Source organism: Pan troglodytes, chromosome 6 (assembly GCF_028858775.2).
Source record: "Pan troglodytes isolate AG18354 chromosome 6, NHGRI_mPanTro3-v2.0_pri, whole genome shotgun sequence".
Lineage (NCBI taxonomy): Eukaryota > Metazoa > Chordata > Mammalia > Primates > Hominidae > Pan > Pan troglodytes.
Window position 1 is genome coordinate 144,951,612 of NC_072404.2, and position 232,135 is coordinate 145,183,746.

The following is a 232,135-nucleotide window of genomic DNA, read 5'->3' on the forward strand; positions in this document are numbered from 1 at the left end:
TACATGCCAGACTGAAAAACAAAAGTCTTTATACATTATTACTAACTATAGTCCACATTTCAGGGCTGAGTGCAGTGGTTCATGCCTGTAATCCCAGCACTTTGGGAGACCAAGGTGGGTGGATTGCTCGAGCTCAGAAGTTTCAAGACAAGCCTGGGCAACATAGCAAAACCCCGTATCTACAAAAAATACAAAAATTTGTCAGGCATGGTGGCACATGCCTGTAGTCCCAGCTACTTGGGAGGCTGAGGTAGGAGGATCACCTGAGCCTGAGGAGGTCAAACTGTAGTGAGCCGTGATCGTGCCACTGCACTCCAGCCTGGGCAACAGAGTGAGACCCTGTCTCAATAAATAAATAAATAAATAAATAAATAAATAAATAAATAAATCCCACACCTTATTCAAAAGTCCAGCCTGGGCAACAGAGTGAGACCCTGTCTCAATAAATAAGTAAATAAATAAATAAAGCCCACACCGTATTCAAAAGTCCTTAGTTTTTACCTAACGTCCTTCTTTTTTGTCTCAAGGTCCCATCCAGGACACCATATGACATTTATCCAACACATCTACTTGGGTTCCTCTTGGCTGCAACAGTTCCTTGGACTTTCCTTATTTTTGATGACCTTGACAGTTTTGAGGGGTACCGATAAGGTATTCTGTGGAATGTCCCCCAATTGGAATTTGTCTCATGAGAAAATTATGATTAGACTGGGTGATGGGTTTTTTAGAACCATAGAAGTCAAGTACCATTCACATAACATCATATCAAGGGTACATACTTTCAATATGAATGATCACTGCTGATGTTAACCTCAGTTGCCTGGCTCGGACAGTCTGTAAAATTACTCTTTCCTCAGTCCCTTTACAAATTGTATTTTTTGGAAGAAAGTCACTATGCTCAGCCCACACTTAAGGACAGGGGAGTTATACTCCATCTCCTTGAAGGCAGAGTATCTACATACATTATTTAGAATTCTGCATAGGAGCTTTGTCTTTCCTCATTCATTCATTTGTTTATATCACTATGAACTCATGGATATCTATTTTATACTTTGAATTACAATCCAATACCACTTCATCTATTTTTTTCTTTTTTGAGACAGAGTTTCACTCTCTATCACCCAGGCTGGGGTGCAGTGGTGGGATCATAGCTCACTGTAGCTTCAACTTCCCAGGCTCAAGTGATCCTCCTGCCTCAGCCTCCCAAGTAGCTGGGACCACAGACATGGGCCACCATGCCTGGCCAATTTTTAAATTAATTTTAATTTTAATTTATTATTATTTTTCTTATCTCCTAGAGCCTTCAGATGAGATAATTTTTAATTTTTTTAAGAGATGGGTTCTCCCTATGTTGCCCAGGCTGGTCTTGAACTCCTGGGCTAAAGAGATTCTCCCTCCTTAGCCTCCCAAAATGCTAGGATTATAGGTGTGAGCCACTGTGCCTGGCCACGTCATCTATTTTTATTGCCCCACATTGTTCCAGCTTTGGCCACTGGGAGGTCTTTGAGTTGGCTCCCATGTCCCTTTGTAATAACCACATCGGGTGTGTGTGTGGGGGTGTGTGTGTGTGTGTGTGTGTGTGTGTGTGTTCTTCCTGAGTACTTCCTTCTTTCTGGCACTGTAAGACATTGCAAGCTCAGGATACAAAACTGCAGCTAGATAAGAGAATTAAGTTCTAGTGCACTTAGAATGCCCTACAGTTAATACTGTAGGATGACTACAGTTAACAGTAATATACAGTTTCGATATACATATTGAGTACAATACAGTTAACAATAATATATAGTTTCAAATAGCTAGAAGGAGAATATTGAAGGTTCCTAACACAAAGAAATGATAAATGTTTGAGATGATGGATATGCTAATTACCCAGATCTCATCATTATACATTATATGTTGAAACATCATCGTGTACCCCATAAAATATGTACAATTATTATGTAAACTAAAAACTACAATTTAAAAAGGCACATCCAGGGCAGGCGTAGTGGCTCATGCCTGTAATCCCAGCACTTTGGGAGGCCAAGGCGGGCAGATAACCTGAGGTCAGGAGTTCGAGACCAGCCTGGCCAACATGGAGAAACCCCATCTCTACTAAAAATACACAAATTAGCCAGGTGTTGTGGTGCATGCCTGTAGTCCTAGCTACTCCGGAGGCTGAGGCAGAAGAATCACTTGAACCTGGGAGGTGGAGGATGCAGTGAGCCGAGATCACACCACTGCACTCCAGCCTGGGTAACAGAGTGAGACTCTGTCTCAAAAAAATAAAAATAAAGTGGCTATAAACAATCACATGTAGGTTTCTGAGAGGACTTAAATGTTAAAATTAGTTTGGTAAATACCTAGCAGTGCGTTTGCTGGATCATATGTTAAGACTAAGTTTAGATTTGTAAGAAACTGCCAGTTTTCTAAAGTGGCTGTACCATTTTACATTCGCATCAGTAATGAATAAGAGCTCCTGTTGCTTGTTGTCCTTACCAGCAATTAGTATTGTTAGTTTTTTGGATTTTAATCATTCTTTTTTTTTTTTTTTGAGACGGAGTCTCGCTCTGTCTCCCAGGCTGAAGTGCAGTGGCAGGATCTCAGCTCTCTGCAACCTCCAACTCCTGGGTTCAAGCAATTCTCCTGCCTCAGCCTCCTGAGTAGCTGGGACTACAGGCACATGCCACCACGCCTGGCTAATTTTTGTATTTGTAGTAGAGATGGGGTTTCACCATGTTGGCCAGGCTGGTCTGGATCTCCCGACCTCGTGATCCACCCACCTCAGCCTCCCAAAGTGCTGGGATTATAGGCATGAGCCATCGTGCCCGGCTGGATTTTAGTCATTCTAATAGGTATGTAGTGGTATCCCACTGTGGTTTAAATTTGCAATTCTCTGATGACAAATAATGAGCATCTTTTCATATGCTACCCTCATTTTAAAATTAGTCAAATATAATCGCTGTTAGAGAAAATAGGATAATGTACTGTGGCATTTATAACATATGTAGAAAAGAACCTATGACAAAAATAGCAGAAGGGACAGGTTGGCAGAAATTGATTTATATTACAGTTAAGTTCTTATATTAAATGTGAAGTGATATCAAATGAAAGGAGATTGTGATAAAAGTGTACATTTGTAAAATCTAGAGCAACCACTAAAAAAATAAATAAATAAATACACAAAGAGGTTTAGCTAATAAGCCAATAGTAGAGATAACGAGGAATTGTAAAAGAAAAATAAACCCTCAGTCCCAAAGAAAACAAGCAAATGGAGAAAAGGAACAAGAAACACATGGAACAAAAAGAAAACAACTTGTAAGATGATAAATTTAGGCTGGGCACAGTGGCTCACGCCTGTAATCTCAGCACTGGGAGGCCAAGGCAGGCGGATCACCTGAGGTCAGGAGTTCGAGACCAGTCTGGCCAACATGGCGAAACCCTATCTCTACTAAAAATACAAAAAATTAGGCTTGGCGTGGTGGCTCACGCCTATAATCCCAGCACTTGGGAGGCTAAGATGGGTGGATCACCTGAGGTCAGGAGTTTGAGACCAGACTGACCAACATGGTGAAACACCGCCTCTACTAAAAATACAAAAATTAGCCGGGCATGGTAGTGCGTGCCTGTAATCCTAACTAATTGGGAGGCTGAGGCAGAAGAAGCGCTTGAATCCGGGAGCTGGAGGTTGCAGTGAGTCGAGATTGCGCCATTGCACTGCAGCCTGGCCAACAAGAGCAAAACTCTGTCTCAAAAAAAGAAAAGATGATAAATTTAAAGCCAACCATATCAATCATCAATTAAATGGAAACAGTGTACATATCCCAATTAAAAGGTAGAGATGGAATGGACATGGTGGCTCAAACCTGTAATCCCAGTACTCTGGGAGGCTGAGGCGGGGCAGGAGGATTGTTTGAGATCAGCCTGGGCAACATGAGAAGACCCTGTATCTTAAAAAAAAAAAAAAAAAAAAAAAAGGAAAGAAAGAAAGGAGGGGAGGGGAAGGTAGGAGGGAGGGAGGGAAGGAGGGAGGGAGGAAGGAAGGAAGGAAGAAAGAGAAAAATTAGCTGGCATGTGCTTGTAGTCCCAGCTACTCAGGAGTCTGAGGTGGGAGGAGGATTGCTTGAGGCCAAGAGTTCAAGGCTGCAGTGAACTGAGATTGCACCACTGCACTCCAGCCTGGGTAGAGTGAGACCTTGTCTCTCAAAAAATACTAAACAACCAATAAAGTAATTATCCCTCCTAAAATAACACAGGAAAGTAAAAAGAAAGAAAAAAAGAAGAAAATCCAAAATAATTCAAAAATTACACTAAAAAAATTCCATGACTTTCCACAGTAGTATGCAGACACTTAAGTGGGCAATACACATTTTTTAACACAACAGGAATAATGAGCTTAAGTGTATCTCAAGTTAGTATTATAACAAAGAGAAAAAGATTATTTCAAGTGTCTTTAGACCACAGTTTTTTCTTTTTTGTTTTTTTTCTTGACACAGGGTCTTGCTCTGTTACCCAGGCTGGAGTGTAGTGGTACGATTACGGCTCACTGCAGCCCCAAACTCCTGAGCTCAAGCAATCCTCCTGACTCAGCCTCCTGAGTAGCTGTGACTACAGGTGCATCCCGCCATGCCTGGATACTTAAAAAAATTTTTTTGTTGTTGGCTAGGCGCTGTAGCTCATACCTGTAATCCCAGCACTTTGGGAGGCTGAGACAGGTGGATCACTTGAGGTCAGGCGTTCGAGATCAGCCTGGCCAACATGGTGGAACCCTGTCTCTGCTAAAAGAACAAAAATTAGCCAAGCATGTAGTCTCAACTACTCAGGAGGTTAAGGCATGAGAATCGCTTGAGCCCAGGAGGTGGAGGTTGCAGTGATCCGAGATTGCACAACTACACTCCAGCCTGGGCGACAGAGCAAGACTGTCTCAAAAAAACAAAACAAACATTTTTTTTTTTTTTTGTAGAGACAGTCTCCCTATGTTGCCCAGGCTTGTCTCAAACTCGTAGGCTCAAGCTCTTGCCTCAGCCTCCCAAAGCACTGGGATTACAGGCGTTAGCCACCATGCCCTGCCAAGACCATAGTATTTTGACTATATATCCTTAGTGGAAAATTTTTTTAAAGCACACAAAGATGCAAAGAAATCTCACAATTTCCTCAATAGTCTTGCTGCAAATAGTAATATTGATATTATTACTTTGAAGCTATTTCACATACATTATAAAGCAAATAGGTAATTGTCTTAATGTTATTAGAACTAATATTTTCAGTGTAAGAGAAAAGTGATATAGGTAAAAAATCAGTAAGGTTAATTAAACAATTGGATGGTTAAATTTGAATCAGAAATATCGATATAAACTATTTTCGTTGTTTTCAAAAATACTTATTTCATAGCACTGTCCATTGAAATGACAACCCAGTAGTCATGATCTCTCCCAGTGTCTAAATTGCAGTCTATAAATATTCCTCACTAACTGGAACCTGGGCTTTTTATAGGAATGCTGATTGTTAGTATGTGGCCAGAATGAGCCTGAGACATCTTATTTTTGCCTGGGATATCATCATGTTACAGAAAGCAAGTAAGCAATAAGACACACAAACCATCATGAATACATAAAAAACAAAAGCAAAGACAAAACCCCCAAAAAACGCTGACCTATACACTTCGAAATTGTTAACATGGTACATTTATGTCATGCGTATGTTATGAGCTGAATTGCGTCCCACTTCCTGCCAATTTGAATCCTGACACCCTAACCCTGAGTACCTCGGAATGTGACTATTTGGAGACGGGGCCTTTAAAGAGGTAATTAAGTAAAAATGGAGTTAGTGAGAACCCTAATTCAGTATGACTGGCATCCTTATAAGAAGAGGAAATTAGGCCAGGTGCGGTGGCTCATGCTTGTAATCCCAGCACTTTGGGAGGCCAAAGTGGGCGGATCACAAGGTCAAGTTCGAGACCAGCCTGACCAACATGGTGAAACCGTCTCTACTAAAAATACAAAAATTAGCCAGGTCTGGTGGCACGCACCTGTAATCCCAGCTACTTGGGAGGCTGAGGCAAGGAGAATCGCTTGAACCCAGGAGGCGGAGGTTGCAGTGAGCTGAGATCATGCCACTGCACTTCAGCCTGGGCGACAGAGCAAGACTCCATCTCAAAACAAACAAACAAACAAAAACTGGGACACAAAGGGAGAGAGAGGGAGAGGGAAGGAGATACCAGACATGCATGTGCACAGTTAGAAGGTTGTGTCTGCAAGCCAAGGAGAGGGGCCTTAGGAGAAACCAACCCTGTTGACACCTGATGTCAGACTTCCAGCCTCCTGAACTGTGAGAGAATACATTTCTGTTGTGTAAGCCACCCAGTTTGTGGGATTTTAAGGCAGCCCTAGAAAACTAATACAATATATTTTACCATAATTAGAAAAACCAACCAACCAACCAACCAGCAAGAAAACCCTAAGTTGACACTTAACAGAACAGAAAGCTCAAAACAAGCAAACAAAAGTATGCGTTAGCCACCTGAATGTCTGTGGTCTGCTGTTGAAGTTTCCAGAAAGCATGAGCCATGTCAACTGGTGTCAACATATCTGAGTGGGTCCTAGTTTCAGCTGGGTCCTCAACGCTGGCGGTCAGCTCCCTCGCCTGCCCTTGTTTGGCACCTTCTCCCTCCACAAGGCCTGTTCCACACCTTCGCCATTGCTGCCCGCTCCCTGTTGACTGGCGGTGGGGGGCCCTTCCAGCAGATGACTTTGTTTCTTGCCTCATAGAAAAGCAGGGACCAACCAGCCTGACATCTCTCTCCCTCCCAGGGCCCCTGCAAACACTCAAGTCCACACCCTCTCCTGTCCTTCCTTCTTCCCCTCCAGTCTCTCAAACGTGGAGGTGCCCCACATCCTTTCAGTCCCCCGCCATTTTTGTGCTTTCTCACCTTAGAACGCTTCCTCCATCAATTTCTTCCCCTTGTTTTTTGTTTTCTAACCCCCTGCATTCATAATTCTTTTTTTAAAAAACAAAACAAAACAAAAAACATCACTTCAACCTCTTTTTCTACTGATTCGTTTCCAGAAGCCTCTAACTAGGTTCAATCTCCCTCATGCCCAATACATACATGCTGCCTTGATCCCAAGCTTTCGCTAGCTATCACAACCTCTCCATCACTCCCTTTCCATCCACCATTCTTAAAGGACACTACTCTAGTTACCAATACATTCCCACTTTCCCTTCATCCTGCTGCCTCTTGAATTCTGGCTTTTGCTCGCACCACTCCACAGTAACTATTCCGACAAAGCTGTTTCAAATTTCCCATCGGATTGCTTGCCCTCCTCCGTTGCTTATGGGCCTCTTCTCTTTTATGTATGTACAACTGGCATCTCAGACTCTGTATATCCCAAGCCAAACACATCATTATTTTTCTCAAGTGCACTTCCCTTCCTGAGTTCTTTATTTTTGTTAATGGAGCTACTGTCACTCAGCTCCATACTTCAGTATCGTATTTGGGCTTTGGGGTTATTTATTTATTTATGTCTTATTTATTTTTTTTTTTCGAGATGGAGTCTGGCTCTATCACCCAGGATGGAGTGCAATGGCGTGATCTCAGCTCATTGCCACCTCCACCTCCAACCTCCACCTCCCGGGTTCAAGCAATTCTCCCGCCTCAGCCTCCTGGTAGCTGGGATTACAGGCATGCAGCACCACGGCCAGCTAATTTCGTGTTTTTAGTACAGACGGGGTTTCACCATCTGGGCCAGGCTGGTCTCGAACTCCTGACCTCAGATGATCCACCCTCCTTGACCTCCCAATGTGCTGGGATTACATATTTATTTATTTATTATTTTATTTATTTATTTATTTATTTATTTATTTATTTTTATTGTTTGTTTGAGACGGAGTCTCGCTCTGTTGTCCAGGCTGGAGCGCAGTGGAGTGATCTTGGCTCACTGCAAGCTCTGCCTCCTGGGTTCACGCCATTCTCCTGCCTCAGCCTCCCCAGTAGCTGGGAGGCGCCCGCCACCACACCCGGCTAATTTTTTTCTATTTTTCGTAGGACGGGGTTTCACCATGTTATCCAGGATGGTCTCGATCTCCTGACCTTGTGAACCGCCCGCCTCGGCCTCCCAAAGTGCTGGGATCACAGGCGTAAGCCACCGTGCCTGGCCTATTTATTTATTCTTGAGATGAAGTCTCGCCCTTGTCACCCAGGCTGGAGTGCAATGGCGTGATCTCAGTTCACTGCAACCTCTGCCTCCCAGGTTCAGGCGATTCTCCTGCCTCAACCTCCTGAGGAGCTGGGATTACAGACGCCTGCCACCAGACCTGGCTGATTTTTGTATTTTTAGTAGAGACGGGGTTTCACCATGTTGGCCATGCTGGTCTCGAACTCCTGACCTCAGATGATCCGCCTGCCTCAGCCTCCCAAAGTGCTGGGATTACAGGCATGAGCCCCCGCGCCCGGCTCATATTTATTTATTTTTAAAAGCAATTTAAACTAATTTTCTTCATTAGCTAAGTCATCCAAAAGGTTCAAGATTTAAAATATTCAAATTATAAACACTAAAAAGACTCTCTTTCACTACTGACCCCCAGCCACCCCACTTCTCTTAAACAGGCCACTTAATGTCATCAATTTTGTACGTATTTCTCTAGGGATATATAAACATATGTAAGCAAAGATGTTTGTTTACATATTTCCTTTTTATGGCCAGGTGCAGTGGCTCATGCCTTTATGGCACTTTGGGAAGCCAAGTTGGGCAGATCTCTTGAGCCCAAGAGTTTAAGACTAACATGGACAACACAGTGAAACACCGTCTCTACTAAAAAAATACAAAAAAAAAAAGGGGGCCAGGCACGGTGGCTTGTGCCTGTAACCCCAGCACTTTGGGGGGGCTGAGGCGGGTGGATCACCTGAGGTCAGGAGTTCAAGATCAGTCTGGCCAACATGGCGAAACCCCATCTCTACTATAAATACAGAAAGTAGCTGGATGTGGTGGCAGGTGCCTGTAGTCCCAGTTACTTGGGAGGCTGAGGTAGGAGAATCACTTGAACCTGGGAGGCGGAGGTTGCAGTGAGCCGAGATCACACCATTGCACTCCAGCCCTGGGTGACAGAGCGAGACACCATCTCAAGAAAAAAAAAAAAATTATCTGGGTGTAGTGGCGCACACCTGTAATCCTAGCTACTCCAGAGGCTGAGGTGGAAGAATCACCTGAGCCTGGGGAGGTTGAGACTGTGGTGAGCCATGATGGTGCCACTGCACTCCAGCCTGGGCGACTGAGTGAGTCTCTGTCTCAAAAAACAAAACAAAACATATTTCCCTTTTACAAATGCAAATAAGGCTACGTGAGCTATGTTCATGCCACTGCACTCCAGCCTGGGCAACACAGTGAGACTCTGTTTAAAAAAATAAATAAATAGTGCTCACTTTGGCAGCACATATAAAATCGCACATCTACAACCATCTGATCTTTGACAAACCAAAACAAGCAATGGGGAACGGATTCCCTGTTTAATAAATGGTGATGGGAGAACTGGCTAGCCATATGCAGAAAACTGAAACTCGATCCTTTCCTTACACCTTTATACAAAAATTAACTCAAGATGGATTAAAGCCTTAAATGTAAAACTCCAAACTACAAAAACCCTAGAAGAAAATCTAGACAATACCATTCAGGACATAGGAATGGGCAAAGATTTTATGATAAAATTGCCAAAAACAATCGCAACAAAAGCAAAATTCAACAAATGGGATCTAATTAAACTAAAGAGCTTATGCATAGCAAAAGAAACTACCATCAGCTGGGCGTGGAAGCTTATGCCTGTAATCCCTGCACTTTGGGAGGCGGAGGTGGGCAGATCTCTTGAGGTCAGGAGTTCAAGATCAGCCTGGCCAACATAGTGAAACCCCGTCTCTAGTAAAAATACAAAAATTAGCTGGGCGTGGTGGCATACACCTGTAATCATAGCTACTTGGGAGGCTGAGGCAGAAGAATCACTTGAACCCAGGAGGCAGAGTTTGTAGTGAGCCAAGATCACACCATTGCACTCCAGCCTTGGCAACAAGTTTTTGAAACTGTCTCAAAAAAAAAAAAAAAAGAGAAATGCAAATCAAAACCACAATGAGATACCATCTTACACCAGTCAGAATGGCGATCATTAAAAAGTCAAGAAATGACAGATGCTGGTGAGATTGCAGAGAAATAGGAATGCTTTTACACTGTTCGTGGGAATGTAAATTAGTTCAACCATTGTGGAAGACAGTGTGGCGATTCCTCAAAGATTTAGAACTGGAAATACCATTTGACCCAGCAATCCCATTACAGGGTGTATACCCAAAGGAATATAAATCACTCTGTTATAAAGACACATGTACGCGTATGTTCATTGCAGCACTATTCACAATAGCAAAGACATGGAATCAACCCAAATGCCCATCAATGATAGACTGAATAAAGAAAATGTGGTACATATACACCATGGAATACTATGCAGCCATAAAAAAACAAGATCATGTCCTTTACAGGGACATAAACGGAGCTGGAAGCCATTATCCTTAGCAAACTAATGCAGGAATAGAAAACCAAACATTACATGTTCTCACTTATAAGTGGGAGCTGAACAATGAGAACACAGGGAGGGGAACAACACTTACCGGGGCCTGTCAGGGGAGGATGGTGGGGGAAGAGCACTAGGGAAAAGAGCTAATGCATGCGGGGCTTAAACCTAGGTGATGGGTTGATAGGTGCAGCAAACCACCATAGCACACGTTTACCTATATAATAAACCTGTACGTCCTGCACATGTACCCAGGAACTTTAAAAAAAAGTCAAGTGGTTGAGGATTTTATAATTGATTTTTTAGTCTAAAAAAAAGGAAAAAACAAGAAATAAATAAATACCATTTAAAAAATAAAAAATGCAAGTGATAGCTTGCCATATACACAGTTCTATCCCTTGTGTTTTTCATGTACATATCTTGGATGAGATCTTACTGAATGCTCTCTCATTCTTTGTTATAGCTGCATAGTGTTTAGCAGTGTTTCTGATTTCTCTACTCTTTTGTCTCCAACATCTACTCAATTGCCAAGTTATATTAATGATGTATTATTTTTCCTATGGCATCTCTATTCCCAGTGCCGATTAGTTTAGACTTTCACGCCTAGATTGCCACAATAGCCTCCTGTTTGTCCTCTCCTTAGCCTTTCCTTTATTTCATGCTATTCCGTTAGATTCATCTTAAGTACCGCTCTGATTATGTTATTTCCCAGCTTAGCAATTTTCTCCTCACCTGCAGAATCTGATGCTACGTTCTCTCCATTTTTCTTACTGCCCCCTCCTCCTTCATGCTCTGAACTCTTAAGTCACACCGAAGAGCCTGATGATCCTAGAACAGACCTTGTGAATTTTCACGGGAGCGTTTTCCATATTGTTACTTTACCTTGAGGTAGATGACATTGCCACCAAGTCCAAAACCACCCCATCCTTCAGTTCAGCTCAGACACTAACTTTCCTCTGAAGGCCTACTGATCCCCACAATTAGTCCAGCAAGCTAAAAGTGAGTCTGGCCAGGTGCCTAAGATACATTTAAGGGGTTGCTCATTCTCAGGGTCATGCAAGTGCCAACGCTGCATTCACACACCCTGAGAGTGGGTGGCTTCTTAAATTTTGCCTCCTCAGTGACTTGCTTACCTCTTCCTAGTCCCAGCCTTTCCTTAGCAGTCCTAGGCCTCCTCTAAACTCCCAAAGAGCTTGATTTGCACATCTCTAAGGGTGTTCTCTTCCTAGCCTGCACTGTAGTTATTGAAGTACGGACTTCATTTTCTCCCCACTAAGTTCCTTGAGGGCGGCACCACGCCTGACCCACACTGGATCCCTGGTGCCTCTCCCCGAATCTCACACACAGCCCACGTGTATTTGTTACAGCTCTTTAGGTTAGGACTGTCTGCTCACCTGAAACCATGCTCAAAGGACTTTCGTAAAAAAGACAAAGGCAATCAGGAGCTATTCAGGAACTTAAGAAACCCAAAGGCAGGAATCCTGTGGGTCTTAGGAAGAGAATCAGAAACTAGAGCACTGTGGGGACTCCAGGAACTCCCGCCCCACTCCCGCCCGCTTCCCCTCTATCTGCTTCTCTGTGTGCATCTGCCTTGCTCCTCTCTCACTAATGATGGACTTTCTGTTTCTCACTTCATTTAGTGGAAAATTGCCTCTGTCTACAGCTTCCAAAGTTGGGTAACTTGTAGCTCAAGTACACATACACCAAAGGGCATAGAGAGAAAGAGAGATCTCAACTTTGATTTCAAAGTCTCCGTGAAAGGCTCTAATTGGCCCAGGTTGAGTCAGGAACCTGCTTCTGGACCAACTATCTGTGGCCAGAAGGCACTGCAGGAATATGGCAATCTTGGGGACCTCGGTGGTGTTCATGCATCTTATCTCTATAGCGCCATCATTAGTGTGATCAGCTCCATCATCAGCTCCAGCTTCCAGTTTCTGTGTCTCTTAGCCAAACAAACATTCTAAATTCCCAAGACAGAGAATAAACTTGGCACTGCCTGGGTCAGGTGACCACCCCTGAATCACGCAGCAATGGGGGGTAATGAGAGACAGGGTCTCAAATATAGGCATGACTGGTGGAGGTCATCTCTGTGAATGAGGCAGTTTCTACAGAAGGGGGACTCTGTTGACTAGTGAGTCATACCCAAAGATGAATGCAATGATTGAATGATCTCATTTTAAAAAGAGCGACTGGCCGGGCGCGGTGGCTCACGCCTGTAATCCTAGCACTTTGGGAGGCCGAGACGGGCGGATCACGAGGTCAGGAGATCGAGACCATCTTGGCTAACACGGTGAAACCCCGTTTCTACTAAAATTACAAAAAATTAGCCGGGCGTGTTGGCGGGCGCCTGTAGTCCCAGCTACTTGGGAGGCTGAGGCAGGAGAATGGCGTGAACCCGGGAGGCGGAGCTTGCAGTGAGCCAAGATCGCGCCACTGCACTCCAACCTGGGAGACACAGCGAGACTCCGTCTCAAAAAAAAAGAGCAACTGTCCAAAGCTATTAGCTAAGTATTAGACAGTTATTAGAAAACTCAAACTGGAATCAGTCTCTGAGCCTTGATTAAACTTCTGGTGGCTGGGCATGGTGGCTCACACCTGTAATCCTGGCACTTTGGGAGGCCGAGGCAGGTGGATCACCTGAGGTCAGGAGTTTGAGACCAGCCTGGCTAAGATGGTGAAACCCTGTCTCTACTAAAAATACAAAAATTAGCTGAATGTGGTGGCACTCGCCTGTAATTCCAGCTACTTAGGGGGCTGAGGCATGATAATTGCTTGAACCCGGGAGGTGGAGTTTGCTGTAAGCCAAGATTATGCCACTGCACTCCAGCCTGGATGACAGGGCAAGACTCTGTCTCAAAAACCAAAACCTTTCTTCCCAATGTCTCTCAAATCTCTCCCTTCCCTCTATTCCACCAACACCACCATAGTTTGCACTCAGGTCTGATGCTCTGCTGGGCCTTCTTCACTTCCATTCCAGCTGCTGACTGTACCAAGTAATCTGCTCCAAACACGTGGCTTTCCTGTTGTCACCAGTCACTCGATCTGTCTGAAACCAAACACATCCTCTTTCTATTGAAATTCACTTCCCATTAGAAGACCGTCAACGACACTAACATCTCTTCAGCATTTAGTTATTGAACACCTGGAATTACTTCTGACTTTTGCCCTCCTACTCCTTCACTATCTCATCAGTTATCAAGCAGTGTTGAATTTTTCTTTATCGCCTTTGTTGGCGTTCTTCTTTTCATTTCTTCCAGCCATCTCCAACCTGTTAGGGAGTTTAGGAAATTGTTCAAAGACTGATTAATAAGATGGTATGGAGAGGATGTTTGGGTGGGGATGTGGGAATGTCTGAATCCTGTCTTGGCCTGCCATCGCTACTCATCAGGAGTGTGGGGAGTACATGTGCAATGACACACCAGGGAAAGGAGCACTTTATTATTAGCTGGGTATGAACCACAATGCAGAAGTCAGGAAAGATAGGCTGGATTCTGGTCATCTCTGTCTATCCTTCCCACATCAATGCCCAAATTTGAGTCTTGGAACTTTTCTTCCGAGTGGGATAGAGGCACACTAACCAGAAAAAGTAGAGAGAAAGACAAATCCACAGCCTCTTTGCCCCAAGCCCGGGGCCTTGCTAAGACTTTTTCTGTGGGCCATAGCCTTAGGGCCTGGCTACCTTGTGGGAGAGGGAAAGAGAACAAGCTGGCTGGGCTGCCTCTGAGAAAGGCAAGGGCAGCCCTTGTTACCACTCAGAGTATGTTGAAGAACGGGAAAGACGCGGCACTTTTTGTTGAACGTGTTATCTTTTAAGGGCTCCATCCCAAGAAAATGTTATTCCATATTCTCCAATTTTAGTAAGATTTTCTTCCTTTGTGTGTGTTTGGTGGTGGGGAGATGAAATTTCTTCACCATCCTACCTCCACCTTGGGGGAAGGAAGAGGGTGGGGAGGGAGAAGCCTTGAGCGCCCTCTAGAGACCAGAAGCCCAACTCACTCCCTGGTAAATCTACACTCCTATGACCTTAGTGCTTAGCTCAAAATTGTCAACTGTCTATTGCCTACTAAGAACCAATTCCTTGGCAGGCATGGTGGCTCAGGCCTGTAATCCCAGCACTTTGGGAGGCCGAGGTGGGTGGGTCACCTGAGGTCAGGGGTTCGAGACCAGCCTGGGCAACATGGTGAAACCCCGTCTCTACTAAAAATACAAAATTAGCCGGGCCTGGTGGCGCATGCCTGTAGTCCCAGCTATTTGAGAGGCGGAGGCAGGAGAATCGCTTGAACCCGGGAGGCGGAGGTTGCAGTGAGCCAAGATCGCACCATTGCACTCCAACCTGAGCAACAAGAGCGAAACCTCATCTCAAAAAAAAAACAAAAAAACACAATTTCTAAGGAGGCCATTAGAACCCTCTACAGTCTGGCTCAAGGCACCTTTTTTGGTCATTAGAATGACTTTAGGATAGTAGCAGATAGGGAAAGCACAGAAAAATGAATGCCAAATTTAATCATCCAGTGAACAGACTGGCTGGATCTAATCAAGAGGGGAAGGAACCTGGGTGAGGTTACCAGAATTTCACCTACTTCATAACCAAATCAACAGATCCAACAAGAATTAAATAAGGCATCACGGGAATCTAATCTGTAGGGTAGGGTGTGGGGAGACCCCTGTGGAAACAGCATCTATGTGAAAGGGACTCGATGTGTTCACAGTGGTAGCAGAAGAATCTCTGTGTCTTGACTCTTAGCCAAAAATCTCCAGCCAAAACACAGCCTCCCCTGTTCTCCTGCAAAGGTAAGCCCAGTCCGTTTGGGGCAGTAACCTCAGTTTGCTCGGAATGGTAAATGTCATTTCATCCTAAGAAGGTTCTGCATTAAAGATGAGGATAGTAAAATAAATCAGATCTGCAGTATTCATACTTTTGTGTTAACCTTGGTAATATTTTGTTTAATTTTGTATTTTCAATGTTTGTAAGATTTAGTATTTATCATATTAGAGAATCTGACAAGTTTCACGAAACAAGAGCCTTACTAAGTTTGATGTTCTCTGCCATTTTCTATTTCTTTAATGAAATGTTGGTAATGACCCACTAAGTTACTTATGTGTTTCATCAGTGGGTACTGGCCTGAGACCCTGATAATGGTTAAAAGTACAACTCTGAGGTCAGGCTGATGACTTTCAGATCTAGCTTATTGTCTGAGTTTGGGCAAGTAACCCCTATATGTCCTTGTTTCTTCATCTGTAAAATGGGATAATATTAGTAACTACCCAGGCCGGGCACAGTTGCACACCTGTAATCCCTGCACTTTAGGAGGCTAAGGTAGAACGGCTTGAGCCCAGGAGTTGGAGACCAGCCTGGGCAACAGGCATCTGCCTGTGGTCCCAGCTACTCAGGAGGCTGAGATGGGAGGATTGCTTGAACCCAGGAGGATGAGACTGCAGTGAGCTGTGTTTGTGCCACTGTATTCCAGTCTGGGAGATACAGTGAGACCCTGTCTCAAAAGTTAAAAAAAAGGTAGTACCTACCTTGTGGGCTCTACTTGATAATTAAATGAGAAAGAAGATAATGTGCATAAAGGCTTACACTAGGGCCTGACGCATCATGAGCGCTCAATAAACGTGGGGAGTAAGTACTGGGTGTGATGACAAAGGGTCTAATGCACCCAATCTTGGGAGATGAAAAAATGCTGCCTGGAGGCGACGGTATTAATGTTGGGATCTGAAAGAATAGTAAGAATTATTCAGGTGAGGATTCAAGTAAGTGCATAGATGGTGTAGAGAGAAATGAAGTTATGGGCAAAGGGAACAGCCCTTGCAACAGTTGTGAGGTGGCACAATTTCCAGGCTTAAATGACCTGAGAGCTTCCCAGTTTTGAGTGTAGCCTGAGAAATATCTGTGGCAGATGAGGTCAGAGATGGCAACAGGGATGAGATCACCAATGGCCCTGTAGCCACCTCAAAGAATTTTAGACTTTAACCTACGTGTTAATCAGATCTTTTTAAGAGTCTTAAACAGGGAAAAAACATGATTTTCTTTCTTGAAAGACCATTCAAGCTGTAGTGGATTTGGAGAGGGCAATTTCGGTGGCAGGGAGACCAAGAGGGGTCTACCACAGTGTCTCTAGGAGAGATGACAGTAGCCTGAACCAGAGTAAGAACTGACAGGGAACAGTTTTAAAAATCTAATTGGGGCTGGGTGCAGTGGCTCACAGCTGTAATCCCAGCACTTTGGGAGGTTAAGGCAGGCAGATCACTTGAGCCTAGGAGTTCGAGACCAGCCCGGGCCAACAAGATGAAACCTCATCTCTACTAAAAATACAAAAATTAGCTGGGCGTGGTGGTGGGGACCTGTAGTCCCAGCTACTGGGGAGTCTGAGGTGGGAGGATCCTTGAGCCCAGAGAGGTCGAGGCTGCAGTGAACAATGATTGCACCACTGCCCTCCAGCCTAGGTAACAGAGTGAGAATCTGTCTCACAAACAAACACATCTAATTTAACATGGGGACTCCAGAGACAGAGGAAGGAGCAATGGATCATTTCCAGGTTTCTGGCTTGAGCACTTGGGTGGCTGGTGTTGGCACTCTCCTAGAAAACACTGGAGATATAAGACATTCAATTTTTGGATATGTTGAATTTTGAGGTTAATAGAATCTTGAAAATTAAAGCTTCCTGATTTTGTTAATCCGTTTTCTGACACCCTTTAGCAATTCTTTAATGCAATGCTTTTCACATTATTATGTGCACAAGAATCACCAGGGGTGTGGAGATGGGGATGTGAAAATGCAGGTTCCTAGGCAAACAAGCCAAGATTCTGGATACCAACTGGGTCCCAGGACTCAAAACAATCAGCCTGAGTAATTCTGATGAAGGGAGTCTCCTGACGACACTAAAAAAACAACAAAAACGACCCCTCTGCCGGGCATGGTGGCCTGTAATACCAGCACTTTGGGAGGCTGAGTCGGGAGGATCGCTTGGGCCCAGGAGTTCGAGACCAGCCTAGGCAACATAGGGAGACCACCCACCCCCGTTTCTAAAAGTAAAAAAAGACCCCTCGTGTGTCTCCACCGTTAGGTTGTTTTCCCACTGTCCACCCCTCCCTACTTCTCAGGCACCTGCTTGGGGGCCCCTATTGCTTCGAATAAGCTCCGTGGGAGCCAGGACTTTGTCTTGCTAACAGGTGCATCTTCAGCGCACTCAGAACAATATCTGGCACAGCACGAGACCCCTAGAAATGTTCGCCGAACGATCGAATGGCTGAATACATTCATATGTTGCTTTGTACAAAAACTTTTGCTTTCAAATATCTGGGAAGAGTTAGAGATAGGAAAGCAGAGGTCATTTCAAAGAGAGAGAGAGTGAGGATACCACCGGGAAGGCAGCGCCGAAAAAACCAGAGGGGAACCACTTGCCGATCCCCCAGGCACAGTCTGGAGGTCCCAATTCCCGCGGTAGGGGGGCGAGAGATGCCACTCGTCTGATCAGCAACCATTTTGGGCCCGCTTGCGCCGCTTCTCCGGGGCGTCCGCGTTGTGCTCATCCAGTTGCTTTTGAGGTTCCGGCCCCCTCCAAACCTCTGAAGCGCTCCGTGCACGCGACGCGGCAGCGGGGTAGGCTGGAGCCCTCGCCGCGAGCCCTCTCCGCTGCCTGCCCGCAGCACAGCCGCGCCGACCTCCTCATCATGGCGGCGGCCGGGCGGGGAAGCCGGGCCGTGCGTCGCGTGCGTGCCCTCTCCCTCCCCTCCCCCTCCTCGGCGGCGGCGGCGGCGGCAGAAGCGGCAGCGCTCGCCATTGCCGCTGGTGGCAGGAGGCTGCGAGGAGCCGGCGCGGTCGCAGTCTCCACGGCGCAGGCCCACGGTAGCGCAGCCGCTCTGAGGTGAGTGCCCTACCGCGCAATCTCCAGCTATTTCAGCCCCGGCGCAGCCGCAACACGCCGCCCGCCCGCCGGCCGGCCGGCCCGCCCCGCAGCCGGCACCCTGCCGCCCCCGGCTCTGGGCCTGGGCCCCCGCCGGATTCGGCCCGCCTCGGGCGGGGGGCCCCGGCCCGGCCCAGCCAAACCGCCACCCCGAGGATGCGCAGGCCGCACTAGGCCCCAGGCGTCCTGGCGGGCTCGGGATGGAGGCGCTGCCCTCCCGAGAGCCCCAGGGTTCCGGCCTCCCCCGCCGCCTGGGGCTCTCGGGGCCGCGGCCTTCTCCCCGCCGTGGAACCCGGGGCCCGGCCTTCCCGCAGCTCGGGAGCGGGAGGCGCGGGAGAGTGCGCCGGGCCCGGGAGCGGGAGGTGGGCGGGCTGCGCGGGACCGGAGCCGCGGCTCACGGCTCGCCCCCTCGGCCCTTCCCGGCTTTCGTACGCGGGCGGGCGGCGCGGTGGGGCCGGGCTGGGGCGCGGGAGCCGCTGTCTCCTGTGGGAGAGGAGGCTGGCTCTTTGGGCGACCTCCGAAGCTTCCCTCCTGCCGGGGTGGCGTGGGCTTGTTACCCAGGTAGACTGGGGGACGCTGGAATATGGCGCGTTGCCCACCTTCTTGCAAGTTAGGAGGTGGCCGGGGCGGCAGTTCGAGGAGGAGGGCGCAAAGTCCTTTTGTACGCAGAAATAAGGAGCGACATTGTGTTTTCTTCCCCAGCTGAGATGTGCCCGCGGAGGGGCCGCGGTTCTTCCTGTGCCTGGGGTGGTGGTCCCCTGGGTGAGGGAGAGGGGGAGTGGCACGCCCCTCCGAAGGAACAGAACCTTTTGCCACTGGAAAGACAGGGGCTCTGAGATGGCCGTGTGCATGGTATTTTCCCATATCCCCAGACCTTTTCGGGTTTGTCATTGAATGTTGTGCACTCCATCGTGCAATGATGTCTGCTGCCTCTCTCACCTGTTGTGTCGTGGCTGCTGGTCCCAAAGTTTCTGCAGTGTATTTGGCTGTGCCCACCAGAACTTGAAGTTGTTTAAAAATCTTAATACTTGGGGGGCTTCCAGTGATATCTGCTCCAACCAGTTGGAGGAGCTGTTGCCTGCTCTCCATTCTTCTTAAGCATTAGATTAGAATATATTAATTGCTTATTTTAGAGCTGGTGTCAATCGTGCTGATTTCTTTATGTGGTCAGAGCAAAATTCACATTTTTTTAAGTGTTCAGAGACTGCGTATTGAGAGACGTATAAGGAGAAAGGTAGTGTGAGTGAGCCTGTCAGCTTGGGCAGAGCTTTTGTCCCGGGACATCATCTGTGCTCACAGTGATCCTTTTTCCCATTCCATCTCAGCCTAGCCTTTTAAAAAATTATTTTTCCTTTGGGCTTGACCAGTAAGTAATTGGGAAAGGGGGGTGCTGGAGTCTTGGAGATGCTGTTTGTGTGTGTGTGTGTGTTTGATTCATTAGTATCCCGACTCCCTAAAATTGTATTTGACAGTTCTTGACAGGTTACCCCGTAAGACAGTGAAAATATGACTAGTTCTCTCCGTGCATCTGAGTGTAATTTCCTTATTTTATGAGTCCGAAAGCAGACATAATTATCACATGCAATGTAGAATATTTACTCTTAACTTGGATCCTAAATTGTGGGCAGAATTTTTTTGTGTCAAGGGGCTTTTTTTTTCTTTTGATAGGACTTAGTGGCTTTCAACAGGGCCCATGACCCAAAAAAACAATAATCAGATTAAGAAAACTCTTTACGGCCGGGTGCGGTGGCTCACACCTGTAATCCCAGCACTTTGGGAGGCCGAGGCTGGGTGGATCACCTGAGGTCAGGAGTTCGAGACCAGCCTGGCCAACATGGTGAAAGCCCATCTCTGTTAAAAATACAAAAATTAGCTGGGCGTGGTGGCAGGCGCCAGTAATCCCAGCTGCTGGGAGGGGCGGGGGCGGGGGCTGCCGAGGCAAGAGAGGCAAGAGAATCGCTTGAACCTGGGAGGCAGAAGTTGCAGTGAGCCGAGATCGATATCGCGCCATTGCACTCCAGCCCGGGGGACAAGAGCGAGACTTCATCTAAAAAAACAAAAACAAAAACTCTACTTAATCTTTTGGCCCATCCTTATTTGAAGTCCTTTAATTTCCTCACACAGCCTCAAACTCGACATATAGGAGGGAAAATGACTTTTTGCTTAGTAGTCAGTGGTCATAGTCTCCTGTGACAAAGAAAAGTTCTTATCCCCAAGTCGGCAATTTTTGTGGAAATAGTTCTCTTTTTCTTTTTCTTTTCTTAGACGGAGTCTCATGTCACCCAGGCTGGAGTGCAGTGGTGCGATCTCGGCTCACTGCAACATCTGCCTCCTGGGTTCAAGCGATTCTTCGGCCTCAGCCTCCCGAGTAGTTGGGATTACAGGCGTGGGCCACCATGCCCGGCTAATTTTTGTATTTTTAGTAGAGACGGGGTTTTGCCGTGTTGGCCAGGCTGGTCTCGAACTTCTGACCTAAGGTGATCTGCTGGGCTTGGCCTCCGAAAGTGCTGGGATTACAGGCATGAGCCAATGCGCCTGGCCCAATAATTTTCTTATAAAAATATGTATTTGTGTGTATGTGTGTGTGTGTGTGTACATACATATATATAATTTTTTTTTTAAGTTAGAGATGGGGATCTTGCTATGTTGCCTAAGCTGGCCTTGAACTCCTGGGCTCAAGGAATGCACCCACCTCAGCCTCCCCAGTAGCTGAGACTATAGGCAAGTGCCACCATGCTGGCAGTGGCTTCATAACATGTTTCAAGGAAATTTAGCTCCTGTGTTAAGAGAAGGAGCTATAGAAGTAGAAGATAATGAGGGCCCTTGTCCAGATATAGAAGGTTTAAAGGAGAAAGGATTTCAGGTTTCCTTCTGAATTCCTGTGTATGCCATTAGGACCCCAAATTGTAGGTTTTTTGTTTTATTAAACGATAATTATGCACTTGTCTAATTTTGTTAGGGAACCGAAGGCCAACTTCCCATGATTTAAATACCTGAATTTGCATTGCCTGCACACTGTAGGTTCAACCAAATCTCTGGGTTGTCTTTAGAAGCATTTTATGTGAAATAATCACGAATGAGTGACTTGTTTTAAGGGAAATTTAAGCTCCTGTGGTCTGGAATTAAATTTTTATGCCTTTTCTTGTATGGAATAAGGCATTCAGTAAAGTTGAGGAATAATAACGATGAACAGTAATTACTGAAATTAAAATTTTTCCCTGAGTATTTGAAAAGGCATGCTGATTTTTTGGTTTCTGGAGGGACTATGAACTGTCAGTCTTTAGAAACAGTCTACAGTCCTACCTCAACAGGAAGTTAATGTATACATTCAGCTTCTGTCAGATGTCTTTAGACGAGCCTGTTGCTTCATGCTGAAGCAGGCTTATTCATTCACACAGTGCCACTGTGAAAAATTGAAGGGTGAGGGGAAACTCCCTGGGCTGTTGAATTTCACAAATGTCTACTTTAACCTCAAGAGTTTAGATGCGCTCTTTCTGGGCCAGTAATCATCTAGGAAATGGGATATCTGAATTTAGATGTTTGTGTGTGACTATGTGTGATGCTTATTAATATGTATATATAGAGTATTTGGAAAATCAATCTTAAAATGCAAATCTTTGATTTTGTAAAAAACATTTCAGGAAATGTTCTGTACTAAAATACGTTTTCTTTATGTTCTTTCATGTTTTCCTTGATAGCTAAAGCTAGTGTTTTCAGCCTGAGCTTACCCAAATATAATTTTCCATGAATGCTTAGTAAAACAGCAATGAAAAAGGAACCCACTTGTTATTTTAGAAACATTTTATTTAGACCAAGTCCAATGTTTTTTGAGTCTCAAGATACATGTTAATTTTTGTGCCTTGTGTATCATATTTCCTTCCTTATTAACTAGAGGGTGGATTACCCACTTGGGTTTTCAGTTAGTACTTTTATCCATCAGTTTTCTACTAAGGTAAACAGACTGGAAGATAAATAGTAAAAGGAGGTGAAACAAATCAATTTCAGGTGTTTCCAGGAGATTAAAACCATATTGAGCTATTGGAAACTTAATCCTCGAGCAACAACAATGCTTTGTTTGAAGTTATTTTAGTGCATTATGGACAAAACTTGGGAAAGGAATTTTTGACTGCTCAAGAAAAATAAGTGGATTGCTTATACCTTAGAATATATATATATATACACACACATATATGTATTTTTTATTTTTTCAAAAGTGCACTTCAGAATTGGGCTAATGTATTTTCAGCCCAACTTAATGCAGTGTAGTTAGCAAAACATCCAAAAGGCTTCATCATGTTGTGGTCTTTAGGCCTAAAATGTTTTAAAATGTGAACATTTATGTGATACCAAGTAAACTTTCTATGACCCAAAGAAGGGCTAGAAATAAAACTTTACAGAGATGTTCTAGTATATTAGAAAACAATGGCTGGTTATGGTGGTTCATGCCTATAATCCCAGCACTTTGGGAGGCCAAGGCAGGAAGATTGCTTGAGGCTAGGAATTCTAGACCAGCCTGGGTAATGTAGTGACATCCTGTCTTTACAGAATATTTAAAAAAACAAAAAAACGAAAAACTAGCTGGGTGTGGTGGCATATGCCTATAGTTTGAGCTATTCAGGAGGCTGAGGCAGGAGGATCACTTGAACTTAGGAATTTGAGGTTGCAGTGAGCATAATCATGCCATTGTGTTCCTGCCTGGGCGACAGTGCGACCCTGTTTCTTAAAAAAAAACTAGTTGCTGTTAAGGTAGGCCTACCACATTTGTAATCTCTTGAGGCAAATCTGTGTTGTTTCTCTAAGAGCAGTCACTTAGAAGATAATCTGACAGTAAGGAATGGTCTACTGAATCCCAGATCTGGTAGTCTGCCTTGCCCAATCACAACATAGTTTGTGTAAAACTCCAACTGCTACTGAACCATCAGATAATTTCTTGAGGAAGCCGTTTCTCTTAAGGAGAAGTGTGTGTGTGTTGGAGGGAGTGTTGGTGGGGAGAAGAGGGGTAAAGAGAAGATGATACTAGTAAAATAATCTAGTTTTGTAGGTTGGGATGATCACTGGAATTTTTTAGGGGAAATATTCTCAAAAAAAGTTGTAAGAGCTACTTTTGTATGGGTTATCAGTTTGGTGATTTAGACTATAGTAATTGCATTGTTTAGTATGCATTGTATTTCGATTAATTCATGCATGCTGATTTCTGTGGTAACAAATGTGAAAAGTTTGGCTGATGGCTTAAGTGGACATTTTCTTAAGAACTCTTTAAGTGGTGCCTGTTGGGATAAACTATGCCAAGCCATTTTCTGAATCTTCATGAAGAATGAGCTTTGTATGCATATATATTAAGACAGTTTTTTAAACAAGAGCATGTATTTTACTGTTGGTAATTGTAAAGTTTTTGCTTTTTAGAACTTTAAGAGTCCGTTTTGTTGCTGCTACTGAATGCTAATGTGGTTAGGCTGGCAGCTAAACCTACAAAGAACAAGGGGAAATGAGGAAATGTCCCCATGAAACATTGCTTAAAACTGTTTGAGCAGTGGACTAGAAATGGGGAGTTGGGGACTAGGGGATCTGATTCTTGTTTTATGTTCAAAGGAGAGTGAAGCATTCTCTCCATTGAGAAATAACCTCCTTAAGTGTATTCTCACTTTGGAGTTTTGCCACTCATTCACCTGACGATGATTAAAGATATACCACATTCTGGGCATGTGCTAGGTGCTAGAGTAACAAATCTTGGGCCTTGTCGTGTAGAGCAGAAAGGTATGGGCTCAACTAGCTATGTTACAACTTCTAGAGAACCAAAATAGAGCAAACAAAGAGTGGTGTGGGATTATAGGAGGAGGGAGAAATTCCTTCTAGGGAGAGGAGAATGATACACAGAGAAGAGTGAGCTTAGGGAAGACTTTTCACATAGGGGAAGTTTGAGTAGGACTTGGAAGGGGGAGTAGCTGCATTACTGATGGAGAAGAGGGGCTGAGAGGAAGGGCATCAGTAGTCTGATTTGAGAACTAGCAAGTGGATTTTGCTCGACTTGGAGAATAGTGGAAAGTGAAACTGATAAGGTTGTGGCCATATTGGGAAGAGTTTGTAATTCCATGCTCATGAGTGTGAACTTTATTCTACAGGCATTTAGGGACCATAAGAGGTTTGAGTAGGACATCCACTCTGGTTTTTGAAAAGATGACATGTAAAGATTTGACTAGAGACTTGTGAGAGTATTGAATTGTGATGTAAAAGGACATCGATTCTGGGGATAATTTTTACTTCACAGTTGTCAGATTTGAGTGACAATTGAGTAAAGAGTTAAAGATTATAGTGTGGTTATTGGGTGATGATGATGCCTTTAAGATAGGGAATGTATAGGAAGAACAGAATTTGAGGAGGAAGGTAATAGAGTATGATTCCAGATGTGTTTAGATATCTGGGAATCAAGAAAGGTCAAGTAAGTACCTGGGTATTTGGGCTGGAGCTCAAGGGGACATTGGGATAAATTAGGGGATTTGCATTCATCAGTATAATGCCATATAGAAACTGCAGAAAGCCAGGCATGGTGCCTCACACCTGTAATCCTAACACTTTAGGAGGCCAAGGCAGAGGATCACTTAAGGCCAGGAGTTCAAAACCAGTCTGGGCAACGTAGTGAGACCCTGTTTCTACAAAAATTTAAAAAATTTGTCAGGTATAGTGGTAGCCACCTGTGGTCTCAGCTACTCGGGAGGCTGAGGCTGGAGTATGACTTGAGCCCAGGAGTTTGAGGCTGTAGCAAGCTATGATAGGGCCACTGCACTCCAGCTTGGGTGTCAGTGTAAGACCCTGTCTATAAAAAAGAAAGAGAAAATAGTACAGATTGAGTATCCTTTATCCAAAATGCTTAGGACCAGAAGTGTTTTGGAGTTTTTTTTGACTTTGTAATGTTGGTATACATATAATGAGATACCCTGGAGATAGGGCCCAAATCTAAACTTGAAATTCATTTATGTTTCATATACATCTTAGAACCTGGATGCAGTTTTATACAATATTTTAAATAATTTTGTGCAGGAAACAAAGTTTTGATTCCATTCTGACTGCAACATGTCACCTGAGGTCAGGTGTGGAATTTTCCACTTGTGGCATCAGGTCAACACTCAGAAAGTTTCAGATTTTGGAGCATTTCAGATTTTAAACTTTTGGATTAGGAATGCTTAACCATATCAGGAGTGAAGAAAAAAAAACTAAGGGCAACCTTGGAAGAGCATCTACATCTGAGGGTCAAGTAGAAGAATAGAAACCTATGAAGTAAGTTGAGAAAGAATGGCTAAACAGATAAGGTTATAGGGTTGAAGAAGCTGAAGAGAGGGATTAAGTGAATACTGACAGGGAAGTTAGCCGTGTGAAATACCACAGAGTTCATTGGTTTGGAGGGCAATGCCGGAGGATCGCTTGAACCCAGCACTTCAAGACCAGCCTGAGCAACATAGCAAGACCTCGTATCTATTAAAAAAAAAAAAATCATTGGGATAAAAACTGGACTTGGCATACGTGTGTGTGTATATATATACACACACACACACACACACACACACACACACACACACACACATATGTATGTATTGTTTTGCTGGGAACCATGATAGTTTAGACAGAATAGATTTCTAGAGCATTACTAAATTCAGGGGTAGGTCCTACAGAATCTAACTTAGTAGAAGACCCATGCTTAGAAATAGGTCCTGTTCCTCCATGTCTCTCTGCAATGGGAGTTGCAGCTTAAATGCTTTGGGAGATGACCCCCAATGACAAGGCTGCCTAAAAATCTCCATTTTTTTTTTTTTTTTTTTTGCCTCTTTTACATTGTCTTAAATTCTGAGAATTGGAGATTTCATTTGAGTTGACAGTGTCTTAAAATACAAATAACCTCTTGCAGAGTTTTGAGGTTTTATGATATTAATATGTTAAGTATGGGGGTTTTTAACCTGGGGTTTTCTGGTTCTGGGGTTTATATATTTTGGCTGTGTGACCCTGAATCCCTTAAAATTGTATGAAAAGTTATGTGTGAGTGCATGTGTGATTTTTCTGGGGAGAGGGTCCACAACATTTATGAGATTTTTCAAGGGGGCTGTTGACACACAGAAAAGTCAAGGGCCTTTACTAAATGTTAATGATTAAATCAAGTGTTGGTTGTGTTCGTTGGCTGAAATCAGTTATCTCAACAAGTGAGATAGATCAAGGGAAAGAAATCTTGAGTAGGTGTCTCAGGTGAAGAACTTTGGAAAGATACGAGGAACTTCTTAGAAATGGGAGTAGGAGCACCAGAAGGAAGGTAGGAGGAATGCCAAAGCAAAGCTTAACCAATTTCAGAATTTTGTCAAGTCTCTGGATTGCTTGGTTTTTTTATACTCTAGGACTGACACTTAGTATATGTTTATTCATGCACTGTAGATACAGTAGGCTTTGTGGGGTAGGGGAATCAAATCACTTTTTTTTTTTTTTTTTGAGATAGAGTCTCGCTTTGTCACCCAGACTGGAGTGCAGTGGTATGATCTTGGCTCACTGCAACCTCCGCCTCCCGGGTTCAAGCGATTCTTCTGCCTCAGCCTCCCAAGCAGCTGGGACTACAGGCGCCTGCCACCATGCCCAGCTAATTTTTTATTTTTAGTAGAGATGGGATTTCACCATATTGGACAGGCTGGTCTTGAACTCCTGACCTTGTGATCCGCCCGCCTTGGCCTCCCAAAGTGTTGGGATTACAGGCGTGAGCCACCGCACTGGGCCCAAATTACTATTGTTTTAAAGGGAAAGTGTTTTGAAAGAAAACAAATTGATAGATTGTGCTTGTTGGAAAAAAATTTTTCTACCAAGCTGGCTCATCTGTCAGAAAAAATTCATTTTTAAGTTAGGTGTTGCTTATGCTTTGGAAAAAATTTTAAATGCGCAAATATTTCAGTCTAGTGATATGGGGCAAGACATTTATTTTCTCCTTGCAAATTTTTTCTGACCATGAAATGAAAATACCGTTGATGGTTTTTGTAGTGTCTTTCTGAAATATGACGATTATGGAATACTTTGAGATCGAGGATGATTTAATGCTAAGAAATTGCTGGCATTCACATTTCTAAAGTCGTGAATAAAATTAAGAAATTCAAGCACATTATGTGTTCACTAGATCTTACTTGATTTCCAAAATATTTCTTTTTGAAATTTTAGATAATTGGTAATTTTTACTTCCTTCTGCTAATCTTTGCATCTTTGAAATTAGATTAGGAGGCAGTTTTGTCAGCTAGGCCCTAGTTTCTGGGGCAGTGATATCCATACTTTTGCTTGCCACCCTCAAAATAAATTAATGCCACTTGGGATTAATTTGTGATTTTTCTGGGGAGAGGGTCTACAACTTTTATTTATTTTACCAGTAGTCTTGGTAAATACAAGAATGATATGAATAAATATGTTGGGTAATCTTAAACTTGTGTTATGTGATTTGTAATTAGCTTGTGTTTGTGGATGATCTTTACATTCAGTAAATCTCCAAAGAGGGCCCAGATAGAATGGAGTATTTTGTCTTTTCCTTTGGGAACTTTTTTTGGTTCTTTCTTTCATTAAACAATTATGAAATAAAATTTTTGGTAACAGATCTTCCATGTAAAAATAGCCCACAAATCAAAGAACTAGCCAAGATTTGCTAAGTAAGAACACATCATGGAATACCATCATAGAACTAGTCTCTTACCCCAAAACTAGCTGTAGGTGCTAAGTCTAAAGAAGAAGTAATTCTGATATGTTACCAGAATTATGTGGTAATGTGACTGAGTGTTAAAATTGTTGTCTTCTTTAATTTTTGGCTCTATTATTTTAAAAGTTTTTCTCCATAGAATTTTTTTTTTTTTTTTTTTTTTTTTTTTTTTTTTTTTTTTTTTTTTTTTGAGATACTTTCTCGCTGTGTCGCCCGGGCTGGAGTGCAGTGGCATGATCTTGGCTCACTGTAACTTCCGCCTCTCGGGTTCAAGCGATTATCCTGCCTCAGCCTCCTGAGTAGCTGGGATTACAGGCACCCGCCACCATGCTGGGCTAATTTTTGTGTTTTTAGTAGAGACAGGGTTTCACCATGTTGGTCAGGCTGGTCTAGAACTCATGACCTTGTAATCTGCCCGCCTCGGCCTCCCAAAGTGCTGGGATTACAGGTGTGAGCCACCGTGACTGGCCGAAATGTATTTATAGTGAAAAATTTAGAAGAAAAGCACCCCCCATTAGTGGTTGTCTTTGGTCTATAAGCTTATTAGGTGATTTTCATGTTCTTTCTTATACCTTCCATTGTTTTTCAAGTTATCCTTAATGAAAATGCATTAGCTTTTACGAGCAGAAAAAATAAACATAAATACAGATAACACAATTATGGCCCTAATGACTTCACTGTCAGATTTTGGATAGGCAAGTTACTTATCTTTACTGGGCCTTTTTCCCCATTTGAAAAATGAAGAGGACAGAAATGATATTTAAATTTTCTTCTAAATTAAAATTTCTTCCAAAATCGATTCTAAGTCCGTGTTACATGTTAAACAATAAATATATTTTTCTCTTAATGGAAAAAGCTATGTCATATTCATTGTAGAAAAACAGAAGAAAATTAAAAATAATTCTACAATGCAAAGATACTTTAATATGCATGGTTTAGATATTTTTCTTTCTTTTCTTTTCTTTTTTTTTTTGAGACAGTGTCTCGCTCTGTTGCCCAGACTGGAGTGCAGTGGCACAATCTTGGCTCACTGCAACCTCTGGCTCCCAGGTTCAAGTGATTCTGCCACCTCAGCCTCCTGAGTAGCTGGGATTACAGGTGCCCGCCACTGTGCCCAGCAGATTTTTGCATTTTTAGTTGAGACAGGATTTCACCACGTTAGCTAGGCTAGTTTCGAACTCCTGACCTCAGGTGATCCGCCCACCTTGGCCTCCCAAAGTGTTGGGATTACCAGCTTGAGCCACTGCGACCAGCTGGTTTAGATATTTTTCTAAGCACACATGGATATACACAATACATATTCACACTATCAATTTATTTTTACCTTGAAACATTCTTAATGAGACAGTTACAGATCCATTTGTTTTAATGAAATGTAAAAGATATTTTTAAATTTTCTCTCCTAATACATATTTGTTGAGGAAATGCTTACCATTTCATACTCTTTATGGTCTTGCTGAGGTAAGGGTAACTTGGAGTAAGGGTGTAAGGGCTTGCCAATGAAAGCTAACTTAGTGCAGAATGAAAGCTAAATCCTGGGTTAACCTCGATTTCCTTCACATATTAACTTGCTTTTTCTTGACTCTGCCATGAAACTTCCTGAGCTAAGATTTCTATTTGCAGGTTAGTTTCTGAAGTGAAGAACCTTGTCTCAAGATAGCATTGGTCTTTTATTTTACCCTGGGAGCTTCTGAGTTACTCCAATTGTCAGCACGTGAAGTATTAGTAGTAGCAATAGTATAATACAGTAGTGTTAAAAATATCTGTGGTGTTTTTTTTTGCATTATCTCTAGGGAGTTCAAAAGATTTTGTATAGATAAAATATTCAAAATGCTGTGTAATCCAACTCATACACTCAGTGAAATATGTGATATATATAATTCTAATTCTGTGTAAAGAATGACTGGAACTTTCTCAAAGGTATCTTTCTTAAAAATTGTATACGGTAGAATCCTATTTAGAGCTAGTAGTGTAACCCAGTTTTCCTGCCTACTCATTTAATTCTGTTTTTAATCCCTCTGGTAACTGATTTGTTTTTGTTTTTATTTTTTATACAAAATGCAAAGCAAATCTAGGGTAAATCGTTTCTTAGTGACTGCATTTAGTATCTAAAGTAATGTCATTGTTTTCTCTTAAGTATAGTAAAGCCTGTAGAGGTGACGATGACAAAGTCCGACTTGTTTATTCTCTTCCCTTCTACTTTGAAAGATTAAGATCTTTTCCAAAAGAAGAACTTTTAGAATGTATGCTTCACAAGATTCTTAAATCACTATCTTCCAGACATGGCGGGAGGTAGAGAATCTGAGAATAAAAAGTACAACCTTTTTCTCTCTTAAACTTCTGTATCTGAAAGGTATGAAAGCAAGAGCTAATTCTCACTTGAGAATCCACCACAATGATTGCTTTCATTCTGAAGAAATCCATTTTGTAGCCAAATGGTATGGTATTTTCCATCCGAGAATACAGAACCTGTGGATATGGAGGCCCAGCTGAAAGGGACATGAGCATCTGTGGATTTTGATTCACCCCCAGATACCAAAGGATGACTAAATCCATCAGGTCTCTGCTCAAACATCATTTCCTTAGGGAAGTTTTACCTGGTCTCCCTCTTTTTTGCGTTTTTCCTTCATCATAGGTGGTCATATATATAATTTTACATTTGTTTGCATATTGCTTGATATATGTCTGTTCCACCAGATTGTAAGCTTCGTGAGAGTAGATACTGTGTTGGTGTTCATTACCAAGCACAGTGCCTGAGACATAACAAGCAGTATTTATTTGAATGATTGTAGAAACCTGGCAAAACTCATTTGTAATATTTTACTTTACTTAGGCTTTTGTGGTACTATCTAACATTTTATAATTTTAGGAACTCAGGATGGGAAGAGATTCTAAATCATCTAAGAAAGCTCTGCTCTCCAAAGTTAAAAGTCTTCAGTCTCTTCTTGAACACATCCAGTGATAGGAAACGTAACCACCTACCAAAAGTCTGGTTGGTCTTTAAGATATTTGATGGTTGGAAAGTTTTCCCAACTGAAATTTCTCCCTGAACCTTTTTATTATTATTATTTTTTGGAGACAAGGTCTCTGTGTTGCCCAGGCTGCTCTCAGACTCCTGTGCTGAAGGGATCCTCCTGCCTCAGTCTCCCAAGTGGTATCCCTAAAATTTTTACCTACTGATTTTACTCTGTTCTCTAGGGCTTGCAAAAGCAAGTATAGTTTTCATTTTCCTTATTGTCCGAGTCGTCCCTATTTTAGTTTACATATCCCTAGATCCTTCAACCTTGGGAAGGCAATAGGGAATGCTGGAGAGAGAGAGTTTGTGGACTGCATTCGTTTCCTGGGGCTGCCATAAAACCACAAACTTTGTGATTTCAAGAAACAGAAATGTATTCTCTCACAGTTCTGGAGGCTAGGAGTCTGGAATCAAGGTGTTCACAGGGTGGCGCTCCCTCAGGAGACTCTGGGGGAGAATCTGTTCTTTGTCTCTTCCAGCCTTTGGTGGCATTCCTTGACTTGTGGCTACGTCACTCCAGTTTCTGCCTCCATGGTCTCATTGTCTCCTCTCCGTGTAATCTCTATCTGCTTCACCCTTAAAAGGACACTTGTCACTGGATTTAGAACCCACCTAGATATTTCAGGATGATCTCAAGATCCTTAGTTACATCTCTAAGGACGCTTTCTTCAAATGAGGTAGTATTCACAGGTGCCAATTGTAAGCATGTGAACATATCTTTTTGGGAGCCACAGTTCAACCCACTATAGGAGCTCTGGGCTTAAATTCTGTTAATGTCACTTACTAAGTTTGCAACCTTGAGCATGTTATTTAACTTTTCTGAGTCTGAATCGTCTTAATTTTATTTATTTATTTTTAAATTTATTAGTTTTTTAGAAACAGTCTCTTTCTGTCTCCCCAACTGCAGTGCAGTGGCTCAGTCATGGCTCACTGTTGCCTTAAACTCCTGGGCTCGGGCAATCTTCCTGTCTTAGCCTCCTGAGTAGCTGGGACTGCAGGCATGTGCCACCATGCCCGGCTAATGTTTTAATTTTTTTTTTTTTTTTTTTTTGAGACGGAGTCTCGCTCTGTTGCCCAGGCTGGAGTGCAGTGGTGCGATCTCGGCTCACTGCAAGCTCTGCCTCCCGGGTTCACGCCATTCTTCTGCCTCAGCCTCCCGAGTAGCTGGGACGTCGGGTGCCTGCCACCACACCTGGCTAATTTTTTGGTATTTTTAGTAGAGATGGGGTTTTACCATGTTAGCCAGGATGGTCTTGATCTTCTGACCTTGTGATCCACCCGCCTTGGCTTCCCAAAGTGCTGGGATTACAGGCATGAGCCACCACACCCAGCCCCATGTTTTAATTTTTGTTTTAGAGACAGGGTCTTACTGTGTTGGCCAGGCTGGTCTCAAACACCTGGCTTCAAGTGATCCTCCCACCTTGGCCTGCCACAGTGCTGGAATTACAGGCATGAGCCACCATCCCTGGCTGAATTGCCTTAATTTTAAGACAGGGACAATAATGCCTTTATTATTGATTTGTGAAGATATAAGGAAAATTCATATTAAATACTTGGCACATGGTAGCTAACTCATTCAATGTTGCCTTCGACATACAGTAGTTGCACTACTGTCAGAGTCCCTGAGTATCCTGTGTGGCCTAGAACCCAGCATGAGTTGTAGGGCTGGTCCGATAAGTACAGGCTGCAGTGGCTCCGATTTTTTTTGCGTTCTGGACATCATTTAGCCAACTGTGAGGCAGTCTAAGTTTGAATTAGGTTTATCTGTAGCCACATCATAAGATTGGCTCATTAAACTTAGAATTGGTTAAAACCTCCAAATCTTTGTCATTGGTGATTGAACTTATATTGGATAAAGTATTTGGATGCAAGGGCACCCTCTAACATATTACATTGTGTGTTACAAGTGTTACATTAAGTCATACTGTGTAGTGCATAGTAGGAGCTGAATGAATGCTGAATTTAATGTTACTGGGTGACTTAAAGGAGCATTGAAACTTACCTACTTTGGTGCTATCAGATTTCTTAAATGCTGTGATGAATACAAAAAGGGGAAGAAGTAGCAACTACACCAATTATGTTGGGCAGATGGATGCATCTTTATTCTCCTTCTGTGATCAGGAAATCAGGTGCTCCTTCAGGTAATCAATGGCTGATCACCTTCAGGTTGATGGACAGCTTGCTTTTGATGCTTCTGTCAAGTGTGAGATGTGTATCCATTGCTAAAGTAACAAATGTACATCTAATGATTTTCATATCTACTAGTATTTTTGGAATTTGCATTTGATATAAAAGACGAGAAATAGGTGAAGTGGTATTTTTAAAATATTCAAACTAACTAGGTTAGTGTGGTTTCTAATAAGTATTACATGCACATGGTTAAAAGGAATACAGTAAAAAGTGGGTTTCCCAGTTTCCCTTTCTGGAAACCACCACTGCTAGCAGTTTCTTGCGTATTCTTCCACGTAGGCTAAGCAGAAATTGTGTGTTTGTGTCCTTCCGTTTTTAAAACACAAATGATAGCATATATGCATATGGTTCTCCAGAAAGTGCTTTTGTTAATTAATTAATTTTTTGAGACAGGATCTCCCTCTGTTGCTCAGGCTGGAGTGTAGTTAGCACAGTCTCGGCTCACTGCAGCCTCAGTCTCCCCTGCTCAAGCAGTCCTCCCACCTTAGTTTCCCCAGTAGCTGGGACTACAGGTGCCTGTCATCATGCTTGGCCATTTTTTTTTCTTTTTATTTTATTCGTAGATACAAGGTCTCACCATCTTGCCCAGGCTGGTCTCAAACTCCTGGGCTCAAGCAATCCTCCAAAGTGTTGGGATTACAGGCATGAACCACCTTGCCCAGCAAAAGTGCTTTTTTAAAAAAGAGTAACATTTTGTATCCTGATCCTCAAGGCCTTTGTAGGACTCCAAGTTTTTTGTCCTGTTGTTGATAGGGCACCAAATTCCATAGCTTTCCATTACAATTTGATTGTGTGGGGTGCATTTCCAAGAGAATTGACTATTATATATAGTCTTTTGTGAAAGAATTGTCCGTATAGGCTGACTCAGTTTCTACCAGGGAAATAAAACTAATTTTAATTCAGGTCACTTATTTAGAAAGCAAGTAAAGAAAAACCCATCAATTGAAATTGGTTTAACACATTATCTTGGTATTGCTTGTACCCTTTTCATGTTTGCTAAATGAATGACTCATTTTGATTATATTGACAGCAGAGCTAAATAAATTATTTCAAGAGCCTGGTAAGTAGCATAGGTCTAGTTTAGGAAGAGCAGGAATGCCCAGGAATAGAAGGACTCTGGCAATCATCACATTCTACCTTGGATTATTATTTGTGTTTTTTTCTCTCTTACTATACTATAAGCCAATGGTTCTTTTTTTTTTTTTTTTTTTTTTTGAGACGGAGTCTTGCTCTGTCGCCCAGGCAGGAGTGCAGTGGCATGATCTTGGCTCACTGCAAGCTCTGCCTCCTGGGTTCACTCCGTTCTCCTACCTCAGCCTCCCAAGTAGCTGGGACTACAGGCGCCCGCCACCACGCCCGGCTAATTTTTTTGTTTTTTTAGTAGAGATGGGGTTTCACCGTGTTAGCCAGGATAGTCTCGATCTCTTGACCTCGTGATCTGCCTGTCTCGGTGGTTCTTAATCTTTGCTCTCCTGACCCTTTTACTCTCATAAAAATTATTGAGGACTCCAAATATAATAGCTTTTATTTATGTATGTTATAACTTTTGATACTATATTAGAAATTAAAACTGAGAAAATTTAAAAGTGCTTAATTTAAAAAATAACCCTGTACATGTTAAAAAGTTAATATTTTAATTATGTTACTATTTTATGAAAAACAACTTTTTCAAAACAGAACACTTTAGTGAGAAACATATTTTACAGTTTTTGCAAATCTCTTTAATGTCTGGCTTAAGAGAAGACAGCTGAAGTCTCATCTGCTTTTGCACTCAGTCTGCTGTAGTATGTTGCTTTGGTTAAAGTATAAAAAGAAGATCTGGTCTCATACCAAATATGTGGTTGGAAGAGTATTTTAAGAGCCTTTTCAGATAATTGTGGATATTCTTTGATATATTAAAACTCAGCAGTGGTAGTTTCTTAAAGATGAGTTGCAATGTGAAATCTGAAATGGTAACTACTCTTACATTAAAACCTATTGGTTTATCATGCTCTATGAATGGATATTTTAACTGATGCATGATTTTGTAACATCATCTATTGGTAATTTGGAAAATATTAATTCATCAAGTTTATGGAGATCTTTCAAATATTGACACAAAAATCACATGCTTTAACATCACCACCAGTCTCATCAGAAAAGGCTTTTAAGTAATGGAAAACTATTAGACTCACTGTAGCAGATACAAGTTTTCCGAAATTCTAATTATCACTTCAAATATCAAATTTCCATCATAGGCAAAAAATATTGTCAGTTGTTTTCCTTGAAGTGACAGACCCACTTTTAATTTTTGAGAAAATGTCTGTCAAATACCGAGGTCTGAAGAACAATATAGTTTGTCTGTCAGCCACTCTTTGGAGTAAAAATTGTATTCCTTGTGAAAAAAAGCAGCTAATTCAGCTTGCAACATAAAACATAGCACACACGCTTCTTTTTTTTTTTTTTTCCTGAGATGGAGTCTTGCTCTTGTCACCCATGCTGGAGTACAGTGGCGCAGTCTCAGCTCACTGCAACCTCCACCTCCCAGGTTCAAGCGATTCTCTGCCTCAGCCTCCTGAGTAGCTGGGATTACAGCTGCCACCACACGCCTGGCTGAATTTTGTACTTTTAGTAAGACGGGGTTTCGCCATGTTGGCCAGGCTGGTCTCAAACTCCTGACCTCAGGTGATCTGTCAGCCTCAGCCTCCCAAAGTGCTGGGATTACAGGTGTGAGCCACTGCACCCGGCCCGTACACACGCTTTTTGAGACAGCCATTTCTGAATGCAACAGAAAGCTGAATGCAACACTTCTGAATGCAACAGAAGCGCTTTATGCATACTTTCCATTTGTTACGCAGAATAGTAGAAAGACATAACTCTGGGGAGAAGAGTTAATAAAATTAATAATATTTACTCTCATCAAGCACATTCTTAAATAAAATGGACTTTTTTCTCCTTTTTATCGTGAGCACATGAAGGTGAAAGATATAATGGCTACTAGTATAGTTTTGTGCTGTTACCTTAAATTGTGCTAAGTGTCAGTAGTTTTACCCCACCATTGCTTTTGCATCGTAAGTGTAAATATAAATGCATTGAGAAAAGGCAAATAGCATCTTATTTATTATGAAAATAATTTTGACCTCATTGATGACTTGAAGAATCTCAAGGACCCCCAGGGTCCCATGGTTTACTTTGAGAACTGCTGTTAAGCTATTTGAGGGTCGAACTAATCATCCTAATATCCCCTTTCAGTTCCTGGTCCAGAACTTTACACAGAAAAGGTGCTCAAAGGATATTTGTTTAATGAATGTGGTATGCTGACATTTAAACAGGACAAAACTTGGTGAGTAAAATTAATGTAGGCAGTCTCCCATCCATTCAGGCAGCTTTTCCATAGACGTTTGTGAGAATAGAGTGAACAAATGGAATGTGGATGATATACACTTGGTAAATGCAAATGATGAAATAAAAGAACAAAATATAAGGTGATAGTACTTACAGAGCTAACGGTCTGAGCCTTGCCTGGCTCCTATTAATGAGTCCTCTACTTTCTGTGTCTTTAAATTTGTAATGGTCTCTTAGAGAGAGGATCCTCAACTAGGATGGATCTGATCTGAAAAGCAAACATTCAATTTAAATTTCAATAGTTCTCTGCTTGTGCTTGATCTAGTAATGTCTTTTCAAAAGGGATTATAGAAGGTGAATGTTAAAACAAATCATTTTGATTTTCCATAGTGAGTTAAGAAATACATTTTGTTGTTCCTCTTCTGCTTTCTAAGTAATATGTTGGGCTTCTTTCTTGTTTTGTCGTTGTGAGGCATAGTCCGAGGAAACCTTTGTTTTCTATAAATCCTGATATTCTTTGGATTGGAAGAGGCAGTTTCCTGAATAAGAAAGAGTCTGACTACACTGGGTAAATTGTCAGATTATTTTGTCCTCACAGAAGTTAAAGTGTAAAATTGGGTGAAGGCATTGCTTTGAAAGAGTATTTTTATTTATTATTTTAAAGAAAGTAGATTAATAAAAAGATTGATCAGTTCAAATACCTGGAATATTTAAACCAGTTTTATGTTAACCTAAAAAAATTATTTTGTAGGCATTTTGAAGTTTGACCTCCTTTTTGTCCTAAATTGATTTTAAATCAGTATCAAATGCTGAGGACCAGTAAATGAAACACTCATATGTTGTTTTGAGCAAAATTTTTTATATTATGAAAATATTATAACTTTGAAGTTGATACTTAAAATACTTGAGCCAAAGTTTCTGCCTTTATGTGGGACATTTTCATGAGCTTTCTTATATCAGTTTGCTTACTTACTTTTCATAGAGTTGAGCGAGACTTATAGCAAGAGACCCAGGGACATCTTAACATCCGTGAATATTTCTGAATCTTTCTAAGGAACTTGATTTAATTTTTTTTTTTTTTTTTTGAGACAGGGTCTTGATTTGTTACCCTGATGTGATCACTGCTCACTGTAGCCTTGATCTCCCTGACTCAAGCAGTCCTTCCACCTGAGCCTCCTGAATAGCTGGGATCACAAGCGTGCACCACCATGCCTGCCTTCTTTTTAATTTTTTTGTAGAGATGGGGTCTCCCTATGTTGCCAAGGCTGGTTTTAAATTTTTTCTAGAGACGAGGTCTCGCTATATTGCCCAGGCTGGTCTTAAATTCCTAGCTCAATCAGTTCTCCCACCTTGGCCTCCTAAAGTGTTGGGATTATAGGTGTGAGCCATGGAGGCTGGCCAGGAACTTGATTTTCAGGGAGAAGCCTATTCAGTGTTTCCTTGGACTTCCTCAGCCTGGTTTTATCATAGCATATTATAAGATGATAAACTGAAACCATCTGATTTGAAATCACCAACCTGGGAAATACCAGTCAGAAATTAATTCTATTTTTATGACATTCTTAAAAGACTGTTTAAAACTGACCAAAGTAAAAAATCTTCTTTTAGAGTTATAAGTGTGTAAAAAAAGGCATATTCAAAATAATGTATATATTTAAGTTTACTGGACAGATTTAAATTTGTGTTCTTTGTGTAAGGCATAGATTGGAATGTTTGCTACAGGTATTTTTTGGAACACAGATTTCAGATTGCTGTTTGCTTATAAATATACATGACTGCTGACCTTCAGAACTGCTTTAAATTTCTCAAAAAATTTTCTCATTATATGCCAGGCTTAGTGGCTTGTGTCTGTAATCCCAGCTACTTGGGAGGCTAAGTCAGGAGGACTGCTTGAGGCCAGTAGTTCGAGACCAGCCTGGGCAACATAATAAGACTGCATCTCTAAAAAAATTTTAAAAACTAGCTGAGCATGGGTAATGTGCACGTAGTCCCAGCTACTTGGGAGGTTGAGGCTGAAGGATTGCTTGAGCCTAGGAGTTTGAGGCTACAGTGAGGTGTGATCATGCCACTGCACTCCAGCCTGGGTGACAAAGGGAGACCCTGTCTCTTAAAAGAATTTTCTTATTATAATAGATACATTTATCTCTGATTTACTCAGTACTATAACCCCATTTAAGTAGTTTGAAGAGATTAGGGTTAAGTCCTACTGTTTTTAGTATGACTACAGTAGTTGCCACTTTAAACAATTTTTGAAATACTTTAGGCATAAAAAAGGATATAGAACAATATAATAAATTCCATATACCTACTACCTAAAGTAATAAAAATCACAGTTATTGTTGAAGCTTATTGGGCACCCCTTCCCCGTCCTAGTCCTCTCCCTTCCCAGCTGTGACCATTATTCTCAATTTGATATTTATTCGCTCCCTGCATTTTTACAAACTTTTTCTGTATATATATATGTATCCACTGAAAAAAAAACAATGTTTGGATTGCAGGGAAAACTAAAAAGTGTAATATTGTTTTATATGTTTTTAAGCTTTGTATAAGAGGTTAAACTTTATTGGTACATGTAGTTATAGTTTACTCATTTTAAATGCTGTAGATATTTGATATAATGGAGTGTGAAAGTAATACATGTTTTTTATAGGGAATTTTAAAAATAAAGGGAAGTATGAAGATGATAAAAATTTGTAGCCCAGCTATCCAGAGATACTACCGTCAATATTTTGGTTTTTTCCTTTGCTTCTTCTCTTCCCACTTATGTATGTATTTTTTGGTACCCTTTAATATAAAAGGGACCCAGTTTTAAGGATTACATAAAATTGCAAAACAGCTACATAAAGCCTGTAATCCCATTTTAATTGATTCTTAGTTGAAAAGGGGGAAAGAAAATGAATGAGCATTATATATCAGACATACTTGGTAAATTTACTACCTATACCAGATATTGATAGTCTATTTCTTAGTATGCAAACACCATAGAAGTGGCATCTGGAAAGAGGCTGTATTACTGAACATGCTTTTAAATTTATATGAGATTTTTCTAGTAAACAAATTTTCCAGATAGGTGATGCTTATCTTTTTAAACATTAAATACTGTTTTGGTTTTAACCATTTTTTATGGGAAAAAGGAAAATAAAAAGCCTGCAAGTATTTCTGTGCTCATTAAGCCAGAATACTGTGGTGTGCTTATAATTTTATCTTTTCTTGGCAACTCGATGTCACTGTGGAAAGCACTGATTACTGAACTGTGTTGTGACTCCTTTTGTTCTAGGTGCCTTTGAACCCTTGTGCACTTTTTAGTTAGATCTTTATTAACATGCTATGCCACTGCAGGGAGGGAGCAGGAAAAGCATGATACACAATTTAAGACAAGTGCCACCATAGGCTACTGTTGGCAAACAAGAGCTCCACCAAACTTTTTAAAGTGAAGAAGCAGCAGTCTGAGCCATTTTTCTCACCAGTGGCAGGAGGGGGAGACTTCCACCAGCAACATGGAATCTTCAGTGGATGCAGCTGACCAACCCTCCTGACTTCTCAGTCTTTTCCCACCACTGCTCACCCTTTATGTTCAGATGTATTCAGCACTAGATAACCATACTTATTAACTATAAGTGATGTGTGTGTGTGTGTATGTGTATATATATATAAAACTGTACTTTAAGAATAAATATATATAAACTATATGTGTAACAAATTTATAATATATAAACTATAAATCTGTGAAAGTATTCAGCATTATATAATGGCAGGCTGTGGTGATTTAGATTGGTGGAGCTCCTGACCATGCCTGAAAATCCCTGTACCCCATTTTGACTGTGATTTTTTAAGGGAATATTGTTTTTTTACATCTGTATTTAAAATATATATATATATATATATATACACACACACACACACTTTATTTTTTAGAGCAGTTTTAGCTTTACAGAAAAATTGAGTGGAGAGTATGGAGAGTTACCATATTCTCTCCTACCCGTTTCTGTTATTAATATCTTGCTGTTGTGTGGTAGATTTGTTACAGTTGATGAACCAATATTAACAGAAGTCCATAGTTTACATTCAAGTTCATTCTGTGTGTTTGTGCAGTCTGTGGATTTTGACAAATATATAATCATTCAGAATGGTTTCACTAATCCAGAAGTCTCCTGGTGCTCCTGTCTTCCCTCCTTTCTCTAACCCCTGACAACTATTTTTTTTACCGTCTCCATAGTTTTGCCTTTTCCAAAAATGTCATATGGTTGGAATCATACAAATGTAGCCTTTTCAGATTGGCTTCTGTCACTAAGCAATATGTATTTAATGGCTTGATAACTTTTCATGGCTTGATAACTCATTTCTTTTTAATGCTGAATAATATTTCACTGTATGGATGTACCACAAGTTGTTTATCATTCACATACTGAGTAACATCTTGGTTGTGTTCAAGTTTTAGCAATTGTGAATAAAACTGCTGTGAATATTTATTTGTGTGCTGGTTTTTGTGTGGACATAAGTTTCAGCATATTTGAGTAAATACCAAGGAGTGCAGTTGTTGGATCCTATGGTAAGACTATGTTTAGTTTTGTAAGAAATTGCCAAACAGGCTTCCAAAGTGGCTGATGTATATATTTTCAGGTTGCTCGTGTGTTTTTCAAAAACACCTTACTCAGGTATATTGATGGACTGCTTGCCCTGTGATAGGATTACAAGTAATTGAGGTCTGTGGGGCTGGTTGTCCCTACATAAATAATACCAGCTGGTTGTACTTCGCTTGTTCTCGTTTGCTTTCTCTTTTCTTTAGCTATTTTTTTCCTTTTCCTTGTGTTTTTACTCTCTTTATCTTGCTTTACCAGTTCTGCTTTGTCCTCAGAAATCAGAGGACTGCATTTGTTGGAATAGTGTATAAATTTAAAAGGCAAAATAAAACAAGTCCAAGTCCTTTCTCAGGGTCTCTAGGCGGTTGGGGATGGTTGAGATTGTAGCATTAAGTAAGGTATTGTTGGAGCATTAATTTGACTATATAGAATATAATCTTCAGAGATGGGAAAAGGGAAACAATACGTTAATAAAACTTGCTTTCCTTTGTAATTTGTTAATTATAGGGCAACTGTATAAAATGTTTTAAGACTATGATAGCAGAAGAGTTTTGGTTTTTTTCCTACCTTTCTCTGGGAGAGCTTTTCAGCTTCTACTGTTACAGTTTTTGTTTGTTTGTTTGTTTTTTAAGCACACCACCTCTGGGAGTGTTACAGTTCTTTAAAGAGGACCGAGCTTTTGCTTAAGGCTAGCTTCATACTGTTTGTATAATTCTGTTTGTATGTGCATTTGTACATACCCCCAACTGCAGCAGAATAACAATAGATTCTGTTCTCCCAGGAGAAGGGCAAGGACTGTATCCAATCTTATCTGGGGTATGTATCCAAATGACCTAAGACAGTCTTCCTAATAAACACTTTTGGACCGCAGGGTTCAGACTCTCCTGGGGTGGAATCTTTTTTTGTTACCTTTCTTTCTGCCTGCTCGTTTGAGTCAGGATGCATGCAAGGCCCACGTCTCCAGTGCCCCCAAGTGGTTGTCTAGGTTTTGCAAGAGGACATCTAGTGATGGGAGAACTCACTGCTTCCAGCCACTCTGTCTATACACCCCGTTAGAAAAATGATCTGTTGACCAGAATTTTGCCATAATTTCTTACCTTTTTTTTATTAGGGTCACAGACTTAATCTAATTCCTCTTCCTCATAATGGTCTTTCAATATTTTATGAGAGAGATTCCTAAAGTCCTTCTTTAGATTTAAACACCTCTTATTTTTCTAACTATTCATTAATTAAGCATTTTCATAGTCCCAGTGAAATATAACGGGCTTTTTCTCATATCTTTAAAAGTGGAGTGCCCAGGGCTAAGTACAGGAGTGGTCTTTGTTCACATTGTGCATATGTTGCTTGTCATGTGATACTTTTTTTTCCAGACTAAATTTACTGTGAGCCAGTGTTTCTGAATCTTTTTACTTTCTCTGTGATGATGACACAAGTCTCCATCATCCTGTTTTTCTTCAATGGATTGTGGGTTTTTTTCCTTTTTTTTTCAAAACAGAGTCTCACTGTGTTGCCCAGGCTGGAGTACAGTGGTGTGATCTCGGCTCACTGCAACCTCCATCTCCTGGGTTCAAGCGATTCTTGTGTCTCAGCCTCTCAAATAGCTGGGATTACAGGTGTGTGCCCCACACCCGACTAATTTTTGTATTTTTAGTAGAGATGGGGTCTCACCATGTTGGCCAGGCTGGTCTCAAACTCCTGACCTCAAACTCCTGACCTCAGGTGATCTGCCTACCTTGGCCTCCCAAAGTGCTGGGATTACAGGCGTCAGCCACTGCACCTGGCTTTTCAATGGGTTTTTTTAGAACAAAGTTTAGAATGATATGTTTATGCCTGTGAACATTTATCTTGTTAGATTATGCTCATTAAGCCATTGGGGTGTTTGGGGAATTTGATCAATGTATCTTTTCTGTCTCTTTTCAGTTTCGAAAACTATCCCTCTGCTGCTGCTTTTCTTCCACTTGTCTTTTCTCAATAGCTGATTCTAGTTTGTGTTGCTTCGATAGATACGTATGGCTAAACATAAACCTTAGACAATAGAAAAACGTATTCATTTGCAAAGCTGCCAGGGTGTTTGGAGTGCTTGAATCATATTGAACTTCAAGAACCATTATGTTTCTTTGTCTTTTTGACAGTTATTGGAGCCAATTTGTGTGTTTTCAGTTTCTCTTAAACTTTCAGTGTGTATTTGAAAAGCTTGCAGGCCCCAGTTACTGTGTCTATAATGCCTAGTAAGTAAAATGACCCACAGACCAGTCAATAAGACAGGGCTTAACAGGAGAGTAATCCTTGGTCCTCAGTTTCCCAACTGTACAGTGAAATACTTGGATTAATCACCATGTTTCCACTTGTGCTCTGGAGTTCTGAGTGGTGAGGAGGATGAATGGCTTTAACTCTGCATTCCCATACCCTTCAATAGAAGAAATTCCACTGTTACCTTACATTTTGAGGTTCTGTACAGGATTCTGCTTAAAGAAAAGGCTCTGCTAAAAAAAAAAAAAAAAAGAAGAAGAAGATTCATTGGAAACCCCTGCAAAAAAGCAAGGAAGAAAATGGCTCCCAGAGGACACTGGGCAGCTTGGAAAGTCTGTATGTGTCCCTGATTTCATGAGTTTGGAGGCCTCTGGTATTTCATTTGGTAAAAAGAAGAAGAGCTTATGCTGTTTGTCTTTTCTTTCTCAAACCTGGACATAACAATGGTTATAAAAGTAATCACATTCTTATTATTTTGAAGGGAGAAATAAATCTATAAAGCAGAAATAAAGTTTTTATAATCCATAATTCTATTTTGCATAGATAAAAAGTATTCTTAATAGTTTTAGTATATCTTTTGAAATTATTTTGTTTGTCCACAACCATATTTATTTACACTTAAAAAAATGAGACCACACTCATTCTAGCAGATTTTATAACCTGTTGTTTTCAATTTCCATCATTTTATGGATTTTTTTGTGTGTCAATACACATAAATCTATTTCATCCTTTAAGACAAGCTTATCCAACCCGCAGCCTGCAAGCTGCATGCGGCCCAGGATGCCTTTGAATGTAGCCCAACACAAATTCATAAACTTTCTTAAAACATTATGAGATTTTTTTGTGATTTTATTTTTTGTTTTTTTTTCTAAGCTCATCAGCTATCGTTAGTGTTAGTGTATTTTATGTGTGGCCCAAGACAATTCTTCCAACGTGGCCTGGGGAAGCCAGAAGATTGGACACCTCTGCTTTAAGGCTTCTGTGATATTTCTCTGTACCAAGAGTTAATATTCCTTGTTGCACAGCACATGGAGTCTATTCTAAAGTAGACTCTATAGTTTTTTTTGTACACTGCTACTGGCACAGTTTTTTTTTTTTTTTTCAATAGTTCACTCTTTTTGGGGGTTGTGATATGTGGTGTTTTTTTCTGGTTGCTTCCTTTTCCTCTGGTTTGACTACAGATCAAGACCTGTGTTATCCCAGTCAAGCTACAGATACAGATTGCCCTTTTCTTTCAGACAATAGCTCTAATTTAATGTCCCCTTTCATAGTTACAAGTCTGTTCTTCAGAACAAAATCTTGGCAGCCAGAATTATACTTGACACTTTATTCCAGCATATTACTGCTGGCGAGAAAGACGGTTGACTTGTTTTGACCCAAGTGAGCTTAGTTCTAAGAGACTAGGAAGGTGGATGATGAGCAGCTTTTGGTGGTTTGACAGCCAGCTGCAGGACATCCATTGTGGCCAGGACCGAGTAGCTGCTGCTAAATGTGGGTATGGTAAATTACATTTGATGGCCTCTTTTCCCCTTCTGTTTTTGAGAATTTTATCAAAGATTACACTGAGAAAGTGGTATTGAGAAAAATATTTTTTATTCTTATAGGATAATTATTCTCTTCTCTAGCCTATACTTCTTGTAAATGGCAACATTGGTAGTAGTCATGGAAAAATTTTGGTGATTGGTTTTTTTAAACAGGAAATATAGTGTAAATGTTATTTAGGTAGTTTTGATTTCTTTAGGAACTTAGGTAGCATTTCTCCCCTCCTTCTGTGAGTTTAGTGATATCTTTTATAGACTTAAATTCTAAAATGGAGATGTTATGCCTAGTTTTAGGTAAAGGCATTTTAATTTTATGTTCAATTACTTTCTAAATTTTGCTTTAGTCTTGAAATATAATATGCTTTTTTACTTTAACATCCTTGTGTAGGATTCTAATTTGATTTTTTTTCCTTCTTACTACTGTGCCTCTAATTTTGATTATATGGCATCTTAAATTTAATTTTCTAAGTAATTCAAGATACAGTTTATCTCAATGAATTAACTCACAAGGTAAATACGGGAATTTTTTTTGGGACAGGTTCTCACTCTGTCCCCCAGGCTGCAGTGCAGTGACACAGTCTCTGCTCACTGCAGCCTCGACCTCCATGGCTTTACTGATCCTCCCTTCTCAGCCTCCCGAGTAGCTGGGATTATAGGCGTGCGCCACCATGCCTGGCTAATTATTGTGTTTTTAGTAGAGATGGGGTTTCACCATTTTGGCCAGGCTGCTCTCAAACTCCTGACAATTTATGGGGATTTTGGTTATTTGACCTTGACTCTTCCATATATACTTGATTTCCAGTAATTGGCGTGGTTCCAGTTTTACATTTTGTTGTTTCCTTGTTCCTAAATTTATATAAATAATAATTGTACAGATTTTCATACCTTTTAAAATTCAACTTAAAATAATTTTTATAAATTGGTTTAATACAAACATAGAAATGGTGTGCCCAACTCTCCATTTTCCTTAAAAAGTCAGCCCCTTGTCCCCACAACCCTTTTTTTTTTTTTTTTTTTGCGAGATGGAGTCTTGCTCTGTTGCCCAGGCTGCAGTGCAGTGGCATGATCTCGGGGCTCACTGCAACCTCCACCTCCTGGGTTCAAGCCATTCTCCTGCCTCAGCCTCCCGAGTAGCTGGGATTATAGGTGCATGCCACCACACCCAGCTAATTTTTGTGTCTTTAGTAGAAACAGGGTTTCACCATGCTGGCCAGGCTGGTCTCGAACTCCTGGCCTCAGGTGATCCGCCTGCCTCGGCCTCCCAAAGTGCTGGGATTACAGGCGTGAGCCACTGCGCTCTTCCGCCCCCCTTTTTTAAAAAAAAGTAATATTTTTCTTTTTCCATCTACTGAAAATGGGAATGGATAGTTAGCTAAACAATTTAATATAGGTGAAGAAGAACATAAAGTCAGTTGAACACTCTTGCGCTCACAGAATACTGTAGCTTCACAAGACTGCTTTGGCAACTTTATGAACTGCATTTATTCCTGTGGCTGAGAATCATGCTGTCAGACCTCTCCGTTTGTGGGAATCAACTCTCAAAGTAGCTATTGTATATTATCTAAGGCAGTGATGGTGGGGTTGAGGGTTGAGGGAGCAGGAGATGTATTAGAGGGACCAGGATGGGTGGCTGCAGGTACAATTTGAAAAATCAATTCAACACGCATACCGTTTTATAATACAAATTCATGGCTGGGTGCTGTGGTTCATGCCTGTAATCCAAGTACTTTAGGAGGCCAAGGTAGGAGGATCGCATGAGCCCAGGAGTTTAAGACCAGCCTGGCAACATAGTGAGACCTGGTCCCTACAAAAAAATTTTTTTAATTAGCTGGGCATGGTGGCTCCCGTCTGTAGTCCCAGCTACTCTGGAGGCTGAGGCAGGAGGGTCCCAGGAGGTCAAGGCTGCAGTGAGCCATGATTGCACCACTGCACTCCAGCCTAGGTGATTGAGTGAGACCCTGTCTCTTAAAAGACAGAACCCAAATTTACTGTACCCCCAGTAAAACCCAAATTTTGGCTTGAAGATTAATTAATTAATAGCTTAATTATTAAGCTATTAATACATAACAGCTTGCATTAGCAGGTAAGGAGCCCAAGCAAATAATGAGTGGAGACTGTGCTCGGGTACAAAGGGTGGGACTCTGATGGAGCAGCTGGAACACTTGATCGAGAAGCAGGAGATAGGGGTTCAAGTTTTGGATTTGCCACCAATTAGAGATGTGACTTTGGGTAACTCACTGGGTCTTTCTTGGTCACAATTTGGAAAATGAGAACATCAAACTAGATAGTCTCCAAAGTCTTAAGCATTTTAGGTTTGCCTCTGGTTAAAGGAATGCTCTGTGGACAGTTGGATTTGACCAGTTATCAAGGTAAGATTATATCTTTGGGAACCAAAGTAAACAGTTCCAGATTTTTCAGCCAGTCTTCATCAGGGTGTTATTTGTACATCCTAACAAATCACAGAGCCATGGAGACCTTATGATGAATAACCATAAGCCTCTTGGCTCTTCCCTTTTCTTGCCATCCCAGTCCTACTATCCAGAGACAGCCTTTAAAAACTTTTTCACTATTTCTGTTTTTAGCTTCGCTTGTGGTTACTTCCATAAGCCTTAATAATGTGTTTAGACTTCTGTTCCTTGATTTATCAACTTTAGATGATACCTGTGAAGTTTTTGATGTGAAAAATGAGAATTTAACTCACTTTTTTACCCCTGTCATTATTTGATATTTATATTACTTTGCAAGTCATTTATTAATTATCTTTATAATTTTAAATGATAAACTTTAATTTTTTGATCCATCAACTTCCTGTAGGGCCTCTTAACTTGCCATTTTGGAAAATGGGATTGTAAATACCCCCTTCACGTCCCTCTTTTTATATTCTACCTTCTGACACCTGTACTCAACTTGCATATTGTCTAGGTTATAAAAGGTTAATATTTTTATTCTGTCTTCCATTCACCACCAAGTATTGTGTGCTTTCCTTTATATTTAGATTGCTGTTTTTATTGCATTCGCTTTCTATGCCTGCTGTGAACATATGCAGAATCATAAGTGTACGATTACTCAAAATGTTTATGTCTTTTAAAAGCTAAGGAAATAATTTGGTATGTGCTTAAAGACTCAGCTTATTTTATTTTATTTTTATTTATTTATTTTTTTGAAATGGAATCTCGCTTTGTCACCCAGGCTGGAGTGCAGTGGCGTGATCTCGGCTCACTGCAACTTCCACATCCCGGGTTCAAGCGATTCTACTGCCTCAGCCTCCTGAGTAGTTGGGACTACAGGTGCGTGCCACCACGCCCAGCTAATTTTTTGTATTTTTAGTAGAGATGGAGTTTCACCATGTTAGCCAGGATGGTCTCAATCTCCTGACCTTGTGATCCACCCGCCTCAGCCTCCCAAAGTGCTGAGATTACAGGCGTGAGCCACCGCACCCAGCCTAGCTTATTTTATTTTTTGAGACAGAGCCTCATTCTGTTGCCTAGGCTGGAGTGCAGTGGCACAACCTCGGCTCACTGCAACCTCCGCCTCCCAGGTTCAAGCAATTCTCCTGCCTCAGCCTCCCTAGTAGCTGGGATTACAGGCACTCGCCACCATGCCCAGCTAATTTTTTGTATTTTTTTTTAGTAGAGACAGGGTTTCACCCAGTTGGCCAGGCTGGTCTTGAACTCCTGACCTCAAGTTATATGCCCGCCTCAGCCTCCCAAAGTGCTGTGATTACAGACGTGAGCCACCGCGCCCAGCCAAGACTCAGCTTATTAAACCATTTATTTACTCATTATTCAAGAGATATTTATTGAATACTAGTTATCATTAACAGTGCTATTTATAATAGTGAGAAATTGGAAATAACCTAAATGACTTCAGAGGATTGGTAAACTAAACTACTGTATGTTCTTACAGGGAATGCTCTGTAGACATTTAAAAAAGATACAAAAATGTTAATAACATGGAATATTTTAATCTATATTAAGTGAAAAAATATTTGTAATACAGTATATACAATATAGGCTCATTTTTGTTTAAAAACAATGAAACAAAACCAACCATATAAGAAACTAGCAGGGGAAATGCTGGAAGCATATACATAAAATTGTTAACTTGGTAATGTAGCTATCTCAGGTTACAGTGATTTGTGTTTATTTTTAATTCCCCTATATTTTCTCAGTTACCCCCAAAGAACACAAGTCACTTCTAAAAGAATACATTCTTTAAAAACTTTTTTTTTTTTTAAATGAGATAGGGTCCCATTGTTTTCCAGGCTGGAGTACAGTGGTGCAATCTCAAGTCACTGCAACTTCTGCCTCCTGGGCTCACTCCATCCTCCCACCTTAGCCTCCCAAGTAGCTGGGACTACAGGCATGCACTACCACACGCAGCTGGTTTTTGTATTTTTAGTAGAGATGGGGTTTCACCATTTCACCCAGGCTGAGAATAGACTTTTTAAACTTAGAGATACAAAATTAGAATTGCCAGTCATAGGTTTTCTTGGAATACACATGCTACAATAATGTAGGAGTACCTGATAAGAATTCAGTAAATATTTGTTGAATGAAGGAGAGAATGATTGAATAGCAGAGATTCCTAGGTCTGTGGTATTGGCACTTAAATACTTTCATAATTTTATCCAGAAACAAATCCTTAGTTCAGTTATTTCAGAAGAAAAATCATGAATTGAGCTGTCCTGCAGAAGCTAGGAAATAGCTTTAACTGGATGTTGGTTGTGTAGTGACAGATCCAGCAGAATTGAGCCCGCCACTGAAGCAGCCAGGCAACAATGCTGTTTCACAGTATGCAGGATCTGAATAAAAGTGTCCTTTGTGCTTATTTGAGACTGGGGGGCGGGACTTGTGGCAATTTACGTTATTTTTCCATAATGGAAATTGAGGCAGCCTCTAATCCTGCTATCACACATGGCAACTACTTATTTGATTTTTGGTAATTTGGGAGCAGCTGTGGACAAACAATTATTCTGCAAAAAGAGCCATGCCAGCTGCATTCTGACCCAGTTGCAAATGCTTGGGTAGACCAAACTTCCTATTCACCATCTTTCTAAACCAGGGATAGCTTTAACAACTCACCTGCTTTTTATTGATATGTGTAGCTTCTGGTAAGTGTCTACATATTTGAGAATGCACTCTCTAATGCTTTTTTATTGTTGTCACCAACCTTCAGTAGGCACCTACTTCATTCAGGCAGTGTGCCAGACACAGGGTTGTAAGCTACAAGATGTTATACAGTGTGGATAGACTGCTTTCATTTTGACAGGTGGGTCAGCATTAGCTTTATTTTTAGTAGACTAAATGGCAGTGTAAAGAAAGAATCTGGTGTGGAGGCAGTTGAGAGCTGTGTTCGTTTGGTCCCCAGACTCCCCCTGAATCTGCTGTCTGGGCGTTCATTGATGTCCCCTTGCTATGCCATGTGCTTTCACAAGCTGTTGCTGCTGCCTGCAGTGCCCTTTTATTCATTCTGGAGCCTGATGAGCTTCTGACTGTAGACTCTGTCTTTTCCTTCAGGATGCCTGCCCCATGTCCTTGCAGTTTTGTCTTCTCTGTGCTCCCTTAACCCTTAGCAAATATCACTAGAATAGGATTTGTTTTTTAAATGGCGAAAGCCTACTTACTTAACTGTATTAATTCAGTCTTTCAGTATACACTTATTTATTTTTTAAGCTCTTATAACCCAGGGGCTTAGAGAGATGTTTCAGTAAAGAAACATAGGAAATTAGGTAGGTAGGGTCATCTATAATGAGTAAAAAGACAGCGTACTTTTGACTGTGAACGTCTGTAGGGCAAGGACAAAACGCTGACAATCTTTATTTCTGTCTCTATAGTGCTGAATTATCACAAGGGACAAATTGGCCTGAATAATTGTATGAACCCACTCTATTAGAAATTACCTTCACACTGATAGATAATGGCCTGTGATAAGAAGCAAGTCAAAACTTTTTAGAATGTAGAACTGCACTGTTCAATATAGTAGCCACAAGCCACATATGGCCATTTAATATTAATTAAAATTAAACATTTAATTCCTTATGATCTCATGTGGTCAGTAGTCCACATGTCCAGCTACAGTTTTGGACAGCACACATTTAGAATATTTCCATCATTGCAGAAAGTTCTACCAGACAGTGCTAATCCAGAACCTATAAGAGAGTTGACATATTTTAAAGCATTTGATGAAGTACATTGACTTAACTCTTCTCTGTGGAAAGATGTTCCGGCAAGCCAAAATTCTCCATGCTGTCTTTACATTTTTTCCTTTGCTTGTGGCACCCTCTAGTGTTCTAGTAATACATAGTCTATTTATAATTTGAATAGAAGAACATTGGAATATTTTGGAAAATTCTGTATGTGTAGCATTTTTCTAGGGAGGAGCTCTGTAGCTTTCACCCATCCCCAAGAAAGTTTATGATTCAAAAACGATTAAGAACTCTATGATAGAGGTATTTGTATGGTCAAAATTCCTAATGTGATCTGTAAACATTATTTCACCCAGTGTAAAAAAAAAAATCATGTAACTGTCCCTTCAACATTTCTTTGCTGTCCTCATCTTTGTACATGGAATAAGAATAAGTTACACTTATATAGCACTCACTATATACCATGTCCCCTTAAGCCCTTTTTCAAATAGTAATTCATTTTGTCCCCAGTAATTCTATGAAGTAGATTCTGTTATTTTCCTTCATTTGACAGATGTTACAACTAAGACAGAAAAAGTCAAATGAAACTTCTCCAAGTTGCTAGTAAGTGGCAGAGCAAGAAATGGAATGCAGTATTCTGGTTCCAGAGTTTGTACCACCCCGCTGGAGAAGTGAGGATGTGTTTAAGTAGGCATGAGGTAGAATGGAGAGGAGACTCTCCAGACACTTGTACATGCTGAGCCCAGTTGTATAATAAGAAAAAAGAATGGTAACTCTAAATTGCTCTTTCCCATGCTGGAAATGATAGCCATTACCCCACCACTGATTTTCAGTAGGTCTACGCAGTCCACTAGGGAGTTAGAATGGTAGATAAAGGTCAAAGGTACCATTGCTACCACATTTTCTTTGGTTTCCAAAAACCTGATCTATTCATCGAGTAATACGACAAATTATTTTCTGTTTGTCAGTGTTATTTCTATGAAGAGACAGTATAGTACTATGATGTTGATTTTGAGGTTTGCAGGAATGTTAGACTTAAAGAGTAGGTCAGATAGACTCACAAACATAAGTTTGTGTTGATACCACCTACTTTCCTGTCTGTGCTCCCTTCTCACTTCTAAGTGTCCCATTTCTGTCTGTGTGAAGCATTTTATTTTTATGTATTTATGTATTCTGAGATACAGTTTCACTTTGTTGCCCAGGCTGGAGTGCAGTGGCATCATCTCAACTCACTGCAGCCTCCGCCTCCCGGGTTCAAGCGATTCTCCTGCCTCAGCCTCCCGAGCAGCTGGGACTACAGGCGTGTACCACCACACCCGGCTGATTTTTGTATTTTTAGTAGAGACAGGGTTTCATCATGTTGGCCAGGCTGGTCTTGAACTTCTGACCTCAGCTGATCCACCTGCCTCCCAAGGTGTTAGGATTACAGGCGTGAGCCACCGCGCCAGGCCTGTGAGACATTTTATACTCTATAGCTTAGCATCTTTTTAATGATTCATTAAATTTGAGATTCATCAGTGTCTGAAAACAGAAACTCTAATTGTAGTCTTGTAAAAATGGGCTTCATTTTTTACATCACTTCTTTATTGAGGGTATGAGAATCCCGGATTGCTGCTTACCAGCACTGTATGAGTAATTTTGAATGCAAGTATGTATTTTCTTCTTTAAGTATTAATCGGGGCCTAGAAAACCATGTGTGGCATTTCAGAGAATTTAATTCTGGGAACTGGGTACACAGGTGTTACAAGATGAAAGAGCACAAAAGACACTGGGGTAATCCAGATAGGAAGCACTACCACCCCTAGGTTTGGGGGAACAGAAGAGAAGAACCTGGAAGCTCAGAGAGGTCGTCCTGCAGCTGGTAATCTGATCTCCAAGTGGAATGCCATTCAGCTGGTACTCAACCACCAGGAGAGAAGAGGCACAGCTGGAGTTGGGAGGTGCAACACTCCTCTTGCTGGAGCAATGCTGATATTATAACAATGAAAACAGCAAAGAAATCCCTTCTTCTCTCCCCTTCCAGTCTCCCTAGGCAAAACCTAACAGGATACTGGCAGTAAAGTCTGGAAAACATGGTTGGCAGGCTCAGCTCCAGAGCGAGGAATAGTGCAACTCTGACAAGAATAGAAGACAGGGCTTGGAAGTGAGAGGGAGAGAGAGATAAACAGCAAGCATAACCTTGTAGGAGAGTTACAGAAACTGTAACTGCCTGGGTGTAGCTTTAGTTATTAAAATGTGCAGCTGATTACCCACAATCATTTATCAAAGAGCATATTATGATAGATCTATTCATAGAGACTTTATGGACCCAAGCCCTGACTTCAGTGAGCTTACAGTATTTTCTTTTCTTTTCTTTTCTTTTTTTCTTTGAGATGGAGTCGCACCCTGTCGCCCAGGCTGGAGAGTGCAGTGGCGCGATCTTGGCTCACTGCAACCTCCGCCTCCCGGGTTCAAGCAATTCTCCTGCCTCAGTCTCCAGAGTAGCTGGGATTACAGTCATGTGCCACCATGTCCGGCTAATTTTTTGTATCTTTAGTAGAGACGGGATTTTACCACGTTGGCCCGGCTGACTCCAGACCTTGCGATCCTCCCGCCTCTGGCCTCTCGGGATTACGGGCATGAGCCACCATGCCCGGCGCTTACAGTATTTTCATAAAATCATCCACTCATCCCTAAGTCATTATGAAGTTGTGTGGTAAAGCTTTTTTTTCTTTTCTTGCTTTTTTTGTTTTTTTGAGACAGAGTCTCGCTGTGTTGCCCAGGCTGGAGTGCAGTGGTGCGATCTTGGCTCACTGCAACCTCCGACTCCCAGGTTTAAGCGATTCTCCTGTCTCAGCCTCCAGAATAGCTGGAATTAAAGGCACACGCCACCACTCCTGGCTAATTTTTGTATTTTTAGTAGAGATAGGGTTTCACCATGTTGGTCAGGCTGGTCTCAAACTTCTGACCTCGCGATCCCCCAGCCTTGGCCTCCCAAAGTACTGGGATTACAGGTGTGAGCCACCACGCCCAGCCCAAAGCTTATTTTTCTTAAGCATTATTTAAAAGCATCATTGTTAACTGGATTATCGTGTTATTAGTATTAAGGAGTATTTACAAAGTTAATCTATTGGTATGAAAAATATTCGATTAGTCATACAATTTTGTTAGTTTTAGATGCCGCAAATTAGGAAGTTTGTCTTCCTCAAGGCAAGGCCACTTCTAAACTTGAACTGTGCTGTTCTCAGTTCTTAACGTAAGAAGGGAGCTTTATTTATCTAGTGACAGTTTGCTCTAGCATGTCATTTAATTTTAATTTTCAAAAGGATCAGTTTGGAAGACTATATCATAGCTATTTGTTTTTAAAGCTCATTTTGTTAAAAGTCAAAGTAATACATTCATATAATAAAAGATGAAATAGAAGGACTTACAATAAAAATCAATAGTCTTTTGCCACTCTTTCCCCATCCCGAGTCCCACTTTTCAGAGACAATTAGCTGTTTTTTGTTTATAGTTTAACTGTTTTGTTTATAGTATCATCAAACAGTAATGCCTCCATAACTCTAAATAATATATCTATACCACTATTTCTTGATTTATCAAATGGGCATTATTGACTTTTTTTTTTTTTTTTTTTTGAGAAGGAGTCTCGCTCTGTCGCCCAGGCTGGAGTGCAGTGGCGCAATCTCGGCTCACTGCAAGCTCCGCCTCCCGGGTTCACGCCATTCTCCTGCCTCCGCCTCCCGAGTAGCTGGGACTACAGGTGCCCGCCACCACGCCCGGCTAACTTTTTGTATTTTTAGTAGAGACGGGGTTTCACTGTGTTAGCCAGGATGGTCTCTACCTCCTGACCTCGTGATCCGCCCTTCTCAGCCTCCCAAAGTGCTGAGATTACAGGCATGAGCCATCACACCCAGCTTGACTTTCTTTTATGGAATATAAGGTACTTATTTTTTTAGTACTTTTCCTTTCCCTTGTACTTTTGATAGTTACATTGTAAGTTTCCATCTCCTGCTAATAATGTCTCCTGACTCCCTCACCATGTAAGGATAGGATATTAATACTCCTATACTCCTAGCCATTCTTCCACCTTTCTGTCCCTCTCCCGCCTCCAAATTTCTGTCAGCCTTATCTTTGCTTTTTCATTGTCATGGTTCATAACTTTTACCTGCTGTTTTGTATTATATTTCATTTTCTGTATTTTGGTCTGTAGTCGGGGTCTGGAGATGGAACTACATGTACAACTATAGCTTCATTTTTTTTTTTTTTTCAACTGTAGAGCCCAGTGGTGTGGGAGGGTATTTTTTTTCTTTCCATGTCTGATATCATCACTCATACACTCTTTGAAAGAGAATTATCCTAGGTCAAATGGATTTTTCTTTTCTTATGTTCCATTTTTACTCACAATTAAGCCACATTTTACTTTGATTCTATTTTCACTCTGACTTGAGCTGTGGAATTGTTTTTCATTTTTACTGCTGTGGTGAGATTTCCATCCATTACCCTAGTGTCCCCCTGAGGAGCAAACCCTATAGTTGACTTTAGGCTTCTTTAGGCTTCTTGAGAAAGGGTAAAATTTCTATCCTAGTTATGCAGTTTATATTCTGGATATGTTCAAGAATGTAAGTTGAGCCAGCCTAGGTTCCTCCCACCCCACCCCGGGTTTGTACTGTAGACTGAGGCTAGGTGTCAGATTTTCCCTTAGGCAGTTCTTGTGGTTTTTCTTTTGATATGATAATGCTATTGATTAGACTAATGCTTTCTTTTACATTTAGTTACACTTTGATTAGATTTCCTGGCCTGCTTTTCTTTCTGCTTTGATTTTTAAAATACTCTACACTTAATCTCATCCATTATGTGTGGATTAGACTAAATTTAACTCCCTTGGACATTTCCTTCAAATTCCAGTAGCTCCTTAGGTATTATTGACTACAAGTACCAGGGTGCTCTGGGCCAAGACAATCTTTTTCTGTGTTTTCTTCCACTAACCCACCCATACTGGCCTAGAGGGACAAAAGTAGCAGCTCTTCTGTACCAGAGTACCCCTACCCCAACCTCTTGTAGTTTATATTATAAAGAAGGACTTTTTAATTTAATTTTTTTTTAAGAGAGAGGGTCTCACTCTGTCACTCACACAGGAGTGCAGTGGCGCGATCTTGGCTCACTGAAGCCTTGTCCTCCCAGGCTCAAGCAATCCTCTTGCCTTAGCCTCCTGAGTAGCTGGGGCTATAGGCATGTGCCATCATGCCCAGCTAATTTTTCATTTTTTGTAGAGAGGGGGTCTCCCTATGTTGCCCAGGCTTGTCTCGAACTCCTGGACGTAAGCAATCCTCCCACCTTGGCCTCCCAAAGTGCTGGGATTACGAGTGTGAGCCACTGTGTCCGGCCAAGAAGGACCTTTAGATGAAGGATATATTGCACCCCAGGTGATGATCCAGGGTAAGAAAGATTTTAGTAAAATTGTTACCATGTTAAGTTATTGCTTGGGGGAATTTTTTTTCTTTTTCCTTTTTTTTTTAATTAAAATGAGGTATTGACTAATCTGCTGAACACCACTGGCTCTGGGTGATAGGTATGCTGTTTTATTTGAATGTGGTGTTGAGTCACAGGTCATTATGTATTGCCGGCGCTTTTGTCTTACTTTTTATATCAGTTCAGACGAATCACTCTCAAGTCCATCTGCTGCCTCTTCATTTTGTGCACTGTTGTGAAATTATGCTAGGGGCCTTGGTTTCCTATAGTTTCTTTATTTTATGTCTAGGAGAACAATATTTCAGTTGCTGGAGTTAATATAGGGCTTTTTAGATGCCTGATTCAGTCTCTTACACAGTTAAGAAAACTATCCTCAGAGATGACTGTCTGATTTAGAAATGAAGAAATTGAGGCCCAGTGCTTGTGAGACTAGTCAAGTAATGAGTCAAGAAGGGTAGAATCGGGAAGACATAGAGATTCTGGCATCATCATAATTAATGTCAGGCACTTATTGCTGGGCACTGTGTTCCTCACTTTATCTGGGTTATCTCATTTAATCCTCATATCATCCTTCTGCGAATAGGTAGTCATTTTTTTTTCACTTAAAAAAAATGATAGAATTGTAGCTTAGAGGTTGAGTAACTTGTCCAGGGGTTCTGGATATCTTGGTGATAGACTGTGCTGTTTTATAAAATAGAGAATATTTAATATGTTTTTTACCTATTGACAGTTCACATCACTTTAGCTATCCAGGGAATCTAACTCCTCATGGAGGAAAGCTAAAATGCTTCACTAAATTGACTTGGGAGAGTGGGGTCTGATGATGTCCAGCAATATGTCATATGTCATATCAGTCATATCTGGCATTAACCAACCTGCTTCTTTTATGATTTTACGGAAACATTGTAAGTATCATTCATAAGTATCCCACTCTAGTTAAAAGAAGTCAGAAATACCTTTGCCTTTGCTTTTCACAGGGTGTGCTGAATAAAAATGGTTAGAGAGGCCGGGTGCGGTGGCTCAAGCCTGTAATCCCAGCACTTTGAGAGACCGAGGCAGGTGGATCACCTGAGGTCAGGAGTTTGAGACCAGCCTGGCCGATATGGTAAAAACCCGTCTCTGCTAAAAATACAAAAATCAGCTGGGCTTGGTGGTGCACTTGTAATCCTAGCTACTTGGGAGGCTGAGGCACGAGAATTGCTTGAACCCAGGAGGCGGAGGTTGCTGTGAGCCAAGATCACACCACTGCCCTCCAGCCTGGGCAACAGAGTGAGACTGTGTCTCAAAAAAAAAAAAAAAAATGGTTAGAGAGGCCAAAGAATGGGATAGGGAGAGAGGTGGAAAGAGATGAGGCTCTGGGCAGAAATGGCAAGCCTGTGAAGCAGACAGCCCTATTGATTCATGCTGTGAACTGCATTCTGGAGCAAAGAATTGAAATCCATTATGCCAAGCGCATAGCCTACAAATCCCTTTGAAAAGCAGTTAGGTGCCATCTAATCCCAAATCATTTAAAAATAATTCTGAAGTACCCAGAATTCTAAAATGCCCTAAGCAGTTTGTCTCGAAGAACAGTGAAATGGATGGAAAAATAGCATTTTAATGGTATCTTTCTCTCATATATTATATTCAATTGTGTGACTTAGTGTGTTAAATTGTTTTAGAGTAGTACAAATCTGGGGGCTAGGATATATTCCCTTGGATATTCTGAAACTCACATAAAACAGGATATGGAAGGGTAGCTTATCAGGTAGCTTAAAAATTCTTTTCTAATTTTGCCATAATTTCAGACTTTGGGAAAAGTTGCAAGAATAGTACAAAGAATTCTCATGTACCCTTTACCCAGATTTTCCAAATGTTCACATTTTACTGTGTTTTCAAAGACCTCAGAAAATTGAAAATTTGATTATCTACATAGAAACAAATCACCTAAAGAATAAAGACATAGCAGGATTAGTTTAAGAGAGCAGTTACTCAGAGGAACAAAGGATTTTAGAATCAAAAGATCTCAAGATGGAGAAAGACTTCTATAGTAGAGTGGGACAAAATAAGAGAAAAATTTTACATAAATAAATAATTATGTTTTTTTACATGCAGCCATAGAGGTCATATTTCTGTATCTATGTGGTTGACATTTTTTGGTAAACTCCACATGTGTAGTGCTGTATACTGTTACATGATAGTCAAATTTTAAATGTGTGTATATGTTCATGTGGGTTTGTATTAATACAAGTAGAGATAGTGTTAGTGTACAACTGAAGCACTCAGCTTTTCAATATACATCAAAATTTAAAATATATATGCCTTTTGACCCAGCAATTTACCTTCAAGAGTTTATTATTCTTAAAAGAATTTATTTTTTAAAGTAATCAAATAATATACAAGATTTTTAATAAAGATAATACAGGCTGGTTATATTATTCTCCTGTAAGATTAGTCACTTCTTCCTTTTTTAAAATTTATTTTTATTTATTTATTTATTTGAGACGGAGTCTCGCTCTGTCGCCCAGGCTGGAGTGCAGTGGCGCATCTCACTGCAAGCTCCGCCTTCTGGGTTCACGCCATTCTCCTACCTCAGCCTCCCGAGTAGCTGGGATTGCAGGCACCCGCCACCACTCCCGGCTAATTTTTTGTATTTTTTTAGTAGAGACAGGGTTTCACCATGTTAGCCAGGATGGTCTCGATCTCCTGACCTCGTGATCTGCCTGCCTTGGCCTCCCAAAGTGCTGGGATTACAGGCGTGAGCCACTGCGCCCGGCCAGATTAGTCACTTCTTTGCACAGAAATTACACTGGTATATAGGGTAATTTTAAAAAGTTAGTTGTAAAATATACGTAACAATAAATTTACCATCATAATCATTTTTAGGCATATAGTTCAGTAGTGTTAAGTACATTCACGCTGTTGTGCAGCCAATCTCCAGAACTCTTTATCTTGCAGAACTGAAACTCTGTACTCCCAGCCCCTGGCGACTATTAGTCTACTTTCTGTCTCTATGAATTTGACTACTCTAGGTGCCTCACATAAGTAGAATCATACAGTATTTGTTCTTTTTTGTGGCTGGCTTATTTCACTGAGCAGAATATCCTCAAGGTTGATCCATGTTGTAGCATGAGTCAGAATTTCCTTTTTTTAAAAATTGGTTTTAAATAAAACTGTATTTTTTTATAGCAGTTTTAAGTTCACAGCAAAATTGAGTGGAAGATACAGATAATTCCCATATACTTCTCTCCCTTACACTTGCACAGCCTCCCCCACTATCAACATCCTGCACCAGAGTGGTACATTTGGTTCCAATTGATGAGCCCACATTGACACGTCATTATTACCCAAAGTCCATAGTTTACATTAGGGTTCCCTCATGGTATTGTACATTACATAGTTTACATTAGGGTTCCCTCATGGTATTGTACATTCTATGGATTTGAACAAATGTATAACCCATATCCACCATTATTGTATCATACAGAGTAGTTTCACTGCCCTGAAAATGCTCCGCCTGTTCATCCCTCCCTTCCCCCTAATCCTTGGCAACCTCTAATCTTTTTACCGTCCCCATAGTTTTGCTTTTCCAGAAGGCCATGTAATTGGAATCATAAGTGTGTAGCCTTTTCAGATTGGCTTTTTTCACTTAGCAATATGCATTTAAGCTTCTTCTACATTTTCTCATAGCTTGAAAGCTCATTTCTTTTTAGTGCTGAATGATATTCTATTGTCTGGATGTACCACAGTTTATCCATTCACCTACGGAAGGACATTTTGGTGCTTCCAAGTTTGGGCAATTATGAATAAAATTATAAACATCCATGTGCAGGTTTTTATGTGGATGTAAGTTTTCAACTCCTTTGGGTAAATACAAAGGCATGTAATTGCTGGATTGTATGGTAAGAGTATGTTTAATTTTATAACAGACTGCCACACTGTCTTCCAAAGTGGCTGTACTATGTTGCATTCCCACCAGCAGTGAAATAGAGTTCCTGTTGCTCCACATCCTCAACAGCGTTTGGTGTTGGCAGTGTTTTGAGTTTTAGATATTTAAATAGATGCGTAGTGATATCTCACTGTTTTAATTTCTAATTCTCCCTTGACATATGATGTTGAGCATCCTTTCATATGCCTATTTACCATCTATATATCTTCCTTGGTGAGATCTCTTCAGGTGTTTTGCCCTTTTTTAAATTGGGTTCATTTTCTTATTGTTGAGTTTTTAAGAATTCCTTATTTTGGATAACAATCCTTCTGATTCATCTTTTACAACTATTTCCTCCCTGTCTATGTCCTGTCTTCTCATTCTTTTGGCAGTGTCTTTCACAGGACAGAAGTTTCTTGTTTTAATGAAGTCCAGCTTATCAATTTTTTGCTTTTATGGATTGCGCCTTTGGCATTGTATCTTAAAAGTCATTGCCATACCCAAGGTCAACTAGATTTTCTCCTATGTTATCTTATAGGAGTTTTATGGTTTTGCATTTTACATTTAGGTTTATGATCCATTTTGTATCAGTTTTTGTGAAGGTCTATGTCTAGATTTCATTTTTTTGATGTGTGACTGTTCACTTGTTCCAGCACCATTCGTTGAAAAGACTAACTTTGCCAAACTAATGTATTGCCTTTGCTCCTTTCTCAGAGATCAGCTGGCTCTATTTATGTGGGTCTATTTCTGGACCTTCTCTTCTGTTACATTGGTCTATTTTTCTGGTGTTTCACCAATACCATACTATCTTGATTACTGTAGGTTTATGGTAAGTCTTAAAGTTGTGTGGTATCAGTCTTCTGATTTTGTTCTTTCAGTATTTTTTTGGCTGTTCTGGGTCTTTTGCCTCTCCATGTAAACTTTAGTGTCGGTTGGTATCCACAAAATAACTTGCTGGGATTTTGATTGGGACAATGTTGAATCTAGAGATCAGGTTGGAAGAACTGACATCTTGACAGTATTGTGTCTTCCTATGCATGAACATGGAATATCTCTCTTTATTTAGTTTTTATTTGATTATTTTCATCAGAGTTTTGTGTTTTTTTTCATATAGATCTTGTACATATTTTGTTAGATTTATACCTTACTCAGTATTTCACTTTTTGGTGGTGCAAATGTAAATGGTATTGTGTTTTTGATTTCAGATTCCACTTATTCATTTCTAGTATTTAGGAAAACAACCTTGTCCCTGCAACCTTGCTGTAATTACTTACTAGTTCCAGGAGTTTTTTTTATTGATTATTTTGGATTTTCTACATCAATAATCATGTCATCTATGAAGAAAGACAGTTCTATTTCTTCCTTCCCAATCAGGGTACCCTTTATTTCTTTTTAAAAATCTTATTGCATTAGTTAAGACTTCCAGTACAATGTTAAAAAGAAGTGGTGAGAGGAGATTTCCTTGTCTTCTTCCTGATCTTTTTTTTTTTTGAGACAGAGTCCCGCCGTTGCTGTGTCACCCAGGCTGGAGCGTAGTGGCATGATCTCAGCTCACTGCAACCTCCACCTTCTGGGTTCAAGCGATTCTTCTGCCTCAGCCTCCTGAGTAGCTGGGATTACAGATGTGTACCACCACACCTGGCTAATTTTTATATTTTTAGTAGAGGCAGCGTTTTTCCATGTTGGCCAGGCTGGTCCCGAACTCCCTACCTCAGGTGATACACCTGCCTTGGCCTCCCAAAGTGCTGGGATTACAGGCGTGAGCCACCTCGGCCAGGCTTCTTCCTAATCTTAATGGGAAAGCTTCTAGTTTTTCACATTATGATGTTAATAGTAGGTTTTTTGTAGCTGTTCTTTATCAGGTTGAGGAAATTCCCCTCTTTCTAATTAGCATTTTCTTCCTTTTTAAGACTGAATAATAAGTAGTATGTGTATACCACATTTTTTTTACCCATGCATTCATCGATGGTCACTTGGGTTGCTTCCACATTTTGGCTGTTGCGAATAAAGCTGCTATGAACATGGGTGTACAGATGTCTATTCAAGATCCTACTTTCAGTTTCTTCTGGGCATATATATCCACAAGTGGAATAGCTGGATCATGTGGTACTTCTATTTTTGTTTTTTTTTTGAGGAACTAATATGTAAAATTTTATATACAAGGACATATTTTATACTGCATTGATGTTTATTTTATAATAGCAAAAACTTGGCAGCATATTTGATCAGCAGGTGACTGGTTATATAAATTATGACACATGCATATAATAAAGTATTATGCAGCTGTTTAAAAAAGATATGGTAGATCTGTATGTTTTGACATGTAACAATGTCCAGATATATTGTAATATGAAAAAGACAGACAATATGTATAATATGAACCTGTTTTTATTTTAAATCTATATATATGTATGCTCCAAATTTATTTTTCAAAAATAATGAACTTCTGGGGTGGGGGGGAGTGGAGATTATAAGTGTAATAGAAGAGCCAACTTTTAACCTTACTGCTTTATACATTACTGTATCATTTTGGGGTTTACAAGAAGCACAGTTTTTTGGGTTTTTTTTGGAGGGGGGGTTTGTTTGTTTGTTTTTGAGACAGAGTCTTGCTCTGTCTCCCAGGCTGGAGTACAATGGCACAACCTTGGCTCACTGCAACCTCTGCCTCCCGGGTTCAAGCACTTCTCCTGCCTCAGCCTCCCAAGTAGCTGGGATTACAGGCGCCCACCACCACGCCTGGCTAATTTTTTTGTATTTTTAATAGAGACAGGGTTTTGCCATGTTGGCCAGGCTGGTCTCGAACTCCTGACCTCAGATGATCCACCTGCCTGGGCCTCCCAAAGTGCTGGGACTACAGGCACTTGCCGCCATGCCCTCAAGAAGCAGTTTTATAAGCAGAAAGACCAATTTGAATTTTTGGGAAAAAAGTTATTTGACTCTCACTTGTCTTTGACATACAAAGAAAATGTTAAGTATTTCACTTATTTACTAAGTGTTTTTATGTCCACAAGGCCAAATGCTAGTCACTGAGCTATCTTAAGTATGTTTTTATTGTTATATTTGAATGTCTTTTTATTATTAAGGGTATCTGTTGTTTTGTGATCTGAGGTATAAAATTAGTACAGCGAATTTCCATCAAAATGGTTTCACGTAAGAACACCACTCTGTCATTTTTATGTCACATTTGCATGGTGCTTCCCATTTCCTGTGACTTGGTGTGGCACGGTAAGTAGTGAAATTGGAATTTTGTCAAGGTTCCTCTGCTCTTGAATAAAATATCTCTTAGTTTAAACATTGTGTTATATTACACACTGAATCCTGTTCTTTTTCTTTTTTGTCTGACAGTAGAACTTCATGGAGGAACACGGAGTGACCCAAACCGAACATATGGCTACCATAGAAGCACATGCAGTGGCCCAGCAAGTGCAGCAGGTCCATGTGGCTACTTACACCGAGCACAGTATGCTGAGTGCTGATGAAGACTCGCCTTCTTCTCCCGAGGACACCTCTTACGATGACTCAGATATACTCAACTCCACAGCAGCTGATGAGGTGACAGCTCATCTGGCAGCTGCAGGTAGTGTTGTTTGGATTAGAAGCTCTTCTTTAATTTTTTTTTTTTTTTTTGGAGACAGCGTCTCACTCTGTTGCTCAGGCTGGGGTGCAGCAGCACAGTCATGATTCACTGCAGCCTTGATCTTCCGGGTTCAAGTGATTCTCCCATCTCAGCCTCTGGAGTAGCTAGGACTGCTGATGTGTACCACCACATCTGGCTAATTTTTGTATATTTTGTAGAGACAGAAATGTCACTGTGTTACCCAGGCTGGCCTCAAAGTCCTGGGCTCAAGCGATCCTTCTGCCTCGGCCTCCTAAATTATTGGCATTACGGGTGTGAGTTACCATGCCTGGCCTTTATCACAACTTTTTTAAGCCTTGCAGTTATAACTTGAGCCTGTATTATACTGAGACTTGAGGTCTGGAATCACTTACTATCAGTGTTATGGCTTTGGTTTTATTTTTTCATCTATTCTGCCTATGTTTTGGCTTTAAACTGAAGCATTTATTCCAATTACATTAAACAGAATCACTGACATGTATTTAGATTTAAATTTACCTTCTTTTCTATATGCTTTCTCTTTGCCCTACCTGTTCTGTTTACTTTTCTCTTTCTTGGTGTTTTCTTTTGTAGTGATTGAAAATTTTGTATTTTTTCATTTTTTTCTTGTTAGTTTGAAAGTTATAAGCTTTTACTATTATCAATACCTGTAGAAATTGTAACATACATCCTTTATTTATCAATGCCTTATGTTGACTAGGCTCAGTGGCTCATACCTGTAATCCCAGCACTTTGGGAGGCCAAGGTGGGAGGATCACTTGAGCCCAGGAGTTTGAGACCAGCCTGGGCAATGTAGTGCAATCCCATCTCTACCAAAAAAAAATTAGCTGGGTGTGGTGACATGCTCCCTAGTCCCAGCTACTTGGGAGGCTGTGGTGGGATGACTGATCACTTGAGCCCAGGTGTTTGAGGGTGCAGTGAGCTATGATTACACCACTGCACTACAGTGTGACAGAGTGAGAGCCTGTGTCCAGTTGAAAAAAAAAAAAAGGAAAAGCAAAACGTTGTATGTACTTGGAACTTTTAACCTCTACAGGGATAATACAAATTTCTTAGAACATGCGCCCATCCTATATGCTATTGTTGTCCTTTGTATTCATTTTTGGTATACAGTTGGCTCTCTTTATCTGTGGGCTCCACATCTGCACATTCAACCAATTTTGATCAAAAGTATTAGGAAAAAAAAATTAAAAGTAACAATATAACAATTAAAAATAATACAAATAAAAGGCCAATACAACAACTATTTGTATAGCATTTACACTGTATTAGGTATTATAATATTAGTATTAGTAACCTAGAGATGATACAGAAGGACGTGAATAGGTCATGTGAAAATACTACACCATTTTATATCAGGGACTTGAGTATCTACACATCAAGATGCTAGAAACAATCTCACAAGGATTTGAAGGGACAACTGTATTTTAAACACCACAGGACTTTTTTTTTTTTTTTTTTGAGATGGAGTCTCACTCTGTCGCCCAGGCTGGAGTGCAGTGGCACAATCTTGGCTCACTGCAGCTTCTGCCTCCTGGGTTGGAGCAACTCTCCTGTCTCAGCCTCCCGAGTAGCTGGGATTACAGGTGTGCGTCACCATGCCCAGCTAATTTTTGTGTTTTTAGTAGAGATGGGGTTTCACCCTGTTGGCCAGGCCGGTCTTGAATTCCTGACCTCGGGTGATCCACCCATCTTGGCCTCCCAGAGTGCTGGGATTATAGGCGTGAGCCACCGCATCCAGCGAACAATATTTTTATTTAAAAAATAATGTTAATTTTTTTTCCTGCATCTCCAACTGGTCTCCTGAGATGGTTTTACTTCTGCCTAAAGACACCATTTAATATGTGCTTTAACATGGATCTGCTAGTAACAAGTTCTATTTTTGCTTGTCTGTGAATGTTTTTACTTAAACTTCAACCTTGAAGGATGTTTTCACTGAGTATGGAATTCTAGCTTGGTGGTTATTCTTTCCTCATGTTGAAGGTACTGTTCCACTGTCTTCTGGATTCCATTGCTGCTATTGAGAATTCAGCTATTTCATTCTAACCGCTACTCTTTCAAAGATTATCTCCCACATGGCCTGCCCCCCTCTCCCGGAAATTTTAGCCGTGAGATTTTGCTTCTGCTGCATTCCATCTCTTTTCATTCCATGGCTCCAGTTACTTATGTTAGTCTTCCTCACTTGTATGTCTCTTAACCATCTGTTCTGTATGTATCATCTTTCTGTGTAGTTTCTTCTGTCTTTCAGCTTGTGAAAGACAGAAGATTTTCTTCTTTAGCTGTTGTATTAGTCCATTTTCATGCTGCTGATAAGAGATACCCAAGACTGGGAAGAAAGAGGTTTTAATGGACTTACAGTTCCACCTGGCTAGGGAGGCCTCACAATCATGGTGGAAGGCAAGGAAGAGCAGGTCACATCTTACATGGATGACAGCAGGCAAAAAGAGAGAGAGCTTGTGCAGGGAAACTCCTCCTTTTAAAACCATCAGATCTTGTGAGACTTATTCACTATCACAAGAACAGCATAGGAAAGATCTGCCCCCGTGATTCAATTACCTCCCACCGGATCCTTCCCACAACATGTGGGAATTATGAGTACAATTCAAGATGAGATTTGAGTGGGGACATAGAGCCAAACCATATTATTCCACCCCTGGCCCCTCCCAAATTTCATGTTCTCACATTTCAAAACCAATCATGCCTTTCTAACAGTCCCCCAAAGTCTTAACTCATTTCAGCATTAACTTAAAAGTCCACAGTCCAAATTCTCATCTGAGACAAGGCAAGTCCCTCTGCCTATGAGCCTGTAAAATCAAAAGCAAGTTAGTTACTTCCTAGATACAGTGGGGGTACAGGGATTGGGTAAATACAGGCATTCCAAATGGGAGAAATTGGCCAAATAAAAGGGCTACAGGCCCCATGCAAGTCCGAAATCCAGCAGGGCCGTCAAATCTTAAAGCTCCAAAGTGATCTCCTTTGATTCCATGTCTCACATCCAGGTCATGCTGATACAAGAGGTGGGGTCCCATGGTCTTGGACAGCTCTGCCCCCTGTGGCTTTGCAGGGTACAGCCTCCCTCCCAGCTGCTTTCATGGGCTGTTGTTGAGTGTCTGTGGCTTTTCCAGGCAAAAGATGCAAGCTGTCGGTGGATCTACTATTCTGGGGGCTGGAGGACAGTGGCCCTCTTCTCACAGCTCTACTAGGCAGTGCCCCAGAAGGGACTCTGTGTGAGGTCTCCGACCCAACCCCACATTTCCCTTACACACTGCACTTGCAGAGGTTCTCTATGAGGGTCCCGCCTCTGCAGCAAACTTCTGCCTGGATATCCAGGAGTTTTCATACATCCTCTGAAATCCAGGCATAGGTTCCCAAACTCCAATCCTTGACTTCTGTACACTTGCAGGCTCAACACCTTTGTGGAAGCTGCTAAGGCTTGGGGCTTGCAGCCCCTGAAGCCATGGCCCGAGCTCTGTGTTGGCCCCTTTCAGCCACAGCTGGAGCAGCTGGGATACAGGGCACCAAGCCCCTAGGCTGTGCACAGCACAGGGACCCTGGGCCCAGCCCTTGAAACCTCCTAGGTCTCCAGGCCTATGATGGGAGGGGCTACTGTAAAGACCTCTGACATGCCCTGGAGACATTTTTTCCATTGTCTTGGGGATTAACATTCGTCTCCTTGTTGCTTATGCAAATTTCTGCAGCCAGCTTGAAGTTTTCCTCAGAAAATGGGATTTTCTTTTCTGTTGCATTATCGGGCTGCAAATTTTCCAAACTTTCATGATTTCCTTCCCTTATAAAACAATGCCTTTAACAGCACCCAAGTCACCTCTTGAATGCTTTGCTGCTTAGAAATTTCTTCTGCCAGATGCCCTAAATCATCTCTCTCAAGTTCAAAGTTCCACAAATCTCTAGGGCAGGGGCAAAATGCCACCAGTCTCTTTGCTGAAACATAACAAGAGTCACCTTTGCTCCAGTTCCCAACAAGTTTCTTATTTCCACCTGAGACCACATCAACCTGGACTTTATTGTCCATATCACTATCAGCATTTTGGGCAAAGCCATTCATCAAGTCTCTTGGAAGTTCCAAACTTTCCTACATTTTCCCGTCTTCTTTTGGGCCCTCCAAACTGTTCCAACCCCAGCCTATTACCCAGTTCCAAAGTCACTTCCACATTTTTAGGTATCTTTTCAGCAGCACCCCACTTCTGGTACCAATTTACTATATTAGTCCATTTTCATGCTGCTGATAAGGACATACTCAAGACTGGGAAGAAAAGAGGTTTCGGTGGACTTACAGATCTATGTGGCTGGGGAGGCCTCACAACCATGGCAGAAGGCAAGGAGGAGCAAGTCATGTCTTACATGGATAACAGCAGTCAAAGAGTGAGAGAGCTTGTGCAGGGGAATTCCTCTTTTTTTAAACCCCCAGTCCTAATGAGACTTATTCACTATCACAAGAACAGCACCGGAAAGACCTGCCCGCATGATTCGGTTACCTCCCACTAGGTTCCTCCCACAACATGTGGGAGTTATGAGAGTACAATTCAAGATGAGATTTGGGTGGGGACACAGCCAAACCATATCAGCTGTGTTTAAGGTGCCTTTTTTATGTTCTCTTTTCTTTGTTTTTTCTTTATTTATTAAGGTGCTTCTAAATCTGTTCATTGACTTATTAATTTTGGTAATTGTTAATAGTTTAACCAAAACTACTAACCAAGTGTTTTTTTCCCTCCAGTTTTAGAATTTCTAGTGTGTGTGTGTGTGTGTGTGTGTGTGTGTGTGTGTGTGTGTTTCCTCCCAGATTTGCACTGAACGGTTTCCAATAGTGGAAAAAAATTTCTTTTAAACAAATAATTTTATAATTTACCTGGTAATTCTCTCTCAAGTTTCTGTTACATGTTGTTAATGTCATTTCTTGTTCACGTTGGCTCTTTTCTTGGTGTACTATTATATTTCAATGAATACTGGATGCTGTGTTTGGAAAATTATTTCTAGAAATAATTTGGGGTCTAGTATAATGTTATCTTCCTCTAGAGAGGATTTTTGTTTGCTTCTGCGAGATGCCCGAGGGCACTAGCAATCCTGGATCATCTTAATCCAATTTAAGGTTTATTTATTTATTTATTTATTTAGTATTTATTGATCATTCTTGGGTGTTTCTCAGAGAGGGGGATGTGGCAGGGTCATAGGATAATAGTGGAGAGAAGGTCAGCAGATAAACACGAGAACAAAGGTCTCTGGTTTTCCTAGGCAGAGGTCCCTGCAGCCTTCGGCCCTGTTTGTGTCCCTGGGTACTTGAGATTAGGGAGTGGTGATGACTCTTAACGAGCATGCTGTCTTCAAGCATCTGTTTAACAAAGCACATCTTGCACCGCCCTTAATCCATTTAACCCTGAGTGGACACAGCACATGTTCCAGAGAGCACGGGGTTGGGGGTAAGTTAAAGATTAACAGCATCCCAAGGCAGAAGAATTTTTCTTAGTACAGAACAAAATGGAGTCTCCTATGTCTACTTCTTTCTACACAGACACAGTACAAATCTGACCTCTCTTCCTTTTCCCCACATTTCCCCCTTTTCTTTTCGACAAAACCGCCATCGTCATCATGGCCCACTCTCGATGGTCGCTGTCTCTTCGGAGCTGTTGGGTACACTTCCCAGACGGGGCGGCCTGGCAGAGGCGCTCCTCACTTCCCAGACGGGGCGGCCGGGCAGAGGCGCTCCCCACTTCCCAGATGGGGTGGCCGGGCAGAGGCGCACCTCACTTCCCAGACGGGGCGGCCGGGCAGAGGCGCTCCCCACTTCCCAGATGGGGCGGCCGGGCAGAGGCGCACCTCACTTCCCAGACGGGGTGGCGGCCGGACAGAGGCGCTCCTCACCTCCCAGACGGGGTGGCGGCCAGGCAGAGGCACTTCTCACATCCCAGACAATGGGTGGCCGAGCAGAGGTGCTCCTCACCTCCCAGACGGGGCAGCCGGGCAGAGGCGCTCCCCACCTCCCAGACGGGGCGGCCGGGCAGAGGGGCTCCTCACATCCCAGACGATGGGCGGCCAGGCAGAGACGCTCCTCACTTCCTAGACGGGGTGGCAGCCGGGCAGAGGCGCTCCTCACTTCCCATTCGGGGCAACCGGGCAGAGGTGCTCCTCACTTCCTCCCGGACGGGGCGGCCAGGCAGAGGCGCTCCTCACTTCCCAGATGGGGCGGCCAGGCAGAGGGGCTCCTCACATCCCAGATGATGGGCGGCCAGGCAGAGACGCTCCACACTTCCTAGATGGGGTGGCAGCCGGGCAGAGGCGCTCCTCACTTCCCAGACGGGGCGAGTGGGCAGAGGGGCTCCTCACATCCCAGACAATGGGCGGCCAGGCAGAGATGCTGCTCACTTCCTAGATGGGGTGGCGGGCGGGCAGAGGCTGTAATCTTAGCACTTTGGGAGGCCAAGGCAGGCGGCTGGGAGGTGGAGGTTGTAGCGAGCCGAGATCACGCCACTGCACTCCAGCCTGGGCAACATTGAGCATTGAGTGAGCGAGACTCCGTCTGCAATCCCAGCACCTCGGGAGGCCAAGGTGGGCAGATCACCCGAGGCCAGGAGCTGGAGACCAGCCCGGTCAACACGGCGAAACCCCGTCTCCACCAAAAATACAAAAACCAGTCAGGAGTGGCGGCATGTGCCTGGAATCCCAGGCACTCGGCAGGCCGAGGCAGGAGAATCACCGGAGCCCAGGGCAGGGAGGTTGCAGCGAGCCGAGATCTTGGCAGTACAGTCCAGGCTCCCCAAGAGAGGGAGACTGTGGAGATGGGAAAGGGGGAGGGAGAGGGGGAGAGGGAGGGAGAGGGTAGGGGAGAGGGAGAGGGATCCAATTTAAGGTTTTAAAATTTTCTGGGCTACTAAATGACTTAAAGCTGGGCTACATTTTATATCTTTCACTTTCCTATTTACATTGAACATTTAGCACCATGGTGAAAAGACTTCATATAAACCATGCCTGAATGGGTATGGTATTAGATATTGATCTTAGAAGGTATTTAGAAAAGCTAGACAAGAAATTAATGATGAGGAGTGGCCAAAATACTACATGTTTTGAATATATGCTGTATTTAAGAAGAGGAAGACAGATGCAATGAACAACAACTTTATTACTGTCAGTTACTGTCCACTGTGTATTTCCGGAGTGGTGAATTTAAAAATAAGTCTTAGGGGCAAAACACATGAAATGTTTGTAAAATATATTTTGTGAAATGCTTATGTGTCCCAGCAGAGGGCATCTTAACATAATGAATCCAGGTCCACTGCTTTTCTATGAAGGAAGATGGTTTTAAGACATGGCTTTGCTGTATTACTGTACTGCTTTGTCATAGTGTTAAGACCACGCAAAGACTTTAATCTGACCCCTTTGTGTGGCACATGTGGAAAGTGAGACACAGCTGGTAGAAATGACTTACCATTTGATCATTTAATATTCAATTATTGAGGAATTATAATGTGTAGTACATATATGTAACCTATGTAGATACTATGCACAAGGCAGGCAAGAGTTTGCTTCTTAGGAGTGCAAAAGGCTTATTGGGGGGAAAAAAGAGTTTGTTTCTGAAGGAGCTTTCATCCAGTGGTGGGGGAGAGCTACCAATAATAAAGTAAAATAATTTGAGAAAGCATTGGATGCTCTGAATAAAATAATGCGGGAAGGTAATGGAGAGAGAAGGACAGCAGATTGCTGCTAGTTTGGGTGGTCTGGGAAGGCTTCTCTGAGGAGGAAGGTTGTGACTGACAGGCATTTAGGTGTCAGCAAAGGGAAGTGCATTTCAGACTGAGAAACATTGAAAGCAAGGACTTGCAGATGGCAAATGGGAAGGAGGCCAGTGTGGTTGGAGCCTTGTGAAGCAGGCATGAGTCAGACCACCCAGGGCCTAGGGGCTGTGTGTGGTAAGGAATTTCGAGAGGCAGCAGAGCACAGGGCTTACCTGCCCAGGCTCTGGAATCAGGCTTCCTGGGTTGGAATCCCAACTCCACTTAACCAGCGTGGGGATTTTTCTGAGGAGCTGGTCTGTAGCATTCATCATATCTGAAAGGTGACCCAGAAAAGGTAAATGACCATTCACTATATTGTGTTGCCCGTCAGAAACACTTCTAATTCTCTGCAGCACAGACAGCCCCTGATTATTGTTGATTTTCAAGAAAAAAAAGTTTATGAGTAGTGCAACTAAACGAAATCTTCAAGTAATAAAAACAATATCTCAAGTTGGTTGACCTCTTTTAGTATCAATCACCAGTATGTTGTTTGTTGTTGTTGTTGTTGTTGGTTTTTTTTGAGACAGGGTTTCACTCTGTTGTCCAGACTGGAGTGCAGTGGTACAATCATGGCTTACTGCAGCCTCAACCTCCTTGGGCTCAGGTGATCCTCCCACCTCATCCTCGTGGACAGGTGCACGCCACCATGCCCAGCTAATTTTTTAAATTTTTGCAGACATGCCGTTTTGCCATGTTGCCCAGGGCCGGTCTTGAACTCCAGGGCTCAAGTGATCCTCCTGCCTTGGCCTCCCAAAGTGTTGGGATTACAGGCGTGAGCCACTGGGCCTAGCCCTAGAGGACTTCTTTTTAAACAAAATTGGATTTATTATTTCATTTTCTTTGAAATGATAAAGGATAGGTTAATAAAGAAGTGGAGAAAGATTCACGTGGTCTATAGACATAATTAGTATCTTGAGAGTGATAGTTTTGGTAAATTGTGCAGCAAGTAGAAAATACTTGAATATTTGAATCATACAGAGAAGTATCAAGATTGACATAACAAATGCATGTGCACCCACTGCCCAGCTTTGTCAGTTATTACTGCTTTCACATGTTTGCATCAAATGTTTTTTAAGAAATAAAAAGTACAGATATGGTTGAAATTCTCAGTGGAACTCTTTCTAATCCTGCTCCCTTCCCTCCCTCCCTCCACTGGGGTAACCAGTATTCTAGATTTGGTCTTTGTCATTCTCTTGCATTTGTCTATATTTGCTATTATGTGTCTGTATGATTAAACAATATTTAGCATTGTTTTGCATGTGTTAAATTTTATATTAATGGTATCACTCTGATACTATGTTTCTGTAATATGTTTATCTCATTCAACATGTTTCTGAGATTCACCCATGTTGATAATGTGGCTGTTTTTAACTGTTATATGGTATTCCATTCATTATCTGAGTATTTCTTTTTCTGTCGTTGTTTTTTGAGATGGAGTTTCACTCTGTTGCCCCGGCTGGAGTGCAGTGGCACGATCTCGGCTCACTGCAACCTCTGCCTCCTGGGTTCAAGCAATTCTCCTGCCTCAGCCTCCTGAGCAGCTGGGACTAGAGGCACACACCACCATGCCTGGCTAATTTTTGTATTTTTAGTAGAGATGGGGTTTACCATGTTGGCCAGGCTGGTCTCGAACTCCTGACCTTGAGTGATCTGCCTACCCCAGCCTCCCAAAGTGTTGGGATTACAGGCGAGAGCCACCACATCCAGCCTGAATATTTCACATATTGGTAGATAATCAGGTTGTTTGTAATTTTTTCTGTTTTGACAATGTAGCACAGTAATACATTTTACATTGTGACCCAGAATAAATGAGTACACATATAGCCAAAACTACAATTTTTAATGAAATAATACTTAACCCCTACTGCAAATTGTATACTCTGTGATATGTTCTAGTCTGTTCTATTTTATTAGAAAAAAATACACTCATGAGTCACTGAAAGGTCACACTAGCTGTAGCTTGAAAAGTACTACTGGAGGATATACCCAGGAGGGGAATTGGAGGGCCAAAGATGTCCATTTTCAACTTTACTAGATATTGCTAAATGTCTTTCCAAATCCTGTTCATTTACATCCCCACAAGCAGTATGCTGTAGCGCCTGTTACTTCTCATTCTCACCATCGGTGTTACCAGTCTTTTTCATTTTTGCAGATCTGGTAGGTATAAAATGGCATCTCAGTGTTGGTTTAATTTGTGTTTTTGAGCTAGAGGTTCCAACGAGTGCAGTAAGACAAAGTAGAGCACCATTTTGGATCTTTATTGACGTCTCAATTTTCTTTCTTTGCCTATTTCCTGTTTATACCTTTGCCCATTTCCCAACTCAGTTTTTTGGTCTTTTTTATGTCAATTTGTAAAAATTATTGATCTATATTTTGTATTCCTTTCCCAATAATATGTATTGTAATTATTTTCTCCCAGTTTGTTGCCCACCCCCATTTATTTATTTTTTGTTCATGAAGGTTTTTATTTATATTATTGTGAAATTTATTAATCTTTTACCTTCTAGTTTATCCTTTCAGGATCTTGTTTAAGGAATTCTTCTTAACTCTGACTTTATAAAATATTCTATAGTAGTTTATTGTAGAAGTTATAATTTTTTAATTTTCAATTTTAAAGGTATTTATTTATTTATTTATTTATTTATTTATTTATTAGAGATAGGATCTTACTCTGTCACCCAGGCTGGAGTGCAGTGATGCAATCATAGTTCTCTGCAGCCTCAAACTCTTAGTCTCAAGTGATCCTCCTGCCTCAGCCTCCCGAGTAGCTAGGACCTCAGGTGTGCAGCACCATGCCTGGTTTTAAATTTTTTTGTAGATACGGAGTCTTGCTATGGTGCCCAGGCTAGTCTTGAACTCCTGGCCTCAAGCAGTCCTCCTGCCTTGTCCTTCCAAAGTGCTGGATTACAAGCTTTCTTTTGTTTTTCATTGTTTTATTGAGGTTATTGTTTTACATTTTGGCCTTTAATCCACCTGTAATTTATTTTTGTATGTAAGGATCTAATTTCATTATTTTTCCATATGGATAACCAGCATCATATATTTAATAGCCCATACTTTTTTTGTCTTTCTGACACAGGAGGATGTTTATGAAATCTGCAATTCAGTTGCTTTGATTTGTCTATCCCTGAGTCAGTTCCACACTAGTTTAATGACTATAGTTATGCTTATTTATTTATTTCATCTCATCCTTCTAATCAGTGGAGATATAACTTTAATGAGTATAGCCTTGTAATTACTAATATGTGGTAGGATGAATGCCTTCAAATTCTTAAAATCTTATGAATTGTTTTGGCTATTTTTGGCCATTTGCACTTCTATTTAAATACTGGGATCAGTTAATCAAATTCCACAAAATCCCATGTTGAGAGTTTTATTTGAACTGTATTAAATTTATAAATCAATCAAATCAAGCAGCTTTATGCACAGTAGCCTAAAACTGGAAATAGTCCAAGTATCCATCAGATAGAAGAATAGGTAAACAAACTGGTTTATCCAAACAATGGAATATTACTTGGCAACAAAAAGGAAAAAACAACTGGTTCATGTGGCAGCATGGATGAATCTAGAAACATTATTCTAAGTGAAAGAAGTTTTAAGTGAAAGAGTATTACTATATGATTTACTACTTACTATATGATTCCATTTATTTAAAGCTCTAGAATAGGCAAAACTCTAATGTATGGTGAAAAAAAGAAGAATTCTAGGTATTGCTGAGAAGTAAGGATGGGAATTGACTGAGAAGGGACATGAAAGGACTTTCTGGAGTGATGTTATAGGTCTTGAGTTTCCTCTCCTTTCCCCTCCCCTCCCCTCCCGTCTCCTCTCCTTTTTTGAGACGGAGTCTTGCTCCTTCACCCAGGCCAGAGTGCAGTGGAGTGATCTCGGTTCACTGCAACCTCCGCCTCCCAGATTCAAGCGATTTTCCTGCCTCAGTCTCCTGAGTAGCTGGGACTACAGAGGTGCACCACCATGCCCAGCTAATTTTGTATTTTTAGTAGAGATGGGGTTTCACCATATTGGCCAGGCTGGTCTCAAACTCCTGACCTTAGGTGATCCTCCCACCTCAGCCTCCCAAAGTGCTGAGATTACAGGTGTGAGCCACTGCGCCTGGCCAGATCTTGAGTTTTATGAGTATATACATTTTTAAAATGTATTGAATGTATACTTGGATTTGTATACTTCACTATATGCAAATTTTACCTCAAAAGAAAAAAATTATAAAATATTGAACTCTAGCTAATGCTATGCCTGCTGAAGTATTTAGGGGGATCATATTGATATTCGCAGTTTGCTTTGAAACACATTTTAAAAACCCCAGTGTGAGTTGATGAATGGATAGAAAGATGGATAGATATGTATAATAAGATGTTAAAATTCAACTTTGCACATATGTTTTTAAGTTTTCATAATAAAATATTGGACTCCTACAACTCAGCTGCAAGAAACCAAATAACTCAATATAAAAAATGGGCAAGGGACTCGAATAAACATCTCTGTAAGGAAGACTTAGAAATCACCAACAGGTTAGATGCTCAACTATTATCAAAAATATAAACTAGTGGCGGTGAGGTCATAGAGCAACTGGAACCCTTATATACTATAGGTGAGAATGTACAGTGGTCCAGCCGCTCTGGAAAACAGTATGGAGATTCCTCCAAAAAATTAAAAATAGAACTACCATATATGATCCTGGTGTCCCACTTCTGGGTATTTATCCAACAGAATTGAAATCAGGACCCCAAAGAGATATCCACACTCCCTTGTTCATTGTTGTATTATTCACAATAGCAAGATGTGAAAATAGCCAAAATGCCCACCAGCGGATGAATGGCTAAAGCAAATGTGATCTGTATGTACAATGGAACATTATTCACCCTTAAAAACACAAGGAAATGCTGTCATATGTGACAACATGGTTCAACCTTGGGGACATTATGATAAGTGAAACAAACCAGTCATAGAAAGACAAATACTGCATGATTCTACTTATAGAAGGTATCTAAAATAGTCATAGAAACAGAGGAGAATGGTGGTTGCCAGGGTCTGGGGGTGAGGGACAGATGGGGAGTTGCTCTTCAGTGATGCAAGGGGAATAAGTTCTGGATAGCCGTACAACATTGGGCTTATAGTTAGCAATGATGTGTTGTCCACTTTACATTTTAAGAGAGTAGATAACAAACATGTTAAGTGTTCTTACCACAATTTTGAAAAATAAGTAAAATGTTGGTAAATGCAGCCATAAAATTTTTTCTGTAACAGCTATTTATGATGGAAAGAAAGGTAAAAAGCAGTTGCTTATTTTTTATTTGCTTTGAGGTTCTTTAGAGGGGTTTATTTAAGTCAGGCTGATTATATTACTAACAACATGTAGAAAAGTTCATTTAGGTTTACAGGGAGGTTTATTTTATTTGAGCCACTTAGAATATATATGCCAATATACAGATGAGCAATTTAATTTTTATTTAAGCCTTTTACAAGATTCATAAATAAGGATAAAGGTAAAATGTCTTTTAAAAAAGATTGTCTTTGATATGTTGAGGTCCCAGGAATCAGAGACTTCAATAGTTCCTTTGAGTCTACCCTCCATCTACCCTTCAAAAGACAAAACAAGACATTATACATTAGTTTCAAGGCAAGCCAGACTAACTTTTATTAACATTTTCTCAGAGTGGGAAAGTTATCTCTTTTCTGCCAGAATGCCTTCATCAACTTGACCTTGTGTTGAACATCTCCATTTTTGGCACAATTCCCAATGTAGAAGAAAATTTTTTCAATTAAGATGGTATTCATTCAGATACTCCTTTAGGTGTTGTTGGAGTTCCAAATGTGAGTGATTATCTCCAACTTCCTTAACTTGGCATTGTCTTGGAGTAATGGAAACAGGGGTACAGGGATAGAAGTAAATACTGAAATCTGTAAATTTTTTCAATTTTGGCAAACTTCTCCTCTCAGTGCTACAATTTTTCCTAGCACCTCTAAGAATATTGCCTTTACAGTATGGGCATGCTGGCAAAACAAAGCCAAAGAAAAACAACATTATACAAAATTCAAACTAGTGTGTGATGGGGAGGTGTAAGTCATTTGCTTTTTTAAAAGATTCATTGTATGTTTTATTGGTAAATCATAATATGAATCATGTTAAACAATAATGAAGTATATTGATAATATCAGGATCATTCTTTATTTACCGACAACAATATTAGGAAAGCAGTGCTACCTTTTTTGTACCTTTAATTGTTTCTGTCTTGAACAGTTTACAGGCAGCTGCCTAATCTCAGCACATACGTTATTATTTCAGGTCCTGTGGGAATGGCCGCTGCTGCTGCTGTGGCAACAGGAAAGAAACGGAAACGGCCTCATGTATTTGAGTCTAATCCATCTATCCGGAAGAGGCAACAAACACGTTTGCTTCGGTGAGGGCTCCCTTATCCATATTGTTACTATTCCTCAAATACTTCCTGTGGATGACAGACTTAGAACATATGTGATTAGGTTTGTCAAGGATGCTTGGTTCGATTCCTTGATGACAGATGTAGACTTAAAAGTATTCTTACAAAATTAAATACATGAAAACAAAGAAATACGATTTAACAGATACGTAATATCACATTAATTCATTCAGAAAAGTTGTATACCTGCTATGTGCAAGCCATTGTTGTAGACATTGGGCATGGAAGAGTGAACAAAACAAATTGCCTTAAAGAGCTTGTATCCTGCTAGAGGGGGAAAGAAAAAAACAATATGCAATATGTCAGCTGATGATAAGTGCAATGGGAAAAAAATACAGTGGAGTAAGGAAAATAGAAAAGTCAGGAGGTAGGGGGATATAGTCAGTTTTCTCTTTTACGGGGATGGTCTGGGAAATCCTTTTTGTTAAGGCAGCCTTTGAACAGAGACTTGAAGATGCTGAAAGAGCACACATGTTGATGCTGGGGGGAAGAACATCTCAGGCAGGGTGAGTATCAAGAGCAAAGGCCCCGAGGTGTGAATGTGGTAGTTGTGTTTGAGGAACAGCCAGGGAGATATGAGAGGATGTTCAGAGTAGTAGAGAAGAGCCACGCCAGGAGATCTTTTTTTTTTTTTTTTTTTGATAGATGTGGTCTTGCTATGTTGTCCAGGCTGGTCTGGGACTCCTGGCCTCAAGCGATCCTCGTGCCTCAGCCCCAAAATGCTGGGATTACAGGTGTGGGTCACTTCACCCAGCCTAGGAGATCTTATAGTCCAATATCAGGGGCTTGACTCTTACTCTGAGTGAGATGAGATGTCATTGTAGGCTTTTGACCAGAGCAGTAGTATCATCTGACTTATATTTTTAAAGAATCACTCAGGCTACTGTGTTGAGAATAGACTGTGGGGATACAAGAATGGAATCAGGGAGACCAATTAGGTGGTGATTATAGTAATCTAGGCCAGAAATGATAGTATCTTAAAACCAACATGGCAGCATCATGGATAGTAAGAAGTGATCAGGTTCTAGATGTATTTCGAAAGTCAACTCATCATGATTCATTGACATGGAGTTTGAGAGAAAAAAAGGAGTGCTGGGTGATTTTTGGTCTGATTACTAGAAGGATTGCGATGACATTTACTGGAGGAGGAGCGAGCATGACAGTGAGGGTGAGGCAGAATCAGAAATTTGGTTTTGGACATGGTAAGTTTGTGATGCCTCTAACCATTAAGTGGAGATACAAAATAAGCAGTTGGATATATGAGTCTGGAATTGAAATGAGAGGCCTTAGCTGAAGATATTATAAGCATATAGGTAGTATTTAGAACTAGGAGACTGGATGAGGTCACTTAGGGAGTGAGTATGGACTGAGGCCTGAAGCGCTCCACCTTTTAGAGGTTAGAGAGATTAAAGGAACCAGCAAAAGAATCTAAGAAGCAACCAGTGAGTCAGGAAACAAACCAAGAGAGTGGTATCCTGGAAACCAGGTACAAAAAGTGTGTCAGGAAGGAGAGCGTGTGATCAGCTATCAAATGCTGCTGATGGGTTGAAAAAGATGCCAACTGACTATTAGATTTAGTAACATGGAGTTCACGATTGAACTTGACAAGAGTGTATTCAAAGGAGTGGTAAGGGTGAAAAGATTGGAATAGCTTTAAGAGAGAATAGGGAGAGAGGAATTGGAGACAGTGAATATAAACCATTGTTTCAAGGAATTCCATCAGATTTCTTGTTTGATAAGTGGTCCTTTGCCCACCACATTTCAGAATTCTGAAATGTAGAACTTTGAAATCATCTCCCATGATTTCAGAGGGAAGAGGCAGTATTTCTGTTTCATCCATTGTTACTATATTTTAAAAAGCTGTTTTCGGGTTGATGGGTGCAGCAGACCACCATGTCACATGTATACCTTTGTAACAAACCTGCACATTCTGCACATGTATCCCAGAACTTAAAGTAAAATTAAAAAAAAATTTTTTTAAGCTGTTTTTGGCTGGGCATGGTGGCTCATGCCTATAATCCCAGCACTTTGGGAGGCCGAGGTGGGTGGATCACCTGAGGTCGGGAGTTTGAGACCAGCTTGGCCACCATGGTGAAACCCCATCTCTACTAAAAATAGAAAATATAAGCCAGGCATGGTGGCAGGCACCTACAATCCCAGCTAGTCGGGAGGCTGAGGCAGGAGAATAGCTTTAACCCAGGAGGCAGAGGCTGCAGTGAGCCGAGATCGCACCACTGTACTTTAGCCTAGGCAACAGAGTGAAACTCCATCTAAAAAAAAAAAAGCTGTTTTCATTTCATCCTCACTTGTGAAATACTGTAGGACTAAGAATAATTATTTATATCACAATGAAAATCTGAAGCTACAACATTTTAAAAGCATAGGTATACCTCAGAGATATTGCAGGTTTGGTTCCAGACCACTACAATAAAGCAAGTATCACAATAAGTCACAGAAATTTTTTGGTTTCTCAGTACATAAAAAAGTTGTGTTAACACTATACTCTGTTAAGTGTTGCAGTGGTATTATATCTAAAAAAAAAAAGCAATGTACATACCGTAATTTTAAAATACTTTTTTTTTGGAGACAGAGTCTAGCTCTGCTGTCCAAGCTAGAGTGCAGTGGTGTGATCATGGCTCACTGCAGCCTCAATCTCCCGGGCTCAAGTGATCCTCTCACTTAGCCTCCCAAGTAGTTGGGACAATAGGTGCATGTCACCATACCTGGCGAATTTTTTCTTCTTTCTGTAAAGACGGGGTCTCACTATGTTGCCCAGGCTGGGCTTGAACTCCTGGGCTCAAGCAATCCTCCCACCTCAACCTCCCAAAGTGCTGGGATTACAGGTGTGAGCCACTGGGCCTGACCACTAAAACACTTAAGTGCTAAAAGATGTTAGTGCTCATCTGAGCCTGCAGTGACTCATAATCTTATTGCTGGTTGACGGTCTTACCTCCATGTTGATGACTGCTGACTGATCAGGGTGGTTGTTGCTGAAGGTTGGGGTGGCTGTGGCAATTTCTTAAAAATAATACAACAAATTTTGCCCTATCGATTGACTCTTCCTTTCCTGAACGATTTCTCTGTAACATGTGGTGCTGTTTGATAGCATTTTACCCACAGTAAGACTTTCAAAATTGGAGTTAATCCCCTCCAACTCTGCTGCTGCTTATTAAATTCAGTTTGTGTAATATTCTAAATCTTTTATTGTCATTTCAACAATATACATAACATCTTCATCAGGAGTAGATTTCATCTCAGGAAACCGCTTTCTTTGCTCATCAATAAGAAGCACCTCTCATCCATTGGAATTTTATCATGATATTGTAGCAATTCAGTCCCATTTTCAGGGTCCACTTTTAATTCTGGTTCTTTCACTGTTTCTACTGCATCCGCAGTTACTTCCTCCACTGAAGTGTTGAACTCCTTAAAATCATCCGTAAGGCTTGGAATCAAGTTCTTCCAAACTTCCATTAATGTTGATAGTTTGACCTCCTCCCATGTACTTGCACATGAATTACAAGTACTCTTAATGGCATCTTGAATGGTGAATCCGTTCTAGAAGGTTTTCAATTTATTTTACCCAGATTCATCAGAGGAATCACTATAGCAGCTATATCCTTTCAAAATGTATTTCTTACATAAAAAGACCTGAATGTTGAAATGACTCCTTGATCCATGGGCTGCAGAATGGATGTTATCTTAGCAGGCATGAAAACAGCATTAATCTCCTTGTACGTCTCCATTAGAGCTCTTGGGTGACTAGGTGCATTGTCAATGTGCAACAATAGTTTGAAAGGAATTTTTTTTTCTGAGCAGTGGGTCTCAACAGTGGTCTTAAAATATTCCATAAACCATGCTGTAAACAGATGTACTGCCATCCAGGTTTTATTGTTCTATTTATAGAGGACAGGCAGAGTAGATTTAGCATGATTTTTAAAGGACCCTAAAGTCACTAGCTGCATTAGCCCCTAACAAGAGAGTCAACCTGTCCTTTGAAGCTTTGAAACCTGGCATTGACTTCTCCTCTCTAGCTAGGAAAGTCCTAGATTGTATCTTCTTCCAGTAGAAGGCTGTTTTATCTACATTGAAAATCTGTTGTTTAGTGTAGCCACTTATCTAGATCTTCTGGATAACTTGCTCCAGCTTCTACATCAGCACTTGCAGCTTCACTTTGTACTTTTATGTAATGGAGATGGCTTCTTTCCTTGAACCTCATGAACCAACCTCTGAAAGAGTCAGGGCTTTGCTCTGCATTAGGCTTTGGCCTATGGGAATGTTGTGGCTGGTTTGATCTTTTATCCGGACCACTAAAACTTTCTCCATATCAGCAATAAAACTGTTTTGCTTTCTTATCATTTGTGTGTTCATTGGAGTAGCATTTGTAATTTCCCTCAAGGACTTTTCTTTGCATTAACAACGTGGCCAACTGTTTGGCATAAGCGGCCTTGCTGTCAGCCTGTCTTGGCTTTCAACATGCCTTCCTCACTAAGCTTAGTCATGTCTAGCTTTTGATTAAAAGTGAGAGATGTGCAACTCTTCCTTAAAGTTGAACACTTAGAGGCCATTGTAGGGTTATCAGTTGGCCTAATTTCAATACTGTGTCTCAGGGAACAGGAAGGCCTGAGGAGTGGGAGAGAGGCAGGAAACAGTTGGTCAGTGGGGCATTCAGAACACACACAACATTTATCAGTCAAGTTTGCCATCTTTTGTGGGCACTGTGGTGCCCCAAAACAATTAAAATAGTAACATCGAAGATCACTGATCACAGATCACTATAACAGATTATAATAATGAAGAAGTTTGAAATATTGCTAGAGTTACCAAAATGTGACACAGAGACACGAAGTGAGCACATGCTGTTGGAAAAAAATGGCACTGATCAACTTGCTTGACATAGGGTTGCCACAAACCTTTAATTTGTTTTAAAGAAAGATCCCAGATAGTATCTGTGAAACACAAAATAACAAAGCACAATAAAACTAGGTATGCTTGTAGTATTTTTGGACAAAATTATCTCAATGAAATATAAACAATGAGATATAAACAATCAAGATAGTAAAAGCAAATCATTTGAATCCCTTTTATTAAGCATGGAGATGATATAATAAATTCTGTAAGAGCACATCTTGGTTGCAATTTTTTTTTTTTTTTTTTTTTTTTGAGACAAAGTCTTGCTCTGTTGCTCAGGCTGGAGTGCAGTGGCACCATCTTGGTTCACTGCAACCTCCACCTCCTGGATTCAAGCAATTCTCGTGCCTCAGCCTCCCAAGAATCTAGGATTACAGGCGTGTGCCACCATGTCTGGGTAATGTTTTTGTATTTTTAGTAGAGACGGGTTTTACACCATGTTGGCCAGGCTGGTCTCGAACTCCTGGCCTCAAGTGATCCGCCTGCCTTGGCCTCCCAAAGTGCTGGGATTACAGCAGGCATGAGCCATCATGCCCGGCCAGTTGTAATCTTTATAATTGTAAGTAGCAGTAAGTGATGTTGCCCAGATCAAGAAGAATGATACCATGTTCAAAATTGTGTCATGGCTATGTCCCAAGGCAAAACCTTCAGTTGAGCCTTCTATCAGTAGTCTTTAAGAAAAAGGTATGTACATATTTCTGCTGAATAGGATAGCAAACCTCACATTCCCCTTTTCACATTTTATGTAAAAGAGCATATCTGATCAGAATAAACTGTCTTACCTCATTTGTGTCTATGTCACTGTAATTTCCGTCTTTTTAAAACTTTTCATTCTTGTTTCCTTTTCTGATTCAGGAAACTTCGAGCCACGTTAGATGAATATACTACTCGTGTGGGACAGCAAGCTATTGTCCTCTGTATCTCACCCTCCAAACCTAACCCTGTCTTTAAAGTGTTTGGTGCAGCACCTTTGGAGAATGTGGTAAGTCAGAACCAAGCTGTTCTCATTTGCCCTTTGCTTTCTGTCGGCTGCTTCCATTCTTCTGATCCTCTGTCAAGTATAACAGTTGGCATTTCTGTTACCCCCTAATCCAGGCATGGGAGTGGGGACTAGTTTTCAGACTGCTTTATGCATATCAAAACAAAATGATCATTACTCTTTTTACTTCCTACGTCAAGGTATTTTACCTCCCCAGATGCAATGGGTGGCCAGGGGAAGGGGGGAGGGGGCGGGGAAACAAGTTGTTTTGTTTGTTAGGAAACCAATGCAGGATTTTCTAAGAAAATTACTGATTTATATCAGAAACAAAATAATAGATAATTCCAAGGTGTCAACTTCCTGAGGGAAACCTGGGGGCATTTTATTGATCAGTTATTTGAGTTACATATTTGAAATATCTTACATTTATCAAAGAATTGATTTAATACTGTGCTCCAAATATAGAACTATATTTGAACATTTTGATTGTATAACTATCCAGAGCTAATTTTATAAAAATAGTCTTTTGCCCCTGCATACTTATACAATAGGAACTATTCTTTCTTGCGCCAGATTAACTTTGAATCATTAGTAGATTAATGATCTGTAAAGATTTAAATTGTATTTTGTTTTTATTAGGGTAAAATTTATTAGCTTAAAATGACATTTGTTAGATGTCTCCCATATTGAATATAGGCATTTTTTGAGTTCAGAATTAGTAATCATTTGATCGAAATTCTGTTTGTTGTATTTTTTTCACACCATCTTCCTATCCCTGAAATGTTGTGGGTATTTCTTAACATTTTTGAGTTCTGTTTTGAGTTTTTCCAAAAATTCCTGAAGCCCTACAATTAGGATGTGTTAGGACCTTTCCTTAGAAGAATATAGTAGAAGGCTCCTAGTTCAAAATGGTGCCTGAGAAATAGCCTTTACTGTCACACTGTTGACAAACATGAAATCTGGGCATTTCTTCTCTTCTTTAGTACTGAAAATCTAAAACAATACTACTACTGATAGTAGTAAAGATGATGCAATCTATGAAAAAGATTCATCTAGAAGACTCAGAAAAATACTTCAGAAAATTACTCACTGCAAAAAAAATCTTTTTAAGTTTTGGGAAACTGTTGGAGTCCTCCATAGAATACAAGAAGATATAGACTCTGTTAAACAGGATGCACTAGACTGAGATAAAAAGCATTTTACCTTTGACTGACATTGATAAATACAGGTTAGGGACTTGCAAGTACCAGTAAAATTAGAAGCAGAATATATCTTCCAGAGCACCGAAGAAAAAAAACAAAACCAAGTCTCTGTATAAAAGATAGAAAACAAGGAAGAAATGTTTAAAAACTGAATAAAACACATAGTCTAGAACACAATAATACAAGTGAGGCCAGTTAATTCTGTTATAAACCATACATATAAATGGGTTAAAGTGCCTTGTTAAAGGCATAGATGTTCTTTCAGGTTGGAACAACAATCCAAATCAAACCTTCCTCTATTCAATGTATATGTCATACTCACAGCCACTCACAAATGTTAAAAGCAGCTGCAAGTAATAGAATCAAGAAAGTGAAAAGACAACATGCAGAGTGGGAGAAATATTTGCAAATCATGTCTGATAAAAAAACTTTTATCATATATAGAGAATATATAAAGAATTCTGATATGTCTGATTAAAAAACTGATATATATTGAGAATATATAAAGAATTCTTACAACTCACAATAAAAAGCAGGCAGATCATGAGGTCAGGAGTTCGAGACCAGCCTGGCCAATATGGTGAAACCCCATCTCTACTAAAAATACAAAAAAACTTAGCCGGGCCTGGTGGCACATGCCTGTAGTCCCAGCTACTCGGGAGGCTGAAGCAGAAGAATCTCTTGAACCCAGGAGGCAGAGGTTGCAGTGAGCCAAGATCGTGCCACTGCACTCCAGCCTGGGCAACAGATCAAGACTCCATCTCAAAAAAAAGAAAGAAAGAAAAGAAAGACAACCCAATTTAAAAATAGGCAAAAGGGCCACACACAGTGGCTCACGCCTGTAATCCTAGCACTTTGGGAGGCCAAGGTGGGTAGATCACTTGAAGTCAGGAGTTCAAGACCAGCCTGGCCAATATGGTGAAACCCCATCTCTACTAAAAATACAAAAATTAGCCAGACGTGGTGGCGGGCGCCTGTAATCCCAGCTACTCGGGAGGCTGAGGCAGGAAAATCTCTTGAACCCAGGAGGCAGAGGTTGCAGTGAGCCGAGATCATGTGCCACTGCACTCCAGCCTGGGCAACACAGCCAGACTCTATCTCAAAAAAATAATAATAATAAAAATAAAAATAGGCAAAAGGTCTGAATAGATATTTCTTCAAAGAAGATGTAGAAATGTCCAACAAGCACGAGAACTAATGATAAATAATTATTTATCATTAATCATTATTATAGTCATTTATCATTAATAATCACATTTCGATTTTCATTTCCCTAATGCTGATGATTAATAATCATAGTCATTAGGGAAATGAAAATAAAAACCACAGTAAGATACCTCTTCATACCCACAGGGATGGTGAAGTTGGTGAAGATTTGGAGAAAGAAAAAGCAAAATGGTACAGCTGCTTTGGAAAACAATTTGTCAGTCTCTCAAAATGGTAAAAGTAAAGTCGCCATGTGTCCTAGCAGTTCTATTCCTAAGTTATACCCAAGAGAACTGAAAGCATATGTTCATACACAAACTTGTATACAGTGTTTATAGCAGCATTATTTATAATTGCCAAAAAGTGGAAACAACTCAAATGTTCATCGGCTGATGAATGGATAAATAAAATGTGGTATATCCATAGGATGGAATATTATTCAGCAAGAAAAAGGGAAGAAGTACTGATATTATACTACAGCATGGATGAACCTTTAAAACATTGTGCTAAGCAAAAGAACCCAGTCACAAAAGATCACATGTTGTATGATTCCATTTATATGCAATGTCCAGGATAGATAAATCTTATTTATAGAGAGAGAGTGGATTAGTGGTTGCCAGAGACTGGGGAAGGGGAAGAGAGTGACGCCAGTGGGCACGGGGTTTCTTTTAGGCGGAATGAAATGCTCTAAAATTAGATTTTGGTGGTAATTTTAGGACCCTATGAGTATAAAGTCTTACCCTTTAAATGGGTGAATTGTATGGTATGACAAACTAAATAATGACCCCCAGAGATGTGCAGGTCCCATCCCTTCAACCTGTGACTATTACCTTATACAGCAAAAGTGCAGTTGTAATTAAAAGGGTCTTGAATGGGGAGATTATTCTTGATTATCCAGGTAGGCCCTAAATGTAATCACAAGTGTCTTTATAAGAGGGAAACAAAGGGAGATTGGCATAGAAGTAGATGTGTTGGTGGAAGCAAGAGGTTGGATGCAAGGAGGGGGTCCGGAGCCAGTGATACAGGCTAGACAGAAGCTAGACAAGGCAAAGAAACAATTCTGTCTTAGAGATGCTCCCTTAGAGACTGCAGAAGGACCTGGCCCTGCCAACACCTTGACTTTAGCCAAGTGAAACCAAGAAAATAAATTTGTATGGGTTTAAACCACCCAGTTTGTGGTGATTTGTGGGAGCCATAGGAAACAAATACATATGGTGTGTGAACTATGTATCAGTAAATCTGTTACAAATGTTAAATGTAAAATAACAGGCAAAAGTTTGTCAGAAAAATGCCTACAAAAATAAATCATGGATCACCGCATTAATATCAGACAAAGCCTAATTGTCAAGGCAAAAAAGTATTAACTGGCAACCAGGGATCATTTAATATTGATAAGAAGTATTTATTTATTAATTTATTTATTTAGAGACAAGGTCGCACTCAGTTGCTCACCTTAGAGTGTAGTGGCACAATCTCAGCTCACTGCAATCTCCTCCTCTTGGGTTCAAGCGATCCTCCTGCCTCAGCCTCCTGAGTAGCTGGGACTATAGGCAGGTGCCACCACACCCAGCTAAGATAAGAAGTACATATTTATCATGAACCTTTATATTCTTCAAGTAACTTTAAAGCAAAACATGGGGCCAGGTACAGTGGCTCATGCCTGTAATCCCAGCACTTTGGAAGGCTGAGGTGGGAGGATTGCTTGAGGCCAAGAGTTCAAGACAAGCCTGGGCAACATAGTGGGACCTCATCTCTACAAAAAAAAAAAAAGCCAGGCATACTGGCCCACATCTGTACTCCCAGCTACTTGGGAGGCTGAGGCAGGAGGATTGCTTGAGCCCAGGAGATCAAGGCTACAGTGAGCCATAATGATGCCACTGCACTCCAGCCTGGGTGACAGAGTGAGACCCTGTCTCAATCAGTTAGTCAGTCAGTCAACCAGACATATATACATACCAAAGCATGTAGATCAAAAAGTTAGAAATGTAAGGAAAAAAGATAGTTAAAACCCACAATGGGGGGGGGCACGGTGGCACATATGTATAATCCCAGCACTTTGGGAGCTGAGGTGGGAGGATTGGTTGAGGCCAGGAGTTTGAGACCAGCCCAGGCAACATAATGAGACTTCATCTCTACAAAAAATTTAAAAATTAGCCAGATGTGGTAGCACATGCTTATAATCTTAGCTTCTTGGGAGGCTGAGATGTGAAGATTGCTTGAGCCCAGAGGTCAAGTCTGCAGTGAGCTGTGATTGCACCACTGCACTCTAGCCTGGATGACAGAGCAAGACCCTGTCCTAAAGAAAAAACAAAACAAAACAAAACAAAAAAACCCCGCAATGATAGTAAGAGGATTTACTATCCTTGCCAGATGAACAAAGCAAAATATAAACAAGAATATAGAGATCTGAATAACAGATTTAATAAGGTTGACAGTCTAGGCAACATAGTGAGACCCCGTCTCTACAAAAAAATGTAAAAAAAAAAAAAAAGGATCTGGGTGTGGTGGTGTGCACTTGTAATCCCAGCTATTTGAGATGCTGAGGCAGGAGGATTACTTGAGCCTAGGAGTTCAAGGATGCAGTGAACTATGATTATTCCACTGTGCTCCAGCCTGGGTGACAGAGTGAGACAATGGCCCAAAAAACAAACAAAAGAAGCTGATACAATAGATACAGGAGCATTGACACCTTACAAGGGGATAATATATCATATTTGAAAAATTACATAAATGGATTATAAGAATTGACCATTTATTATTACCAGGCCTCAAATAATTTTTTTTTTTGAAACAAGATCTTGTTCTGTTGCCCAGGCTGGAGTGCAGTGGTGCAGTCTCAGCTCACTGCAACCTCTGCCTCACCAGTTCAAACAGTTCTCCTGCCTCAGCCTCCTGAGTAGCTGATTAATTTTTATATTTTTAGTAGAGACAGGGTTTCACCATGTTGGCCGGGCTGGTCTTGAACTCCTGACCTCAAGTGATTCGCCCGCCTTGGCCTCCCAAAGCGTTGGGATTATAGGTGTGAGCCACCAGCCCTGGCCCCAGAGAATATTTTCTGATCATAGTACAGAAAATTCAGAATTTTAGAATTTCAAAAGACAAGAAAAAAATTTCAATCATGTGGAGAGTGTGTGTGTGTGTGTGTGTGTGTGTGTGTGTGTGTGAGAGAGAGAGAGAGAGAGAAAGAGAGAGACTTGCTCTATTGCCCAGGCTAGAGTGCAATGGTGCGATCTCAGCTAACTGCAACCTCTGCTTCCTGTGTTCAAGTGATTCTCCCTGCTTCAGCCTCCTGAGTAGCTGGGATTACAGGTGCGTGCCACCATGCCCGGCTATTTTTTATGTTTTTACTAGAGACGGGGTTTCACCATGTTGGCCAGGCTGGTCTCAAACTCCAGACCTCAGGTAGTCCACCTGCCTCGGCTTCCCAAAGTGCTGCGATTACAGGCATGAGCCACCACAACTGGCCGGAATTTTTTTTTTTTTTTTTTTTTGAGATGGAGTCTCACTCTGTCACCCAGGCTAGAGTGCAGTGGTGCGATCTCAGCTCACTGCAGCCTTTGCCTCCCAGGTTCAAGCAATTCTCTGCCTCAGCCTCCGAGTAGTTGGGATTACAGGCTCCCGCCACCATGCCTGGCTAATTTTTGTATTTTTACTAGAGAGGAGGCTTCATCATGTTGGCCAGGCTGGTCTTGAACTCCTAACCTCAGGTGATCCTCCTGCCTCAGCCTCCCAAAGTGCTGGGATTACAGGCGTGAGCCACCCCTCCTGGCTGGAAATTTTTAAAAGAAAATCTTAATTTACAGGTTATTTAGAAACAAAAATGATAACCAAAAATAAAAACTTAGAAGGTATTATCTAAACTGGTATTCAAAGGAATATTCATTGTCTTATTTTCAAAAAAATTTATATGAGAAAGTTGGAAAAGAAAGAAACTCCATCTAGCTAAAGAAGGTAGAAAGAGAATAATAAAATAAGTCTAAGAAAAAGTAGAATAAATAAACATGTGAAAGAAATGAATGAGTTAGCAAACAGGGAAAAGTAGACTTGTTAAATTCAAGAATTGGTTCTATAAAAAGTCTGATAAAACAGAAAAACTGCTACATGCTAATGAGGAAAAGGGAGAAGAAAACTAATATGTAGCTTTAGAAACAAGATAGCTGTAATTGCAGACAAGAAGAGATTGAAAATTGTAAGAAAAGGCTATGTATTAGTTCTGTTCTTGCAAGTTAAAATCTCAGCCAAGTGGATTAACTTAGTAAGAAAATAAAATAACCAAAACACATCCAAACCTCAGAATAAACATTAACCGAAAACCTCAATAGAATAATAAACATATACAAAATTGGAAAAGTGATTAAAGAACTACATCCCTCAAAGAGACCCTAGGCCCCAATTATTTTGGTTGATGTCTGTTAAACATTTAAGGTACAAATAATTCCCTAATCTTATACCCTAGTCTTATTATAGTCATTTATCATTAATAATCAAATTTTGATTTTCATTTCCCTAATGATTAATGATAAATAATCATTGTCTTTAGGGCAATGAAGAACCGTGGGAGTTGCATGCAATGTGGAAGATATGTGGAAAGTAGTATAGTGAAAGCCCCGTTGCTCATGTATTTACTTAGTCAACATATAACTATTTAACACTATTGGATACAAGGTATGAGATAAGGATTCCATCTGAGTCCTTTGGGGTTTCAGGGTTCAAAACTGGGAATCCCAAAGGACTAAGGGGAAATGAGAGCCCTGAACTGAGGCAGGAGAACAAAGGAGGCAGACACTGGGGCTGGAGAGACAATAGGATGAAGTCAACATAACTTCAGGGGCCACAGCCTGCAGCCTGGCTGGAAGCCAGATGTGCTTCACAGTCACAGGTCTGAGGGCAGCAGCTCTTTGTTACATACCTCAGATGATAATGTGTTTTTAGTCTCATAGGAGCTTGTAGAAAATTTAAAAAAAAAATTTTTTTATGAGACCTTCCCAAAGACTCTTCCTTTATCCAGTTAAGCTTCAGGAATACAAAAAAATTATGGTATCTTGTCTGGGACTATTTTTGCAACCCAACTGAAGGCCCAGTGACCTTATAGCAAACATTTTGAAAATTAGCCAAGTGTGGTGGCACACACCTGTGATCCCAGCTCCTTGGGAGGCTAAGGTGGGAGGATCACTGGAGCTCAGGAATTCGAGGCTGCAGTGAACAAACCTGCGTGACAGAGCAAGACCTTGTTTCAAAGAACAAAACAAAATAAAACTCTAATGGCTCCTGCAAATACCCTAAACACCCTCCATCTCTGGTAATTATAAAATGTTTGTTAATGTGTTACCTGTATATGTATATTTAAAATATTTTATATTTCAGCCTGGGCAACATGTAAGACCCTGTCTCATTCAAGTGTGTGTGTGTGTGTGTGTGTGTGTATGAAAAATAAGCAAAAGACCTGGTCCCTATGCTCAGCAATGTCATGCACTGGTTGTGTATAGTGTATTCTGGAAATAACAGTATAAGTGACACATGTTTATTTGTGTCAGTAGGAATTTAAAGGAGGAAGAGAATTATGGCAAGGATACTTGGGAAGTTTTTTCAGAGCAAGTGGGAATTGAATTGGGCCTAGAAAAATGGAAAATATTTGGATAAGAAGCAGATTTATGTGGTGGCTCATGTCTGTAATCCCAGCACTTTGGGAGGTCTAGGTGGGCAGATCACTTGAGGTCAGGAGTTTGAGACCAGCCTGGTTGAAACCCTGTCTGTACTAAAAATGCAAAAAAATAGCCGGGCATGGTGGCAGGCACCTGTAATCCCGGCTACTCAGGAAGCTGAGGCAGGAGAATCTCTTGAACCCAGGAGATGGAGGTGGCAGTGAGCTGAGATCACACCACTGCACTCCAGCCTAGGCAACAGAGTGGGACTGTATCTCAAAAAAAAAAAAAAAAAAAGGTCTTTAGAAGTTTCAAAGAAGAGAAATTGCTAGATGCCAAGGTGAGTGACGAGGTTGGGCAGCTAAAGAAGGAAGAAGGTCAGCAAAGTTGCTCAGTATAGGACTCCATGGAGGTTGTATGCTGGGAGCGCAAGAGGTGTCATTCACATAGTCTCCAGGGTTAGGCAGGCACAGCTGTATCTGGAGGCTCTGGCAAAGGAGTATTGGAAAAATAAATAATTGGAAAGATTGAAATGCTGGCCAGAGAAACTTGGACTTTGTCCTATAAGAAGTGAGGAACTATAGCAGTTTCTTGAGAAAAAAAGATAAATGATAGTGATGTGGCTAAACATACCAGCTTTAGAGCTACATAAAAATTTGTTTGATTTTTGGCTATACTTCTTACTAGTTAATATGATTTGGAGAAAGTTACTTAAGTTTATTAAGCCTCAGTTTTCTTATTTGCAAAGTGAATATAATATTTTCCTTATAGAATTATGGTAAGGATTATTTGAGACAATGCATGTAGTGCTTGGCACAAAGTAAGTGCTCAATAAACGGTGTTTGATGACAGTAAGTGTTTCCAAAATTTCAAATGGCAGTGGTATACAAGATGAATTGAGGAAAGAGAATGGTAACTGATTTTGATTTAAGTGGTTGTTTACCTTAGTTGTGCAACCAATTGACATGTTGGTATGAAGTGACAAAGGCGTAAGCTATGGTTTTTGGAACAGGAGGCATAAGTTGGAACACAAACCTGTATTTTGTCTCATCTGTGACACCATTGATTATAAGATGTGCTGTTATTTGTGTACTATGAAGAAAGAAAAAACATTGATAAATGTTGACACAATGCTATCACTTAGAATTTTTATTTTCTACTTATTGAAAGAGCTCTTTCAAGGCTTAGACATAGCTTTTAATCATATATCATTTTTGTATACATATATAAAAAGGAAAATATAAGTGAAATAAGGTATTCCTAAAACTTCTTCACATTCAGAGTCCAACCCTTTTGAATTACTTCTTGTTTCAGTCATCATTGTCTGTGTTTTTTCATGTAATATTGTCCTCTGTGCCATCATGAAAACGGGCAATGCTATATTTCTTTAAAAAGTGCTCTGTTATTGTCTGAATTTTTGCCCCCAAGCAGCAACAGGTTTGATGCAAGTCCTTTTTTTTTTTTTTTTTGAGGAAGAGTCTCACCCTGTTGCCCAGGCTGGAGTACAGTGGTGCAAATCTCAGCTCACTGCAACCTCCACCTCCCGGGTTCAAGCAATTCTCCTACCTCAGCCTCCCAAGTAGCTGGGATTACAGGCGCCCACCACCACGCCCAGCTAATTTTTGTATTTTTAGTATAGACAGGGTTTCACCATGTTGGTCAGGCTGGTCTCGAACTTCTGACCTCAGGTGATCTGCCCGCCTCAGCCTCCCAAAGTGCTGGGATTACAGGCGTGAGCCACCGCGCCTGGCGGTGCTTCTTGATCTTAAGAGAAATTGTCATTGGGAAGGTAGTAGACAACAGCCAAGACTCACATTCTCTTCTGAAATGGTGCTAAATGATTTGTTGAGTAAAAAGGCCAGGGATAGCAAACATGTTCACATGGCTGCAGGCAATGACAGCTATGCCCTGTTGTTGCCTTGTCCATAGCAATTTTAAGATGTATCCCAATTTCAGAAGACTGATAAATATGAAAGAAAAATGCATCTCAGAATTGATAGATCAGATAGAATTAAAACATGAGGTCAGTAATTCTGCGAAAGTTACTTAACTTTAGTAAGCAAGCTTAGATGGAAATGCTTTGGTAATACCTGAAGTTGTTTTGTTGCAAATTACTTAGGGATGCTCTACTGGCACTAAAAAACAAACAAACAAAAGATGTTTTAAAAGAATTATATAGCACTGATAAGCTGACTCATAAAAATGGCTGAAATTGTTTGAAACTGGCTAATAAAGAAGTAGTAACCTAATGATTTTCCATTTTTGAATGCCAGGTGTTTCTAAAAGCCAGATGAAGTTTGTTTTTATTTTAAAATTATTTATTTTTGAGACAAAGTCTGGCTCTGTCACCCAGGCTGGAGTGGCACTATCTTGGCTCACTGCAACCTCCACCTCCTGGGCTTAAGCCATCCTCCTACCTCAGCCTCCCGAGTAGCTGGGACCACAGGTGCGCACTACCATGCCTGGCTAATTTTTGTATTTTTAGTAGACACAGGGTCTCACCATGTTGCCTAGGCTGTTCTCAAACTCCTGGGCTCAAGGGATCTGCCTGCCTCAACTTCCCAATGTGCTGGGATTACAGGTATGAGCCACTGCACACAGCCTGTTTTTCTAATATGATCATTCTTCCTATTGGCCTATACCTAATAGAAGGATTTAACCTTATAAACCTTAAAGTTCTAAGACCAGAAGCTAGGTGTATTAGTCCGTTTTCACACTGCTATAAAGAACTAACTGTGACTGGGTAATTTATAAATAAAAGAGGTTTAATTGACTTACAGTTCCATATGGCTAGGGAGGCTTCAGGAAACTTAACAATCATGGCAGAAGGGGAAGCAAGGCACGTCTTACATAGTGGCAGGAGAGAGAGAGAGAGAGAGACAAAGAGAGACAGGTGCGGGGAGGGAATGCCGGTGGAACTGCCAAACACTTTTAAACCATCAGCTCTTATGAGAACTCACTATCATGAGAACAACATGGGAGAAACTGCCCCCATGATCCAGTCACCTCCCACCAGGTCCCTCCCTCAAAATGTAGGAATTACAATCAAGATGAAATTTGGGTGGGGACATAGAGCCAAACCATATCACTAGGCTTGTAAGATTCATTTGTGTGTGTGTGTGTGTGAGTAGGCAGCATAAATACTATCTAGACTACAGGAACATAGCAGAAAATATAATCCTGTAAAGTTGCTGTGGCAACATCAGCTGCTTATGTTGCAATACATATAATGGCAATAATTTTTGAAACTTTATTTTTTATTAGAGACCAAGATACAACTGAATCTCTGGAAAGATAATGAGTCTACCAGTTTGTGCTATTTTTCTCTTATCCCCTTAGTTATTGACCTATTTGGAGGATTCTTCAACTGCAGAAGTTGCACCATGTAGCCAGTAATAATATTTATTTTTCCAGATGCTTGGGGTAGAGTATGGGAATTTTTCTTTTTTAATCCACATAATGAGGTATTTATAAGGAAGTGTATAGAGTCCAGCCCACTCAGCAGACAACCCAGGATTCAAACATTGCTGGAACTTCTAGTCAAACCTCATTTTCTCTTCCATTTGTTTCCCTAAAATAGTGCCTTGAGCCCAGAAAGCAAGTTAATTTCCTAGCCCACTTGTCACATTTCCATAATTCCATGGCTTCTTTGTTATTCCCAGAGGTATCCTCATACCCCTTGTGTATTCTCCTAAGTGAATGAACCCATTTTTTCCTCTCCCAAGTTCCAGGCATTCAGATGAACCCATTATATTGGTGGTTGGAAGACCCAGCGTCTGTCCACCCTTTCTGTTCATGATAGAATGTGTGCATGTCCAGTGTGTTACTGTTAAGTTGAGACATGGCACTGGCAGTAGTGGGAATGCAGACAACGAACAACAATATCTGGTTCCAGCCTGGGCTAGAGCTAAAGGCGTCATGGGTTGGAGGTTTACTTCTGTCACCAAGCCCTACCAGAAGCAAGGGAGATTTGACCTATGGGGCTCCCTTTGGCCCTGGCCTTACCAGTAGTGGCACTCAGCTACAACATACACCTATCAGTTTTTTTTCTCTGATTCTTTTCAGTCCAGTCTCTTGTATGCTTGAATCGCCTGTCTGTTTGGTAGTCTGGCTTTGCAGGAATGTAGCAGCAGTTTTGAATGAATTGGTTAGTTTAAGTTTTAGAAATGTAAGTCCTTGAAGATCTTGAAAATGATTTTGGTGATGAGCTGCCACAGCTAGTTGTTCATGCAATGGCCTGGGAAATGCAGAACCATGAATACCATGCCTGTTAGACCTGGAACAGGCAATGGCACCCTCATTGAGAAAATGTGATTTTAACTGAGAAGCAGTATTTCTGGAAAATTTTTTCACTGGCTCTCTTCTATTGTTGTTACCTGCAATTTCATCATCTTTTCATTTAATTATGTTCAGTATGATGTCTTTGGGACCAGTGGGTATTTTTATTTGCTTGTAGAAGTGTTTGTTTTTAAGGCTATGCAATGGCTCAGGAAGGCCAGCCCCACCCACTCTCTTGTTGCTTGGCACCAATCCTCCCTGGTTGTTGGGCATCTTGTTTACTTCTGCCCTTAATTCCCCGCAGGTGCGTAAGTACAAGAGCATGATCCTGGAAGACCTGGAGTCTGCTCTGGCAGAACACGCCCCTGCGCCACAGGAGGTTAACTCAGAACTGCCGCCTCTCACCATCGACGGAATTCCAGTCTCTGTGGACAAAATGACCCAGGTGAGGGGTGGGAGGTGAGGAGGAGACTCAAAGACAAGTGGCACAGGTGTGGGCGGGCCTCTGATCACTTTTCTGCATTTTGTCCTCAGTGATCTGACCAGGGAGTGAGATGCAGACTGGAGTCTTGTAGTGAAACAGTAGCAGCCTTGGAAAAGACATTATAGTGCCAGAAAAGTGCTCCCAACCAAGGGCATGGCTGTGGTCTCCTCTTTCTTCTGGCAGTTTTTTTTTCCCTTTCACTTGGGCCTTTGGGTTGGATTTAAAAACAAAAACAAAAAAACTTTTAGCTTGGGGTTGGTCTGAACAAAAGAACCTTAGGAGTTTAATGAATCACAGTCAAGGTAGCCAAGTAAACTTTTAGCCCTCGGGCTGCTCTGCTCCTCTTTCAATGTAAATTCTAAATACTTCCGTAATTATTACTAAGTACAGCTTCCTTCCGCAAGAATGTAAAAGTCAGAGTGACAGTCTTCTGAGTTGTTGATTTCCTCTTCCTTTTTAAAATTTTTATTTAAATTTTATGATTTCTAAAGATGAGGGTCTCACTGTGTTGCCCAGGCTGATCTCAAACTCCTAGGCTCAAGCGATCCTCCTGCCTCAGCCTCCCAAAGTGCTGGGATTACAGGCATGAGCCACTGTGCCAGCCTGATTTCCTCTTCTTTTAAGAAGGGAAGTCAAAAATGTACTTAGCATGATAAATCAGCATACCTTAGTAATTTTTATGAAATTATCCCTTTTATATATTTTTAGTTTAGCTTGATCAAAATCAAACACCTTTTTAACATATTTTCCCACCCTATTTATTTATTTATTTATTTATTTATTTATTTATTTTTTGAGACAGAGTCTCGAGCTGTGGCCCAGGCTGGAGTGCAGTGGTGCAATCTTGGCTCACTGCAACCTCCGCCTCCCGGGTTCAAGCGCTACTTGTGCCTCCGAATAGCTGTGATTATAGGTGCGGGCTACCACACCTGGCTAATTTTTGTTTTTTTAGTAGAGATGGGGTTTTGCTGTGTTAGCCAGGATCATCTCAAACTCCTGACCTCATGTGATCCGCCTGCCTCGGCCTCCCAAAGTGCTGGGATTACAGGCGTGAGCCACCACACCCAGCCCACCCTATTTCTTTATTAATTTACTTCTATCTTGCTAAATCCACTTGTCAGGTTTTTTTCCTTATCTTATTCAGTCTTCAGCAGCATTTGACACAGTTGATTACTCCTTAAAGCATCTTCTCTCTGTCTCTTGACCACACTCTCTTCTGAAGATCCTCATCCTTCACTAGGTGCTCCCCTCATCCCTTCTGGGGCCCCTCTTCCTCTTCTTACCTGATCATCGATATGTTGTTTTCACCCAGCTTACCCTCACTGTTAGATGTCTGGTCCTCACACGCCCCAAACAGAACCTTTGGTTGTTCCTACTCTCCACTCCACATCTGTTCCTCTCCAAGCGTTCCCCATATCAGTTAATCGAACGACTGTCCATCTGGTTGCTCAAGTCCCAGCATAGAAGTAATCCTGATTTCCTTGTTTTGCCCTCTCCCTCCACATTCCCCTGCCACCCTCCAGGTGGCAGGTCATGTCAGTTCACCCCTGAAATGGACCCTGACTCTGGCCATTCTTCTCACTTCCCATCAGCACCCAAGTCCAAGCCTTTAGCATCTCTCATATAGCCTATCCACTGTGGTCTGCTGCAGTCCATTCTCCATGTAGCCATCATAGTAGTTTTTTAAAAAACTTAAATCATGCCGGACGTTGTAGCTCATGCCTGTAATCAAGAGGAGGATCCCTTGAGTCCAGGAGTTCGAGATCAGCCTGGGCAGCAGGCTGGTATTTTTTTTGTCTCTACAAAAAATACAAAAATTAGCTGGGGCCATGGTGGTGTATGCCTGTAGTCTCAAATACTTGGAAGGCTGAGGTGGGAGGATCGTTTGAGCCCCGGAGGTTGAGGCTGCAGTGAGCCAAGATTGTGCCACTGCACTCCAGCCTAGGTGACAGAGCGAGATCCTGCCTCAAATAAATGAGTGAATGAATGAATGAATGAATAAATTTATTTATTTATTTAATTCAGGCCATATCACTTCCTTGTTTAAGCCCTGTAATGGTTTTCCACTATTCCTAGAATCAAATTCAGACTCTGCCATGGCTTTGAAGGCCCTATGTAATCTGACCTCTTCCTGCCTCATCATCTTCCCCTCAGTCACTGGGCTGTGGCCACTGTAGCCCTCTTTTCCTCAAACACCCTGCATCTGTTCTTTTGTTTTTGCTGCTCCCTTTGCCTGAATATTGTTCTCCCAGATTATTGCATGATGGACTTTATCTTATTCAAAGTCTAGCTCAAATATCACCTCTGAGACAAGCCTTTCTTGATTATCCCACCTAAATGAAGCTTTCTTCTCCCTACCAAGCCACTAATACATCCTCTGTGTTCTTGTCTGTATAACACTTGTTACTACCTGGAATTGTCTCATTTATTAACTTGTATACTTATTTGTGGTCTCCCCAGCTAGAATTTCAGGAATTTAGTTTCTATCCTTTACTTCTGTTCAGTATAGCTGCTCAGCCTCTGAAATAACATGTTATCTAAATAATAGTATCTGTTCAGTAAATGACTTCAGAGTTAGAGCAAAAATGAGTTAAGCGCAGTGGTGGGGAACAGGATCGCAAGTCCCCTGGGCAGGTGTTTACTCAGTGTGGACGCTGACGCTGCTGCTCAGGGGTGGCACTTTTATTTTTTATTCCATCTGAACCAGCAACTTGGTCTGAAGTAATACTATATTTTATAAATATAAACCTAAATAGTGATCTTTTGATTGTTGGATTCATAGCCCATTCTGTGGACACTGGAAGGATCTCTAAATAGTGGTTCAGAAAGGAAAGCATTATCTAAACCAAGCTTGTCCAACCCACGTCCCGCAAGACGCATGTGACCCAGAATGGCTTTGAATGTGTCCCAACACAAATTCGTAAACTTTCTTAAAACATTATGAGATTTTTTGGCGTTTTTTTTTCTTCAGCTCATCGGCTGTTATTAATGTTAGTGCATTTTATGTGTGGCCCAAGATAATTCTTCCTCTAATGTGGCCTAGGGAAGCCAAAAGATTGGACACCCCGATCTAAACTTTTCTTTACTGTCTTTTTACAGTTTCTATTATTCTGTTTCTAGAGGCATTCTGACTGGTTCAAGTAAAGAAAACATAAAGTGAATTATTTTTATCTAGTTGATGTGAAGAATCTACTCTGTCTCAGATGTAAAGTACATCTACTGCCTAAGCCTTTGGTTTCTAATACTGTGTTAGGTAAACTCCTCTCCTGTGATGGGTATTTTTTGTTCTTTGTCACATTTGGTGTGTTAGGGTAAAGCAGTCTGAGGTTTTGATTATATTATATCATCGTGGATTGTCCACAAAAGTCAGCAAACAGTTTAGTTATTATCATTTTGGAGGTAAGACATTTGAAAGTGGTGTTTTCCATATTTGTCAAAACCACACTCAGTAGAGCTTGGTGTGCTGGTGAATGAGGAGCTGGATCTCAGTTGTCAAACGCATAGATACTTTTTTGGAGGTGCACATTTTCTCTATCATATGCTCCCTCTTTCCCCTTCTTACCAAAGATGATGACTAAAAAGTCAAACATAACAAATAAAATAAAACAAACAAATGAGGAGGAAGAGGGAGCAGGATGATGAAAAACCCAGCTCCCAATTGAATGGGAATTTCCAAGTATTTGGATCCTGGCATTTTCCCCCCTCAACGTTTTATTGTTGTTTGTTTTCATTGAATACTTTTTTCTTAACCTGAGCTAAATAGCTCCTCTTTGTCTCTGTCTCTCTTTTTTGGGGGGGACGGAGTCTCGCTCTGTTGCCCAGGCTGGAGTGCAATGGCACGATCTCGGCTCACTGCAACCTCCGCCTTCCAGATTGAGGCAATTCTCCCACCTCAGCCTCCTGAGTAGCTGGGACTACAGGCATGCGCCACCATGCCTGGCTAATTTTTTTTGGATTTTTAGTAGAGACAGGGTTTCACCACGTTGGCCAGACTGCTCTTGAACTCCTGACCTTGAGTGATTCTCCCATCTTGGCCTCCCAAAGTGCTGGGATTGCAGGCACGAGCCACTGCGCCCAGCCAATAGCTCTCTTTTATAATTGATCCTAAAGACTTTCACTATTAATGGGAGTAAAAGGAGGGTTTTATTTCCACCCAAACCTAGATAGACAAGGGTATGGGACTACAAGCAGTTTAATACACTGTTAGTGAGAATGCAGATTGGTACACTTTCTCTAGAGGGCAGGTTGGCAATGCATATCAAAGTCTAAAAGGTGTGTATCATGCCCTCCAGTTAAACACAGATGTACATTGTTTATTACAGCATGCTTACAATAGGAAAATTGGGAACAATGTGATTGGTTAAATTATGATGGTGTTTAGAATTTATATAGGAAGACGAGCAGCATAGCCCAAAAGAGATGATTCCGTGAACTGTTAGACACTAAAAATGATGATTTGCTCTTTATTGCAGTGAATTATATTTGTGGTATGTTAAATTAAAAAACTGATTGTAAAGTAGCATTTTTTATATACTGTAATTTGAGGAGTTTAGGGCTTTATTTTTCTGTTTCTTTTGGGAGATTTAAAAAAAATTCTGGGAACACAGAATTGAGCTGATTTATCTCATTTTCTATAACATTAACATAAAACATGCCCACCTCTGTGTGTATAGAACTTTGGAGGGATGCACATGAAAATCTTAACACTGCCGGGCATGGTGGCTCACTCCTGTAATCACAGCACTTTGAGAGGCTGAGGTGGGTGGATCACCTGAGGTCAGGAGTTCGAGAGCAGCCTGGCCAACATGGCGAAACCCTGTCTCTACTAAAAATACAAAAATCAGCCAGGTGTGGTGGCACGCCCCTGTAATCCAGCTACTCGGGAGGCTGAGGCAGGAGAATCGCTTCACCCTGGGAGGCGGAGGTTACATTGAGCCGAGATCATGCCACTGCACTCCAGCCTGGGTGACAGAGCAAGACTCAATCTCAAAAAAAAAAAACAAAAAAAACTGATTGTAAAGTAGCATTTCTTATATACCGTAGTTTGAGGGGTTTAGGGCTTTATTTTTCTCTTTCTTTTGGGAGATTTTTTTTTTTTTAATCTGGGAACACAGAATTGATCTGATTTATCTCATTTTCTAAAACATTAACATAAAATATGCCCACCTCTGTGTGTATAGAACTTGGAGGGATGTACATTAAAATATTAACACTAATTATCTACACATGGTGGCATTATAGGTGATTTTCATTTTCTTTATCTAAATAAGCATGAATTGCTTTTATAATAGAAATACAAAAAACTATTTTCCTATTTTATATTAAACTTGAATATTTTAAAGTGCAAAGTTAGGCCGGGCGCAGTGGCTCACACCTGTAATCCCAGCACTTTGGGAGGCCGAGGCAGGTGGATCACCTGAGGTCAGGAGTTCGAGACCAGCCTGACCAACATGGATAAACCCCGTCTCTACTTAAAAAAAAAAAAAAAAAAAAAACAACCAAATTAGCCGGGCTTAGTGGTACATGCCTGTAATCCCAGCTACTCGGGAGGCTGAGGCAGGAGAATCGCTTGAACCCAGGAGGCGGAGGTTGCAGTGAGCCGAGATCACGCCATTGCACTCCAGCCTGGGGCAACAAGAGCGAAACTCTGTCTCAAAAAAAATAAAAATAAATAAATAAAGTGCAAAGTTTGATAATGTTTCTGCTTTGTTTTAGGCAAAGATTACTTTACGTTAACATGAAGATGTCAACAACTCTCTTTTTCCCCCCTTATTTTCCTCTTAAATAGATACTGTGTGTTGGAAGGCACACTACTAAGTTCTTTACAGGGGCATCTCATTTAATCCACCTTTCTGTGTGTGTCTATGTGTGTTGTAAAAAATTCTTATTTTATGGTCAAGGAAGCAGAGCTCAGATATAGTTTATAGCCATAAAGAACAAGTACATTTTACTGGGCATTAATTCTAGATTTCAGAACATGTGGGTAATTTATGGCTTCCTTGAAGTGATAAAATTCTAGAACTATCAAATTGGACTGTAATAGAGATAGACTTGGGTTAACCAGACAGCTCTATTAATCATCTTTTCTGCACTTAATGGTATAGAGATAACTTGATATTGATGACCCTAACTTAGAAATCTATATAGGATCCTAAGATACATTCTGAATCATCTAAAGAGAGTAAATTATATTCGATATTGTTCTAATATTATGTGTTGCACTATTTTGTATCTTTATAAATGAGAAGGTTAGCATGATTTATTGGAAAGAATACTAACTCAGAGTGAGAAGATCTATTCTCTAGTCTCAGTTCTACTACATATAACCATGGTTCTCACTTTCATCTTCTGATGAAATATATGCCCTCCTACCTTAAGGAGTTAGAGGAAGAAAAATAAAATTTGGTGTAGGAAAATGTTTTGAAAACTAAAGCATCACACCAAGGTATTATTACTAATTATTAATGTTAATTATATGTATTGCCTATATTCATTTTTGAATAACCTGAACATACCATCTCTCAGCCATGCTTTATTAGAGAAAGTTCATGAACCAAGAATTTTAATTTTTCTCAACAATTAAGTGGGACAACACAGGTGGCTTTTTTTTTCTTTTCCCTGGTGTCTACGAAAACAAAATATTTTTCAGATTGAAAATTGAGGCATAAATAGCCGGGCGCGGTGGCTCACGCCTGTAATCCCAGCACTTTGGGAGGCTGAGGTGGGCAGATCATGAGGTCAGGAGATCGAGACCATCCTGGCTAACATGGTGAAACCCCGTCTCTACTAAAAATTAAAAAAAAAAAAATCAGCCCAGTGTGCTGGCACATACCTGTAGTCCCAGCTACTTGGGAGGGCGAGACAGGAGAATCGCTTGAACCCGGGAGGCGGAGGTTGCAGTGAGCCGAGATCACACCACTGCACTCCAGCTTGGGCGACAGAGTGAGACGCAGTCTCAAAAAAAAAAAAAAATTGAGGCATAAATAGAAAATGAAATTTATGAAGCAAGCTAGTGACAGATAGAACTTAGGGCTGCATTCATACTGCCAGTGCTTTTTAAAAAATCTTTTTTGTATAAAACTGTATTGTGTTCATTATTCAGTTTGACTCTTTCAGCTAGTCTGCACTAAACATTTACTTTTGTTTGTTTGTTTGTTTTTGTTTTTGAGACAGAGTCTCACTCTGTCGCCCAGGCTGGAGTGAAATGGTGCGATCTCAGCTCACTGCAACCTCCACCTCCTGGGTTCAAGCGATTCTCCTGCCTCAGCCTCCCCAGTAGCTTGGATTACAGGCGGACGCCACCACGCTAGGTTAATTTTTTGTATTTTTAGTAGAGAAGGGGTTTCACCATGTCAGGCTGGTCTCGAACTGCTGAGCTCAGGCAATCTGCCGGTCTTGGCCTTCCAAAGTTTTAGGATTACAGGTGTGAGCCACTGCACCCAGCCAACATTTACTTTTTAAAAGAATTTTTTACTTGCCCCAAAACTCTCAAACTTGTCTCCTACACATGTAAAAATTGTACATAGCAATGTCTGCAGTTCTGTGAGAACTAAATGCTCTGTTCTTTTAGGAAGCAGCTCTCTTGGTTTTTGTCTTTTGTCTTTTTTGTTTTGTTGAAAGCATGATTCTTTATTAGTAAATAGGATGTTTTACCTGAAAAGTTTCTGTTTTTATTATTATAACTATATTAAAGTTTTTAGTCTCTTCTTTTGGTGCCATGACTTGGATTATAGTCCTCATTTTGGCAGGGGGGTGGGGGGTGGGTCTGCGCGTTAGAAAACTACATAGCTCTGTGATATTTTTAGTTATTAAAATGAAAATTTGGATTTCTAGGCACCTTTAAGAATAGTGGCTGGAACTTATTCTGTACTTACTCCATATCTATTTTAGAATTGGAGGAGGTTGAGATAAAGCTTAGCAAAAGGGATCCTTAGTTTGGGGTAGGTTCTGTAACCCCAGAAGTCATTTACAATGAAGTCTCCTTTTTCAGATTTTGAAAGTCAGGTTAGTAAATTTCTTTTAGGATACTACAGACCAGGGCCTAGTGGATGGGCTAAGTCAGTTCCTCTCAAACTTCAGAGTGTGCAGCAGTCACCTGAGAAGTGGTGTTCAAATGCAGATTAGGAATCAGTAGGTCTGGAATGGGCCTGAGGTTCTGCCTTGCTGGTGAGCCCCCAGGTGATGCCAGTGCTGCTGTTTCTCAGACTGTGCTTTGAATTCAAGGAATTGCATAGCTTCTTGCAGAGTCTTTAAGCAATAATTATGATTTTGCTAGTGGAAAATCAGTTCTGCTCTTTACCAGACTTGGGTCCTGTAGGCGTCTCTTGTTCTTGGGAGGTGGTAAATCTCTTTGGAATCTGTATTAGAAGACATCCAGGCAAAGATATAGTTATAGAAGAATCATCACTGGAAAGACCTGGGTGGTATTATTGATTAAAATCCACTCTTCTTTCCCTTCTCCCTTCCCTCACCTTCCTTGAACTTACTGCCCTCCTCTTACTGTCACTGGGGCAATCTTTGTTGCTTTAATATTCCCGTGGCATGATGATGCAACAGGATAGTAATTTACAGCAGTTTCAGGTAAACCTTCTGAAATGTTCAGCAGAGTGGTTGCTTCATTAGGAAGGAGTTATTCACACGGCTTTTGAGATGTTTTACTTACAAAACAGTCAGTCAGTTATCTGCTTAGGTTTTTTGAGAGTTTTGTTCTGTTTTGAAAAAACATTGGTCTCACCTCTTCTACCCAAAGAGTAGAAAACATTATGCTAAGTGAAATAAGCCAGACACAGAAGGAAAATATTGGGTTTCTAGAGTTGGCAAAATGATAAAGATAGAAAATAGAAGTGGCTGGGCATGATGGCTCATGCCTGTAATACCAACACTTTAGAAGGCCAAGGCAAGCGGATCACTTGAGGTCTGGAGTTTGAGACCAGCCTCATCAACATGGTGAAACCCCGTCTCTACTAAAAATTTTTTTGTATTATTTACAAAAAAATTAGCCAGGTATGGTGGCAGGTGCCTGCAATCCTAGCTACTGGGGACGCTGAGGCAGGAGAATAGCTTGAACCCAGGAGGTAAAGGTTGTAGTGAGCTGAGATCGCGCCACTGCACTCCAGCCTGGGTGACAGAGAGAGACTCCATCTCAAAAAAAAAAAGAAAAAAAAAGAAAGAAAATATAAGTTACCAGGGACCATGGGGAGGTAGAAGTCAGGAGTTATCGTTTTAATGGGCACAGAATTTGTTTGAGATGATAATTTTAAAGTTCTAGAAATAGGCCGGGCGCAGTGGCTCATGCCTGTAATCCCAGCACTTTGGGAGGCCAAGGCGGGCAGATCACAAGGTCAGGAGTTTGAGACCAGCCTGACCAACATAGTGAAACCCCGTCTCCACTAAAAAAAAAAAAAAAAATTAGCCGGGCATGGTGGCAGGTGTCTGTAATCCCAGCTACTCGGGAGGCTGGGGCAGGAGAATCGCTTGAACCTAGGAGGTGGAGGTTGCAGTGAGCTGAGATGGCACCATTGCACTCCAGCCTGAGAGACAGTGTGAGACTCCATCTCAAAAAATAAAAAAGTCCTAGAAATAATTATGATGGTTATACAACATTGTGAACATATTTAGTGCCACTAAATGGTACATGTTAAAATGATAATGTTATGTTATGTGTATTTTGCCATTATTTTACAAAATTTTTTTGAAAAGAAGGGCTGGATAAAAAGTATTTTAGTTTGGTGGTTCTCAAAATTGGCTGCATAGTAGAGTCACCTAGGGAACTTAAAATCCTAGTGCTCCGGCCACACTCCAGACCAATTAAGTCACAGTCTTCAGGGATGGATCTAGGCATCTGCAGTGTTTAAACTCTCCAAGTGATTCCAGCATGCAGGCAACTTTGAGAACCACTATGATGGATCACAATTCCAAACTGCTTCTCCATACTGTAGTGTCAGAATTTACTGGCAAAGCAGGCTCTTCTTACTGTCTGAAATTATCAAAAAATGTTTACATATATGATGTCTTTCCATGTTTAGTAGGCATAATGAAATTAAGAGAATATATATGGGCCAGATATGGTGGCCCATGCCTGTAATCCCAGCACTTTGGGAGGTCGAGGCAGGCGGATGGTTTGAGGCCAGGAGTTTTGAGACAACCTGGGCAACACAGCAAGACCTCATCTCTACTAAAAATTTAAAAATTAGCCAGGCATGGTGGTGCATCCATAGTCCCACCTACTCAGGAGGCTGAGGTGGTAGGATCACTTGAGCCCAGGAGTTCAAGGCTGCAGTGAGCCATGATCATGCCAGTGTACTTCAGCCTGAGCAAAAGAGCGAGACCCTGTCTCAAAAAAGAAAGGAAAAGAAAGAGAGAATATATACATAACAAATAAAAACACTGGATGTGTTCTTAAATAGAACATGGCATATTGTGAGTAAACAATAAGGGTATATTCAGAAATACTAAAGAGAAGAAAATAGCCATATAAATTACTTACATAGGATACAACTTGACTAAGGAAATATTTACATTTATATGACAATTAATATCCAGAGCAGATTAATATTTTCTTCATATTCATAAGAAAAAGATAATTAGAAAAATAAGCAAACATTATAAGCAGTTCACAGAAAGGAAAAATAACCAGTAAATATATAAAAAGATTGTCAACTCACTAGTAATGGAAATTAAAATAAGAAAACATTCCCCCATATCAGATGAGCCAAAATAAGAAAACTTGATAATAAGGCTGGGTGCAGTGGCTCATGCCTGTATCCCAGCACTTTGGGAGGCTGAGGTGGGTGGATCACTTGAGGTCAGGAGTTCAAGACCAGCCTGGCCAACATGGTGAAACCCCGTCTCTACTAAAAATACAAAACAATTAGCCGGCCATGGTAATGCATGCCTGTAGTCCCAACTACAGGTTGAGGCAGGAGAATCACTTGAACCCGGGAGGTGGAGGTTGCAGTGAGCCGAGATCACACCACTGCACTCCAGCCTGGGTGATAGAGTAAGGCTGTCTCAAAAAAAAAAAAAAGAAAAAGAAAAAAAAAAAGAGAGAAAACTTGGTAATAAAATGTGGAAGAGGATGAATGGGTATTGTCTGGTACTCTTAGTGACAGTGGGATTGGCAAAGTCTTTCTGGAGGACAATTTGGCAGTGTGTTAAAATGTTAAATCCATATACCCTTTAATCAGCAATTCCACTTTTCTGAATTTCTGCTAAACTGATTTCATAAACTGTAAGCAATCTAAATGTTTATCAGTAGGGGAATGGCTAAATAAAATGGAAATTCTATACCATGGATACTAGGCAACTGTTTTTAAAAATTAGATTATTCTAGTTGCACTACCATGAGAAGATCTCTATGACAAAATGTTGAGTGGAAAAAACAAGTTATAAAATAGTGTACAATATGGTACCATTTGTGTTTTTCTTTAATCACATAAAACTGCCTTTCTAGCATGTATTTATGTAAATGTATAGAATTTGGCCTAGAAGGAAGGCTGTTCATCAAGCTCATGCCTCTGGATAGGAGACTGGATTGAGGGAGGATAGATGGCAAAGAGGACTTTGACTTTATCTATATTATTTACATTTTTGTACAGAAGAGTACAACAAGCATAAGGTAACAGAAACTAACCAAACTGTCTCCTTCAAAGAGAAGGTAGGACTTTAAGAGCATTTTGATTAAAAAGAGAGAGAAAGGTTGATAGGTTGGGGGTGCTGAGATACAGAAGCAGAAGTCTTGCCTTGAGAGAGGAGTCTAAATGAGTGTCTCCATTGACTGGCCTTCAAATTCACTAATTCTGAAGTTACGTTGATCTTTTCTCCAAACTTGCTCTTGTGGTTTCTATGGGAATGTGTTTTTAGGGAAAATGAGATTAAGAGAAGCCAGTGTTTTGCTTGGCACTACTAGGGAGTGGTGTTTCTGATAATAACCACCATAGTCATCTCTCTGAACAGAGATCAATACTACAAGTAATTCCCAATATAGGGCAAATGAATCACTTTGCCTTAGCTCTTTAATGCCCTTTAAATATCCATTCAAATATAATTGGGTCTGTCAGCCTGGACGGTAATAATTTTAAGTTAAAGTAATGTTGCCACAGTCTGAAAAATCTCCATTTTTTCTTCCCTGCTACATTCCTGTTTTCTGTAGGCTATACAAACATAACCTTTCAACATGGTTTGCTTTCAACTGCCTTCTCTTTAAATTTATTATGTATTCTCTGACCTCTTCAGTAGAGGTGGAGTTGGCAGATATGTTGGTCTGAAAGACCTTTTCTTGGTAATTGAGCCTAAATGGACATCAGGAGCCTCAAAATCCCTAGACTCAGATAAATGCAGAGCAAAGATAGAGGGAACAAGAGGAGAGGGTATTTGGAGGATGTGTAAGGATAATGCATTGTTGGATAGCAAAGAACTAACTGAATTTACAAAGGAAATTTCTAGCATAGCAAGAATTTTTTTTTAATTGGATAAGACGTTTTAGAGAACCTTTTATTTTAAACCTATCTGTGGTTTCCACATAATCTTTACTTTTCACTGACACAGGCATGAATTTGATATCCTTATCTTTGCTGATTGTCCCGGGAAGTGGTAGTATTTTCTATTCTTTGCTGATTTGGTGTGGCTGTACTGACCAAGCTAGAGTACCTTAGGCCCACCTAGAGCCCTAAATCAGAATGAGAGTCCAGGAAAGCTTGTTCCAGCTCAATTAAAGGACGGTCTGAGAGGTTAGGCTTTAGCTTTGCTGATCCTGTTGATTGTCTCCCTGTGGATTAAAGACAAACCTTCCTTAACAAGCACATCAAGAAGCTCTGGTTTCCAGAACTCTCCAGGACCAGTAATTAATTCAACTGGTAATGAGAGCACAGTTCCGAATTCTGGAAAGGAATCCTTTGACTCCTCCTGTACTGGACTGCTAGTTTCCCTTTATTAATAGTCTCTTTAGCCTTAGCACTGTTTATCTGGGACAGTATAAAAAGAACCTGTAGGAAGATTGCCTTTTTCAATGAAGTCAAATTATCTCTTAAGCATTTAAAAGTAAAAAATACCCTTCATTCCCAAAATGTACACACCTGAAAAACAAACTCTTATAGTAGAAAATACCTTTTACTTCTTTTGGTATAGGGGCAAATTTTATATGCTTGATAATTAGCATTTTTAAAAGCTATGATCTGCTCCTGAATTAGAACTTGTATGCCAGCAGCTGATTTCAGTCTGGTTCCATTTTTTGACTTGATGAGGTTTCTGCCTGTGGAAGTAACCTTCTTTTTGTACTGTTTCTGTTTCTCCTGCCTCACATATTAGCCTCTAGGATCATCTTCCTAGGAATTTGAAACATTTCTCATCCAGAGATTTCTAGCAAATAAATCATCTTTGAAAAGTTTCCCAGTTCTGTCTTTCCTCTAATTATGGTTACCCTTTTTTCTGACAATTTCCATTAGTAATCTGCTTGTACATCCCCCCACCCCCCGTTTTTTTTTTAATTGAAGGGAGAGAAACAGTGCATGTGCGAGAGGGAGCTGCTTGTATTAATACGTACTTTTAATGCTCAAGGACCGAGCAGAATAAGGCACCTAAACTTTCTGTACATTGTGGGTGCGTTGGTAATAGCTTGCCATTGATCATTGGTCCAAATGATCAATTTGTTCCTTCTTCGTTCTAGCACCCTTTATTTCTCATCCTCAACCTTGTTTCAGATACATATAAACTCATTCTTCTGCCGCCTTCTGCTTTTTTCCACTTTACCCATCCTTGAAAAACTAATGATGAATGTCTTAATGTACATTACAGTGTGTTCAGTATTAGTAAACCATTTCAGAAAGCTAGCTATTTGTTTGCATTGGGAGAATAAATTCCCTATTTTCCCTGATTTAAAAGTAAAATCTCATTTACCTTTGAAATATTTATTTTTGGCAAATGGTCACATTTAGACTTTGATAGAAACTTAATATAGATTGAGTACCCCCTGCCTGAAATGTTTGGGACCAGAAGTACGTTGGATTTCATATATTTTTGGATTTTTTTAACATTTTCATATACCTAGTGAGATATCTTGGGGATAGGACCACAATCTAAACACATAATTTATTTGTGTTTTATATACACCTTATGCACTATAGCCTGGTGGTAATTTCTTAGGGTATTTTTAATAATTTTGTGCATGAAATAAAGTTTTGACAGCGACTTGAGGTCATGGGTGGAATTTTCCACATGTGACACTTGAAACATTCCAGATTTCAGATCTTCAAATTAGGGATGCTCAACCTCTCCAGATTAAGGATGAAAACTGTGCTGGATTAAAGCCATGATGTTTCTGAGTCCTTATTTGTTTTACATTTAGAGTAGTTTTATTTAATAGATTTGAAGAGTGGATGCTTAAAGCATCTACATTTTTAAAAAAAAGAAACAGCTTTTTCTTATTATAAAATCAGAATTACCAATCAGTTGCCAAAGAGCTATGGTGCACCTAAATTTTATAACAAATTAAGCTCTAAATTTTAGAACAAAAGTTATGAATACTGGAGAAGTTGCTGAAAAAAGATGGCTTGATGACTGAGGTAATAATAATAAAACTTCTATTAATTAATATACCTGCTATCTCAGCCTCTTCATTGACCTTGTATATTTGCTATTATTACTGTTTTGCAGATGAGAACATTAATATTCAGAGCCAACTCTGAGTCTTGTGGTTATTTTTGTTTCTTGGTTTGTTTTTTGTTTTTGAGATGGAGTCTTGCTCTGTTGCCCAGGCTGGAGTGTAATTGAGCGATCGTAGCTCACTGCAACCTCCGCCTCCCGGGATTAAGCGATTCTCCTGCCTCAGCCTCCTGAGTAGCTGGCATTACAGGTATGTGCCACCATGCCTGGCTAATTTTTGTATTTTTAGTAAAGATGGTGTTTCACCATGTTGGCCAGGTGGGTCTGAAATTCCTGACCTCAGGCAGTCTGCTCTCCTTGACCTTCCAGAGTGCTGGGATTACAGGCGTGAGCCACCAAGCCCGGCCCTTGTGTTCTTTTTGGTAGAAAGAGCTAACTTAAGAGAATTGAGTCTGAGTGCACTGACTCACACCTGAAATCCCAGCACTTTGGGTGGTCGAGGCAGGAGGATTGCTTCAGTCCAGGAGTTGGAGATTGGCCTGGGCAATGTAGGGAGACCCCTTCTCTACAAAAAAAAAAAAAAAAGAAAGAAAAGAAGGAAAAGTAAAGAAAAAAAATAGCTGGGCATGGTGGCATGCGCCTTTAGTCCCAACTACTGAAGGCTGAAACAGGAGGATCCCTTGAGCCCTGGAGGTTGAGGCTGCATTGAACTGTGATCATGCCACTGCACTCCAGCCTGGGCCACAGAGCAAGATCTGAGAGAGAGAGAGAGAGAGAGAGAGAGAGAATGAATGAATAGTTAGTATAGGTTCCACAAAGAATGTAGGACTTTCTGGGCACTAAAGAATGAGTGGCGGCATTAGAATAATAGCATGGAAAATAGTCCAGCCAGGGGACAGAACAAAGGCAAAGAAGCGGGAATGGGCTTAGCAGCTCTTAAGACAGTGCAGAGATTTGTCTGATGGAGGACCAAGGCTGAGTGGTGGGAATTAATGGGAACTGACTGTAGTGTGAGGCCAGATTGTGGTGGGTCTGAAAAGCTGGGCAGAAGGATCTAGTTTAGTTGCCATAGTTAAAAGACATTTGGAGGTGAGGTGTTTTGAGCATTGGAGCTATGTAGGTAACATTTAGGAAAACCTCTCTGGCAAGGATATGTGAGAAGAGGGAATGAAGGGAGAACTTGGAGTTTCCCAAGAAAGCCAACTAGAAGGATACACTAGCCTTGGGCCAAAAAGTTAGAATAAAGGTGGGGCCGGAGAAGAAGGGATAGACACCAGAGACGTTTCAAAGAAAACAAAAGAACTGGACTTGCAATGTGTGACTAGGTAAGTGTTGAAGGAGAAAAGTAAAGATAACTTTGACATTTTTAGTTTGAGTGGCCGGGGAAAGGGTGGTTTTCTACTTGCTAAGATAAAAAAGTTGAGAAGACAAGTAGATTGGAGAGAGGGTAGGGTAGGAGTTTAAGTGAAGAGGCTGATGCTGAGCCCACCTTTCAAGTAACATTGAGTTATTGGAACTCAGTTGGAAGGCCTGGTGGGAGAGCCGAAGGAAGACTTGAGGGTGAAAGGTATCCATGTCCAGGTGCCAACGTGACCCAGAACTGAGGAGCATAAGGAACTATTGGTGCAAATAGGGTGAGGCGTCAGAAGTGAAGCGATCACCAGAATTAGGGAATATAGAGGGTTCCAGGTGGATCTGAGCAGACTCTGTCAGTCTAGTATTCTCCACAGTGAGTGCTTTCTGATCACTTTAGGATTTCTGTTTTGTTTGTTTGGTTTAAGACAGGGTCTTGCTCTGTCACCCGCTTTAGGATTTTTGTTTTGTTTTGTTTTGTTTTGAGACAAGGTCTCACTCTGTCACCCAGGCTGGAGTGAAGTGGCACCATCATGGCTCACTGCAGCCTTGACCTCCTGAGCTCAAGCGATCCTCCTGCCTCAGCCTCTCTAGTAGCTGGGACTACAGGCACGTGCCACTGTAACCGACTGAGTTTTGTATTTTTGGTAGAGACAGAGTCCCACTGTGTTGCCCAAGCTGGTCTCAAACTCCTGGTCTCAAGCATTCTGCCTGCCTGAGCCTCCCAAGGTGCAGGGATTATAGGCATGAGCCACTGCACCCAACCCACTTTAGGATTTTGTTAATTTAGAATTATTTAGCCTTCTCATTTCATTTTCTCCAGACTCTCCTAGGTATGAATATAAAGAATTCTCCTTTTTGGAAACTGTTAATGGTATTCAAAGAAAAGGGAGTTTATGAAAGTCTGTATCAGTTTATTTAATCTATACCTCTGAGAAAGCCATTTTTTTTAACATGAAGAAGTATAAAATATTGTGTGTGAAGATTAAGCCCTTTCCTGCTCTATGTATTTGAGCCTAGAAAAAGACACACTCCCAAGAAATTAGAATAAAGGGAAAAATGACTTTGAGATGTACTTTCTTAAAATAACTGAAGTAATGACCGCATGAGCCAGCTGATGGGTTTTTAAATGGATACGTTTCTATCAGCCTGCTGCTTGATGCCAGAGCCAAATATATATGGAGTGTATTATATCATATCCTGTAGGCAGGAGACTGTCGGGGCATTGGGGGACTTAGAGAGGTGAAGTGGCAGGCTTGGCACAGGAATTAACAGCATGGCTACCGTCAACCAGAACTTTATTAGGTCAACATTACTGATTGGGTTCATGGTTCCCTATTATGTAACAATTTGTATCATCTTCTCGTAAAATAATATCTAATATTTATTATAAGAATGATAAGAATACCTGATATTTATAGAAATCTTTAATATTAAAGTGTTGCTGTACTCATTCTCTCATTAATACTTAATTATTCTCATTTCTGTTTTTTCTTGTTTTACTTTGTAACTACAAATCCACACCCCCGAGTCTGATTCATTGCTAAAAGTGGCCTCTTTTTGGTTTTCAGCTGCAGGGGCAGTATGGGTGCATCCTTAGTTGCAGGATGCTACTTATATCTGGAGTGCTATAGACCACCAGGTTAAAAGAAAAACAGTAGGTCTGGGAAGGAGGAATAGATCATAACTTGATAAACTGCTTTTCTTGCCAGAAATCATTATCAGCGATTAAGAATATTCACAAAGTAGACCCTCCCCCAACACACACAGAGTGTGGTTACTATGCCAGGAAATAAGAATGGCAGTTGTCTTTGTGGTTTAAAACCTGTTTGGTCTGGATTTGATTTGTAAAATAAATCTGAATGAAGTCCATAATGCATTTAAATTCGCACATGCTTTACTATGTCTATATGTCAGACTCATGGACAGTGGCCTAGGTTACTGGAAAATTTCTAGAAGAGTTTTAGGGTTATTTTCCCTTTTTATTAAGTTAAAGGCCTGTTTGTTTTCCTATATTTTATAATCAGCCACCTTATTGAATTCTCATTATTGTTTGTAGTAGTTTTTCATTTGATCTCTTTGGAATTCTCTAGATATAAGGTGACTTCATCTATAAATAATAATGATTTTATCAGCTCACCTCTTATTTCTCTCTTATCTAATTGCATGGATTCCTACTTCCAGAACAGTGTTGAAAACACCCTGAGTTTGGCACCTTACATGCATGAAAACTGTAGAAGGGAAATAAGCTATAGTACCAGTAATATCTTGGGAAGCAGAAATTAAACTTAGGGGTAGATATTCTTACTCTTAGAGGAACAAGTCTACAAAATGCAGCCTAAGGTGCACTTTACCAACATATTTATAATTCTCAACCACCCATGGAGATATAGGAACCTATGGAAAACAGTGGGTTTTCATCAGTCACATCTTAGAATTCTCTGGGACCTTCCTGGAAACCTCTCTGTTTTATAAGGTTAGAATTTAAGGAGTCATAAACACACCCCAGATGTCTTTCATGAGTATTGATGACCACACTGTTCTCTTCCAGGCCCAGCTTCGGGCATTTATCCCAGAGATGCTCAAGTACTCTACAGGTCGGGGAAAACCAGGCTGGGGGAAAGAAAGCTGCAAGCCCATCTGGTGGCCTGAAGATATCCCCTGGGCAAATGTCCGGAGTGATGTCCGCACAGAAGAGCAAAAGCAGAGGGTGAGAGTTCCTCTGACTGAGTTGCCTGGTTGCTTTTCCATCCTAAATTAACCACCTCAATTTTTGTCATTTCTACATCTTGTGCTAGAAAGTCTTTGTGTAATAGTTAAGCCTGTCCCTCCAAAGACTGATGTTCTTTGATTTATAGCCTTTTCCATTTGTCGCTCCATCACTATACTATAAAGAGAAGACTGGGTTGAGTTGATGAATTTAAAATGTGTCTTCGGGGTTGCCTTTTGGAGCAGTTTTAATTTTATGAAGTGCTTGGGAAAGTCAAAGAAACTTGAAGTAAAAGTATTAATCACTTTGAACACTTAGAAATGCTTTTATTTCTGGTTACTAAAAATCATTGTTGAAAAATGTAAATATGGAATTAGAGGGATATGAAGTCTGCCAGCTGAGTCTGCTAATAACAAAACTTTTATAAGAAAGACTAAACTACCTACCATTCCTTACTTTTTTTGCGTATTTATTTTTCTTTTCTTTTTCTTTTTCTTTCTTTTCTTTCTTTCTTTTTTTTTTTTTTGAGACAGAGTCTCACTCTTGTTGCCCAGGTTGGAGTGCAATGACGTGACCTCGGCTCGCCGCAACCTCTGCCTCCCGGGTTCAAGCAATTCTTCTGTCTCAGCCTCCCGAGTAGTTGGGATTACAGGCATGCACCACCATGCCCAGCTAATTTTGTATTTTCAGTAGAGATGGGGTTTCTCCATGTTGGTCAGGCTGGTCTCGAACTCCCGACCTCAGGCCATCCACCCTCCTCAGCCTCCCAAAGTGCTGGGATTACAGGCGTGAGCCACCATGCCTGGCCACGTATTTATTTTTCATTTAGCTTGGAAGTTTACTGAGAATCTTAATATGCCATTCTTGATCAGAATAATCTTTCTTTGCAAGAAGGTTAAGAGTTTGGCCTCAGGTTGGAATAGGGTGTAAACTAGACTTTGATCAAGAAGAAACCAATGAGAAGCCCTCTTTGATACTTCGTACTCAGCTTCTTTCTACCAGAACCAGTCTGTGGGAGGTAATCCTAGGAGAGTCTAATAAGAGGTTTGGTTTGGTTTGATTTGATAAAGAAGTAGCTGCTTATTGCATATTGGGACTAAATAACCAAAGTTCTTTGTGGCTTAATGTGCTTTTCCGGTCATTTGGTGACAGGTTTCATGGACCCAGGCACTACGGACCATAGTTAAAAACTGTTATAAACAGCATGGGCGGGAAGACCTTTTGTATGCCTTTGAAGATCAGCAAACGCAAACACAGGCCACAGCCACACATAGTATAGCTCATCTTGTACCATCACAGACTGTAGTCCAGACCTTTAGTAACCCTGATGGCACTGTCTCACTTATCCAGGTGAGTAAACCTGAGGGCTACCAGACTGTGGCTTCTGAGATGGATCAGTGGGCACCTCACCTCAGACTAGGGAAAGTTTCCTTTGTGCGAACTCTTGTATGAACTTTATATAGCTCCCCAAGATCTTCCTACCTGAAATTGATTTCTGAAGAATAGTTTAAATTCTTTGCATTTGCGAAATACAGAGCTATGAGTAGCTTCCTGGACATTTCCAAAACAAAGCACTTTTAAAGGGCTCTTTTTTTTTTGAGACAAGATCTCTCTCTCTCATCACAGCTCACTGCAGCCTCAACCTCCCGGGCTCAAGTGATTCTCCCTCCTCAGCCTCCCGAGTAGTGGGACTACAGGTGTATGCCACCAGGCCTGGCTGAATTTTTTTTTTTTTTTAAGTAGAGATGAGGTCTTGCTATGTTACCCAGGCTGGTCTCAAACTCCTGAGCTCAAGTGATCCTCCTGCCTCGGCCTCCTAAAATGCTGGGATTACAGATGTGAGCCACCATGTCTGGCCTTAAAATGACTTCTGTTTTACAGTTTCACTCTCAGTGATTAGGGAATATTCCTTCTGAATGACCTCTTCTGAGGTAAAACACAATTTGTTGATTGGGAACCTCTAAAGTTCAGATTGAGGTGAGAATAGAAAGTTGGTTGACCAACACTGGGCATGGATGTGGCGATGTGATAGCTTTTCTCATATGGACTTATTTGGTTGAAGTAAAATTCTGAAACTCGTGATAGTCTCTGAACTATGATTTTAGTGAGCTATGATTTTAGATTTCACATCATAAGGCATATTCTTTGTTATCTGTGCTGAATTTGGGATTAAATGAGTCTCAGCTTCTGAGTAAAGAGGTGGAAGGATCCATCCACTGACACTTGACCACTTTCCATATTTTTCTTTAGGTGGGTACGGGGGCAACAGTAGCCACATTGGCTGATGCTTCAGAATTGCCAACCACGGTCACCGTTGCCCAAGTGAATTATTCTGCCGTGGCTGATGGAGAGGTAAGAAAGAGATTCCATCTGCATCTTCTTAAATACTTGAATGTATAATGAGGGAAAAGCAAGGATCCAGAAGATGGAGTAGCCTGCATGTCTGCGGCACTCTTTCATTTAAACCTTTTAAAGAGCATGAGACCATGAAAGTTTTGGAAAGTGTCTTATGCTATGTGTATTAATTGTAACAATTAAGATTCATGGATTAGTATGTCAGGAACTTAGAATTTTACATTTGAATGTATAGCATTTGGTATTATACACAATACAAAGGGATTATCCCTTTACCATTTTTATGCTGTGAATCCCAAAGAATTTCATCTTTGGTCTTTATGAAAAAAAAATGACGCATTAAAACTGGAACTGACTAAGGGAAGCCTTCTTTGAAAGGATAAATATGTTTGCAAGTCAGTAACATGATTTATTACATCTTAAATATGCCTTTGAAAAGATTTCTTAGGAGAATTCTTCCTTACCAAAATTGGGATAATTATGGGACATTAACCTAAAGACAGCCAACCTTTATTGATCACTTGGTGGGCTAAACACTCAACCCTATGAAGTATAAAGTTCTGTTATCATCTTCACTTTAGAGATGAGAAAACCGAGACATAACAGAGCTTAGATGATTTGCCCAAAGTCCCATAGCAGTGTTGAAGCTGGATAATGCATTGAGAAAAACATTACCTAGGCTCTGAGCCATTGGTGAAGATGCAACAGTGAAGGAAGGGGTTTGTTACGTCACCATGAGTGTTTCCCTTGAAGATACTGATGTGGTGTGCTGAAGTTTGAAAAATAGCCAACAGATGTCAAAGAGCAGTATCAGAAATAAAGCTAAGAGTATTATCTCACCTTTGTTGAGAGCCATGGAGCATTTCCCCTTAGAACACCACAAAGTCACTTTCATTTGTGCCCCTCAGGAGAGGGGGAGATCTGGCAAAGGCCACATGGCTGGGAGATGGAGGGAGAGTGCACCACAGGCTCCTTGGCCAGCCTGCATGTGCCAAACCCCTGTGTAGCTGCAGCTGTGTGGAGTTGATTCGCACAGGATCCTTGCTGTCATGGGACTCCAGTCTAGTGGGGAAGAGAGATGTCTACGTGAATGAACTCTAGCCTTCCTGTAAGGGATGCTGCAAAGCGTATGTGCCTCCTTTCCACCTAAGGAGCCTGGGAAAGTTTGGGACACTGAAAAACTTGGTTATTGGGTGAGGAAAGGTGAAGGTTGACAGGACACTTACTTTCTAAGTATATAAACATCATTAAAGGATATGGATTAGCAAAGCAAAGAATTTGGCAGTCCCAGAACACTAGAACAAGATGACACTCCTTAAAGTCTGAAAGAGGTGGAAAAGACAACGAGGGGTACAGTTAGGAGATGTGTTAGTTTTTGGCTTAGACAAAGTTATCAACCATATCTCTCTACTGAATGTTTCTTGGTACTATTTAAAGAAAGTAACTTCGTTTCCTTCTGTATAAAATAATTTGTTTTTGACACATGATATTTATAACATTAATGGAGTTGCGTTTCCTTTTTTTTTTTTTTTTTTTCTGAGACGGAATCTCACTCTGTGGCCCAGGCTGGAGTGTAGTGGCACGATCTCAGCTCACTGCAACCTCCGCCTCCCAGGTTCAAGCGATTCTTCTGCCTCAGCCTCCCGAGTAGCACCAGGCACGCACCACCATGCCCAGCTAATTTTTGTATTTTCAGTAGAAACGGGGTTTTACCATGTTGGCCAGGATGGTCTCGATCTCTTGACCTCATGATCCGCCTGCCTCGGCCTCCCAAAGTGCTAGGATGATATATAGTATATATAATTCTGTTAGAAGAGAAAGCCAAAGTGCAAAAACATTAGAGATGTGAATTTTAAACTGAACCATCAATATATGTAACAGTTTTGAATTGCATAACTCATTTTAGGTGCATTTTTATGAATGTCAGTTTACCTTAAATATGGGCAGGCTGAATAACAAATAGGAAAATATCAATAGTATTTTTCCATCCATCCCTTCAGTAAACACTTTTTGAGCCCTGTGCCAGGCACTGTAGAGACTATAGATAAAAGATAATAAAGACTCCCCTTTCCCTTAAGGAGCACATAGGTAGGCGGTAGAGAAAAGCAAAGAACAATTGCAGTGAGATAAGCGTCTACTAGCAGCAAGCCCAGGGTGCTGTGGAACAGCAGAGGAGAGGCTCTCATCTGGACTTCAGGGGAGTGGAATTGTCTCAGGAAACACTTCCCAGAGGTAGCCCCTGAGCTTAGACTAGAGTGGTAACTAGCCAAACAAAGGAGAGGGATGGGAGTTCTATCCTGTCAAAGAGAGCAACACATTCAGTGCATTGACTTGTGAAAGCATGGAACAGCCACAGTTTGAAGGGCCTTGTGGTAGTGGGCCTCTCTCAGAAATGCATAGTAGCTAATGAGATATCTTCTGAATATCTTCCTCTCCTAGGGCTTGTGGCCCTTTCTTTGGGGAAGGGAGTGCAACAAGAGCTCAAGTAAACACAGTTTAAGAAAGCACTGAGACTCAGGAATAGGAAATTCCGAAGAGATGCTGGCACTTGAGCTGATTTCTTGATCACCTGCCGTGTTTCTGATTAGAAATCTCTTCTCTGTTTCTCCTCCTATTTTCTCTTCACCGTTTACTGTCATTCCATGGCATATAATTTAACTTTCTTAAATTATACTGTATATGGCAGCATTCTAATGCTATTTTCACTACAAATATAGTTGTAACTAAAAGTGTCTATATTGACTTGCTGCCTTTGGAGTTTGAGGACTTGAGAGAGCCTCACTGGGCCAAGCTCAAGTGAGAGCAGCAGCATGGGCCAGACTGAAATAGAGGGGCAGATCAGAAACAGGAAGACCATTCCCTAGCAGTAGGCAACAGCACTGCCCGGCTTCAGTGGATGTTTTGAGCGGACTCATCAGCCACCTAAGAATTGATAGTGCAGCTTGCCTCTTACGGTGGCAGTGTTGGCAGTGATGTTCATTGGAGCAATGAGATCAAAGCAACCAACCTTGGAAAGCAAGAGCTTTGGAGTTCCTGAGGGGCAATTTTGCAGCTCTAGGATATCTCTGCCTCAGGAGTGATGGGCCCTGAAGGCTTGCTGGCACAATCCACTGCCCATGAGAACTCAGGGCAAACACAAAGGTAACTCAAAGGAATGTCTCTTTCTCTGAGAGGCTTTTGGCAAACATTCTGAAAAGCATTATCATAATCTAAGTATGGTAATATAACTAAAGCAGGAAGCATTTAAAATATCTACCTCCTAGAGCTTGGAGCACTTTCTTTGGGACACAGTAACAAGCAGGCACAAGGTAACTACTCACTAGGCCCCAGCAATGTGAAGCAGGAATAGCAAGAGCTGCAGTAAGCACTGCTAAGGTCCTGAGACCCAGGAGTCCAAAGACAGATACACCTGAGCTGATGGATCACCTGCTGTACTTCCAAATAGAAATTGCTTTTACTGCCCCTGCTGCTTTTCAGTTTTGAGGGTGGGTAATTAATCAACCAGTATTTATTGAGCAAAACGGACTGAAGTAACTAGATACAGGTATTCAGAACTAAGTCTCTAAACACAGAGAATTGTACTAAAATCAGTAGTTCTGTACCCCAGACCAGAGGGGACATTTGGCAATACCTGGAGACATTTTTTACCGTCCTGACTGGGGAGGGTGCTATTGGCATCTAGCGGGTACAAGCCGGGATGCTGCTAACCATCCTGCAATGCACAGGACAGCCCCACAACCAAGGATACCTGGGCCAAAATGTTAGCATGCCAAGACTGAGAGACTCTGTAGGCCTGGCAAACCTGGATTCTCATGTATCCTGTCACCAGAGAGTATGATTTTTATTTTTGGGTTTTTTGCTGTGGGCAGTGGGAGAGTCTTCATAACTTCTCCCCTACTAAAAAGAAAGCAGTTTTTGCTACACTTTAAAAAATTAGTTTCTGAGTTTAGCAGTTTCTATCAAAAATAAACATGCCAAATAACTTTGATCTATAATTCTACCTCTAGGCATTTACCCTATAAATAGACTCACATGTAATATACAAAGTATAATAGTATATAAGGATATTCATCACAGCACTGTTTGTTAATAGCAAAAGACTGTAAACCACTTAAATGTGCATGAAAAGATGACTTGTTAAATAAATCATGATGTTTCTATATAATGCAATGCTTCCCAGCACTTTGGGAGGTGGAGGCAGGTGGATCACCTGAAGTCGGGAGTTCAAGACCAGCCTAACCAACATGGAGAAACCCCGTTTCTACTAAAAATACAAAATTAGCTGGGTGTGGTGGTGGGGTGCCTGTAATCCCAGCTACTTGGGAGGCTGAGGCAGGAGAATCGCTTGAACCCGGGAGGCGGAGGTTGCAGTGAGCCGAGATCGCGCCACTGCACTCCAGCCTGGGCAACAAGAGCAAAACTCCGTCTCCAACAACCACAACAAAAAAAAAAGCAATTGTATGCAGCCATTTTTAAGAATCATGAATGAGTAAAGTAGTTTTATATGTTCCAAAATGGAATCATTTCAGAGATGTACTGTTTGTGAAAAAAGCAAGATACAAAAGATATGTAGAATATGCTGCCATTTTTATTTTAGAGGAGGGAGTAGAAAGGGGAAATGGGGTGAATGTGTGTGTGTGTCTGTGTAAATATACTTCCATATAGCAGGAATAGCTCTACAAAGGTACACGAGAAAATAGGTACATTACATGGAAATACTGTATAATGATAAAAAAATAATAAAAGAGAAAATAGGCACAGTTGTAGACCCTTTGGACAAAGGGTCTAGAGTACTGGTATCATATTCCCTTTGATACAGTTTGAAATTTTGGTATAGTTTGAATTTTTTTTTCCTCTCATGGCCCATTTCTAACAACCCAGCCTATATATTTTTAAACTTTATTATGTATTTATTTAAATTAACAAAAAATTGTATATATTTATCTGGCACAACATGTTGTTTTGAAGTATGTATACATCGGGAAGTAAATTGAGAAACGTATTTAAAAGTGTAGAGTGGGCCGGGCGTGGTGACTCATGCCTGTAATCCCAGCACTTTGGGAGACTGAGGCAGGTGGATTACCTAAGGTCAGGAATTTGAGACCAGCCTGGCCAACATGGTGAAACCCCATCTTTACCAAAAATACAAAAATTAGCCAGGGGTGGTGGTAAACACCTATAGTCCCAACTACTTGGGAGCCTGAGGCAGGAGAATCGCTCAACCTGGAATGTGGAGGTTGCAGTGAGCCAAGATCGTGCCATTGCACTCCGGCTTGGGCGACAGAGGGAGACTCCCTCTCAAAAAAAAAAAAAAAAGGTACAGTGGAAGGTCTTGCTTTCTGTCTCCCATCCAACTTGTTTCCAACTCCTCTCAACCCCACACATACAATCCAGAGAATATATTCAGTGGCTTTTGTGTGTCCTTCCAGAATTTCTTCATGCAAATGCAAGCAAATTCAGGTATATATTCTAATACCCCCTTTTTTATGCAAAAGGTAGCATGCTTAAAGCTCTGTTCTGTATATTGCAGGTCATGTTAATTTTAAAGAGTATGTGTATTTAGCCAAAAAGTAGCAATTATTAGAAAAATTACTTGTAAAATTGTACTTTTGTGGCTTTGTTTTTTTTACTATCTTGTCCTTTCTGCCTCAGGTGGAACAAAATTGGGCCACGTTACAGGGAGGTGAGATGACCATCCAGACGACGCAAGCATCAGAGGCCACCCAGGCGGTGGCATCGTTGGCAGAGGCCGCAGTGGCAGCTTCTCAGGAGATGCAGCAGGGAGCTACAGTCACTATGGCGCTTAACAGGTGGTGGCAAGAGTGTGGGAATAAATGAGGATCGCAAATCTGTCCCTGCAGATATGGGTGGAGGCCCCTTAAGGAGAAATGTGTCTCTGTTTGCCACAGTTGGCAGTTGGAACTTAACACTCTTGGCCCATACGATATTGTAGTTTGGCCTATAATAGGTCAGTCCTTACCAAGAAAAATTAAACTTCTTTCCTTCAGGTGTGCTTAGGAAAGGTGATGTGAAATGGAATCCTCCAGTAAAAGGTAGTTTCCAAAACTCAATGTATTGTTTCCTGCTTAGTTCCTTCTACTGGCTGTTGATGGAAAGATCATCTCCGCATCATTCTTCATTCCTGCCGCCACCCAGCCCCAACAACCAGTGCAGCCTTTCTGACTTCCAGCCCAAGCTGGTCAAGCCTTCCCGTTTATCCTATTCTGTGTCCAGTAAGCAGAAGCAGTAAGGCTTGAGTGCTTCATGTTTTCAAGGGATACAGAACAAATTAAGAGGCTTCGGATTATTGTCCTTTTGCCCTACAAAAGAAACTGCATTTTGTTGGGGGTATTAATCCATGTTTAAGCAGCAAATGGCGGATTTTACTTGCTTTTGAGAAAAATGTGTTGCCCTTGCTTATCAGCGAGCTCAAGATAAATAAGTTCTGGATTATTGGGGAAAATAATGAACTTTTTTCTTCAGGTATGTTAGGAAGGGTGCTGCCAAATGGGATGCTCCAAGAGGTGGTTTCTGAAACTCGATTGTATTATTCCCTGCCTGGTTCTTTCTACTGGTTGTTGACAGGAAAGATCAGCTTCATATCATTCTCCCTCTTCTTCATTCCTGATGCAATTTTATTTTTAATGGACTCAGGCATTTAAATTAATGGTCAAGAGTGTGAGCCTTGACACTAGACTACTTGGGTTTGAAGCCCAGCTCTGTCACTTACAAGCTGTTTGGCATCGAGCAGTTGATTTGAACTCTCAGTAGCCAGGCTCTCCTATTCTGTAAAGTGGGAGTGATAACAGTACATTCTTCTAGGAGTGTTATGAGAACTGAATTACTCCATGTGAAATCCTTAGGTCAGTGTCTTGTATACAGTAAGGGCTGAACTCTTGCGGCATGCCAGCTCTACTGGGTAAGGCTGTAAATAGAGAATAGAGTGCTCTAGCATATACTCTGCCCTCAAAGAAATCATACTCTTATTGCGGAGACTGATTTAAGTAAAACACTTAGCAAACAGTATTACTTAGAGTGTAACTCACTATTGAATTGTATGGTAAAGACTATGAACGTTGTAGAAATTCAGAGGAGGGTGATCACCTCCCCTAAATATAAAATCAGTGAAAGTTTAGATTGATTATGATAGATACTAGAGAGCTGTGATGGATTTGTATACAGTTCACTGTATGAGGCTGTATAGTATGGTGGCTGAGAGCAGGGTTCCAACGTCACATAGATTCAGGTTTGAATCCTGGCTCCACCATTTGATCCTGAGAAACATAACCTCTGAGCCTTGTTTTCCCCATTGTTATAATGAGGATAAGACTCATCACACAGAATCATGTATATGAGATAATATAGATAAAATTCTCATCGCGGTGTCCAACCTATAGTTAGCATTTCAAGAATTATAGTTATTATCATTTAAGTTGTATTTTAAGAGTTGTCCATTCTGAATTGATTATAGTGAGAGGAGATTAGAAGATCAGTTAGGAAGAGGCACTCCAGGAGCGCCTTGTTAAGGTCTTGGAAACTGAAGTAGTAAGAATGGAGGTAAAGTGATTCTTTTTTTTTTTTTTGAAACGGATTTTCACTCTTGTTGCCTAGGCTGAAGTACAATGGCATGTTCTCTGCTCACCACAACCTCCGCCTGCCGGGTTCAAGTGATTCTCCTGCCTCAGCCTCCCAAGTAGCCAGGATTACAGGCATGCTCCACCACACACGGCTAAGTTTGTATTTTTAGTACAGACAGGGTTTCTCCATGTTGGTCAGGCTGGTCTCAAACTCCTAACCTCAGGTGATCCACCCGCCTCAGCCTCCCAAAGTGCTGGGATTACAGGCGTAAGCCACCACGCCCAGCCTAAGTGATTTCATTTTAAAAGAAGTATGGCCAGAGATTGGTGGTTGATTAGGAATAGGAAACTGAAACACACACACACACACACACACACACACACACACACACACACAACACATCTTCTCAGAGTTACCTAGTTAGTCCCTAGTGATCAGAACATTTTTTTCAGCCCATTGAGCCATGTTGCTCGTGTTGCTCTTCATTTCTTTTTTCCCCCACTCACGTATGTACTCATCATGTTGCTTTTCAGTAACATGAAAGTCTTACTTGGTTCCTTACACTTGGCTCAATTCTACCCCTCTCTTTGAGAGAAACACCCAGATAAACTTCCTGAAAGGCATGGCCAAGTGAGACCCTCCGTCCCTTTAGTCCAGTAACACCCCCCATTCCCCGCCCGACTGTAGCTTGGGGTCTAACAGGCCCTCATTAAAGACCAGCAAAACTTGATTTCATTGAGACTTGCAGCCAACACCTTGGATATTCCAGTGAAGTGTGTGTGTCCTGGGAACTCTGTACATAGTGGAAAATATGAGGCACATTTGGGCTCTCTTTGTTATAAGGACCAGGGCTTGTTTCTAAAGGCAAGTGGGTAATGGTATCCCCTGAGGGCTTGTTAACAAACTCAGATGCAGCTGAGGTGGCTACAGTGTTTACTCCAAAGGAAGGAGAATGTGTTCACTGTGGCATAGAGGAGGAATAAAGAGATGTTGAAATCTCTTTGCAATCAGGTAGTTCGATGCCCCAGTGAGTGTTAGGGGTTGGTGGATTGCAGCTTCTGCTGGGGATGAAGAAACCAAGCCTGGCAGCAGAGACTAGACTATAGCAGACTATTAGGGGAATATCAGGGCTTTCTGAACCCAACAGAGGTAACCCATGGTCTAATGTCTTAGTCAGGAGGGTTGGATGTAAGAAACAAGCCCTTAACATTCGCTTCTTTGTGAACGAGATGCAGTAGAATCATTTAGTCCTTGCACTCTGAGCCTCTCCACAGAATTTGCTGTTGGAAGTCATCTCAGTAAGAAATACACAGAGAAATCTGGTCTTTGTTCCTATGATGACAAAGCAGTTTCATAATCTGCCCTCTTGCAGCTTGCTCTGTTTTGGGTGCAGATAAAACAAGCATGGTTCTCTAATAACCACCTGCACCTCTGCTGCAATGTAAACAGCAGATGTGGGCGCAGGGTGAGAAGGGAGAGGAAGCTACGTGCAATGGCAGGTTGGGGAATAAGGAGGCAGAGGGGCTCCTTCATCTTTTACAGGGTAAAATGGGATCAGGACAGTTGCAGGACAGACTTGTTTCTCAACCACGCTGTTAAGAGAATTTCATACTGCAAGTCCCTGGCTTTCTAACAACCCAAAGTGGGTATGGAGAAATTGTCCTTTAAAAACCTAAAATCTATGTTAATTTTCATTTTCAAAATAAAGAATAAATCAGCACTTTTGGAAAGGAGGTGGGAAGGGAATCAAAGTGAACAAATGAGCAGAACATCACAGCTTTAAAAAAATTTGTGTGTGTATGTGTGTGTATATACATACATACATATATATAATACCATATATATATGTATATATAAAATAGCTTATATATAAGCTATTTAGCCTGAACAACCAGAGAGGAAAGGAAGTAATATCATCATTTACTTGTGATACAGTGATTAATTTGAATTTTCAGTTCTTTGGTTAAGCTGTCCTGGACTTGTAGTTCCTCTTAAACATGTCCTTCTACAAACCCATTTCCTGAATATGGCCAGTATAGTCCTTGCATGTAGAGATCATGATTTGGCTTTGTAGACTTACTCTACGTTTCTAAAGTAGTGGAAACTTACTTGATAGTATATTGTTAACACTGAGACAGTATTTATTGTGTGTCTGCTGTGTGCAGGGCTGTGACTCAGTGCTATGGGGAAATACTTAGATTAATTCCTCTTCTCAAGGAATTTTAGAATTTGTCTTTTTTTTGTTGTGAAGGTTTTGCTTTTAAAAAGTCATATTTTGAAAGAAAAATTTGCGCTTAGTCTTTTTTTTTTTTTTTTTTTTTTTTATTGAGACAGAGTCTTGCTCTGTCGCCCAGGCTGGAGTGCAGTGGCGCGATCTCGGCTCACTGCAAGCTCCGCCTCCTGGGTTCACACCGTTCTCCTGCCTCAGTCTCCCAAGTAGCTGGGACTACAAGGCGCCCGCCACCACGCCCAGCTAATTTTTTATATTTTTAGTAGAGACGGGGTTTCACTGTGTTAGCCAGGATGGTCTCGATCTCCTGACCTCGTGATCCACCCGCCTCGGCCTCCCAAAGTGCTGGGATTACAGGCATGAGCCACCAGGCCCGGCTGCTCTTAGTCTTTAAGATGAAATATTATTGACTTAAAATTAGACATATTATTAAAATAAAATGGGGCTTTTATATACGGAGTGATATTTGTCCAATAAAATGGGATGGAAAACTTAGATCAGAAATCTTCTCTGGAATAGAGGTCAGGGATGGTACAACTGCTTTTCTTTCCTACAGGTAAAGATTAGACGCTTACAGATAAAAGGTTGATGGAAACCTCTTATTTATAGCTTTGGTTTTGAAATGACTTTTGTCTAAAAATTGCGAAGTGGTCTAGTTCAGGGCCTTTTTAATCCCTATTCACCTTTTTAAGTGAACATAATCTTTTTCTAGGCTGGGTGTGGTGGCTCACACCTGTAATCCCAGCACTCTGGGAAGCCGAGGTGGGTGAATCACCTGTGGTCAGGAGTTCGAGACCAGCCTCAACATGGAGAAACCCCATCTCTACTAAAAATACAAAAGTAGCCGGGCGTGGTGGTGCATGCCTGTAATCCCAGCTAGTCGGGAGGCTGAGGCAGGAGAATTGCTTGAACCTGGGAGGCGGAGGTTGCAGTGAGCCGAGATCACACCAGTGCACTCCAGCCTGGGCCACAAGAGCGAAACTCCGTCTCAGAAAAAAAAAAAAAAAATCTTTCTAGCAGTTTAGTTTGGTCGTTTCCCATAAAGTTGAGTGTAAAAGGTTAGAATCACTCTGGAAATGATAGCCCTGCTTACCATAGGCATCATCGTTGTCTTCATGCCCCACGTAAAGACCCTAACTGGGGATTGAATAATTAATCGTACTGACCTGTCAACCTGTCACCCCCATTGCATTGGACCCCTCATCCCTGGCATTCCAGATTGTTTTAGGTTGTTGCTGGTTTTCAGCTTTTCTTCTACCATACCATATTTTAGAAAGAAGTTAAAGAAGATAACTTCAAGTTTTTAGGGCTTTAAGTCGAAATGAGTATGATCAGTTGCAGGTACACTTTCCTGTCAAGGCTTGGGGAGCTGCCCTCTCCCTTCACTGCCCATGAAACTCATTCTGCCAGAGTGTGTTCAGGATGTACAGGAGTGGCAGGATGTCATCTTTGATGGTCATAAAGATGAGATTATTGTAAATTGTAAGAATAATTACAGGAAATAAGCAGTCACTGAGGTGACCTATAAACAAAGATCCTAATTCCATATAAACAATTCTCATTTACAGTTTTCTTTTTCAGACTATCACACAGCTTTTTCCAAAGAGTATACTTTTCTGCTTTCCATAAAGTCTCAGGTCACAGTGTAAATATTTGTATCATTAATCATTGACAGGTGGATGCTGTAAAATTGGCTGGTCATATATTTATGTATCTTTTTCTTTTTTTTTCTCCGACATAGGTAATTAATAAAATTTCCAGGCCGGGTGCGGTGGCTCATGCCTGTAATCCCAGCACTTTGGGAGGCCGAGGCGGGTGGATCACCTGAGGTCGGGAGTTCGAGACCAGCCTGGCCAACATGGAGAAACCCCGTCTCTACTAAAAATACAAAATTAGCCGGGCATGGTGGCGGGTGCCTGTAATCCCAGCTACTCGGGAGGCTGAGGCAGGAGAATCGCTTGAACCTGGGAGGCAGAGGTTGCGGTGAGCCAAGATCATGCCATTGCACTCTAGCCTGGGCAACAAGAGCGAAACTCTATCTCAAAAAAAAAAAAAATTTTTTTTCCCAGTGGTTGGTAGTAGTGTTTATTAACATAACTTTCTTAGCAAAATATTAAAAATTAAGGGCCTAGGTACTAAAAAATATTCATTAAAGTCTCTCTTATAAATACTTTAAAGCACTTTAAAATTAAATTCTATCATGAAAAATGTAAAGAACAGTCTTAGTAGTAATTCCAGATCAAGGGTCTCCTGTTGAAAAGACAGTCCTTTCCCTATTGAATGGTGTTGGCACCCTTGTCAAAAACCATGTGACCATATAGGTGAAGGTTTATTTCTAAGCTCTCAATTTTATTCCACTGGTCTATATGTTTGTCTTTATGCCAGTACTATACTGTTTTGATTACTACAGCTTTGTGTTAAGTTTTGAAATCAGAAGTGTGAGTGGTGGTGCTGGGAAAACTGGATATCTACATACAAAAGAATGAAGTTGGACCTTTACCTAACACCGTGTATAAAAATTAACTCAAAGTGGTTCCATGACCTACAACTATAAAACTCTTTGAAGAAAACATGGGGGAAAACTTCATGCCATTGGATTTGCCAGTAATTTCTTGGATATGGCAAAGGAAAAATAGACAAATTGGACTTTACGAAAATTCTTAAAATGTGTGCATCAAAAGACTATCAGTAGAGGAAAAAGGCAAGCCACAGAATGGGAGAAAATATTTGCAAATTGTATCTGATAAGGGATTGATATCCAGAATATATAGGGAATGTCTAAAACTCAACAACAACAAAAACTCTATTCAAAAATGGGCAAAGGTCTTGAATAGACATTTCTCCAAATTTCTCCAAAGAAGATATGCAGATGGCCAATAAGCACAGGAAAAGATGTGCAACATCACTAATCCAAACTACAATGAGATATCACCTCACACCCATTAAGATGGCCACAATCCAAAAAACAGAAAATAACAAGTGTTGGTGAGGATGTGGAGAAATTGGAACCCTTGTGCACTGTTGGTGGGAATGTAAAATGACATAGCCACTGTGGAAAACAATATGATAATTCATCAAAAAATTAAAAATGGGACTACCGTATGTTGCAGCAAATCCACTTCTGGGTACATATCCCAAAGAATTGAAAGCAGGATCTCAGAGAAATATTTGTATGCCCATGTTCACAGCAGCATTATTCACAATAGCTAAAACATGGGAGCAACCAAGTGATCGTCGACAGATGAATGGATACACAATGGAATATTATTCAGCCTTTAAAAGGAAGGAAATTCTGACAAATGCTACGACGTGGATGAATCTTGAGCACATTCTGCCAAGTGAAATAAGCCAGACACAAAAGGACAAATACTGTGTGGTTGTATTTATGTGAGATAGAGTAGTCAAAATCACAGAGACAAAAAATAACTCAAAATGGATCTAAGACCTAAAACTATCAAACTCTTAGAAGAAAACATGGGGGCAAAATGTAATGACATTGGATTTGCCTGTGATTTCTTAGATATGACAACAAAGGCACACACACCTATAGTTCCAGCTATTTGTGTCAGGAGGCTAAAGCAGGATTGCTTGAGCCTGGGAATTCAAGACCAGCCTGGGCAGCATAGCAAGATCCCATCTCTAAAAAATAAAAACAAAAATGAAAAAATCATTGAGGCAGAAAGTAGAATGGTGGTTGCCAGGGGCTAGGGAGATGGTAGAATAGGAAGTTTAATGGTCCAGTTTAAAGTTCCAGTTTTACAAGATGAAGAGAGTTGTGGAGATGAATGATGGTGATGGCTGCACAGCATTCTGAGTGTATTTAACTCCCTGAACTGCACACTTAAGTGTTAAGAATGTAAATTTTATGTGCATTTTACCACAACAAAATAATTTTTCAAACTGTACAGTACAATCCTAATTATTATCTTTTTTTTTTTTTTTTGAGACAGTTTCACTCTTATTGCCCAGGCTGGAGTGCAGTGGCATGATATCGGCCCACCGCAATCTCCACCTCCTGGGTTCAAGCAATTCTCCTGCCTCAGCCTCCTGAGTAGCTGGGATTACAGGCATGCACCACCACACCTGGCTAATTTTGTATTTTTAGTAGAGACGGGGTTTCTCCATGTTGGTCAGGCTGGTCTCGAACTCCCGACCTCAGGTGATCCGCCCGCCTTGGCCTCCCAAAGAGCTAGGATTACAGGCGTGAGCCACCGTGCCTGGCCTTATCTTATCTTTTTGAAGTTGTATTTAAGATTAGAAGGAAATAATTATGATATTTAAAATTTTCTTTTATACTTAATAGAGTTTGCTCAAACTTTCTATAAAAGCAAGTATATTGCTTTTATTATCAGAAAAAGATAACTGTTTAAAACACAGGCATAAAAATTAAAAAGCAAGACAAATTAGTAAGAAGAGGAAATTCTTCTATTTAATGTCACTTTTCTGTCCATTCGGTTTCTTTTCCTGCTTCCTAAAATCCTTACAGTGACCAAGAAGTCTTTTGCAGGGGAATTACTATATCTGTTGTTTTACTTGTGTGCTGACTGTCTTAGGTAAAGGAGACTGTATTGAGTTTGGTACATGTTGCTTTGCCCACAGTCCTAACATGTTTACTCCAATTAGTCCCTGTCCCCTTACCCACCTCCACTTACGGCTTGTGCTAACAAGACCACTGCCATGTTACAGCAAAGCCTGCAGCTTCAGAGCAAAGCTGACTCAACTGGCTTATTTGTCCACTTCTGCTAAACTAAATGGCACCACCATCTCTATTCTGCGCCTACTGGAATTCGATAGTCCCTCAGTAATTGCAAATTGACACCTGATACTTTACCAGAAGGGATAATGAAATTGCCTGTTTTTTCACATTTTTACATCTCTGAAATTTGGATGGCAAATTATAATCTTACAATTGTCAGGAATTTTTCTTCCTTACTGGCCCATGAAATAATAGTATGTCTTACAGTTTGTAGCATCATAGAATCAAGAAAAATGGGTATTTATGCACATAGTAAAAGCATATAGCAAGGAAAAGAAAGAAAAATGGGACACACTGCTAAAATAGTACTTGCTACAAACAAATGGTTAATGTCTTCCTATTCTACAGAGCATTTGTGCTACGTAGGGAGATTTATTATTTTGTTGTAATTATAGAGGCAAACTATATTTATACAGTTTGGACTTGTAGTGATAATTTTAAACTTTAAGTCTTCGTTTTAGCCCTGCCTGGATATACAGTGAGTCAAAGGGAAGAGCTGGACTTTTCAGGATATTAATCAGCCATTACTCTGTATTTGAAAAGCATAACTATAAATCAAATTAATATTTAGTGTTAATTGAAGAGTGAGTCCAGGTTGCTGCTGACTCCTCATATTATCATTCATCCTTGGCTATAAAAGGACAGTCTCAGATGGTCTGCCTTATGTTACTGTGAGGAGAAAAGAGAAAAGGAAAGCCTTGTGATTGACAACCAAAATGGCTTTTGCATTGTGAATATGGATCAGAGCTTCCACTATGGCTTGCAAGCACTCAACTGATATTGATAAGGAAGAAACTGATAATGAGTGCCTTCTGTCCTCAAACACTCAATTACCGAGGTTCTGAGAAACTCTCACCATTAGCTTTATAGCTATGTAAGACTTGAGATTTCTCTAGCCATTAATATTATTTCAAAATTACTCTTGGCTTTATCTATTAGCACTGTTATCACGTATTTGCTGGTAGGATCACAACCATGGAGTCAGTAGAAGGACCCAAGGAAGGCATTGAAAGGATGGTTTGTCTTGGCTGCAGTGCTGTTCCTCTATTCATCTTACACATCCCCCTCTCTCCTGTTCCTGTGCCCGCAGCGAAGCTGCCGCCCATGCTGTCGCCACCCTGGCTGAGGCCACCTTACAAGGTGGGGGACAGATCGTCTTGTCTGGGGAAACCGCAGCAGCCGTCGGAGCACTTACTGGAGTCCAAGATGCTAATGGTAAGAGAGCATAAATATTTTATTAAATTTCTTCCCTGTTTCCACTTAAACCTTCCTGACATGACTGGCAACAAAGCCTTCAGAAAGAGTTTGAGCTTCGATTTTTTTTTCTTCATTGGTAGACATTTCATGCCTAGGAATATTCTAGGAGCCTGTGATTCCTTTCACTAGTAGGAAACATGGGGGTTCCTGAAGGAAAATGCCATGATAATGGCTACCTAATTGAATTGTTACTTAAAAAGTGATTATCTTCTTGTGACAAGACTTGCTGAGAAGCACCTTAAAATTCACTGTGAGCCACATTTTGTCTTTTACTGTCTCATCGGATAGGGTAGATCAATGTCCTTTACTGTAGCAGAGACTCTCTCATGGGCAGGACCATCATGGAAAGTTCTGACTACATCAAGAAAGGCGCCACTGTCTCACCTGTGCTTGGGGTCAGGCAGCAGGCTGTGATGCCGGTGCCTCTCTGGTTGGTACTGTGGTTCTGCTTCCTGTTATATGTAGCCTCACGAAGGACCTCTGGATTTAGCCAATTACATGCCCCTACCCTGAGCTTCTTCCCCAGCTCTTTGACTTCCTGGACATTGGTGAATATCCTGAATAAGCAAAAGGGATAAAATTCATAGAAATATGGTGGCAAAAATATACAACTTCAGCCCAGTTCTTTGGGTCCACGTTGGTAAGGAGTCAGTTGGCAAGACAAGCTGCCCAAGGAAGTGCCTCAGAAGTCTGGGTCAAAGAGGAGGGCCAGATCTGTTCTGTGAGACCCTATGTGATTGTTATATTTTTAAATAATATATAATTAAGCAGGACAAATTAAATACTCCATGGCTTTGGGGAAATTGTTGCTTTAAAGTCCTGGAATGGGGCTGGGCACGGTGGCTCATGCCTATTAATCCCAGCACTTTGGGAAGCCAAAGTGGGTGGATCACCTGAGGTCAGGAGTTCAAGACCAGCCTGGCCAACATGGCAAAACCCTGTCCATGGTGATGTGCGAGGCTGAGGCAAGAAAATCGCTTGAACCCGCGAGGCAGAGGTTGCAGTGACCTGAGATTGCGCCACTGCACTCCAACCTGGGTGACAGAATGAGACTCCGTCTCAAAAAAAAAAAAAAAAAAAAAGCAATCCTGGAATGAGGATAGATAAATAACATACTTTCATCATGTAGGCAGATGGTTCCTTAATGGCATTAGTGGCAGAAAGAAAAGTACCTGGCACTTTGTTTATGGTAGGTGCCTAAGAACCGAATGCTCTGTTAGTTGGAAAAGTCTTTGAAGAAAGACATAGTGCTGTGTCCTCCTTTGGAATAGGAGGAAACAAAGTACCTCTGTCCCCCCAGAGAAGAATAACATAGGAAATGCAAAGAGCCATCGTGGCTTCTGAGAATCATTTTCCAAAGATGCCAAACAAATTCAATTCTAAAACTATAGCCTACTTTTTCTGTAGGGAAAGAGGCTTTTGTGAACTTATCTAAATCTAGACAGAGTTGATCTCAACCAGAATGCTGTAGGACAAAGGACATCTTATAGCCACACATCTTCAGGATGAAATGGACCATGGTTGGAATTAAAGAAAACCTCTCTCTCTAGCTAGAATCCTACTTCTATTTTTTTACCTTTTTCTATTCCTCATCAGAGTCCTAAGGCACCCTGAGCAAAGGGTAGGATATCTGGCTTATGTGGCATTCATGTGAAGTGTGATTGCTCTTATTCACTATGGAACTGCTAAAAATAACTTCCCATGTGGGTTCAGTAGGAAACTTTATTATCCATTCTAATCGACTTGACCTGTCTGGGAGAGAACAGACTGCTCTATAATTCTGGCTCCTCCCCAGCATCACCTTTTCAGATGGATGAATTTATAGGTAAGTCCAAGGACCCTCTGGCTCTCAGCCAAGTAGAACCGTTCAGCCATACAATAAAGTTGAACCACACCCGCTACTATTGATTACTGGAAGCTGCCTCTTTTCAGTAGCATTGGGTTGTGTGAATCATTTGGTGTGATTTCATGTTGTTGGCTACATTTGTGATCTGGGAAAATTCTGGTTCACATCCTAAAAGCCAGTATTTCCCCCAAAGCAGGCGATCCTCAGTCTGTGACTGCCAGTACTTGCTGAACTCAGGCCTTGAGAGTTGGAAGTTATCTCTTTCTGAATGCAGCATTTCTGTATCAAATCAGACCCTTGAGTTGTGCCGTATCCCAGCAGTTTTAGGCAAAGGCCAATCATTTCATCTGCCCTTGGGAATCCAAAGAATGAATCTCATATGGGATATGATCCAAGTAACTTTGATAATCCTCTTGTCTTCTAACATTTTTGCCCACAGTGCTATAGTATTTACTTTGGGATTGGAACCAGATTTTTCCCTCTTAATCAGCAATTTTGATATCTGGCTAGACTTTTAGAGGTTCTCTTTTTCATCATTCTTTCGGATTCTGTCCTGTTGCCAGAGTTTGTCGCTTCTTTTTGTTTTTGTTTTTTGAGACAGAGTCTTGCTCTGTCACCCAGGCTGGAGTGCAGTGGCACAATCTCAGCTCATTGCAACTTCTGCTTCCTGGAAGTTCCAATGATTCTCGTGCCTCAGCCTCCCGAGTAGCTGGGATTACAGACGTGCCACACCACGCCCAGATAATTTTTGTGTTTTTAATGGAGATGGGCCATGACTGGTCTTGAACTCTGGCCTCAGGTGATCCACCCACCTCAGCCTCCCAAAGTACTGGGAATACAGGCGTAAGCCGCTGTGCCCGGCCTATGTTTGTCACTTCTGGGCAGACAAGCTTATGGTATCTGCCAGTAGGTCACATTTTTTTTTAATCTTTTTTCTTTTTTTAATAGAAATGAGGCCTCTCCATATTGCTCTGGCTGGTCTCAAACTCTCGGGCTCGAGCGATCCTCCCACTTCAGCCTCCCAAAGTGCTGGGATTATAGGCATGAGCCACCACACCCTGGCCAGGCCAAGTTTTTTTAATCAGAAAGAGTTTATTATCAGGAAGAACCAGATGATAGCAGAACAAGGTGCTGTTTGTTGACATAGAACTAACTTGGAAACAGATACTACTTAGGGGAAAACATGTATCCCATATTTCAGAGTATGGTTTAAATCAAAATTGGAATAGCAGATGACTCTTCTGAGAGCAATTTGGATATCGTTCAGTTCTGAAGTAGAAAGAGTTTGTGGGATGGAACTAGCAGGGATAGAGGACCACTGCATATGGAGCCTGATGAAGTCCATAACCATTGGGAAGTGGCGGGGGCAGGTGAGGTTATGAAGCAGTATCCTAGGGGATGGTGTTTTTCAAGTTAGAGATAATGACCCATAGGCCAGGCACAGTAGCTCATGCCTGTAATCCCAGCACTTTGGGAGGCTGAGGTAGGAGGATTGCTTGAGTCCAGGAGTCCAAGACCAACCTGAACAACATAGTAAGACCCCATCTCTACAAAAAATTTTAAAAATTAGCCAGGAGTGGTGGTGCACACCTGTAGTCCCAGCTACTTGGGGGCCTGAGGTGAGAGGACTGCTAGAGCCCAGGAAGTCAAAGCTGCAGTGAGCCATGATCACACCACTGCACTCCAGTCTGGGTGAGAGATCAAGACCCTGTCTCAAAAAAAAAAAAAAAAAAAAAAAAAACCAGGCTCAGTGGCTCACACCTGTAATCCCACTACTTTGGGAGGCCAAGGTGGGTGGATGACCTGAGGTCAGGAGTTTGAGACCAGCCTGACCAACATGGTGAAACCCTGTTTCTACTAAAATACAAAAAATTAGACAGGCATGGTGGCAACACCTGTAATCCCAGCGAATCGGGAGTTCCAGGCACGAGAATCGCTTGAACCCAGGAGATGGAGATTGCAATGAGCTGAGATCATGCCACTGCACTCCAGCCTGGGCGACAGAGCAAGACTCCGTCTTGAGAAAAAAAAAAAAAAGATAATGACCCATGCAAGCCAGAAGTTTAAATTCTGGATCACCAAAGCAGACCTGATGAAGACATTGCACCTAGCACCTGCGCACCCTGAAGACTTCTTTCTGGACATCTACCCCACACTACCCCGACACTAAAGGAACTACCCAAGCACTCACATTACTTTATTTCTATGTTCTCTGTCTTTTTCAATAGAGTCTTTGGTCTCTTAGGATGGAGTTTCATGGTTCGGTTCAATATAAAGATTTTCACAGATGCCTTTTCATTTAGATGTAGGTAGAATTGCCTAAGGCTGGTGAAAGCTACCAGATTAATTCCTTCCTTTGTTTGTTTGTTTGTTTGTTTGTTTTGAGACAGGGTCTCGCTCTGTCACCTAGACTGGTTCACTGCAGCCTTGACCTCAGGCTAAAGCTATCCTCCCATCTCAGCCTACTGAGACGCTGGGACCACAGGTGCGCACTGCCACACTGCGCTAATTTTTTAAATTATATTTTTTGTAGAGATGGGATCTCCCTTTGTTACCCAGGCTGGTCTCAAACTCCTGGGCTCAAAATGATCCTCCCGCCTTAGTCTCCCAAAGTGTTAGGATTATAGGCATGAGCCACTACACCCGGCCCTTTACTTCATTTTTTGAACATAGTTATCTCAATACTCTTCATCTTATACACCTTAATGTAAGAAGTCATACAGTTCAGCCCATTTGTTTTTCTTCACTCTGCCTTCCTCTCTGCTGGTCCCCAGAACCCCCTGTGTTCCAGGACTCCTGACCTCCAGGACTGACAGATACAGGCATTCACTCAGACTTGAGGAGCTCTTTGCTGAGTGCCTCTCACCTCTCACCCAGACCTTAACACCCATTGTTGGCAAGCCTCGGAAAACCAGGCCTATAGACCTTTCTCTTCCTTCCTATTGCAGCAAACGTAATGAAAGAGAAGGATTATATTGGCACTTGGCCACCTCAGAAACACTCTTCTGTCTGAGATCTTATCGCAGATTTATACAGCTATCTTTCATTCCTGATAAGTAGATGGGGGAAAACAAAATAGATTAACAAGTTCGTAAGTATTGGTTGGTGCAAAAGTAATTGTGGGTTTTTTTGCCATTAGAAGTAATGGCATATTTGAAGTTGGTGCAATTACTTTCACACCAACCTAATAAGCCTCTTAGCAGAGCTGCTAAGAAAGCATCAGCATTTTTTAATATAGCTGACACTTTTCCTAATGATGCTACAAGAAAAAAGAGAGGATGTAGCATTTGCTGGTTTGGAGTGGGGTTTTTTTGGGTTTTGTCCTTTGGGGTTTTTGTTTGTTTGTTTGTTTTTGAGACGGAGTTTCACTCTTGTTGTCCAGGCTGGAGTGCAGTGGCTCAATCTCAGCTCACCGCAGCCTCTGCCTCCTGGGTTCAAGTGATTCTCCTGCCTCAGCCTCCCGAGTAGCTGGGATTACAGGCATGTACCACCACACCCAGCTAATTTTGTATTTTCAGTAGAGACAGGGTTTCTCCATGTTGGTCAGGCTGGTCTCGAACTCCCGACCTCAGGTGATCTGCCCGCCTCAGCCTCCCAAAGTTCCAGACCAGCCTGGGCAACATGGTCAAACCCCATCTCTACTAAAAATACAAAAATTAGCTGGGCATGGTGGTGGGTACCTGTAATCCCAGCTACTCAGGAGGCTGAGGCAGGAGAATTGCTTGAACCCAGGAGGCAGAGGTTGCAGTGAGCTGAGATTGCACCATTGCACTCCAGCCTGGGCAACAAAGCGAGACTCTGTCTCAAACAAACAAAAGGTTCATCTTTTAAATTTGAAAAAACTTTTATTCAAAATTCCAAAGAGTGTTTTGGGAATATGAACTTTATACTGATTTTAAAGTTCATTTGAAAGAATAAAACCTGCCATGTGCGGTGGCTCACGCCTGTAATCCCAGCACTTTGGGAGGCCGAGGCGGGCGGATCACGAAGTCGGGAGATCAAGACCATCCTGGCTAACACAGTGAAACCCCGTCTCTACTAAAAACACCAAAAATTAGCCAGGCGCGGTGGCGGGTGCCTGTAGTCCCAGCTACTCGGGAGGCTGAGGCAGGAGAATGGCGTGAACCTGGGAGGTGGAGTTTGCAGTGATCCAAGATCGCGCCACTGCACTCCAGCCTGGGTATAGAGCGAGACTCCGTCTCAAAAAAAAAGAAAAGAAAAGAAAAGAAAACCTTATCTTAGCCATTTTTTATCCTACCAAGCCTTTAAACAGAACCACTAATAAACTGTAAAATTGACTCAAGTTTTCTCCTCTGCTTCTACCCCAGCTTTCCCCAGGTTCAGGGTTATAGGGAGTTTTCATCACAGAGATGGACCAGGTGAGGGAAGCAAGTGTTCTTGCACTTTGAAATTTCACTTTCTCCTTTATATTCTTTTGATTTTTTTCAATTTCATTTTTTGTAATGAAGATGTTAGTGGAGGCCCGACAAAGTAGTTCACACCTATAATCCTAACACTTTGAAAGTTTGAGGCAGATGGATTGCTTGAGCTCAGGAGTTCAAGACCAGCCTGGGCAACATGGTGAAACCCTGTTTCTACAAAAAATATAAAAATTAGCCCAGCACAGGGCTCATGCCTATAGTCACAGCTACTCAGGAGGCTAAGGTGAGAGGATTCCTTGAGCCCAGGAGGTCGAGGCTGCAGTGAGCCAAGATCATGCCACTGCACTCCAGCCAGGATGACAGAGTGAGACTCCATTTCAAAAAAGAAAAAGAAAAGATGTTAGCAGGGCATACCCCACTTATGGAGCTCTCTGACCTAGGACATCAACATACTTCTCAGCTGTTGACCTTGCATTCTGTCTCTCAATCCTGTTGTATCATTATTTTATTCATTTAACAAAATTTACATAATGCTTACTATGTATAAGCATTCTAAGTGTTTTACATGCATTATATTTAAAACGCATGATAACTTTATGAGTAAACACTGTTAAACTGATTTAACACATAGGGAAGCTGAGACACAGAAAGTTTCAGTAACTTAACCAAGTTCACATAGAGAGTGGCAGACAATTCAGGCAATTTGTTTCCAAACCACTGTACTACACTGTCTCCCTTTGATGTGAGCTCTGGGTTCCTGCCTAGACTCCACAAATACAGGGTGATAACATCATTGTTGAACAAATAAATTTGGAAATGTCAAACCTTTCCCCACCCCTGCCAGAGGCTGCTTGCCTTAGTCTAGTTTAGCCACAGCACCCATCTGCCCAGGTGTTCCGAGGGCTGTAGGGGTACCCTGGAGGTTCATGCTGCTGAGTGCCCCGGGCTCAGCAGCCCTCCCTCTGCACACACACAGGCTTGCCTTTGCTGGCCAGAGGAGCCGACAGGTCTGTATGCTTCTCCGGTTGCAGAACTCATCATTGGCTGGCTGTCAGCCTTAAACATTTTCAGTGAGCAGAGTACTTTGCAATTAGTGAATGTGTCTTCTTGACTGGAGTTGGGTGGTGGGCTACGGGTGCTATTTAGAGCCAGGGAAACTAAGGGGAAGTAGATGATGTTCAGAAGGAAGGAACCCCAGCAGACGAGTTGTTTCATCAGCTCCTAGAAGCCTCTGCTCAAGCCTTCCTGCTGCCCTTCAGTTTAGGCCAGGACTCTTTCAGCCTTCCCACCTGTCTCTAACAAAGTTGAGACCAAGGTGGTAGGGCTGTGGAGCCTGGGGAAAGGGTCAGGGGTGTGTTCATTTTTGCCTGGAGCGAGTTTATTGGCTTATTTGTTTCCCCAGCTCCTCACCGGGTCTTCCACTTGGCTCTGCCTACAGCCCTTGCTTGGGGTCCCCCAGAGATTTTGAAGAGCACATCTGTCTCCGCTAGTCAGCACTGAAGACTCAGAAACCACCTACTATCTATGCTGCCCTGGTTAAGACTAGGGTTCTCAACCCTCCCTCCTCATGTTCTGAATGAAGAGAAATGGACTGGAGGGCTGTTTAAAAATTAAAGCTGCCGGGTGCGGTGGCTCACGCCTGTAATCCCAGCACTTTGGGATGCCGACGCGGGTGGATCACAAGGTCAGGAGTTCGAGACCAGCCTGGCCAATATGGTGAAACCCTGTCTCTACTAAAAATACAAAATTTAGCCGGGCGTGGTGGCACGCGCCTGTAGTCCCAGCTACTTGGGAGGCTGAGGCAGGAGAATCGCTTGAACCCGGGAGGCAGAGGTTGCAGTGAGCCAAGATTGCGCCACTGCACTCCAGCCAGGCTGACAGAGTGAGACTTCCTAGTAAATAAAAAATAAAAATAAAATAAAATAAAAATTAAAGCTGATGACAAGGCATTGTCATTACAGTTAGAGAAGGAACAGCCCTTCGCAAGTATCCTCAGGGTAGCGTGTCCCATGTTCTGGGCTGGTCCTAGCAACAGTCTTGCTGCTGAGGTTCCACCTTAAGACTTCAACGTCATATTTTCTGAAACTATAAGACCACCGGGCGCGGTGGCTGACGCCTGTAATCCCAGCACTTTGGGAGGCCGAGGCAGATGGATCACGAGGTCAGGAGATCGAGACCATCCTGACTAACACGGTGAAACCCCGTCTCTACTAAAAAATACAAATATTAGCCATGCGTGGTGGCGGGCACCTGTAGTCCCAGCTACTTGGGAGGCTGAGGCAGGAGAATGGCGTGAACCCGGGAGGTGAGCTTGCAGTGAGCCGAGATCGCGCCACTGCAGTCCAGCCTGGGTGACAGAGCGAGACTCCGTCTCAAAAAAATAAATAAAATAAAAAATAAAAAAATAAAATTATAAGACCCCACTCTGCCTTACTGTGCTGTAAAACAAACGTACATTTTACTATGCATTCCAACTGCCAAATTAAATTAATATAGACATTTCTTTAGGGAAAAACATTATATGTTTTTACACTAGACAATCTTCACCTTTTCACTTCCCTGTTTTCTTTGACCTTATTAAAAACTTTTAAAAATATGTATGTTTTCTCAGCAGAATTTAATCTCAACAATGCTCAATAGAATTTTTTTTTTTTTTTTTTTTTTTTTTTTTTTTTTGAGACAGTCTTACTCTGTCTCGCCCAGGCTGGAGTGCAGTGGCACAATCTTGGCTCACTGCAACCTCCACCTCCTGGGTTCAAGCGATTCTCCTGCCTCAGCCTCCTGAGAGAGCCCAGCTAATTTTTTTAATTTTTGGTAGAGATGGGGTTTCACCATGTTGGCCAGGCTGGTCTCGAACTCCTGACCTCAAATAATCCGGCCTCCCAAAGTGCTGGGATTTCAGGCATGAGCCATCACGCCCAGCCCAATAGGATATTCTTAACCTGGGTTCTATGGACCCTGAGAAATTCTGTACAAAGGTATTTGTATTTTTTTTTTTTTTGGTATCTATAGCTTTTTTTTTTCTTTGCCTCCGCTAGCAGCAGGGAGGGTGTTAGCTTTGATTGAATGTGTAACTAGACCAGAGGCATTCCCACCCCCACCCCCACCCCTGTTCATCTCCAGCCCACAAAAAAAGGTTAAGAACCTCTACTACAGAAGGTGGTGGTGAGGATCGTTTAACTTTGTAGATACCTGGTATAGCACTGAGAGTAAAAGGAGGAGCAATGGAGAGGGGAGGTCCCGCAGAGCTGGAGACCCTAAAAGCTGAACCTCTAACAAGCTTTGTAATCTTAGGCAAGCAAATTAACCTCTCTAAGCCTTAGCTATAAAAATTAGGATAATGATAGTTCTGTACTCAGAAGGAAGTTGTGAGCATTAAACAAGATGATTCCTGTCAAATTCTTAGCATAGTGCCTGGCACAGGGATGCATCATAAATATAAAATTCTTTAGCTGTCAGCATCAATTTCTTCTCCATCATTCCTCACATATGTTGGAGTGCACAGTACTATGTAGACGCTGCTTTCCTGTCTTTAAGACGGATCCGAATGCTTGCCTTTCGCAGATGAAGATGTATGTTGCAGAGGTGGATGCTGTAAAAATGGGAATAGATTAGAAGCCCTTTCTGTAACCTTGACTAAAGAAAATACAAGGTGACATTGTTTAAAGGCTCTATCACTTGCCTTTGTCTAGGGCTGCTGTTCTCTTCTGCACATAGTTTGCAGTCATGAGTGTGGCCTTTTTACTCCTAAAATGGCACAATCTGTCTTCAAATCTCAACAGATGCATTGTATTTCAATTCTATCACGAAAAGTAGCTTTTGCCATTTTTTCCTTTTTGTCACCACCATCATCCATTTTTACTTACTGCATGTCCCACTGTTCCAACTCTTTAAAAATGAGAGGGATGATGCCAGTCCTCCACATGTTAGACTGTAAAACACATCTCCTTCCACCTTTTTCTGTGCTTCTCGTTCCCTGGACACATCAGCATATGGGCTTGTTCTCACAAGAGTCCACTGAGATGTAAATGTTAATTTAGGAACTGTATTATTGTTTCTCCCCAAAAAGGTTGCTGATGTGCTATTCCAGTGTGTACTAAATCACTTTTTGCCTCATTATTTTAAAGTTTAAATAAATGAATGTATTAAATAGTCTTAGTGTAAGAGTGCGTTTTCAGTCACCATAAGCATAATAGCCTTAAAAGTGCTGTTGTATTCTATGACACTGTGATACTATTTGTAGCTTTTATCCAAAGATGGTAAGCTCAGTGCCTCAGGACTTGAAGCAGGCAGCCCCTAAGCAACTGTTTTTTGTGTGAGCTGTGAGTCCCAGGATACAAGCCTCTCATCTTCAAGGTCCTCAAAGAGCAGCACAGCTGGTAGCTGTGGATTTTTAGGTTGCCCTCCTGTAAGGTAAATGGTCTTTTCCACCCACTCCCTTGTTGATAGAGTGACTTGAGAGAAAATGAAGACACTAGAGTGCTGGTCTCAGACTGCGCTGAGGCATCGCCTGTTCTGTAAGAAAAAGCAAATGAAGATTCATGTGTATTACAACTGTTTCTCCTTTGGAATCATAGGCCTTTTTTAAATAGAGGGGGAGGAGGGGATAGTCCTAGACCTGAAAAGATTCCTTCTTGTAATATAAGGAGAGCTGTGAGCTGTGGATCAAAATGAAGAGGAGTGAGGGGAGTATGCAGCGTTGCCTGTGGCTCCAGCTGAGCTGGGAGCTGGCGGCTGTTCCTGGGAACTGAACAGTGTGTGGTGCAGCACCTTGGGACAGCAGTGTCTCTTAGTGTCTTCCACACGCCCCCCTGGGAAATAGGCTTTCTTTGCAGACAGGGACTTTCCCATTTAAGTCAGCTAACTTTTCTCTAAGATGAATCGTTTTCATTCTGGGAAGCATGTTGGTAGATGTCATACCAGGAAAATAACCATTTCAGTCGGCTGTAATTTTGCCTTTTGGCTATACGCATTGAGCATAATTATTTAGGGTCTTCATCTTTTTCCTTTCATTGTCCATTCTTTCATTTTGTTTTTTTACTACTGCTATAACCACCACCACTGCCACCATCATCTCCTTGCAAATGGCTAAGCAGTGTCTGCATTATTCTACCTTCACCCAGTAAACTGAGTAGAATAGATCTTCTGAGCCCTGTTCAGAAGCAGCTAAAATCGGGACTTGCCCAGGATCTGTCAGCTCTTAAATAGTAAGACTGGAAATCATACCAGATCTCCAGTACTCTTTCTACTGCCCAATGAAACTCCCTTCTTCCCCTTCACTCCCTCTTGCCAGCTTAGCCTACCTAGGAAGTAAAGAAGGCATAATACAAATGAAAATCATGGCCTTTATTATTCATCTGGTTATGCTAGTACTTGGTGTGGTGACTCCTTTGCAGGATTATTTTAAAGAATGGTGGCAGCTATGTTTTACTCACTTTAGAAGTCAAAGACTCACGGTAAATCTTAGCAGAGGCAAATAAAAACATGATACCAAAACCTAAGATCTAAATCTGTACTGTCCAGTATGATAGCTGTTAGCTACATGTGGCTATTTGAATTTAAATGCAAGTTGATTAAAATGAAATAAAATGTAAAAGGTAGTTATTAGTCACAATCATATTTCAAGTGCTGAATAGCCACATATGCCCTGAGATACTGAATTTTTAATTTAATTGTAATTTATTCACATTTAAATGTAAACAGGCACATGTACCTGTAGCCACTTTAATGGACTGTGTAGATACAGAACATGTCTATCACTGAAGACAGTTCTATTGGGTGGTGCTGATCTAAGGGCTATATCAATAACACTGTGGTCTCCTGGCAAGTTGTACCCTCTCTGCACAGGGGAGGACAACACAAATACTTCATGAGCTTTGTTTTCCAGTGACCTTCTCAGCTCATAAACAGCATGGCTTTGCTTTAAAAAAAAAAAAAAATCTACCCATGTGACTGCAGTAATCCGCAGCCAGTAAACAGCAGGGTGGGAGGGTTGCGAGGAGAACTGATCTATTTTTATGCACTGCAGAGTCCAAGCAGGAAAACCTGAGACCGGAGACAGTGGTGACATCGAGACTCACTTCCTAGTGAGTTTATTCATGACTCAGGCCACGTGCATATTTCCACTTGGATTCCTCACAAGTGCAAGTTTCTCTTCTAGGCTACAGGTATCTGCAGCCAGGTGCTGTAATGGATTTATAGTAGCCCGCCAAAAGATCAAATATCTGAAGCCTGACGGGTCACAAGGCTGACAGGAGCCATGACTATTGCATGAATTCCAGATTTCACAGTGAAACAGAGCTGCTGCTGAAAAATGGGAGCACAGAGATGTTCACTGGGGCTCTTGATTCTAGACACTCAAAGAGGGGTACAGTTCTCTGCCCCATGTGTGTTTCTCACCCAACCTTTTCATGGTGTTGAGGAGGGGAAGGGACAGCTCAGTGGTGATTCTTCACTTCTCAAACGTGTCCTCCTTCCCTGTCTTCATAATGACCTCCTGAAGTCCAAAGTGCCTTCCAAAATAGCTCTTGGAAAGAGGTGGCAGTTTCCTGACTCCCCAATCTCCCCCATCCTGGGAGATGTGTTGATGGCACTAATTTGCGGGGTAGCAGAGACTATAGTCCTACTCTCTTTACTGGCTGGGGCATCGGAGGCATGCAGTAACTGTTGACTACCACTGCTACAACTGCTGTTATGATTATTACCATTATAATGATTAATCACTCACACCGAATGGGAAGGGAAGTAACCTTCAGAGGTTCACTCTTAGTACTTCTGCACACATGCTTAGGGCCAGGGCCAGTGAGTCTTCATTCGCAGAGAGGTGGTAGTGAATCTCCCACAAGGATCCCTACTTCGGGAAGCCTGTGTTCCTGGTGGAAGTCCCATCATATCCCTCAGGCATACTGAGATTCTGTTCTCTAGAATTACCAGGCCTTTCCTGTCGCTCCTCAGGCATACCCCCCGTAGCTGGAGGGATTTCCAGTTGCCAGGGTTCTTTGGTGCTTTTCTTTGCCTCCTGCAGAGATGCTGAGCTGTGGACACCTTCAGAAAGACCAGCACTGCCTCATGAGAGTATCTCCTGTCCCTTTTTGCGGATTTAGGTTCCTTGTGTAGTCTGCACATCCAGAGGGGATGTGTCATTCTCTCTCTACCATTATAACCTGGGGTGGCCTCGGGCATTCATCGTTTATATGCCAGGAATTGCTAACCTAAGCTCTGCTATTTGAAGGCTTAAAGACTGCAGATCAAAAGTAGACATAGAGGGGCTTTACAATGAGATGATAGGCCAGTAGCTGTCAGTCTTTATTCTTAGTGCTCATCTAAGCCATGACCATGTCCTTCAGATGTAGCTTTTAGATACTTTTCATGTGAAAGACTGGATACCTCCAGTCGACATGTCAGGGCCCCAAAGGAATCAAGTCCCTTTGGCATACCTTCATGTCCTCTTTTTTTTGTTTTTCTATACTTCAACAGATGCAAATTCATTTACTCTTTGGTCTGCCTGTGTTGGGTATTCTCAGCTTGGGGAAACTCGATGAGCCAGCACACCATCCTATGAACAGAACACCAATCTGAGCCAGGGACATTCCGAGCAGACAACTCAGGTCAGGGCTTCCGGACAGATTCCCAAGAAGGTCCCTGCCATCTGGCAGATGGACACCACTGACTGTGGTCTCCTCTCCATCCACGGTGTCCTCAAGGCCAAGTTACATGCTTCTTTGTCTCATTCTCCTTCCCTTTAGGTCCGCAGATCTTTCGGAGTCTTTGTATGTAAAGGCAGACTTTGGTCTTAGATTATTCCAGCTCCTTATAAACCAAGACTGAATCTTGTGCCTGTCATTGTGAGCGCTATTCTGTAAAGGGATTTTTTTTTCTGGCATACCAAATCCAGAGCCATAATTGGACAAGTTTAATTGGAGTCATTTCTATTCAATACATGGATGGAAAAGTGGGTTTTAATTGAGCATGTAAAAAGGGCATTAATCACTGTTCACACAGGAATCAGAATATTAGAACAGGAAAAATTCTTATAAAGTTTTTCAGGTTCTTGGGTAAAGGGGACTTTCCTCTTTTTATTTATGCTTCCATTAGGATTTTGAAGGAATGCCAGTGCACTGTTATTAACTCTAATAGCTTGTCCCTCGCAGCCAGGATGGTTTGGGGCCCTCTGGCTCTCAGGTTACCTGTGTAAATACAGGGATTCACTTGCCAGCACCCAGCTCTAACATTTGCTTAATAAAGAGCAAATGTGCAGAACCCAACAGCAGCAGCAGCAGCCTGGCAGAAGCAGTAATCTGAACAGGATAAACATGCTTCCTCTTTGTGCGATGCTCTTTCTCCATCCTTCTGCCAAGAGCAGGATATCAAATGAAGGGGAGGTTGTGGTTGGAGTCAGTGAAGTGAATGTCTAAGTGGCACCTGCTTCATTCAACAGATCTGCTTTCCTGGGGCCTCCCAGTGCACATCTGCTCCTGACAAAGCCTCTTTTCTCCTCCTGTTGGTCAGACTGAGAGCAAAGGCCTGGCAAGGAGACATACTGGTTTTGCTTTGTCAGCACAATTGCCTGTGACATTATAATTACACCAAATCTTCATTATTAGAAAGGCCCCAATTTAGAGATTTTCAGAGCCTAAATGGGATTTTCTAAGTGAAATTGATTAAAAAAAAAAAAAAAACTTTGCTATCATAAAGCCTAGCAATTGGATCTGAGAATCATTGAAGGGGTCTAAATATGGAAACCGAGACACTGCTGTGAGTGAGACTACAAAGACCATGCTATCAGATTGGCTCGCTAGAGAGGCGTCCAGCAGTCTTCTGACTCCGCCCAGCCCATCCTCTCCTTATTCCCGTAGCACTATAACATGCAGATATCTACACTGCATTGCTCTCACATGCTGATAGTTTCTCATGCAGAGGCCTGGCGGGGGAGGGGCTGGAGGGTGTTAAAATAAGTTGATGAGGTATGGCAGTAAAGGAAAGAACCTGTGACTTAAATAAGGGAAATGCCAGAAATCTATATTTTAGGTGAATACAAAGCATCCAATTTAGATTGAGTTTCCATTTAAACAAAGGCAACTCTTAAGAGTGTTACACAGTGTGAGTGTGTCTGTCGGAGGCACGTTTATGATATGGAGTTGGCACACTGGAAGCTCTGGAAAGGTTTTAGAGCTGTGCTCTGGCTATTTAAACTTAATTAAAACAATAAAATTTAAAAATCAGTTGCTCAGTCACGCTGGCCACATTTCAAGCACTCTGTAGCCACTGTGTCGGACAGCACTCAAACAGAACGTGCCCATCATCACAGGAAGCTCCAGTGGACCACACTGTTTGAGGTTGGTCTGAACCTCTTGAAATGCCTCGACTGCTTAAGGAAGCCTGGGAGTTTCTATTGCAGTCTTGTTGGAAGGAAAAAATGAAATTTGCCTCAATGTTTCTGGAACAACTCTTTCCAGCCATGTTACCTAGACTGTGTTCTTTTTCACCTTTTTGTATTTTTTTCTCCAAGGATTTCATGTCCTTTTCCTACTCCTACCCCTTGTTTAAAAAAAAAAAAACCTGAATTATAACAATGAAAAGGAAATTTAATTTTAGGAATGTCCACTTTCAGCTGACCTTCTCCTTGGCCTTCTCCTAATTAAGCTTTCACAGCCCTGCTGTTGGACCAGACAGTCCTTTTCTCATTAAATGGAGCACCTTAGTAAAACAAGAGGGCATGTGAACACTCGGGCCAAGAGTGTGTAAACAAGTTGTGCATTGTGTGGACAATGCTGCTGGGTGTGGAACGCTGGGCTGCCAACACTTTCCATTTTCAGCAACTCTTGGGACCAAGGACAGGGCCTTTAATCTTGCTTCTTCCATTTGTCTGTGTCTAGTAGCTACTACACAGTTGCTTTGACTCCTGGAGAAAGCCCACGTAAAATAACAATACTACTTCAAATTTAGACAGTGTCTTTTTTTTCTCAAGAACTTAAATCATGTAAGCGTGATGTTATTTATCCTCATAGTGGTCCTAAGATACAGAAGTGGCCTGTTGGTTTTACAAATGTGAATATAGTCAACTCTTACTTGTTACCTACAGATTATCTGTCACGCAGATTACTCGTGACACATTTTAAATCCTTGGGCAATTTCTCTGAGCGAGCCAGTGTAAGCCTGGACCATCTCCTCTGCCCCCCGACCCAGCTGCTGGGTACTTAGGGAATACAAATTAGTTTTCATATTAGCTTAAAGAAGACATAATTAGGAAGGTAAGTCTGCTACAAGAAAATCACATCACAAATTCCAACGGCGAGGGGGAAATATGAGGGAAATGACCTCCTCTCCCTTCAACTGAACTAAGGTCTGGTGGTCTAAGTGCACATTAGCACTTGGTGCTGGCATGCTTGCCGAAGGCTTTCCTCACGGGTGGAAGGAGCGAGGCTGTGCACCCTGCACCGGATGTGCATGGGAGGCTGCAGCGCCGCAGCAGGGCTGGTGGCCCATCTTGCCCGGTGCTTTTTTTTTTTTTTTTTTTTTAACAGTTCTGTGTTATTGTCAGGACTCTTTATGGCAGATCGTGCAGGTCGCAAGTGGATCCTGACTGACAAAGCCACAGGTGGGTTCATCTTTGGGGAAAGAAGGAAGCAGCTGGAGGATAGAGTCACTGTGAGGCTGTCATTCCAGGCGCTGCTTCCTGCTTGGATGGTGGGATTCCTCTACTGTGCAGTCCCCCTCACTCAGTCACCTGATAGTTTTAGTAACCATTGATTCCATTGATTATCTGATTTTTCTAGTGTTAAATGTTTCCTTTTCATTTATTAGCTGGAATTCTTTTTTTTTTTTTTTTTTTTTTTTAAGAGACAGGGTCTTACTACATTACCCAGGCTGGAGTGCAGTGGCTATTCCCAGACTACAGCTTCGAACTGCTGGCCTCAAGTGATCCTCCCACCTCTAGTTGGGATTCTTTTATAAAGAACTTGTCCCCATTAACAATTTGGCTATGCTAAGTACAGTTCAGATAGGAAAAGCAGGAGAAAAACTTGATGAAGATGAAGTTTATTGGGATAGAGTTCTTTCCATCTTACTCTAAAGCCCCATTACTGTCTATTTCCACTTACTGATCTGCTTTTTTCAGGTGTCTCACTGCCTAGAGCAAATTTAATCCTGCCCTTTATGTGCTCTTAAAAAGTTTTAGTTTTTTTGTGGTTTTTTTCCTAAATGGTGCTCTACAGATTATGCTGAGTGAGGGGATGAAAAGTCACGAGTACATCTTTGGAAGCTTCCTTGCCTCAGCGTATCCCTGCTCAGATAGAAGAGGCAGGGACTGGATGACAGGCACATGGGGGTTTGTTGTACTCCTCCCTCTCCTGGTGCCTATTTGACATTTTCCATCATAAAGTTTGAAGAAAAAAAAAAGTTTGAAAGTAATAATAACAAAAATAAATAAATCTCCCTTCCTAACTCTGAGTAACTCCTGAGTGGGCCTGCTGTTCATTTCTGCACCTGACTGTTGCAGGCTCCTGGTGACTTTCTTCTTCTGAGGTTTGTCATCTGGGCTCCACTTTCCATTTTAAAATATTGGTGCACTCTGCATATTGCCATACTCTATCCTCTGGGACACAGACTTCAACCTGAGTGTTGTTCCCACCCTTCTTCCTAGTGATTTCTTCTGGGAATTTACTGGGTACCCCTTGCCCTGCTCTGTACAGTCAGATCAGATGTCCTCCAGAGCAGGGGTCCCCAACCCCTGGCACGGCAGGAGGTGGGTGGCAGGTGAGCAAGCATCACCGCCCGAGCTCCACCTACTGTCAGATCATCAGCGGCATCAGATTCTCATAGGAGCACGAACCTATTGTGAACTGATGATCTGAGGTGGAATAGTTTCATCCCCAAACCATCCCCCTCAACCCCCCCATCCATGGAAATATTGTCTTCCATGAAACTAGTCCCTGGTGCCAAAAATGCTCAGGACCGCTGCTCCAGAGCACGTGCATATTCCACAAGCTTCAGCAGAAAGCTTTCTCTCCTGCCATTTGCAGTTTAAAGCCTTCTTGGCAGGGTCAACAGGCCTTGCAGTTAGCTTGTTCATCCCCACGTTGGGAGCTCAATTTTCAGGATAATAAACCATGGTGGTTCTGAATACTGAAACACAGAACCCTGATTTCATAACGCTCCTGGGCATCGCCAGTAATTTCAAGAGGAAATTATGACATTGTATCTCCAAAATAGGTCTTGAGATACATTTACTAATAAAGTAAAAATGAATTCAGTTTTAATATTTGGCTTATGGGATGAGGGGCATGAAAAGCTTCCTGGTGGTCTGCAAAATCAGGCAAAAGATAGAGTGACCCTGTGTCAACCAGAGTCACTCCTTTGAATGTTATTCCAGAAAGCAGTTTTTCTTAGTCTTGAGATGGTCCAGCAAGAGAGAAGAAAACTCTTTGAGTGCTGAAAAGCACCCTGTGCACCAAGGCACCTGTGAGGCTGCTCTTGGCTTCATGAGAATATTCAGTACTTGCCAGATGTAAGACATATTTTAATCCATAAATCCCCCAAATGTACCCAAAAGCTTGGACTTAGGAAACACGGAAAAGGGAGATTAAATGTCCCAAAAGCAGCTAATAGAACAGAAACAGAACCACTGGGAAAGAAATGCTTTTTCTCTTCCCCGTTTGCCCTACTATCATGAGGTTACTTGGACCTCCTTTTTGTTTGATATTGACATTCTCTTCATGACCTTCCTCTTCTTGCCCTACATATGTCCTCTTTCCATCTAGTCCTTGGTATTCTCAGCCTGTCTAACGGCTGTCTGCCTGCTAGACTAGCTTCTTTACTGATTTCCTGTTATCTTCTTCCACTTCTATACTGGCACATACCATGCCTGTTTTTCTTCATATAGTGGCTTTCCTTAGACGTCAGCCACTGATGTAAATATTTTTCCAGGCCTGTAAATAGAAGATTTTTAAAGGACTTCCTTCCTGCCTGTCACCCCTAGAAACACCTATAGATACCGTTGCTGGCTCCTTAAAAACTCAAGCAATATAATCCGGAATTAAATTTCTTACTCACATATTCCTCTCCTTTCTAATCATGGTCCCGGTTCCCATTTGGGCCAGTATTTCCTTGATGTACATGGTTAGCGTTCATGTTCATAAACTAAAGAAGGCATTACGTAATGTAAATTTCCCTTTGGGTTTTAAGAATTATTTCTTTTCCACCTACTGTCATGTTTATTATTTGTTTAGCTCTCTCTTTTTCTCTCAACAGCCATCAATATTTTTCTCCCAACTAAAGATATTTCCATGACCACCTTGGAAGGCCTTCAGGCTGAAAGATTCAGTTACAGCAAACAACAATTCCCAAAGGTTTCCCAGACTGTGAGGGCAAATGAAAGGCCCATTCTTCCTCAGGTTGTCTGTCCTGCTCTATCTTGTCGTGGGGTGAGGGGAGGAGGGCCAGCTATGGTGCTGGATAACTTCAACAGCCCTGCAGCCCTGTGCTCTGCCTGGCTCAAGTCTGTTAGTTTCTGGAGGACTTCAGAAATGTATCAGGGTGATGACATCACATCATACTGCCCTGATTGTATTTTTCACATTCTTAATATTGAGGAGTGGTTCTGCCTGGTTGCTTATTGACCAGTGCACTCGATTAGCAACCACTTCATCTACGTCATGTGCAGTGCCAGTTCTGACCATCACTGTGTTTCAGAAGGGAAGCTGCCTGCCAGTCCATCTGCCCTGATTTCATGGCTGTTATCTTTAATCTCTACATCTTTGAAGGCCTTTGGTGAATGATGTGCTTCCTGGCAGGAGAAAATCACTGCTGAAAGGAGATCTGTGTTGTCTCTGCCTTTCTTTCTGTTTCCCGAGAGCTTTAGTCTAACATCTGTGACCCCAGCCAGACTCCATCAAACTTCTTACTCAAAGTCATCTTTGAAAAGCAGTGGCATTTATTATATACCTACTATGTGCCAAGCACTGTAGTAGATTTTAATGTGTCATCCCATCTATCTAGTTTAGCAGCCCTGTGAGATGAGTGATCACCATTTTACATATGAGGAAACAGGCTCACAAGCCATTAAACAGCAGAACCAAGATTCACATGTAGGTCTTTCTGACTGGGAAGCCTTTAATGGAAATAAACAGCCTACTTTTTCTCACATAAAATGCACCTGATCTACAGCACCATGAGAGTGGTTGTGGAGAAAATTCGACTTCATTCTGAATCAGAGTAAAAGGTGTTAAGGCTGTTCGGTCTGTGGAGGGCAAGACTAAAGGGAGTACCATCAAGTTTCTGAAATTCATGAAGAGTATGATCAATGATACATTTTCATATCATATTCAATTATTGAGCACCTACTGTGTTCAAGTTGCTCAACATTAAAAGACAGTCCTCGGCCGGGCGCGGTGGCTCATGCCTATAATCCTAGCACTTTGGGAGGCCGAGGCAGGTGAATCACGAGGTCAGGAGTTCAAGACCAGCCTGACTAACATGGTGAAACCCCACCTCTACTAAAAATACAAAAATTAGCCGGGCATGGTGGTGCACGCCTGTAATCCCAGCTACTCAGGAGGCTGAGGCAGGAGAATCACTTGAACCTGGGAGGCAGAGGTTGCAGTGAGCCGAGATCAGGCCACTGCACTCCAGCCTGAGCAACAAAGCAAGACTCTGTCTCAAAAAAAAAAAAAAAAAAAGTCTTGCCAACAATGCAAGCATGCAGATTTATAGACAGAAAAGCAGGAACTCCTTGGGAACAGGTCAGCACATACCTGGGGCCAAATGAATGGTGGCGGCAATAAAGTCACAGGAGGGAGAAACCAGGTGGGCTGTCCCCTCAGAGGCAACCCCATGAACCATGTGGAAACTGCCAGAAGAACTGGCCTGAGACTGGCAGGGCCTAATTCCAGACAGAGAGACCTGCCTGAGGAAGTTCACGTGGCATCCAAGGGACACATGTGATTGTAATGAGGGGATAGTGTAGGGTGTTAGCAGGAAAGGCTACATAAACTCCTTCAACTATTAGCTATTTAGACTTTATTTTCCTGATAGGAGAAAGCAAAGTAATGTTTTTGATGGGATGGGATGGCTTTTGCCAAACAATATTTTAAGATGTTAACCATGATAAACATACTTATTCATCCAATAATGCTGAATACTGAAAGAAATTAGCCTTGGGAAAAATAAATTCCCTCAAAATAAATAAATAAATTCCATTTCCATGGATACATGCACATATGTTTATGTGTGTAAATTTCATTACACAATAGGCAAGTGATGAAACTCATTGCCCCAGGAGAGATCTGGAATAGAGTAGATTGGCTCATGAATGATAAATCCAGAGTGTGCAAGACTGTGACCCTAACCTTTAAAGCAACTTTCATTGGCGCCCGTGGTCTACCACAGTGCTCCCCTGGTGCCACCATCAGAGACAGACCACTGTAAAACCTCATGGCCCCTTGTTTTGCAGCGTGCAAGGCCAGGCTTATGAATAGATATCATCATCTGCCACCCATGTAATGTGATCTGAGAGGCATCACTTTGTACGGAAGTTTTAAAAGATCCCTCTGGCAGGCGCTAAAGTAGGGTGATTACAAAGGAAGGCAAGAGATGGTAGTGTCTGTCCAGGGAGGCAGGGGGAAAAGTGTTGAATTTGGGTTCTGTATTTGAAGGGAGAGAATCAGCTGGTGCATTGGATGTGTGAAGTAAAGGATGACTTCAGAGCTTTTGGCCTGAGCAACTAGAAGAATGTTACTTGCCATTTATTTGGGAAGAGAGGAGACTTGGGAAAAGCATGTTTCACCATTTTGGCTCAAGAATGATACACATTAAAAAAAAAAAAATAGAGCCATGTCAGGCCTCATTGTCCTTGACAGGGAAACATGGTCCTGCAGCCAGTTCTTCCAGAGATTTGGGTCCAACTGCTGCTTGACAAGGAAATCTTTATGTTGGCACCTGAAGTTTCTGAGTCACCTTTGACTTTTTTTCCATTTTGACCAATTCTATAAACCTTACCATGAAGCTTGAGAAGAAAAGCAGCAGGGGGCCCAAAGAGGACAGTCCTCTCCCTTCTGGATCCTTCCTGGCCCTGGTGTTAAGTGTTTAGGGACATTCTAATATATGGAAAGACTCCCACATCAAAGGCCTGGGCCCCTGACTTTACCATCAACTCAGTCATTTGGGGAACAAAATCAGTCCTCCTTTGATCTGTGTTGAGGGTTTTTTTTAAATAAAATTTTTATGTTTACTTTTGAGTTCAAATAAAAAGACGGGTTGTATTTACTAAACTGAGTTAACTCTAAGGTTGTGTGTAGCTCTGAAATACTAAAGTCTTCAGGACATTAGAAGTATGTGCCTTTATGATGAGCCCGTGGTTCTGGCTCTGACTCGTGAAAGGGAAGGAGCCCTGCCCTGTGGACTTCTCTAGGGTCTCAGCAGAAGTCAAGTGACATGCAGTGGGGGTGAGAGGGCTCGGAAAGGGGCTGTACTGAGGCCAAGGGTCTCATTACCAGGACTCTACAAGGGCCCTGTAAGAAAAAGGAGCACTTCCACCCCTTAAAGTAGAACACGAAGGGCTTCCTGTTGCTTAATCAATCGAAATGACCCAGAATACAAGCTTGGATTAACATGCGCCTCTAGATTAGGGCTAATCAGGGGCAGGCTGAGCAGATGCAGGGACAGTCCCAGCCTGATTACTGTACCTCAGCATTTAATCATCTCTCTTCCAAGGGCAGCCGCCCGACTTAGTGCACGCTGGGTTTCCAGGCCTCCAGCCCCTCCCCCTTTCCCTCGCCAGGGACATGAAGGCTGTTAGGTCAGAGACACTGAGGCGATTTAATCTAATCCCATGTCAAAATGGCTGTGTGTGAGAGAGAGAGAGGTCTTAAAATCCCTACAGTGGGATGGTCATGCATTTATTTAAGGTGGCAGTAGACAGAAACTCTATGTAGAAAACAGCGGAATTGGGGTTCCAAGGCATGCGAGGTTATGAAATGACTCCCATCATGGCCTCCCTCTCCTGTGCTTCTAAGGTGTATGGCTGTCCTCACCAGTTACTCATCCCTGGGAGCTTTGGGTGGGGACCATTTCCTCACCCAGGTGTGGCCAAATATGCTTCTTCCCTGTCTGGGGTGGAGTACAGAAGATGGAATCTTTCAAAAACAGCTTTATTTGGGTGAGTCTTGAATATAGTATTTTTTAAGCTGCTTTTTTTCTGGGCTGGAAGCTCTTGTTCCAGAACAGCCTCATCACCCTAAGGCTCACCCACCTTAATCACGCAGTCCCTAGAAGGGACACAAGTTAAATCTTAGTAAGCAGGTTTCATTCATGGTAGTAGAAAACATTCCAGCACCTGCTGACTGCTGGCCACTCAAAGATGGAGACTTAATTCCTCCCTTAAGGAATCTACGGTCTCCTTGGGGACAAGACATACGAGCAGTGAGGATGAATGAGGCCGCTGTCTCCAAGGAGCCTGTACAGGGAGCAGAGGAGGAGCATCGGAGAAGAGGACCCAAGATGGGGAGGAGAGAGGCTGGGGAGGAGCCCCTTCCAGGCAGAAGGCATGGAGGTGTGTGCTTGGAGAACCTCAGTCAAGTAGTTCATCTGGCTGGCGTGTGAAGTGAGTGGGGATTAGTGGATCACCAGGCTTAACTGAACAACAGTGGCCGACGTGAAGAGTTTAAATACCTGCAAAGGGGTTTGGACTTTATATCCCGTGGGCCACTAGAAACCACTGAAGAACTGTGAAGGAGAACAGCAAGATCAGGTCAGATGTTCAGAAGATCATTCTGATGATGGCAGTATCAGCCAATAGACAGATTTTTGCATTAGAACCTTGCTTCATTTATTCTGGGGAAAATCTTCCGTGATACTATGAAAACTATTTTAACAATTGGGCATGGGCCCACATCATAGGAAACCCAAACACATCACAGCCAGGGTGAAAGAAATTTAACTTTGACAATTCTTTTAGTTTCTATTCACACCAGCCCTAACCCAGATGGTTGCTCACAGTTAGAAAAGATCTCCCTGCACACTGTAGTCACTGTATTTGTACAGCAAGGGACTTGTTCCCCAAGCCTGGAGCTTTTGGAACTGAATGGAGCCCAGAGGCAAGAGCAGTGAAATGAGGCTGACCTTTGCTTCTGGTTTTGCTTGCTACTTGCCAGTATGTGGGTTCCCTGGAGGAACACACAGGTGTCTTGGCTTTGCCACTGGACATTTTGGGTGATTTTGTTAACTTTGCCTGTTTTGACCAGAAGAGAGCCTGATCGTGATAGGAGGAGGCGGGGGACTGACGGGGTTATACAATCTTCACATATATATACACTCAGGCCCATGCCTTGAGTCTAGAGGCTGGGGAGAGGGCCCAGCTGCACGTTGGTTGAGGCCAGCAGTACATGGCCCTTGAGGCTATGCTGATAGCAACTTGTGGCACACTTTGTACTTCATACTGTGAGGAACATGAAATAAGCCAGAGCCAGGCCTGATCTTGAAAGAACCCTCTGTCAAGTGGGAAGGCCTGTTGCAGACATGCATCAACTGGCCCAGCTGGCTTATCCATGGCTGTCCCTGGGCCTCCTGTGAATCCAGAGGAGGCTGCTCCAGCATTGATAAGGCTGGGATGGGGCAGGTTCCACAAGGAGGGAAAGCTCACCCCAGTGTAAAAGGAAGGAGTGGGGGATAAGTCTATCTCATGAATAACCTGAGCAAAGGCCCAAAACAGTGTCGCTGATAGATTGGGGGAACTGAGAGTAGTCTGGGGGTGGGGGGCACCTAGAGCACAGGGCACCTGTGAGAGAGTGAGGGAGATGAGACTGGAAAGATGGACCAGGGCAAACCATGAAAGGCCTTGAAGACCATGCTAAATCATTTGAACTTTGTTATAAGCTTTGGAAACCTTTTAAAAACCGTGGAATTTAAATGTTTGAGATGAGGGGAGTAACATTATGGAAAGATATTTTGGCTGGGTGTGGTAGCTCATGCCTGTAATCCTAGCACTTTGGAAAGCCGACGCAGGAGGATCACTTGAGCTCAGGAGTTCAAGACCAACCTGGGCAACATAGTGAGACCTTGTCACTATTTAAAAAAATAAAAAATAAATAATAATAATAAAGAAAGATAATTTGAGTGACTGGGAAGGGGTGAACTGAAAGAGAGATTAATTAAAGACAGTTAAGAGCAATTTGCAAAGGTTTAGTTGAAAGAAATTGAAGCCCACAGTTTTGTAGGCCAAGGCCTGGCCCTTCTGCGTGCTTCCCCCATGCCCACGTGCACTTGGAGGCTGGCCTCTCTCCTCCTCCTTTCAGGCCTGCATTGCAAGTGTGGGGGCGACTGGCCATGTCTTCCATTTGGGTGAGGGCACACCAGAGGAGCCAGGGTTTCTAGTGATGCGTCACCATAACAGCAAGTCTCATTTCATGAAGTCTCACTGCATCATCAAATGCTTACCCCTTATCCCTAAACTGGCAAAACTTACTCTTAGAAAAAAGTTACATACAATTTAACATTGGAAAAGAAAATCTTATATTTGATTTTTTTGCATTAGAAAATATTTTGACAACCCTTTTTAAAATAATTTTTATCTTCATCAAAGTAGCCTATGGTTTAAATGTCAAAAAGAACTAAAAGGGGCCTCTCTGGGTCAGTTTCTCAATACAGTGGGTGAACCTCAGAGGCCCAGTCAGCAAAGGTCTTTGGGTCTGGATGTTGGGGTTGGTCTAATCAATTAAATTCAAACTTTCCACTCATTCTCAGTTTTAGCCTCATCCCTCTTTCTGCCGTAGCTAGGCCTCTATGTGCTGAGCCCTGTGTAAGCATAGGAGTTGCCCCTTCCACTTCTCTGTTCAATCAGAACCATTTCACGTTTGCTTTGCATCTTCCCAAAAAATGTTGACATCCCTCGGTTATATCCTTTTTTCCTCATTCACTGTAATTCTAGTTTCAGAAGGAAGAGAGATTGATGTATATGTTAGTTACTGCCTTACTGGGAATCCTTTTTTTTAATGTATTATCAGCTTTCCCTTTTTAGGCAGGACTACCTTTATGGAGGTTATGTGCTTCTTCCTTTAAGCCATCCTTTCTACTCTGAAATAATAGTGATATTAGGGAGTAGCTGGGGTCTTTTTTTTTAAGTTGACCCCAAAATGTGTTTTTACATTTTACTGGTGTGTGAAATCTAGAAATCAGGAAACAAGTGACCTAGGCTTTAAAAATAAATAAATAAATAAAATAAGCTTGACTATGAAGGAAGGCACATAGACGGAGCAGTGGCCAGAAGACAGGATAGGAGAGGGACAAGATTTTTCTTTTCAAGCTGAGAGAGACTTAAGCATAGGCAGAAAGAGGGTTGAAGAAGGCAGTGTAGCCAAATATCAAAGAAAAATAATGGTGGCCTGTTCTGAGAGGGAGAAGACAGGCCGGGGACACTCACACCTGACGGGCCTGTGCTTCCTAGATGCGGAGGCAGGCAGGGCCCTCTCACGGCAAGCTGGGAAGGCCCTACCCTAAGGCATGTTTCCACAATTTCTCTAAACTTTTCTTTCCTGATAGTCTGTTTTAAAAAAATCAAAATGGCCAGGGTTGGTGGTTCACGCCTGTAATCCCAGCTATTCAGGAGGCCAAGGTGGGAGGATCACTTGAGGCCACGAGTTCAAGACCAGCCTGGGCAACACAGCAAGACTCCATCTCAAAAAAAAAAAAAAAATTATATTAGCCAGGCATGGTGGCACACGCCTGTGGTTCCAGCTACTCAGGAGACCGAGGTGAGAGGATCACTTGAATCCAGGAGTTCAAGGCTGCAGTGAGCTGTGGTCACGCCACTGCACTCCAGCCTAGGCTACAGAGCCAGACCCTGTCTCTTAAAAAAAAAAAAGAAAAAAAAGGTAAAATGGAAAAAAAGTTGATTTCCTAGAAGTAGAGTAGAATAATAGTTACCAGAGTCTGGGGAAGGGTTGGGGAGGGGGGCAGGAGAGGTTGGCCAGCAGGTGCAAAGGAAGAATAAGTTCTGGTGTTCAGTTACACAGTAGGGTGACTGTAGCGAATAACAATGTAGTCTGTGTTTCAAGATAGCTAGATTTTGAATGTTGTCACCACAATGAATGATAAATCTTTAAAGAGATTAATATGGTAATTTTCTTGATTTGATCATTCTACAGTGTATACATGCATTGAAACATTACATTGTACCCCGTAAACATGAAGTTACTATATATCAATTATAAATCTTAAAAATTAATGAAAAAAATTTTAATGGGGTGGGAAAGAGATGTCTTTGTGCCTGGGCCATGGGTATGTGATTACCTGAGGCTGGTGACCACGATATCTCAAAGGCAAGACCTGGGTGCCCCCATCCAGCCAGCATCTGGGAACTTGAGCCTGAGCCCCACCAACGGTCTTCTCTTTGTCTCTCCAGGCCTGGTCCAGATCCCTGTGAGCATGTACCAGACTGTGGTGACCAGCCTCGCCCAGGGCAACGGACCAGTGCAGGTGGCCATGGCCCCTGTGACCACCAGGATATCAGACAGCGCAGTCACCATGGACGGCCAAGCTGTGGAGGTGGTGACATTGGAACAGTGACATACAGCCATATTATGGCATTGTTTTCTAGTCTACTTCAAAATTTTTTACATGTTTGCAGAGGTGCAATCAAATGGAATTAAGTCTCTCGACTTTGGAAGAAAAGTTTTGTTAACCTTTTTTTTTTTAAAAGGAAGAAAGACAGCAGATTTTGGAATTGCATTTTTTAAAGCACCACTCTTGATTTTCTGGGATTGGTGAAGAAACTGCATTGTCAATTTCACTGTCCCAAAAAAGCCAAATTGTGGCAGGACTTCTTTCTGCGGAAATGTGTGTGTATACTTATGTGTGTGTATGTGTGAGTGTGAATATATGTATATGTGTACATATGGACATACACATTTACATATATATAAAATATATATATACATATATATATATGTATGAAACCCGCATGGAATTATCTGTATGAAATCAAGGTGAGCTGTGGAAACAATAATTCACCCAGTTTAGTGGGTGGTAGGGTACGTGGCCAGACACAGTCACCCAGTTTTTGTTCATACCAGGGTCATGCGTTGAGCTACTGACAAACTCAGGCGGAGGTGACCATGCCCTTCACCAAAGCTGCCTCCCAGTGGCCACACAGAACTCTCCCTGCTGGACTCACCTGAGGAAAGAGGCTCCAGCATGGGGTGGGTCAGAGATGTGCTTGCAAGGTCCAGGGACTGCGTGGTCTGCCAGCTGAGATGCTCCTCGGGCTGGCCCAGGTGCTGACCTTGCCACAGGCAGATGAATGTCTTGAAAGCTCCCGGGCCTCAGCCTCCCATCTCCTCTCCTTCCCAGGAATCCTTGATCTCATGACTATTAAAATGTTGCTCTGGTTTTAAGGTCAGTCCTGAATTGCTCGTATATATGAACTGAAGGTAACCGAAGTATTAGGGGTTTGAGGAGTGCGTGCGTGTAAGTGTGCTTGTGTGTGTGCGTGCATGGTGGGGGAGAGGATGGGAAGGGGGCGGGGGCGGTGGAAGGGAAAGGAAGGAAAGAAAAATCGTCCTAGACCAGGATACACCCGTGGGAGCAATTTTCTCTGCTGTCTGTAGCTTCAGAGGAGGCGCTGGAATGAACAAGAAGGGACATCTGGTCTGTGGCCACAGCACCCTGAACGCCCCTGATCTTGTGTGATCTTGGAAGCTAAGCTTGGTTGGGCCCGGTCAGTACGCGGAAGGGAAGAAGGGACACCTGGCCATAGAAAACAGCTGAGGGTGTTTGCTGTGTTCCTGGATCAGGCCCTGCTTCAGAAGGGACTCCTGGAGGCCCACGTTCCTTGACGCAGCCTCGTGGCCCAGGCCGGGAGCAGCTTGCCTCCTCAGAGGTGTTGACTATCTGAGTGTTCTTGGTAACCGTTAACTCTGTCTTTCTCAGCTGCAAGCCCTGAGTCTCCAGTAGCTGAATTCACCTGACTTTTCAACAGGCCAAATCTCTGAACCTTGAGTACAGGGACAGCTCCTCCTCCCTCCTCCCAGCTCTCCCCATGTGTGTGATAGTGTATTTAATGTGTTTTTTTAATGCGACATTAAAAGATTCTCCACGTCTTGCTCAACCTTTGAGAGAAGTTTCAGATTCTTGTATTTGCTTGTTTTATATAAAACTATCTAATGTTCTTTATATGTTCTTTTCTGTACGTAATGGGGGGAGGGGAGGGAAATTTACATATAAATAGTCCTAGTTCTACAATTTGTTATTTTTTTAATTATTATTTTTTATCGTCATTGTGAAGTTGTCCAGGGACTTTAAAGTCCATGTTCCTTTGTGGTGAAATAACCTCCAAATAGTTTGAGAAGTTGCCAAGACGAAGAAAAAAGCAAAACCCCAGTAGCAGAGCATGGATTCTGTGTTGTTTCCCATTCTGTCTTTGACTGCCTCATTCAATAAATAGTTAAAAATGTGGCAACAGGAAGTGGAATTGTTCATCTCTATAGGAGCTCTTGGCTTCTTAGGCAAAAGGAACTCTATCTTGGGGCAGCTCGTTCTGCGTTTAAAATGCAGTCCTACTCGAGATCAGCGGTCTCCGACCTGTGCCACTCTGACGCTGGGGACCTCCGTAAAGAAGACACTGAAGATTGCCCAGAGCCCCCTGCGAGCCCCATCACCAGACCTGCTCCATTTCATACATTTCATATATAACTTGTTTTGTTATACTGACGTTCTGGGGAAAAAAATCGTATTTAAAATCCTAGGCCGGGCACAGTGGCTCACGCCTGTAATCCCAGCACTTTGGGAGGCCAAGGTGAGTGGATCACTTGAGGCCAGGAGTTCCAGACCAGCCTGGCCAACATGGTGAAACCTTGTCTCTACTAAAAATAGAAAAATTAGCTGGGCATGGTGGCGGGCGCCTGTAATCCCAGCTACTCAGGAGGCTGAGGCAGGAGAATCGCTTGAACCCAGGAGGCGGAAGTTGCAGTGAGCCGAGATCACACCACTGCACTCCAACCTGGGCAACAGAGCGAGACTCCATCTCAAAAAAAAATAAAAATAAAAAATGAGGGTAAGTGATGGTGCCTCTCCATCTTGGGAATTACTATTAAAGTGAATTGTCTTTCTTTCTCCAAGCAGAAGCCTCAAGCCATGACTTGTTCCCCTGCATCCTCACTCCCTGGTTTCTCACACAGCTTACTCTCTTAACATGGCATATGCCATCGCTCCAGCTGTTCCTCCTGCCCCATCCTTAGGCCCTTCATAGACCCCAGTAGCCTGCACCTCCATGCTTGTGCATGCCCTGGCCTCAGCCTGGAATGACCTGCTGCCACCCCCACCACCCCTTTCTTTATATTGTTGGGTGTCTTGGCCACTTTCCTGGTGACCATGATTAGAATGCTTGGATGGGAAGGCCAAGAAGCCTTTTCCTTGATGCCTGATGGTGGTTCAGTGAAGCCAAGTGCCTACCTTTCCCCCTTCTTGCACAAATGGCATACCCTCGCCTATTTTTCACCAGAGACTGGACTAGAAAAAGGATTGAGTGCAGCCAAATCAACCACACATCCGTGCTATTGACTACCATGAAATAGCTGGGTTGTTTAGAATACCTGCTGACCAAGGGTCTCTCCAGAGGCGTCTTCTAGCTGCTGTTTGCCTGGCAAGCCTCAGATGCTGCCTTTGCCACAGGCATGTATTGACAACTGGTTTTGGTGGGGCCGATGGAGACCTCTTCCATTCCTGCCTAAGTCACCAACAGGAGCTGCTAACTCCGCTGTCTATAGAGACCAGGGAGGTCAAATCAATGAAGGAAGCTGAGGCAATTCCCATGTGAGAGGAGGGAGTGATGGGGACAGGCAGAGTGGACAGCATCCATCTAAACGGGGCAGCCTGTCCTAGGTGCTGATTGTCACCATGCAGGAAGATGGACCCTAATGCCCCAACTTCAAAATTGTCCAGAGAATCTGGGGAATCCAGATTTTTGTACGAGATGTGATTGCAACAAATAAAAAATTTACATACTCTGCAAGCAAAATAAAACCCATCTGTAGACCAGACCTGACCTGACGGTCAGTTGCACTTAACTACGTGAATGCCTGTCATGTGCCAGGTGAATGAAGCATGGTAGTTGCCTGTGAGAAACAAGGAGTGAGGAGGAGACCTTTACATAAACCAACCGCTGCAGTCCAAGGTGATGAGGCACCATCTGGACAGAGCACTAGTGCAGAATGAGCTGTTTAGCGCGTTTGAGCCCTCAAAGGTCCTCTGTTATGTAGTTTATCATCTAGGCTCCACACAAGGATCTGGTGCTCACAGAAACCAGGAGACTGGTCTAAAAGTTACTGGCTTTAAGTCTTGCATTGAGAAGGCCCACTGGTGATACAGGTGACTACTGGCATTATCCAAACTTGAACAAATTAGCTGAGGAGAACCAGAAGGGCAGAGCAGAGGAGGGGTTCCTTGCCCTGGGCCTCACTCACGCTCAAGGAACGCTCTCTCCCCCTCTCAGTAATGCCTCTGAAGCTTGAGCTCTGGGCATGGCAGAGTCGTACCTGGTGTTTCCTTTTGGTGTCAGCACCAGAGGCTCCTGGTGTTTCCTTTTGGTGTCAGCACCAAAACTCATCAGGGAGGAAACTGGAGCTTAATTATTTGGAGCAGAAGCTACGTGGCGTGAGGGAGTAGAGTCCGTGTTTTCCCGCTCACTCCACCTCAGCAGGCTGGTGGCACCTAGGTCATCACAACTGGGGCTTCAGATGCCCCATCCCTGCACTCCCACCCGGCCTCTGCTGTTTACTCCAGGAGGCAGCTCTTGGAGATCACTCAGGATGCTGGCGGCAGCATGGAGGAAGAGGTACAATAGAGAGGGGAGGCAGGGCTCCGGGACTGGGCTCAGACTGAAATCGCTGAAGAGCGTGGGTTTCCTCTTAGTCCCCAAGCCCCTCTGAATATGAATTTCTCCATCCTGAAAACCACTGGGCTGCTACCAAACATTTGTTGAGTATTGGAGGCCTGGAATATATAGTGAGGAAAGGAGGAAGAAGGGATAACAGTCATCTGCAGAGGGGAACCAAGGTGCCCTGAGAACCTAGAGCCTCCTTAGGAGGCAGGAATAGGCCTGGGTCCTGAGCCCTCTCCAGGGCTCAAGCTTTGCTAGCTTGCTTACGAGAACTATGGTTTGTCTACACAGAGTGTATGGTAGCAATGATAACAGTGAACACTTAGCCCTTACAATATGCCTTGTACTGTATTAAAAGATTTACCTATATATTAACTTATTTAACCTTTACAAAATACTATTATCCCCGTTTTATAGATGAGCAAACCGAAATACAGAGAGGTTAAGTTAAACAACTGAGCCAAGTTCATACTGCTGGTAAGAGGCAGAGCTAAGGTACAAACCTGGGCGGGCAGGCTGGCTGGTCCCAGAATCTGTGCCTAGAAAAACATGACTTGAGCCTCATCACTCTGTCACCCAGGCTGGAGTGCAGTGGCGTGATCTCGGCTCACTGCAATCTCCACCTCCTGAGTTCAAGCAATTCTCCTGCCTCAGCCTCCCTAGTAGCTGGGATTACAGGCGCCCACCACACCCAGCTAATTTTTTTGTATTTTTAGTAGAGATGGGGTTTCACCCTGTTGGCCAAGCTGGTCTTGAACTCCTGACCTCAAGTGATCCACCTGCCTCAGCCTCTCTTAAGTGCTGGGATTACAGGTGTGAGCCACTGCGCCAGGCCCCGTTGATACACTTTTCTTGTGGCCTGGAATGGATGAAAGTGGAGGGTATAAGAGCATTCAGTTGGGGCTGGGCGCAGTGGCTCACGCCTGTAATCCCAGCACTTTGGGAGGCCGAGGCGGGCGGATCACGAGGTCAGGAGATCGAGACCATCCTGGCTAACACGGTGAAACCCCGTCTCTGCTAAAAACACAAAAAATTAGCCGGGCGTGGTGGCGGGAGCCTGTAGTCCCAGCTACTCGGGAGACTGAGGCGGGAGAATGGCGTGAACCTGGGAGGTGGAGCTTGCAGTGAGCTGAGATCGTGCCACTGCACTCCAGCCTGGGCGACAGAGTGAGACTCCATCTCAAAAAAAAAAAAAAGCATTCAGTTATTTTTTAAGTAGCTTAATTAATTTTTGGGAGGTTCTCCCCAAATTTTATGCACTTGGCAAATAAAATTTTTAGTGAAATTTAAGTTTACTGGGTCTCAACTGAAACTTCTGAATTTATCTACCCTTTAAGAAACTTAATACACTTTAGGAGGCCAAGGCAGGTGTATTGCTTGAACCCAGAAGTTTGAGATCAGCCTGGGCAACATGGTGAAACCCCATCTCTACAAAAAATATAAAAATCAGCCTGGTGTGGTGGTCCATGCCTATAGTCTCAGCTACTCAGGAGGCTGAGGTGGGAGGTTCGCTGGGGCCCAAGAGGTTGAGACTGCCATGATCATGCCACTGCACTCCAGCCTGGGTGACAGGGCAAGACTCTATCCAAAAAATAATAAGTTACAGCTATCAATTACTAAATGGCTACTAGCATTTTACTGTGTAAAACACCTTACACCCTTATTTCTAATCCTCTTCACAATCCGGTAAGAAGAGACTCCATTTTATGGGGGTGGAAACTGAGACTTGGCATCTTCCCCAAGAACTAAAAACTGGAGGGCTGAAATAAGGCCTGATGTGTCTGTCTGTTACAGCTCTGCTCTCTATGCCAACCACTCAGAGGACAAAACTGCACATCAGGATTATAAAGTAACCTCCACATGTGTCCTGAGCTTGATAGACCTGGAACAGCCTCCCGTGGCTGGACCTTTTTACCGCTCCCCACCCCCACCACACACACGCGTGCCCTTACATGCAGCAGGGCCTCAATACATCTCATAGGATGAGTGAACCTAGTTTTCCAGTGGTAGTTTAATCAGAAAATTCAGAGAACCCAAAACACCTATTCCCCCACACATTTTCATTACTCAAAAAAGTCTGGCCAGCATGGTGGCTCACGCCTGTTATCCCAGGACTTTGGGAGACCAGGACAGGAGGATAGCTTTAGGGCCAGGAGTTTGAGACCAGCCTGGGTGACAGAGCAACACCAATCTCTACAAAAAAAAAAAAAAAAAAAAAAATATATATATATATATATATATATATATATATATATTTCTGCAAAAATCCAATGTTAAATAATTTTATGTAAAAATAACATTGATTGTATTCTTAAGAAAAACCTGGCTATGTGATATCCTGGCAGGGGTGACGGATAGTGAAATGTTGATGCTGAACACATTCTTGGTCACTAACAGTTGCACTGTGTTGGTCTTCTTTAAAAACCCCAGGGCCCAGTGAGACTGGGGGAACTCAAAAACCCCTGGGTGGTCAGGAAACGAAGCCAAAGCTTGGCCCTCCCATAGTGGACTTTAATCTGCGAGGGAAGTTAGCCACCACTCCTCATTTGGGCTATGAAAGTTGAAGCCCCGGGTCACATGGCTGGCTCATCCCCCAAATCACTCTGCTCCCTTTCCTACTCACCTCCTCCTGCCCGGGTTACCATCCAGATTCTCAAAATCTGAAATTTTTAATTTAGAAGTTAGATATTTCCTTTACCAGAGCTATTTTTATAGAAAGCAAGAGCAACGTTTACACCAAATAAATTAATGTGTAATTCTGGAATTTACCAAAATGGTTGCAGAAAACAACCATGAAGATAGATCTTTTTTTTTTTTTTTTTTTTTTTTAAAGAGAATAATGTTTTTTAAGTTAGCCAAAGTTCGGGGTAACTCATCACATAATAAGATTCTCTAACCTGGGCCTCTGGGTACTCATCTGTCCAAAACAGCGGTCAAACGACAAGGACGATGAAGACTTCGTGGGCCCTGCTGAGGTCCTTGGGAGCAGGGCATTCGCGCGGGGCTGTGGGGCACGGCCGAGCTGAGGGTCCCTGGCCCAGGGGCCTCCCGTCCATGCCGACGCCCACTTCTCCCGTAGGACCCAGCCAGTGCGAGCCCTGTCTTCCAGCCCAGCCTGAACGCCACGATGCAGGGAAGCGCCTGAGGCCTGCCGGGGCTCAACACCTGCCCGACTGTGAGCGCGGAAGCCCGCAGATGGCCTGGGCGAAGGCGGCCCGGGTGCGGGAGACGCGACGCGGGGTCACTCAGAGCCCGAGCGCATCCCGAACCCAGAGCCGCCGTCGGGGGCGCACCTGATTGGCCGGCTGAGACCACGTGTCCACCTGCGGCCCAATCAGCGATGGCAGGACATCCGGAAGGCCTGGTCCAGACCGCAGGATAGGGGCCGCTCTCGGGGAAGCGAGCTGGGAAAAGCAACCACCGAGTGCCAGTGGCCGCCTTTATGTGCCAGGGTGCTGCAGCCGGGGAATGATGGCGCGGGCATCCCCGGCTTCCCCACGGGCCACACTGCCTATCTGGGTCTGTGGAGGCCTGCCGTAGTAAATTAGGGGTCATTTGGGTAGCTGTGTGCCGTCTCCGCCTCCCACCATCCCCAGTAGCCTCAAGAATTTTTTCAAATCGTTTTATTGAGATAATTTATATACCATTAAGTTCATCCGTTTAAAGTGTACCACTGAACGATCTTTAGTATATTTACAAAGTTGGGCAACCATCACCATAATCTAACTTTGAAATATTTTCATGATCCCAAAAAGCAGGGGTTTTTTACACATTTCCCTACAAAATAACTTGAAGTAAGTTACATAAAAGATATATACAATAAAGTTGAAAAGCAAATAGAAATGAGGATTCAAAGACCAACGGAAGCAGGTCACATTTGTCAGCCTGGGGTCAACGTCGGCGGTGTGATGAAGGTGCCCTTTTAGCTCTGGTCTTGGCTAAGAGGTTGGAATTACTAGAAAGGGAACAAGACACAGTTACTCGAAGAAACAAAGCACGAAGTACTTTTTTTTTTAAGTTTAAGAGAACGCCAAGTTATTTTATATTCAGCATCTTTCACAACATTTTTATAGCCAAAGAAATAGCTTTATTTCCTTAGACCTTAACACCTCAATTTTGAAAGTTTTCTGGGAGGGGCCAAACTAATGTGGCATTTCAGTGTTTATTTACAGAGCATTAAGGAAAGGATGGAGGGGAGACGGGTATGGTGAACTGGCCATCTGAAATGGCTGCTTGAGCAAGGAATGGCGTGCGACTTTTTCCATTTCCTGGGATGGGTGATCAGAGCCACAACTGTGGACACAGAGTTCTCCCCATATTGGAACCCCACATTCTCAAGAGAACCGCCAACCACGGGAGCACAAGGATACAACGGGCTCAGCTGCCCCTGGCCACCACCCCAGTGGTCCCGCCATGGGCCATCTAAGATCTGCAAAGATGGGTGGAGCTATTAGAGTCGCAGGTCTGGGGGAAAGTGCTTAAGGATTTCTGCCTTCCCTTTCCCATCCTCCCTCCTTGCCCACCCCTCTACCCACCACCCAAACCCCCACCCCCTGCTTCTGGAGGATCTGGACCATGAGCAGAGAAGGGAAGTGTCTACCAGGCAGACCACGTTCCCAACACCGAGGTCCTGCCTCCCCTCAGGAAAAGGGCAGCAAATGTACGTGAACTCAAGTTTGAGACTGAAGCTTGAAAGTGATAGGTTGAATGATGGTACATGCTTACACAGATACAGAATTCACCCAAAATGTCATTAAGGAGCTAGACTTAGTGGCTCACGCCTGTAATCCCAGCACTTTGGGAGGCCAAGGCAGGCGGATCACTACTCAGGAGGCTGAGGCAGGAGAATCATTTGAACCTGGGAGGCAGAGGTTGCAGTGAGCTGAGACCCCACCACTGCACTCCAGCCTGAGTGACAGAGCAAGACTCCATCTCAAAAAAAAAAAAAAAAAGGAGCTAGAAGGGAAAGTCAACAGAACAAGGTCAAACAAGGTCAAGGCAGTGACCATAGAAAATAAAACCATGTTGTGTCCAGATCCACCAAATCAAGAAGCCTGATGCCTTTGGTTCCATGAACAGAAGACACCTCAGACTTGTGGGTTAGTCGGTGGCAAGGAAAGGTTCCATTTCCACCCAACCCTAAGAGACACAAATCGTTTTCATAAAAGTGTGAGCCCCACCCTGCCCCGAGGATATGGGGGATGGGCACCTCTGCCTGTGGCTCACCTCCCCTGACAAGCTCCAGCGGGCGCTGTGCTTCCTCTTCACTGGGAGGCTTGTTCAGGAAATCCAGTTCACTCCATTATTGAAAACAACTCCATCTCCAGGAAAAGTTGAAACTGGCAGTTTTAGCATCTGATGATGGAGTCTTCTCTGCCACTTCAAGGCCTGCTGCCTCCTTTTCCAGCTGGTCTCTCACCCCAGGAAACACCAGCGAAGCCAGTGCAAGGAGAGGCCTCAGTCCCTGGAAGGTTGAGGTCATGCCTGGGCCAACACGTGTAGCAGAGCTTGGAGAACCCTCCCTACAGGACTTGCCCACCTCCCACTACAGGGGCTGACTTTTCAGCTTCTGCTCTTTGAGAAAAGACACATCCACTGTGAATGCAAAACTCTTCGTGTTCAGTTTTCTCATCACAGCATTTATACTTTTTTTTTTTTAAATGGAGTCTCGCTTTGTCACCCAGGCTGGAGTGCAGTGGTGCGATCTTGGCTCACTGCAACCTCCACCTCCTGGGTTCAAGTGATTCTCCTGCCTCAGCCTCCGGCATAGCTGGGGTCACAGGTGCCCACCACCACGCCTAGCTAATTTTTGTATTTTTAGTAGAGATGGGGTTTCACCATATTGGCCAGGCTGGTCTTGAACTCCTGACCTTGCGATCTGCCTGCCTCAGCCTCCCAATTATATACATTTTTAAATGCCTAGATTATGGCTGGGGAATTTAGGGAGTTGTGAGAGGCCCCAACTTGGGTGAGGAACCAGCCTCGACATAAACTTAGGGTTGTCATGCTGACAGGGCATCTGATCTGGTCCCTACCTGAGGTTGGCATCCCACTCCAGCACCTTTGCTTGGCCATCTCCAGAGATGGAGGGTCCAGACCCGAGGCCCTCATTGGTGCAGTCAGGAAGCTCTGTGTGATGTACAGAACATGCCTGTCTGGGGTCGGCTACTGCCCCTGCTTCTGCTCTCTTAAGTCACAGAGAACTAGAATTCTTTCAACTACTTGAAAATAACCTCACATTCGCACCCAAATATTTCATAGCTAAAATCTCCAGTTTCCATTTTTCCTGGAGATGGGTGAGTTGTTTCCAGAAATGGAGTGAAATGGAATTTCCTGAGTGGCCCCCAACGAAAACCAAAAATCCTGGATTTTATGTTTTGAAATGTCTTCCAATGCACAGCAATACAGCGAGTAAACCACAGAAGGGACCGATAGCCAGACCATCTCTGGTCTGGTCCAGCACACACCACAGCACGGGTGCCCTCCAAACTGAGCCCAGACTGAGGGGTAACGTCAAGGGCTTCACAACCTTCATCTCCCATGATTCTCCTCCGGGAATCTGCTGCTGTAAGTTGGCTGCAGCCTGTCCTTCCAAGCACCACACTTTGCCCCCGTATTCCTCCCCCTGGGACCTGCTCTTTCCCCCTTCTCTCTCCACTCAGGCTCAATGTAGCTGGCTCCCTCCACTCAGAGCCCATGCACCACCCCAGCCCTGGAGGCCACGCCTTTCTTCAGCCCCAGCACCTCTTCCTGTCTGTACTACATGCACCTGCCCCATCCACACTGCCCAGTGGGGCTTGTAACCGTGCCCGGCCCAGCTCCCCCGTTGAGCTGTGTGTACCAGGAGGGCAGACCCATTGGCATTGGGTGCCATGCCTCCTGCAGCAAGCCCAGCCCTTTGCTGTTAGTGTTTAACAAGAATCTTGATGGGGGCCGAGCGCGGTGGCTCACACCTGTAACGCCAGCACTTTGGGAGGCCGAGGTGGGCAGATCACTTGAGGCCAGGAGTTCGAGACCAGCCTGGCCAACATGGTGAAACCCCATCTCTACTAAAAATACAAAAATTAGCCAGGCCTGGTGACAGGCACCTGTAATCCCAGCTACTTGGGAGGCTGAGGCAGGAGAATTGCTTGAACCCAGGAGGTAGAGGTTGCAGTGAACCAAGATCGTGCCAGCACACTCCAGCCTGGGAAACAGAGCAACACTCTGTCTCAAAAAGAAAAAAAAAGAACAGCTGAGTTCATCCCTAACAGCCTCTTCCCCTGCAGGAATGTTGGACACCTCTTAAAAAAAAAAAATGAATATTGGTGGACTTAATGCAGCCATCTTCTTTCTGCTGGAAAGCTGGTCTTTGTGGAAACCTCTCACATGTGGTTTTGATGGTACTTTGTGCACACTTACTCTGTGCTCCAAAAGGTGCCCAGGCTCCAGCTGCCTGACCTGGAGGAGCTGCCTTGTGGAGCCATCTGTACGCCCTAGGCCCTGACACCAGGGCAGCCCCTCCCTTTTGGAGGTCAGAGCCCGGCAGGCCTTCCTATGACCTCAGGGGGCCCATGGGCTACCCATGCACGAGGGTCCCTTCCACTGCGGGAACTGAGACTCTTGGGGGGGTGACAAGACTTTCGGAGATGCTTGAGGTCAGAGGTTACGCAGAGTGTGGAAGTCAGAATGCATCACCCAGGTCTGGAATTCCACAGCCTCCCTGCCACATGCCAGGCCCCATACCAGGCCGAGGCCAGCCCTGGGCATGAAAGTGTGAGTGAGATACAGCCTGGACCCAAAAAGCCTCCACAGTTGATGGGTGAAGCTGACCTACTAACCTCAACCCTCACCCCTAGCCCTGTGGTTTTGGCACTGGCAGGCTGGGAAGGTGTGCACAGGGCATTTGAGACATGCTGCCTTACCAGCTTCGAAGGGAGGAAGAGCTGGCGGGGAGGGCAGGCCACATGAGGAAGGCGAAATAATTTCTTCCTGGCGAGCAGGAAGATGGGTGGGGGGGAGCAGGAGGGTAGTTTGCATGGCAAGGCTGGGTCATACCAGGCCCCATAAACCAGGTAAGGCGCTTGGGCTTATCCCAAGGGAGAGGGTGGGGATACTGTGGTCAGATTAGCTCAGAGGACGGTCAGTGGAGCAGGGCAGGACAGAGACGGGGAGGCGGCAGTGGTGATGGCAGCTGGGACATTCCATTCCGTAGGGACCATCCCACTGATCAGTCCTGCCTTCCCACCACCCTGGTTCTAGCTCTGCCACCCCCAGCAACCATGTATCCTAGGGAAAGGCAGAAGTCTCTGCAGGGGCTAAAGGGGCACCAGGGAGAAGGTCAGGGTCCACTGGCCACAGTGCAGCCCCCTCCCCTGGCTGTGTGGCACGGGGCCTGCAGCCTCTGGGAGCAGTTGCCAGGGCCCGGGTTCCCTGCTCCACCACTCACCTTGGCTAAACACTTCATTGTCCTGATCCTGTTTGCTCATCTGTGCGCTGCCCGTGGTTGTGAGGATTCACTGAAATCATGAAAATGTAGCACAGTCTGTGCTCAAAGATCAATAGCTTTACTATGACTCAATCTGCCCAAAGCCCCCAATTTCTTCTTCAGCGCCCACCCTGCTGAGGCCCCATAATAATTCTATTCCTGCCAGCATGGAGCACCAGCAGCTGTACCAGCCAAATGAAGCTATGTGGGTCAGGGGACAAAGATGATGCAAGGCTCCTCCACGCCAGCTTGGACTATAAAACGCATTCTAATCACCGACCTTACCTCCATGCTTAGCACTTAGCAGTACTTGGGCACCGCGATTATGCTGCTGTTGATCACTACACTAAACCGTTCAGCCCACATCTCCTGGTTTTGTTATTTACAAGCTTAAGAACAGAGAGCAGGCTGGGCGCAGTGGCTCATGCCTGTAATCCCAGCACTTTGGGAGACCAAGGCGGGCAGATCACGAGGTCAGGAGATTGAGACCATCCTGGCTAACACGGTGAAACCCCGTCTCTACTAAAAATACAAAAAATTAGCCAGGCGTGGTGGTGGGCGCCTGTAGTCCCAGCTACTCAGGAGGCTGAAGCAGGAGAATGGCGTGAACCCGGGAGGCAGGGTTTACAGTGAGCCGAGATGGCGCCATTGCACTCCAGCCTGGGCGACAGAGCAAGACTCAAGTCTCAAAAAAAAAAAAAAAAAAAAAAAAAGAACAGAGAGCAGAGCCGTTTCAGGCCCTGGTCTCTGGCAGACCCCTACTCACCTTCCTGGGCATGTATCCAAGGTCCTTCTCCCATGGCACCTGCTTCCTCTGCCATCGTGGACTTAATGGCCAAGTCCAACTCCTCCTTTCATTCTGCACACAGCCACAAGAGCCATCCAACCAGAACACACATCTGATCACACCCCCTCTGGCTGCGTGGCTCCCGTGGTCCTTAGGTTTGGGAACAAATGCAGCCTTAAGATGGCCAGCCTTCCAGCCCGGCATAGACCCCAGGAAATCTGTGTGCTCTCCAACAGGAGTCTCCTCCTCTCCCTGAGGGTCACTCATCTTCCAGGACTCCCCACCCCTCCCTGTGTCCCAGCAGGTGCCGTGTGGCCCTAGCTCAGAGCAGCCTTTCTTCATGCCCTGCAGAGCCAGCCTGTTTACGCAGCGTCTGCTTGTGCTCACAGCATGTAACATGCATAGTGCAGCCTGCGGGAGAACAGTTCCCTTCTCTTTCTGTCTCAAGAGCTGCCGGCTCAGACCTTCCCTACTCGGCCTGTGTCTTCCCAAAAGAGCGCAGTGAGCTGCACGGAGCCGGTTGAGCCTGGAGCCACCAGACAGATGTCTGCCCCGCCCTGCCCAACCACAGGGGTTGGTGGGTCATGGAACCACACATGACCCTCTGAGGGCAGGTGAGGAGAAAGGAGGGCTGATGGGGGCTGATAGAAGGGGTTTGGGGGATGGGGAGCACCAGAGAAGGAAGGCTGGCAGGCCGAGGGCTGGGGAGCACCAGAGAAGGAAGGCTGGCAGGCCGAGGGCTGGGGAGCAGGGGATAGGCCTTCACATTTGCACCGTTCACTGCGGGCTAGGCCACACTCACACACACACTTACACCTGCACCCACACCCTCTCAACCACACGCGCAGCTCCCACTCTGGCTCCTGAGCCATCTGCAGGCCAGGAGACTCCAGGGCTGGGCTTCCCCAGCAGGTCTTCCCACCAAGCCCAACTCTCTGGGAAGTGCCACTCACTCTGACCCCGTGGCCCGGCTCCGGCTCAGGGGAGCTCCCACTGCAAACACAAGCTCTGGGAAGGTGAGTGGAGGCTTTGTCTCAGGTTCTGAGGCGTCAGGAGGAACAAATCCATGAAGTGGAATGCTGGAGGCACAGAGGTCCAGCCCATGGGCCACCTGCACCCCAGGGGGCCAGTCCCGCATTTACACAAGTGACTTGTACACTCTCCTCCTGCACATCTCTGGAGGCTTATCCCATCTGGCCCTCCATGGCCTCAGCAGGATCACTGGATGTCCGTGATGCACGGCGTACCCTCCCCGCCCTCATCCTCCCAGCCAGCAGCCCAGAAAGGAACCACTCTTAGTGACCTGTGGAAGGTTAGGAGACCCTCCCTCGGGGCCCTAGAGCCCACCCTGAACAGGGCCTTTCAGGGGAGAGGGTGAGAAGGTTCACCACCCAGAGGAGCCAGGCCAAAGCCCTGAAACCAAACATCCCCTAGTTCCCTCACTCCTCGATTCAGACTCCAGGGCCACAGCCTGGAGCAGAGCTGGACCCCAGCTCCTCTTGGCAGCACCCCCTGAGGGCCAGAGAACGGCTTCCCAGCTGTCTTGAGGACCTGTGACCTCAGGGGGATGCAGGGAAACACAGAGTGTCACTTCCAGCTGCACCTGCCCTCTGCCACTACCCAGCAGTCCGGGACCTGAGTCTCCTCCTTCCTCGCGGAGAACAGCAGGTCCAGCATGGCCTTCCCTCGCTGGCTGTGCACAGGGTGCCGGCTGAGTCCTCGCCCCATAGTTGGCAAGTCTAGAACCACCGGATCCTGTTACCTCACCAGTGTGAGTTCTACCATTGCCAAAAACGGAGGGAGGCAAGCAGCTCCCCCCAGGAGCTGGGGAGGCCTCGGTCTGTGCTGAGGAAGAGACAGAGACAGTTAGGATGGTCCAGGCAGGGCCAGGACAGAGGCGCCCATCCCCGCAACTGCAACAAGGTCCTTCCTGCAGGGTCGCCCTGGTGTGGAGGCCCAACCCCACAGTCCCCCTTCCTGCTGGTCCCGGTCCCTCCTCAGCCCCCTCCTCTCCTCCCTTCCCCTCGTATCTCTAACCTGCAGTTCCTGTGGGCAGGCATGGAGCAGACACCATCCCTAGGGCAGCCACCAGGATCCAACCCAGGCCCCCAGCTGTGGTCACCACTCCCAAGGGAACCTGAGGGCACCTCCACTCCCAGCACCTGACAGCAGGGACTCTGGGAACCAGCACAAGCCAGGCCAGAGAGCCCTGCCCCTGGGCGCTGGGGAAGAGATGGCTAATGTGGGCTGGGGTTTGCTATTTACTAAGCCCACGTCACTGCTCCATTTAATCCAGAGAGATGCTCCCAAGCCATTCCCTAGAGCCTAAAGCTCACAGGCTGCCCACCCCAAAGGGAGAGAGGGAAGTTGCTACACAAAACATTCCTCCTCCCTAACAAGTCCAAGGGAGGAAGAGCATTCCACTTGCCAAGGCCTCTTCCCTAAAAGCAGTGGACAAACAATGGGGCTGGGACCTTCTACCCAGGAACGGGAACAGGCAGCCTCTGGGGCCATCAGTCAATGGCAGGAATGGGCCAAGCTAAAACCAACCAAATATCTCCCATCCAGACGGCATTCTCCTGACCACAGAACCCACTGCACACACCCAGCAGCCCTGCACACACCCAGACCCTTTGAGGGCTGGCTGCGATCTGATTCTCGGAGTGGCATTTCCCCAGACCGCCAGTCACTTACCCAAGGACAGCACACTTCCGTGTTCCCACTTCCCCTGATGAGGCCAGGTCCTTTCCCAAGGGGTGTTGAAGTGTCCTGAAGGCATCTCAAGCCTTTAGCAAGGGTGCAGGCTGCCTGCCCCCCCACCCTGCACCCCCATGCCTCCCCTGCAGCCTGGAAGGGACTCTTTGCCCTCAAGCCTCCTGGGCAGTATGAGCCCACCATAAGCAGGCTCATTTTCCGAACAAGCCCCAGCTGGGGGAGCAGCTGACTTGGCAGGGCCCCCAAAATGACACCGCTGCCGCCACCACCGCCACCACCCCTCCCATCCTCCCTGCCCTTTAGGGTGGAGTGAGATGGGATGATGGCTTAAGATGCAAACAGATCCAGGCCATCCCCAGGGCCAAGTCCAGGACCTCGGTGGCACCCAAACCGGACCGGCAGCCTAGGCTTGGGTGCTGGGGAGGACACCTCTGCCCCGAAAGGAGAGGCTTGGTGGGGAAGGTTTGGCCTCTGAGCAGAGGCACGACTCTGGAAGCCTCTCCGAGGGTGGGCGGGCCTGCTTTGGGACATCAGCAGCACTGGGCTCTCTTGGTCCCATGGAGCCCCCAAGCCTGGGACTTGGTGAGGAGGCCACTCCCACCCTCCTCCAGTGTGTATGTGGGGGGTCCTGTCCTCCTCCCCACCCAGCTGTGGCCGCACCAGTCGGGCTCCATCGGCAGCCTGGGGCTGCAGGCGATCAATGGTGCCGGATCGCATTTCGACCCGCCTGAGGCTGGGCAGAGACTGGGATAATGGCCTGGATTGAATAAGCAAATGGAGTGGTGGGGGAGGCGGGGAGTCTGGAAAACCCACTCATATAGCCCTCCAGGGAGCTGCCCCTCCTGCCGCTCCACACACCCAGACAGGCCAAGCAAGGTGCCCAACATGGGGGACGCCCTAAACCCGGGCATCTGGGAGCCGCTGCTTTTGACAAACAGAAAAACAAAGCAAAAAGTGCTTCTCAGTGACCCTCCCACTCCAGCAAGAAAGGCCTTCGCTGCAGTGGGACAGCGTTCCTGCCTGACACTGGACACCATTGGACAGATCATGGGCAGAACCTTTTGCCCATCTCACAGATCTTCTGGAAGCCACACAAGGGAGGATCCAGGACCTGTTCTGCAGGGTGGGGAGGTGAAGAGGGGCCCTCTCCTATCCTAAGTGCCCCCAGCCTGGGTGGTAGGAAATTGCGTCTTTAGGGAGGAGGGCCTGCTGTGGTGGCCCCCACTCTCTGGGATAGTCACTGTTGTGGGTGAACTCACCACCCAGGTCTGGCCCGGAACTAGGTAAATTAGGAGATCTAGAAACTAGCTTTGGCCTGAGGTCCTCCCCTGGAGCGCTGGAGCAGGGCCCCAGAGCAGCCAGGCCTGAAGCCTGGTGGAGGCACGCCCCCACACCAGTGCCTGCACTCGGGGCTCAGCAAAGGCGCCCACCTGGGCAGGTGTGAGGAGGTGGAGCCCAGCTGCAGACCACCCAGGGGCTGAGGGCAGCTTCTGTCATCCAGCCTTCCCCGCTAGGCAGGAAGGAGCAGAACCCTGGCCAGACACTCCAGAGGCTCCAGGGAAAAGCTCTAGAACTGGTCACTGCCAGGGGCCTTCCATCCCCCCTTGCTGGGTCTCTGTGCCCACCCCACCTCCAGGGCTCATTCTCACTCAGGCAGGGAAATCCCTTCTTTCCTATCCCATGGGACCTGCAGCAGGACGCCCTAAGGAAGCACCCGGGGCGGAGGACTGGAGCACAGAGACAGGGTGCGGCACAGGCCAGCCAGGTTCCGAGGGGCAGAGGGAGAGCTGGGGCCATCAGAAGGGAGACCTAGCTACAGGGACACCTCGCCAGGGCAGAAGTCCCCTTCTATCGTGAAATAAACAAGCCCCTCCTTTTTTCTGCAGGGGCTTGGAGAGCTTCTGCAGAGAAACACGGGCACCACACCCCAGAGGGAATTTATTGGGGGCTCCTCGCTGTTTGGTGATAGCTAACTGGCAAGAAAAAAAAAAGGCCCAACCTACCCAAGGCAGTCCCCAGGGCACCCAGGCAGGCAGCACTGGTCACCATGTTCCTGCTGTGCAGTCAACTGGACCCGTCATCCTCCAGCTGCCAGCTTCAACCACACACATCCCCCACCCTGGCACTCCCTGGCTCAGACACCTAAAATGACTCCCACTGATCTGGGCTAAGTCCACCAGCCCTTGCCTGAGGCTCCCTGGGGAGAAGCAGCCCCATCAGGGGCTGGCCCAGTGACCTGGGGCATGATAGCTCCCAGCTGGTCCCAACTCAGCCACTGGTCTCCTGCTTGATTGCTGACCACCAGATTTCACATGGGTCCAGCCTGGCTGGCCAGGCTCTCCCCAGCTTTGACAGACTAGGTCCAGGCCTCCCAGCCTCAGTCTCTGCCATCTGGGGCATCCTTGGGAGCCCAGGCCTGTAGATTCAGAGCTGAGACACCTCCAGGCCCTGGGTACCTCCATGGAAGGTGTGGCTGGTGGCGGAAGAGCCACAGTGACCCAGCTCTACCACTCACCAACCTCTTCAGCCAAGCCTTTCCTCTCAAAGCCTCAGGTTCCCCATCTATGAGTTAACTATTTTAAAAAATTACAAGCCCCACAGGGCTGAGGTGGGAACTGTTGGGATTATATATGTAATGTCACCTGACACCCAGATGGAGAGCATAGGCCAGTTAGTCATAGCCCAGATCCAGGGACCCAGGAAGCTACATTACCAGTGTGTGGTGTGTGAAGGGGAACACTGGCCTCTGCTTCAGAACCTTCTAGGGGCAGGCCTGAAAATGCCCTCTAACTCCGAGCCCCACTAAGTATCCTCCTCTTGGAGCTGTTCGGAGATGACCCACTCCACAGCAGGCTCCAGCTCCAGGGACGGTAGCCCCCCTGGAAACACCCAGGCTGACCTCAAGGGCAGCCCACCTGCCTGGAGCTGCCCCCTTCACAACCTGCAGCAGAAAAGACCAGGCCCTGTGCTGCCAGCCAAGGTCTCACCCCAAGCGTGTGCTGGGAGCCTGGCTGGGCCTTTCCAACCCACAGCACCATTCAGGATGGCCCTACAGATGGTTTCAGACTCCCCCACCTCTGCCCTGGGCGGCCCCATCTGCTGGCCCAGCTCAGATTGCTGGGCTCCCAGCTCTACCGTGGCCCCAGGCAGTGTAAGGCGATCTGGCTGCCCACCAGCGCTGGGCCCTCACACAGCAGCTGAGCCAGATGGGCTGGGGAGGCGGTGAGGAGGCCTTGAGGAGGAGCAGGCTGGGGCCCTGACACAAGGATGCAGGGGAGGCGGACGCAGCTGCGGGTCCTGCTTTTCCCATATTGGCACTGCACATGATTGCTCAGAGCGGAGAGACACAAGCAAAAATGTGCTAGTGCCAAAATCGGCCAAGCAGATGGCACTGGTGCGGGCTCTCTGGGGACACACTGGACGAGGGGCCTTGCATCCCTGCACCCTTGGAAGCAGCCTGTTTCCGACGTCTAGGAGCACTCAAGGCAGAAGTGGGTAAGGTGCTCCAGAGGCCCTCGTGGATCTGTCTCTGCTCTGTTTATGGCCCTTCGGTAATTCACTGACTGAGACTGTTCACAGTGAATTCTACCAGTGCCATACACAGAACAGGAGTCACACTCTGCGGCCTGCCGACCCTGCGGAGAGACCAGCGGCCCACGATGCCCGTTCCCTGCTCCTAGCCTGCCCACTCCCTTGGGGGCCCCCCAGCAGGCCCTCAGCAGCGGCTGTTACGGTCTCTACCCCCCACCCCATCCCACCTCTTCACAAGATCCACATGCCCCATCAGCCCAAGATGACCTTCAAGGAGACAGGGACAGTGCGGGAGAGGGGCTGACCTTCTGGCCTTGCAGAGAAGACCACACCAAGGTGTCTCCTGTCTCCACCTGAAGGCCCACATCCCTCCACATCACCCAGACTGCACCTCCAGGCTGGGGAGGGAGTGGGTCAGGACCATCCATCTCCTTGCCAGAGTAACTCTGGCTCGGAGAGGCAAGCAGCTGGCCAGAGCCTCCTCTCTACCCAACCTGCCACAGGGGCAGTGACCAGTGGGACATCCAAGATGCCTCTCGTAGCCTCTGAGCCCAGACACCAGCAGCCCAGGCTCCTAGGCGCTTTGGTCTCCGTTATTCCCCACCCCCCAGCCTGCCCTGTGGCAGAAACAGAGCCCCAGGAACAAACCGAATCTGCTGCTCACCCCCACTCCCATCCCAAACCAGACCAGATTGGGCCAGACTGTGAACCGCCCAGGCTGGGCATCTCTGCTGCCGGCCTAGGATCAAGGCAGGAAAAGGCCAGGAAAGGAGGGCAGAAGAAAGTCCTGCAGCCACCCAGGTGGCTTGGAGGCAGCCGGAGGCACGGATGCACTCTAGCAAGGGAGTGGCTCCTGGCTGGCTCTGGAGTGACTGCGGAGGAAAGCGGAGGCTCAGGAGCGAGGGAGGGGCTGGGAAGGTTGCATCAGTGGTTGCCGGAGCAGCTGCCTAGAGAGAAGTTGCTGTGGAGGCCCTGCCTCTGGTATCACAGGCCCTGGGGAAGGACAGGAAGAAGGGAGAGGGTGGGAGTGAGGGTCTCTGGGGAGCTGGCACCCAGGGCAGGCAAGCTGGGGCCTCTGCAGAGTGGCCACTAGAGTCTCAGCCTACTCCAGGTCAGCGGTGGCCCAGAAGGCAGGGTGGCTAGAAAACATCCCGGAAGGGTCAGAGCGAGTGCCCTGGCCCAGAAACTATGCAGACCTCTTGGCGATGTTACCCCCAGGAACTACCTCCTGTGGACCTCAGAGCTCCATCTGGGTACCTTGGCCAAAGCCATCCGCTCTCCCCTAGGCACTGCTTAATGCTCCACCCTTCCTGCTCCCGAGGACTCTTTGTCCTGCTCCCACACACCCCCACTACAGGGCTCTGCTCTTCTAGCTGGTCTGTCTCCCCAGAGGACAATCCAGCTTGATGAGGTGGTGATCTCAGGAAGTCACTCCTCAGCCTTCTGCCTCAGTTTCCCTTACTACAACTTTCTGAACTCTACTAAGGAAGAGAGACCAGACTTCCCAGCCTTGGGTGGGGAGGGGAAGGGGTGATTACGGCAGGGTGTTAGCAAAGAGTATGGGGTGGGTAGTTATGAACATTGCTTAGGGTGTAGCCATAAGCATCACCCAAGGAGCCTGTTGAAATGTAGATTCTTGAGCCTGCCTGGAAATCTGCATTTTAATAGCACCCTGACAGCTCAGCATGGGGTGGGGGTGGGGGTGGGAAGGATCTATTTTGAGAAATCTTTCCCAAGAAGCCTCACCCTGGGATAATTAAACAGAATGCAGAATTCTTTCTTCTGGCTGGGCGCAGTGGCTCACACCTGTAATCCCAGCGCACTTTGGGAGACAGGAGGATCGCCTGAGGTTGGAAGCTCGAGACCAGCCTGGCTAGCATGGTGAAACCCCCGTCTCTACTAAAAATACAAAAATTAGCCAGGCGTGGTAGCAGGCGCCTGAAGCTGAGGCAGGAGAATCGCTTGAACCCGGGAGGTGGAGGTTGCAGTGAGCAGAGATCGCACCATTGCACTCCAGCCTGGGCAATAACAGAGCGAGATTCTGTCTCAACAAAAAAACAAAAACAAAAAACAAAGAATTCTTCATTCTTCTTTTGGGGACAGCCAAGGATGGGGAGAGGCAGGTGTTAGGGAAGGGGAACACGCAGCACCTTGCAACCAAGGAGCCACAGAGGCCTTAGAGCTGGAGAACAGATGGAGCCAGGGATTCTGCTCTCCCCAGCCCAGGAAGGAATAAAAGGGACCCTAGGTAGAGGAGAGAGCCCTGTAACAAAGCAGCCAAACACGTACGCTCCTTCAAATTGTGGCATCTCTGTCGAGCTCCTTGGTCTGTTTTCCTCATCTTTGTAACTGACATAGGATGGAATACAGGGAGCAGCTCACAAAGCCAAATCCCTCTCCACTTCCAGTTCTAGTCGGCTGGGCCAGGCTCCTCCCCTGCCGCCTGCCTCACCCCTCCTAACCCAAATGCGACAGGAAGCCCAAGTGCCGCAGTGCCTGGGGGGTGCCACGCCCGCTGGGGCCTCTCCATCCCGGTGGAGGGAGGCTGGGGCCTGGGCCCTAGGGAAGCAAGGTCTCCCAGCTCTCTCGAAAAGGGGGTAAGAGGAGCTCTCCGACATCAGCAGCAGAATCCCCACTCGGAATCTCAAAAGGGAAAACAGAGGCCTATGGCTTGGCGCAGGTCAGGATAGCAGCCTCTTCTGCCCTCCCTGCAGGACACAGCCCTGACCTTGAGATCAAAGGCACAGAAATCCGCTTCTGGAGTGGGAAGATGAAGACAAGGTCTCCCACACCCGCTGGGCGTCAGCGCCTGGCAATGGAAGAGGACCAAAAGAGATGCAACTTGCAGGCCAGGCTGGGCAGCCAGGGACTCACAGGGTGTGTGGGGGTCCTACACATCCTAGGAGGTCTCTACTAAGCGCCCCCTCCCACCTTCGGTCGCTCTCAGCCCCACCCTCCTGAACTCTACTTGGGCCTTCTTAAAACTCAAGAGTCCCCTTTCCCCTAGGGGTGTCCCTCCCTGGGCACTGGTGCCCAATGCAAAGGGCAGGCCCCCAACCCCTTCCAGTGTTAGAGGTGAGTGTTGCAGGACTCTGGGCTATGGGTACTCCGGGGTCCTTAGACAGCACATAGCCCACCCCTCGACTCCCGGCTCTCCTCTCCACCTCTACACAACGAATCTGGAGTCCAGGGTCCCAGCCGCGCCACCCACAACCGGTCTGGTCCTGATCCCTCCAGTCTCTATCAAATGCCCCTGGGGTCCCAGGGGCTAGAGGCTGCTGGAGCCCTTGAACGGGCATGCCCTGGACGCTGCGCCTGTCGTCCTGTGTCCCCATGAGGTGCTGGGAGAGGGGCCCAGAGCTGCTTTCCCCGAAGCCCAGGCCGCCACCGACCCATTAAATACTCAGGTGTCTGGGGTGCAGAGCTCACTCCAAGAGCCACTGGGCCCCGGTAGGAGAAAAAGAATAAACGAAATCCTCACAAGTGAGGCCGGCATCCTAGAATTTTCTCTTCTTTGCGTAAGGCCGACTCCAGAGGTCCCGCTAACTCCCCCGCAGGAGCATGAAGGGGCGGCCTTGAGCGGTAAAGAAACGAGCAGTGGTGGAGGCTGCCGCTCCGAGCCCAGGTCCGAACCGAGAGCCGCGCGGGGAATGTGGGGGTCGAGGCTGAGAGCTGGGCTTGGGGCAGGTTCCTTTGCGTTCGCTCAGGCCACGATGAGGCCACTAGGACAGATTTCTCCGAAGGCTCGGCCTCGGATCAGAGATCCGCCGACTCGGTGCCCATCGGTCGGGCTCACTGGGTGAGAGGTGGAGGGTGATGCGCACCCGTAGAGCTGAGTGACCCGGCCCAAGAATCCGCCACCTGGCTCGCAGGATTTTCGCCCTCAGGAGCTTTGCGAAGACGGGCGCAAACCTGGGAGGCGCCGCCGCACCTTGCCTGTGGGGGTGGGGAGGTCGATTACGGCACCGCCCGCCCTCGGCCCTAATCGCTCAGAGCCGGCCTCAGTGCCCCTGCCCCCGGCGGGTATTACTGTACACGGTGTCTGGGAGCCCGGGTTGGAAGAGCAAACGAATGGCTCAGCCTGGAGGACTCCGTGGAATCGGGCGACCCCTGACCCCGGGTGACACCCTCACTGCCCATAGTCCTGGGATGCGCTGACCGGTGAGGCGCCAGAGGCAAGCCGTCCAGCCGCCGATCTTGGGGAAGGGCTGGGAACCTGGGTGCCACTAGCGCTATTAACAGGAATGGGGCAGTTGAGGGCGGGGAACGGTGTCTCATTCGCGTGCGCCGGGGTTCCCGGGATGAGTGGCCGCGAAGTGGAGGCACACGGGAGGTCTGAGAGCCGCTTTCCCCCAGAGACTGGGCGGGGCGGCTCCGGGCCACGGAAGCAGCCTCGAAACAGCCGCGCAGCCCTGACAAGACGCTGGAGGGGCCAGCTCCGGGGCCCCGACGCTCTCCGGGGCCCCGACGCTCTCCGCAGCCCCCTCCCAGCCTGGCGCTTCCGCCTGGGCCCACCAGGGCGGCGAAACGCCAGCCCGACCCCAGCCAAACTCCTCGCAGGTAGGCACCTCGCAAGCACCGGCCGCACTCGGACCGCGGCCGCCCCCGCCCCCGCCCAGGAACAGCGCTGGGCAGACGCCACTGGCGGACCCGGGACCCAGACGCCCCGTGGGCGCCTCCGCCTGAAGGCGCGGAAGAGGGAGTAGGCACTGCCGCGTCATCCCCGAAAGCCAGCTGCGCCGGGACTTCTGCCCTGCACCCGGGTTCTAGTGCGGCCGGTCCCGGGCGCCCGCCTCCGCCTCCTCTACTGAGCCCCGCTCTGGCTCCGCCCGGCCCGCCCCCCCGCTCCCGGCCCCAGACACTCACCTGCGCCGGCTCCAGGCTGGGCGCACCGCCGCCTCTCAGCTACGCGCGGAGTCCACACCAGAGAAGCCAAGCAAAAACGGCCCCGGTTCGGAAGGAGCCGCATGGACGGAGCTTGAAGCGCGCCCGGCCCGGGCCCAAACCTCCGCTGCCCCGCGAGAGGGGGCGGCGCCCGAGCGCCGAGCCCAGCGGGGGAACAAAGGGGAGCCGGGACCCGGCCGCGCGCTTCCTGGGTGTCGGGTGACAGGTCTGCCGGGGAAGGCCCCGGCCCGGCCACCTGAAGAGGAGCCGCCTCCGCGCTGCAGGCGGGGGAGGTCCAGAGGGGTACCCGGGCCCGAGGACCGGAAGAACAGGGGGCGCGGGCTGCCCGGGACCGCGCGGCTGGACGGAGGCCCTGCGGCTCCGGCGCAGCTGCGCGGGGGCTCGACGGAGTGCACAGAGAATGACTCCAGGAGGGTTTTACCGCCCCCCGCCCCGGGCCCCGCCCGCCCCTCGCGCAGCGCCATTGGCTCAGGTGCCGCGAGGCAGGGAGGGGCAGGGGGCGGGCCGGGGATGATTCACCTTGAATGTGGCTCCGGTTGGTGCGCGGCGCAGGGCACGCCCGTCCGGGACTGTGGAGACGCCGGGAGCCCCGCCTGCTTGCCCAACCCGGCCGGGTCTGGCCCCAAGGGGTCCCGCCGCCCGCCTTCTATCCCCGCCTCCTGCCCTCGGGCTAGGGTGCCGCTAGCCGAGGTGCGCCCGGACGCCCTGCCACCCCAGCGCCCTCTGAGCCCGGAGCTAGCCGAGGTGTGTGTGGCGTGGCGTGCTTGGAAATCCGACCCTGGGAGGGGGGAGGGGAAGTGCGTTGGGAGCTGGGACGCACCGTAGGGCCACTGGACGATCTCTGCAGTCTCCCCGCAGAAAGGTGCTCAAGGCAGACCTGTCTCAGGGGGCGCACCCGGACCCAGGGGCGCAGGGCTGGAATGGGGACAAGGGGCCTCCACGTCCTCACACGCCCACCCTCGGCCAGTTCTGCGGCCTCACAGGTGTCTGGCAACCGCTGCCGCCGCCGCCGGGAACAAAGGCTGTCTGTCCCAAGAGAGGGAGGGGGAGGGGAGCCGCCCCCAGACCCGTTCCCATCTCCCCCTCCCCCCACTGCGACAGTGGCTCCCTCGGGAGGGGGCGGGGCCAGCCGGGGCTGGGGCGCGGACGCGGATTAGATCCTTCTCAACCGTCCTTTGGTCTGACACCACCCGGAGCATTCAGAAGGGACCGGGGGGCAGGGGCTAGGTCCTCCAAGCTGTCAGCGTTGGGGTGGCCTCTTCCTTCTTCCCCAGCATCCTGAGCACCGGAGCGCCCCCTCCCTCCCTGCTGCTTTGGCTGCCCTTGGCAGTCCCAGCTCCGCCCCGCCCGGCCGCCCCAGACGGTAACGGCAGCTCAAAACCAGATTAAAATAAAACGTTAATCCGCCCTTCTTTTTAGCTCCTAGTTCTTCCCAATCGACCCCTGCAGATCTGGCACCCTAGAAGCCCCTATAAAATGGGGGTGGTGCTTAGCCTATGCTCCCACCAAACCTAACCCTTGCACTTGAAGACCGTTAACACCTTGTCTTGGGCTCGAGCAAAAGAAGGGGGTGAGGCAGTGGAAGCGGGGCCCGGGAAATCTATAGTTTCCCCACCCCCAGCTCCTGCCGAGCCGGGAGGGGCCAAGGGTGACGGCAAGGATACGAACCCTTCAATATGCCCGACTCCCGGGCAGGGCCTGCTGAAGCCGTAGATGTCGCAGCCAGATGGATCGGGAAGCAAGATTCCCACCCCAGGTGGATAATTGGACGAGTCTCAGGGCCTCGGGGCGCCTCTCCCCATGCAGCCAGGGATGGGCACGGTGAGCGAGAACCCGGACAGCGGAGATAATGAGCGCGTCACAGAGCCCAACGGGCCAAAAGGGGGTGATAGCTCCACATTAACCCCTCCCCGTCCTACTAGCATTCCCCCGCCCATCTAGGTCGCCTCGAGCCTCCCTGGCTGTCTCTGCACCCGCGCCCTACCTGGTCCTCAGACCCATGGGATGCTGGGCAACCCGGGCCGGGTGTGCCCAGGACCGCAAAGCGGGAAGCGCAGGCCTTGCGGACTGCGAGTGGCCCCCGCGGCCTGCTGCTCCCCTTTATAACGCGCGCCCCGCCCCCCGCGCTCCGGGCGCCCCGCCCTGGCCCATTCACCTGCTGTCGAGAACCAGACACCGCGCAGCAGAAAGCTAGCCGCTGGGCCGCGAGGTCCGGCCGTCGGAGCGGGCGGGGCTGGGGCGCCGCCGAGACAGATCCGATTTCCACCTTTTCTTAAATGCGCTGCTGAAAGTCGAGAAGGCCCCGGCCGGAGAGCTCGCGTCGCTTCCTCCCCCCGCAGCTCCCCTCGCACCCCGAGTCCCCCAGCCCCACTCCGGGAGGGGCCGCGAAACTGCACCCGCAAGGGCCTCATACATATTTTAAGGAGCAGGCCCGGCAGGTAACCGGAGCTGGACTCGGACGGTGAGGGGGCGGCCCCCGGGGACCTGATACCCTGGATCCCTTACGGCTCAGGGCTCAGGCGGGGGAAGAGGTGGCTCAGGACGACCTCGGGTCCTCACTTTGCTGGCCTGTCCAGCGGATCCTAAGCCCGCGTGTATCCTACCCTCCTTCTGCAGATCCAATGTCCGTCTGGCAATTGCCGCATTCCCTCTCGCTAGAGAGATCCCTTCCGCCTCGCCACAGGCGTCCCACGCTGCCCGGAGTCGTGCGCCCCGGGACGGGTAGTTTTGGGTTCCTCGACGCTTGGCCAGGTTTAGGAAAGACCCGCTGTCTTCCTTGCTGCCCCCACCTAGGAGACTCGGCGCCTTGCGCTCCGTCCTTTTTTCTGGTGTCGCGGCTTGTCCCTCTGGCTTGCTCCCTCCTAGTCCCTACCCCACACGGCTCCCTTCGCCAGCTCCATGACAATCCCACTCGTGCTGAAGACCTTGGGCAAAGAAGTAACCATCGGTCTTCCCCTCCCTTCCCATTCCTCCGGCGGCAGGACTGGGGGAAAGGTGCCCGGGATACAAGCCCCTCACGCAGACCCACTGATGCGGCGGTGGTTCTGCCATTGGCCCCTCTCCGAATGGTGAGGTTCTCCTGCTAACCCTGGCCCCATGGCATAACTAGTATAACCCCAGTGAGAGGAACCCAGAGTTCCAGTCCTCCCCTGCTCCAGTCCCTCTATGTGTGATCTCGATCTCGAGGGATTCACTTCACCTCTCTAAGCCTCAGTTTCCCATTTGCAAAATGGGCAGAAAGACTCGCACCTCTGGGGATGAAGAAAATGCACATGTGAGCACGTGGGTACTTGGCGACCCGGAGATCTCTGCAAACTGCAGGCCCAGCGAGATGGCCTCAGCACGCCCTGCACCCTTGCCCGCGCGACTGCCGCCGGGTGCCCGCCCCAGCCGCTGTGTCCCTGGTGCTTCCTCCGCCAGGGACACGTGCCGGGGAAGCCAAAGCGGGAGTCTTTCGATCTTGGCCCAGCCCTTAGCCCTCGGTCCTTTGCTCTAGCATCTAGACTCTCGTGGGTCAACAAAGTCACTGGAAACCCAACGAACTTCCCGACATTTTTCGAAAAACCGTATGCGTGTGCTTCTGTGCGTTTTTCCTCTGATCGAGGCAGGGCCCTGTAGGGTTCTGTTTGGACGGGAGGCTGAAGTGGTTCCTTCCCGGCTGCGGGGTCGGAGGATGCAGTGGGAGATTCGAAAGAAGGAGAAACACAGAGACTGTCAAATGAAAGGAGATTCTGTCTTCGGAATCGACCCAGCTCTTTAAAAGAATGAGGAAAACATGGGGTCTTTATATATCCTGGAAAGTCGCCTAGGCGTTCAGTGAAAAACGCAAAAGGCACGTGGATTCCTATTTGTGTAAAAATATAAATGGGGCAGGGGGTTAAACATCAGGTTTTTTCTGCACGAAAGGTCTCAGCGCAGAGGGTTGGAGATTTTTCTTTTCATTGTATGTCTTTCGGGACTGTTCGAAGCCAATGTGTGTTGCTTACCATATTCTTGCATTGAATTTTCAATTAGAAAAAGAAACTGCAGGAATTGTTTTTTGTTTGTTTGTTTGTTTTGAGACGGAATCTCTCTCTGTAGCCCAGACTGGAGTGCAGTGGCGCTATTTAGGCTCACTGCAACCTCCGCCTCCCGGGCTCAAGCGATTCTCCTGCCTCAGTCTCCCGAGTAGCTGGGATTACAGGCGCGTGCCACCACGCCCAGCTAATTTTTTCCCCTTTTTTCTTTTTCTTTTTTTTTTTTTTTTTTAGTAGAGGCGGGGTTTCACCGTGTTAGTCAGGATGGTCTCGATCTCCTGACCTCGTGATCCGCCCACCTCGGTCTCCCAAAGTGTTGGGATCACAGGCGTGAGCCACCGCGCCCGGCCAATAAATTGATTTTTTAAAAAGCAACCTGGGCCGGGCGCAGTGGCTCACGCCTGTAATCCCAGCTCTTTGGGAGGCCGAGGCGGGTGGATCACCTGAGATCAGAAGTTCGAGACCAACCAGCGTGACTAACATGGAGAAAGCCCATCTCTACTAAAAATACAAAATTAGCCGGGTGTGGCGGCACTCGCCTGTAATGCCAGCTACTCCGGAGGCTGAGGCAGGAGAATCGCTTGAACCCGGAAAGAGGAGGTTGCGGTGAGCCGAGATCGCGCCATTGCACTCCAGCCTGGGCAACAAGAACGAAACTCCGTCTCAATAAATAAAATGAAATAAAATAAAATAAAATAAGCATTCGGGATGCTGAAGCCTGCAGGAGTTGAATCAGAGGGCGAGCTGCAGAGCGGAGGCACTGGGGCGGCGGGCCTCGCCCGGGCTCTTGGCTCCCATGAATCCTCGATGAGTAGAGAATCGTCGCTCGGAGCAAAGGCGAGAGGAGAGAGAAGCGTGCGGGTGCGGCCCTTGCTGCTTTTTACCAGGCGACACCCCGGTCGACTTTGACCCCCGCGCAGGTGAAACATGAGCGTCCACCCCAGAGGGGTCCCCTACCCAAGTCAGCGGAGAAGGTGGCCTGCCAGGTTAAAGGACCGAGTCCAGCCTCGGTTTCCTCATCTGTAAAATAAGCTGAGAACATCCGCGCCTCTTTCTGGAGAAGGCTGGGAGGATGCCAGAGAGAAACTGCGCGCAGGCCCTGGCGAGGAGCCCCTCCGGCCCATGCGGAACTCTGCACAGGCTGGGTCCCTCCAGGGTTAGAAACCCAGCTTCCCCACCCCCACCCAGCAGGGACGCGCGCTGCATCCCCTAATGCCCCCCCAAACCTCTGCACCCAGACCCAAGAGCCGGCCTTCGACGCACCACATGCGTGGAGCCCGGGTCCCAGCCCTAATGACCAGGTTTCAGGGCTCAGAAGACTCCAGCGAGGTTCACTCGCAGATTGTGTCTGCGGTCGTTGGGGGAGGGGCCCCGCAGCCTTAAGCAGATTATCCAAAGGTCAGTGACCCAGATATGGTTTTGGCCACGGGCCATGTTTCACTTCCTGTGCCCCAAGCAGAATTTAGCTGAATAATTCGGACCCCAAACCAAGCAAAACGCTCTTATTTCCGTTTGGGGATTCTTCGGAGTTGGGATTTTTCTGTCTCAAATTAGAATAATCTGCATTATTAACCACTTAACATTTATTTGTTGGTTGGCTGCCTGACCTTTCTGAGCCTCAGTTTCTTCGTCTGTAAATTGGGAGCTTGCCCAGGTGGGAGGACTGTTGGAATTGGAAATATTCGAATAAGGAAGTGTTTTTGCAAGTGCTTTGTAAGCAGCAAAGCGCTTCTTCAGGGGTCAATTTTTTTTTAGCTCTGCAGTCACCACCCAAATTCGGAAGATCGTTGTGCCTTTCTTGGATGAGGATGCCCGGCTCCAGCCCGGGGATGGGACGGTCTTTTCCTTGCTAGGAGTCCGCTGTGGAGGGGGCGATGCGCTCTGTCCAGGACCTAGGAGTCCCTTTCTCCCTCCACCCTCGGCTCACAGCGGGCAGCTCCCCCGACGCGTACCGCCTCTTTGCCCCCAGCCTGAGGTGCGCTCTTCCCCAGGACGCCTCCTCTGTCCTCTGCACGCCGCCGGCCCTGCTGGGGTTGCTTTCTGCCGCGGCGTCTTCGCGAATATCCCCTCTTGCTGTCTGCCTGGGCGTCCCTCCGGGTTACCGCACACCGCCTCCGACCCTCCCAGGGCGCGGGAGGAGGGGCAGGGCATCCGCGTTCGTGTCTGGGCCCTGGCGGGGAGTCGCGTGGTCCAACCCCTCGTTTTTAAGAGGAGGGATCTGAAGCCCAGCTAGGCTCCTAATTCCAGACAGAGCCCTACGGAGCCCAGTTCTCTGGAGGCTTTCCTGGGGCTTTTTTCACTGGGCCAGGTTGGGTGGGTCTGGAGAGAACTTCCGCAACCGGAAATTAAAGAAATGCAGAGAGAAACCTGGGGAGTGGGGCCACCCTGGTCCCCTGGGCAGGCTCCGGTCTCTGGACCAGTGGGGCAGCAGAGGCCTCGGGAGCTGCAGAGATTTTCCTGGGCACACTCCTGAGGGGTAGGTGCGAAGCTCCTGCTGGGATGCCTAGAAAGAGGGTTATCATGGGGTCCCCTGGCTGCCGGCTCACAGCCGCTCCTGCTTGGAGAAAAGGCAGGGCAGAGGGTAGGGGATGCACGGGTGTGGAAGGAGGGGATGGAGGAAAAAGACCACAGGCGGTTTGGGTTGTTGGGAGGGGAGGGGGTGTGTGGGTTGCGGGGGTGGGGGGGAGGTGATCAAGAATGATCAAGAATCCCCGAAGCTCTTTGGTCGTTCTTTGATCTGCTCTTTTTTTTTTTTTTTTCTTTGCTGGTTGTTTGTTTTTTGAGACGGAGTTTCCCTCTCGTTGCCCAGGGTGGAGTGCAGTGGCACAATCTCGGCTCACCACAACCTCCGCCTCCCGGGTTCAAGAGATTCTCCTGCCTCAGCCTCCTCAGTAGCTGGGATTACAAGCATGCGCCACCATGCCCAGTTAATTTTGTATTTTTAGTAGAGACCGGGTTTCTCAATATTGGTCAGGCTGGTCTCGAACTTCCCTTCCGACCTGAAGTGGTCCGCCCGCCTCGGCCTGTCAAAGTGCTGGGATTACAGGCATGAGCCACGGTGCCCAGCCCTTTGATCTGCTCTTTAGGAACCTCCACCAATAACCAGAATCCTTTGATTTGCTCTTTAGGAACCTCCACCAATAACCAGAATCCTTTGATCTGCTCTTTAGGAACCTCCCCCAGTAACCAGAATCCAGCAGTCTCTCCGCAGTACCTGCTGTGGGAACCTGCTGGGCCCCCCGTAGAAGGGAGGGTCTGGCCAAGGCAGTGGGGATGGAGTTCCCACAGCAACAGCAGGCCCTGCCCTAAGGGAAGCAGCCTGTGGCCTGTGTCAAGGACTTGGAGCTGCTGTGAGCTCCCTGCAGATGCTGGGTTGGAACCTGGCCTCAGCCTCCAGATGGGCTAGCTTGGGGGAATTCCTGCCCAGCCTTTAGCATAAGTCCCTCCTAATGGAAAATGCAAGCCCCACTAGGGCGAGGGCCACATCTGCCTTGTACACTGCGCCTATCTCCTGCCTGACTTTCTCGGAAGGTGCTCCATGAATATGTGTTTGAACTGATGAGCAAGGGCTGTGCAGGGTGCAGTCACAACCAGGGGCCAGCGGGATTCTCCCTGCAGGACAGTGAGCGGAGAAACTAAGGCTCAGGCAGGCCAGGCAGCACATGCTGTCCTGGACTTCTTTCTATCCATCACAGCTGCCTGCTCTGTGCTACCCCTTTTAGCTAGCAATGGCCATGCCTGGGCTTCCTCTTGGGAGGTCATTTCAAGGGAGGCAGAAACTCCTCAGTATGACTTTAGGGGTATTCTCCTCTTCCCTTTTTCCTGTCTCATGGATATGGTCTTTGAGCCAATTCCCCCTCTAGGCTTCAGTTTCCTCATTTGTAAAGTGAGGGCTGGAAGGAAAAGCCTTTCCTGTCTTCCTTCATCCCTTTATTTTTCTTTTCCAAGACATGCTGAGGCAGAAACAGAGGCAGACAAGCTGGGCTGCCCTTGGACCAACGGAGCCCACTGTGCTAGATATGCATGGGACAACAGACGTCCCACGCCGCTTCTGGATGTCACATGCTCTTCTAACTGGTTAAACTAGCACATGCGGTGGGGCTTGGTGGCTCATGCCTGTAATCCCAGCATTTTGGAAGGCCGAGGCGGGCGGATCACGAGGTCAGGAGATCGAGACCATCCTGGCTAACACAGTGAAACCCCCGTCTCTACTAAAAATACAAAAAATTAGCCTGGCGTGGTGGCAGGTGCCTGTAGTCCCAGCTACTTGGGAGGCTGAGGCAGGAGAATGGTGTGAACCTGGGAGGCGGAGCTTGCAGTGAGCCGAGATTGCGCCACTGCACTCCAGCCTGGGCAACAGAGTGAGACTCCGTCTCAAAACAAAACAAAACAAAACAAAACAAAACAAAACTAGCACATGCTACCCCAAGAACTTAATCATCAAGTCCCACAGGTCTGGGTTTTTGTTTTTGTTTGGTTTTTTTTAGACAGAGTCTTCTCTGTGTCACCCAAGCTGGAGTAGTACAGTGGCACAATCTCGGCTCACTACAACCTCCATTCAAGTGATTCTCGTACCTCAGCCTCCAAAGTAGCCGGGATTACAGGCACATGCCACCCCACCCCAGCTAGTTTTTATATTTTTAGTAGAGACAGAGTTTTGCCATGTTGGCCAGGCTAGCCTTGAACTCCTGGCCTCAAGTGAGCTGCCCGCCTCAGCCTCCCAAAGTGCTGGGATTACAGGCCTGAGCCACTGCGCCTGGTCTGGATCTTAAAGCAGAGACCATGTGGGCCTTCGAGGAGCTCACATTCTCCTTGAGATGAAAAGGAAGCATGCTGGATAATGCTCCCAGCCTCCGCTGCAGAGAAACCAAAGCTGGCCTGCTCCCCTGCCAGCAGAGACTAAGTGGGGTGGTCTGAGATTGAGGAGCCAACAGACTCAGCAAACACATGCTGACAATCCTCCTCATTCGGTCTTATTCACCAGCAGAGCCCCCATGGGTATAAGTCCAGCCATCAGGTGACAGGAGGAGTGGCTGAGCCAGGGCTGGATTCGGGGAACCCTCCTCTTCCTCTTCCTCCCACCTCCCCAAGCTAGGGTGTCAGGAATCTATCCTAACCTTGGGCCTAGCCTTGGGCTCCCTTCCATCCTTGGTTTTGGAGTTAGGGAGCTGCTCCCCTCCAACCCTACTTCAATGGGTCCCCAACACGAACCCAAGCCTCAGCCCTAGGCCACCTGCCAGCTGATGGGGTCTCTTTAAGGAATTGATTTCCACAAGTCCCTGAAGTGTTTCTTCGGCAGTAAATCTCCTGCCACCCAGGCTTTCTGGCCCATGAATGATTTAGCGCCTTGGAGGGGTTGGAACCGTCTTCCTGTGCAGTGGAGGCCTGCAGTGGTGACATCACAGCTGCAATGGTGATGGATGGGCTCTTCTACCCTAATGGGGAGGAGAATGCACAGGCCGCTGGGAGGGGTCAGGCCATGAAAGTAAGTACCCATCTGGCTCCACAGATTTCTGGTTTGGGGTTCTTACTGATGGACCAGCTAGCTAATTGCCCTCAGAGGTACCTAGAGAAAGGGCCCGAGTCCATCTCTCTGTCCCCAGCCCAGAGGGACCCAGGCTCATGTCACTTCGAGGTTTGCCTTTCCAATTCCTAAAGTGCTCTGGAGAATTATACCGAGTGCCGTCTTCCCTTGCTCCAGTGACAGCACGCATACACCCCAACACACACATGCACCTGCATGGGTGTGCACACACACATCCACTGTTCTCAAGAACTCTCTCAGGAAGTTCATCATTATATCCCACCTAAATGTTTCTTGCTACTGGGGAAGCCCATTTTTCTCTGATTCCATCTGGAATTGACAGAGAACAGCTGGTCATTATTAGCCATATGCTCCCCCTCCAAGCACACATGGTGAATAGCGGCATTTTCTTGGTCCCTTCTGCACTCAGAGCCCCCTCCCCCATCATCTTTCCTCTAAGCGTCAATGACCCTAGTTATCTCTGTTCCACCAGCCTTTGGGGGAAATGACAAGGCTTTAGTCAGTCAGCATCCACAGGGTGCCAACTTCTTCAAGGGAGGGTAGGAAGTGGAGGGGGTGGTCTCTGAGGCAGGGAGTAGCCTCTGCCCACTCTTGCCATCCCTGACACCAGCTGGCCCTGGCCTATCTTGGAGTAAGTATAACTTGGAGGAGGAGGTAAATTTCCTGCTTCAAAATAGCTTCCCCCCATTGCCTATCCTATAGAGACAGCCATTGGGTTGATTTTTCTCTAAGATTGAAACTGGGGTATGCACCATGCAAATTCACTGCTATGGTGCACATCCCGGATTGGTACTGGGGTGTGCAACATGTGAATTCACTGGTATCACATACATGTTAGCATGTCTTAGTTTGGGCATTCCAGTGCGTGTGTAATAATATCTCATCATGGTTTTAATTTACATTTCCTTGATGACAAATGATGTGAGCATCTTTTCATGGGCTTACGTGCCTGTGTGACTGAGTGTGAGGGAGACAGAAGAAAGGCCTGGCTCTGGAGTGTTAGGGGAATGTTGCAGAGTGAGACGCCACAATGAAGGGCTCCAGGCACTTCGGAGCTCACTGTGGAAACTGGGCACAAGTGAGCCAAGAGAGAGCCAAGGAAGCAAGCAGCTTCAACTGAGGCCAGATGGATCATGGTTCACGAAATTCTTCCCTGAACGCTTTTTTTTTTTTTTTTTGAGACATTTGTCGCCCAGGCTGAAGTGCAGGGGGGTGATCTCAGCCCACTGCAACCTCCGCCTCCTGAGTTCAAGCGATTCTCCTACCTGAGCCTCCCGAGTAGCTGGGATTACAGGCGCCCGCCACCACCTGGGCTAATTTTTGTATTTTGGTAGAGACAGAGTTTCACCATGTTGGCCAGGCTGGTCTTGAGCTCCTGAGCTCAAGTGATCTGCACACCTCAGCCTCCCAAAGTGCTAGGATTGCAGGCGTGAGCCACTGTGCCAGGCCCCAAACACTTTTTCATTTTCCCCTCAGATCTCTGAAGGGTGGGAAGATCTGAGGCTTCCTGTGAGTGTGCATTTTCCAAGTTCACTCAGAGGGCACTTGGCAGATGAAGGCTCAGACCCAGGCGTTCTCGCTCCCGGCCTCCATAGTACCACTTTGCTGTTTACAAAGTACTTTCATGGACATCATCTCATCTGATTCTCAGGATAACCCCATTTTACGAGTGAGAAAACTGAGACTTGGAGAGATTGAGTGGCTTGCTCAAGTCATCCAGCTAGTGAGCTGCAGAGCGGAAGAGACTCCTCGGGCTCCTCCGTTTGTCCCTAGAGGGGCTCATCTGACCTCCACCTCTCTTGTTGGGATTGATGGAGTCCGCTCTGCCCTGCTTAACTCTGCTGGGGGCAACTGCAGGAACTTACTCAGACCACCTGTCCTAGGTGCTGAGCCAGTCCCGACTTAGTTTCAGCTGAGCCACATTTAGAGAACTGTTAACATGGTGGTGTTGACCTTACCTGTAAGACCCCTGGCCACCTCACTGAGGTTGCTCTCAGTCATGAGATTAGAAAACCAAGATATTCCTCCCAAAGACTCTTCTCACATTTGTTCTATCTTCTGTTTTAATCATGAAAATCCAGACATGGCCGGGTGCGGTGGCTCACGCCTGTAATCCCAGCACTTTGGGAGGCCGAGGCGGGCGAATCACGAGGTCAAGAGATCGAGACTATCCTGGCCAACGTGGTGAAATGTCATCTTTAATAAAAACACAAAAATTAGCTGGGGGCGGTGGTGCATGCCTGTAGTCCCAGCTATCCGGGAGGCTGAAGCAGGAGAATGGCTTGAACCTGGGAGACGGAGGTTGCAGTGAGCCGAGATCACGCCACTGTACTCCAGCCTGGCGACAGAGCGAGACTCTGTCTAAAAAAAAAAAAAAATCCAGGTACAAAATACCTTATTACCACACAGGGTGAAATCTCGCCCTGACTTTATTCACTACCTGCAAGCTCAGACCCCCATCTCCGATGGTCCCAAAGCCCATGAGTTGACAGTACCTGTCTGACACATAGTAGGCATTCATTAAATGTTTGTTGAATGAATTTGAATGGGGTTCGTTGAATGGGATTTGTTAATGAACACGGCTTCCTCTTCCTGAACTGTGATTAATTTTAAAACCCAAGAGGAGGGAAGTGACATTTATTGGGTAGGTCTTTCCATTCCTCACCTCTGCCGTGTGAGGTTAGCATTATTATGCCATTTTATGGATGAGAAAATGGAAGCTAAGGCTGGGTGCGGTGGCTCACGCCTGTAATCCCAGCATTTTGGGAGGCCGAGGCAGGCAAATTACCTGAGCTCAGGAGTTCAAGACCAGCCTGACCAACATAGCAAAACCCTGTCTCTACTAAAATACAAAAAAATTAGCCAGATGTGGTGGCACACGCCTGTAGTCCCAGCTACTTGGGAGGCTGAGGCAGGAGAATCGCTTGAATCCAGGAGGTGGAGGTTGCAGTGAGCCGAGATCACATCACTGCACTCCAGCCTGGGTGACAGAGCGAGACTCCATCTCAAAAAATAAAAAAAAAGAAAGAAAATGGAAGCTTGAGGGGTTCAATAATTTGGTTACTCAGCTAGGATGGGGTAGAGCCAGCATTTGAACTGTGTCTGAGTGCCACACTGACCCTCTGTCCATTGTACATGAGGAGAGAAACCCTGGGTGTCCCTGGATAAGCCCAGAGGCTTCCAGTGGGCAGGGAGCCAGCCTGAGATCCTGGGCTCTAGAGATGCCTTGGCCTCATTGGGCTGACTGTGTCAGTCACAGATCCTGGTCAAAAGCTATGAATTTCAAACTTTACTCTAGAGCTGTATTCCAATACAGCATCAGCTGAACAACAGAGAAAGCTGCTCTGCTCCAAAGTAGCAGTCTCTAGTCCAGGGGACTTTCCAACCATTTTGAAATCAGCAGTCCAGCGCCTGCCATCCCAGCCTGTGCCTGTCTCAGGCCACATGCAGCAGATGTTTGCAGCTTGTGGTTGCTACTGGCCAAGGTCACCAGAGGCCCGGATAGCAGCATGATGGTTCCCAGCCCCCCGCCGGGGAGGAGGAGAGGGGGTCATTGTGGAGATGATAATGCTGCTCCATGAATGTCCAACTTCCTGAAAACCACCGGGACACATTTCGTTTATGTGCTTGTTTATCTCAGGCCTACTTCCAGAAGGGCTCCGAGGAGCAGACAATGAAAGACCACCGACAGAATTGCTGTTCACGGGCCAGGCGCAGTGGCTCATGCCTGTAATCCCAGCACTTTGGGAGGCCGGGCGGGTAGATCACCTGAGGTCAGGAGTTTGAGACCAGCCGGGCCAACATGGTGAAACCCTGTCTCTACTAAAAATACAAAAAAATGAATCACTTGAACCCGGAAGGTGGAGGTTGCAGTGAGTCGACATCGCACCACTGCATTCCAGCTTGGGCGACAGAGCGAGACTCTGTCTCAAAAACAAACAAACAAACAAACAAACAACAAATACAAAAAACATTAGCCAGGCATGGTGGCAGGCGCCTGTAATCCCAGCTACTTGGGAGGCTGAGGCAGGAGAATCGCTTGAACCTGGGAGGCGAAGGTTGCAGTGGGCCAAGATTGTGCTGTTGCACACTCCAGGCTGGGTGACAGAGCGAGACTCCATCTCAAAAAAAAAAATAATGAAGAAACTGTGTCAAAAAAAAAAAAAAAAAAGAGCTGTTCATGGAAAAAGAATAACAAAAGCCCCACAGAAGGAGGGGATAGAGTTACACGGAACCTCCAGCCAATGGCGATGATTAAATGCTCACCTACATACATGCTGACCTCAGCAGTCCCAGCAGCCCCCTGCAATACACGTGGCAAGGGACAGTCTTCAGGTGGCCTTTGTAGCAGCGTGGCTGCTTCCCCTGGGTTGACTCACACTTTTCCTCCACCTGATAGTCCAGGGGACATGAGGGGACCAGGTCTTGGCCAGATGCCAGATCTGAGCATTTTTCACTCAGGATTCTCTCGCATTGAGAGACACAGGCTCTGGCAACGGTGCCCAATGTGAGTGGAATTTGGGAACACTGTGGCCAGGTGGTTGGCACCCAAGCGTTTCCCTGTGTCCTGCAGGCACCCTGCCCTCTGGCCTGCAGCCCTTTTGCCAGGGCCACCATGGCCCTTCCCACAGAGACCAGCACCCAAAGTGGGCAGGAGCAGGGCATGATCAGGGCCCAGCCTGGAAGCCCTTGCCCAGCTGGGAACCCTCAGTAGGAACACATAGCTGCAGCAATACGTCTGGGGCTCCAGGAGGAGCTTATTGCCTTTCTGTCTCTCTCCCTCACAGCCCATTCTGCAGGAGCTTGAGCAGGGGACAGGGAGGCTGGTGAAAGGCCACCCGAGGCTGCTTTTCAATGAAACTATCTGTGTGCAGGATAGAATTACTTGTATCAAGTACACCAAGACTTTTAATCCATTTTGTAATCAAACAGGGCATCTCTCTGGGCCCCTATGAGCCTGAGATGACAGCGTAGTTCCACCCACTTCACAGGTGGGGAAACTGAGGTGATGGAGAGGGTCAGAAGTAATCCCTTCCAGCCCAGCAGGCACTGGGGAATTCTGAGCTCTGGGCTCCCAGGCCACCCCAGACTGGCTGAAGAATGAGCAACACGTTGCCCTGGGTTCCTCCTTCTGCCCCCAGCCAAGATGGGTTCTGCTTCTGGTTGGAGCTCTTCCACCATCTCTCTGTACAACTTTGGGCTAGACGTGTGTGCCTTGGTTTCCAGCTGTGCACCAGGGCAGTGCTGGCCAGTCCATCTGTTGTCTGGAGTGGCTATGCACCTCAAATGGGACAGAGGAGGGGAGAGAACTTTGCTAAGTAGAAAATGCTAGACCCGGCCAGTCACGGTGGCTCATGCCCTGCAATCCCAGCACTTTGGGAAGCCGAGGTGGGCGAATCACGAGGTCAGGAGTTCAAGACCAGCCTGGCCAAGATGGTGAAACCCCGTCTGTACTAAAAATACAAAAATTAGCCAGGTGTGGTGGCAGGTGCCTGTAATCCCAGCTACTCTACTCAGGAGGCTGAGGCAGAGAATTGCTTGAACCCGGGAGGCAGAGGTTGCAGTGAGCCGAGATCATGCCACTGCACTCCAGCCTGGGTGACAGAGCAAGACTCCGTCTCAAAAAAAGAAAGAAAATGCTAGACCTCCATGAGGGGCAGTCACATGTCATGGCCAGAGGCCAACGAGGTAAGGGAGCACTCCACACCACAGCAGACAGCACTGCCCTGAGGGCCCCAGGGCTTGGGCTCTAGACCCTGAGCGGCCTCTGGAGGCCTTCGGATGCTCATCTATTAAAGCAAAGGGCTGGAGCTCCCTTCCAGCCGGGCACTCTGTGCTGTTCCAAGCTGCCTATGGGTGGTGGGGTGGTGGTATTTCCCTGGTCACTCCCCACCAGGCCTGGGCCCCTGGACACCCTTAGCAGAGGCTGTGTCTCCTCTGGGCACTTGTCCCACCCCTTGAGGAACCCACAGGCTTAGTCCCTCAGCCCACCCGAGCTCCTTGACACGTTTCCAGGACCATAGGACAGTGCGGCGCAGGTCGTGCAGAGTGGCTTCTAGGTCTGAGCCGGCACTCGAGGGCGGGGTCCTGGTCGGGGGGATGGGGGCTCAGCATTTCCCCACACTGGGGCAAGGCCTGGCCTCCACTGTGCGTGCACAGGACTGAAGGCCCCTTCCCAGCTGCATGGAGATGGACGTCCCTGGCCCAAAGGAGCAATGAGACGCCCTCCAAGTGCCCTCTGCAGCTGAAGAAAAAGGCCCTGGGTCTTGGGTGCCCAGTTGAATACAGGACACCATTCAGATTGGAACTTCAGATAAACAATGAGTAAATTTTTAGTATAAGTATGTCCCAAATATTGCACAGAATATACTTATACTGGAAGTATTTGTTATTTGTCTGAAGTTCAAGTTTGACTGGGAATCTTGTACTTTTCTTTTTCTTGGTTTGTTTTTGAGACGGAGTCTCACTCTGTTGCCCACGCTGGGAGTGCAGTGGTGCAATCTTGGCTCACTGCAACCTCCGCCTCCCGGGTTCAAGCGATTCTCCTGCCTCAGCCTCTCAAGTATCTAGGATTACAGGTGTGCACCACCATGCCTGGCTAATTTTTGTATTTTTAGTAGAGATGGGGTTTCGCCATGATGGCCAGGTCGGCCTTGAACTCCTGACCTCAAGTGATCCGCCCACCTCAGCCTCCCAAAGTGCTGGGAATACAGGCATGAGCCATTGCGTCTGGCCTTGTATTTTTATTTCTAAGCCTGGTGACTCTACCTTGGTCCTATCCCCTGGCCCACCCCTCAGTCCCTGCTGCTAAAATGTCCCACAGAGGCTGCCGGTGCCCAGTGGGCGCCCTCCCAAGCTTTGAGTGTCTCTGTGAATCTGTGTGCTCCTGATCTTGCAGGCTCTGTTTCTCTCACTTCTGTCTGCTCGAGTCTCGCCCTCCTGTCCCCTGCTGTCTACCTCAGACAGTCCCTCCTCAGCCTCCCTCTGCGTTCCCTGCTGTCCTGCAAGGTGACACTGAGCAACATGACTAGTACACCTGGTGCTGAGGACTCAGACTCCCCAAGGGGCCAGCCTGCACAGCCAAAGGGGGTCCCCTGAGGGTGAGAGGAGCGTAGGGGACTGGTCCCTGCTCCCCTGGATATGGGGAAAACCCAGGACTCCAAACTCCAGCCCCTCCCACTCCAGCCACTTGGGAGAGCCCGCTTCACCTGGGAACAGGTTCTACCATCCAGAGGGCAATCAGGCACGTGCCCTAAAGGGGTAAGCCCTGTCCCTTCTGTCCTGGGAGAGGGGCAGGCAGCAGGAACAGCCGGTCCATGGCTGGGCTCCCAGGTCCCACCTGCCTGTGGCAGAGCTGACGAGGGCTGGGAACAGAGGGCTTCACCAGATCTGTCCCACCCATGGCCCTCAGCTAAGCAACAGAAGTGAGCTCCCTCTTCCCTGATGACCCAGGAAAGGGGCTAGGACCTGGCACCACTGGGACAAGCCTGGGAGACCAGCACTGTGCTGGCTTCCTGGCTCATGTGACTTTATTTTTATTTTATTTTATTATTATTTTTCTTGAGACGGAGTCTCGCTCTGTCGCCCAGGCTAGAGTGCAGTGGTGTGATCTCGATTCACTGCAACCTTTGCCTCCCAGGTTCAAGTGATTCTCCTGCCTCAGCCTCCAGAGTAGCTGGGATTACAGGCACCTGCCACCACACCCAGCCAGTTTTTTGTATTTTTAGTAGAGACGGGGTTTCACCATGTTGGCCAGGCTGGTCTTGAACTCCTGACTTCAGGCGATCTGCCCGCCTCAGCCTCCCAAAGTGCTGGGATTACAGGCATGAGCCACCATGCCCAGACTTGTGTGACTTTAAACAAGTTACCTAAGCTCTGTGAGCCTCAGTTTCCTCACCTGCAAGATGGGGCTAGAAACATACCTACCTCATGAGCATGATGGGCTTCAATTCAATCATCTAGGTCAAGCTCTTAGCACAGTGCACAGAAATGGGACACCCTTGAGGCATATTTCTTCTCTTTGTCTCTGCCGGCCAGGAGCCAATTCCGTATCTTATTACACAATAATTAACCAATGGGGAGGCAGGGAGCGCCCCCACTACCTCCCAATCTCAGAGGGTCCTGCAGACCCACTGCAACTCCAGAAGTACCATGTGTGGGAAGCAGAGATAATTTTGCTCTCAGACGAGGCCTGAGGAGGCCTTTCCCTTCTGGGCCTGGGCCCAGGAAACACGGCTGGCCTTATGGAGAGGAGTCTGGGGAAGGAGACCCTCCCCTGGGGGGATCACATTACCTGAGTGAGAGAAGCTGGGGAAAAAGCTGGGGGCGGGGGTGGGAGGGTGTTGGGGGTGGTGCCAGGCCACGCATGCCTGTGTGCCTTGGGTGTGTGGCCCAGCAGAATTTGTTGGATGCTTTGGGATTTTATTTTTCTTTTTTCTCTAATTTCCTTTGAAAACATATGTTTGGCCTCCATTACAGAAGTCCTGCCTATCGCAGAGAAGCCCACGGCAGACAACGCAAACCCCAGAAAAGCGCTGGCTGCCGTCGGCTGCAGGTTCCTGCATCTTTTTTCCAATGTGCACTTCGTTTTAATAAAAAATGGGACCATTTTGTATACACTGTTTTTGTATCTTCCTTTTCTCACTGCGTAACCTTTTCCCATTTGGGAAAATTCTATTCTGTTGACAATGACCAGCTGCATAGTGTTTCATCTTCTGGCTTTGACTGATTGATTTCAAAGCCCATCCTAAGGACAGCTGAGCAGTTTCCAATTTCTGGCTGTTGCGAAAGAGCGAATTTCTTTAGGATACATTCTGATGAGTGGTGTCTTCGGGTCAAAGGTGTGCAAATCGAAAACATTTATTGGTTCATATTACAGAAGCTGCGCGCGCGCGCACACACACACACACACACACAAAACACACTGTCATAATTCCAGCAGGCGCTGGGCCCTGGCTGCAGGCAGAGGCTTGAGGAGGGCTGACTTGGGCTGAGTTGATGTGGGTTGGCTGCCTAGGGAGCCTAGAAAGTTCTTCATGGGGAGGAGAGATGGGATCTGCCCTGCTTGTCTGTCCTCGGGTTCGAGGTTGGCCATCCCCCCACCTCAGGCTGCAGGGGTCCTGCACCCGCAGAAACATGGACGATTCAATATTGATACCAGGGGACCTGGGGCCAGCTGGGCTGGGTGGCAGAAGAGAGCCAGCCTTCCTACCTCAGCTTTGCCCCGACCCACCTGACCCACCCCCAGCCCACCTTCAGGCCCACCTGAAAAGCTGCTTCTTACTGAAAGCTTCTCTGATCCTCAGCCAGAAGTGCTTCTTCCCTCCTGCAGTACCTGGGACAGACCCCCCAGTGAGGATGGGGGAGACCCCTCCCTCCTGGGGGATGGGCCCGGGGCTTGAGGTGGGAGAGGAGCGGCCTGGGTTGGCGAGACCCTTCCTTCTCTGGGCAGGAGGCCCAGAAAGTCATGTTATGGTGTGTCTTGGAGGGTAGGAGCTTTCCATGTGATCCCGTAGGCAGTGGGGGGACGGCAGTGACAGGCGGTGAGGATGGACAGGAGCTGAGGGCAGGACGAGAGGAGACAGCTGGAAATCCCAGAGACGATGCGGGGTGTGAGCATGGGAGAGAGAATGTGGGGCTTCATAGAGGCGGCTTCTAGAATTGACTGTTTTGCTGACTGTGGGGTCAGGGCTGAGAGAAGCGTCAAAGGCCCAATGTCCAGGTGTCCCTATCCGGAGAGGTGGGGTTCAAATCAGCCTCCTTCGGGTCCATGCAGCGTGGCACCACCATGGTGGCTGCCATGCCCTGGCTGGCTGACCTCATGCAAGGCACCGCATTTCCTGACCTATGCACAGAGCATAACAAGCGTGCCCACCTTAAGGGGCTGCGTGGGTTCAAACAAAGCAATGGGTGGAAAGTTCAGGGAACCCCTCAGTGCCCTGGGCTCACACCACCAGTCTCTGAGTCTATTTCCTTACCTGGAGTAGATGAGGTTAACGTGCCTGCCTTGCAGGCCCAGGTATGGAAAGCATTCAGCACATTTAGGGTAAGAGTTCGAAAGCCTAGTAACTAGGGGTCTTACTCCTTAAGCCCATGGGAACTGCTGTGGGATCCCCGTGGTCAGCCTGGGGTTGACATCTGGGGTGTTGCAGGGGCGCCCCCTGAGGGGCTGTGCACTGTCAGCCAGGGAGGGCCTGCCAAGTTATGATGTCCTGCCCTCAGAGACATGGGTAGGGAGGAGGCTGGGAGGGGAGGGACCCCGCCCCTCGCAGCCTCCGGAGACTGAACACAGGCCCAGGTGCCCACCCAGCAGAGAGCTGCCCCCAGCTTCCAGCCCTGGGTCCAGCAGGATGCAGAAGCAGCCCCTGCTCACTGGATGGGGGGCAGGTGGTAGGGGTGCCCAGGTGCCCCTGTGCCCTTCTGCCAGCCAGGCCTGGAGGCCCCAGGAGTTACGAGATAATCACAGCAATTGCAGCGAGATAGGACTGCCTGCTTGTGGAACACTGAGATGCTGGAGCAGGCGGGGGGCCGGGAGAGTGGCAGGAAGCTTCCTCAGGCAGAGTCGCTCGTCCCACCAGCCGGGGTGCCAAGACTCTCATCCTGGAACCCTGCACTCCCACCCAGCCCTAGTCTTGGTGTCCAGGAAGGGCTCTGAGGCCTTTTGCTCAAATGAGCCCATCATCTAATGAGGGAGAGGAGTGTGGGTGGGGAGCTCTGCGGGCCGCCTGGAACTGACTGTTTAGAGTTCAGGTTATCTTTGTTTACCACTGAGAAAACATAAAGCTGAACACAGGTATTAACTGTGCCCACCTGCTCCTGCCATTGATTCGCTCATCCAGAGTTGCAGCCCATGGCGCCAGCAATAAAGGAAATTGCTTTTGAAGTTGACAGAGGCTGGGAATGAAGCTCCAAGACCGACTGGCCCGTCTCTTCCAGGTGGCAGCTGGGTCCCTCCCCACCCACCTGTCCCCCAAAGCCAAAGACATGTAGTTGTCACCAGGGAGCTGGGAAGCAGCCTCCAATCCTGATGTGTGTTTTTTTCCAAGAGACCCTCTGCTGCCCAGGATTATAGGCTCACACCTATAATCCCAGTACTTTGGGAGATCGAGGCAGGAGGATCATTCGAGCCCAGGAATTCAAGGCCAGCCTGGGCAACACAGGGAGGCCCCCATCTCTACAAAAAAATTAAAAATTAGCCGGGCATGGTGACATGCATCTGTGGTCCCAGCTACTCGGGAGACTGAGGTGGGGGGATCACTTGAGCCCAGATCCAGGCTGCAGTGAGCTGAGATTGCACCACTGAACTACAGCCTGGATGACAGAGAAAGACCCTGTCCCCAAAATAAAAATAAAACAAAAGACCTTGTGCCTATGTCTCCCAGCCCAACACCGGGCCATCTGCCAGGGCTGCAGCATGAGGGCATGAGGAGAGATGCTAAGCAGGACTTCCTGATGACCAGCATCTGCAGCATGAGGCAGGGTGTACACTCTCTTCCTGACAGTTCTCTGGGAAAGCAGTGTCAGGCCTGGGGAATCAGAACTGGACAAGAGGCCTTCCTGCCCCCGGCACGTGCTCATCTGCAAGCCTTCCAATGACCTAAGTAGGGGAACCTGCTAAGATGTTCCTCCACCAAGGGGCTTCTCTGCTTTCAGCACCCAGACTCCCATTTCCCCAGGTCGAAGGACCTCAGAGAGGCAGATCATTACCCCAATGCCTCCCAGCTCCATCTCCCACACCCTTGCCCTCGTCACACCGGGCCACAGCATCCCTGTGTCTGCAAACTCTTTCCCTACTGGGAAGCCAGGGTCCTCGCCTGGGTTCTTCTTCTTCAAGGTTGGTGTAGTGGAGTGAATGGTGTACTCCAAAAGATACATACACATCTGGATCCCCAGAACCTGTGAATGGGACCTTATTTGGAAAAAGGGCCTTTTGCAGATGTAATTAAATTAAGGATTTTGAGATGAGGAGGTCATCCTGGATTATCAGGTGGTTCCTAAGTGCGATGACAAGTGTCCTTATAAGAGACACACGGGGAGATGGACACAGCGGAGCAGGAGACAAGGTGATGGTGCAGACAGAGCCTGGAGTGACGCGTCTACCAGGAGCGCCATGGACTGCCATAGCTCCCACCAGCCAGGAGAGACCCCTGGAACAGACACACTCAGCAGGTGGGGAAGGCCCTGCCCATGCCTCGATTTTGAACTTCTGGCTTCCAGAACTGTGAGAACCAATTTCTGTTGTTTGAAGCCCCTCACTGTGGTCACGTGTCATAGCAGCCTCAGGAAACAAATGTAGCTGGTGTTCTGGGATGTCACCCACACCCCCAACGTCCACGACCGCCATAAACTGTTGATGGCAAGTCTGTCCCTCCAGGATGGTGTCCATCCAAATTTCAGATCTCTATTCCCAGTGGCCCCGTGGGCAGTGTGGTATAATATGAAAAATATCTGGTCTTTGTTCCTGGGTCCTGACACAGAGTTCCCAAACCCTTGGAATTTTCTGAGTGATGGAAGCCTCTTTTGTTATTGAAAAGAAGCCCTTTCCATACCACTTGAGTTTCTGCTAATGAGGTGACTTATGGTCAAAGGCAGTTCTGCACTCCTACCGCTGCTCCCTTTAAGTACATGCAAATTAAGGGGCAGATTATGCAGACATTTCTAGAAAAGGGGTGGTAACTTCCAGGTCATCAGGTCATTGCCATGGGAAGGGGTGGTAACTTGGGGATCTTGCCATGAAAGGAGTGGTAACTTCCGGTTGTTGCCATGGCAACAGTAAACTGCCATAGCATCTGTGGGTGTGTCATATGGGCAGGTGCTTTCGCCCCATTTCTATTGTAGCTAGAGTCGTCAAATCAATTCGGTGTGGTGTCCCAGCCCAGCCTCTGGAGTCAAGTTTCACCTCCTGAGTGGAGTCCTGCCTCCTACCTCAGGAAGATTGAGCCCAGGTGTTCAAGACCAGCCTGGACAAAACAGCCAGACCTCATCATGAATTAGAGTAGGCTCCGCCATCTAGGTTTGTGTAAGGACACCCTGTGATGTTCACACAATGACAAAATCACCTAAGCATGCACTTCTCAGGGAGTATCCCTATGACTACTCCCTTTTGTGGACATTTGGATTGTCAGGTCTATTTCTGAAGCACCCGGAAACAGTCAGTTCTGGCATTTTAGAGAGGTTCTGTATCTGCAGCCTTGTTCTGTGCAAGCCTACTGGGTGTCTCTTTCAGAAGATGCCCTGGTTTCAGAACATGCCCCTATTGGCCAGGCATGGCGGCTCACGTCTGTAATCCCAGCACTTTGGGAGACAGAGGTGGGTGGATCACTTGAGGTCAGGAGTTTGAGACCAGCCTGGCTAATGTGGTGAAACCCTGTCTCTGCCAAAAAAAATACAAAAACTAGTTTGGCATGGTGGTACGTGCCTGTAGTCCCAGCTACTTGGGAGGCTGAGATGGGAGGATCACTTGAATCTGGGAGGCGAAGGTTGCAATAAGCCAAGATCACACTTCACTACAGCCTGGGTGACAGAGCGAGACCCTGTCTCAAAAAAAAAAAGAAAAAAAGTAAAAAAAAAAAAAAAAAAAAATAGCAGAGTCTGGTGGTGTGTGCCTGTAGTCCCAGCTACTCGGGAGGCTGACTTAGGAGGATGGCCTGAGTCCAGGGCTTCAAGGTTGCAGTGTGCCAAGATTGCACCACTGTACTCTAGCATGCACAACAGAGAGAGACTGTGTCTCTTAAAAAAAAAGAAAAGAGAAATAACAATAGTAAAACCATTACATGTTAACAAAAATAACACTTTATGAAAACTATTTTAAAAAACAAAAAATTGTATTTAATAAGAAGAATGACATTGTCTTATACTTTCACGGGTCTCTTTAATGTCTAGATTCTTTTTTTTTTTTTTTTTGAGATGAAGTTTTGCTCTGTCACATAGGCTGGAGTGCAGTGGCATGATCTCGGTTCACTGCAATCTCCACCTCTCAGGCTAATTTATATATATATATATATATATATATATATATATATATATATATATTTTTTTTTTTTTTTTTTTTTTTTTGTAGAAATGGGGTTTCTCTGTGTTGTCCAGGTTGGTCTCAAACTCCTGGACTCAAGTGATCCACCTGCCTTGGCGTCCCAAAGTGTTGGGATTACAGGTGTGAGCCACCGAGCCCGGCCCCATAGTAATCATTCTACGAACACGTAAGTTATTTAACCAGTTCATTGCTGATAGTCATTTTGCTTGTTTCATATAGTTTACTATTATAAATAATTTACCTTTTTTTTGAGAAAGAGAGAGAGTCTCACTCTGTTGCCCAGGCTGGAGTGCAGTGGTGCGATCTAGGCTCTCTGCAACCTCTACCTCCTGGGTTCAAGCGATTCTCCTGCCTCCACCTCCCGAGTAACTGGGACTACAGGCATGTGCCACCGCGCCCAGCTAATTTTTGTATTTTTAGTAGAGATGGGGTTTCACCATGTTGGCCAGGCTGGTCTTGAATTCCTGACCTCAAGTGATCTTCCCGCCTCAGCCTCCCACAGTGCTGGGATTACAGGCATGAGCCACCTCGCCCAGCTTCTTCACATCTGCTGGGCTTCAGAATCCATTTGATTCTTCCCTCCCATGTAGGCACCTTCCTCACTCTGTTCGTCCTCTGACACTGCATGCTGGGTGGGCCTCCCTTAGGGATGCCCTTCTCATACTGTTTGGACTCTGGCACCTGTAGTGGGTGGCAGGACTGGCTAGTGATGCCTTCTTTACCTGCTCCAACTCTGAACCCCAGGTCAACCCTCCTTCACCGTTGCCTCCTTACCTGGCTCAGGCCCCCACCTTTGCCATAGTATGGATAGCTGCCTTGTTCAGCCTACTTCATGGCTTATGGAATGAACTATTCAGAAAAGGAAGGGATGAGAAAGAAGAAGAAAAGAAAGTGCTCTACCTATTGATTGATCAATTAGCTTTATTTAGTATATCTGGGAAGTCACTCCTTAGAAGTAAATAGCGGCCGGGCTCAGTGGCTCACGCCTGTAATCCCAGCACTTTGGGAGGCCGAGACGGGCGGATCCCGAGGTCAGGAGATGGAGACCATCCTGGCTAACATGGTGAAACCCTGTCTCTACTAAAAATAAAAAAAATTAGCCGGGTGTGGTGGCATGCGCCTGTGGTCCCAGCTACTTGGGAGGCTGAGGCAGGAGAATCGCTTGAACCTGAGAGGTGGAGGTTGCAGTGAGCCGAGATTGCGCCGCCACACTCCAGCCTAGGCAACAGAGCGAGACTCCATCTTAAAAAAAAAAAAAATCAAAAAACAAAACAAAACAAAACAAAACAAAAAACAGAAGTAAATAGCGTGATTCCTCATTCCATTTTCTTTTTTTTTTTTTTTTTGAGACGGAGTCTTGCTCTGTCGCCCAGGCTGGAGTGCAGTGGTGCGATCTGCAAGCTCCGCCTCCCGGGTTCACGCCATTCTCCTGCCTCAGCCTCCAGAATAGCTGGGACTACAGGCGCCTGCCACCACGCCCGGCTAATTTTTTATATTTTTAGTAGAGAGGGGGTTTCACCGTGTTAGCCAGGATGATCTTGGTCTTTTGACTTCGCCATCCGCCTGCCTCGGCCTCCCAAAGTGCTGGGATTACAGGCGTGAGCCACCGCGCCCGACCTCTTCATTCCACTTTCTAGAACCAGCTGGCATAGTATTGCATTACGTAAATACACTCATGTGCTGCAAAATAATGTTTTGGTCAATGATGGACTGCGTATATGATGGTGGTCCCATAAGATTATATTAATAACATCATATTTTATTGTACTTTTCCTATGTTTAGATACACAGATACTTACCATGATATTATACTTGTCTATGGTATTCGGTGCAGTGCTGTGCAGGCTTGTAGTAGCCTAGGTGTGTAGTAGGCTCCACCATCTAGGTTTGTGTAAGGACACCCTATGATGTTCACACAGTGACGAAATCACCTCAGCATGCACTTCTCAGGGAGTATCCCTATGACTACTCCCTTTTGTGGACATTCGGGTTGTCAGGTCTATTTCTGAAGCACCAGGAAGCAGTGAATTCTGGCATTTTAGAGAGGTTCTGTATCTGCAGCCTTGTTCTGTGCAAGCCTACTGGGTGTCTCTTTCAGAACATATCCCGATTTCGGAGAAATCCCCCACCATCCTGTCCATGATCGAGGGCACCAAGAACTGATGCTTGAGCCAGACATTCAACCACAAACTGCACTTCAGGGAGGCCCACAGCCTTTGAGGAGGTTTGGAGTCCGCTGCCTAATTAGGGCTCTTCATCTTGGTAGGTAACACAGGAGGGAGTGGAGTCTGGGATTTAGGAAGAGTGACACCGTTAGCATACACAGAGGAAGCTCATAAGTGCTCTGCAGGAGCCCAAATGGTGCTGAGGTCTGTTTCATACCAAGAGTCTCGGAGGCCAGGATTCAGCTGAGGAGACAGATTCCTGTCCTCGGGTCTCCCTGCCATAACTCTGGAAGACAACCTTGAACCAGTGGATATGATTCTTGTAGGATATTAAATATGTCTCTTTTCGCAGTCATGCTATTTATTTACTCAATACTTTTTTTTTTTTTTTGAGACAGAGTATTGTTCTGTGGCCCAGGCTGGAGGGCAGTGGCACAATCTTTGCTTACTGCAACCTCCACCTCCCGGTTCAAGCAATTATCATGCCTCAGCCTTCCGAGTATCTGGGATTACAGGCCTCTGCCACCTTGCCCGGATAATTTTTTGTATTTTTAGTAGAGATGGGGTTTCACCATGTTGGCCAGGCTGGTCTCAAACTCCTGACCTCAGGTGAGGATCTGCTTGCCTCAGGCTCCCAAAGTGCTGGGATTACAGGTGTGAGCCACCTCACCCAGCCTTTTTTTTTTTTTCATATAGGGTGCAAAGGTACATTCTCTCCCGCTCTTGTTATCACAAATGTCAAATTATGAATTAAAGATGTTTTATTGTAGCTGCTCTTGCAATGTGAATGTGTGTGTGTGTGTGTGTGTGTGTGTGTGTGTGTGTGTGTGAATGTCTCATATTTGCATCTGGGCCGGACCTGAATGAATGACTTTAGAATGAGACTCTAATGAGGATGACAGAGGCAGCTTTCGAGGGATGAGACCTCCCCGGAGAAGGACAGAGACGTTATTTGGCTGTCTTCTTTCCGGAGGGTAAGGATTTGGCTAAGAATTTTAAACACTCACGTCCTCCAGCTCACAGGAGTGGGTCGAGAGCAGCTAGAGGGAGTGCAGAGAGGCCGGTGTCGATGTTCCAGAAAAGTGAGACGAGGGATGTGGTCGATGACTGCCCTGCCAGCCGGGTGCAAATAATTCATGGGAAGGTATACAAGTCCAGTGGAAAGAACCCTGGGCTGGCGATAAGGAGATTGGCCTGTGACCTTGGGTGAGTTCTGTTTGGCTCTGAGCAAGTCGCTTAAGCTCTCTGTGCTGAAGCATGTGACCGCGCATGGAAAACAGGCCAGAGATCGGCCTCTGTACCTCAGGAGACTGAGTGGGTTGCTAGGTACAAAATGCCCGAAGTCCTTTCCACAGCAAGGCAGGGCATACACAGACCTATCAATAAAACTGAAGGCATCAGGAATCCTGGTGGGGAAACTGAGGCCCAGCCCAGGAAAGCCCTGTGCCCAAGGATCCGGGGATTGTCTCCATCCTGCCTTTAGGGAAAAGCAAGCTACCCATCTAGGGTCTGCATAGAGCACCCCGGGAAGAGCAAGGAGACACCCCAGGTGGAGGCCCTGCCAGGAACACAGGCCATTTCCCTTGCAAAGATGAAATTCAAATCTGAGGTGGCATCAGTGCCAGGGGAGGCAGCTGGGCACAGATGTGTCTTGGGAGGATCTGGGGGCAGCGGATCATGTCACATGAGAGTACCGGACCAGGATTCGGCCTGACCCCTCCCTCCTGTGACTCTGAGCCCTCAGGCTGTGGGGGCTGACTGTCCCGCCGCCCAGGTGATTCTCAGCATTGCCCCAGAGCCATAGCGGAGGCAGGGCTGGCATAAAGGGGGCCCTGGGACGACCCCAGGCCCTAAGGCCTCCAGGCCTGTCCGGGCCGCCCAGCTAGGGAGGCCGAGATGGCCGCTCGGCCCCAGCCAGCATATGCATTAGTAATGGCCACTGATCCTGCTGGCCCCGCGCCCTGTTTCCAGAGTGGGGCAGTAATCTGAGCCCGGCTGCCCACTGCCTCCAGGCTCCACCCTACGTTGCTGGGGCCATTGAACGCCTCTACTTTTCCTTGTTCTCAGCTCTGCATTGAAATGAAGAGAAACACAAACCAGCGATGTCTCCTCAACGTCCTGGGTGTTAGCTGTTCCATCACTTCATAGAGAGGTTTCCGGATGGGAAGCATTAGGAAAGACCCAGGGAGGCCTCTGAGGACACCTTGCACAGATGTGAGGCCTTCCTGGGCTGGGCCTCAGTTTCCTTACTGGGGGTGGACAGGTCTGTTCTGAGGCCGTCACTGGCACTGATGTTCTGGGGTCCTGGGGCCCATTCCTTGCCCTAATGTGGGGGGTCACTCTGGTGGAGGGGACCCGGTCAGACCATAGCAGGCTAGACCGTGTGTGGTGACAGCAACACGGCCCAGTGGCAGAGGCTCCTGGGGGTGGGGGCATTAGGGATGAAGCAGGCCTGGAGGATGGGTGGATCCAGACAGCACTGGTGAGTTGGGGGGGTGCCTCAGCTCAGGGGGCAGGCCTGCGGGATGGGGGAACCCCTGGGACATTTATCCAGCCTGGGACTGGAGGCAGCTCTTCTTCCCTTCCTGGGAAGGGCCTTCAGCCCTGCCTCTCCCCCTGCACCCACCTGGCAAACCTTTCACTCCCAGCAGCTCTGGGATGTCTCTTGAGGGACCCAGGCTCTGTCCTGGGCCTGTGGCCTGTCTCCGGCAGCTGCCCTTGGGTGGGAAGGTCCTGGCTGGCCCCAGATGTTTTTCCTAAGAGGCTGTAATTCTCCCCGGAGAGATAAGGCATGGTTACATGGACTCATATCACACTGGCAGAGAAAGCGCCTCCAGGAATTAGGCCACCAGCCAGGGGATGGGCAGGCCTGTGTAGGAAGGGCAGCCTCTCAGTTGGAGGAAGTGGGGGTGTGGGACAGCTGAGGGCACTGAGAAAGTGGGAAAGACCACATCTTCATGGGAGGGTGGGACCAGCCCAGGCTGTGGGAGTGGCCTGCTGTGTGACCTCAGAGAGGCCACGATCCCTACTAGCTGCCTCTAGGAAAGGAATCTGAGCATGAAGGAGTAGTGGGGACAGGGAGATTTGCTTTTCACTATATAATTTTTTGCAACTTTTTGAAAAAAGTAGATTTTTTTTTGAGAGTCTTGCTCTGTCGCCCAGGCTGGGGTGCAGTGGCATGATCTCAGCTCACTGCAACCTCCACCTCCCGGGTTCAGGCAATTCTCCTGCCTCAGCCTCCCAAGTAGCTGGGATTACAGGCATGTACCACCATGCCCAGCTAATTTTTTTTTTTTTTTTTTTTTTTTGAGACAGAGTCTTGCTCTGTCACCCAGGCTGGAGTGCAGTGGCACCACCTCGGCTCACTGCAAGCTCCACCTCCCGGGCTCAAGTGATTCACCTGCCTCAGCCTCACGAGTAGCTTGGATTACAGGTGCATGCCACCATGCCTGGCTAATTTTTGTATTTTTAGTAGAAACAGGGTTTCGTCATATTAGCCAGGCTGGTCTTGAACTCCTGGCCTCAAGTGATTCTCCCACCTCGGCCTCCCAAAGTGCTGAGATTACAGGTGTGAGCCACCGAACCTGGCCAGATGATTTTTTGTTTTTGTTGTTGTATTTGTTTTGTAGAGATGGAGTCTCCCTATGTTGCCCAGGCTGGTCTTGAACTCCTGGGCTCAAGCAATCCACTCACCTCAACCTCCCAAAGTGCCAGGATTACAGGCATAAGCCACTGAGCCTGGCCTCTTTGTGAAATTTTGTACTGTGTTTATGTATTGCCTATTTAAAAACAGTATTTAAAAATAATGGCTGGGCAGGGTGGCTCATGCCTGTAATCCAAGTGCTTTAGGATGCCAAGGTGGAAGAATCACTTGAGCCCAGGAGTTCAAGAGCAGCCTGGGCAACAAAGCTAGACTAATCTCTCCAAAAAATTTAAAAATTAGCAGGGCATGGTGGCACGTGCTTGAGGTCCCAGCTACTCAGGAGGCTGAGGCGAGAGGATTGCTTGAGCCCAGAAGGTCAGAGGCTGCAGTGAGCTGTGATCATGCCACTGCAGTCCAGCCTCGGCAACAGAGTGAGACCCTGTCTCAACAACAACAACAAAAGAAATCTAAACAGGCAATCATTTCAGATATTATGACAAAATGATGGTCTAGGCACACACCATCAGGATATACCATCCGGATGTATGAGAAAGCAACAGTATTTGTCTTAGTCTGTTTTGTAAGAGAATACCTGAGACCAGGTAACTTATAAAGAACAAAGATTCATTTCTTTTTTTTTTTTTTTATTTTTTTTGAGAGAGTCTTACTCTGTTGCCTAGGCTGGAGTGCCGTGGCAAAATCTCAGCTCACTGCAACCTCTGCTTCCCTGGTTCAAACAATTCTCCTGCCTCAGCCTCCCAAGTAGCTGGGATCACAGGTGCCCGCCACCACCCGGCTAATTTTTTGTATTTTTAGCAGAGACAGGGTTTCACCATGTTGGCCAGGCTGGTCTTGAACTCCTGACCTCAGGTGATCCACATGCCTTGGCCTCCCAAAGTGCTGGGATTACAGGCGTGAGCCACTACGTCCAGCTAGGAACAGAGATTCATTTCTTACGTTTCTGGAGGCTGGAAAATCCAAGGCTGAGAGGCCTGCATCTGGGCCTCTGGCTGTGTCTGTCATCCCATAACAAGAGGTGGAAGGGCAAAAAAGCATGAGAGAGAAAGAGAGAGAGAGAGAGAGAGAAAGCAAGAGAGTACCAAACTTGCTTTTATAATAAACCCGCTCCGCTGATAAGGACATTAACCCACACACAAAGTCAGAGCCCTTGCAAAAGGTCCCACTCTCAACATTGCTGCACTGGGGATTAAGTTTCTGACACATGATCATTGAGGGACACATTAAAACCATAGCAGTATTTTAAACAATATGGTGCCCAGCAAAATAAAAGCTTCAATAATTGAAACAAAATGAAGAGTTTGGAATTAGAGCTAATGAACATAAATATTTGATGTGAGAGAAAGCACGTTTGAAAGCAAGGAGGTAGGAAAAGTGAATCTCTATCCATCTCTCTCCCTAGGTCCCTAGGTAACCTCATTCAATTCCACAGGCTTTCAATATTATCTGTGTGCGAATGACTCCCAAACTGGATATATCCACAAGGCCTTGCCCCTGAACACGGGACCCATTTCTATAATTTCCTGCCTGACATTTTCACCTGCTGAGTGATCCTCTTAAACTCACCATATCCCTCCCTCCCCAAATTCCTCCTGTGCCTCCTTTCTCATCTCAGTAGGTGGAATTCTCACTACCTGGTTGCTCAAATAGAAGTCCAGGCTTCATCATCAATTCTTCTTTCTCTCCCCAGCACATCCACTCCAAAGCAAGCCCACCCCCTCCATTGGCCCATCCTTGCCCGGCCACCACCTCTCCAGCCTGGATTGTGACACTGCCCTCTGGCTTCCATGCATGCCCTCTATCTCATCGCCTCTCCTCTCCTCTCCTCTCCTCTCCTCTCTTCTCCCCTCCTCCTCCCCCTCCCCCTCCCTCCCCCTCCCCTCCCTCCTTCCCCCTCCCTCCCTCCTCCCCCCTCCCCTCACCTCCCCTCTTCTCTATTCTTTTCTTTTCTTTGATGGAGTCTCACTCTGCCACCCAGGCTGGAGTACACTGGCACTATCTCAGCTCACTGCAACCTCCACCTCCTGGGTTCAAGCGATTCTCCTGCCTCAGCCTCCCAAGTAGCTGGGATTATAGGCCTATGCCACCACACATGGCTAATTTTTGTATTTTTAGTAGAAATGGGGTTTTGCCATGTTGGCCAGGCTGGTCTCAAACTCCTGACCTCAGGTGATCCACCTGTCTCAGCCTCCCAAAGTGCTGGGATTACAGGCGTGAGCCACCGCACCCAGCCAATATATTTTCCATGCGGCAGCTGGAGATAACATCAAAATATTTTCAGTCAGGCAAGGTACCTCATGCCTGTAATCCCAGCACTTTGGGAAGCCAAGGCAGGAGGATCCTTGAGCCCAGACGTTCAAGAGCAGCCTGGACAACATAGAGAGACCCTGTCTCTATTAAAACAAACCAGCCAGCTGCGGTGGTGCATGCCTGTAGTCCCAGCTACCTGGGAGCCTGAGGTAAGAGGATCACTTTAGCCCAGGAGGTTGAGGCTGCAGTGAGCCATGATCATGCCACTGCACTCCAGCCTGGGTGACAGAGTGAGACACTGTCTCAAAATAAATTTTAAAAATAAAATAAAATAAAATGTTTTTCACATCCACTTTTACCTGGCCTGGCTCCCCCCGACCCTTCTGAACCCCACTGCCATCGATGGCATTCTGAAGGTTCATTGCCTCCGGGTACAAAAACCTTCAGAGATGCAAACAAACGCATAATTTGAAAATCTGCTTTGGGGATGGCTCCCAAAAGCTTAATCAGGCCTATAAGTTTCCGGGCCTTTCCTTGTCATTTCTGTGTATCTGTTAAGGGTGAAGCAGGGGTTAAAAACTGTACTTTCACCAGGCGCAGCGGCCCACACCTGTAATCCCAGCACTTTGGGAGGCTGAGGAGGGCGGATCATGAGGTCAGGAGATCGAGACCATCCTAGCTAAAACGGTGAAACCCCATCTCTACTAAAAATACAAAAAATTAGGTGGGCGTGGTGGTGGGCGGCTGTAGTCCCAGCTACTCAGGAGGCTGAGGCAGGAGAATGGCGTGAACCCGGGAGGTGGAGCTTGCAGTGAGCTGAGATCACGCCACTGCACTCCAGCCTGGGTGACAGAGCGACACTCCGTCTCAAAAAAAAAACAAAAACAAAAACAAAAAAACTGTACTTTCAGCCGGGTGTGGTGGCTCATGCCTATAATCCCAGCGCTTTGGGAGGCCAAGCAGGCAGATCATCTGAGGTCAGGAGTTCAAGACCAGCCGGGCCAACATGATGAAACCCCGTCTCTACTAAAAATACAAAAATTAGCCAGGCATGGTGGCAGTGCCTGTAATCCCAGCTACTTGGAGGGCTGAGGCACAAGAACTGCTTGAACCCAGGAGGCAGGGGCTGTGGTGAGCCAAGATAATGCTACTGCACTCCAGCCTGAGCGACAGAGTGAGACTCTGTCTCAAAAACAAAAAACAACAACATCAAAAACCTGTAGTTTGTGGCTCACGCCTGTAATCCCAACACTTTGAGAGGCCGAGAGGGAAGGATGGCTTGAGATCAGGAGTTTGAAACCAGCCTGAGCAACATAGCGAGACCCCGTCTCTAAAAAAAAAAACCTGTTCTTTGGTCCTTGTTGGGGCTTCAGAATTCAGGTACATTGTAGAATGGGGGTGGGAGGTGTGGGGATGATGACATTTCGCCTCTTTCATACTCTAGTGTTGTTGCTTTTGAGAAAAAGTCCGGCTGGGCACAGTGGCTCACGCCTGTAATCCCAACACTTTGGGACACTGAGGCGGGCAGATTACAAGGTCAGGAGATCGAGACCATCCTGGCCAAAATAAGTGAAACCCCATCTCTACTAAAAATACAAAAATTACCTGGGCGTGGTGGCGTGTGCCTGTAGTCTCAGCTACTCAGGAGGCTGAGGCAGGAGAATTGCTTGAACCCGGGAGGCAGAGGTTGCAGTGAGCTGAGATCATGCCACTGCATTCCAGCCTGGCAACACAGTGAGACCCCATCTCAAAAAAAAAAAAAAAGAAAAGAAAAAGTCCCGTGAGGCCAGGGCAAAGCTGGCATCAGTAACAAAGACTGAATATTAAAAGTAGCTTCATCTCCGCACCACCCCACTCCACTGAGCAGCCATGTTTAAATGTAAGAAATTCTTTTTAGGCTAGTCTCAGTATCCATTCTTAACACAGACCATTGTCTGAGAAGAACATTTTCCTAAAAGAATTGAAACAATATACATTGGAGACACTGATTTTTCTAAACGTAATTGCAGTGTTTTGGGAGACTACCACATTTTTTGAAGATAGATTGGCCAAAACTCAGTTTCATAAATTCTATATGATTGGGTTTTCTTTCTTTCTTTTTTTTTTGAAACAGAATCTCGCTCTGTTGCCTAGGCTGGAGTGCAGTGGCGCAGTCTCGGCTCACTGCAACCTCCACCTTCCGGGTTCAAGCGATTCTCCTGCCTCAGCCTCCTGAGTAGCTGGGATTACAGGTGCCCGCCATCATGCTCAGCTAATTTTTGTATTTTTAGTAGAGACGGGGTTTCACCATGTTGGTCAGGCTGGTCTCGAACTCCTGACCTTGTGATCTGCCCGCCTGGGCCTCCCAAAGTGTTGGGATTACAGGCATGAGCCACCGCGCCCAGCTGGGTTTTCTTTTTTAAATGAACATGTGCTTTAATGAGTGACATATTTTAAAACTTATCTTCTCATGTCATAAAATATGACTTGAAAATACTGTTCCAATTATAATTAACCTTCATTTTATTTTGTCTAATAAAGTGTTTAATATTTTCTCCCATCAGGAAAAATAAAATTATTTGCCAGCTGACAAACTAATTAGTTCTTATGCTTTTCTTTTCTATTAAAGTTACTATAAAAGTTAGATCATGATGTCTAACACAATTAATGGCATTATTTCTCACTTTCCTTTTTCTTTCTTTTTTTTTTTTTTTTTTTTGAGACAGGGTCTTGCTCTGTTGCCCAGGCTGGAGTGCAGTGGTGTGATCTCAGCTTACTGCAATCTCTGCCTCCCAGGTTCAAGCGATTCTCCCACCTCAGCCTCCTGAGTAGCTGGGCCTACAGAGGTGCACCATCATGCCGGTCTAATTTTGTTTTGTATTTTTAGTAGAGATGGGGTTTCACCACATTGCCCAGGATGGCCTGTCTCGAACTCCTGGACTCTAGTTATCCTCCCATTTTGGCCTCCCAAAGTTCTGGGATTACAGGCATGAGCCACCACACCTGGTCTTGTTTTTTGAGATAGGATCTTGCTCCCAGGCTGGAGTACAGTGGCACAATCATGGCTCACTGCAGCCTTGACCTCCCTGGCTCAAGCTATCCTCCCACCGCAGCCCCTTGACCACAGGTGCACCACACCTAGCTAATTTTTTATTTTTTGTAGAGTTGGGGGTCTTACTAGGTTGCCCACACTAGTCTCAAACTCCTAGGCTGAAGTGATCCTCTTGCCTCAGCCTCCCAAAGTGTTGGGATTATAGGCGTGAGCCACCAGCCTGGCCCCCTGATTTTCTAATACAAGATTTTTGTTAATTATTCCCCAAAGGGAAACCCAGAGTATGAAACACACTTGAGCACACATTTATTGAAAGAATACTATACCTTCTTCCCATAACCTTCAAGTCATAAATTATTTATCATCTTAGTAACACATTAAATTGCACAGATACACAATAAATAATGAGTGTAAGGACAAATTGTCCAAAACATGGAAATAAGGCAACAGCATGGCTGTCTTTTCACCCCTGCCACCTTGAAAAAAATTTTTAAGTAGAAATGGGATCCCACTTTATTGCCCAGACTGGTCTGAAACTCCTGGGCTCAAGCGATCCTCCCACCTCAGCCTCCCAAAGTGCTGGGATTGCTGGTGTGAGCCATCGTGTCCACCGTGGGATTACTCAGTTCTCTAGGAGAAGGTATCTGTGTTTGACTGCTTGACTGTTGCTTAGGGACCACGCTCTGTGAAGGTACTTGTGAACTTGCATATTTTTGCTCAGGAGAGATGCAAATTATTTCTGTTGTGTAGAGAAGGTAACCTCAAAGATTACAGTTGTGTGTGTGTGTGTGTGTGTGTGTGTGTGTGTGTGTGTGTTTGAGATGGAGTCTTGCTCTGTTGCCCAGGCTGGAGTGCAGTGCCATGATCTTGACTCACTGCAACTTCCACCTCCCAGGCTCAAGCAATTCTCCTGCCTCAGCCTCCCGAGTAGCTGAGGCTAAAAGTGTACACCACCACACCTGGCTAATTTTTGTATTTTTAGTAGAGAAGAGGTTTAACTATGTTGGCCAGGCTGGTCTTGAACTCCTGACTTCAAGTGATCTACCTGCCTCAGCCTTCCAAAGTGCTGGGATTACAGGTGTGAGTCACTGTGCACACCTTAGTTTCCTAACCCTTCAGAATATGCTAGGTTAGGCAAGATTCCTGTAAGTGAAAAAATAACATGTATAATTTACAGCTACTCAATAAGTCTTAGTTAAGCTTTCTTGGTATACTTGCCAGAAGTTGATGAAGGGAATTAACTTTAGTGATTGAGTAAAAAGAAAATTGTTTTGCAAGTCAGGTGAGTTCTACTTCTTAGCTTTCAGCAAATTAGAAGAGAACTGAATAGATTTGTCAGCAGGTAGACCATTAAAAATAATTTGTGATGATAGATTACGCTTTGATTTTGGCTATAATTCAGAAAAAATTCAGGGAACTGATTGAAATTGCTGTATTCAAAGGGGAACACCACACACCGGGGCCTGTTGTGGGGTGGGGGGAGGGGGGAGGGATAGCATTAGGAGATATACCTAATGCTAAATGACGAGTTAATGGGTGCAGCACACCAACGTGGGACATGTATACATATGTAACAAATCTGCACGTTGTGCACATGTACCCTAAAACTTAAAGTATAATAATAATAAAATTAAAAAAAAATTGCTGTATTGGAATGCTTTCCATTACCATCTCCTTATTTATGTGAACAAAGTTTCTCAATGCACACATCTTTAAAAATAAAAAAATAGTCTGGGCGCGGTGGCTCATGCCTGTAATCCCAGCACTTTGGGAGGCTGAGGCGGTCAGGAGATCAAGACTATCCTGGCTAATACGGTGAAACCCTGTCTCTACTAAAAATACAAAAAATTAGCTGGGCGTGGTGGCCGGCGCCTGTAGTCCCAGCTACTCAGGAGGCTGAGGCAGGAGAATCGCTTGAAACCAGGAGGCAGAGGTTGTAATGAGCTGAGATCACGCCACTGCACTCCAGCCTGGGTGACAGAGCAAGACTCCTCAAAAAAACAAACAAACAAAAAAAATAAAAAATAAAGATTAAAATTATTCCTGAATTTTGTCCTATTAAACCATGGATATAAAAACTAATAATAAAACAAACAAACAAACAAAACAAACACCCCAATCCTTTCATTAAGAGAGACATTTCTGTTTTTGTTTTTGTTTTGTTTTTGTTTTTTTGAGACAGGGTCTCACTCTGTCTCCCAGGCTGGAGTGCTGTGGCATGATCTTGGCTCGCTGCAACCTCTGCCTCCTGGCTCAAGCAATCCTCCCACCTCAGCTTCCCGAGTAGCTGGGACTACAGGCATGTGCCACTACACCTGGCTAATTTTTTGTATTTTAGTAGAGATGGGGTTTCTCCATCTTGGCCAGGCGGGTCTCGAACTCCTGACCTCAAATGATCCACACACCTCGGCCTCCCAAAGTGCTGGGATTACAGGTGTGAGCCACCATGCCTGGCTCAGAAACATTTCTAATAACATTTTAAAACAGATTTATTGAGATATAATTCACATTCACGACATCCACTCTTTTGAAGCAAACAACTTAGTGATTTTTCGTATACTGTACTCACACAGTCATGCAACTGTGATCACTATCTAATATTAGAACATTTTCATCACCTCAAAAAGAAACCTGTTACCCATTGGCCATCATTTCTCATTCTCCCCTCAGCCCAGTTCCTGACAACCACTCATCTACTTTCTGTCTCTATGGATTTGCCTGTTCTGGACATTTCATATAAATGAAATCATACAAATATGTGGCCTCCTGTGTCTGAATTCTTTCACTTAGCATAATGTATTCAAGGTCCACCCATGTTGTAGCATGTAGTACTATTTTTTATTCCCTTTAATGACTGAATAATATTTCATTATATGGGCGAATTTTATTTTATTTATCCATTCATCAGTTGACATTTGGGCTTTTTAATGAGCTATTATGAGTAGCATTGCTATGAACACTAATATACAAGCTTTCGTGTGGATGCATGTTTTCAATTCGCTTGGGTATACACATAGGAATGAAGTTTCTGGGTCTCATGGTAACTCTGTTTAACCTTTGAGAAATTGCCAGACTGTTTGCCAAGGTGACTGCAACATTATACATTCCCACCAGCAATGTATGAGGATTCCAATTTCCTCACATCCTTATCAACACTTGTTATTGTCCATCTTTTTTATTATAGCCATTCTAGTGAATCTTTTTTTTTTTTTTTTTTTGAGACGGAGTTTCACTCTTGTTGCCCAGGCTGGAGTGCAATGGCGAGATCTCGGCTCACTGCAACCTTGGCCTCCAGGATTCAAGCAATTCTCCTGCGTCAGCCTCCCGAGTAACCAGGATTACAGGCATCTGCCACCATGCCTGGCTAATTTTTTGTATTTTTAGTAGAGGCAGGGTTTCACCATGCTAGTCAGACTGGTCTCGAACTCCTGACCTCAGATGATCCACCCGCCTCGGCCTCTCAAACTGCTGGGATTACAGGCATGAGCCACCGTGCCCGGCCTCTAGTGAATCTTATTGTGGTTTTTCGTTTATTTGTTTAGAGACAGGGTCTCTGTCTGTCACCCCAGCTGGAGGCTGGAACGGAGTGGCAGGATCATGGCTCAGTGCAGCCTTGAACCCCTGGGCTCAAGAGATCCTCCCACCTCAGCCTCCCAAGTAGCTGGGACTACAGGTGTGCACCACCATGACTGACTAATTATTGTGGTTTTGATTTGCATTTCTCTAATGACTAATGATATTGAGGATGTTTTCATATGCTTATTGGCCATTTGTATATCTTCTTTGGAGAAATGTCTCTTCAGATATTTTGCCCATTTAAAAAATTATGTTATCTTTTATTGTTGAGTTGTACTAGTTGTTTGTATTTTCTGGATACTAGGCCCCTATTTTAGGTATGTGATTTACAAGTATTCTCTCCCATTCTCTGGGTCGTCTTTTCACCTTTTTGATACTGTCCTTAAAGAACAATAGTTTTTAATTTTGATGAAGTTCCAAATTATCTATTTCTTCTGTGGTTGCTTATGCTTTTGGTGTCATATTTAAGAACCCATTACCTAATCCAACAAAGATTTACAACTATGTTTTCTTGTAAAAGTTCTACAGTTTATAGTGTTAGCTCTTGCATTTAGGTCTCTGATTCACTTTTGGTTAATTTTTGTATACAATGTGAGATAGGGATCCAACTTCATTTGTTTGCATATGTATAGCCAGTTGTCCCAGCACTATGTGTTACTTTTTTCAAAAAAAAAAAAAAATTGAGAAAGGGTCTCACTCTGTTACCCAGGCTGGAGTGCAGCAGCATGATCGTGGCTCGCTGCAGCCTTGACCTCCCGGGCTCAAGTGATGTTCCCACCTCAGCCTCCTGAGTAGCTGGGTCTACAGGCATGCGCCACCATGCTCGGCTACTTTTTTATTTATTTTATTTATTTATTTTTATTTTTATTTTTTGAGACAGAGACTCATTCTGTCACCCAGGCTGGAGTGCAGTGGTGCGATCTCCAACAGATGTCTTCCAACAGATGAAGAAGGAATATCTTATTAATATTTATTTAGGTCTTTACATTATTTCAATGATGTTTTACAGTTTCAATGTCATATTTTGCTTTTTTAATTAAATTTATTCCTAAGTATTTTATTATTTTTCATGTTACTGAAAATGGAATTGAGCTAGGCAAAGCAGCTCACACCTGTAATCCCAGCACTTTGGGAGGCTGAGGCAGAAGGATCAGTTGAGCCCAGGAGTTTGAGATTACACTGAGCTATGACCATGAACCGCACTCCAGCCTGAGTGACAGAAAGAAACCCTGTCTCTATGAAAAAGAAAAACAAAAGAGAAAATAGAATTGTTTCCTTAATTTTATTTTTGGTTTGGTCATTTCTAAGATGTAGAAATAAGACAATTGATTTTTGTATATTGATCTTGTATCCTGCAACTTTGCTAAACTTCTTCATTCTAACAGAACTTTTTTTTTTTTTTGAGACAGTCTTGCTCTGTTGCCCAGGCTGGAGTGCAGTGGCTCAATCTCAGCTCACTGCAGCCTCTGACCCCTGGTTCCCATGTTCCTCCGGCCTCAGCCTCCTGGGTAGCTGGGATTACAGCTGACCTCCTGACCTCAGGTGATCCACCCAACTCGGCCTCCCAAAGTGCTGGGACTACAGGTGTGAGCCACTCCATCAGCCCATTCGAACAGATTTTTAATCAGTCTATTCCTTAGGACTTTTTATATACAAGACTGTGATCTGCAAATAGAGACAATTTTATTTATTCCTTTCCAATTTGAATGCTTTTTATTTAATTATCTTGCTTAACCTCCCTGGCTAGAACCTCTAGCACAATGTTAGATAGAAGTGATAAGAGCAGCCGGGCGCGGTGGCTCACACTTGTAATCCCAGCACTTTAGGAGGCCGAGGCAGGTGGATCACCTGAGGTCAGGAGTTTGAGACCAGCCTGGCCAACATGGTGAAACCCCGTCTCTGCTAAAAATACGAAAAATTAGCTGGGTGTGCTGGCGGGCACCTGTGATCCCAGCTACTAGGAAGCCTGAGGCAGGAGAATCACTTGAACCCGGGAGGCAGAGGTTGCAGTGAGCTGAGATCAAGCCATTGCATTCCATCCTGGGCAATAAGAGCAAAACTCTGTCTCAAAAAAAAAAATAAATAAATAAAGGAAGCAGTAAGAGCAGACATCCTTGTCTCATTCCTGATGTAGGGGAAAGATTTCAGTCTTTCACCAGTAAGCATTATGCTAGTTGTGAGTTCTTTTTTACAGGTTGAGAAATTTTCCTTCTATTCCTAGTTTGTCAGGTGTTTTTATCATTAAAGGGTGTTGAACTCTGTCAAATGCTTTTGCTGCATCTATTGAGATGATTATGTGGGTTTTGTCCTTTATTCTAGTAATACAATGTATTACATTAATTGATTTTCGCATGTTAAGCCAACCTTGCATTCCTGGGATAAATCCTGCTTGGTCACGGTGTATAACACATTTCACACGTTAGTGGTTTTGGTTTGCCAGTATCTCACTGAGGATTCTTCCATCTATATTCATAGGAGATATTGGTCTGTGGTTCTCTTTTCCTATGATATCTTTGTCTGATTTTGGTATTACAATACTATTAGCCTCATAAAATGAGTTGAAAAGTGCTCCTTTCTCTTCTATCTTTTGGTAAGAGTGTCAAAATTTGGCATTATTTCCTTTTTAAATTTTGGGTAGAGTTCACCAGTGAAACTGGTTTGGCCTGAGCTTTTCTTTGTGGACAGTTTTCAAACTACTAAGTCAAGCTTTTTGTTATAGGTCTATCCAGATATTTTATTTCTTCTTGAGTTGTTAGTTTATGTCTTTCCAGTAATTTCTCAATTTCATCTAAGTTGTCTAATTTGTTGTCTTATGGTTGTTCATACTATTCCCTTTTCATTTTTTCTTTTTAGTTTAGAGACAGGGTGTCACTGTGTTGCCCAGGCTAGTCTCAAACTCCTGGACTCAAGCTATCCTCCTGCCTCGGCCTCCCAAGTAGCTGGAATTACAGGCATGTGCCACTGCATTGAGCTCCATCTTTTTTATTTCTGTAAAGTGAGGTTGTAATGTCCCCTCTCTCATTCCTGATTTTCACAACTTTTTTTCTTTTCTCTTTTTCCCCCCTTTAGTTAGTTAGTTTGTATTTTGCTTGGTCAGTCTAGCTAAAGGTTTGTAAAGTTTGTTGAGCTTTTCAAATAGTCAGTTTTTGGTGTGGTTAATTTCCTCTATTTTTTTTTTAAATTTTCTATTTCATTAATTTCTACTGTAATCCTTATTATTTCCTTTCTTCTTTTTGCTGGGGGCTTAGTTTCTTCTTCTTTTTCCAGTGTCTTAAGGCAGAAACTTAAGATTTTTGATTTGTGGTTGTTCTTCCTTTTAAATATAGACAGGTACGGCTATAATTTTCCCTATAAATACTGTTTTAGTTGCATCCTATACATTTTGGCATGATGAGTTTTTATGCTCATTCATCTCGAAGTATTTCCTAATTTCCCATGTGGTCTATTTTTTGACCCATTGATTACTTATGAGTATATGTTTAATTTCCACATATTTTTGAATTTTCCTAATTTCTTTCTGTTGTTAATTTCAAATTTCACTCCATTATGAACAAAAAACATCCTTGGTACAACTTCATTCCTTGTAAATGTATTGATGCTAGTTTTGTGGCCTAGCATGTAATCTATCCTAGAGAATGTTCCATGTGCATTTGAGAAGAATGTGTATTCTCTTGTTTTTGGGTGGAGTGTTCTACAGATGTCAGTTAGGTCTAGTTGGTTTATAGTGTTGTTCAAGTCTTCTGCTTCCATATGGATCTTCCTCCTGTCTACCTATTTAGTTCTATTATTAGTTCTATGTATTATTAAAAGTGGGATATTAAAGTCTCCAACTATATTGTGAATTGTCTATTTTTCCCTTCAATTCTGTTTTCTGCTTCATATATTCTGCGGCTCTGTTTTTAGGTACATGTTTATAATTGTTATGTTTTTCTGATGGATTGATCTTTTTATCATCATACAATGTCCCTCATTACTTCTAGTGACATATTTTGTTTGTTTGTTTTGAGACAGAGTCTTGCTCGTTGCCCAGGCTGGAGTGCAATGGCACAACCTCGGCTCCCTGCAACCTCTGCCTCCCAGGTTCAAGCAATTCTCCTGCCTCAGCCTCCTGAGTAGCTGGGATTACAGGCGCCGGCCACCATGCCTGGCTAATTTTTATATTTTTAGTAGAGATGGGGTTTCATCATGTTGGCCAGGCTGGTCTCAAACTCCTGGCCTCAACTGATCTGCCCGTCTCGGCCTCCCGAAGTGTTGGGATTACAGGCATGAGCCACTGCGCCCGGCCATATTTTGTTTTAAAGTCTATTTTGTCTGATATTAGTAAAGTCACTGAAGCTTTCTTATGGTTACCATTTGTATCATTTTCTATTAAAATTTTTTCAACCGATTTGTATGCTTAAATCTAAAATATATCTCCTATAAATAGCATATAGTTGAATCTTGCTCTATTCATATTTTTGAAGCTGATTAAGGCCGGGCATGGTGGCTTACACCTGTAATCCCAGCAGTTTGGGAGGCTGAGGCAGGTGGATCACCTGAGGAGTTCCAGACCAGTCTGGCCAACAAGGTAAAACCCCGCCTCTGCTAAAAATACAAGTTAGCCGGGCATGGTGGTGTACTCGGGCGGCTGAGGCAGGAGAATCGCTTAAACCTGGGAGACCGAGGTTGCAGTGAGCTGAGATCACGCCACTGCACTCCAGCCTGGGCAACAAGATCAAAACCCTGTCTCAAAATTAATTAATTAATTAATTAATTAAAAAAATAAGGCTGGGCACGGTGGCTCACGCCTGTAATCCCAGCACTTTGGGAGGCCGAGGCGGGTGGATAACGAGGTCAGGAGATTGAAACCATCCTGGCTAACACGGTGAAACCCTGTCTCTACTAAAAATACAAAAAATCAGCTGGGCGTGGTGGTAGGTGCATGTAGTCCCAGCTACTTGGGAGGCTGAGGCAGGAGAATGGCGTGAACCTGGGAGGCGGAGCTTGCAGTGAGTCAAGATCGCACCACTGCACTCCAGCCTGGGCAACAGAGCAAGACTCTGTCTCAAAAAATAATAATAATAAATAAATAAATAAAAATAAAGCTGATTAGAAGCTGCGTGCATGGATGAGCTTGTCAACTGGTGACCTTCACCAATTGTAATCTGATAGGGCGATTTCATTGGGAAACTCCTAATGTTAGTATCTTTGGGTCCTTCCTCTTGAGTTGGTCTGAGTACTTACAGAGGAGCCTTTCCATTTCCTGCCTGAATGGAATAAGCCTTGCTCCCAGGCTTGTGGGAGCTGAGTTAGGGAGGGAGACTGTGATACCATTCTGCACATTAACTGTCACTTTAAACCTAGATTTTTGGTATGGTAATTTCTCCTCAGCTGTGTTCATATCCCCTCCTAGCAGAATCCTCTAGTCTTCTGCTCAGCTGGGAACGGGTCAGTAGCCTGGGTACACAGAAGTGGGGAGGAGCTCTAGATCCCCAAAATGTCTTAAGCTTTCTTTTTTTTTTTTTTGAGGCGGGGTCTCACTCTGTCACCCAGGCTGGTATGCAGTGGCATCATCACAGCTCACTGCAGCCTCAACCTCCCCGGGCTCAGGTGATTCTCCCACCTCAGGCTCCCAAGTAGCTGGGACTACAGGCTGTATGCCACCACACCTGGCTAATTTTTTTTGTAGAGATGGGGTTTCGCCATGTTGCCCAGGCTGGTCTCCAATTCCTGGCCTCAAGCGATCTGCCCACCTCAGCTTCCTAAAATGCTAGGATGACAGTCATGAGCCACCGCACCTGCTGTCTTAAGCTTTCAACTTGACCTCCTGTTACAGTCCTTCGTTTACCCCTCACTGATCAGAGGAACCTGGAACCACTGATCTTTGGGGTGGCAGTTTGCAGTGTTTTGTTTTTAATCTATTAAGTTAGTTACTACAAGTACACCTGTTTTCTAGTTTTCAATGGGTTGTTTGTTTGTTTGTTTTAGAGACAAGGTCTCACTGTCCCCCAGGCTGGAGTGCAGTGGCGCAGTCATAGCTCACGGTGACCCAGAACTCCTGGGCTCCAACAACAAGAATCTTTTTGTTGTGCTACTGTTGGTTTGCCAATGTCTAATCTTCCTTACTTTTTATGTCTGTGGGTTATGTGCCTTGCCCACTTTTGTAACCCTCTACTGTCATTTTAGTGGGGTTTTGATGTCGGAGGAGTGAGATTAACCTGCATGGTCAATTGGTCATCTTTTTTTTTTTTTTTTTTTTGAGACACAGTTTTACTCTGTCAGCAGGCTGGAGGGGAGAGGCGCGATCTGAACTCACTGCAACCTCACCTCCTGGGTTCAAGTGATTCTCCTGCCTCAGCCTCCTGAGTAGCTGGGATTACAGGCACCTGCCACCATGCCTGGCTAATTTTTGTATTATTACTAGAAACAGGGTTTTGCCATGTTGGCCAGGCTGGTCTCAAACTCCTGGCCTCAAGCGATCCACCTCTCCTGGCCTTCCAAAGTGCTGGGATTACAGGCATGAGCCACCACACCTGGCCATTGGCCATCTTTAATCGAAGGCCACCTTCCTCTATTTAAAGCTTTGGTTTAGATTTATTCTTTTATCTGCGCTTTTGGAAGTCTCTCTTCCTAAGTGTCAAGATACCGCTTTTCCCATTTTGGCTACTGCAGACTCTAAGAGGACATGGTAAGCTTGGGCTCATAACTGCACCTTTCTGTTCCTCACCTGAATACTAAAGATGTGTATTAGTCAGGATTATTGATTGCAAATGACAGGAAGGAGCTTGATGTTTTCCCCTAAAGGAGAAGTCCAGGGAGGTTCTCAGGCAGCCTCTCCGCAACCTGGTTCTAGTCTCACCAGCTCTGAGCTTTGCGGTCCCAGAGGGAAAAGGCTCTTCACTTTCCCAATGGTTTCAACAGAAGCCCCAGTCATGTGCTCCTCTCTGAACGGAGTAGGGGACCTGACTGGCTGGCTGGGTCAGAGGGCCCCACCACTGCGGGGAGGGGGAGTTTTGGAGTTAGCTTCCAAGAACCACTAGGATGAGGTGAGGGAGGCAGGGTTGTTCCCTCAAATAGCATTGCAGTACTGATACCAGAAGAAGGGGGAACAGATGCTGGGTAGGCAGAAATAACAGGTGTCCACTGCAGGGTTATCATACCAGCCTCATGGCCTTGCTGTAAGTTAAACCCTTAGCTGGGTGCCTGAAACATTAAAACACTAGCTGCTGTTGCTGTTGTTATGACTGTCACTGTTAACAGGGAGACTTTGTGGCTCGCCTTTTTATCCTGAACAACACGTTCCTTTGCTAGGGCCAGAAACAGGCACAGAGCCTGTTTCCCTCGGACCCCTGGCCATGCAGTTGGCAGCGAGGCTCAGCAAAGCCTCCTGATCCCATGCTCTTCTCTCAGATGGGTCTCCTTATCATTCCCCACTTCATCCCTGCCTCCTCCTCCAG

General features: G+C 44.8%; 1 protein-coding gene, 3 non-coding genes and 1 pseudogene across 14 annotated transcripts; 1 reads left to right on the top strand and 4 right to left on the bottom strand.

Annotated features, from left to right (window-relative positions):
• The first annotated feature begins 18,266 nt into the window (after positions 1-18,266).
• NRF1 (nuclear respiratory factor 1) lies at positions 18,267-163,606 on the top strand. 11 transcript variants are annotated; one of them, XM_016958152.4, is made up of 13 exons: positions 18,267-18,395; positions 36,572-36,662; positions 63,887-64,118; positions 78,240-78,354; positions 84,154-84,280; positions 96,910-97,050; positions 115,592-115,750; positions 116,903-117,100; positions 118,001-118,102; positions 123,758-123,915; positions 133,760-133,884; positions 150,695-150,751; positions 161,546-161,849. In XM_016958152.4, exons 3-13 carry the CDS (start codon positions 63,896-63,898, stop codon positions 161,707-161,709), a joined length of 1,569 nt encoding a protein of 522 aa, XP_016813641.1. In that variant the 5' UTR covers positions 18,267-18,395; positions 36,572-36,662; positions 63,887-63,895; the 3' UTR covers positions 161,710-161,849. The 11 variants fall into 11 exon arrangements, with proteins under 11 accessions (XP_016813641.1, XP_003951177.1, XP_063671081.1 ...); XM_003951128.5 differs by lacking the exon at positions 36,572-36,662 and having other exon boundaries at positions 161,546-163,606; XM_063815011.1 differs by lacking the exon at positions 150,695-150,751 and having other exon boundaries at positions 161,546-162,541.
• On the bottom strand, positions 81,283-82,983 carry LOC134810502 (tigger transposable element-derived protein 1-like; annotated as a pseudogene).
• Positions 163,607-176,977: 13,371 nt separating the features above from the next.
• MIR182 (microRNA mir-182) lies at positions 176,978-177,086 on the bottom strand. Its single transcript, NR_035691.1, has one exon. It is a non-coding gene; the product is annotated as a microRNA mir-182 (primary transcript).
• Positions 177,087-181,289: 4,203 nt separating this feature from the next.
• MIR96 (microRNA mir-96) lies at positions 181,290-181,367 on the bottom strand. Its single transcript, NR_032099.1, has one exon. It is a non-coding gene; the product is annotated as a microRNA mir-96 (primary transcript).
• A 135-nt stretch (positions 181,368-181,502) lies between these two features.
• MIR183 (microRNA mir-183) lies at positions 181,503-181,612 on the bottom strand. The gene has a single exon (NR_032098.1). It is a non-coding gene; the product is annotated as a microRNA mir-183 (primary transcript).
• Between the last annotated feature and the right edge of the window lie 50,523 nt (positions 181,613-232,135).

What these genes read in the sequence shown, in the direction of transcription:
- NRF1 (XM_003951128.5), top strand. Translation starts at nt 63,896, where the DNA reads ATGGAGGAACACGGAGTGACCCAAACCGAACATATGGCTACCATAGAA. An exon ending in CTGTGGACAAAATGACCCAG is followed by an intron (nt 97,051 to 115,591) that starts GTGAGGGGTGGG and finishes GTTCTCTTCCAG; the next exon opens with GCCCAGCTTCGGGCATTTAT. An exon ending in CAGAAGAGCAAAAGCAGAGG is followed by an intron (nt 115,751 to 116,902) that starts GTGAGAGTTCCT and finishes ATTTGGTGACAG; the next exon opens with GTTTCATGGACCCAGGCACT.